Source organism: Lontra canadensis, unplaced genomic scaffold, assembly GCF_010015895.1.
Source record: "Lontra canadensis isolate GAN:19392208 unplaced genomic scaffold, GSC_riverotter_1.0 scaffold33, whole genome shotgun sequence".
NCBI lineage: Eukaryota > Metazoa > Chordata > Mammalia > Carnivora > Mustelidae > Lontra > Lontra canadensis.
Window position 1 is genome coordinate 12,003,010 of NW_022631027.1, and position 288,358 is coordinate 12,291,367.

The 288,358-nt window shown below is 38.2% G+C and overlaps 1 protein-coding gene across 3 annotated transcripts; it reads right to left on the bottom strand.

The window, feature by feature from the left end:
* Positions 1–15,472: 15,472 nt before the first annotated feature.
* Positions 15,473–134,409, bottom strand: PLPPR5 (phospholipid phosphatase related 5). Of its 3 annotated transcripts, XM_032867200.1 has the most exons (7): positions 133,989–134,409; positions 133,115–133,303; positions 93,789–93,921; positions 90,020–90,270; positions 55,488–55,664; positions 47,157–47,291; positions 15,473–16,396 (listed from the first exon to the last, which is right to left on the bottom strand). In XM_032867200.1, the coding sequence occupies exons 2-7, from the start codon at positions 133,301–133,303 to the stop codon at positions 16,364–16,366; spliced, it is 918 nt and encodes a 305-aa protein (XP_032723091.1). In that variant the 5' UTR covers positions 133,989–134,409; the 3' UTR covers positions 15,473–16,363. The 3 variants fall into 3 exon arrangements, with proteins under 3 accessions (XP_032723091.1, XP_032723092.1, XP_032723090.1); XM_032867201.1 differs by lacking the exon at positions 133,989–134,409 and having other exon boundaries at positions 133,115–133,585; XM_032867199.1 differs by lacking the exon at positions 133,989–134,409 and having other exon boundaries at positions 47,172–47,291; positions 133,115–133,490.
* Between the last annotated feature and the right edge of the window lie 153,949 nt (positions 134,410–288,358).

Below are 288,358 nucleotides of genomic sequence, written 5' to 3' on the forward strand. Positions count from 1 at the left end.
ATTTGCTATTTAACTATTTCATACCCATTTTGCATGTAAGATTGATCCAAGCAGTCACAATCTGTCCTGTATTGCTACAAAATTTCACAAGATTCAGTGTGATCCATTACTGATTGGGAAGAACTGGTTGTATCTAATGGGCATTTTTTTCTTGACCCTTCCCTCTTCCTCCCAGCCAGTCAGCCAGCCAGCCAGCCTTTCTTAAATATCTAAAATGTACTCAGGCTAAGCGCTTGGTTTTGAAGGAATGAGATAATGCATTACTAAATGTTCAGGTGGAGGAAGACATTGGACAAAAAAGAAAAAAATTAACTGGGGTGGAACTAGAGAGGGACCCTAGGCAGCCTGGATTGTGAAGAAACTAAAAGGGAGACATGTGAAAAGAAATTTGGATTTTAGTCTCCTTGGTAATTTTGTCTGATTTCCATCCTGGCTATGGCTCCGGATAGACTGGCTTTGATACATGCGTAGAATTACATTTTCCCTCCCATAGCAGATGTAATGTGGTCAGAGTAAATCCCACTTAGAGATTCCTGCTCCTCGAGTGGTGAGGAGCGCAGATGCTCCGGATTCCTAGCCCAGAATAGATGGCTACCTGATCGCTTAAAACAGGAACCACATTGCTTCAAAACCAGGCCCACTTTTTGGTCTACTCTGTGAGGGTCTGCCTGCTCTTAGCCTGGATTTACACAGTGGCTGAGAGCAGAGAATCTAACTAGGGTTTGAGTTTCATTGTTGTACATTCGTATCTGCGTTACTTAGAGAAAGTGATTAAATATCTGTTCCTTTCCTTATATGTAAAATGGGTGATGATAATATTAATAATAAAAGTGATTTGTAGGGACCATACATGCATAATGTTGGCACAAAGTGAGTGATGGATAAGTGTTAGCCATTTTGTCTTCTCCATGTCTCCTCAAAGATACCATAACCTTCTTAATCCCCCCACCAGCTCCATTCTCTGCTCCATTTCATTCCCTGGAACCAATCCTGATCTGGACAAACAGATATTTCAGTATATTTAATCCAGACTTTTAGGGGTACTAATCTATTCTTTCCTCCCTCTCTCTTTCCCTTCTCTCCCTCCACCCCCCTTCCCTTCTATCCCTCTTTCTTCTCCCTCTTCCCACTCTTGCCCCCTTTTCTTCCCCATCCTTCCTTCCTATTGTTCCTTTCCCTCTCTCTTTCTTTTCTTCTTTATGTAAAGCATTTACTAAGGGCCTATTATGAACCATGCTCTGTCATAGGCTTTGAGAATAAAGTGGTAATGAAAAGTTATCTTCTCTTATGAAAATATAATGAGCTGATACTTTCAAAGTGCATTAGAATAGTCTGATAGGTAACTAAGTGTTCTAGAAGTGTTTGTTAAATAAACCTGGGTTTCTGCTTCATTCATTCATTTATTCATTCATTCATTCATTCCCAGTCTGATCATAATCTTGTATTTCTACTGGTAATAAAATCTTATCTTGATATTCATGTTTTCATGTCTGTTGTGATAACAAGCCTACTAAACACATTTCGGGACTAAGGTTTGCCTTACTTTTTTCTTTGGAGGCACAGCAGGGGGAAGGAGAAGGATGTCAGAGGCACAGCTCCAACACCCCGCCCCCTTGTTCAGTGGTTTCTGAACCATTGCTCTGAATCATGCAATGGCAACTACTTGTTGGTATCTGCAATAGCAACTCCTCTCGGATCCTATTCTGTGCCCCTTCAAACCACGTTGCTCCACATTGGGCTCTTCAGAGACAGCCCAACATACTAGATTACTTAGTGTTTTCTACTTCCCCACTTTTGGGAGTTGATTGTATTATTGCCTCCCAGAATGGCCTTCTATCTTAGACAAGCAGTGGCCATCTTGCCTGTTCTCCCAGCCTCCCTACCAGTCAGATCCACCCCATCACAGCCCACCCAATAACTTCTGTTCCTTAAAAGAAGTACGGGGCTTATTTCCCTTCAATATTCCTCTTTAAAAAAAAAAATCAAATATCTCTAGCTCTTTAGAGATATGTAGACTATGATACATACAGAAGCTGCCAAGTAAACATTAATTGTACCATGAATAACTAGTAAGAGGCAATAGATGAAGTCAAAGTCGAAATAGTAACAAATATGGACTTCATCTTCTGTCTGTAACTTTTGGGTAGGTGGTTCAGCAAAGAAGAAGATTACACCGATGAATCTCAGAGAACAGTTTTTAAGCAAAAAAAACCCATTATTTTTAAGCTTAAACTGTATTTCAGACTATTTAGGTTTACAGAAGAGCTGTGAAGATGGTACAAGAACTATTCCCATATAGCCACACCCCCCACACCCAATTTCCCCTATTGTTAACATCTTTCATTAGTGAGGCACATTTTTGCAGTTAATGAACTAATAGTAATGCATTGTTAACTAAGGCCCATACTTTATTCTGATTTTCTTAGATCTTACTTAACATCCTCGTTCTCTTCCAGAATACCATATTTCATTGAATTGTCATACCTCCCTAGACTCCTCTTGGCTATGACTATTTTCCAGACTTACTTTGTTTTGATGATCTTGACAGCTTTGAGGAGTACTGATTTGGTGTTTTGTAGAATGTCCCTCAGTGGAGATCTGTTGACATCGTTCTCGTGATTAGACTGGCTTAATGGGTTTTGGGAAGCCCACAGAACTAAAGTCACATTTTCATCATAACAAATCAAAGGTATATACCATAATCATGATTTATGGCTATTGATGCTGACGTAGTACTTGTCAGTTTTCTTCAGTGGAAAGTCACTCTTTTTCCTCTCTTTCCATACTGTTCTCTTTGGATAAAAGTCACCCAACTCAGTCTTCACTTAAGGATTGGGGAGTCATGCTCTATTTCCCTGACATGAAGTACTTTCCTAAATTATTTACACTTATGCTGCACAGAATTGCTTATTCTCCCCAATTTATTTCTTCAATATTTTTATCAATATGGGACCATTGGCATATTCATTTTATACTTTGGATTATAATCCAATATGACTTCATTCATTTTATTACTTGAATTGTTCTGGATTTGGCCATTGGGAGCTCTTTTAGTTGGCCCCTATGTTCCTTCAACATACCTCATCACTGAGTGTATGTGTGTTTGTGTGTGTTTTATCTCTTCCTTTCTTTTTGGGACTACATGACACCCCAGGTGCATCTTGCATATTTCCTGTCCCGATCCTATAATCAGCTGTTTCTCTGGTTCTCTGTTTTCTCTTTTTTCTTTCTTTCTTTTTTTTTTTTTTTTTTTTTTTTTTGGTAATCAAAGAGATTTTTGAAATAGATATAGTGATAATGATAGTATTTATATGTGTACTTTAACTTCTTAAAGCACTATTGCATTGTCTCTATTTTACTCTCAGAACCATCCCCTGAGGTAGGATAAATATTATTTACCTTCATTTTGCTAATAAATAAATTGAGGGATAGAATGTAGTGGCTAGCTGAAGGTCAAAATTTTGGTAGTGAAAATAAAATTAAAAGTTGGTTTTCTTTACTGTCAAGCTTGTATTCTTCCTACTGCCTATTCTAGGATTTCTCAAGCTGGGTACTAATAGCATTTTGGGCCAGATCCTTCTTTATTGTGGGAGCTATCCTGTAGCTGTCTTGTATGTTGTAAGATGTTTAGCCACATCCTTTGGCCTCTACCCACCCAATGTCAGCAGCACAGTTCCTTCCCCCAGATTGTGACAAGGTTTCTAATTACTGCTAAATGTCCCCTGGGGAACAAAATTGAGTCCTGTTAGAGAACTACTGGACTTAGTCCATAATCTGCTTTCCAGCAATGAAGGAACAGATACTGACCTCCCCCAATTCCAGCAATTAAGATATCAAATGTCTTAAAATTTAAAATCCACATTCTATTGCAATGTCTCAGAAATAAGTTCTGGCTGATTGCATCATTTAATAAATTTCAGGATTTATTTGTTTAAGAAATAGTACATTATTTATAATATCAATTTAATATAGAAATCACAAAAGTTATAATTTGAGGATTATAAATTTAAGATAGGATAAGGTTGGAGCAGATTAGAGCACATAGATAGTAAGATTTTGGTCAAGATCAAACCCATTGAGTAAGGAATCATCGTTCTCCATGGCTCTTTTAACTATAATTTTGAATCCATTATATAAACAATGGTGTGGGAGTACTTGTTAAACATTTGATAAAGGTAACAAAATGGATAAAATGTATTTTTAATTACTATAAATTTTACATTCTAGATTTTACTTTTTCATGTTCTCTTTTAATTTTATGCATTTACATATATGATTTTTACATCACATAATTATAGGGTATAATTTGCATCTTTTAAAATTAAAATTATATCATAAACATTTTTCCCGTTGCTACATAATGTGCATAATTATCATTTTAATTATTATATAATATTCTATATAGTTGGTAAGCCATAATCCATTTAACCATTTCCCTGTTGCTGCATATTCATGTTGTTTTTGATATCACAAATAAAACTGCAATAATCATCTTTTGTGATTATTAAATTATATTACTTTTGGAGACAGATTCATAGGAATGAAATTACTGAGTCAGGGTTATGAGCATTTTAGTGGATCATGAAATGTATTGCCAAATTGCTTTCCAAAGGGATTTACACTGCCAGCAGAAATATATGCCTGTCTCAGTTACATTACATCCTTGCCAGAATTGGGCATTTTAATCCTTTTACTGTGTTTTATAATTTAATAGTCACAAAATTCACTTTGAGTCTTCTGTGGTTGATGCCAATGCCAGTGTGTTGAGGGAGAGGAAAATAAAAACATTTCTTGGGTGCCTACACTCACTATGGACCATGCTAGGGAATTTGTACTCATTGCTAAAATATCTACCTTTTTTTTGGAGGGGAGGGTGGTGGGGGGTTGGGAGAGCCTGTGGTAGGTATTAAGGAAGGCATGGAGCACTGAGTGTGGTGCATAAACAATGAATCTTGGAACACTGGAAAAATAAAATTAAAAAAATATATCTACCTTAGCTTCCCACTCCAGTGTCTCTCAGGAACCTTGACCTGTTTCACTTTTCTTCATAACACTTAGAAGTATCTGAAATTGTATTACACACTTACATTCTTCTTTATTTTCACTATAAACTCCTCCAGTAAAAAGGAAAACTTGTTGAGGGTGGGGATTTTGTCTTATGCTCTCTGGGATAGTAGCTAACACACAGTAGGCCTGGATAAATATTGTTGAATGAAAATATGAAGGATTTAACTAGTTAACCTCAATTTATGATCATATCAATGCTGACAGATGGCCATTGGACTACTTACAGATTTTTGATGCTGTTTCTCCTTTCTAAGTACTTCTGCACTCTCTTGCATTCAAGCAATGGTCGATTTGTTTTGGTCAATGAAAAGTGAGTGGAAGTGATGTGCATCTTTTTGGGGGTAGACTATTTAAAAGTCAGGCACACTTACTATTGGTCTCTTTCCCCTCTGCCACAGTTAATGTCTATGTTCCAAATAGCATCTCCTCTACCAGTCTGGGTCTCATTTTAGGGTGTTACTAAATAGATCAGAGCCTCCAAGTGACCCATCATGGGCATGCATGAAGCAGAAGGAAACAATAATTACTTTGGGATGCGATTTGGGAGTTGACTGTTTCTGTAGTAAAATAGAGTGTAACCTGACGATATAGAGATTAGTATGTTTAAATAACATGGTCTAAATTACAGAACTGGCAATGGAAAACCAAAAATTCAAGCCTTTCTTTCTTTGTCTTGCACACTATTGCAGAGTACCCTGAGCAGTTAATAGTTACATGAGCTTATTAGGGCTGTGTGCTACAAACTGGGTGGTATAATTCAGAGAGATTTATTATCTCACAATTCCAGCAGCTAGAAATCTGAATCTGTCAGCAGACGTGGTTCTTTCTAAAAGCGGTGAGGGAGAGCCTGTTTCGTGCCTCCTGGCCAGCCTCTGCCAGTTTGGTGGCAACTTTGGAGTTCCCGGACATGGAGAAGCATCACCCAGTTTCTATCTTCATCTTCACATGGTATTCTCCTTGTGTTCCTTTGTGTCCAAATTTCCCCTTTCTCACAGGACACCCATCATGTCGGATTAGAGGCGCATTCTACGCCAGGATGAACTTGTCTTCATTATTTGTATCTGCAGCTACTCTATTTCCAAATAAGGATACCTTCTGAGATACTTGGGGTTAGGACTTCAGCATAATAAGTTTAGACGGATACAATTAAATCAATAACAGTAGGGATAGAGGTGTTTGCTTGGTCTATTACCCAAAATGAAATTATAAATAAATATATATGTAATATTTTTATGTATATACATGTAAACATTAGTATTTATAAATACACTAGTATTTAGAAATATTATTGATGCTTTATATATTTATATAATTTATTTATATATAATATACTTATATGATTTATATAATTTATATAATTATATATAATTATATATTTATGTGATATAGATGTATAATATTTAATATTATTAAACTTAATATTTTATGTATGCCTATAACATATGTATATAAACTATATGTAATATAATATATAATATATATGTCATATAAATACACCATGAGTTTATTTATTTGTTTATTTATTTAAGAATGCCTACATTTTATTATTTTTTATCTTTCTCCAAATTTTTATTTAAATTCCAGTTAGTTCACATACAGTGTAATATTAGTTTCAGGTGTAGAATTTAGCGACTCATCACTTACATGCAACACCCAGCGCTCATCACAAGTGTCCTCCTTAATACCCATCACCCATTTAAGTATCAGGGTATAAACAGTGTATAACATTTCTGTAACTACATCTAGATTAACCTGGATAGAAGAGAATTTAGTTCACTATTGCTTCTGCTATCCTTAAAGTGTTCCTGGAAATCTGTTGAATTAGAAAGAGGCAGCAATAATGGAGGGGAATATGGAGTTGAAAAATAGCAATGTTATCTTTTTAAAATATATATTGTTAAAGTGAACAATGTTAGAGTCTCAATTGATGGTGGCCCAGCTGGTATGTCCATATGTCTTTAGGATTTTGAGATTAAGACCAAGTATTCAGAATAAATATAAAAGCATCTAAAATGGTATGGATATGATCCCAGATGCTGTCACCGTATGTCTTATGAATTTCTCACTTCAAAAATACCAGGTCTATATTATTTGGCTTATCTAGTCTAATACACAAGTTTATCTTCCTTAACACAAAGCACCAAATCACAATGAAAACAATATATCTAAAAGAGCTGAAATTTTCATACTACCGAAGTTTTACATTCAATCATTGCAATTTAGGACCTCAAAAGTTTAAACTTCATTTATAATAAAACTGTATTAATATTGCACCGTAGGCTAAAAGCATTTTCTAAGAGAGCAAACATAATTATTTGACATCTATTTGAGTTCTTGCAGATCATGCCTCAAGATAACAACTGGAAATCTCATGTTACACTTTCTTATTTTCAGTAGCCGGAAAGAAATACCCCACCTTGGCTGTATTTACCCACAACAAAGATAACCATGGCCCCACCTTTGAGGATCAGATGGCTATAATTTGAACTCTGGCCATCTGAAATCAGTAGCACAGAGAATAGGTCAGTGTAGAGGCAGTGAAAACATCTATCACAAAGCCCATCCATTTTATTTCATGAGAGAGCCCTCCTTATCCTAAGTGACTGAGTTTTACATATAGTAACACCCTTGTTTCTTGTGTTCCCCTGGAGTCCTTCAGTTGCTTGGCAGGACATTGCCACTACAGAAGATGACATTTTAAGGCAATGAGTACGTAGCTGTTTCGGACTGAGTTGCATCCCCCTCCAGATTCATATGTTGAAGCCTTGACCCTCTGTGTGACTGTATTTTGTGATAGAGCCTTTTGGGAGGTAACCAAGGTTTAGTAAGGTCATTAGAGGGGGCCCTATTCTGAGAGAACTGGTGTCTTTGTGACAAGAGGAACCTGCAGGGACCTGCAGGAACACAAAGGAAAGGCCATGTGAGGACACAGAGAGAAGGCAGTTGTCTCCAACCCGAGGAGAGAATCTCATCAAACGCCCCCTTGATCCTGGGCTTTCAAGCCTCAGAACTGTGGGAAAATAAATGTGGTTGAAGCCACCCAGCCTGTGGCACTGTGCTGTGGCAGCCTGGGCTGACTAATACAGTAACATACTGGAAGCAGGTCATAAGGTTGCTAAGAGAGATTTCAAGGCAAGAAATAATGAGAATTAAGAGCAGAGGGCAGAGAAAGCTCTAAGAAGGTAAACAGGAAAAAAAAATCAAATAAATAACCCTTAGATCAAGGAAACAAACCCCCTATATAACTTCATAACTCATTATAACTTCCAAGAGCTTTCATTTATTAGAGCACCAAAAAATGATTCAAGGTCAAAAGGTGGAATGGGTTAAATTATGCATATTTTAGGTACTAAGGCAGAATATGTGCAAGATAATTTGGAAAGATCACCTACAGTTTTAAGCTTGTGTTATTTGGAAAAAAAAATTGCTTTTCCTGATATCCCTTCTACTCCTTCTAATGAATAGTTTGCATAGCTGAGATGGCACTCTAATACAAAGACATTTCTATCCATTTACAAGACCAATATTTCTTAATTTGGCCATAGAAAATATGTGACCAAATAATTGCAATAAAAAGAGATCTATATAATAATGAACAAATAGGAGACTATAATTATGTTGTGCATTAACATAAAATATGGAAGATTTCCTTTAAAAAGAAAGCTTTTGGGGCACCTGGGTGGCTCAGTGGGTTAGAGCCTCTGCCTTCAGCTTGGGTCGTGGTCTCGGGGTCCTGGGATCGAGCCCCATGTCGGGCTCTCCGCTAAGTGGGGAGCCTGCTTCCCCCTTTCTCTCTGCCTGCCTCTCTGCCTGCTTGTGGTCTCTGTCTGTCAGATAGATATATAAAATCTTTAAAAAAAAAGAAAGCTTTTATATATTATATATATTAGGGATTTTATATATATATACAAAGTATATATAAAAGACCCTATAAAGGTCTTTATATGTTTCTATATATAATACACAGTATATATACATATATGTACACACGCACACACACACACACACACACACGTATACATATACATGCAGACAAGCAGTCTTACTTTGTATGGTAGTGTGGAATCATACACACTAACCATGCAACCTGGGGTGCCTGGGTGGCTCAGCTGTTAAGTGTCTGCCTTCGGCTCAGATCATGATCCCAGGGTCCTAGGATCCAGGCCTTCATTGGGCTCCCTGCTCAGCAAGAAGTCTGCTTCTCCCTCTCCCACTCCCCCTGCTTGTGTTCACTCTCTTCCTGTGTCTCTCTCCATCAAATAAATAAATAAAATCTTTTTTAAAAAAGTAAAAAAAAAATAACCATGCAAACTGAATCTGCATAAAGATATCATAATAAGCAATGTAATGTTACAATTTATCTTTTTCTAATTATTATTAATTTTTATTATGTTATGTCCTTTAATTTTTTTTCAAAACATTAAAAACTTCCTTACTGCCAATTTTAAATGTCTAAGAAATATAAAAATGGCAAAACTAATATTGGTTAATACACTGTAATTTAAAACATTAGAAACCTTGAAAATAAATGCTTTATTTCTTTATAAAAAAATGTATTCAGAGCAGTTTGAACAGTGCTTGCCTTCTTCCTATCCTGGTTAATTGTCATATTCCTTTCTTTGTTTGGATCAGCTACCAATAGTTTATCCTTTGTGCCTTTCAATGTTGTGAAATATCTCTAAGAGCATCTTTAGTGTGCAGTTGGGTTTTTTGTTCACATCATTTTTATTGAGACATCTTCATCATTTTCATCACAAATTATTTTCATTTGCATTAATAAACCCACTTCCCCTCAACTTTTCTAACTGTTCAAGTGAGCAGTGTTTGGTCTCAGTTGATGGTTGCCGGGCTGGTATGACTGGATATCTTTAGCATTTTGAGATCGAAACCAAGTATTCAGATTAAATTTCAAGGCTTCTGAAATGGTATGACATGGTCTCTGCTGATGGTGGAGGTGTCAGCGTTCTCATGGTCAGCTAAGTCTTCTACAACCACATGTATGTTTGATTGGAATTTCATTTTCAGCATGATCACCTTTTCTTTTTTGCTGTACTTCCATTTTCATTGGCTAATTCTCTCTTTTCATTATGTGTTTAAAAAAATGTCACTTGGAGTTATCACAGGGAGACACGGAGTTAACACAATTGCATGCTTTGCTGTGTGTGCATGAACTGAATAACAAATGTGGTGTCCACTGACATAGGTCACTGATCATAACCCGCATTATTTACGTAGTGACTTGAGAACAGATGAATTAGTGGCAATGTTTGTACTTAATGCGATAACTCGTGGTAACTCAAATGTGAACCCTGTTGCTGGGGGAGCGGTGTTATTTAACTAAACCATGTCTTAGTCGGTTTGAGCTGCTGTAACAGAAGACCATAGACTGGGTGGCCTACACAACAATGATTTATTGTTCTAGAAACTGTGAAGGCCAAGATCAAGGTGCTGGAGTTCTGGTGCTTGAGGAAAGCCATCTTTCTGGTGTTCAGGCAGCTGTCTTCTCATATATGACATGGCAAAGAGCAGAGAGAGAGGAAGACAGTCTTCCTATGTCTTTTATTATAAGGGCATAGATATCAAGAGGACCCACCCTCATGACCTATAACTCCATGATCCAAACTCCCCCATCTCAAAATACCATCCCATTGGGGATTAAGCTTCAACATATGAATTTTGGGGGACACAGATATTCATTCCCTAGCACCATGGCACTGAAATTTGTGAAAATAAAAAATTCGCAAAGTAGACACATACACAACACATATACACACAATCAATACATCACAACCTGGTTTTCTATTTCAGTTATTCTTTTTCCTTCTTCTGGTTTTATTCTTTTGCTTCAAATTTCATCCTATTCTTTCTGCTTAGATGCTTTTCTCATTCTCTGTCATTTTCATTAACATTGAAGAAAATTCTTCATTTTCTTATAGAGTTATGGCGACTTCCTTTATTACTATAGGGGAAGACCTAGGAAGGCTTTCTGGGAAAACCTAGAAAAGCTTCCGCAAGCTCCACACTGCTTTCAGTTAAGAGCTGGACGGGCAGTTTTCTAGCCAGTTATCAACAAAGACATTTTGGGGGGGTGCCTGGGTGGCTCAGTGGGTTAAAGCCTCTGCCTTCAGCTCGGGTCGTGGTCCCAGGGTCATGGGATCGAGTCCCACATCGGGCTCTCTGCTCAGCAGGGAGTCTGCTTCTTCCTCTCTCTCTGCCTGCCTCTCTGCCTACTTGTGATCTTGTCAAATAAATAAATAGACATTTTAGGGTGTGGCTGATGATTGGTGGGGTGGCCATTTTTGTAGATACAACGAGCTTGCTTTTTGTTGTTATCTGTGGGTATCTTGTGTTGATCAGAAAAAATCTGTACTCAATAAGTTGAGGAAAATGTCTTTAAGCTTTAGCTGCACTAAAAGTTTACGATACACTGAATGCAAAATGGCCCTTATTCTTCACCCATCTCTGTGTCCACATCTTTGCCATGCAAATTTCCAGCTGCTCCTACAATCCTTGTATCTGGGCTGGACTTGAGCCTTGGCCTTTGCCAATTAAATAAGATGGAAGTGATAACATGCCAGTGCCTGGCTGCTTCTGCTCTGTCTTGGGCCCCCATAGGAAGGATCTTGGCTAGCAGAGGGAGGTTGAGAGACCATATAAATTTCAGTTGTCCCAAGTGAAGCCACCTTCAATCAGCCTACACCCAGATGACCCCCATATATGTGACAACATCTAACCAAGGTCAGCAGAGCTACCAGCCTGATTACAAGTGCATGAAAGAGCCCAGCTGAGACTAGGAAAAGGGCTCCACTGAACCACAGGTTGGTGAGGATTATTATAGCACTATGGGGCTTTTTAAATTCAGCAATAGCCAAATTATACTATGTTGTTTATGGAGGCAATGTTTTTTGTTCACCTTAACTGTTGCTGTAGTCTATGTGTGCTTTGCTTAGTCTGAAGAGTAGGTAGCTGGCTAACCCCAAGCCAAGTCTCCCACCCTAACTTTAAACAGAACTCTTGGGGTACCATCAGTGTTGGGACTGCTGAGCTGTCCAATCTGAAAGGGCAGAGACTGTGTCTGTCTTTCTAGGCGCTGTTAAGTTGACACATTGTGAAGTATCTGGTATGCAGAACCAGTCAGTAAATATTTGGTGAAAACAAGAAGGCTGAAGGGTTTTCTTGAGGAAGAACAATACCTCCAGAGAAGACTGATTAATACTCAGTATATCTCACAAGTTTGGAAAGATTTTTCTTTCTTTTTCTATATTGATTTAAAAATATACCTTTTCCCCCCCGGAAAGAAAAAAAAAATTTCCTGTTTTGTACCAGTGATAGTGTTTCCGTGCAAAGTGAAAAATGGACCCACATTTATAAATGCAATAATATGAAGATAAACAAGGACTCAGGACAGTGTTTGTTAGGATCCCCCTTGTTAAGGACGCCATCTTTGAGACGTGAACTTTGAGTTTTTGGCTGAATGCTAAAGGAGGCTCTATTTCCACTCCTGTGTGTTTTCTTATCTGAAGGTCCTTGTGAGCAAGGTCACAGATTTCAAAATATCAGTCTGAGTTTAGAATTTAGATCCTGTAGCATATCCATGGCTCACAAACTTGGTGGGGGGAGGGGGTGGCATATTTTTCTCATTAAACCTAGACCGTGTCCCAAGGTTTACCAGCCTAAGAACCAGCTATAATCTAAAGTAAAGGGGATAGTGAAGCAGAATATAAATACTCCCATTTTTTTTCTTGTATAAGGAATTCACTCACTTAACAATCTGGAAGAAATGCCCTTAATTGAAATTTTAAAAAGAATCAAAAGTCGCAAACTTTATTTCAAAGCCCATGTCTGGGAAACAGTAAAAAGATTCGTGTTTCTAAGGCGTAAAGAGAACCATTTGGTATATGTCCAGGGAAACTTTTTTAAACATGCAATCGGGGTGCATGGGTGGCTTAAGTGTCTGCCTTTGGCTCAGGTCCTGATCCTGGGGTCCTGGGATCAAGCCCCGCACCAGGCTCCCTGTTTCACGGGAAGCCTGCTTCTCCCATTCCCTTTCCCCCTGCTTGTGTTCCATTTCTCGCTGGAATAAATAAAATCTTTAAAAAACTAAATAAACATGCAATCAAAATTTAATAAATGGTGCCCTAGTGGCAAGAACGAGATCATTTACATCCATTCTTTAGCACCTTGCTGGACCAGAGGAGGCAGATCATATAGTAGATCATACACCTGCTTGGTGTCCCAGATAGTTTCAGAGGCTTCTGATTTGCAAATAAGGAGGTTGTTAAGATCCCAGGCCGGCCTGTGGGATATAGCTGCCCAGATAACTGGTCTAATGTCAACCACTGTGATCCTTCTGCAAACATTTTCCAGTCATTCTGACAATCTGACTTGCATCACACAAGTGTTCTTTGTCTACCCCAAGAAAGGATTTATAAAAAAAGAAAAAAAAAATCAAAAAATCAAACTTAATTTTTTACATTTTTAAAATTTTATTTGAAAAATACAATACACAGCAGAGAATTATGTCCTCCCCTACTGCTCTTTCACAAAGGAAACTGTATGGTAAATGTAACTGATATTTGGCTAGGATAGATCCTGAGAAAAGAGAGGCCCAGTTAGAAGTGGAAAAGACCAAGTCTTGTCAAAGAAGGTTCACCTCTCTTTTAACATAAAAGAGCCTTTTAAATAATCTTAGGAGTCAGATAAAACATGTGCAGAATTTCTGCCATGCAAACAGAGACAACTAAAATTTTCAGGCTGACCAATTTATACTGACCTGGGCCCCAAGGAAGTAGAATAAAAAGATGTCTTTATCAGAAAAGTAGGTGTTTGCCTGCTTTTACTAGACCTATATATGTACATATTTACAGGTTCATATTTTCTTAAATGTGTTTTTCATTATTTGCATTTATAGCATCATGGTTCAGGGCTCTTTGCCGGGTTTTTTGCCTTATGCATGTGTATCTTTTTATTTTTTCTGAATTTCTGTCATGTCAGGATCATTTAGTGCACAATCTTGGGGCCATGACATTTCGCGTTAGAGATGACCAGATGCAGATCCTAGATAAAATCTGGGTTTCTGAGGAATGTCTGTAACTCCTGCATTTGAACCTGGTTTAACAAGGTGCAAAGACACAACATTTACACATGAATGTATAGCTAAGGCGTCCAACAAGAAAAACATTCCAAATTGGCTCCTTGGAAAACTGATTCTAGAACCTATAAAAGTGATTTAACTCCAGAAGTCTTACTGGTAATCCTGTGTCCGAAGACATTATAATCATCCTTTTCACTTCCATTCCTATTACTGTTATTGCCTAAAAAGGTCATTAAAGAGGATCAAGGCATTCGAACCTCTTTTGTATTTTAAATTTCCAACAGTGTTGAATTGCTGTAGAAGTCTGAATTTGGTAGAAATTTGGATTTTCTGCTTTTGGCCCTACAAAAAGTGTTTTAACTCCCATAGTGATGGAAAAGAGCAAGTAATATCTATTTGGGGAATACTGGGCAAGTCTTTGGTTGTATTTATTTGCAGATTTCTGTTGAAATTATAGAGAAAATTTGAAGTTTATTTTTTATTACTGTCAAGATGGAGAAGATTCATTTCTGTCAACTAACTACTGCTCATATTAGACAAAGCTACTCAGGGTGTCTTTAAAAATTGTGGAGTTACGGTAGAAGAGTACATTTAATGGTGTAATCACAGCCATGTCCATCTTCCTTATATTGACATGGTTTCATCCTTAATTTCACATGCTAAGTGTGAGGTACATCCTTTGGGGCCTCTCCTGAGGGCTGGGGTTTAGAGCACTGGGGTGAGGAGTGCAGGAGAGATACCTGATTTAGTTTTCAACTTTACAAAAGACCTCACATCTAGACTCTTAACATTATTTTTAAAGAAAATTAAAAATAGGTTACCATATAGTTGCATATTTGAGAAGTGTTCATTCTTAAACCACAAATATTTCAAATACAGCATAGCTCTTATAACTCTATTTGGTATTTCTTCGTTTTTTTAACATCATAGGTAGTTGTCCAGGACTCTACTGACCTCTGGAAGATTTCAATGTGTCCAAAATGATACAATAGCTGTGGTGTATTAGAAAATAACTAGTTCAGAAATTTAAATTCAGAAAACCTGAATTTAAATTTTAACTGCCTCCTACTAGTTAGTTGTATGACATTGGGCACATTATTTACCTTGCCTTGGCTTTATTTTTCTCATTTAGAAACTAAAGCCATTTTCAATGATTACACAAGGTTACTGTAAGGAGTAAGTAAAATTATAAATGAAAATGTACCTTATAAATTATAAAGTACTATACAAATGCAACGTAAAATGCATTAACCACATTTCTGGCATTTATAGATTTTAACTTATGTGTCAGAGTGTGGTTCTTTCCTGTTTAAATTATGAGGAATCTTGAGTAGTAAAAAGCCCAAGAATGGAGCCTTTCCCTCCTCTGGAGACACTTTTATCAGTGGAAAATTGCTCAATACATAGGGACCACTGCTGTTTTTGTCACTTAAAATACCCTAAGCACTGCCTGCATTCAAATCCGCAAGTCAACAATTAAACCACAATTGTCAGGAACAAAAGTCCAAATAAATAATTTTTAATTATGATACATTACTTATTACAGTAAAAATTGGCATTTTCCCCTTCAAAAGCAGAAGCACCAGTCTTAGAATGTATAGTATGAATGGTAATTTAAGTGAAATATAGCATAATATGTGCAAACATTATTTTAGTATAGAACATACCTTCTAAAAGTAAAGTAATTTCACACACTGAAATCTGTTAGAATGGAAATAATGTCATGCTGAATAATAACATAAAACCCCCATGACTTTCAAAGTCCACTTCAAATGAAATGTGGTATACTGCTGAATAGATCTACGAACAACTAAAAAACTAGCCCCAAATGGAGGGATTTCTTATACAAGATGACTTGTGTAAGTTTCTTTTCACATAGTATCGGTGATTCTGCGAGAGACTAATATGAGTGTTTTATTTAAGAATTAATCTTTTCATTGGGTCGTCACATTTTACTTAACACCTACTTTGTGCGAGGCTTTGTTGTAGGTGCTGGGGATACAGAGAAAAAAGACACAGTCCTGCCCTTGAGGAGCTCACAGTCTAGTGGGGGAAAAAGATGAGTTGACACTGATTTTAAAATTATAAAAATTATTAGACAACTTTATAAACTCCTGTTGTAATCAAACAAACTTTGGGTGTTATGAGTGGACGGTGAACAGGGACGATGTCCAATGCAGTGACAAACCATCTGCTTCACTATCATGTGACTTCTGCAAAGGCGGTGATATGGTTCTGAAAAAGAGAACGAATTACAACATCAGAGTCCTGGGGTAATTGACTTTGGAAGGTATTTAGTGCTTTTACAAAGGATCGTTAGCTTAGGAGAAATCTGTAGCCCATCATGTTTAAGCTGCCGAAACATGCATTTAAGTTCTATGTATTATTATATACACTGAAGGGCTAATTATATACTTTATTCAGTATTTTTAATTCACTGAGTAGATTAAGGTGTAATAGTCACAATTAACACTGAAATTTGGAGAGATGAAAATGGCAATCCCATACATGTTAATATTCTGCTGTTAATGGAATTTTAATGTTGCCTGTTGAAGGTTCAGATTAATTGCTCCCTGTGAGACAGATGGCATACAACCAGTTGGTGTAATGCTCAGACTGAAAGTCATTTGCTGGTTAACAAAGATCTCCTTAAACACTTCATTTGTTTCCAGCTTTATTGAGAAATAACAGACATACATCACTGTATAAGTTTAAGGCTTACAACATGATAGTTTGATTTACATGTTGTGAGATGATGACCATAATAGGTTTAGTTGACATCTATCTGCTTGTGGAGATACAACTAAAAGGAAGAGAAAATGGGAAAAAAAAATTCCCTTGTGCTGAGAACTCTTTGGGTTTACTGTCTCAAGAACTTTCCTGTATGTCATACAACAGTGTTAGCTATTGTCATCATGTTGTCCATTACAGTCCAGGTACTTAGTTACTTTACAGTGGAAATCTGAATCTCTTTACCACCGTCCTCCAATCCCCGCTCCCCATACTCTTCACCTGGGACAATCCAAGTCTGAACTTTTTTTTTTGTTTTCTGTCTGTGAGTTTAGGGTTTTTAATTATTTTTTTAGAATCTACATGTAAGTGAGATCTGAAATCTGAATTATTTGACACAATGCCTTCAAGGTCTATCCATGTTGTCACAAATGGTAGAATTTCTTCATTTTTATGGCTGAATAATATTCCATTATATATATATATGTATATATACATATATATATATATATAATATATATATACATACACACACCATAGCTTCTTTATACATCCATCCATCCATCAATGGACACTTAGGTTGTTTCCATGTTTTGCCTATTGTAAATAATGCTGCTATCAACATGAGGTACAGATAACTTTTTGAGTTAGTGTTTTTGTTTCCTTTGGATATATTCTCAAAAGTGAATTGGTGGATCGTGTGATAGTTCTATTTTTAATTTTTTGAGGATTCTCCATACTGTTTTCCATAAAGGCTGCAACAATTTACAATCCTACCAATGGTGTGCAAGGGGTCTCTCTTCTCCACATGCATGCCAGCATCTGTTATGTCTTGTCTTTTTGATGATGGCCGTTCCAAAAGGCACGAGGTGCTATCTCATTGTTCTGATTTGCATCTCCCTAATGACTAGTGAGGTTGAGCATCTTTTCATATACCCGTTGGCCTTCTGTATATCTTTTTTGGAGAAGTGTCTATTCATGTCCGTTGCCCATTTTTAAATTAGATTATTTGTGTTTTGTATTAAGAAGTATGTATATGTACTGGATATCAACCTCTTATCAGATATATGGTTTGAAAATATTTTTCCCAATTCCATAGGCTGTCTTTTCACTTTGTTGATGGTTTCTTTTGCTATGCAAAAACTTTTTAGTTTGATGTAGTCCCACTTACTTTTGATTTTGCTGCTTATTCTTTAGGTGTCATATTCAAAAAAATCATTACCAAGACCCCTCAAGGAACTTTATTCCTATGTTTTCTTCTAGGATTTTCATGGCTTCAGGTGTTACATTTAAGTATTTAACCCATTTTGAGTTAATTTTTAGAGGGGTTAAATATAGGTCCAGTTTCATTCTTTTACATGCAAATACCCAATTATAACATCATCATTTATTAAAAAAAAAACTATCTTTTCTCCATTGAGTATTCTTGGCTTCCTTGTCAAGTATTAGTTGACTGTATGTGCTTGGGTTTATTTCTCAGCTCTTGATTCTGTTCTTTTGGTCTATTTGTTTTTATGCCAGTACTATAAATAACTATTTGATAACTATTTCATAATAGTTTTGATAACTCTTTTGATAACTATTGATAACAATTTGCTTTTGATAACTACTTGTTTAGTTTTTGATAACTATTGTTTTAGTACAGCATCAGGAAGTGTGATGCCTCATGTTTTCTTCTTTCTCAAGATTTCTTTGGTTATTCAAGGTCTTTGTGGATCTGTATAAACTTTAGGAGTTTTTTTTTTTTTTTTAAGATTTTATTTATTTATTTGACAGACGGATAGAGAGGACAAGCACGCAGAGTGGCAGGCAGAGGGAGAAGCAGGCTCTCTGCTGAGCAGGGAGCCCAATGTAGGGCTCAATCCCAGGACCCTGGGATCAAGACCTGAGCCGAAGGCAGCCACTCAACCAACTCAGCCACCCAGGTGCCCCTAGGAGTGTTTTTATTTATTTATTTTTTTAGCTCTGTACAAAATACCTTTGGAATCTTGCTAGGGGTTGCACTGAATCTATAGATGGCTTTTGGTAGGTAATAGTCACATTTTAATAATGTTAATTCTTCCAATCCATGAACATGGGATACTTTCCCATTTATTTGTGTCTTCTTTGATTTTTTTCTTCAAGGTCTCATAGTTTTCAGAGTAGAGATCTTTCACCTCCTTAGTTAAATTGATTCCTAAGTATCTGATTGTCTTTGATGCTATTGTAAATAGGATTTATTTATTTATTTAGAAAATTCATTGTTAGTGTGTAGAAATGCTGCTGATTTTTGTATGTTAATTTTGTGTTCTGCAACATTACTAAACTCATTGTTTAGATCATCTAATAACAATTTTTGGTTGTGTCTTCAGGGTTTTCTCTATATAAAATCATGTCATCTGCATATAGAGTTAATTTTACTACTTCCTTTCTAATTGTGATATCTTTTATTTCTTTTTCTTGCCTAATTCCTCTAGCTGGGACTTTCCACAGGACTATGTTGAATGGGAGTGGTGAGAGAAGGCATCCTTGTCTTGCTCCTGATTTTAGAAAAAAAGTGTTCAACCTTTCACCATTGAGTATGATGTTAGCTGTGGGCTTGGCATATATGGTCTTTATTATGTTGAGATACGTTCTTTCTATGCCTAATATGTTAAGAATTTTATCATGAATAGATGTTGAATTTTGTCAAATGTTTTTCTGTGTCTATTAAAATGATCCTATGATTCTTTTCATTCTATTAATGTGATGTCTATTAATGTGATGTCTATTAAAATGATCCTATGATTCTTTTCATTCTATTAATGTGATGTATCATACTGATGGATTTACATAGGTTGAGCCATCCTTGCATCCCACTTGTTCATGGTGAATGATCCTTTTAATACACTACTGAATTCGGCTTGCTGGTATAAGCATTATCTTGGAGATATTGAAAGTTTGGTTCCAATCAACACAACAAAACAAATACCTCAATAAAGCAAGTCAAATGATGTTTTTGGTTTCCCAGTTCATATAAAAGTTATATTTATACTATACTGTACTCTATTAAGTATGTAATAACATCATGTCTATAAAAAACAATGTACATACCTTAATTAAGAAATACATTATTGCCAAAAAATGCTAGCCATCATCTGAGCTTTCAGTGAGTTGTAACCATGACTACAGATTTCTATAGCAAATATAATCATGACAAAGTTTGGAATATTGTGAGAATTATCAAAATGTGAGACAGAGACATGAAGAGAGTAAATGCTGTTGGAAAAATAACAGATAGACTTGCTTGATACAGGGTGGCCACAAACCTTTAATTTGTAAAAATCACAGTATCTGTGAACTACAAAAGAGAAGCACAATAAAATGAGGTGATCCTGTGTTTTATTGAGAATTTTAGCATGTTTAGACATCAGGGATATTGGCCTTTGGTTTTCTTTTCCAGAAAGTCTTTTTTTGATTAGTATCAGGATAATGTTCACCTTATGAAATGAATTTGAGAATGTTTCCTTTCTCTTCAATGTTCTGGAAGAATTTGAGAATTAGTGTTAATTCTTTACATGTTTGGTAAAATTCACCATTTCACCATTTCACCAGATGGTGAAACCATCTGGTCCTGGGTTTTTCACCATTTGGAGATTTTTGATTATTGATTTAATCTCTTTACTAATAATTGGTATGTTCAGATTTTCTATTTCTCCCTGATTCAGTCTTAGTAAGTTGGCATATAGTCAGTCACAGTAGCTCTTATGATTCTTTCCGTTTCTGTGGTAGCCATTGTAATATCTTCTTGTTCATTTGTAATTTTGTTGATTTGGTTCTTTTCTGTTTTTTCCTCTCTTAGTTTAACTAAGTGCTGTCAATTTTGTTTGTTTTTTTCAAAGAACCAACTCTTAATTTGGTAATATTTTCTATGGTTTTTCTCTTCATTTCATTTATTTCAGCAGTAATATTTATTATTTCCAATCTTCTGTAACTTTTGGATCAGTTCATTCTTCTTTTTCTCGTTCTTTAAAGTGAGAGTTATGTTGCTTATTTGGGGGTTTTTCTTGTCTCTTTATGTAGGCATTTATTGCTGTGAACTTCCCTCTTAGAACTGTTTTTACTGCATCCCACAAGTTCTGGTATGTTGCATTTTCATTTTCTTTTGTCTCAAGAAACTTTTTTTACTTCTTTAATTTCTTTGATCCATTCATTGTTCGGGGAAGTGTGTTGTTTAATTTCCGTGTGTTCATCCAATTTTATTCTTGTTAGAAATTTCTGGTTACATGCCACTGTGGTCAGAGAAGATATGTGGTATGATTTCAGTCTTCTTGAATTTGCTAAGACTTGTTTTGTGGCCAAACATACAGTCAGTCCTAGAAAATGCCATGTGTATTTGACAAGAATGTATATTCTGCTGTTATCAGATAAAATGTTCTGCATGTATCTGTTAGGTCCATTTTGTCTCTAGTATTACAATCTGCCTTTCCTTAATGATTCTCGTCTGGAAGACCTAGCCATTGTTGAGAGTGGAGTATTGAATTCCCCAACTAGGGGCACCTGGGTGGCTCAGTGAGTAGTTATTCCAGGGTCCTGGGGTCAAGTCCCATATTGGGCTCCTTGCTTAGCAGGGAGTCTGCTTCTCCCTCTGCCTGCACCTCCCCCTGCTTGTGCTTTCTCTCTCTCTAACAAATAAATAAAATTTTAAAAAAATAATAATGTCCCCAACTATTATTGTATTGCTATTCATTTCTACTTTTAGTTTTTGCTTTACATATTTAGGTGCTCCAATTTTGGATGTATAAATACATATAATCATCATATCTTATTGCTGTGTTGAGCCCTTTATCATTATATAATGACCTTTCTTGTCTCTTTTTTACCATTTTTTGCTTAAAGTCTATTTTGTCTGATATAAGTAGAGCTACCTATACTCTTTTTAAATTACCATTTGCTTGAAATGTCTTTTCCCATCCCTTCACTCTCAGTCTACCAGTGTCTTTAAGGCTAAAGTGAATGTCTTATAGGCAGCATCTATCTGGGTCTATTTTTTTAAAAAATCTACTCAGTCATTCTATGTCTTAATATTGTACCACTTAATCCATTTCTTTTTTAAAGTAATTTGTTGATATGCGAAAACTTACTATTGCCATTTTGTTGTTTTTGTTTTAATAGATCTCTTGCTCCTTGTTTGTTTCTTGCTGTCATTTTTGTGTTTTGATATCTCTTGGTACCAGTATGCTTTAACTTCTTTTTTGTGTTCCTTTGTGTAATTTCTACACAATTTTCCCTTGTGGTTACCTTGAGACACACATAAAACAGCTTACACTTATAACTTATTTTAAACTGATAACAACTTAACTTGAATAGAATTGATAAGCTTTACATTTTTACTTTTTCCTCTCCTTCACATTTTAGGTTACCGCTATTATAAGTTATATGTTTTATGTTGCATAATAGCAGACTATTGTAGTCATGGTTATTTTTATCATGTCCTTTTTAAAAAAAACTTTTAAACTAGAGGTTTAAGTGAATTATATGCCACTATTACCACATTACAGAATCTAACTATGACTATATTTAATTATAATGTGTAGTCCACTAAACATCCTTAGAAGGGCTATTCTGAATTGACAGCTCCTAGATCTCTATTTCTTTAGAGATACTTATTGGAACTTTATTCGTTTCCTTTGGTGGTGCCATATTTAGCCGATTTTTTGTGATTCTTGATTCTTACATAGGTATCCATGCATTTGAATAATTGGCTCCTCTTCCAGACTCCACAGGTTTGCTCTGGCAGAGATAGATCTTCACCAGTCACCTCAGTTTGGGTTTCTGGTTGCATCTGGTCATAGAGTCTTTGGGCAGGTGGAGCCTGCTGTCACTTCCGGCTGGACAGGCTGAAGGCTGTATTTAGTGATGAGTGGGGTATGAATTAGATTTCCTGCCCGGACATAGCAGAAGAAGCTCTAAAGTTGGTAAAGCTCTATTTGTTGTCTTAACGTCAGCTGACCTGGACCCCAAGTTCCCTGACCTAACAGGCCAATGGCTTTGTTCTGCAGACTACTAGCTCTGCCTGCCTGCCTCTTGTCTCTGACACTACAGAGCTGCAGAGTTTCCAGGTGTCTCTAGTCCTTCTGTGGTACCAAAGGACACTCTCTGGAGCACCAAATGACACTCTCCACAGCAGGGGAGGTTATAGCGCTCTTTCTCTGCCTGGGCAGGAGGGGGAGGGGCCCTGCAGGCTACTCTAAATTTCCCAAACATGTTCTCCACTTGGGAGGCACAGGGCTACCCTCAGTTTTAACTATAAATTAATCCCCCTGCCTGTACAGAGTGCAGGAGTGCACCATGCCCAGTACTGGCTTTCTATCTGGTCTGTCTGCCTACCTCTCAAGCACTGCTGGGCCACACTGCTTCCAGGAGTCGTCGCCAGCGCTTTGGGACCAAGGGGAGACTGGGGAAACCAGGCTCCAGGCAAAACTCATTTGAGGATCTGAATTAGGCAGATCCACACCCTGCCAAGTTCTGGAGTCAGAGGGCACCCTCAGTTAGGTCCTGTAGACTTGTAAATCTGCTGGTTGGGATGACTACTTGGGCACTGCAGGTATGAATCTGGTCTGCCGAGATCCGTGTGATGGTTGCTGCAAGCCCCTCCCTGCTTCTCTATCACACCCAGATTCCCATGGATTGAGTCTGCAGACTTCCCTGCAATTTCTATGGTGTGAGATCAGAACAGGGACTCCTACAAACAACCCACAATGCTGGCGGGGGGGGGGGCGGTAGCTGGGTGTTCCTTTTGGGTTCTCTTGGCTCACTGGAGGAACTGAAGGTTCGGGGGATCTCTCCAGGTGGTGCTGGGCTGCCAGTTCCAAAGGGGCAACGGGGTCAGCATGCAGGTGCTTCTCTTGTAATGCAGTCTGTCACCGTCTACAGGACACAGGGGCGGGGGTGGGTGGGGTGGTGTGCTCCAGCTCCACCCCAGTGTTCTGTGATTCTTTCAGTGGTGTCTTAAACAGCTCTTAGTTGTTCTTGTGGTGGGGAGCAAAGTCAGGAACAACCCGTGTTCTCATCATGGTGACATCCCTCCAAACACGTCCGTTTTGAATTCAGGAATCTAGACTACAGACTGCAATTTCTGTGGGTTGTATGAGGAATCTGACAGAACAAAGAAGTCCTTATAGGGCCTTCTCCTCCTCCTCCTCCACCTCCTTTAAAGCAACAGAGTTATGTACAAAACGACCCTCTGGAAGGGCCAATATTTAAATGGATTTAGTAGTGCAGCAGGCCAAACCACGGCTGCTGAAATACTGCAGTGGAAAATTGGTATGACATAATCAGTCATGCTACATATAGGGTTATGTCAAGATGTAGCCTACTTGACAGCCCCAGCCAATAACAGCAGCATCACAAAAGGATTTTACCACTATATTACCTGCTCCAAGTGCTTTTCATAATAGTTTCTGTATTGACTCTTCATAAGTCAAAGACATCATGAATAGAATTTCATGTAATGAATGCATACCATGAGATTTCTTCCATGTGTATGTGGGTCTTTTCAAGTTAAAGTGTCTTAACTAGTTAAAACACTTTAAAAATGTGTGTGAAGAAATTAAAACTCATTTTCAATGAATTTAGGCATATCAAACCAGAAGTAGGAGAATGCCATTGACTAATGCTTATTGGCATTATTTTCCAGGACTGACCCACTTAAACCTAGAAAAAAACAGTATCAGAAGGAATCAGTGGTGAGCAGAACATGCTGCTAACTACCAAGAACACCCTAGAAACTGTAATTTCTCACTTTATAAATGCCTGATGAACGGGCTCTCTGCTCAGCGGGGAGCCTGCTTTCCTTCCCCTCTCTCTGCCTGCCTCTCTGCCTACTTGTGATATCTGTCTGTGCAAATAAATAAATAAATCTTAAAAAAAAAATGCCCGATGAAAATGTTGGGAAACTTGGCAACTCATCTCTGTGTTTTCTTGATTTTCTCTTAACAAAAGCACAAGCATGATTTTAGGACAAAAAAGATTGTCAAAGTTTTATAATGCACTTTGATGGAATTAAAAACCATCAGAACTGTTGAAACAGTACAACACAGCTTTACTTCCAGGCACCCCATGGGGACTTGACACTTGTTGACTGAGGAAAAACCATCTGACATACAGTGTCTCAGTTCAAACCTCTGGACAGGACGTAGCACATAGTGATTTCTGGAAGGATGTTAAGACAGAAATTGAAGATTAATCAGTCAGTGGCAGTGGTGGGTAGGGAAGGAGTGAAAAAGTGACAACGGACATACAGGAAAGGAGACAAAAGAGAGAAAACGGATGGTATTCTGAAGGCCATTGGCCTAAGTGTCAGTGTCCCCTTGACCCAGATAAACAAGTGTCCGCATGGCTCATTCATGTTGCTGAAGATGAGCCTAAGTGAAGGAGACAACCACCACCTTGTAAGGTAGAACTGAAATACTAAAAGACCTTGAAAGAACAGGGAAAGTATCAGAAACAAATGACTAATAATTGATGTAAAGCAGGACAGAAGCAGAGGAAAAGCCAAGAGACAAGGGCAAGCTAAGGAGAGTGACCAAGAAGGTACAGTGACTGGAGGGCAACCTGTAAGTTAGCAACTCAACCTGGGAAAGAGGGTTGCTAATAATACACAGGGTACAACAGACTGAAATGGGGACTGTCCTGAATAGGGACGTAAGGACACTTTGGAAATAAAGCTTTGGGTGTGTAACTCTAATTGTGTTATGGAGAACTCGGAAATACTGGGGCCAGCATGGGCATGGAAAGTCATGTTTCAACGGCCTCTAGATTTTCCTTTCATTACCTGTTGAGTCCAAACAATATTACCCTTTCATCACGCTAAGTCATTCCCAAGTTAAACTACAGTTTCCAAACTGACTCCGTTTTTAGATCCCAAGTCTCCCGCTTTTTTCCAATTAGCACCTTTTAGTTTTGCATCACACTTAAATTTTAACTTCTGAGATGATTTTTTTTTTTTTTCTATTTGACTGAAATTAGAAAGAGGCTATTTGGGGCTTATCACGTAAGGTTGGCATTAGCAGATTAGAGAGAGAGAACAGATGAAATAAAACATTAAAATGACTGTACAAAGGGAAGAGAATGTTAAGGGGAAATTTAGTAATAGGTTTTAAGTACATGAAAAGGTATACAGAGAGCATGGGGGCCATCTGTTCATTCACTTTACTGTCTAAGAGCAAATGAGGGATACCCACACCACAGAATGAGGGAGATGGATTACTTATCTCAGGAAGATTTAAAAACCGAGATTAATTCTCTTCTAGCCTAGGGGTGATTTTCCCTGAAGGAATCTAGAGAAAGAACAAGGGTAATTATTTAAGGTCCTTACCATCCATAAGACACTCTGATTCTATGTTATAAAAATTACATTAGCAACACATGTAAATGCATAATTTGAAATGGCATAATTCCTACATAGAAAGTTATGGTAGTACTCACTTCCTATCTGAATTTATAAAAAGCTAGAAATGCATTTATTATTTTCTGGTCACCTGTCTTGAGAAACGTACTTCTTATGAAGCAAACCAGGTAACAGAGGTTTCTCCTTTTAATCTGGATGAATTCTTAATCTGCCAATACTAAATCCTCTTAGTAGATAATACTGCAAACATGTAGTAGGCAAACTAAAAACTCATGCATGAAAGTTGAACTTAGAGTCACACAAAGAAAGTGGTCAAATAACTGATCTGTGCTATTACTGCTTTTCGCAACTACACACACAGGGGTTGAGAGTAGAGATGGCAGAGCTCGAGTCCAAAGAGTTGAAGATGAAAATGTGCTGCATCCATTAGAAAGTATCCATTCAAGTCCACAGCAAATCGGTGTGCAAAATACCGAATCCAGTCCTTGAGTGCAGAGATCCCATGGAAAAATAAGCATTTGTTTCTGAAAAGTAGTTTTGGATTCTTCAATTTGGTAAGTTCTAAAGTCTATATGTCAATTTTTGAAGCTTAAAGTTCTCCATGAAAGTCTCTATTTTATTATTTATTCTATCCTTCCCTCTGTAGAAAATAGATTGTTATTTTTAAAAATGTTATTTAAAACAAAACTATCAACTTACAACAAGGTGGCGGTGACTTGTCACCTCACAAGCCATGACACTCACCAGTTCCCTTTTAAAAAAATATGGGGGAAATGCACAAAGAGCACTTCAGCTAGAAAAACAAAAAGCCACTATTATTAAGGGCTATTTGGTTGGGGAATGCCAAATTCCCATTAAGTGAAAAATCCATTTTAAAAAATTTGAAAGGTAAAATAATAACAATAACAACAACAGTCAGGTAGGTAGAGTTTTGGATGGGATAGAAACCTGCACAGAAGGACATTTTCTGTATTTGCCTTGGCTTTGCAGCCCAACTCCAATACCAGTGCGCTCTAGCGCACATACGTTTATTGCCTTAATTGAAGATGTTCACAGTGGCTTAGTCCCAGTATCCAGCTGAAGAGCCTTGCCAGACAGTCTTTAAAAGACCTTCCCTGTGAATTTTCTTCTTGACCATTCTCAATAGGTTGAATTTGGGACACCTACAAAATGTGTTTTATTCGTTATTTAAATGCTTATTGAACACGGACTCACTGAATTGGACAAAGTACGAGTTTACTTCAAGTTCTATGTTGTTATATTATTAGACCAAATGCTGAGGTTAAATACTGCTCTAGTTTCTTTCTTTCAAGATGACTATAAACAGCTTTTGTGTTTTAATAGGCGGTTGCCAGCACTGGGCTTAGGTTTTTAATGCTAAACATAAAAGGAGATCTGTGCATACAATGCCTTTAGTTCAGTGATTTCTGTCTTGGGCTCTATTGGTGAGGAAGCCGTGTGGTACAGTGGACTTGATGCCAAGTAGTATGAATGTCAAGTGTGGAAAGGTGGGCTCCATAACGACTGAAATGTTCACAAGCAATTTAAACCTTCAGAGACCCAGCTTTCTCATCAGTGAAATGGAAATAATACTATCTATTAGAATGGATTCTTGTTGAGATTAAGTGAGATAATATGCACCGAGGTCCTTGTCTCTAGTCAAACATCTCTAATTGTCTCTAAAGGTAGGTCGACAAGATAAAAAATAAAAGAAAAAAGAGAAGGAAAAAGTACAAAGAGAAAGAAAGCAATATATGTATCTTGTAACTGGTTGGAATTTCACAATGCTATTGTCTACCATTCTAACATCTGCACAGACTTTAAAACCAAATGTTTCTTTTAAGATTGGTGCAAACTCATTCGGTGGAGAAACCCACCCTGAATTGCTGTGAGGTAATTTACACTATGTTTTCTGGAGAAACATTCATCTTTGATCACAAAGTGCTACACAAGACCCTGCTTGTGTTAACAGAATATGCAGTATTTTCCCCCTAAAATATAAAATATTTTGAAGCCTGAAGAAACCTAGCATTGAGGTGTGGGATAAGGAATCAGGGTCCTATAGTAACCAACGATTCTGGTGCTGTAGAGATGCAGCCTACATTTTATCAGGGGAGGCTAGATGAAGGCCATACTCCTAAATATTGGCCCTCCATATTTTGCTAGTTGCTTCCTTTGTTCACTGTGTCCTTTGAGGAAGACAAAGTGCTCAAGAGAGAGGAGGAGTAAAAAGAGTCATGCTGGGAGTGTGTGCTCTATGACTATGTTGTCATGTTCAGTTTTCCTCCTGGTAGATTGTGAAGCTGGTATTTTCAGTGAAAGAGAAACAATGTTAGGTCCGCCTGAGAAGAAATTCTAGAGAACTTCAAATTTAGGCTGTGAAACAGATTGAAAAATTCATGTTCAACAGTTTCATGTTTTAAGAAGTTGGGGAAATGAAGTCATAAAAGCTGATATGCGGTAAAACCAAAGTTCTCTTGGGAAAGAAGATTGTTTTGAACTGTTTCTTCCTTTACTGTGGTTCTCTGATCAGTTCAGAGTTTTACATTAGCTCAGAGTTTTGTTTCTATTCAGGAATTTCTTTTCTGTACTCTCTGGGGACAGGGGCTAAAAGCTACATTCTGAGAGAATAGTTGGTCTCCAGACAAAGGAGAACTCTCTAGGTGGCTTTCACTGATAAGCTAATTAAACCAGAGGCAGGCCAGGCTTTTATGGGAGCATTAGCTATAGATCTTATGAAGTATTTCCAAGCCCCGATGAGCCAAGGATATAAGGCTCTTCACAATGAATGTTTAGGATCACAAGTTCTCTATCTTGGCTGCATGCTAGAGTCACCTGGGGGCTTTAAAAAAATACTGACACAACACCAGAGACTTGGATTTAATTGGTCTGAGGCATGGCCTGGTCAATGGTAGTTTTAAAGGCTCTCCTGATGATTCTAATGTGTAGTCAATATTGAAAACTACTGTTTCAGAAGGTCTGCAGGCCCAGCTGGGTCCAGGCCAACTGCTGGCTCTGGATCCACATCACCTGAGGTGGCTGATTGATACACTACAGATTCCCAGGCCCAAGCTTGCCTAAGTCTACTGGATCAGAGTCTCTGGGCATGTATCCCAGAATTGTGCTCTTTGTGCAAATGCTTTAAGTGAAGGATTCTATTTTATACCACTCTTAGAACCACTGCCTGAAAGTGCAGTAGAGTAATTGGTTAGCAATGTAAACACTGTGAGGTATATAAAATAAATTCTTTTTAAAAAATGCTACCCATCCCGGGGCGCCTGCGTGGCTCAGTCGTTAAGCGGTTGCCTTAGTCTCAGGTCATGATTCCCAGGTCCTGGGATGGAGCCCCGCATCGGGCTCTCTGCTCAGCGGGAAGCCTGCTTCTCCCTCTCCCACTCCCCGTGCTTGTGTTTCTTCTCTCCCTGTGTCTCTCTGTAGAATAAATAAATAAAATCTTAAAAAAAAAAAATGCTACCATTCCTCTGGTAGAAAGAGCCCTGGCCTTGAAAAGCAGTAATCCTGAATGACTCTCCCCAAAATAAAATCACTGTGTTCAAAAATTTCTGGGAATAACTGCACATTATATTCCTTGCTTAGAGTGACATTGTGTATAAAGTTGTTGAGATCTGCAGCAAAGACCTGGTCTTACTGTAACTCAGATTTTCCCAGCACAGCGCCATGAAGCTCCATGTGAGTCTATTAATATTAATGGGCTTACATACTTGGTGGATGTGGGTATCCATGTTCTCCATCTGTATCTTCTTATCTTCCCTAACTTTAATGACCTGTCCACCCCACTTGTAGCACACATTCAAGACTATATTCCCAACCATCAACCACATCAGAAGCGTAAAACCCCAATTAACCTCCTGAGTAATGCAAGGTTCCTTTGGCCATTTTTGAAATTTCCCAACCACTAATCTGTTTGTCTGCTCCAGCCCATTTTGCCCCTTCTAGATTCTATTTCTTTTACCTTCATTCTGGACCCCACCTGAACACTCTTTAATGAGTTTCTTGCCTCCATGCACTTATCTCGCCTGCCAAACAAAATCTTCATGAAAGCTGTTTCCTGCATCTGGAACATTCTTCTCTCTCCTCCTCACTTGGCTAACAGTCCTTCGGATGTCCCCTTAGAGGCTGCTGCAAGCATTGCTAAGTTTGGGTAGGTCTCCCTTTATGCCCTCCTCCAGCATAGCCATCACCACCATGTTCCATACTGGCTTGTAAGACTTTCGCTATCCCCACTAGGCTACAAGCTCAAGAGCTCTGGGAAATGTACCATAGTGCTTCTTATTTGGTATTGGTTACATGTCTCATATATTACAAATCTAATTGTAAATAAAATTTAACTATTTATAACTAATGATGATAAGAAAGGGAACTCTTCTATAAACTGTACCCAGGCCTTGTTTTATACTGGTATTTTAATCTACCCAACCAACTAGATTCCTATTTATTCGATTTCTCTTTAACTTTTTAAAATGCTTTAGATTTGCTAACTAAACACCCCAATGCCACTTGACAGAAGAATCAGAGGACAGAAGAATGGATCAAGTGCATGACAAATTCTTGTATTTAGGAGCTGATTAAAACTCCTCATTTTAAAACTTCCCTTCTTGACCTCCCTTCCCCGAGGTCACATGTTGTGTTGAGAACTGGGTGTTATATGTAAGTGATGTATCACTAAATTCTACTCTGAAACCAACAGTACACTATATGTTAAGTAACTAGAATTTAAATAAAAAATTTTTAAAAGATAAAAATGTAAAATAAATAAATAGATGAATAAAACTTGCTTATTTTCACCAAAATCTAGATGAGCTACATCCAGATTAATTTCAGAAAATTTCAAAACCATAAGTACCATGAGACATGACACAGACACTTTGGAAAATTTCTGTAAAGGTAGATACACTTTTGTCATAAAACCACTGTCCTTATTCCTAGGTATTTATCCAAGATTTAGGAAAATATTATGTACACAAAAACCTGTACCTAAATTTTTATATCAGCTTTAATCATAATTGTGAAAACCTCAAATGTCCTTCAACTGGTGAATGGATTAAAAAATCTTGGTACATATATGACAGAATGCTACTCAGCAACAAAAAGGGGAAAAAAACCCCACTGATGTAGGTTATAATATGAATGAATCTCAAATGCATTACACCAAGTGAAAGAAGTCAGACTCTGAAGGCTACATACTGTGGGAGTCCATTTATACAACATTCTGGGAAAAGCAAAACCACAGGAACAGAAAACAGATTAGTGTTTGTAAGGGTTGGGGGTTCAAGGAAGGGTTTGACCACCAAGGAAAAGGAAGGAACATTTTAGGGTGATGGAAATGTTCTATAACTTGATTATGGTGATGATTGTATGATGGCATGTACTTGACAAAACTCATAAAACCAGATGCTAAAAAAAGAGAATTTTATAGGATGTAAAGAATGTCTTTAATAACCCCCCTAAAATATTGAGACCATTAGCTACAATATGAACTGGAATTTGGTTTGTCAGTTATTGAATTATTGTTTGATATTTCATTGTTTCAAAGGAAAAATATAAATGTATAGGAGATATTTAAGATATATGAATTAAATGGGGTACCACATTTATTTTTAACATATAAAATTGGTGAAGATTATTAAAAATAATATTCTCCATTGTTGGAGAGGACATAAAGATAAGAAACACACCAATAGTCTGAAGAGCACTCACCCTTTTTTCAGCATTTCCACTTCTATGAATATATCTTAAATTAATTATAATGAAACTTGAAAAGATACCTGTTTTAGAGATGTTTACCTTAGTATTGTTTATAATTATGGGAAATTGGACGTGGAAAGAATCCTCTATGCCTTGTAAAGGTAATGGCTAATTTATATGAATTAGAATTTTTTCAATGTAATTATGTAATATCTTATAGCCTAATGATTTTGAGTTTTAGCTCTGAAGTGATAAATACAAAACATTTGGAAATGGAAATGGAAAATGGAAAAGACGATTCTGTATTCTTGCATCAGAACACAGACCAGGTGTGTGACCTTGGGCAAGTTACTTAACCTTTCTATGTCTTTTTCTCTGTAAAAGAGAAATAGTAAGATATACTCTAATGGTTTCTATAAAAAAATAAAATGAGGGTGCCTGGATGGCTCAGCTGGTTCAGTGTCTGCCTTTGGGTCAGGTCATAATCTCAGGGTCCTCAGATCTAAACTGGAATCAAGCTCCCTGCTCAGCGGGGAGTTTGCTTCTCTCTCTCCCTCTTCCCCTCCTCCTGGCTCTTACTCTCTATCTCAAAAAAAATCAACAAAATCTTAAAAAAAATACATAAATAAAATGATATTTTATGTGTGAAGTTCTTTGCAGGCACATATTAAGCTCTCCTAAAGATTAACTTTTCCTCTTACACTTGATAGGCATATTATATTTATTGGTCTATAACCCATATCTTTGATAATCTGTTGGTCAAGCACATATTATATTGCTCAAGGCTACAGAAGAGAACATCCAGGAAGATCCTGTACTACATATAAATCCACAAATACACTCATGGGGTCATCAAACTACTTAAGAAAGTGTTTCGGGGGTGCCTGCGTGGCTCAGTGGGTTAAGCCTCTGCCTTTGGCTCAGGTTATGATCTCAGGGTCCTGGAATCGAGTCCCACATCGGGCTCTCTGCTCAGCAGGGAGCCTGCTTTCCCCTCTCTCTGCCTGCCTCTCTGCCTACTTGTGGTTTCTCTCTGTCAAATAAATAAATAAAATCCTAAAAAAAAAAGAAAGAAAGAAAGAAAGGAAGGAAGGAAGAAAGAAAGTGTTTCCAGGGGCACCTGGGTGGCTCAGTCAGTTGTGTGTCCAACTCTTGATTTCGGGTCATGATCTCTCCTGAGATGGAAAATGGGGCAGGTGGGCAATGGGGTCTGTGCTCAGCGAAGAGTCTGCTGGAGATTCTACACCCCCCCCACCACTTCTGCTCATGCATGTACCCTCTCTCTCTCAAATAAATAAATAAGACTTTTTAAAAAAAGAAGAAAAAGAAAAAGCATGCAGTGATTACTGTGGTGAGATATGGATACTTTCTATCTACTTCTGTTTTGCTTGCCAGACTTTCACATTTTAAACAATATACACAAATTACTCCTTTAATAGAAACAATGAAAAATCATGGGTGTTTCATAAGACTGTGAATGAGTTCATTGTTTATTTTCCTAGTTTTAGTAAAATAAAATTTTGCATTTTCTCTACAAAAAAATGTTTATAGTGTCATGGTGCTCCTGATTGATTTTGAAGGCCTCCATAAGTATCTCTAGGACAGCCCACCACTCGGGAACAAATCTGAGACAAGAGGGGAATGAATGGGTGCGAGCAGTTTCCCGTGTATAACTAATTGTGTGTGCATCAGGAATGATTTTTTAATCCATCATTGTTTTATTCTCTCCTCAACTGACGACTGCAGGAATCACATAATTTAAAGATGCAGTCATCAACCCTATATTTATTCACACAAATGAGATGAGGAAGCATGTTTATATTCAAAAGTAATTTACTTTTGAATATAAAAGATGCTTTTATAAAAGGCCATTTAGATAATTGAAAAAAAATCTGGCTTTTATTCTTTGTGTAGTATATTATGATTTATAAATAGTGTGGAAAAATAAACACTAAATATATGGGAGTATAAATATGAAAAATGACATACGGCAAAGACAGAATTCGCTAGTTTTTCTAACCTAAAATGTTGATGCCTGTTGGAATTTTTAAGCTTCCATTCTTAATTGACTTTTTTTAAGCAAAATTAAATTAAGCAAATGAGAACAGAGTACAGCATGTAAACACTCATTTACTTCAAATGTTTTTCATAAGTGCTCAAAGTTTAGATTGAGGTAAAAAATACCTAAAATATGAATATATTTAGTTTCACTAACTATTCCAATATCTGGTCACTAATAAAGTTGTTTTGACAAGGTCCTATATAACATTTATGTTACAGTTCAGCAGTTCTGTAAAACAAAGATTTGCATTTTAGAAAAGCAACTAAATCTTAAATAGATTGCCGTAGTTATTCATGCACAGCATTCTGAAACCTCAAAGGAATTTATCACAGGGAGCACAGTAATGTATAATCATATTTGTCTAAGCAAGAAACCACTGGATTGTTTCATTATTGCTATGACACTAATGTATGCAATATTTTATACTATAATATTTTCTGCCACATGTGCTATGTTTGACATCGACAATCTGTATAAACTTTCAAGTCCATGAAATATATCTATTGGGGTTTCCTAGTCTGAGATAAGATGAAAATCCTGTTAAGGGAATCCTATTGTTGCAGGAGGGAACGAACTTGTGTTAACCACCTTACAATGTGCCAAGAAGTTTATTTGTGATCTGTTAATCCCAACAGTTACCCAACAAAGGAATCATTATTGTACCAGTTTTTCAGGTAAGGAGGAGTAATTTGTTTAATCCCACCTAGGTATTATGTTGTCAAAATAGGCTTCAAACTCAGGATTTCCAGCTGCAAAAGCCTGACTCTCCAATCATCCCTACCCCAACTCTGCCTTAATTTCAGCTCGGGCTTCTTCTTGACCCTTGGGATTTTATAATGGGCAAAACAGTAAATGTAAAGGTCAATGCATATATTTCTCTGGGTCATTGTGAATTCCCTTAGAATTTTCCTATGCCTATTATTTTCCTTTGCAGTAGCCATGGGAATTAAACATGGTAATTTCCATCTGTAATAATACACACTCATTATGCCATCTCTAGATTTTTGGAACTGTCATCACTGCTTACCACGTTCATTTATGTGATACTTCTGTTAATCAGGGTGTGATTTTACACTATGAGCTTCTTGGTTAGTACAGGTTGGTGAAGAGTCCCTTACCTAAAATACAAAACTGTAATCTTGTAAATTATCCCTACCATTATCTTCCCTTTTGGTTGTTGGCAGAAGGGAATTCCCTTTGATTCACTTGATTAGATGTTAACCTAAGAAAAAATAATGCCTAGGTTTAGACAGAAACAAAATTATTTTCTCGAAAAGCATCTTTTATACCTGCTTATATTCACTAAGTTAACTCTCAAAATTATCCCAAATTAGCTGTAAGTGATTATAGTGACTTAACTGCCTCAATGAAACTATGTAGATATGAATTCTTAGATCAGAAATACAACTTTTTCTATTATATCCCATCTATCTTCATATTTATTTAAGAATTTTTTTGTTCTTTTGCTAAAGTTTTCCTTAGATTTTCTGTATAGCATCAGTTACAATCAATAATGCATATGCACACATGATTATTTGCATATGCTTACCTATGCAAATGTGAATGCCAGCATTTTCCTTAGAGTGAGAATAAGCAGAGGGGAAAGGGAGAGGAAAAGGAGCAAAGTGCTCAGTGCTTTGCTGCTGTGATGAATGCAACTTGACTCAGGAGGATCCCTGGAAGGAATGTCAGTGTACTCCTTATTCATTAGTTATAGACAAAAAAAATCTCTGAGGAGATAACAGGGAAATGACACAGATGAAAGGTCAGCATGTTTCTGAGGGTGGGGGTAGACGAACAGTTTTCTTAGTGACAGCTTGGCTAGCAGTTAGCCCTTTTCTACTGTAAATCATTGGGATGGTTAGATAACCCCTGCTATAGACTGGATGTTCAATGTTGAAACCTAATCCCCAGTGTGATGGTGTTTGGAAGTAAGGTCTTTGGGGGTGGGGTGGGGGCGTTATTAGGTCATGAGGGTGAGGCCCTCATGAATGGGACTAGTGCCTCATAAAAAAGACCCAAGAGAGCTCCCTCACTCTTTCTGCCATGTGAGAACACTGGAAACGGGTCCTCGCCAAGCACTAAGTTTGCTGATATCTTGATCTTGAACTTCCCAGGTGCTAGATCTTTGAGAAATAAATTTCTACTGTTGATTAGCCCCCCAGTCTATGGCACTTTGTTATAGCAGCCTGAACAAACTTTAATCAGAATCAGCATCTGACTGAATCAGACCTCGCTAAAGGATCCCTGGCCAGTCAAAATGACATGACATGCCTCTATTGAGATCTAGTCGATGTCATCTTTATCATTTATCTGGATTTTTACAATAACCTTGCAGATTGGCTTCTGTTTTTCTCCATTGCTATTCTCCTTTAATTCATTTATTCTAAACGTTCCACTTTCTTTCTTAAACTACTTCATGGCTCCCCACTGCTTACAGAGTAAGAACTAACTTTGTAAGCATCCCATAAAAGACTCTTTATGAATTTTCATCAAAAGCGACAGAAACTTTGAAAAGATAAACAATATTGACAACCTTTAGCTAGACTCACCAAGAAAAAAAAAGGAGAGGGCTCAAATAAATAAAATCAGAAGTGAAAGAGATGTTTTAACTGATACCACAAAAATACAATGGATCATAAGGGACTCCTATGAACAACTGAACACCAATAAATTGAATAACCTAAAATAAATGGATAAACTCCTAGAAATATACAACCTTCCAAGACTGAATGATGAAGAAATAGAAAATCTTACTAGTAAGGAGGTTAAATCAGTAATCTTCTTACCTCCCCCACAAAGTTTAGGGCCAGAATGCTTCACAGGTGAATTCTAGCAAACAGTTTAAAAAGAATACCAATTCTTCTCAAACTCCAAAAAAATAGAAGAGGGAAGAACACTTCCAAACATACTTTGCAAGGCCAGAATTACATTCTGATACCAAAACCAAAAAGGATACCAAAGGCAAAGAAAATTAGTGATGATGAACATGGATGCAGATGCAGAAATCCTCAACACAATAATAGCAAACCAATTTTAACAACACATTACAAGGATAATTCAGCACAATCAAATTGGGTTTATTCCAGGGATGCAAGGATTGTTCGATATCCACAAGTCAATCAGTGTGATATACCACATTAACAAAATGAAAGATAAAAATCATATCATAATCTCAATAGATATGTAAAAAGCATTTGGCAAAATTAAACATCAATTTATGATAAAAATTCTCAACAAAGTGGGTATAGAGTGAATCCATCTCAATATAATAGAGGCCATATATGACAAGCCCATAGCTAACATGATACTCAATGGAGAAAAGCTAAAAGCTTTTCCTCTAAGATCAGGAACAAGATAAGGATGCCATTGTGACCACTTTCATTCAACATAGTATTGGAAGTCTTAGCTAGGGCAATTAGGGGAAAAAAAAAAGAACAACAAGAAGAAAATAAAAATAAAAGGAAAAGAAACCAAAAGGCATCCAAATTGAAAAAGAAGAAGTAAAACTTTCACTATTTGCAGATGACATAATGTCATATATAGAAAAACCCAAAGAATCCACCAAAAAACTCTTCGGACTAATAAACAAATTGAGTAAGATTGCAAGATACAAAACCAATATACAAAAATCCATTGCATTTCTATATACTAATAACAAACTATTAGAAAAAAATTAAGAAACAATCACACTTACAATTGTATCAAAAAGAATACAATACTTGGGATTAAAATTGATCAAGGAGGGAAAGACCTGTACACTGAAAACTGCAAGATGCTGATGAAAGAAACTGAAGAAAACAGAAATAAATGAAAGGATATTCCATGTTCATGGATTAGAAGATCAATACTGTTAAAATACCCATATTACCCAAACGATTTCCAGATTCAGTGCAGTCCTTATCAAAATTCCATTTAAAAAATATTTATTTATTTGAGAGAGAGAGAAAGCACAAGTAGAGAGAGAGGGGCAGCAAGAGAGGGAGAGGTAGACTCCCTGCTGAGCAGGGAGCCTGACACAGGGCTCAACCCCCAGACCCTGAGATCATGATCTGCGCATAAGGCAGCTGCTTAACTGACTGAGCCACTCAGGCATCCCCTTATCAAAATTCCAATGGCATTTTTCACAGAAACAGAACAAACAATCCCAAAATTTGTATGGAAACACAAGATTCTGAATAGCCAAAGCAATCTTGAGAAAGAACAAAGCTGGAGGTATCACACTCTCTGGTTTTAAACTATATTAAAAAAATATATTGGGATGCCTGGGTGGCTCAGTGGGTTAAGCTGCTGCCTTCGGCTCAGGTCATGATCCGAGGGTCCTGGGATCAAGTCCTGCAACGGGCTCCTTGCTGAGCAGGGAAACTGCTTCTCTCTCTGCCTCTGCCTGCCTCTCTGCCTGCTTGTGTGCTCTCTCTCTCTCTCTCCCTCTCTGACAAATAAATAAATAAATAAAATCTTTAAAAAAAAAAACCCAAAAAACAAAAAACAAAACTATAGTTATCAAAATGGTATGGTATTAGCACAGAAATGGATACATATATCAATAGAACAGTATGGAGAGCCCAAAAATAAACTCATGAACATATGGTCAATTCATTTATGATATAGGAGGCAAGAATATGCAATAAGGAAAAGACAGTTTCTTCAGGAAATAGTGTTGTAAAAACTGGGCAGCCACACGTAAAAGTAAAAGAATGAAACTGGATCAATATCTTACACCATACACAAAAATTAACTCAAAATGGATGTAAGAGTTGAACGCAAGGCCCGAAACCATAAAACTTCTAGAAGAAAACATAGGCAGTAAGCTCCTTGACACAAATCTTGGTGATGATTTTTTGGATCTGACTCCAAGAGCAAAACCAACAAAAGCAAAAATAAATAACCAGAATGACATTAAACTAAAAATGTTCTGCACTGCAAAAGAAACCATCAACAAAACAAAAAGGCAACCTACTGAATGGGAAAAAATATTTGCAAGTCATATATCAGATAAGAGGTTAATATCCAAAATTTATAAAGAAATCATACAACTCATCACCAAAAATAACAATCTGATGGAAAGAATGGGCAGAAAATCTGAATTTTATTTCTTCAAAGAAGACGTACAGATGGCCAACAGTACATGAAAAGATGCTCACCATCACTAAGTATCTGGGAAATTCTAATCAAAACCACATTGAGCTATTACTTCACACCTGTTAGAATGGCTATTATCAAAAGACAAGAAATAATAAGTGTTGACAAAAAAGTGGAGAAAAGAGAACAGTTGTGCACTGTTGGTAGGAATGTAAATTGGTGCAGCCACTACGGAAAACAGTAGGAATGTTCCTCAGAAACTTAAAAATTGAACTACCATATGATTCGGCATTTTCCCTTCCATGTATTTACCTGAAAGAAATTAAACTCAAAAAGTATAACTCAAAAAGATATATGCACTCCCATGGTCACAGCTGCATTATTTATAAAGATATGGAAACAATCTAAGTGTCCACTGACAGATGAATGGATAAAGAAGATGTAAATATATATACAACAAACTATTGTTTAACCATCAATAAGAAAGAAATCTTGCCATTCGCAACAATATGGATGGACCTTGAGGGCACTCTGTTAAGTAACATAAGTTATACAAGGAAAGATAAATACCATATGATCTCATTTATATGTGGGATCTGAAAACCAAAACAAAACTCATATACACAGAGAAGAGATTAGTAATTGCCAGAGGCAAGGGGTGGTGGTTGGGCAAAATGGGTGAAGGGAGTTAAAAGGTACAAACTTCTAGTTATAAAATAAGTCATGAGGACATAAAATACAGTATGATGACTATAAATAATGTGTTCATCATAAGAAAAAAATTGTAACTACACAGTGGCAGGTGTTAACGCATTGTGGTGATCATTTTGGGATATACACAAGTATTGAATCATTGTGTTTACACCTGAATGTACTATAATGTTACATGTCAATTTTAGCTCCATAAAAGAAAGGAAAAACAAAAGGGAAGAAAGGGAGAAAAGGTAACAGGGAATACTTTCCATATATTTATTCCCATTTGCATTTGATCTCTAATAATCTGCGTATTTATGAACTTTGTCCATATTTCAATTAGGGTGTTTCCTATATTACACACATCAAACTTTTGACACATGTGTTGCTGATATTTTATATTTTGTTATTGGACTTTTACATGTTGTTTTTAATTACTTTTGATACCTTTTAAAAATGCTTCAATGTATATTTTTCTAGTTAGCAATGTCAAGAACAAAACAATAACGTTAAGTCTGTCCTTTATAAAATCAGAAAATTATCATAATTTTACTTTTGTTGGTATTATCTTAGAAGTCTGTCTCATTTTGTCATTGTTACATTATATTCTTTTTTTATATATCTTCTCTTTAAATAAATTGTATAATTTCTGTTTTTGTTACTGTATTTACCATAGACAATTCTAATTAATTCTTATGTAAGTGGTTTCCATTCTTTCTGCCAATTCATTCATATCATGACTTTGGCGATTTGGAAGCTACAGACTGAGATACTTGGATGATTCAGTTGGTTAAGTGTCTGCCCTCGGCTCAGGTCATGATCACAGGGCCCTGGGATCGAGTCCCACACTGGGCTCCTTGCTCTGTGAGGAGCCTGATTCTCCTTCTGGCTGCCTCTGACAAATAAATAAAACTTTTGAAAGCTCTGGATATTGGTATGTTGCTCAGTTAGTTGGTAAGCATCTTCTGGTAATATTTCATGAGTAGCATGATTCCTGAATTCTTGGATACCTGATATTTTATGGTTATCTTAATACTTAAATGACCTTTTCAGTGGGAATAAAATTCTTATGTAACAAACTTTTTCTTTGAAAACTCTGAAGGCATTACTCCTTTCTATTCTGGCATCTACTATTATGGAGAGAGACGTCTGAAGCCAGAATGCTCTGAGTCTTGGATCGGTAACCTATGTTTTCTGCCTTGGTGTATGTGTTAGCTTTCACTAGGTATACCATATTATAACCTCGAAAGCATAGTGGCTTCCCACAACAAATAAGTATTTCTCCCTCATACCACATGTTGGTGGTCAGGTTCTATAGATCTGCTCCAGGCTACTGGCTGGGTGCTCTTCCGCTTCCTGCATATTCTCATTCTGGTGTACAGGCTAAGGGAGCAGCCCCTATTTGAAACATGGACTTTTCCTGGAAAATGGCCCAGGAGCAATAAAGTTGGCAAAAACTCTTATCTCTACAAGTTTCTGATTGATGGGGCATAAATCAGGTTCATTCACATGTTATTGCCCAAATCCAAAATAACTGGAGCAGGAAGGAGGTGGTTAATATTTGGGAACAATAATAACATCTCCCACAAAATTCATAGGACTCTATTTTTACTCTCTGAAATTTTGGTTTATTACTGGGATTCTATAGGATTTTAGCCAATTCTGCAACCTTGAACTTCTTTATTGGCAAAGAAACATTTTAATTGTCCTTTGGGGACATCTTTCAAACACGATCAATTTGTATGATATTTAGTAGAAATGACTAAAATTTTACTCTATCTAGTTTTTACTCTTTATGACACAGCTATGAAGATATTAATTCTTACTTTACTCTTGCTAATATAAGGAACTGAAGTTAATGAATATGAAAATGTCTCCATTTCCACTTCCCAGAAGGAGAGTCAGACTTTTGTTTCTTGGACTCCCAAGAGTAGTTAATAGTATCTTTGTGTATTTGGAGCCATTCCGAAGCCAGTGCCACCAAAGATTTTGTCTGGGATACATGGGTCCTTGAAGGCAGGAACCAGAAAAGGATGAGTCTGAAAAGAAGTGGTGTAATCTATGAAGAAAGCTGGTTCCCTGGGGCCTTTGTGGAGTGGGAACTTTATGGATCCTATAAGTAAGAGGCACCTGCATAAGGCTTGTGTGCAGGTTCTTAGGACAGATGGGACCCGGAATGGGGATGGCTGCAGGTGTGCCAAGGGAAGCTGGACCCTGGGCATGAGGCCATGAAGGCATGGGAGCCACAGCAAAGGTCCCCATGCTCAGTTCAGCAGTGAAAAATAGACCAAACAGGCTTAAAAGGATCCTTTTAAATCCTTGTGACTCATAAGGAGGGAGCACAGGGATTTACATTACTCCGAGGGAATCTTCCCAAGGGACTTTATTAAACCCAAACATGCTGGTAGCCAATACGAGGAAGCATAACTAGAACCTCCTAAGAGCATAATTGTAATTACACAGTTATTCAGCAATTACTCATTATAGAAAGAAAAAGAAAGAAAAAAAAAAAGAAAGAGGAAAGGAAGGAAGGAAGAAAGGGCAGAAGAAAGGAAGAAAGGGGGCACCTGGGTGGCTCAGTGGGTTAAAGCCTCTGCCTTCGGCTCAGGTCATGATCCCAGGGTGCTGGGATCGAGCCCTGCATCAGGCTCTCTGCTCAGCGGGGAGCCTGCTTCCTCCTCTCTCTGCCTGCCTCTCTGCCTACTTGTGATCTCTGTCAAATAAATAAAATAAAATCTTAAAAAAAAAAAAAAAGAAAGGAAGGAAGAGAGGAAAGAACAAAAGAACAAAGGAACAAAGAAAGGGAAAGAAAGAAAAGAAATCTGGTCTATTATCTCAGTTGCTTCCTTACGTTTGTTTAAGCGTTGCTTTCAACTGGTATCTATTTCTCTATTTTTTTCTCTCTTATCTACATGCTCTTTTCTATCTTACTAGAAAGAAATTATCTTGTATGGTAATTTGCATAACTGGCTTCCTCATACACACGCGTTATATATATCAACTTAAACAAAACAAAACAAAGCAAAACAACTTTATGGGGCACCTGGGTGGCTCAGGCAGTTAAGTGCCTGACTCTTGGTTTTGGCTCAGGTCAGGATTTCAGGGTCCTGGGATCCAGTCCCGAGACTTGATCCAGGAGCTCAAGGGCTCAGCAGGTACAGAGTCAGCTTGTGACTTGTCCCTCTCCCTCCCCCTCTGCTACCCCACCCCTGGCTCATGGGCACATGGGTGAGCTCTCTCTAGTTCTCAAATAAATAAATAAAATTAAGACAAACAAAAAACCTTTACAATATGTGTTAGAAAAGTTTCCATGTCTTGATTTACCCCATCCATTTCAACTGTTCGATGGTAATAATGACTGGCAACGCTTAAGGGCTTTACAGGTTCCAGACCCTGTACTGAGTGCTTTACTGTCTGCTTATTGAACTCTCACAACATCCACTCTATGACTGAGAAAACTCACAGAGTATTTGAATAAGCTGCCCAAGGTCAAAATTGTCCCAAATTCTCAGCCAGTCTACTTCCAGAACCTGTGGCCTGAAACACCGCATTACTGGATTCCATTACAGGAATGTAACATTGACTTATTTAATCATTCCCTACTGATACATAGTTAGACTTTTATGATTTGGTATTACAAACAGCTGTAATGAAGTTACTGGCAACTTAAATATTTAGTGGACTATGAGATATGATGGGCCAGTTTTCCATAGATGATTAATTCTTTTCATAAAACCAAATGTAATGAATGTTCAGATTTACTTAGCTTTCAGAAAAATCATGACTTTTCCTCATAAACTATGGTAATTAACTATATGACAAACTCCCTATAATTAAGGGATAAATTGCTGGCATAAAAATAAAGAACGCTGGCATGCTGTAATTTACTCTGTAGCTTACAGTTTATGAAACATGTACTTTGAACATAGGAGGTTATATAAGAACATAACTTCTAAAAGAAACCCTCTGCCTTCTCCACACAAAACTGGCAAGCAGAAAGTGATAGTTTGGCATGATATATCATGGTGCTCAAACTGCCGTCCAGGTCTGCACACCAGACTTTCATACTGGACTCCCTTTTTCTCCTCTGAGGGCCAGTTTCAAGAAACTAACACCACTCTCCAATGATCAATTACGAAGATCAAATACTGGGAAGAACTTTGCATTCACTTGTTTTCCATTGTGAACTCTGATGAAAAGCAATGTATTTACTCCAAATACTCCACGTTACAAAAGAAAGAGAAAGCCACTGTGGGCTTCCTTTAAATGATGGCCTTCCTCCCTTTCTGGCTGATGAGCACAAGTACATGTCCTCTCAGCAACAGAGCTCCACAGGGAAGCCCGAGATATGTCCCCAGTAGCTCGATTCAAGATCTTCGTGTGGTCTGGGTGACGCAGGAGCAGACCCTGCACCGTGCAGACAGCGTTCTGCCTGAAAACAGGATGAGAAGAGCAGGGAGCAAAGTCGGAACTCAGCAAGGTGTGTGCCAACGCCCTTCAATGGGCAAAGGGGAGAACTGAATCAGATTTTACTCCCTAACTACCAAAGTAAAAACAGCACATGAATTTGCCATGAACAAAACAATTAATGAAATTAATTGATGTACTGAAATTTTCTAGAGCCTCTAATAGAGTATCTTTGTTTTCATATTTTAAAACTCATTGTAAATAAGAATAAATTTGCCTAAATTCAACAACAGGGATTTATAATCACTTTATACATAAAAGGATGTAATGGTATATCAGGATATTTGGCAATGCTGGGAGGCTACTAAAGAACGCTTATACAAATAAACATGTCAAGAAAGAGAAGACCGTGATTATCGTTCGAGTTAACCTCAGAGGTGCATAAAATGAAGGCTAATTACTACCCTGAACACCGTCTTCAAAATATGTCTAATACCTCTTCCTAAATTCTGTTGCTTTCTATTATTTCTTGAGTTAAAAAAGATCTAATTTTGTACATATTATTCAGTTTTAAACAAAATACACGTATCTGGAAATAGCACATTGTATAATTTTGCTGCTTATCGATGATGTGCACTTTCGCAAATTGCTTAACTACTTGGAAGTTTAGTTTTCTTAACTGTACGATGGAGACCCTTCGTGTAATTGGGCACCAGCGAAGCCACTGTGGAAAGGAGATGAAAACAATCCAATGGTTCAGAGAGGAAAGAAGGTTCTTTGTTTTTCAGAACCATCGAGAGCATGTCTGTGGACTGCTCCCTGAGCTCATCCAGGAACTTAGGCTGTCAAAGTGGATCCATCAGCTTAAAAAAGTTAAAGATTGCTTTCAGTCATACCTTTTCCACTTGATGAGAAGGGTGAGGACGGACAGAGAGACAAGAGTCCTCAAGGGATGAACCAGAGGCTGCACTGACCACTTCTGCTTATATCCCATTGGTCTAAACTTCGCTGCATGGTCACGCCTACCTGCAGTGGTCACTGGGAGATACAGACTATGGCTGGGCAGTGGCGGATGTAGCTAAAATTGGATTGGGGGATTCAGTTACTAAAAGGAAGAAGGCGAGAAGGGATATTGGGGGACTACGAGCAGCATTTGCCACTATAATGACACCTAGCTTTAAAAACTGGTGTAAGGAATAAAGTTACACTTTCAGAGCACAGAAGTGTATTTGTGGAATTTATGTGAGCAATCTGGATAGCACTCAACATATACTGAATGAACATTAAATGGCAGTTATTAATATTGTTATTATTATGAGGAAGATTTAGTACCTCTTTCCTCACTATAATCTTGAATTCCCTCCACAGTATCATGGTTAAGTGATAGTTTAACTATTCTTGAATCCTTATAATAAAAGGATTTAAAAAAAAAAAAAAGGAAATTTCATTGCTACTAAGGAAGGCATCTCATTTTGAGAAAGTTTTTCCTTCTTTCTAGACATTATTTGTCCTCTTACACCTTCTTTTCTTTTATCCTAATTGTAACCTCCGAGGTACTGTTAGAACACATCGCATTGCTCTGCCATACAACAGTCTTCAGATATGTATGGAAGGTTATTGCTTCTTCCATGAGTTTTCTTTCTCTCTAATCATTTTTTATTCCTTCAACAGTTTTTCATAATCCATGATTTTCAGTCCACTCCCTGTCCTGGGCACATTCATTTGTGCGTTTAACAAATATTTGAGTACTGACTATTTTACCGATGCCCACCTCAAAACCATGTCACCAAAGGCAGTATATGGTGTTCCAAGGTAGTGTGAGCAGAGGATACCATTGATCTCCTCATTCAGGATATTATTCTCCCTAAGTGGAACTTAAGATCATATAACTCTTGGCAGTTGTAACAGGCTATTGACACATGCCAGATGGTAACCTATTCTACCCTCTGATCCATTTTCATTTGTGTAGTTACCCTAGATGTACCCTATCTTCCATGAACTCCTTTTTAAATCCAAATCCAGAACATCTGCTTTATTTCTAGTTGTTAATTGTATCTAATCTCTCAAGAACTTTTATCCTTTCAACCAATGTATTAATTATCCCTCACTGATTCATGCCATCTAAGCTCCTGATAAGCATGTAATTGATCTCTTCATCTAACGTATTGATTAAAATGTGGGTATGGAGAGGGCTGATAAGAAGCCTTTAATAACCCTCTGAGCAATCATTGAACTAATTACAAATGGGCATTATTGCATCATCATTTAAGAAATATTACCCTCTCTAGTTCACAAGATAAGTTTGAGAAAAAATCTCAGGAAAAGTTTTTGTTAATACCTGGCTTCTGTGTTCATTGTCATGCCCAATGAAGTCTTAACCTGCCATTCAGAGGGCTACCTGGTCTGGCTCCATTCTGCCCAACCTGATCCTCAGACCTCCCTGATTAGGAGAGCACGATTGCCATGATCTTTATATTAGGAGAGCATGTTGCCAGATCTTTATATAATGAGGTTCAACAAAATTTATTGAGCCCTATTATGTACTGGGCATTATTCTAAGCAGTTTCTCACATAAATAGAGGATGGGAAAAGTGGAATATATATGAAAAAAATGCATGTATTCTCAAATAAGACTACCTTATGATTTCACCCATGTGTGAGACCATGATTGCACTATGTTCCTTATCTCAAAGTTATGGCAAAGTACAGAACATATTCCATATATAGATATTCAGCTTTTAGCACGAGGTATTCAAAGAATTATTTTCAATGTGATAATGCATTTTTCTAAGATGATGTCTTTAGTGACTAAATTCTTGCTAAATACCACATTAGATTCTAAATTTGTTTCAGTAAATCAAACATGACTGTGCAGGAACTCTCAGGAATGATTATTCATTTGCTCTAGATAACAATCACATTTGAGAATTTAAATTATGAATCACCTGTACAGATGTTACCTTTTCCAAGGGACTTTCTACTCGAGGAATGCTGATCATTGGCATCTGTGCCAGATTATCCATGTGTATATGTTCATTTTCTGGTTGTCTTCCTTTGAAATTATTTACCACACACACAACCTAAAATTTCAGGAGAAAAATGCAGTTGAAGCAAAGCCACACTCCCTGTGACTATGACCCTTTTAAGTAGCTTAATAAATCTAATCACAGAAATAAAGTATTAAAATTACTTAAGTATTACATATGTAACTTGACATCCAGGTTTATCTTACATAAATTTTAATAGTTATTCCAGTGCAAATGTGTTAGAGAAAGTGTATCAAATAATGTGTAGCTTAGTTAATGATGACAATTTCATTATTCCAAAATTTTCATTAAATTAGGTTGTAGTCAATACTCAAAGCAATCCTTAAATAACATCATAGCCTTATAACAATTCGTAGCAAGCTAACCTTTCCCTGATGTGGCTAACCTACAACTTAATTTAAATGCTAATTATTTCCCATTGCTTCAAGATCATTATATTCATAATAAACCCTCTACAATTGGCACTTTCCAATTTAGTAGCATCCCTTTAATTAACCTAGTTTATTGTTTATTATTGTATCCCATGTATACTTGGCATTTCAACAATAGCTTACTGGGGCTACCAGCGAAATAAAAGACCTTTTACAAAAGGAAATTGACCCTTGTTTCAATTGATTATATCCCACAGGTGACAGCATTTGAACTAAGCCAGAGGTTCTCATACTGCAGGTTACAGAAAAATAAAGGCCCAGCACTGTTGAAAATGCATGTTCCTAAGCCCTCCCCTAAAGATTCTGATTTTGTGGATGAAGGATGGGGCCTACAAGCTGCCACTTTTTTGAAATACATTCCAGAAGCTTCTGAAGCAGGTGAATAATTACTTTAAGAAATAGTGAATTAAACAACACAGGAAAATTACTTGCTATTATTTGCTTATATTGGAGAAGTGGAGAAGATATTCTGAGCCTTCTTTTTCTGGATTTACAGTCTATGATCAAGCCAAAATACAGAACTTACTTGCAGTTATAACCTAACATTCATTTTTTTAAAAGAATAAGTGCTTAATATATAATTACACATTTACATTGTAGATTTTCACAAATGCTCCATTGGAAAGCCTTTTCTTTAGTAAGGCTCATTACTGAATATTTTCAAAGGCCAATTAGATCTTGGTTATTCTCCAGTTTTTAAATAAAATTTATACATCTGCAAAATAATAACACATACTATGAGACTTTATCTTAGAGAAAATATTGCTCTAGTCGTGGAATACTTATTATCTTTCCATTTCCATGAGTAATTACAGATCAGAAGCACAGATCAAAGCCTGATAATTTGACCCATCAACTTTATCATTGCCATCAAGATCTTTAAAGTAAGGGATGGTACAGGCTTAGAGATGGGTATTTGATAAACCTAGCATCAAATGATGACCCTACATAAGACTAACAGTGATTGTCCTATAGAAGGGGTCAGTACATTTTGGCTATAAGAGGCACATAGTACATATTTTTGGCTTTGCTGGCATATAGTCTCTGCAGCAGCTGTTCAATTCTGGTATTTTGGTGTGAAAATAGCCATAGATAATTTGTAAATGAATGGGCATGTCAGTGTTCCAATGCAACTTATAAAAAAAAAAAATAGATAGCAAGCCAAATTCCACCTAAGGGCTATAGTTTGCCAACTGACCACTGCCTAGAGTACAAAGGATATAGTCAAGAATTTTAGCCAATAACAACAAGTAAACAGTTTCCATGATCACTTCATGAAGTATACACACATATTTCCCTTTTCATTAATACTATAAATTAAGGAAAGTTTAGGCAGATGAAAAAATTGTGACAAATTCTTGTGAAGTAAAAATTTGTTGAAATGAAATAACTATGTACGTACATAGACGTATGGAAGTCATGAGATGAAGAAGAGTTCATCTAGAGTTAATATGGGATTCTGAAAGATTGTATCAGTTATCTCTTTGCCTTAATTGAGGGTTAGGACAACACCACTGAAGCAGTTGAGAATTCATAGGCAAACTATTTAAACACCTAACAGATAGTAGATATTCATTAAATAGTATCTATTAGCATAATGATTATTCTTCATTACTGTTATTATTTAAATTACAAGGGAGGAAATTGCCAAATCTTCCTTAGAACAATATTCAAATATTTAACAAGCCTTGCCTGCTAACATTCACAAGTATGGAACTGATTTCCTATTAGAAAAATGCTCATGGCAGGCGGTGGGGGGTGTGCCTGGCTGGCTCAGCCAGTTAAGTGTCTGACTCCTGAGTTCAGCTCAGGTCATGATCTCAGGGTCATGGGATCAAGCCCTGCTTTGGGCTCCATGCTTAACATGCAGTCTGCTTGTCCCTCCCCTGGCGCTCTCTCTCTCAATCTCTCTTTCTCTCAAACAAATAAATAAAACCTTAAAAAAAGAAAAAAGAAAAATGTTCATAGGTAAAAGCAAAAGGCTTGGTTTTTGATCCCAAGTCTTATATGTTCTTGGACTGTCCTCCAGGTCTGAGTTTTCTCAATATTTAAGGGAAGAGGTTGCAATATTTTACCAAGTTAGGCCACTCTTTTGGCTGTCAAAGGTAGGAAAAATTTAACAAATGTTCAAAGTGAAACCCCAGATCTGCCTATCTCCTGACCCCGCTATAAAGCTTGGTTTTTTTCTGGATCCTTTCAAGAAAACAGCCCCCACATGTCCTCTCCCCTAATTGCATAAGGCTGAAAACTTGGATTTATTCTTTATACTTCCTATACACAACCAGTCACTCAATTTGCTCTATTTTCCGTCCTAAAATTTTTGATTTCTCATATCTGCTTTCTTCCAACTCTACTACCAACTCCAAAGACTAAGCAATCACCACCATTTGTCTGCATTCTCTAAAGTCTCCCTCCAATCCATTCTATAGTGATGTAAGAATGATCTTTCCAGAATGCAAATTGCATCATGTCACCCTTCCTCAAACGATTGTGGCTGGGCTCCCCTTTTCTCTAATACTAGAAACCCTGCCCACCTTTGCAGCCTTCCTTCTCTGTGCTTCCCTTTTTCTGCCTTTTGTTTGGAATAGTGAACTCCACTCTCTTTGGGCACCATATGTATCCTCCTCACCTGTGATATCTCATCTCAGTATCACTTCTTCACTGGCTTTCTCTGACCCCAGGCTGTTTTTGTTTGTTTGATCACATCAATCCCTGATGCTATTCACCAAAACATCTATTTCTAATGAAATTACATATCTGTTAGCATAATACTTTGGTTGATGTGAATCTCTTCCTTAGAGAGCTTCCTTTTAAGCGCTATGAAAGCAGAGATGCTGTCTCTCTCTTTCTCTCTCTTTTTTTTTTTTTTTTGCTCACCATTATATTCCCAGTGCCACAGTGAATGGATAGACTAATGAATGAGTATGTGTCCAGGCCAAGAATTCTCAAATTTTCTGATGTTCCTATATAATTTAAAGTGACATGCCTCTGAAACATTCTATTTTTACATGAATGACTTTCATGTGTATAATTCTACCCCGTCCCACAAAAATGACACTAATAAGTCACCATTACGTGTATAATTTTTGTGCTCTTTTGCCAGTGGTGATGATAAATTAATCTGATCTATTTGTAGTCATTTTCACTCTTCACTTGTAGCAAGTAAAACATGTGTATTGTTTGGGCTTAAGTGCATAGGCTCTGGGGGTCAAACAGGGCTGGGCCTTAATGCCAGGCTCCCTGATTTATTCACCGTGAGCTTGAGCAAGCAACTCAGTATAACTACACCTGCTCTTTTACCTGCAGAATGAGAACAATAATAACTAAAACTCCTCATGCTGTTATGAGGACTAACTGAGTTAATGTAGTAAAGACTACTCCAATAACTCTTACTGTTATTTTATTACATATGATAACATGACAAATTCTTGCTACGGCTCAGTAACCTTGAACTACTGGACTAGACCTTGGGCATCTTTTTTTGGAAACACTTTGAAACATACATTGTTAAGCATATATTTGTTGAATAATATTAACCAATCTACAACTATCATTCAACTAGTATTTGGTTTCTATTTTCTTAAGCATGGGGATTCTGTTCTCTAACTTTAAAGAAAATGTACATGGGATGTGTGTGGTAAAGAGGACAGGATTTACTCATTAGAATATAACAGGCCAAACTTTGAGGGCAGTGGAAACTCGGGAAAAATGGGAGAACCAGGTAATCAGGGACACTTCTTGGGCAAGTTGGGACTTGTCTGAGAAAAATCTCAAGTGCAAAAAGGATCTGAATAGTCGTCAAAGGTGAGGATCATGATATCCAGCGCCTTCTCTGCACCACACACTCAACTGTATTTACTACCTTATGGGACTTCACCTAAAACTGGAAAGAGCTCTGGGAAGTAGTAAAACAGTTCTCCACTCTTCATTCATTCATTCATTCATTTATTCATCCATCAAGTATTTCTCTAGAGTCACCTATCTACCAGACCCTGTACTTTTTACTGGGAATATTCCATGAAGAAAACATATAAATGCCTTCTCCATGCACAGCTTATATTCTGGTGGGTTTGACAGCAATAAATAAATAAATAAATAAATAAATAAATAAAAACAAAAATATCGTATGTGGTATATTAAAAGTTGAAACATTCTATGGAGAAAAGTGAATAGGGAATGAGGAAGGGATTCCTTGGGGAGGGAAAACCATATTAAATACAGGTAAGGGAGGCCTCCCTAGGTTAGAAAAAATGAGAAGCCAAGTGACCTCTTCAAGGTCACATACCCAGCATGTGGCAAAAGCAGGATTCAAACCTAGGTTCATGTGGCTCCCAGACCCCTATTTTGCTCTCTAAAATATACAGAGGAATGGGCATTCTGCTGGGGCAAACATAAAGTCCGCACAGAACCTGTCTGTGAGGGAAAGGAAATTGGGTTGATGTGTGGTATAGGATTCCTCTGCAAGGAGAGAAAATACACTTGGCTGCGAAGGGTGCAGCCAGATTACTGACGATCCCAGAAGCCCAGTGGATGTATCTGGGTTTAATGCAGCAGGAATGAAGTTTGTTTTGTTTTGTTGTCTTGTTATTAGCAGCGGATTATGTTCCAAAGAAGAGAGAGGCAGAATGGGAGGTATTTGGAGGAGAGTCTGAAGTGAGAAGGCAGTTAGGAACCCAGAGATAGAAGAAAGAGAAAAAGCACTGATCTCGAAAATCGAGTACGGTCCCAGAGTATACATGTTGGTCAGAATGGCCAAGAAATGAAACGAGGAGGAGACATTTTGTAGTGGAAATAAGCTGGGACCAGATGAATCACCCGGTATGGGAAATGAACAAGAAGAATGAGTCAAAGGCAGATGTCTAGCATCTGTGACTGGGGGATGTGGATGCCTTTAACCAAGACATGGAGTCTTGGAGTAGGTTAGTGCTCATCTTATTCTGGAACCATTTCAGAGTTCTGCACATGGTGCAAGATAACTGGGAGACACCCCAGGATACTGCCAGCCAGAGTCAGAGTTGCTGCTCAGAATAAACATCCTCCTTGCCCAAATGAGAAGCCCGGGAACCATCATGGATTGCTCCCCCTCCTTCGCCTGTCATCCCCAGTGTGCCATCAAACTCCAAACCTTCCATCTCCACAAACCTCCCGGATATCCTCCCTTCTGTTTGTGCCCATGGAGGCCTGATTTGGGCCATCTTATTTCTCTCGTTCTGCACAACTTGCCCCCTCTATCCTCACCTGGAGTTTCACTTTCCAGCAAACCTATTTTCAAAACACAGATTGTATCATAGAGTAAAGGGGCTGAAAGGAAGCAAACCTTCAGTCATCCACGTGTCCATTTGTTGAACATACACCATTTCATTTAAACTTTTAAGTCCTTAGAAGCTTTTAAGGAGGCTGTTATTAGCCTCATTTAACGAGGAAGAATCTGAGGCTCGGGAAGGTACATTGGTAATGGCCCAAATGAGGTAAACTGCATAATGGCATGCACTGAGTAAATAAAGAAGCTGAGATTCAACCAGCTTTAACTCACTTGAAGTCTGACAAGGGCTCTCAGATCCCTGGCATTGCAAAGAAAAAAGCTCAGATCATTGTAAGCTACAAGGCCATTCAGGATAATTACCCCTGTGTTCTTCTACTTCCCACTCGTCACTCACGCTGGATGACTCGTGCCATTCCACAATGCTACTCCTCCACGTGTGCATGCTGTGCCCAAGCCTACAATACACTAAGGGCTCCATAAACGCCTACTTAATGAAGCATTTTATATTGCTTCTGCACACTGTGCTCTTTGCTCCTCATTCCTTATGCCCCCACCTTAGACCTTCCTGCCTTACAAACCTTTCAAGTTTATGTATCCCCTTTCTGACTGTCCCTAATCCCAACAGGATCTCCTGAGTCTATGAACTGATATCATTACATTTAACCTTCTATAAAACTCTTTCTATCTTGTGACCTATTTAAGTAGATGGACTGTGTCTTTTTCATGTTATTTAATCCCCAGCACCAAGCACCGTGCCTGGATTCTAACAGGGGCTCAGTAAATGTTTCTGTCACGAAGGAAGAGAGGAATGGACTCGTGGAGGGAATAACCTATTATTGTCTGACCCCTGAACCAGGCTGTAACTCCCACAGGAGACAGATCATGTTTATCTGAGCCTCCTCGCACCCCCAGTCCTTGGCACAGTGCCTGGAACCTGCAGGCACTCACACTCAGAAATGGTCATGCATGAGTGCACGAATGTTTGTTGAGTTATTACAGTTAAGGCATTATCTTCATGGGACCTTTCATAAGGTCATTTTCCAGGTGTATGAGAATGTCTGAGGGGCCACTGTGGAGTGTTCTGAATATATGCAATCGGAGGGGCTCCAGCCCAAGGGGAAACCATGGTCCCACTCCTTCACTACCTGGTTCTTGGATGAGGAAGTGACGCGGAGGAGACTAGCGTTCTAGATTTGGTCTTGCAGGGGGTCATGATGTTCACGGGAAGTGAAGACAAGTCGGTAACAGCCACAGGATGATGAGTAGGAAGACTGATGAGGCAGACGCCAGTGAAGGGGTTCTGGACCCATGCAGCTGAAACCTAGTTACATCTGACACTAGTGCTTTGAAATTTTAACTTTTGGGAGTTCTTCTCTTAGGGTTGATGTAAGGTGTTTGTCTTGTTTTGTTTTGTTTTAAATGTTTCGATCTGCTTCATCTGCGGTAAGTGAAACAAAGGAAAAGGCTCTGGCCCGAGTCTGGGCCCTGGTTTTCCTGGGGCCATAAGATATCTGTGGGAGAGAGGTGGGGGTAAGCCTAAGTCTCCCAGGCATCTAGCAAACCAGAGGGAGTGACATTAGGAAGAAAAGCAGCACAGAGCCTGGGGCAGGGATGAGGTCATAGTCAGCACCCTACCACTGGAGGTTCTACAAAACAGAGCCTGTTTAAAATGCCTGGCACACAAATTGTTAGCTGGAAAGGTTCATACAAGTTTTTGCTTACTGGTTAGGAACTAGGGAAAGGAGCAGAAGAAGGGAAGTTAACATGAGAAGCAATTTAAATGTAATCAAAATGGAAATAAAGTGTTTTTTCCTATTATAATGTGTCAAAGCCAAAATATGTTTTGATGTATAGTTTACACATTTTCCATCTGGGTTAAATGTTATGTACTCATACTTATAATGGACTGATTATTTCTAAAGCCAGGCTAAAATATATTTTCCAACAATCAAAACCTGTAGTAATATTCCAAGGATATCTTATAAAAGGGATAGAGACAGCATGCTCACTTCATTAGAAATCACTACGAATGCTCTTCATCTCCTGGCAAAATCTGACTTGAGGTGGTATTGTCTTGGAAACCATCCATGGAGTCTTAGTTACTAAAGGGAACGAGTTCATCTCTCAAAGCACGGTGACATGGCAGTTCATGGAGGGTATTACGCTGAGGCACTGGGATAATCTGGGATGCTCTAGATACTCTGTCATGAAAAGTGACCCCAGGAAATTTTTAAAATATCCAACTTACTCAGTCTTAAAAACCAGCCAAGGAAAACTGAGTGGTTTTGCCCATTTCCATTTAATATGAAAATATTTTGTTCACCTTTAAGTGTAGAATTTACATATTTTTCACCCCCAAATTTGACTTTAGGCAGAATAAATGAAAAAGGAGAAAGAAATGAATGACTTAAAATGTACATATTATCATTTGACACACCACATTTAGGGAAACCTGGCAATTCACACTTGTATTCTCATCGGTGATTATAGAAGTTAATTAAAAATGTAGCGAAATCCAAATAAATTTGTACTTACCAGAAATACTGCTATAGATATTCCAACCAGAAAGCCTGCTATCACATCTGACCAATGATTTCGATATTCTGCTACTCTGTTGAGTCCAGTAAGAAAGGCCAAACACATTAAGCCCAAACATAAAACGGGCTTAGCAAGTCTTGTTCCTTTGGCTTTGATTGTGTTGGTAATGTACATCTGAAACATTAAATGAAAAATACAACTTTTCATGAAGGTATTTTCTTAATATATACCTGATATACTTGTATATTGTATACACATATATTTATAGACATATCTATGCCTACAGGATTCAAATAATTAACTGCAGTTATGAATTTTTTTGAAGGAACTTTCTTAGAAGTAGAATTTTTAAAAGGTGATTATTTAATTTTACTTACCTGATATTTACTAATGGCCAATTCTTTTAATATAAATCACCTAGAAACACTGAGCACTGACATTCCGAGTGATTTTTTAACTTTTAATGTACCTACTGAACTATTAATATTTAACTATTAATGTACCTATTGCTTTATCTGAATTGACATCTTAGATCACTACTGTTAGAAGGGGCAAACTGATGAAGGTGTATTTTGAATGCTTGCATTTTTGTATGCCATATTGGGAGGATGGAGAATTGATAGGTCAGAACTTGTGACTATAGCTGTAAAAAATAAAAAGTTGATTTTCACTGAACAGACAGTACTTTGAAGAAAGAATTTGAGGTTAAGTGCAGTGACAAGGTTTGCTTTTATGTTGTTTCAGAAATTGTGAAATTACTTTGTCTTAATTAGATTTTATCAGCCAGAATTAGGACAACAAAAAAACTTAACAACAATCGGGGAAAATGTCTCCTTAAAACAAACAATGAACAGATACCTACATTTTTGGTGTCTTCACATATGCTAATGAAGAAGATATAGTGCCCACCGATTGCCTAAATGAAATGTCCCCACCCAGGGAGCCACCATGCTCAAAAATAATTTGGTCTTTCTTCCACTCTGATTTATTCTATTGCTCAGTTGTTGATAATTTAAACTTGTGTTATACATAAGCAAAGCTGTTGACTGCAAGGGGAATGTGTCAGCTAATATATCAAGTCATTAGTAAAGTAATTATAAAGGAGGTGGCTTTGACAGTCCAATACATTTTTACGGTATTAATGTCAGTGGGTATCTAATGCTGATGACACGCTCTGAAAAAATACTTAAAAATGCATTTAATCACTTGCCTATTGCACTGTGTTGAATTAAAAAAAAAAAAATTGCCTGAGAGATTAAACCAAAAATCGGCACTCAAGTTTTTCCTTCACAGCAGCCATTTCAGAATGCTATGAAATTTAGTAATTATCTCCACATCCCTAACCCCGCTACACACACACTTTTTTCTTTTTAATTTTTTAAAAGATTTTATTTATTTGACAGGCAGAGATCACAAGGAGGCAGAGAGGCAGGCAGAGAGAGAGGGGGAAGCAGGCTCCCTGCTGAGCAGAGAGCCCGATGCGGGGCTCGATCCCAGGACCCTGGGATCATGACCTGAGCCGAAGGCAGAGGCTTAACCCACTGAGCCACCCAGGTGCCCCCACACCCTTTTTCCCTCCTGGGCCAAGTCTGCAGCCCTGTTAGCTGCCAGAAGAGGATGCATGAATATTTAAACAGCCCATGTGATACAAGGCTTCTATCTATCCAAGTTCTAGCCCTTTGCCATCTCTCTCATGTCCCAACAATCTAGGGTGGGGGGCGGGAAGCTGAATTGTTTCACCTTTGGCCTGTGACCTTCGGAGCTGGGTCTGGGTACTCTAAGCCTGGGCGTGGCAGAGCTGAATAATTTCAGTGACGAAGGATAAGTAGACATGAGGGGGAAACAAGAAATGATGAGAGAGAGAAAATGATGTTTCTGCCATTCTGAGAGAAGGTGTTAAAGAGCTCTGCCCACACGAATAACAAGGCAGGGATATCACACCATTTCAGGTTGTCACGGATGCATGTAATGGAGTAATTCCTTATCTGACTAGTGCCTATGAATAGGGAGTGAAATTGGGGCTGCTCGTGAGGTTTTCTTTAACAGAGCTATAACATTGATTAATTCTGGCTTTTGCATTTCTTCACATCTGTCAGAACTCTAAACATACCCTGTCCTTATTAAGAGAAAATAAATGTGGGATGATAATTGAAGAGTATTAATATTACTAATATTCATTATAGCTATGATTTAGTGAGTGATCGCTGTTCAAGGCAATGTTCTAAGTATCTTATGTTAATTACCTTATTAAAGTCTCCAAATAGCCATATAAGTCAGATCTCATCATTACCTTCATTTTGTAGATGAAAAAAACTGAATCAAGGTAAAGCTCATTATGAAGAAAACACAATTTGGCTTTTGGGAGTGGTACTGTTGAAAATGGAAAGATGTAAATGAGAAGTAAAGCACCTCTTAATCTCTCCTCTTTCTTCACTGATTTCTTGCATGGAGGAAACGGCCAATGGACACAAGCTGAGTATCAGTGAATACAAAAGAGTTGAAATCAGAGGAGAAACAAGGCTGCCGTAATATCATAGGGTGAAGCCACATTTATTCTCTGCTATTAGGGAGAAACAAGAAGTAACGAAGTATGGTCTCTCTCTGTGTAGACAATTTCTCACAGAATCTATCTGGTTTTGGAAAGCATTTGTCTTCCCCCCTCATCCTCAAAGGGCATCTCAGATACTTGTCCCAGTTGTATAGACTTAGAGTAATCTATAAGCTTGGGTGATGACTCTGAGGTTTCTTTTGAATGTTTGCTCCAGTTGCACTAATGACCCAAACATTGGTTATAAGGACTCCAAAGATGTAGTCTGGCTATAGTGCAGACTCATGAAAAAGCTTCTGTCTGAGGAATAGCCTGGGATTTGGCTCTTCCTTCACCAGATCACCACTTAATGTCCAGACCCAGAAAGGAAGATGATTGAATTTTAAGGGTTATGGGAAAAGAGTGACATTTGTTCAAATACATTTGACTTTAAGGTGGATCATACCATGTTTTGTAATATATTTTTCTAGAGCATAATCAGTTTGCATGGATGTCACAAAAGAAACATTTGAGAGTTTTCACTTATACTCGACAACTCTTGGGTACTTTATGAATATAAGTGCCTTTTAACCAGTCTAATTGTGTTATTCTTACAGAAAGTCTATTATTCCTAATTTGCAGGAGAGGAAATTACGGCACAAGAATCTATTAAGCAAGTTGGATACAGTACAGAAATTGATTATTTATGCTCCCTTGGTTTTTAATTCACTTATGAAACCATCTAGGTTAACCAGATGTCAAAATGTAGCTAAACTAAAACAAACAGAAGAGTGTATGATTTGAGCAAGATCATATCCACTCAGTCCTCAAGGGTCAGTGGGTGCTCACTACCTTCCAGAACCCTCTCATTATTTAACCTTTGTTAGCGGTCCCTGTCCACCCATTCCGTGAGCATTTATCAGCACAAAGATGCAGAAACCAAAGCTGATTGGCCGCTGTCCACTAACTGTCTGGTATATATTCTTCTACACTTCTCTCCTTGTTTATACAAATATATACAGTAACTAACATACACATAAAGGGGTTTTGCTTACTTGTTTGTTTTTACTAAAGTGTAATCACCAGGCCCATATTATTCAGAAGCGTGAAGTGATTCACCTGTGATAATAAACATCCATCTGATGGGTAAGTTGAGAAAGCACCGTATGATTTTAAAACACTAATTATATAAGTAAATAAAAATAAAAACAAATATTTGTATTTGTTAAGCACTTACTATACACCTGAAACTGCTTCTCCAAGAGGAGACATCTAAAGTGAGATCCAGGAAAAGGAGTCTGAGAGTTCCCAGCAAAAGGAAGTGGTGGGGGAATGACTACTGAATTCTGTCAAATGCTTTTCCTGCGGCATATATATATTATTATATATATATATATATAGTTATAATCATATAACAATGATTATATTGTTTTATGTTTTTGCCACACAAATTGTCTGGCATATGTATTTGTTTACCTGCTATTGTCTTTCTCCTCCGTGTCTATCTCACAGTACCTGGAGCAATACCTGGTACAGGGCAGGCACCTATGATGGGAAGAACACAGCTCCCAAACGATGCCCATGCACCAATCCTATGAAACAGAAGAAGGGTGCCACAAGCCAAAGAATTCACACAGACTCTAGAAGCTGCAAAAATCCAAGAATGAATTCTCCCCTAGAGCCTTCAGAAGGGATGTAACTGGACTGACCCTTGATTTTATCCTAGTGAGACCCATGTTGGATTTCAGAACAGCAGAACTGCAAGATAGTAAACTTGGGTTATTTTAAGCCACCAGGTTTGTGGTAATCTGTCATGGTGTTAAAAGAAAACCACTACCTTCAATCAATATGGGCTCAGCGTGTGAATAATGAAACATTCTGGGATTTGTAAAACTGGTCCAATGGAGGAGGTAACTGTGGCCTAGGGATTAGCGCATCCACTTTGCAATCAGTAAGACCTGGTTTAGTTCTTAGCTCTGCCGCTCATGTAGACAAGTTATCCAATGTTTAAGCCTCGGTCTCCTAATGTATAAAATGTAAATGATCACGAAAGCATCATCGCATAGTACTGGAAGGACTAAAGACACAATATAGGGGAAGTTCTCAGTACAGAGCTTGGCCCACAGTAAGTGCCTTGTAACTGCAAAGGTTAAGTCAGCGCCAGGCCGAAGAACACGGAAGTCCAGGACCTACGGTGCTGCATGATCATGAAGATGGCACCTGGTGAGTGGGGATCATTAGGTATGTGATGGCATCATGGCCGAGCATGGGGAGAACTTGGTTCCTTCTCTTGTTTCTAGGCTCCTTTCGCCTTTTCCTTATGCCATTTTGCAGCTTTTGTTTTCTTTCTTCTAAGTTCTCTAAAGACAGCCACTAATTATTTGCAGTCTGTTTGTTGCCCTCTACTCTTACCCTTTGCCTCTTCTTTCCTACAGACAAAATTACCTCAATTCTACCCATCAGTATGGAAATAACTCAGTGGCCAGATCTCTCAGTAACACGTCATTCTGGTGCTTTTGACATACTGTAGTCCTCCTCCCAAAATGTAGAGTCCAAAACAGAGATATGGTCAGGGGTGCATATCTCCTGACCAGGTCAGGGTATAACTTACTTTTCTGGATTGCACCTTATGGTCTTACTCATGGAACTGTATATTGTAATTTGGTTAGGAATGGATCATCTTTAAGCTGATTTCCAGGTTTTGACTATTTTGATCAATACAGCCTAAAGAAGGAATAGGGTTTTTGGTTTTTGTTTTTCAATAACTATATAGTAGTACTGGTCAGAGTGTTTGTGACTTCCTCTCATGGAGTGATGCCCTAGCAAGTTCCCCTACTTTGGACTCCCAGGATTACTCAAAAAATCAAACTTCTTAATTGTTTTCAAATTAATATTTCACCCTGCCAACACCATTTTGAACTTTTATGATGACATCTATTATCTTTGTTCTTTCTCTGAGCTTCTTGTTAGCTCTATACGGCATCAAAGATAGAACTTCGTGGCACTCTAGTAGAGATTTACTTGCAAGTTGGTATGGACACACTGAGCACTATCTTTTAGGTTCATTTATTAAGCCAGCTGCACAGTGTTCTGAAAGTCTTACTGTTGTATCCATACTTATTTACATTCATAGATTTGTCAAACAGCAATGTAAAGGTGTCTGATAAGGTGTGTAATAGAATGGTGATGGGAGGTAATACAACAGAGGAAAGACCATAGACTTTGTACCAGACAGATTTGTGTTCACATAATTCAGGGCTATGAGAGGGGAGTGCAATAAACAGTAGTATATTGAAGTCATAAATTTTATATACTGCAATCTAGATTGTATAAAGCACGCAGCTACTTTATTTTCCATAACTGATCTAAACTCCATCATGAGCATCCATCCAAGACTGAACAGGAACAGAATAGGGGAGGGAGGAATGTTTAATAAACCATCAGTTGTTTTCTCAATTTCTCACTCTTCCCTTTCTGGCAAAATGGCACTCGAGTCCAGTTGGCAGTCTGCCCAAGTGGGGAGGCAACCTCAGAGCAGCCATAGGTCTGTCTTACAGTGTGGCCTCTTCATTTCTGCTGGCTTCCACAGCCCTGTGCTTCTCCCACGTGGTCTCCCCTGGGTGCTCTGCTGACAATCACTGTTTAATGTCCTTGTGAACCCAATGCTGACTTGTTCCATCTAGGCTCACATGCTATAAAATTCCTGTGAATCTCCCGCACATCTTCCTGCCAGCCCCAGGTGCGCTACCTGTTCTTTCCAGCTCTGCAGTAGGGTCCCCTGGTTCCCATTATACTCATCTCTGCTGCCTGCCCTACCTGCTCTTGGGGTGCCCTGAGGTTGAATTCTTCCAATTGCAAGACAGAAATGACGTAAAGACCATTTATCTTCTGCTTTCTCTTCAACTTTGCAGTTTCTATTATCTGGTGACTAATTTCCTTCTCAGAGATCCTAACTCAGGGTGCTCAGTCAGATGATCACATCTGCCATTCTGGTCTTTGCTCTCCTCCAATCTTCCCACTTCCTAGACCCAGAAATGCACCTTCTCCTCCCTTAGGTTGATGGTTCCACCTCTTACATTAGATCTTGTGTTCTCTGTGTTACTGGCTCATGATAGTCAAATCTTTAACTTTTGCTTTTGGTACGTAAAGGTAGTTTTGGGATTTAGAAATTCCCGTTCTCTTTTGACAAAAAGAGATTTGATTATTAAAACTAAATAGTGTCTTCTTTTTTGATAGATACTGGCTCATCTCTTTCCTACCTACCCTTGACTGAGGTATAATTTGCAAATAATAATTTTGATATGTATATATATTGTTAAGTAATCACCACAATCAAACTAATTAATATATCCATTTCTTCACAGAGTTATCATTTTGTGTGTATATGTGTGAGACCATTTAGGATACACCTGCTCTCTTAACAAGTTTTAAGTATGCAATACAGTACTGTTAACTATAGTCACATTGTGGAACATTAAGTCTCTGTGAGGTAAATATACTACATATACAATGGAATACTATTCTGCCTTTAAAAAAAAAAAAAAAAGGAAATCCTACTATTTTTGACAACATGGATGAACCTGAAGGACATTATGGTAAGTGAAATATCCAGGCACAGAAAGAAAATACTGCATGATCTCTCTATGTGGAATCTAAAATAGTCAAATTCACAGAAGCAGAGAATAGAGAGTGGTGGTTGCCAGGAACTGGGGGAAAGGGAGATGGAGAGATGTCAGCCCTTCTTTTATGGACCACCCTTCTCTAAGGCAAATGAATAACAGATGAGAAATCCTAGAGCTATGTTGTCCAATGGTAGCCACTAGCTAGTACAGCAACTGACCATTTGAAATGTAGTTAGTGGAAACAAGGGATTCAATTTTTTAATTTTAGTTAACTTTAGTTAATTCAAATTTCAAAACTAGTGTTTGATTATTAGAAACATTTTAAATATGTTTGGAACAAATTAGGTATGTGTGTCTAGTTTTTACACTGTGAATTCTATGAAACCTAAATACAGATAAAGTATTTCAGATGAAAATTTAGTTCCCATCTGAGATGTAATGCAAGTGTCAAATAAACACACTGGATTTCAAAACTTTGCCAAGAAAGGAATGCAAAATTAATAATTTTATGTTGATACATGTTGAATTGGTAATATTCTAGATATATTCAGTCATATGAAATAGATTTTAAAATTAATCTCACCATTTTTTAAGCTTCTTTAATGTGACTACTGAAAAATTAAAAAATCATATATGTGGCTCATTTTATGTTTCTATTGGATAATCTAAATAATCTATTTGGTAATGCTGACCTAAATAAGAGCATCATGATAGAAAGGGAATGAAAAATATATCAGTTAATTGGAAAAAAACTGCACGCATTTCACCATTTATTGCTATTTTGTTATTTAATTATTATATTGGTTGGAGTTGGGCATTGAACCTAAAAGCATTTTTTAGGGTACCTGGGCTTTATCAGACAATAGTTATCTATATCTTTATATCTATATTTATCTTTTACATCTATTCACATTACAGTTTAAGTAACACATAATGTGATAAAGTGATATTTTGGACTTATTTTGAATTTTCAGAGTCAGTCTACTTTTTTCAGGTTCTAATGATCATAACATCTACTTTTCAACCTTTGACTTCATCAAAGTTAAACATTTGTTTTGTCTTTTACTGACAGTCATTAGGTGCTCAGGAGATTCCGCATGTAGTTACTGGAAACCAAGAGGAAAAGCTCAAAATAAGAGTTTAATATTCTGGGTTAAAATGTCAACCCACCTTTCATTAGTTCTGAGACTTTAGCCAAATTACTTATCTGCGTCTTATTTTTGTAACATTTATAAAATTAAAACGGCAATAATAGTCTGTGGGATTTGGCTTAAGAAATTACACAAGGAATGCAAATTTTGGCACCAGGAAGATTTTTGTTTATTTTGTTACTTGAATCCACCTAAGGGATTAAAAAGAGATTATTTAGATTAAAACTATGTATTTCCTGGGAGAACTAATAAAATCAGTTGCCTAGCATGTGGGCATGGGGATAAAGGTCCTTAAGCATATTGTAGCTAAAAAATGAAGGGAAGTCATCCATTTCCTTACAATATACTTAGTGGGTCCCTAACAAAAGATTACATAATCATGAACACAGAATTTATCATGTAGTTGATGTCCTTGAATGGGCAACATTAGGGAGTCACAAATGTGATGTGAGTAACAACACCCTCAGTGTTCAGGACCAGCTGGTAGGTGCAGTTAAGATCTGAATATGCTCAGTGACTCAGCTGCCCTCAGCACAATGGCCAATTGATGGTTTGGTTGTAAATAACAGCTCCTTCATCACTGACACATTTACCTTATCCCTGAAGTGCAGCCGTGGCTGATTGAACATGGAGCCCATTTCTCTCCAGTGGGACCCCCCCCCACATCCCGAGAAATGCATTATATGCGTGGCCCTTCATCTCTCAGCTAGCAAAATAAAAACACTTTGACTTGACATTTTCTCGGTCTAAAATCAAGAACCACACACAGTCACCACTTAACATTTGTTTTCCATACACCAGATAAAAAGTAAAATAATATTTAGATAAAGATAGGCTGTTATTAAAAAAAAAAAAGATAAGCGGTTATCTTTTTTTCTGATTGTGATACAAGGAAAAGAAAAACTATGTGCCGGTTGAAGAGTTACATGCAAGCAAAAGATACTTGATTCCTATGATTTTAAGAACTCTGTCATATCTAAGATTTAAAGTTTGCTGATTAACAAGTAAGGAACTAAAATTAATATGTAAAAGATGGATCTGGAGATCTTTAAATACTACACAAATGTGCATTTGACTGCTAGATGAATTTAGGAATCAGTTTTAGCTTAACTTAAAGGCAAACGAAGAAAATACAACACGCAAAGCTATTAAAATACCCAAGTTAAATGTCAGGGACAAGAAATCAGTGGTAAAATGGCAAAAGCACATCTCAACTATCTCTGCCTAATCCTCAAAACTGTTTGAATTTGTGGATAAGGGGGATTCATATTTTCCCTCAGACTTACCTCAGTTCAGGAAAGAAACTATAATTAATGAGCATGTAATTAATCGCAGACATGATCTCTGTAAGATATGCACTATACATCTCCATATAACATAGAATCAGAAAGATTTTAAATATTAAGAACTGGGTTCACATCTTCAGATATCACCTTAAATTATTCAATAACAGGAAGAACTCATAGCTTAAAACGATCAATGCCCTATCACAATGAGGAAGAGAAACGTGTGTCCCAGGGCACACACACACATAACATACACAGAGTCTCGTAGTAGTCACTGTGGCCATAAGTGAACTAAGAATATATATACATATAGGTTTGCAACTGGCAGCAAAATACTTCATCAATTTTACACTAATTTCAGTAAACATCATAAATAAATATCAGAAATATTAACCACAGCTTGAGGTATTGAACAGCATGCTCATAGGATATCGCTGACCTCATTCCTAATGCTCATCTGGGACTAAATCACAGGGGTGGGGAGATTTCTTGGTTAGTCATCTGGGGGTCTCAGGAGGTCCCTTCTCTCCCCTGTTTCAGGGTTGGAGATTTCCCTCCCCCACTCCCTCAATTTTCATTTAACTAAAAAAGCTGCCTAGATTCACCCCGCATTGTACTCTAACCTAATTTTCAGCTTTCACCTCACTACCCCTCAAGACGCAGAAGGAAAGTGGAAAGCATGAGCCCCAGTGTTTGGCCACTTTTCTCCCACACCCTCCAGCTTCTACCCTTCATTCCAAGACATTCTGGGTTTGGGGCAAACAAGTTGTCAGATGTCAAAAGATCCTTCTCTCCCAGGTGCCTGCTCTGTATCTCAAATCACATTCTCAACATCCATCCCAGTTGTTGGGGGAATGATCTCTTGTTCATTTTGCTACTCAGCATTTGGTCTCATAATAAGTATTGGGAAATGACATCATTTTTGTTTTGAAACAATATATCTTTTTCTCTTTTGCTAGTTTATGAAAGATAGAAATACCTTTTCTTCTTTGTCACCTCAGTGGCTGGCATGATTCACTCTCAATAGCTACTTAATCAAAATGCAAGTTAAAATTTACTGAGTACTTACCGTGCATCCAAGACTACGCCAAGTGCTGTATGTGTAATTATGTAACCTAAATAATCCCATGGCATGGGAACTTAACAGGACAGGTAAGAAAGACATAGAAGGTTAAGTAACTTGTCCATGGACTTAGGGCTACTAGTAATGAAGCAGGATTCTGAACTCAAGCAGCCTAACTATGAAGTCCGTGCTCTGACTGCCACAGACTGTATGAATACAGAGGTCTCTGCCTCAGTCTGTGGAGGGCAGGTGAGGCTCGAGGAATTCTTTGAACAGAGGTGAGAGCATGTACAAAGGAGACATGGGAGGAACTGAAAATAACTCCAAGTGTCAGACAGAAGGCTGTGTGGGTGGGGGTGTGGGGGAGCCCTGGGAGGGACTGCCGAGAGGGGAGTGGCAGAAAATTAAGATAAAGAGGTTAACAGGGGCCAGGTTACCAAAGGATTTGTGGGTCAAGTGAGGGAGTTTGGATTTTTAGGAAAAGGAAAATGGAGAGCCCTTACGGGGACTGGAGGAAATGACAGCAGCAGATTTGAGTTTTAAAGTGTCACTTTGGCTGAAGTGGTTCCAGGTGTTGGGTGGTCATGTCCTGAACTGCAGTTATGAACAGATTAGATAAATAATTAGGAAGTTGATTTCGTAAGACCCATTAGTTAATAAGATGTGTGTGTGTATGTTTGTGTGTGTGTGTGTGTGCACATACATGTGCATTTGAATGGATGAGTCTGAACTGAGTGGAGACTGGTTGTGGTGGAAAGTAAGGTGAGTAAGGAACAAAGCATAACTGGTCCCAAGACTCAATTGGCAGAAAAGTCTCCAGTGAGAAAATCTAGCTACCCACCTGGAGGGGCAATGATGTTCACATATACACCAACAATCAAAATACTTTACCTGTTTTCTCATGAAAAGTGTGCTCCATGGCAGTCCTACAGGACTATTAGCACTATATGCTAAGTACATTAATGAGTTAAACAGACTTTTGAAGGCTGACATAGGTACTGAAACTCCATGTATGACGCAGCTGCTAACGTGCACATCAGCACAGGGGCTGGGTACATAAGACGACTTGGGAATATAGGAAGCACTGAATGAATAAATGAACATACTGCTTTTGAACCTAGATTTGTGTCTATACTACACTGATAACATCTAACTAGGAAAAAAATATACAAATTCCACAAATATGATTCTATAAATAATCTAACTCTGTGTTTTTTATACCTCGTATGTATTTTAGCTATTTTTTGAAGTATGTAGTAGTTTTTATATTTCAGAAATAATGTCTAAGAAGCTCTTTCTCAGAATACTATTGGTTTTCTGAAAAATTAATGGCTCTTGTAAAAGAATCTACTTTCTTTCCTATCTTCACCTTGCAGGAAGCATCTGCATTTGGTGGCCATAGTGAGGGGGTCATGCCTCGGGTAGACTCAGAGCATCTGACTTCTAGTCCTAGAAGACTGTCCAGTAGACTGGAGATCTGACACTGGTGAGTGACATATCCCCTCTGAGCCTTAGTTTCATCATTGGTCAAATGTAAAAAGTAGCGATGCGATCCTTTATTGCTGTGAAGTATTCCAGAATTCAGAATATTTTCAGATTTTGGAAAGTTAAAGTGATGCATGTACTTCTCATTACAGGACACCCTCAACTGGTTCAAATGCCACGCCCCACAATGAAACAAACTCACATTCCTACATTTAAATATATGGATACTTACACAAGGAGAATAAATAAGCCTACAAGTTAGCTTCACATTAATTCACCGAATTAATTCACAGAAGATCAGGTTTGCCATTAAAAAGGTTCAAGTCTAATCACCAATTCCAATGAGGGAGTAGCGGGGAGCGAGCAGGGAAATTCTCCCACACCAGCAAAAAGAATTCCCCAGACACCGAGTGTCCTAGAACTCAATTCAATTCTCACACTATCTACCCAAACATAGCACCAGATTCCACAGGTTAAGGGCTCAAGACTGCCTCTCCCCACCACTTCAGGGCACAAATTGCAGCCCCGTTTACAACCTGTGCTTCTGACCTACTGGCTGCAGGGTGGAGGTTCCGATGACCCTACCCCCCTTCTTGGGTTTGATCCATTTGCTAGAGTGGCTTCCAGAACTGACAGAAACATTTCACTTGCTAGATCACTGATTTATTATAAAAGGATATGGCAGCCAGATGACAGAGTTAAACAGGGCAAAGCATGGGAAAAGGCATGGAGCTTCCATTCCCTCTCCAGGTGCACCTCTCTCCCCAAATCTCCATGCCTTCATCAACCCAGAAGCCCACTGAGCTCCTTTTGGGTTTTTAATATAGGTTTCATTACAGAGGCATGGATGATTAAATCATCGCCTAGGGTAATGACTAGACTGAAGTCAGGGGTGGGACTGAAAATTTTTTGAAGTCAGGGGTGGGACTGAAAGTTTCAATCCTTTGATCATGGGGTTTGCTCCCTTGGCAACCAGCCCTTGTCCTTGGGTTACCTGGGGCTTTCCAAAGGTCATCTTATTAACATAACAAAGATACGTTTATCACTCTCCTCACAAGAAATTCCAAGGGTTTTCAGAGCTGTGGGCTAGAACTGTGCATGAAGACCAAATATATACCTGCTATATAAATCACAAAATCACAGCCACCCAAAAAACACACATTTTGAGGCATGCAGTGAAGAGAGCAAAGGCACCAAGGGGTACAGAGTAAGGCCTGCTCTCAGAAGAGTGATTAGATGTATCTGGATAAAGTTCAAGAATTATGTGGAGAAAACTAGTCTGGCCTTGAAAGCTATGTTAAGGAATGTGTTACTGAACCTGAGGAGAGAAGATCAGTATCATAGGGGCTTACAGCCCTAGAGGAAGATATGCCTGGCTGGTGGGACAGCAGAGGCTACAGGGGAAGAAGGAAGACAGATGGCAGGGATGCTTGGCTCTCGCTACTTCAGCGGAATAAGGGGCATGAAATCTGGAAACAGGAGACATGGAAATCTGACCATAGGATGAACCTCAATGGCATCATGAGAGACAGGAGATAATTTCACAGGCATGTTTCCTGAACTCTTTTGGTTTGCTGGGGCTTGGAACTTGGCGCGGCAACAGGACATGGCTGAGGGGCAGAGGAAGGAGTGGGCAGGTAGGCAGGGGTGTGCTTATGGATGGACAGGAGCTGGTGCCTGGCAAGCATGTTATCCCCCAGGGCAAATATGGCAGTGAAGGGAAGACAGGCTGTATGTTCCTGGGTAGGCAAGAAAAGATTTCCTAGAATACTATTAAAAACACACTATATGCCAGAAAAAGTTAAGTAAAAGTTTAAAAATAATGTCAGGCTCAAGAGAAGGAAAGAGATGTGGATGGAATTCATTCATTTATTCCCTTATTCATTTTCTTTTTTAAAGATTGTATTTATTTATTTTAGAGATAGAGAGAGAAGGCGGGGGGAGGAGCAGAAGGGGAGAGACGAGCAGACTTGGTGGTGAGCACAGAGCTGGACCTGGGGCTTGATCCCACAACCCTGAGATCACAACCTGAACTGAAACCGAGTCAGATGATCAACAGATTGAGCCACCCAAGAGCCCCTGCCCTTACTCATTTTCAATTAACATTTATTGTGCCTTTACTGCATCGTGGACAATGTGCTTGGGCTAGGGATACAGAGATGGGGAAGGCTTTCATTGTTGATCTTAAGGAACTCTTAATCCAAGAAAAAAGAGAGACATGTGAAAAGATCATTATAATACACGTCAATAGTAAGAATAATTGAGATATGGATACAGGGGCATAAATCACAGAAAGAATGAACAGAAAATAGAAGTTGAATTGATCATGAGTTTTTCTATGCCCTGACTATGAAATGACACATAAGACCTTTTGCTTGCCTCGAGGAAAACTGAAGCAACAACCCAGATCGGGGGAAAGAGCCAGGCAAGTTCCTGTGGGGGCTTTTTGTAATACTGAAAGATAGGAGAAGAAAGGGGGGAGGAAGAGAATTTAAGGCAGGGAAAGAGAGAGGATACATCCTGCAAAGAGAAGGTTCCAAGTTCCTTTATCCAAAGACCAAGTTCGGTAATATGAATGAGCCAAGATGACTGCGTAAAGAAAAAGCCAACAGCAAGGGAGATTGAGGTGAATGGGCTCAGCCTTACGTTAAGAAGAAAATGAAGCAAAGGGACTGAGGCCAACAGAAGAGAACACCTGTCTTCTAGAGTGGGGAGCCACGCTCGGTGCCAACCAGTCACTGTTATTGGTGAATATAAGTTCAGGGCTACCATAGCATTTGTGTTTCAAAAATAAGTAGATATATTGCTCTGATAGGAAATTCTCCAACTAAAAAGTTGGGGGAAATAATTACATTTTTAAAAATGCACTACACAGATACAGATCCATCTGCTAGTTGGACTAGTCATGTGCCCCTAGTTCATATCCCTACATGGGCAAGCGAGAGTGCGGAAAGCTCAGAATGGGGATGAGTCGTTAACCTCACTGCATTCAGAATAAAGCTCCAACTTTTACTGATGTGGAAGGGCCTCTTCAACATGACCTTTTCTTGTTTCTCCAGCCTCAACTTCTCCTTCCCTTCCCAGAGGCTGTGCTTTTGCCATGGCAAACTGCTTGTAATCCTCACCATATGCTCTGCCATTCCATCTCTCGGAGTCCTTGCAGTAGGTTGAATCGTGACCCCTACAAAGATACGTCCAAGTCCTAATCCCTGAAACCTGTGAATGTTACCTTATTTGGAAAAGAGAGTGTTTGTAGATGTTATTAAGTCAAGAGTCTTGAAATAAGACCAACATCTTCATAAGAAGAGCCGACAAAGGGATAAACACAGGAAAAGGCCGTGTGGTCATGGACTAGAGATGGAAGTAAGCTATCACAAGCCAAGAAAAGCCTAGAGCCATCAGAAGCTAAAAGATGCAAGGAAGGATTCTCCCCTGGAGACTCCAAAGGGAGTACGGTTCTGCTGCCCACCTTGTTTCAGACTTCTGACTGCCAGAACTGTGAGAGAATGGATTTCTGCTGTTTTAAACCCCCCAAGTTTGTGGAGATTTAGTATGGCAGTCATAGGAAACTAATACACTCCTCAACCACCTACTGTCCTTGCCTGGCTCTCTTTCCCTGAGAAATCACTTCTGTTACCTAGAAACCTTCTGGCCACCCGACTACCCTAAGTCCATTTCTATGAAAGCACTTAGTATACATTTTATTGGTAGTGTGGGGTACTCTGTTGGTTATGGACTGAACTGTGTCCCCTCAAAATTTTTATGTTGAAGCCCTAACCGCCAATGTGATGATGTTTAGAAATAGGGCCTTTAGGGAGATAACTAAGATTTAATGAGTTTTAAAGATGGGGCCCTAGCTGGCAGGATTGCTGTCCTTATAAGAAGAGAAAGAGATACCAGAAAGTTCTCCCTCCACACAGCACAGAGAAAAGACTATATGAGGACACAGGAAGGAGGTAGTTGTCTGCAACCCACACAGAGAGGCCTTACCAGCCACCAACCCTGATGGCACCTTGATCTTGCACTTTTGGTGCCTAGAATTCAGAGAAAATAAGTTTCTGCTGTTTAAGCCATCCAGTCTATGGTATTTTGTTATGGCAGCCCTAGAAGATTAATATAACCCCTCACCTTCCAGCCCCATCCAAGTGTTTAGCATGCGCCCTGAGATCAGGGGCTGAGTGTCATTGTCTCTGAATCTTCAAAACACCAGAGGTGCCCAAATGGATTGATACATAATTGAATGAGTGGCTATTTTCAGTATTTTGGAATTAAACCAATTTATAATGGTTTGATTTGTTTAATCTAAATTTTTCTTTGAAATGTGGTACACACATTGTAAATTGAGATAAAAATGGAGTGAATCAAGGTTCTTTTATTCAGAGCCCTTTTGGACATGTCTTATCAGACATTAAGATAATTGATGACATTGACAGTTACTGAAACACTCAATCTAGGTCTGTGAATTTAAAGGAAAAGATAAAAGGTCACTGCTTTAAAAAAAAAAAAAAGTCCTGAGAATCGTGTGACCACCAGGTCAATACAAGTCAATGTTGTGAGGTGTCTGATAAAACAACAAAGTAGACAAACTGAACCAAATAAAAAAAAAAACTTAAGGCCATCTTATTTTTATTAGCATTGGGTCAAATTTTGAGGTGTTTGTGTAAATATCAGATCCCTTAATAATTATATTTGTAAAGTACTTTAAGGTCGTAGAATTATAGAATTACAAAAGAAGGAAGTTTATAGAAAATACAGATGCCTCGAAACTGTATTTCATGAATTCTTAGGAAATTCACAGAGGAGTTTCTAGAGCATTTATGAGGACAGAGGTGGGGAAGAAGGGTGGATTACAAGATTAGATGTTACCAGGACTGATTATCTAATTTTCAGAGTCCCATGTAAAATGCAAATGTGAAGCCCCTTGTTGGGAAATCATTAAGCATGTCGAGATGGTGACAGCTGAGCATTAAATCAAGTGTGGGGCCCACCTGAGCATGGGGCCTGTGTGAAAACACAGGTTATACACTCATGAAACTGGCTCTGTGTGTTATGATTCCCAGTTTAGAAAGTTAGTTGGGTTACAATGGGCAAAAAGACAGCTATTAGGAAAATGTTATTGATAATCCAAGCAAGTAATGATGATGAGAGTCTGCACCAAGTTCACAGAAGTGGGAGTAAAGTGATCAGGCTAAAGTAATACCTCCTAAGACTGTCTAATGTTGCTATTTAATTTCCTCTATGTTGTTTATATTCATAAATGACTCCAAAGTTATAATCAACACCACAGAGCTCCAAGAAATAAAAGTACCCAATAAGAAAATTTTATGGAATAAGAAAAATCAATTACAGAGTGAGTTAAAAGGCCCTATGATTCTCTGTTAAAAAAATGGCCCAGATGAATTAGTGGGCAGCACTGTAAGTTAAACGTAACAGCAATGAATGTATAAGGCACTTAAATACAAGAAATATGCCTGATTTATGTGTAGTGGCTTCCTTTAGTGTTTCTTATCTGATGAACGCACTGAGGTTTCTGGCTCACTCCAAGAAGCCAATAGCTCTGGAACACAGCATTACGCCATTGCCATGTGAGCGGCAAGGGACCATGATGTGAGTCAAAACTGTACTCCTGGGAAACTACAGAGATGTTAGCCGCGCAGACCCAAGGTTAATTCTGCACTGTCAGCTCCAGGGGGTATACTTCAGTGACTGGGGAGACTGTGGAAGGCAGAAGTTTAAAGCACACTCAAGAGGCATTCTGGATTCAGATCCTGGCTCTAGCATATACTGGCTGTGTGACTCTGAGCGAGTTATTAAATTTCTCTTGAGCCCCAGTTTTCTCATCTTTAATTTGTGAACTATCATAGTACGTACGGCGTACAAGCATGAGGACTGAGCAAGATAATAAGGTCCTTAGCACAGTACTGGCACACATAGTAAAAGGATGTTACTTATTATTCAGCAGTTCATACAAATACAGGTTCCCTTTTTTAGGGAAAATCAGAGTCAAAAGGGTCTTTGGTTTTAGGGCTATTTAGAGTGAATAAGCCATATTCTAGAATTGGCTGCTGGAGGGTCCAAAGGAGGGCTCTGCAGGGTGGTGAGAATACGGCCAGGAACAGCCATGGATGTACTTAGGGACGGGGACCTCACCAGCCAGATCTCTGTGAATCCAGTCCAGCTGTCTCCATGTCCAAGGGTGACTACTGGGAACTGGGATCGGTTATCGGTGTGCAGCAGGACCTGTCCACCCTCAGAATGTGCATGGATCCCATTCAGGCATCATCTGCAGTTTTGAGACTTTATATATAACCATATATAAAGGTTATATGATTAAAACCTTTGATCAGTTGTGATTAAAGGTTTCCTCAGCTGAGGACAGAGTGGCAAACAGCCTCAGTGGGATGGCTCGTGGGCCTTATATAAATGCCAAGCAGTGTCCTCATTTCTTTCTTGGCTCTAATAAAATTGCCATAGAAAATGCAGAAACTTAAGTTATTTAAGGAATTAGCCCCATTTATCAGAGGAATCGATCCAGTGCTTTGAGTAGGCACAGCCTCTCAGTCTGAGTATCATTTTCTGCATCACTATACTCTGAGATTATAGATTTACTAGGGGACAAGGGCAAGGAATCTATTTAAATCTCCCAGTTACAAATAACGAGCATTTGTGATATGGTTGTAGTTGCTTGAATCAATCAACCCACATTTCTAAGTCTGTATTATATTCATGCTACTGCTGGCACTGTGGTACTGTAAAGAAATGGTCTCTAACCTCAACGAATGTAGACTCTACTAGAGGCAGAAATACTTAAATAATAAAACAATGAGGCTGATCTTCACCCATTTTAAGTGCAACATTACTAAGGCCTTTCCAGATTACAACAGGTGCAGCAGCTCACTATGGGTGGAGCAGAGGCTCACTGTGAGTGAGACGGTGGCAGCAGTGGGCCCCAGGAGCGGGCAATAAGAGGAGGCAATAATAAGGCCTATTGAATTGCCAGGCAATCCTGAACAGTGTTAGTGGTAACATGCTTCTGCCCCTCAAAATCTTTGTTGGTGTAGCTAATATTATCCTTCAAAGTTGGCTACAACCCCTGTCTTCCTTGCCACATCCACATGAAGAGTTGAAGTCAACTTCTCCCTTTGATTCTGGGCAGACTTGTGACTTGCTTGTTACCAATAAAAGGTAGCAGATGTGACACTAGAACTCATATAAGCCCATGAACTTCTGCCTCGTTCTCTGGAATACTTGTGCTTTGAGTTTTGTAAGAAACCAGACCACCTGGGGCTGCCATGCTGGGAGGAAGCCAAGACACATGGAAAGGCCATGGGTGGGCAGCCCTTGTCTTCAAGTCTCAGCCCAGATGTGGACATGCACATGAGCAATCTTCCAGATGACTCCGTGCCTCAGATATCAAGACACACTTTGAGTCAGCCTTTGAGCCTTCCCAACTGTGGCCACAACATCGTGGAGCAGAGACAAGACAGCCATGCTGTGTCTTTTTCAAATATCTGACCTGCCATCTGTGAGCATAGTAAATTGTTTAATGTCACCACATTTGGAGTGATTTGTTATGGAACAACAGTAAGTGGAACATTGGTCTAAGTTGAAATGATTGCTGCAGTTACTGTTGAGAGCTAATAACATATATATAAACTGCAAACCAGCACATTGTATTACATAATCTCTAATAAGTATTATTTTATTGTGCAAGGAAGTTAATTTGAAGAACTCCCGGTTATAGAGCTGACTTCTGGCATGTGGACTCAGGTATATATATTTGTTAAGAGAGTAAATTTGTGAAGAGGGCTGGGAGACAGTCAAGCATGCTTTGGCCCCAGAGTACCTCCAACTCCTTTGATGCTATATTTAAACAGACTTAAGAGGGAAAAAACCATCTTTATAATTATAAAGATGAAGAAAGAGAACTTGAGTTATTTCAATTCTGCCAATCTGTGTGACTACTCAGAGTTTTCATGTTACTCTTAAGGAAATAATACAATGTTACTCTTAAGGAAATAATACAATGAAACAATGAAATATTCCATGAACTAATGAAATAATATAAATGTATTAGTATTTTTGTTGCTAAGTACAAATTTTAGAAATATGTGAAATATTGTTCTAAGTATTTATGTCTTTAAAATTAAAATCTAGGGGCACCTGGGTGGCTCAGCGGGTTAAAGCCTCTGCTTTCGGCTCAGGTCATGATCCCAGGGTCCTGGGATTGAGTCCCACATCGGGCTCTCTGCTCAGCAGGGAGCCTGCTTTCCTTTCTCTATCTCTGCCTGCCTCTCTGCCTACTTGTGATCTCTGTCAAATAAATTAAAAAAAATTTTTTTTAATTAAAATCTATTGTTTCTTTTAAAACTGAAAAATAAATCAATAAAATAATGATTATAACTTGTTATCACATAACTATCATTGAAAATAGTTTTTCCAAATAGAGGATAAGACATAAGAAATTATTTGCTTTGGTGTCAAATATACTAGGTGTGCACTGAAGATGGGTAAATGAACTTCCATTAAAAAAGATGGCAAAAACTTCAAAAAGATCAACCTTGATCTGGGTCACAAAGGTAAAGAACTTTTTTTTTTCTACTACAGAGTATCTGAATCCCTTATTGTAACTGGGAAACACTCCATGGTGTGCCTCCCACATGAGAAGCATATACTCCATCCCAGCGCCAAAACCACACAAAGGTAGGTGTCTCCTTCCCCAAAGCCCTGGCAAGAAGCTGCTGTTAGAACATGATCCATAGTCAATTGGATGTGTCTGCAAATCATGCAAAGTAGATCAAGTGAAAAATCTATTCTCCTGGCAGCCCCAGGGGCAGCCGTGCTGGTGGGGCATGTAGAGCCACAGCAGCCCCAGCGTTCAAGATCCTGCGGTCGGAGCGGTGCATCCTCACCACAGCCTCTGGTAGGCTGATTCTGACGGCAGTTCTGGCTGCTCGGGCTTCAGCAGCTACTGCTCTTTCCCTGAAACTGGGCTCTAAGCCTGTCCTTTCACTTCATTTTGTCCAGACTCAGACTCACTTTCCATTATTTAGAGTAGAGAACTTTGACAAATTCATAAAAGGGGAGTAGAATTTGGACCAGACCAGTACCTATAGGTACCAGAGATCCTGCAGATGGAGAGAATAGAAAAATTAAAAGTATTGAAGTAGAAGAAGACACATGATTTGTAGTTTGTAATGGTCCACTGTGAAGAGAGTTCCCATGAACTGAGAACTGAACTCATGAAAGAGGGCATTACAAAAGAAGAGAGGTGCCTGAGCTCCAGCTAATACCCAGACTAGGGGACTTAAACAACAGGCATTTATTTTCTCACAGTTCTGGAGGTCAGAAGTCTGAGCTCAGGAGCCAACATGGTCAGCTTCTGGTGAGAGCCTTCTTCCTGGTTTGCAGATGGCTGTCTTCTTGCTGTGTCTTTATAGGGCCAAGAGAGAGATAGAGAGAGATTGAGAGAGATAGAGAGAGAGAGAGAGAGAGAGATTGACCGTGCTCTCTGCTGTCTTTTCTTTTAAGGGCATTTAATCCTATCAAAATACCTCACTGATACCTAATTACTTCCCAAAGACCTCATCCCCAAATACCATCAACTGGAGGTTAGGGCTTCAACATATGAAGTTGGTGGTGGTGGTTTGGAGGGGGAGGGAAGGGAATTGGACACAGTTCAGTCCACAGCATTAAGAAAAAACAAGTTTTAGCCAGGACCAAGAGGGCATCATATGCTACATGTAGGAGTGTGATCCTTGAAGGGTTGATGAGGGCAAACTATGGAATACTTTTGTGCAAAAAGAGACTTGCTTCACACTCATGCTTTAGGAGTGTTAACTCCAGTGGCAGAGTGTAGAGCTGATGGGATGAGGGAAGGATTTTCTCAGGAAGCCTATTTGGGAGGCTCCTACAGTAGTCAAGGCAAGTGATACAAAGAAGCCAAATTCTAGCAGTAGAAGAATGGGGGACAGGGTGGAAAAGAGTCTGGATTTGAGAGATCTTTCAAATGTAGAACCAAGAGAATTAATCAGACATCTGGATGTGGGGGTGAAGTGGGAGGGGTTGAGGGTGACTCAGAGATTTCAGGCTTGGGTAACTGGGAGGATAGGAATGCCAATAATCAAATCAGAAGAGACAAAAGTAGGAGCTCATTTAGAGCAATGGCAAGATCATCCTTTTGATTTTTGAAGTGTGGAGTTCAAAGAGCTGATGGAACACCACATTAGATATGTTCAAGTTAAGAACAGTCTGGAGTTCAGAAGAGAGGGTAAGGCTGGTAAAGGAGTCTGGCGTTCATGTGAAGACATGGAGGTGTTCATGAATGAGGTCATCCCTTGGGAGGGATAATGGAGGGAAGAAACGGTCAAGAACAGAGACTTAGTGAACACTGGTAGATAGTTTTCTGACATTGCAATTAAGTACCTACCTAGTGAGGGAAGAAGCACATTTGGACTCAATGTTCTCAAAGTCTTAAAAAGAGAAACGTTGGGGAGGGGGGGCGGTGAGCAAGAGTCTCAGTGTCGCTGAGATGGCTGGCAAGACAAGGATCTGAAGAGGATTTTGATCAGATCATTGCAGATGAGTTCTGAGGAACAGTATTGATAGAGTGTGTGTGGTTGGGGATCGGAGGTGGAGGGGGAGCAAAACCCACATTGTAACTGGTTTATAAGGTGAAGAAATATAAACTAATCTTTCTAGAAGCTTCTTTCAGAGATGGAATGGTAGTTTAAATTAATGGAAGGCTTTTGTGTGCTTGTTGGTTTTGTTCTTTGAGTGGAAATTTTAGCAAATCTAAAGAAATCATATTCTCTACATCATACAAAAACCAATAGCACAAATCCTTATATATAGAAAGATGCCTGATTAATATGTTTGACAAAGGAGAGAAAGCAACAAATATACCATATGTAAAGTACTTGGCACCGTAAGTGCTCAGTAATAATAGTTATTATTTTTATACTCTAAATTTCTGTATTATTATGGAAGGATTTCTTCTTGTTATTTGAAATCTTTTGTTCCTGTTCCAAGATTTTCTTTAAATGGCATAAACAAACAAATGGCTCAAAGCAGACTGTGTTCATAGGAGAAGGTAACCTCTTTTGTAATAAAGTGGGAAAGGTGCCAAGAAATCGCCTTGATTTAAACTATATCCCCAATTTAGGAGGGGTCTGATGACTGAAATTACAGTGCCATGATTTTTTCGTATATGTGAAGGCACTCCAAGTGCAAGTATATTTGACACAGGGAGTTACCACAGAAGGTAATACATCACAGTGTTAACCCCTTGCTGGGCGTTAGCTTACTAGATCTCTCTGAGGGAGAACTAGATGAAAGCAGCGTGGCAGGCTACCGAGATCAAGTTGTTGTCATGTCCCTTCCGGAAAGAGTCAGCCATTCTGTAGGGAAAGTAGTGAAGTCAGTGTCCACCTGTAGGGTTTAGTGTTTGAGCAGAGGCCACAATCCACTATTTAGCGCCCAACCAGTGATTGAGCACAGCAGGGGTACTAAGGCTTGGCTATTTATGCAGTGTGGGACTCTTCCAATGGGCAATCTCTGGTCAAGATCAGCAGAGACACTGTTCGATCTATACTGCAGTCTGAGACTCTCCCTGTCCAATCTTGCTTCTACCTTCTTTCCTAAGTATTATCCCCCTCCAGTCCTCCAATAAATCTCAGCTTCCCAATTTTATTTCTACTCCTCCTCCTCATTCTGTCTCAGCTTCCGCTTCTTGGAGGATCCAAAAAGAATTGGGATAATTTAAGAAAAGAGGTGGCGAGATGGAGTCTGGGGACATGTTCTTGCTGGAAATGAGGCACATACAGTCCACCAGGTAGCAACCCAATTGCTAAAACCTACCAGTAGTGACTTGGAGAATGTTCTGGTGGGGATAGGATAACCAACCTAACCTGGTTTACACTAGACTTTCTTAATTTTTAGCATTGGAAATCTGAAGTCTGATGGTTTTAGTCAACCTAGTCAGAGGAATATCCAGTGACATGGGAAGTTAAGTCCATGGAAACAATGCCAAGAGGGATAATGCAATTGACTGGCTCTTATTATGCTGTGTTGGTGCCCTCTAGAAGGAAAATGAAAAACTGAGGACAATTAACACACAAATGAAGATCGAGTGTGATGGCCAAAGTGCCTCTTTGGGAACTCATAGAAAAGCCCTTGTTTCTGCAATGTCAGAGTAAAAAAAGCTGAAAGGCAGACTTATGACTTACTAGCTAAGAGCCCAGGGATCTTTAAAGATGACTGAATGCTCAGATAAGGCATGTCTATTATGCCAAGGACAGGACCCTGGTTAGAAAAATCTAAGACCTTGACACAAGGGAAGGGGGCATCTGAGTGGATGTACATGAAGATTACAGTTCATTAGACTCCTCTAAACCCTCGCAGCCTTCAGACGGAGCCCACCCCTACCTCTTCAGGGTTAGCTCTCCTCCCAGCCCTACCCATACCATTCCAGCCAGGCAGTGAGAAGACTCTTTCCTCCAGGGCATCAGAGGCCCTCTCAAGGTCTGATTTGACCTCTTCTTCTGGCTGCCAGGCCAACGATGAACCCGAGAAGGAAGGACAGAGATTCTGCCCCAAAACTGCTGTAAGAATTAGCCGACCCATGACAGCTGGAGCCAGGGGAGACCTATGTGACTGGATTTTGAGGGTGCTTTGTCAAGGAGGTTGAAATGTAAACAGGACAAGTGAGTGTTTGTTGACATGAAGACACTCTCCCTGGGGATGTGGGATTTAATACTCTTGCAAGGCCCCCAGGGAACTCCCTGCTGGGCAGGCTCCTCAGAGCCTGGAGAAAGGTGATCACTTTCTCTCAATGAAGCTGCCATGCCTGAACTGCTTTGGCAGATGGTGGAGGAAGGAATTAAAAGGCTCAGAGAAGGGTCATTGCTGGAATGGACATATAATATGGACTTCAGGACCTGCAGAAGGTGATGTAGCACCGGAGACCTCAGGGATGTACTGTTCATGGAGGCAGAGGAATGTGCTAGTGAGAGGGGCACTGGCAGGGCACATGAGCTGAGGGATGCCTCTCCTCTGCAGGCCATTATTGATGGTAGGGTAGGTTACTCCACAGCTGGGGCCTTTATATCCATGAAGATCATGGGGAGCCTGAAGAAACAGAAGCCAGTTGCCAGTGCTTAACCATCAGAAGCAGGTGTGTGTGTGTGTGTGTGTGTGTGTGTGTGTGTGTGTGTGTGTATTATCATAACAATGCAGAAGACCTGAGTGACAGCCAAGGTGATAAGACCAGCAGAAAGTTTTGGAATGGGTTTATAAAACACAGAGCTTCCTAGAGGCAAATAGATGAGAAGCCAAGCAGAATACTGTAACTGTAACCACAAGATGACAGGAATACAGAGTTGCAAGTGGGTACCCCAATAAAACATTTTAATCCTTTGTGTAGTTACCAAACCAAAATGAAACCCACTAACTCAAGAGGCAGCTGGTCCCCAGAGGGAAGAGAATATCCAGATATTTTAAGGACTATTGGACACAGAGTCTAACAGGACATTCGTACCTAGAGATCTGAAAGCATCATCATGGCCTCTGCTAGAGTAGGGTATAGGGTACATGGGGACTACGTCGTGAATATGGGCTGAAGTCTACTGGGTCTGGGAACACATCCAGTGGTCATTTATCCCTTGGCAGGTGGAGTACTGAGGGAATTCAAAAGGAAGCTTATGAAACTATACCCTCCCACTCCTGCCAAAATAGTAAATCAAAAACAATATCGCATTAAGGGAGGGGGGATGGTGAAGATTTGTCTACCACTTAGGATCTCAAGAAGGCTGGTGGCTCTTATTCTATCTCCACTTAATTCACCAGTTGGGACAGATCCTGGAGAATGACTACAGACTACCAAATCTTGAACCAAGCAGTAGTGACCACTGATTTGTCAAATGCATTCTTTTCTATTTTGTTCAGGAAAGAAGATGAGAAAAGTTCACATTCACATGGAATAGGCAAATTTTTACATCAAGGTTTATGTCAGTGCTATGTTAACCCTCATGCACTTTGCCATCATATTGATTCTTTGCATCAAAGACATCATGCTGATGAAGCAAGGTAAGTAAGAGATGGTCAGCACACTGGAGGCCTTGGTAAGACACAGGTATTGCAGATCTTGGGAGATAAACCCCATAAGATTCAAGGGCTTGGGACATCAAGTTTTTAAAGATCCATTGACCAGGTGAGTAAGGGACAGGTGGGGCTCGATAGGAAGAGATAGGGGTGATCAGGCTCACAAAAATCCCAAGAATGTGGAGGCGTGGGAAAACCAGAGATAAGGGAACAAACTGCTGCAGGCCTGGGGGGTGGGGTGGGGCCCGTGGGTGTCTTTTTATTATGATCACCAGTGACCAACAAAGAATAACCAGACCCTAAAAAGGAAGCAAATCACTGAAGGTGTTACACCAGTTCTTTCTCAATGGTTATCAATAGAGATGTTAAAAGGATTTAAGTTCCCTGATTAGCTTTCTATAAAAGACAAACCCTAAAGGCCCTGGTTGGCAACCCTTTTGGGACCTTTCTCGCTCTTGAGAGCTTTTTCTATATTTTCACTTTCTCAACTTCTGTCGCTCTACTCATTCTCCATTATCCGCCAGATTCTTTCTTGGACTCCATGAGACAAGAACCTAGCTCTCCCGCATCACAGGGACATACTACATATCACCCCAAAGTAAAAGACAAAGGACTGCATCTTGTACCCCTACCACAAAGAAATAAACACAGCACCTTTAGATCACTTTGTGTTCTTGGGGACACACATCCCACACCTATGGATACTGCTCTGGCTTGTAGATCAGGGGACATGAAAGGCTGCCAGCTTTAGGTGGGTCCTGGAGCAGAAAAGCTCCTGACAGCAAGTACAGGAAAACAGCCTTGCTACTTGCTACTTTTCAGTGCTGGAAAACCTACAGTCTGGAGCTCACGGCCAGCCCTCATGGGAGAAATCAGCGTTGGCTCCTGGTATTCAAGAGCAAGTCCATGACCCTGTAGCAGAGCTTGATGCATCTTTTGGGAAAATGGACTTGAGCATGTTATTGTGATGAGGGAACAGACGGCTGGCTGAGGACAAAGCAAAAGGCTGACACCCTGCAACCTTCCCCCACCTCCACTCCTGGGTGGGACATAAATATCTTGAGGTTAATACCTTGCTAGAGGGAAAAACCTTGGCAATGGCAAGGCCTCAAGGCCTCTGGTATCTTGTAGGTCCTCTTTAGCATATGAAAGTTCTTTTGAAACCTCCCTTTTTCCTTAACTCCCCCAACCCCGTCATACACAACCTGCCACCCCTCACACCCTGGTGCAGCAGCTCTTTCTGCCCGTGGGTCCTGTCCCCGTGCTTTAATAAACCATAATTTTGCACCAAAGATGCCTCACGAATTCTTTCATGGTTATCAGCTCCGGACTCCACTCTACTGAACCTCACCTATATTCTAAAATTTCATCAACTGGACATGGAAGAAAGGGAATGTTTGCTTCTGGGATATCAAATGACCACACATTTAGCGCTGCCCACTGTGATCTGGGTTCTTTTGGACCTGGTCAAAGTGCTAGTGCGTCCCATGGAGGCCTCATGAGCACCCAGCTCTGCCAATACCACTTAGGTTATTAGGTATCTAATTACTGTACATGCGAAAGGAGTAACAGGTGACTTAGAAATTGTCATTCTAAAAGCAATTAAAGTTCGTTAACATCTCAAATAATGTGCAGAACATAAGGTTAAAAATTAAGGGTCGTAAGAATAAAAAACTCATTCACTTAAAAAAGTACAATAAAATTCAATCATCGTGACTATTTATATTACTATTAGTGTTTGAGCTACTTGGCTGCCTGGAAAATAAGATACGAGACCGGAATTTATGGAGTGCACACTTTTTCAATAACCTTCTTAATTTATATCTTGCAATGTGCAATTAAAACCCATTGACTAGTTTTCTTCACTACTGCGTGTGAAGGCCTGAACTCTGATCACTTGGCCTTCGAGGGCCTGCTTTCCGCTGGAGGGCATGCCAGGAAGTAGTGCAACATAAGAGACTGAGTGACTCTGGCCTGTGTCATATTTCCGGTTCTAATAAATACCAGTGATACAACCTTGGGCAAGTTAATTAGCCTTTTGTATCTTCAGTTTTGTTACCTGTAAAATGAAGAGAGCCATACATTCCTCCCAGCCCCTGTGAAGACTTAGGCCTATATGTGGCCAGATTGTTACTTTCGAATACATGGAAGCTGGAGGACCGAGGGGTGCGATACAGGAGCAGGCCGCCCAGGGATGTGGCTCAGTTTAGCCATTGCATCAAAGGAAGTGGTGATGGTGTGTGAACCCGAGTGCACAACGGAGCACTGGCTCTGGGTCTGGGCCAGACTTTGCTGTGCTCCAAGAGAATGTTTAGGGATTCCCAGCTGCTCAAATCTGTACCTCCCTGCCACGGCTCAGGCTCTTGGCAGCTCATAGAGTCCAAGTTCATTCCATTTCTCAGAACCTAGGAATTTCAGTTCATTTCACTTCATCTGACTCTGGTCTCATCAACACTAGGGTTCCCAATCTTAAGGGGAACGGCTAAATCCAAACCCTTATTTCATGTCTGAGATTCTTTGACAATCTCCTTAAAATATTCCCTTTACTTTTAGTTTCTTTCCTTTTTTGTTGTCTCTGCTCTCACTGTCCCCTTACCTGGAATGCCTCTTCTTTACTTATTCAAATCATGTTTATCTTCAAAACCCAGCCCAAGTACCACTTACTTCCGAAGCACTCTCCCATGGTGCTTGGCAACAGTGATCTTTCCCTCCTGGACACTGAGTGGCTCTCACTGTCATAACCAAATAGACTAACAATCACATTCCATCGAGAACTTTACGATGCACTATCTTCAGGGCAAATTTATCCAGTAGGCATGGTACTGAGGGCCCATGATACTTCTAGGGGCCAATAAAACTGTCATCATTTCTTTTAAAACCATAAGGAAAGGTGAACATTTAGGTTGAAGAACATGATTAATATATGGTACTTATAAATTTGCTTTTATTATACCTTATATTGTCCTATAAGAGTAAGTCCTGTTTTTCTAATGTGTGAGCACTGCCAGGAGTCCCCATGCTGGAGTCTGCTAACACTTAAAAAACTCCAGACATATTCAGGAATTCTGGGACATCTCTTTCAGTATTTCAAAGAGCTTAATAGAACAGTATATTTACCTGCAAAAGCCCACAAGCCCTAACTAAAATGTCATTATTCTTTACTTTTGGCCGGAACTCTATGAAGTCATTTGGCCACTGGTGATCTCACATTGCTGAGTGGTTCTGATACACTGTGGAAGACACAGTGATTTCTGGGATGTGACTAGAGAAGCGGGCACCATTATAAAGCCATGGATCGATCCCAGAATACCCAGTTAGAAGTGTCACTTAACAGAATCCAGGGAAAACTTAGGTAAAGATGCAGAGCATATATATGTCTTGACTCATTTACTGCTTATTCCTTAATAGCTGTATGTGTGCAAATTTAGTAACTGTATGTGTATCAATTCAAAACAGTGTTATGATATTTTTATTGTTATAGGTCACTTCAATATCTGGGTCTAAGTTGGGGTGGAAAAGCATTATCTATTAGATAGAAGATTTAGAAATATAAAGTTCATGGAAGAGTATGGGACAAGAAGACGGTAAGTTATAAAAGGGGTCCATGGTAATGAAAGCACTGGAATTCAGGGGTACTTTGCAGATGTCTTTAGCAACCTCCCCGCCCCCTGTGACACTTAGCTGAAGGCTGACAGGACCAATGTCAATCAACTAATAATAGTTGTGATGGCAGCAGTAGTCAGAGTAATAGGACAGCAGTCACATTATAAATGGGAGCTCAATAAATAGTGTTTGATAGATTATCTAGTAGACACAAATTTGCTCATTTGAAACCTAGAGCACCGGGATCTTACATGTTTCAGCATTAAATTACTTCTGGGCAGGGAAGATTTAGAGGCATGGCTTTCTGATGGCAGCCAGATTTCATCAGTCACTCCAGACAAATCCATGAAGGTAGCCGAGAGCTTTTCTTCTTACCCACGCCGACATTTCTCCACTAAACACAATCCCTGACCAGCCACATGACATCACATGCTGCAGCCGAACTGTCATGCATCCCCCAAATTCCTGTAGCCCAGAATGAAGACCTGTACGTGCCCCCACAGAGATTAGGTAAAATGTCACTAAAGGAAGGGCAGACAGATATCATTGGGTTGTGTTTATTTAACCCTTGTCTTGCAGCCCATGAGCACATGGGACCTCTAAGATTATTATCAAAGACGGCTGGGTGGGAAACAAGAGCAGGATAATGCCAAAGACTGGACATCAACAAGGCAGGGAATGATACAGCAGAGCCTTCCACTAATATTCTGGGAAAAGACTGCAGTGAACCCTTTAATATCCACAAATCCCTTCTTGCCTGGTATTTTCACTTCTTCACAATCTGATTGTACTGGACCTCCCATTTACAGGTGGAGTCTGGGCCTCTGCCCCCCTCGATCAGGGCTGGCCTTGGGGATGTGCTTGGACTGGACCTATAGAGCACAGAGATGTGGACGGTGAATGAGTTTTGGAGCCTACGCTCCAAGAGGCCCTCTAGCTCGAGCCTCTGCTCTCTTGGAAGGCTGCTCTCAAGGGAAATCTCTAGAGAATGAGCGAGGCCCAGCTATTGACCTGTTCCAGGCCTGTCTACCCCAGGGTGAAACACGACCCATGAGAGAAGCAAGGTTTGACTACTGGTAAAAAACCACAGATCACCCCACAGAATTCTGAGGATAGCAAAGTCTTGTTTTGATGGTAAGGGTGCATTGTTTACAACAAAAGATCATGAAAAAAGGCCAGCAAGGGTAGCTGAGCCTTTTTGTCTTTCTTCCTCTCTTTGTGTTTTTAAAGATTTTCAGAAAAATCAATCTAAGGCCAGAATGGGAAGTAACCTAAAGAGACCATTTTATGTCTGTTTCCCTGACTTATGAGGTTAACTGGAAAGTCACGAAACATTATTTCTCATTCTCAACTTTGAAGTTCATTTGACTTTAATTAGAAAAACTACAGATTTTATATGAAATAAATAACACAAAGCTAAATTTAAATCTTATTCTAATGTGACTTAACACTGAATTATAAATTTAATGGTTGAGGGTTAAATAACCTTCGGAATTTTTCCCTGGGAAACCAACAACATTTGCAAAAGTAGGCTTAGGGACTTTTTTTCCCCCTGAAGGTTCTCAGTAAAGCAAAAGAGAACAACTCTGTTATCAAATTATCCCCAAAGCCTTAATTAAAGTCAAGTGCTAAGGGAGATTTCAAGTTCCTTAATTTGGGGGACTAATCCACAAAGGGAAACATCAGAAAACTATGCCTCAGTTCTTATTCATATACTTCATAGTGGAGCTTATTTATTTTTATTTATGTATTTACATATGTAAATATTTACATGACACAACAGTAAACAAATGTATCTCTACCTAAATACAGCGATAAGCCTGTTTCCACAGAAAATACCAAATAAATGGCTGTTTTATTTGCTTACTCATCAAAATTCTGACAACCATGTCACGAGACTGTATTAGTTGGAAACACCCCAACATTTCTATTATAAAGTTTTCCCAAGATGTCTCTTGTGAAGCTGGGAAGAAATATATATGTATATGGGTTCAAATATAACAGCAAAACCTGCCTGTAATGCCACATTTGCAGCAGGAGCTATATTCAGGGTTACCATAGCAGCCACCCACACTCACACAGTGCTAAAGCGGGGGGCAGGGAAGACAGAAAAGCAATTAGCACAGAACAGAATCTATTGTTGAAAAGACAGAGGTACCCGGCCATGTAATTACAAGCAGGAATCCTGACTTTTAGTCTGAACCACTGTGTAATGATAGATGATTTCTGAGTGCTGGAGTGTTATTAAATGTTTTTTCTCTAAACATATCTACCATCCGAACCCTCTGCTGTAACCTTTACGGATGCTGAGATTAGGGGGTGGCAGGAGGAAATTTAGCTGGCCGTGCACACATTAAAACTAATATGATTTATTATGCCTTCTCTGGAATATTTGGATTTATTACAGCCAGGAAAGTGGGTGGTTCTACGGATCTGGACTGGTTACTTCACTTTCTGAGTGTCCTCATCTATAAAATGGGCATAATACTACTACATACTTGAAGGATTTTTTGTGAGGATTCAGTGAATTAGTACAAATGATCAATTACTACATAAATAGTAATAACAATCAACAAGGAATAAATTTTAATACATCAATAAGAATTAGTAATAAATAATTTGTAAAAGTGAGGCTCTTGGTGCTTGACACATAGTAAATGCTCAATGAATGTTTGCCATAGTAATTACAATTTCTATAATTATACATATATTTTATACTTATAAGAGGTTGCTAAAACACTTGCCAGCTGACCACAGGCAAGACAAGATATTAAGATTCCTCCAGGACTTAAAAGCATAATACCTTTTCCAAAAGCAGTGCCTTTGAAAACACGATTTTGGCACAACAAAAAGATCAAGTATTTATAATACTAGCACATTCACCACCATTGGCAAACCCTGGTTATACAGCAAAACCAATCACCTATTAGTGCTAAAATAATCATGTAACAGGATTTGGGTTCAGAGAGTATTCTGGAATTTGTCTCAAGTCATTGGGTTGATCACATATGTATATGCAGATCTTTGCAGTTCATACTCAGATACAAATAACAACGTCAGATTTAGATGTGATGACAATGAATGAGAAGTATTTTGTCACTTCTGATTCACTTAAGTTTTAAACATTCATTTTAAGGTTGAATGCTTAATATTCTAAGAGAGGTGGGACATGTAGTCAAGCAATTCAATGAATAGGAAAGAATATGCATGGATAAACAGATTTTCTATCAAGTCTGCAGTGCCTTAGAATGGGAAGCAGAAGGCAAAGCTGAAGGGATAAAGAAATCAGGGGAAACTGGAGGAGTGGAGTTAGGAGCACACTGAAAGGGAAAGAAGGGAGTTGTAACTTACAAACCATACAGAAGCCAGAAGACAGTGGGAGAGAAAATGGGTAAGATGGGATTTGATCTTTGACTCTAAAAAACTTTTTTTTGATGGGATTTTTAAAAGTCCTGACTGTGAGGGTTAGAATTAGCTCGGCTTGAAAACTTTAGAAATGTTAAAATGCATGTACTTACAGCCTCCAAGAATTATTCTGCCATCGTGAGCAGTAAGTATAGTGCTATATTTTCCCTCCTAAATTGTCGCTTATTTAGTAATTTTGTTTCCAATCTCAGGTAGAAATGTCATAGGGTATTACTGTGCATTCTCTCTGCTTTTAGAGATAAGCAGACAGGATTGCATTAAGAATACCAGAAATATTTCCATAATCAAATAGCTCCTTGAGAGTAAAAATAATTCTGAGGGTTTTTTTTTTTAAGTCATTGGCAATGAACAGATTTGGTTTCAAATAGGTCCTAAGATCTCTTGTCAATGAGCTGAAATCGGAAGAAAGGAGCTATTGGCACCACTCGAAAGGAGAACCCCAAAAGACATTTAAAATCTTTGAACTTTTTACTGTAGCCATGAGAAAGCCTGGAGAGCACACTTTGGGAGTCCAGCTCCATAGCTACAAGGCAGACCCTGGTAAGTGAGGGAAGGGCTTTGACAGCAGGAATGCTGGGGCCAAGAGCTACCTGTCAAGGCTGCCCTTCTCTCTACTCCCGTGAATCAGTAATGTGCTCAACCAGGACCATTTACTTCCACCTAGAGGTCCTGGACAGCCGCGGGAGGCCTGGCTCTCACCACTGAAATGATGGCAAAGACTCAAGAATAAAGGGAAAAAAAACATAATTTAATAGGACATTTTGCCTAGCTCTATGTGAAAATATTGAAACAGTAGCTGAGATATTTTGATGACATAGTTACCAATAACCAACCAACCAAACAAACAAAAATTCTAAAACAAACAAACAAACAAACGGTGCCCCTTTCCTGACCTCCACCAGAGAATATCAGAGCTTGAGTAGGCAGCTAAGAGGCCTGGATAGTGTTCTTAATGGGGCTATTACAAGATTAGGGGGACTGCTACGGGACAAATTTGTTACCATTAAGCCCTATTTAACATAAAGACAAACATATTCTCAAATAGAAATGCTAATGGCTCTATTTTTTAATACAACCAACTACCCACACATAATCTCATGAGAGTCAACTGACTTAATTTTATCCACAGTCCAAACAGCTATTATTAAAAGTAAATTAAATGGCCTACAGAAAGCGGTTAATGCGACTTCCATCATGGCAGAAAAAGAATGTCTACACTGGGAGAATGAACAGAGAGACGAAGACTGATCAATAATCCTTACTTACTGTCAGATACATGGCTGCATAGACGCTGAGAGCCGCTTCTTTGGATGGGAACGTCTTCCTGGCTCTCATGATGAGATCTGGGTTGCCCGTGCAGGCCTCTTCCCCACTTATGAACTGCGTATACTGCTGACATCCAAGCGCCGTATAGTTGGGCTTACACAGGGCAAGAAAATGTGGAGCCAGATTCCCTGTGACCACCTGCCCGGCGTTTACAAAAATATCCGTAGCAAAGAGCCCAAACGCATAAATACCTAAGGATGAAAGCAAACCACCGTAACTCTGTTTGGTTTTGTTTGTATTTCGGTTGACCATAAGCCAACATGGAAATATTTTAGAAACTATGAAGTAAGTCATACATACATACATATGGTTCCCCCCCATTTCACTTCTCTCTGATTCTTTGCTTTCTGGAGAGGTGGGAGTGTTAAATTATTTAACACATCGAGCCGTCTACCACTGGCTACAGTTTTACGCAACGTGGGTTTATAAGACATCAGATAAAAGAGGAAGATATATTCTGAGACTGTGTTTGGGTAATGCGATTTTTAAAAAGGAGACCTGTTTCTCTGGAGAGGGCTCAGTCTCACCTTCTACCAATATGAGCAATCTTGACTTTTTCCCTATTTTGAAAATATTTTGCATCTTACAAACATAAAGTAAAGCAGTTGTCTCCCTCTGATTATGCCTCTTAAACCCATTCAGACTGATACTAACTCTGCTGGAGGTGCCAATTAGCAGTAAAATCCAATGCCATTAGTTTTCATTTAAATATCGTGGAAAATCTTAAGTAAAGCAGAATGGTTCAAACTGATTTCTGCGCTGCTTTCATGAGTACATTTTAAAAAGTCACATTAGCAGCTAGTAACTTAGTTCCACCTTATATTTTATGGTTGGACTTTAATTTATCAAATTTGGGGCAATTTTGTAAAAAATAATGCAATCAAAATGATGATTTTTCAATTATCTCCACAGCCTTAAAATTTGTTTGCTTTCGTTACCAGAATTTTATACTTATAAAATTAAGTATACACAGAATTTTTTTTGTCCTCTTTTGTGAGGAATGTGACAGTTTACTCAAATTAAAAATATATATATATTTCTTGGGGTGCCTGGGTGGCTCAGTGGGTTAAGCCTCTACCTTTGGCTCAGGTCATGATCCCAGAGTCTTGGGATCCAGCCCCGCATCGGGCTTTCTGCTCAGCAGGGAGCCTGCTTCCCCGCCCCCCACTGTCTGCCTCTCTGCCTACTTGTGATCTCTGTCTGTCAAATAAATAAATAAAATCTTTAATATATATATAGATATATATATATATATATATATATTTCTAAATTCGATGCCTTTGGTCATTAGAACCAAAATTTATTTTTCTTCTTAGGTAGAGTGGGCAAAATAAATTCCTTGGCACCATTTTCAATTAAACTGACAGATACAACCTTTGAGGAAGTGGAACCAATGTGAAGAAATTTGTTCTTCTTAATTTTGGGAAATAAAATACCACCTTTTTACATTATGCCAGGAGAATACATCCCAAACAATCTGTTTGTTAAAAATCATATAGTGCTATGATAATAACCAGACATTTCATTTCTTAGTCATGAATTTCTGGATTGTTTGTTTGCTAAACCTTTATACATAATTGTTGGCTGTTATATAGGAAAGTCACCAGGGAAGTTGTGCAGGATCAAGTAATTTTCCAGCATCAGAAACATGGCTATCCTTTTAATTTTTGAAATATTATATAAGATTATAAAACGCTCAGACACACAAACCTGCACATAGCACAACTCTGTGTGTATACAATGGAAATGAAACAAAGACCTTAGTTCTTTCTTTATCTAAAAATGTTAAAAGGAAATAATAAAAAGCTCTTTCTTTATATCTTCCCAGAATTGCATGAGTCATACAAGTAAATGTTATCAAAAGCAGAAACTTAGGAGAGGCAGAGAAATGAAAGAGAATGGAGGAGCTTAAGAAAATGTTCATATAGGTAACCTCTCTTTCCAAACATCATGGCCCAGCACAGGAACCTAAATGGCAAGACTTCATCTCTACTCCCTTGAAATCTAGGCTAAGATGTAACTCATTTTATTTAACAAAACCATTCTCTTTACCTGCTGTAATAAGTTTTGCTGTGTAAAATAGAGAGAAGTATTTGATAAAGATATGGAAATGTCTCCTGATATTTGTTAAGTTCCCAAACGTGCTTTTGAATTAAAATATTCAGTGCATCAGGCCCAAGGCCAATATTGTAGCTACAAAGATACTTATTAAAATGAGATCCCGTGAGTGTATCCACGGTGCTGACCACCAGGATAAAATCCCTACAAAGAATGATGCCCTATTATGCAGTAATGTTTTGCTTATAAACTTCCCATTTTAACAAACTTGAAATATCCAAATCATAATGAACAAGAGAGAAGAAACAAATCAAGAATTCCTAAATATTTTATAAAATCATATAATGAGAAACACAAAGAGATTTAAAGCAAGCTTTACTTTGTGCCATATATTCTTTAGAAATATGTGTGCAAATGCAAAAATACATCCACTTAAGTAGGCGTAATAAAATTTGCTGGAACAGTATTTTGGAAAGTGTCAATTTCATCATTTTTAGTTTTGAGTATATTATTGCTTATTTTGTTATTAAATGACTCATGCAAAGATCAATGAGTCAAGAACAAAGTATTGATGCATGTAAAAAATAGCTTTTTAAAGTTTCATATGAGTTGTCATCACTTCAACAGTATAAATAAGGGCTTTGGAGATGTATAACTTGATGGCAATTCAAAAAACAGTCTTAGATATGGAGACCTTTTGTCTTTAGAGAGACACAAAGGCAAGATGACATTTGATTAGTCTTTAAGTGGGTTTATATATAGATTAGCTGATCTATGCATGATATCTCCAAGGTCTTCAACTTAATCCCACTGCTATGAGAAATATATTGAAGGGTACTGGACCTTAATCTCAACCTAAATACAGACAAAAATTTATTTTAAATTTTATTTAGCATATACAGACATACTTTTTTTATCTGATAAATACAGGAAATGATAATTTATATTCAACTTTATTGTGTCAGTTAAAAAATTTGTCTTGGCCAAGTTTCTACTGACTTGAAATGATTTGTAATAATTCATCAATGTTTATATGTATTAGTGCTAGAATTTCAGACTGAAGGTTAAAGTATCAGTAAATTCTTTTCTAAAATTGAAAAAAAAATTAATTTAATTCCAGTATAGTTAACATACAATGTTATATTAGTTTCATATAGTGATAGTCTTTCCCGCTAATAAAATCACTAATTCGTTTTTGTTCACATTTAAAAAACCCTAGAGGCAGTACATGGAGAGCTCCATCTGATAATTAACAAACACAACACATCATTTCTCGGCCAACCTATTTTTCTTGTCTTCCATGATGTTCACCAATCTAACTAGATTATCATTTCTCCCCACTGTTTCTGAAATTTCATGAACACGGTAAATCATTTATTTTAATTATATAATTTTTAGTTTCTTAAAAAATATTAAACATCCAAGTGTGGTGTTCTTTTTTTTTTTTCTTAAAATAATATGGAAATGACATGTGAGCTGGAGCCATATGAGAAAAAGTAGTACGCAATGTTATCTTTAAAACCAAACTGAGACCTTTCAAATAAAATATAATCCAATATTTGTATAGTCTTAAAATGCTGATCATTTTAAGGGTTAGCTTATACATAAACATGGTTTCCGCAACAATAAAAATAATTCAATGAACACATACCCAGAAATCGTACAGTTCGCCGCACCAGTGGGTTTATATAGCAACAATCTCCAGTTAAAATAGTTTTCTCCTGGTTTTCAAAATCCCGTGTGGCCAGCTGTAGGCAAAACACTGCAGTTTCTCCCACTATTATCTTGCAAGGAAATAAAAGGTTAAAGAACATTAGAATTTAAGCAGTATAAACATAGAGTAATTTTATTTTTTAAAAATGCAAGAAGGTAACTCCTTTGAGTGGTAATGATCTCAATATAAAACTGAATCATATTTACTTAACTAAGCCCTTTTTTAGAACTTTATCCCTATGTATACAACCCATATTTCTCTCAACTCAAGGGAGTATTAAACTGATAAATTATGAATATAAATGGACCATATCATTTTTGTTTTCTGGAAGCCTTCATCAAAAAAAATTTACACAGGATCTTTGCTTTAAGGATACATTTATTTATTTTTGGTATGTAACTGAATTTCATGTTTTTCCTTTAAGTGATTACATCTTGCTTAAATTTGACACTGCCACAGAAATCGGAACAATTTTCTATGAAAATATTCTTGAAAGGATCAGATAAAGACACTCTACAGTCAAATTACATTAATACTTTTATAACAAGAAACAAAATCAATTCAAACATGTGCTTGGCCTTGAGGGCATCCTTTGCCAAAATCTTATTATTCTGAGACAGTATTAAAAATTATAGTCATTAATATATTCTTTATATTTTAGTACATATATGTCATTTTCATCTTCATAAAAAAAGGAAACAGAAAATATTGTCATACTTCTTTTATAATTGAAAAAACCAAGACTTGAAACTCAAATGAATTGCCCAAAGCCACAGAGCCAGTAAGGAGAAAAATAAAAATCCGGATACAGATTCTTTGCTCTACTATGCTGATTTACTAAAGGACCTGCCTATCTTCCCTTGGTGTTAATACATTTGCAGTGGTTTTCATATGTGGCTTTTAAAATCACCCAGCAAGGTATTAGGTACTAGAGAATGTGTTAATATTCCATTCCATGAATGAGGAAAGGAAGGATTAGGGAGGTTAAATAATTTGCTCCCCATCAAGCCAGTCAGAAGGCAAGCAGGAATTGCTGACTTGGCCTCAGATCTTTGGACTTTATTTAATATAATGATCAACAATAGAAATAAGATTAAGAGAAAAGAAATGGAGCAAATGGTATGTTGCCTAATTTGTCATTATTAAGGTTAGTTTTCAGTACATCTTGTCTAAGTTAAGTAACATCCTAAACAGAGAGTCCCTGAAATGGCCTGGAAAAATGCTTTTGGGGTCTTGATGAAAGGTAATACCTGTAATTATAGGATATTCAAAATTGTAAGTGGGAGATACAGAAGGATTTCATAGGAGATAAAACGTCTGACCTAGTTCTACTCCAATATAAGTAACAGATTATAAGGCATTTCTTAATTTTTATTTTTTTTTAATTTTATTTATTTATTTGAGAGAGAGAGAGAGAGAGAGTGAGAGAGAGCATGAGAGGGGAGAAGATCAGAGGGAGAAGCAGACTCCCCATGGAGCTGGGAGCCCAATGCAGGACTCAATCCCGGGACTCTGGGACCATGACCTGAGCCAAAGGTAGTCACTTAACCAATGGAGCCACCCAGGTGGCCCAATTTTTATTCTTTCTAACTTTTCCTCTTTTTTTTTTTTTTTTTTTAAATTATATCTCTTCTTCCAGGGAGGTCAGAGTTCAAGGTTGTATCAGTACATGTTGAGATGAATTCCATTAAAGGAGTCCAATCTTGCCTATCTGGTGGTAAGACTGGGCTGAATTAAGAAAAGCTAGAGTTTATAGTCTCCCAAATCCTCCTGAAATTTTTAACTTTGGTGAAGTAGAAGAGGTGTGTGATGAAACAGTTCATCTGGCTTTAAGAGGCGCAGGACGTATTTTCCACAGGTTCGTCAACGGCCAGCAGGGCCCTAGGAGAAGCTGACAAACAAGCTGTGTGCCTGACATCTTCTTATCTTCTTTTCTGAATCATTCTTCTGCTGCTCTTTGAAAGAAGTTACTTCCTGAATTTTCAGTTTCAACTTCTTCCAGGTCTGTGTTGCCCTACAGTGTTCCAAATTCTAAGAATCTACCACCTACTCCACATCATGAGCATCTTGGCTCCCAGCCTGATTCCGCCCCCTTAAGCCTTCTCTCCCCCAGAGCAGGTACCAGGGGGTCTCCACCCACTCCTGGCTCTACCCCCAAGTACACTGACCCCCTCAACTCGGTCTGATAATCTATGATACACAAAACTCCTCTGAATGTAACAGATACCCAATAATTCTTATTAAATGCATATGTGAATTCCATCCTCATTAGATCCGAAGGTCTCAGTCAGCCTCTGACCTTTTGCCTGACTCCTAATAACCAACTCCTGCCGTGTTCCTGTGATGAAGGCTATACCTTACACCTTAGTTCCTTCCTATAACCAGATCCTGGATGCTTGTCGCTGACGTGATAATGCGTTTGGTTACCAGGTTCCTACCAGGCTAAGACCTGCCTTGTCTGAGTCCCTCTTCCTAGGGCTCTGCTTCCTGGTTTTCCTAATGCTAACCCCTTGCCTGGGCGCATGTCAGCATACTGCACATTTCTGAATTCCCTATTTTTGTCTTAAGCCTATCTGCCAAAACACCATCTCAATCAATACTGTTTGGCTGCTACTAAAAGAAACTCAAACTGGGTTAAGCAAAATTGGGAATTTATTCTAGGGTTTGGAGGGTTATCTCAGAACTCGGGGTATGGGACTCAGGATCAGATCCAGGAATGAAAATTCCTCAGGAATCCAGGCAACTACTCTCTCCATCTCACTCCCGTCTCTGGAGTCACACTGCCTCTCAGCTCTTCTCTGAATGCCTGACTCATTCTTGTCTTTCTGCAAACCAGTTCTCCTCTGGTTTGATTGCCCAACAGTTGTCAAGAGCCCTGTTTAGAACATATCGGCTCAGTTCAGAGAAAGTTCAACTAATTAGATTTACTGTGTCCCAACTCCAAATCCCTAGGGGGTTCCATTGGGGACAGGTTCTCTTCTGGTCCAATTCACCCAAGTTAAGAAGGTGTGTCATGCTGCACGGAAACTGCCTCTCTGGGCAGAAATCCTATTTCTCAGCAAAAGGGAGTTGCACTGATGTCTACCTCAACTCTTATCCATCCCATCTTGCTGGACCTCCCCCCTCCCATGCAAGTTCTTTCTCTAGACTAGCCCTTTCCACCATGTTCTCTGGGTACTGCATTCTGTGCGCCTCCCGGGACTTCATCTCATCAAATGTAGTGGCCTCGATCCTAGTGTCTGCTCTCCTCTTGTGGCTGCACCTACTTCACATGCTCGACTTCTGCCTCCCCCACTGTGATAGCTGTGAAACTCCTTAGCCAAATCGTACTCTCTCTTAACCTCTCTACCTGTCCCACCTTCCTAAGTCCAAACTCCCACTGTTTACTACTATCAGCAGATTCATGTAACAAAAAGAAAGCAATTTTTATTACGATGTATACTTAGATACCTTCTGAGTTAAGGACTCCATGTTAGGCATGGCTGTTTAAAGAAAGCTTTATAACCCAGTTGGGTGGACACAAATAAAATAATGAATAATGGTATGAGTCCGAGTTTTAACTGGTTTGGACAATAACTGCCAGTAGCACATTTAGGAAGAAATGTTGCTGAGTTACTGGAAGCATCTGTGGCCACAGTGAGACGGACCACTCAGATTGGCCTGCTGCAGGGAGGCTTTCCAGCTCACGCACCCAGCTGCTGTTCCACTGGGATGGCACTTCCTGTGAGTTCCTTCAAGCAAATGACTACGTATGGTGGGGGCACTCAGGAAAGCCTGTTGCCCTGAGATGTGGGATACCTCTGACTGGCAATTTTGATTTGAAAACTGCCAATCAGCCTGGCCAACTCTTTCTTGAAACTGTGCTATGTTCTGAGGGGCTGGTGACCCTGTTCCCCTACTTTCCCCCTTCTCTTTCATGGAGGTCATCATAGTCTGAGGGCTTTCACAGCCTTCTCTGGCCCAGCCCTCTCCAAACCTTTATCTTCTACAGGTGTAAAGCAGAAAGCCCTTGTCTGATCCTCAGTTCTACAGGAAGCCCTTAACAGTCCCTGTGCAAGGTTGGTGAGGTCTTATTCCTGGTCCGTGTAAATCTGATATGGAATGTGACGATGCCCGTGAAAGGCTCAGGAGCCAGTACCAAAGATGGTACTCAATGGCTCACCATTTTACCTACCCAGTCAGAGTTGTGTCTGAGCAACCATGCTATACCTTGAGTCATAGTCCCCTCCTAAATGCAACCTGACAGTCTATGTGCTTGGAGGCAAGAGCTGTGTTTCTGAGCCTCAACCCACCAGGTAAATGGAAGCCTTACATTCCACAGCTGGAGTACCATGTTTCCTGTTATACTCCATCCTCTGATGGAGTAACTCCATTATGCTTTATTGAACTCAGTATTGACATTATGAAGTCTCTTGAGCCCTACCTTGCTTATGAAGTGGGACCTACACACACACCCTTTCTAAATAACCAATCCCATCTCTATCCCATCTTTGAGGATAGAACTGGTAGTGGTCCTAATCTGATCCATTACCCTGCTTGGCAGTGAGTAAAAAGCTCCATTTTCCAATGAATAGCAACTTACAAAGATGCAAGAACAAATCATTAATCCCCAAATATAAATGCTCAAATGTTTGTTATAAGCACATAACATTGTTCTCATGCCTCAATTCCCAGAGGCTGACCCTCTAGTATCTATGCTCCTTAATGACAAAATACTGAAGTAAGTTTTCTCAGGAAGATGAAATCACTGTAGACTTTCATCAAATGACAAACTCCAAATAGCTTTATGTTTTCATTTATGAAAACCTGATTAGAAATTGCTCTCTCTTTCAACTTCTGATGATTCAAAGATATCCATGCATAATTGTTTTGAACTTGGTAAAAGAAAACCAGTGCAGATGTAAAGATGTAAGGCAGCAGTGGAGGTCACTCAATCAGTGTGATGGTAGTTGGCATGTCTCATACACTTCAGATATATGTGAAATAATATCTGAAAAGCAGCTTTATCCATAAAGGTATAGTCATGAGACAGACTTAAATTTTAAAGTGCAGGAAGGCATTGGGTTTATATTTAGGTTTCTATCAAACACACTGTCCATTCTTGGTTATTATAGGCATGGATAAAGAAGGAGCTCATTTCCCTCCATGAACTTTAAGCTAGCCAAAGAAAATTCTTAGCTGTACTAAGAAGTAAAAAGCTACACTGGGTACTGTCTCATTAACTTTGTGTCATGATATGAGAAATTAAGGTTTCTTCGGTGTCTATATGTATTCCAGCACTTTTGCTGAGTACGGTGTTACTGACTTCTTAAAACATAGTTGCTGAGTGGAATTGAGGTTGGAGAGAGAATTAAATGAATTCAGGAGAATTACGGAAGAAGTAATATAGTTAGTGATAAATAGTAATAGAGTTGGTGATACACAATCCCTCCCAGCGGTAAGAAACTATGGTTATGTTTTGCTCTAAGTGTATATATTTCATAATTTGAACACAAAAACTTGTGTCCTCACTTTCATATTATAAAGTTGCTTTGGGAAGTGGCTTCCTAGTCCAGACCAGCATTCCCTGCATGCCTGGTGCTAGATAGTGCTAGATAGCCAAAGGAACATCAGGATCAATGATGTGTGTCAGTTTCAGACCAGGAGGAAAATCATGTGTATACTCTCCATGCCTTCCTCCCTGGAAGCAGGGAACTCTCCAGGCCCAGGAGTTGTTGGTGCCATAAGACAGAAGGAGTCAAAGTCCCCCAGTCAGTAGTCCTGCACTAGACTGTCACGAGAGTAGAAGATAAACTCTAACATGTGAAGCCAGTGAGATGTAGGGGTTTATTCATTCACAGCGATGAGAACTTGCTAATTTCCTTTTTTTTTCTTCTTTGAATAAAGAGGGAATGAGTCTCACACTCAATTTTCAGCAGAGAATAATATCTGGTTAGAATTCAAAAACACTGGTTTTCAGTACATTCATTTTATGGTTAGCTTCTATTTGCCAATTGATATCAGTTGATATTGGTATTTCATTTATGGTAATGATATGTTTTCTTTTACAATTTGTTGGTTAAGTGGATTGATTTAAAGAAAAAATAAGTGATAGTTGAGGTGGTATGTGGCTATGAGAGAAATCATGAAGCTAATACCCTGAGAGGCAAATTTGGGAAATATTTAACATATAACCAAAGCTAACTTAAAGCTTCTACACAGCAAAAAACCCATTATGCTCACAAAATGAAAAGGCAACCTATCAAATGGGAGAAAATCTATGCAAATCATATGTCTGATAAGGGTTAAATATCCAAAATGTATAAAGAACTCATATAACTCAATAATAAACAAAACAAAAAATATTGAAAATGGACAAAAGAACTGACTGGATAGTTTTCCAAAGAAGACATACAAATGGCCAACAGTCATATGAAATGGTGCCCACCATCACTCATCATGAGGGCAATGCAAATCAAAACCACAATGAGATAACACCTTCACCCCTGTCAGAATGGCTGTGATCAAAAAGACAAGAGATAATATGTGTTGGTGAGGATGTGGAGAAAAGGGAACCCTTGAGCACTGTTAGTGTGAATGCAAACTGGTGCAGCCACTATGGAAAATAGTATGGAGATTCCTCAAAAAATTAAAACTAAAACTACCTTGTGAGCCAGAAATCCTGCTTCTGGGTGTATATCCAAAGGAACTGAAATTGGGATCTCAAAGAGATATCTGCACTCCAATGTTCATTGCAGCATTAGTCACAACAGCTATGAAGTGGAAACCACATAAGTGTCTGTCTATGGATAAATGCATAAAGAAGATGTGGTATATACAATGGAATACTATTCAGTCATGAGAAAGCAGAAAATCCTGCTGTTTGCTACAACCTGGATGAACCTTGAGGCATTTTGCTAAATAAATATATCAGACCAAGAAAAACATATATTGCATGGTATCACTTATATGTGGAATCTAAAAAAAAGAAAGAAAGAAAGAAAGAGAAAAAGAAAAAGAAAAGGAAAAGTTGAATGCATAGAAACAGAGCAGAATGGTGGTTACCAGGTTGGAGGTTAGGGGGAAATAGGAAGATACTGGTCAGGACGCCTGGGTGGCTCAGTAGGTTAAGCATATGACTCTTGATTTCAGCTCAGGTCATTATCTCAAGGGTCCCAGGATGGAGCCCTGAGTCAGGATTCCTGCTCAGTGGGGAGTATGCTTATCCCTCTCCTTCTGCTCCTACATTCTGCCCACACCCGGCTCCTAAGCTTTCTCAAATAGATAGATAAAATCTTTAAAGAGAAACAAACAAACAAACATACATACACACATACATACATACATACTGGTCCAAGGCTACAAACTTCCAGTTGTAAGATTAACAAGTTCTGAGGATCTAATGTACAGCATGGCGATTACAGCTAATAATACTGTGCTGAATACTTAAATGTTGCTAGAAGAGTAGATCTTAAATGTTCTCACCACACACACACACACACACACACACACAAGATAATCATGTGAGAGGACAGAGGTGTTAGCTAGTGTTACGGTGTTAATCCATTTTGCAATACATAAATCTATCAAATCGACACATTATGCACCTTAAACTTATGCAATATGTCATTATATCTCTGTGAAGCTGGAGAGAAAAAGATTGACAAGAAAACCAACTTACATGGCATTTACTAGGTATTAGGGATTGTTCTAAGTGCTTTGCAAATACTCAGCCGTATGAGGTAAGTATTGTTATTAAAAACCAGCTCCAGGTGAAGAAAATAAGGCACAGATGAAGTGAGCTACCTGGGGCTGGGTGTGGAGTGAAGAGGCAGCATCTGAACCCAAGGCAGTTCATTCTCTGAACCCCTGCCCTTAATCTACACATGGCAGTAGCAGTGGTTAGGACTGCGGGCGGGTCGCACCTAGAAGGCCCCCATATCCTAGGGATAGGATAGTTTTGGTGAAGCAGTGGGTCTGAAGGCAGCTTACACAGGAGGAAATGAGGCCCGGGAATGGATTTGGTCCTTTGTGTGAAGGTCCACAGTCTTTAGGAGACTCTTGCTCACGCACATAGCAGGGCACAAGAAACACGGGAAGATGTTATCCCCACCGATGGGCGGGACAAGCTCATTCTATCATTTTTTTATTGTGGAGCCAGTAGAAGATAGTTATAGGTCGATTTTCAGAATGCTCTCCGGACAGTGGTTTTCAGATGTGGTCCCAGCAGCTGCAGCAGCACCCGGGAACTTGACGGAAGTACAAACTGGCAAGCCTCGCCACAGACCTACTGTCTCGGAAGCTCTAGTTGGGAGATCCAGCCGTCTGTGTTTTAACAAGCCCGCCCAACCTCCCTGTAGAATATTCTGAGGGATCTAAAAGTCCTGATTACCATATGTTTTAAATTTTTCAGAGATATCTTTAAAGGAATTTCTAGATATTTATTTAACAAATAAGGATTACGTATTTGTACTGTGCAAAAAGTTATTCTAGGCAGTGTAGTGCCTAGAATGGGATTCTAGGTGGGATTCTAGAAGGCAAGGTTCAATGAAACTTAAAAAGAAACCCGAAGCTCTCGCTTTTCACATGTTTTAAGTGAGACTTGGAGAGATGGAGCATCCTGACAAGCCACTCACTGCTCAGCACCCCACACATGTTCATCCTCTGGCTTGGAGTCTACCACACTTCTCACTCTGGCTGAAATGCCAGAGGCGTCAGAGAAACTTACAACATAGCTGCCAGCACGAAACACATTCACTAGCTATACCAGTGAATGAATAAAGAAGAGACGAGATGAGGAGTAAGTGCTCCCTGAGGACTGAACATGCAAGTGACCAAACGTGGTGTTCCTCTCTGGAACATTCTTACAGAAAGGGATCCAGTCTTCTTCAACCCCATCTAAGCAGTGTGGTCAGTATTAAAACCCTCCAGAGCCTGAGGATCTGGCTGGAGCCCAGCACGGAGAAGTACTACCTGGAACGTTTTTACTCTAAGAACCAGAAAGGCATACGTGTCTCTGCGAAGTAGTATAGTATGAACTTTTTCTTCAGTGTCTGCATCTATAAAATGAAGATAATAGAAATAATGCCACCATAGGCTGTTGTAAGACTTAAATGAGTTAACTGTTATAAAATTCTTAGAGTAAGAGTTAACACAGAGTAAGCACGGTGCAAATTTTAGCTATGATTTGAAAAGCTTGAAGGTTCTGTCCAGCTCAGATCTGTGATGGGTTAGTGCTCATGGTAAGGAAATTTGGGATACTTGGAATAAGATAATAGAGCAGTTTGATATGCTGGGACCATGTGAAAGTCCCGACACTAATCTCACAGTGCATGAGTGTGTGCCTGTGTGTGTGTGGCTAGGGGTAAGTCGGGGGTGACAAGTAGCATGATCACAGAGAAAAAGCGAGCATGGTATGCCTGACAACAAGGCACAGATTTATACTATGCACAATTCTTTTTTTTTTTTTTAATGATGAGAAGTTTGTGAAAACCATTAAAACTTTCCTAGTTAATTAAATTTTACATGATCTTTATATTTGCCCAACCATTCACAAAAATGTAGTGAACATAAGCTATAAGAAAAATGAATTATGAGAGCACCATAATTCAGTCATTTTGCATACTTGTAGTTTCAAGAAAAAATTTAATATATAAGGTCAAATTCTTCATGTTCACAAATCTACCGTAGGTCAGTACCGTTATAATGTACCTGTCATTCCTCAAAAGAACTAATTCCTAATTAAAAAAAAAAAAAAACTGGTACACAGGTTTTTGGCTTGCTTTCTGCTCTTCTAAAATACATGTTGAAATTAATCTGCCCTGTTCTTTATCAACAATTTTAAAAAGCATGATAAAACTTGAAAAATTCTTTGAAAATTTGAGATAATGGGGTTTTTAGACACAAGTCTTTGAAGCACAGGCAATAATTAAATGTCCCTAACTCGATACTTCCAAAACTATGTTCAGCAGGATGTTAAGTGGGTTTGGGGGAAGGGAGATGTTCCTGGTCAAAAAAGAAAAAAAAAATCAGCTAAAAGCTACAAACTGTAATTTTCCCAGAGATGCACAGTGCATCATATTAGCATGTTAAAACTCCTGTTTCCTAGCTGCCCCTTGATGGCATTACTTTCCTGTCTTCATTTTATAGATGAGAACACTAGGCACAGAAAGATTATTATGACTTACCTAAGGTCATTTAGCTACTAAGTCCTAAAGTCAGGATTCAACTCCATGCCATCCAGTTCTGGAGTTCAACTTGACATTATACTGTGTTTTTAAATTTTGGTTTATTTTAAGAAACATCTGGCAATCAAAGCTTTCTGGTTTGAACTTCTGCATTTAAGAGGGTAATTTCCTCCCAATTAGCTTTCTTATATGACCGAAAGCATGACAGTCTGTTAAAGAAAACTGTTAACTTTACTGCCCATGGTTTCCCAAACTTGTTTGATTTTAGAAACCTATGTTCTAGGGACAACCCTAAATATTTGGTAAAGCCGATATTCCAGAAACACTACGGAGAGTCAATCAAAGCAAGTCTTCCTATTTAGAAGAAAGGAATTTACATTTAGGAAGGATTAGCTAGTATAGTTATTTACGATAACTGAATAAAAGAATTTGGGATCTTCAGAAAAAAAAGGAAAGGTGAGAAAGGCTAACTTTATAAAGTGATGACAAACTCATTCACCACTTTCCCGGTTATTAGGAAGAGGAGAAAACAGTACTTCAAACAAAAGAGAACAAGTATTAATTCACACAATGAGAGAGAAAGTATTATTCTAAACAGTGACACAGGTGGGAAATAAAAAGGCACTTAAGTACCACTTTTGAGATGTTGTTTGTGCAGCAGAAAATGGCCAGGGAACGATGGTGGATTTACCTGACCTTTCCGATCTGAGAATCACATTTCTTTCCTACAGTACAGAAGAGTCATATTTTCCCCCACTGGACCTCCTTGGGGTGTCTGCTGGCTGTTAAGTCTGGGGAGAACTATCAAAGGACCTGAGCCTGTGTAGTGGATCTTCGTAACTGCCTCGCAGCAATAGTAATTCTGCTTCTTTTCTTCTCCCTATCTTTTTTATAATGCTTATTTTCTTGCTAGTTCAGGAAATCTAGACCGCTGTATGGTTGAGATTCCTTCTGTATCAAAGTATAAGTCTCCGTTGTACAACAGGACTGAATTATTAGTGGTCACCTTCAAGGGCCTCACTGCATTAAGGGAATGTGCACTCGACAGACCACACTGTGATAGGCCAGGTAACAGTCCTTTTCATGGAAATAGGCTTTTCAGGTGACAGCTCTGCCTGGGAAAGCAGAAATAGTGTTCCCTGCAATTTCCAATTCATCATACAGATCTTTCCCTAGAGGCCATCTTCTTCCGGTTTTCTTGGCTTTCATTTCTCTCATCTTTAAACAGACTGACAGAACAAATGTCTTTTAAGGCCATTCATTTTTACTGGGGAAAAAAAAATGACTAGACATTTGAAGGACTTTATTTTTAAAACACTTTCACAGAAAGAGTAAATGTTGATTACATAGGAAATCCTTATACTTCACTAAGCCATTAAAAATGTTTGATGAGAACGCACAAAGAAAAGCATGATTGAAGACCCAAAAATAAATGAATGAGATGAATCTTGGAACATAAACTCACTTTGCAGTCTGGTCTCATTTGTTTTTGGTATGAGTGCAACTTTCCAGCTTACTGCTTCTGGTGTATTAGGAAAAGGTATAATTATAATTTGAATGTGCAACCCTGATAGCTCTGGTTCAGCTGAATTTATTAAGCAAGCCAATTTAAGGGTTTCCAATATATAACAGGAAGTATCTTTTACAAAACTGATTACTTATGAACTTAAACACCTTTAATTTATGCTTATGATACATAATTTATTACATAAATTCATAAACATCTTCCCTCTGTTGTCATTTTTAAAAGTGACACACAGCACTTACCGTGGACCAGGTGCAGTTCTAAATGCTTTACAAATATTGATGTGTATGCCCTACGAGGGAGGTATTACTATTCCTCCTTACAGATAAGGAAACTGAGGCACAAAGAGGTTGAATAATTTCCCCAAGTTCCCACAGCTAGTAAATGGCAGACCTGAGATTCAAACCTAGGCCGTGTGACCCCAACTTTAATATTATACTCATCATCAAAGATTTGTTCAGGAATGCAGTCAAAATGCTTTATGAAACACATACTAACTCACTTTATCACCTGATGTCAACCTTGACATTTTAATATTTTATTAGTTTGCTTTATTTTAGGAAGAAAAGTCTAGCAGTTAAAGCCTTTCTATCTGAACTTCTGTACTTAGGAATACAATTTCCCACAACAAGCTTTTCTACATAAAGGAATATAATTTCCCCCAACAAGCTTTTCTACATAAGCACAAATATGGGAATCTGTTCTTTAAAAACAAACAAACAAACAAACAAAAAAACAGCTAGATAAATAAAGCTTACAGATAAGACATTCCAGCAAACAGTAACATTTATTCAAACAGAGAAGTAGATAGAGTTTATATGGGTTGGCAGAGTGCAGTCGGGCTGGGAATATTAATTTTCTAAATGTGTCCCCAACCTGCTGCAACTTATTTTTGGAAGCAGCCTGTTACCTCAACATGTTATTTGGAAAGCCTGTGATGGAATAGTTTGGTGGGACGTTCAGATAATATTAACAGGAACTTCATTTTAAGCAAGATAAAATTTTGAAGAAAAGTTATAGATTTATGTTATTTTTCAAAAGCATAATGATAAAATATTCATTGTATATAACGTAGTTTCTATGCGGTTTTCTCATTACCACTCCTTGCAAGATTCAGATTAGCTTTCACAGGTATTTGACCATGCAGGTAAACAACTGCCCTCAGGTAAGACTGACTCCTCGACTTTGACACTTGGAAGGAGTTCCATCTTACCTAGTCCCTTCATCCTTCAGAACACTTGTTCAAATGTCCAAACCATGCGTAATCTTAGATTCTGCTTCTCTACGCAGTCCTATGGTGGGCTGTCAAAATAGTTAGAGACATCACCTCTCAGCAGTTAGCAAGAGTGTTGCTGAAAACATACAAACGCCAACTCCACGCCCTCTGGCACCAAGGTCTGAGCAGCAATATCCAGAGAAGGGCTCAGAAACAGTATTTCTCTGGTCTGCTCTGTTTCATTCAGAATGAAAATGAGTCCTTCTGATTCTTTTAGTGCATGGAATAGCTTCATGTTAATAGTGCTGGTTCCTTCTCATGTGGACCCAGAGGCTGCTGGGTCCCCCTGTGGTCCCACCATTGGGACCATATGTATTGTAGACTGGTGACAACACTTCCAACGGTGGAGCAAACCCCCACCTGCACAATACACTACTAACCACCACGCAAAGTACACAAAGCACCCTCCAGGTGCTCTGGTTTCCAACTCACACTTTCCCACAGAGATCTTAGGAGGTATTGGGCCTGAATAAACCCTGCATGGGAAGAATGAGAGTCCCATCATGGGCATGAGAGAAGAGGATCCTCGGTTCGCAGTCTTTCTTTCCAAGCGCCCCCGGGTGCCGTAGCACATTTCAAAATCATACTGACCTACTGTTTATCACATTTCACAGTTGGCAGACATTTTGAGAATTTTGCAATTCAGTACCAAAAGGTAAACTTGTAACAGGTAACTGAAATCCTGTGAATATTTGAGTCTTTGAATAAACGACTCAATGAATATAGATTGGAGTCCAATGAATATAGGACTCAAATACTTGGAAAAAACATTCCCTCAAAAAGCAACGGGAAACAATCGTACTTAATGAGCAATTCTGAGCACAGTGTGCTGGCCGGCAGTTTTAGATGGCTATTAAAATCTCAATCAAGTTTTCTTTCAAAATCTTAATTATAATCTCTCCATATGAACGCAAGCAAAATAGTATTGAAATGAACCTGTTATGTGCAGTGCTGATCACTTTAAATGTTTATTTAATATCAGTATTTATAATTCATGACAGCATTAGAATATTCAAGTGAATTAAAATTCTTCATATCTGAAAGAAAACTAAACCCCTATTTACTAAACATTGATTGAACCCAAACTTACATGTAGCAGACACTGTTGTCTGTCTAATCAATATTAACTAGCCATCTTCCTCACAGAGCCTTGATTTTGTTCTGTTATCAACCTTCCCTATTATGGCCACAGTCTTCAGGGAGTCATGGTCATCCTTAGCCTCAAAGGATGAATGATTTATCGAGTCCTCGTGGCTCCATCTGTGACTAATTTAGGCCTGGGCATGAGACAGAGTTGCACCCAAGGAGGATGAGGATACCTTTGCTAGGGATGGTGCTTCCAAAGAGAGGTTCTTGCTTTTCAAAAGAAACTCACAGAAGAAGTATTCTTCTGCTAGACATCAACTTCGCATGTGATTCCAGAAGAAGGGTGGTCATGGTCCACCATGAGAGAAGCCAGCCAAGAGCAGAGCAGACACATATTATGTCAGAGTGCAAAGAGAAGAGAAACGTGGATCTTTGATCTGTCATTCAGATACTGAATTAGTCATTTTTGAGCCAACCCAATGGCACTCCCTGTTACATGACATAATAAACTTTCCTTATTGTTTAAATGGTTAAGTCTGAGTACTCTCTTATGTACATATGAAAGCAATCTAATAGATACAAAAATATGGTCCTGAACTTGGTGATGGTAAGTTAGAGAGTAGAAAGAAAATCTCATGAGCGATGGTGTTTTTTTTATATGGCACATGGCTTAAAAGGCTAGAGCTATGTTTACCACAGCAAAGTTATATAGACTGCAGACTGGGGAATAAGACTGAAAGAAGGAACAGGAAAAAGAGCTTTATAGGTAGGGTGACAATGTAATTTATCACCCAAACTATTACACTTTGGAGTGTGAAATGAAAGCTTAGTAATATTGCTATCAAGACAACAGGAATAAACCGGGACTGACCCAGGCAAACCAGCACACATGGTTGCCACAACTACAGAGCAAAGGAGAAGTTAAATAAAGCCTTGGAGGAGGGCAATTACAGGATGTCCTTGAGAGACGGTAAGTGGCCCAGTTTGGTTGGAATGCAGACTGGATATGAGGGCTGATAGGAGATTACCTTGGGACGGTGATGTAAATGCCTTGAGATTCATGCAAGAAGTTGGTACTTCATTTTGTTCACAGTGGGAGGCTATGAAATTTCTGGGCAGGGGAGTGTTGTGATCAGACCTATGCTTTGGAAAAATCAATCTAGAAGCAGAGGAGACTAGCAAGAGAGGTAAAAGTCCTGTAAGTCAGTACTGTGGTCATCCTTCCAGGTAATGAGGCAGGCTTACAGCACTGGGAAAGCGAAGGGGCACATGCCAATAATGAGGACAGGAGAGCGGAAGGAAAGAAAGACTTAAGAATACATTTTGAGGGCACCTGGGTGGCTCAGTGGGTTAAAGCTTCTGCCTTTGGCTCAGGTCATGATCCCAATCGAGCCCCACATCGGGCTGAGCAGAGAGCCTGCTTCCCCTGCTCCCCACCCCCCACCTGCCTCTCTGCCTACTTGTGATCTCTGTCAAATAAATAAATAAAATCTTTAAAAAAAAAAAAAAAAAAGAATACATTTTGAGATTGCCTACAACTGGGGAGTGGGAAATAAAAAGAGAAGTAAACAAAGGACACAGAGCAGGAGTGTCCGGAGTCCAAAGAAAATGATCACATCAAGGAATCCCGGAGAGGAGAGAATTTCAAGGGTTGTGGGGAGGCGGTCCTTGATCTGTGCTTCAGTGTCCTAAAGAAGTAGAGGAAGTGCGTCCAAGTGAGAAGTGAGAAGGTTGTTGTCAATGACCTCCAAGAAAGGGGCTGACAGTGACAAAACAGAAAAATTTTTCACATTTCCTTTGCCTTTCAGAAAACCTTGTCAGTTGAATCAGTGCAGCAATTCCCCAAACCATCTAACCTTCAGAGACCTGAGTTCAACTGAAATAATGAAATAAATTTATTTGGTGAGTAGAAGGTGGGGCTCTGACATGGCTTACAGGTGTGTCATCCTACTTCAATCTCAGCTCAGTCATGACCCCCTTCACAAAGCCAGAGTCATTGAAATACACTATCTATCCCTTTGGTCCCTAAACCTTCAGCTCGAGTCTACCTTATCTTTGAAAACTCTGACCTTAGGCAAGAGGGGTTTATACAGCTACAGCTCAAGGTCTGTGATTCAAGGTCAAGTCTCTGTGCTAATTCAAGTTGAACATTCTAGCCCATATTTGATAATGAGAATTATGAATTGCTCCTGATATGCAATTTCAACTTTGTGCCTGAGTTCTGCTAGCTCATCTCAGTTCCTGAGGCTCTGCTCTGGTCACCCAGTCAGCACCCCAGTCCCCCTAAGGAGACTATCTGTTCCCATCTGTCTTCCGGGTACTTGAGTTCTTCTGCTTAACTCTAGACAGCGGCAAATGCCCTATTCTCTTACTTGGCAACAGATTTTCCTCACACCCACCAGCTCCCAGATTCCCAGGAGCTATGTTATGTCCAATACCAGAACATGTGGTTACTCCCCACTGGTCTCCCTGACACACTTTCCCAGAATCCCTGTCTTCTGTAACTTTTCCTTTCACAGCCCATGTTCTGCTGCAGGACCAGATGCCCAGAGCACCTTTGGGGGAGTCTACCCTTCTGGGTCCATTCCTCAATTGTTTCCATGCCCTAGCTCTTCCTGACTTAACCCATTCCATTGGGTTACAGAGTGGGTCTCTGCCTGACCTGATACATAGTAATACTTTCCTGTATCCAATCTCACCTTTGCAAAAGGCATCCAGGCAAGGGGGAGCACTGTAAATTGGTACTAGAAGAAAAAAGATTCTGCACTATCCTCATCTATTAACAAAAATCATGGCCTGTAATTCATGGACTTGGAGATATATAGGAAGCTGAGAGAAGCACTGATCCATTGGACACAGATACCCTAAAGGTTGCAGCAGAGTATTTGTTGCCAATATTTTCAGTATGAATAAAGTTGTCAATGATGATATTTTGGTGACAATACTTGAAATAAAAGTACAAACACAGCCCATGCATAATGTCAAACAATGAAGCATTAAGTTCTCCGGATGTCTATCTAAACGGATCTGATGCCTCTAGTAACTGAACACAAATGCAGACAGAAGCTTCTCTCTTTCTCTTTTTTTCAAGATTTTGTTTATTTATTTGAGAGAGAGAGAAAGTGAGCATGAGCAGTGGGGAGGGAGAGGGAGAAGCAAGAGAGAGAGAGAGAAGCCAGACCCCCTGCTGATCAGGGAGCCCAACACGGGGCTCAGTCTCAGGACTCCAGGATGGTGACCTGAGCCCCAAGGTGCATACTTGACAAAACTGAGCCACCCAGGTGCCCCGACAAAAGCTTCTCTAAATAGGGTAATTGCTTAGGAAAGGATTGGCTGGAACTCAGGAACTGTAACATTATCAGAACCTTTCATAAAATGAAGCAAGAGAGGAATGCTTCCCCATTTCCAAGACACCTGGACTGAAGCTCTACCACACCAACAAGGAATAAAATGTTTTCTGGAGGACGGTAATGGGCATCATGTTTGTCGCTTTCTTATACAATTTTCCCACTGCATTGCAGGATCTCTTCTATTGTTTAACTTCCACGTCTAGCAAGTTGCCTAGCATGTAACAGACATTCACTAAAAATTGTGTGAATGAATGAATAAATGAAAGGAAGGAAGGGAGGAAGGGAGGGAGGGAGAGGAAATGTAGGTAGGTATGACTGTGCTTGAACTGCAGGCTTTAGGGTACTTGCTGCCACCATGTGTGCTGGAGATAAGACATAAACCAATTATTTAAAAAAAGCAAAAGCAAGAACGCCTAAATGGTGCCATGAATAATTCTTCTCCACAACTTGATTGACATATATGGAGAACTTGGGGCTCCTGGGTGGCTCAGTAGGTTAAAGCCTCTGCCTTCAGCTCAGGTCATGATCTCAGGGTCCTGGGATCGAGCCCCGCATCAGGCTCTTTGCTCAACAGGGAGCCTGCCTCCCCCTGCCTCTCTGCCTGCCTCTCTGTCTACTTGTGATTTCTGTCTGTCAAATAAATAAATAAAATCTTAAAAAATAAAATAAAGGGGCACCTAGGTGGCTCAGTGGTTTAAAGCCTCTGCCTCCGGTTCAGGTCATGATCCCAGAGTCCTGGGATCAAGCCCCGCATCAGGCTCTCTGCTCAGCAGGGAGCCTGCTTCCTCCTCTCTCTCTGCCTACTTGTGATCTTCATCTGTCAAATAAATAAATAAAATCTTAAAAAAAAAAAACCAAAAACATATACGGAGAACTGGCAAAAGGGGAGAATCCACACACAGTCATGAACCTTTCCTTCCCAAAGCAAGACAACATGGAAGGGAAATCTGTAGAATGCCCCGATCCAAGTTTAAATTTCAAAAGTACTCCAATATTTTCATATCCCCCTCTCTTTCCCAACCTTGATGAAAAAGAGTATTTTATTTTAAAAGCAGTTTTAAAAATCATATATGAAACAGTTACAGTAAACCAGGTGTATATTAATTTGAGGAAACATCTTTAAAAATCTATTCAGGTGTGTCTTCTGAAGTACAGATCAAAATGGTGCATATCACCTCAACAGTATTCCCCACATTTAGAGAAACAGCAGACTAGGAAACGACGAAGTTTCTTTAAAGTAACAGGGGAAAATAAGATCTGTCTAGATCTGCCCTGCGAGTACAGTTGCCACGAGCCTTGGGTGCTTGGCTGTCAATCACTCAGAAGCTGGCCGGTAGAGATTGGGATGTGCCCGTAAGAGTAAAATAGGCACTGTATTTCAAAGACTTTGCACAAAAGGCCATAGGACATAATTTACTGGTAAATTTTTATATTGATTGCTTGCTGGAATACTCTTTCAGATATAGAGTTAAGTAATATATATTATTAAAATTAGTTTCACTTTTTTTTAAATTTTAATAAGAATTTATTTATTCATTTGCGACAGAGCCAGAGAGTGCATAAGCAGAGGGAGCAGCAGAGGGAGAGGGAGAAGCAGGCTCCCCAATGAGCAGGGAACCCTATGCGGGGCTCAATCCCAAGGCCCTGCGATCATGACCTGAGCCAAAGGCAGATGCTTAACCAACTGAGCTGCCCAGGTGGTCTAGTTTCACCTGAGTTTAATTTTTTACTATTAAAAATTGTGGCTACTGTAAAACTTAAAATATGGTTTGCATTATATTTCTAGTGGATCTTATGGGGCTAAACTCTATTTTTACATCCCCTGGCCCATCATTATTGCAGATAGCTCCATAGGTCCTGGGTTTTCAAAGGAACCAGAGCAGAGGGAAGAGCTATAGAGGTATCATGGGTACAGATTTTTAAGTATTTACTTAGTATGCATAACTGACTGATCTTCTTCTTCTTTTTTTTCATCATTAACATATAATGTGTTTTTTGTTTCAGGGGTACGGTTCTGTGATTCATCAGTCTTAGACAATACACAGCAATCACCACAACACATACCTTCCCCAAGGGTCTTCTAGGGTAAAAATACAAAATCAAACTCAAGCAGAGCTTTTAGAAAACTTCCATCCTGTTTCTTTATTATAGTGTCTTAATCCTTAAAAGTTAAAAAGATCTACAGCAGAGACTCCGCTAAACAACTAAGCATTCATTTGTGGATGGATTAAATAAGTACATGTGAAACTCCAATGTGTTGCATGGGTTTTTGGATCAACTGTTCTATCATCTGTCATGCTCCTGATTAGAGTTCTGACACGTCAATCCCATCTGAGGTCTAACTGCAACAACCCGTTCCCTACCCATTATTCCTACAAATTCTGATTAAAGCAAACAGATCAGAGGAATCAACTCACAAAATGTGTACCTTGATTGGTTTTTTTGCTACCTTCCTTTTTGAAAGCAATGTTACTATTGTTTCTATGGACACATACTAATACAGGTACAACTTCTCATGTGGTTTTTCTTGGCCACAATTTTCTGCTGATCAACTAGGATTCTTCAGTAACCTTTTTACAGAGCCAGCTACTTAAATGCAGCAAGTTCGAGAAACTCTTCTAAGTGAGCCAATCCCTTCCTTTATCTAGTTCCTCATCTTGACGTTATTTAAGCATACCTTCTTCCTGATATGTTTTTAATCAGGTTAGTTTCCCTGCAAGTGGCTAATGCTTGCAAGTAATCTGCCAAGGAGGGGCGGCTTATCCTCGGGCAGGGAAGTGTCCCCTTATGTAGAGAAGGTGCTTACAGAACATTCACATCATACATAGTAGAAACATACACTGTAGTGGGTGAGGCTTTTGGAAAGCATCTGTAAATCAGTCCTGTAAACCAGTAACCAAAGATAGCAGATGATGAGGACATGGTGGAAGGGCAGGAATGCTCTTTCAAAATGCCCATGCAAAACTCAGTCAAAACTACCTCTGGTGTTACAGGCTACAAACTAGGTCATGCATATAACTTAAAACAAAAGTTGTAAGAGCCTTTGACGGCCCCAAACTTTTGTTTATCAAGAACAAAAGGAGAAAAGCAGAAATGAGTTTAAATTCTTAGAAGGTCTACAATGGCCAAGTCTCAACTATGAATTCCTTACTATTTTATTCATTTTTAAATCACCAGAATTGGGCTGCCTGGGTGGCTCAGTGGGTTAGGACTCTGTCTTCGGCTCAGGTCATGATCTCAGGGTCCTGGGATTGAGTCCCACATCGGGCTCTCTGCTAGGCAGGGAGAATGCTTCCTTCTCTCTCTCTCTCTCTCTCTCTCTCTCTGCCTACTTGTGATCTCTCTCTGTCAAATAAATAAAATCTTTAAAAAAAAAAATCGCCAGAATTTGCCTACTTTCCTGGCACAGAGAAGACAGTCCATGAAGGTTTGCTGAAAAAAGAAAGGAAGGGAGGGAGGAAAGGAGAAAGAGTAGGAGGAAGGGAGAGAGTCATAGGAGAAAGGAAGAGAGGCGTGGCTTGGTTGATTGACAAAGAACATAGCTGCCATCTGAATGAACAGTCTTAGCTATGACAAATGTAGGATATCACCTGGACACTTGTGTACCTGACACCATGGCCGTGCCTTGGTGTCAGTGCGTCCCTGCCCCTCCACACATTCATATACAATCAGGATAGCTCAGAATTTATGACTTCTCTAATACTTTAATATATTAACAAATCTTGATTCATATCCCATATCCAGTCGCAAGACAGCTTCCTTTTTTATGGTACTATGAGAATCCACAGCCCTCTCGTTTACATCTTTATCATTTCTGTTTGTCTGTGGATCCTACATCAATTAAGAATAATTTGGGAAAAGCAGAATTGAAAAAAGCAGATATGAAAAGATAGTTAAATACAAATAGACCCCAGGTAATATTACAACACCTGATATTTTTTTTAACCTCCACCCTATTCAATAATCTTACTGGCCTAGCTGTTTTGTCTAATTCAAAACACTCATAAGCCATAAATTTTTCTGGTTGTTTATTTCAACCCAATATTATCTTGATTCACTGGCTGAATATGTTTATATTTTTAGAACTACCTCATCTTACTTTATAATGCTACAATTTCAATTGGATTCTCAGCTATTTGATGTTCTTATGGGATTTTTATCTCATCCCCTAAGTTCCTTTGCTCCAACAGTGATGGTTCATTGTCGCATTCAGACTTGTTCCAATTACACATAAATTATTGCTCTCTTCACTTGTGCCTAACTCTGTCCTCATACAAACTCCTTATGCAATCAAAAGGACTAAATAGAAGAAAAACTCCTCCTGGATCTCCTCAATACATCACTTACATGTCACTGGAGGGTGGTAGGAAAAAAAAAATGGGTTTTAGAACCAAGAAGACCCTTCTGGTTTCAAATTACTTAACTTTGTGCAAACTACCTTTGAGTTTTTTGAGCCTCAGTTTTTTCTTTTGCAAAAGGATGATGATAATACAAAATGATAGAACATTTGTGAGAATTAAATTAGCCTCTCCCAACATTAACATGTGCAAAAGCACCTACCACAAGAGAGCTGAGAATTCACGAGGTCAAGTGACTAGCCCCCTATTTCCCAAGTCCGTAGCAGATCCAGGATCCAAACCCAAGTAAAGACTGATGCTAAATCTGTTATCTCTCTTTCCCTTCCAACCAAACCCAAACACACCCGTCCCTCTGGAAGCATCCTATCATTGAGTAGCTAAAATGCCCTGTTCCCAGAGAAGCCTTCTTATAGCCTGAGTCCAAACTGATTTTTTTTTAATTTTATTTATTTATTTGAGCATAAGCAGCAAGAGTGGGAGACAGAGGGAGAGGGAGAAGCAGGCTCTCCACTGAGCAGGGAGCCCCACATAGGACTTGATCCCAGGACCCTGAGATCATAACCTAAGCCGAAGGCAGACACTTAGCCGAATGAGCCACCCAGGTGCCCCAAACTGATTTATTCTCTTTGCTAGGCTCCTACGGCATTTTGGTAGATATTCATTAATACATCAGACAGTGACTGAACGCCTCCTAAATCTCAGGCACTCTCCTAGAACTTGAACAAGTTTTTGAAATGTGAAGGTTATTTCTGCCTGAGCCTTGATCCTTGACTAGACTGTAAACCCCCTGAGGTCAGGAGTGTGTTTATTATTTTCACACTGCGTCTTCATTCACTGTGAAGTAGTTTATAAACAACGGTTCGAAATACCAGGGACATGTTCTAACCTAAGCTCTGCCCCTGTTTTGGCTGCAAGACTGTGAGCAGATCTAATTTTCCTTGAGCCTAGGTTTTATCATCTCAATGTGATTATAATATCCATGTTGCATGATTATTGGGAGCCATTCTGTGAACAACAGAGCTTTACACAAATATAAGGGGTCATGTTTTTGTTATTGCCAATGTCACATTATTATTAATGAATGCATGAGTATCAGAATGAATGCTCTGCCGGTCACTTCTGCATTAGCAGCTGCAAGGTCCAAAGCTTGGTTCCATACCAATGCTTTCTTAATTCCATTGCCCCTTATCTGTTTAGACTCTGCTCAGATTCGATTTCTGAGCTCTGATGGCTGTCTGCTGGGAAGAGTTCCTGGTCTTGGCTGCTGCGGATCCTGATGTACACTGCTAACCCCCAGGATCGTGGGCCTTGGGGCCTCATCTCACCACCCTGTTCTGTCCCTCAGCCCCCACTTCCTCCTGGGTCTTGCTGTTCTCACTAGCTCACTCTGCCTTTACTTGAGTGCACCTTCATGATACCACGTTACATCTTTGCTTCCTAAATATGGCCCTCCTCTGCCCTACTTCCCTGTACCAGCTCCAGGCCACCATCTCTTCGGTCCCTGGGGCAGCATGGTCCTCTGGTGACCAAGTGACCCTCTATGAGAGCTACTTGCCAGGAGCCTGCCTGCCCGTCCAAGCTGCCCTCCTCGCCTTGGCCTTCTCGGTCCTAAATGTACCACCAGCCCCCTAGTCCCTGTCATTAGACCCATGTCAGGTGCAGAGGTTACTCATTTTCTGGGGGGAAAATATCACTCGAATCTTATGGTCTGTCTGAATCTCCCATGTCTTTTTTCCGATGCTCAGCTTTTCCAGGCTTGGCCAGTTTATGTATTGCTAAAGCTTGGACTGCTTCAGCGCTTTATGGTTTGTTCTTAACCTGACTGCTTTTACATGCTTCCTTTGCAGCCTTTCATGTATTTTCTCTTTCCGATTCCTTTAAGTTCTCCCTTGTAAGTGAACCAAGCCAAGACACTAGCATAGTCACACCATAAAATTTATGCAAATCCAATTAATCCAATCAAATCGTGTTTGTATAAAAGCCTGTCTTATGTGCTCTTTAGAGTCACTTCCCATGAATGGAAATCTTAATTAGATGACTAAATTTAGAAGGATAGAGCATCTTGCAAGAAAACCAAGAACATTTAATCCTTAATACCATAAATTGGAAATATGAATTTCATGTACCAAGAACAATACTGTTGGGTTTCACATATATTTCAGTCCATGCTTTCTAAGAGAACTGGAATATCATGCCCTCAAATTTCTAGAGCAACATATAGATGTATATATTTCACTTTACCTTCCAATTTAAAATGAGATTAAAGATACCACACAGGTGAGCACACCTGTTATGTAATTAGAAAATGCAAAACAGCAATGGTAACAAAAATATCCTTGCCAATTTAAATTTTAACTGTATATATCAACATAAGCGTCCATATTTATTAATAATTGATATTTTAGCATTGTCCATGTTGCAAATAATGGTTGAAAATCATGTAATTTGTGTGTCAGAGGGTTTCAGAGGGTTATCTTCTTAGTAACTATCTAATTAAAAGTGTATTTCATAGTAGCATTTTTTTTTAATATTTTATTTATTTGACAGAGAGAAATCACAACTAGGCAGAGAGGCAGGCAGAGAGAGAGGAAGAAGCAGGCTCCCTGCCAAGCAGAGAGCCCCATGCGGGGCTCGATCCCAGGACCCTGGGATCATGACCTGAGCCGAAGGCAGAGGCTTTAACCCACTGAGCCACCCTGGTGCCCCAGTAGTATTTTTATTTTAAAGTAGGAAAATGTAGGCACTCTGGAACATACCTGGCAGCCAAGATTGATGTGATGACAATTTCCCTAGATTTTTTAAAACTCTAAAACAATATTCTAGTGTTTTCCTTTTAGTTTACTAAATTAAAATCAGTCACAGGAACAGAATTACTTGTAAGACAAGGAGATTTAGATGTCTGATTTTGCAGACAGAGATAGTGAGGCTAAGAGATTAGAAAGCGTATGAGAGGTTTACCTCTTCATGCTAGTAAGGGAATCCCCGCTTATTATTATAATGTATTTTCTTTTTAAAGAGTTTATTTATTTATTTGACAGAGAGAGAACGCACACAAGCAGGCAGAGAAGCAGGCAGAGGAAGAGGGAGTGGCAGGCTTCCAGTTGAACAGAGAGCCTGAAATGGGGCTTGATCCTGACCTGAGCTGAAGCCAGACACTTAACCACCTGAGCCACCCAGGTGCCCCGTAATGTATTTTCTATTATGCATCCTTATGTTCTGAAGCTAATTACTTCTGTGCTACACACCTTTCCATGATAGACATTCTTGGAGTTCCTTCAACCTGGGAAGGCTTCTCCAGCCTAAATGACTCTGTATATGTATGCCCTTGCCTTTCCCTCACCGCTCTGACTGGGAAAGGGCACCTCCTTTCAGAAATCTCTCTCATCATTCCTTCTACCTTCCTTCCCCAGGCTGGTTTTCAGGATTAGTATATTTTAACTCTTCATTGACACTGAACTTTGACTTCCCTAAGGACAGGGATCCTTTCTTCCATCTTTGAATATGTAGACCCCATTACATATACAAAGTTTTGTCCAGGGAGAATTCAGTAACTGTTTTGTAATGGATAAGTGAAGGAATGAATTACTGAATACCACATCATTGTACTTCAATGTGATTGCTAGCAGATTATTTCATTTGCACCCATTGGATAAGGTGAGGAGCTAATTTGCACTGGGCTGATTTTTTGCTCTAACTTGGAAATTCTGAATTTCAATGAAAAGTAATCCATAAACAATAAAACCTTAATTTCATTTTCCTGGTTCCTTCCAAAGTTAATTGAAGTTGTAAGTGATTTGCCTGCCCAAGCAGCATTAAATCTTTCTCTACTCATTAATGTCATTTTCTAAAGTACCACTAATTTTTATCACTCTCTATGGAAACAAACTCTTCTGGAAAATAGTTCCATGTATTGAGTCAAATGTTTCAACTCTTAATTTAGGATTACTAATGAAAATGTACAGAGTATGATTCAGAGATCTGAGTGACTATAAAGTCATGATTTACTTCATTTAGAAACTCTGCCAGCAAGGTGCCTGGGTGGCTCAGCGGGTTGGGGGTCCAACACTTGATTTCAGCTCAGGTCATGATCTCAGGGTCGTAATATCAAGCCCTGCGTAGAGCTCCATGTTGGGCTCTGTGTTCAGGTCAGAGTCTGCTTGTCCCTCTCCCTCTGCTCCTCCTCCTGCTCATGCTCTCTCTCTCTCTCAAATAAATAAATAAATAAAATCTTTGGTGGGGGGTGGGGAGAAAAGAAAAGAAACTGTCAGCTAGTTGAATCCTACATCAGAAGATCAAAAAAAAGTTTTCTAACTTACCAAATAGACAAACTTCTGATGTAGAATGTACTGGCTATTTGATTTACAAGACAGAATGGAAGATGTGCTCTTTAAATTCACCAATTCATTCTAAAAAAATAGGGGGGAAGTATTGAAATACAAAATATGCTACACCTGATGAAGAAAGAGCATATACTACAGAAATGCTTACTGAGCGACAATTTAAAGTTTTAAAATTTTGTGCTATGGACAATTAAAGACATGGGGGAAATAGTGGTTACAGAAACAAAAATATGATGATGTTAAAGATTTTTAAAACAAAATGATAGGTGTTTGAAATAGTCTCCATTTGAAGTAGATATTTTGAACTATATTTTAGATAACTTTGATTAAATTAAAAAATGAATGTACATGGGAGAAATATCTGAAATCAGGAATGAGTAGTAGCATTAAGAATTGGGATTTTCGGGGCACCTGGGTGGCTCAGTGGGTTAAACCTCTGCCTTCGGCTCAGGTCATGATCTCAGGATCCTGGGATTGAGTCCCACATTGAGCCTGCTTCCCCCTCTCCCTCTGCTTCTCCCCCCACTTGTGCTCTCTCTCCTTCTCTCACTCTCTGTCAAATAAATAAATTCTTTAAAGAAAAAAAAGAATTGGGATTTGGAAAAATACTTTGGACGTTATAACATAAGTATCTAGGAATTATAATATAATAATTTTATTTCCTGCTTCTCCAATTGTGTTCTCTTAAAACACATTAATGATTACTTACATCTACCATTGGAGGCATTGAATTAGCCATTATGTGCTGAGCAAGAGGCAAAGATATACCAGACAAATTTGTTGAATGTATAATCTTTTGATGGCCAAAATACTCATATGTAATTAACTATAATACATAAATATGTAGTATACTACACTGTATATGTGACATACAGTGGAAGCCTTTTAACAACCATCTGATTGCAAGACAGAAAATCCAATTAGAATATGCTACCCGGAGTTCTGCCTCAAGGACTGAAAACCCACATCAGTTTCAGCTGGAAAGAAAATGCCACAGCCTCTCTGCGATCTCTACCGTGGTCATGGGAGGGAGATAGCGTACATGATCACACAGCGGGTTTGGCTCAAAGAAAAGTTTAACCCCCTCCCTTCACAGATGAGATAATCAACCACAAGAAGAATTTCTGGTGACCCCAAGGCTAATGCATTAAAGAAAACAGTGTGCAGAACTTCTGACGTTTTTACTAGGGGTGAGAGTACACTGGGAAGACATCATTCAGGGCCTGTGCCATGCCTTAAAAACAGCACATCTCAAGTGAGGTCAGAATGACAAAAGGGACCCAAATTCATGCCCTGTGAGCCTGAAAACTCTTAAGTCTCAAAAAAAAAAAAAAAAAAAAAGAAGAGTCAAAGAACTAAATTAACCTCGTGTATCAGTAAACCATCTAGTGTGGTCTATATGGTTTCAAATGGTGAGAGGCCCGGAAGCAGACAAGTCAGAGAGAGAGACTTTATTTCATTGCAAGGTAAAGTGTCCTAATAGTGACACTTGTTTCACACACACACATAAAAGGCTATCTGAGGAGCCATGAGTTAGTCAGTTTCTGTCCCAGGTGGAGTTCAAACCCTTCCAAACCAGATCTCTAATGACACAGAGGCCTGAAAGCTACTTGATTTTCTCAAGGTCTCAAAGGCTGTAAGCAGCAGAGTAATGAGGAAAGCTCACTGCCTGTCAGGCCAGTAAGTCACCCTTTCTTTTCTTTCCTTCCTTCTCCCTTCCATTCCCTTCCCTTTCCTTCTCTCCCCTTCCCTTCCCTTTCCTTCCTTCTTCCTCCCTTCCTTCCTTCCTCCCTTCCTCTCTCCCTCAATCCCTCTCTTCCTTCCTCCTTTCCTTTCTTTCCCTCTCTCCTTCCCTCCCTCCCCGCTTCCTTTCTCCCTTCCTTCCTTCCCCAACCTCTCTCTCCTCTTAATTTCAGATCATCATAAAACCTGTATATACAAAATTTATTACCAATCCTATAAATAACACTATTTCCATATAATAATACATGATTGCTACCATTCCTTTTATTTGGTTTCGCTGTCTCTCCAGCTCCCCATCCCACACCAGCAACTACAATTTTATAGAAAGTATATAAGAAGACAATTATTCAAAAAGGATTTTTAAAGGCAAGGTAGACCACTGTTGACTAATAAGCATCAAAGGAGGAGTTACAAAAGAGGTGGGATTGCAGTTGCCCAAAGTAAAGGCTGGAAAGTATTTAAACAGATGGAAATGAGGAGTAGGGAAAATAATATAAAGCACAGAATAGCAGAGAACTGATTTCTCAAGTCACTGCTCTTTTGCAGAAAATGGCACTACAGGATTGGACCAAAAATTTCTACAATCCTTTTAAAAGTATTCCTAAGTCCCTTCAAAAAAAAAAAAAGAAAGAAAGTAAAAAGAAAAAAGACTTCAGGGGCACCTGGGTGGCTCAGTGGGTTAAGCCTCTGCCTTCGGCTCAGGTCATGATCTCAGGGTCCTGGGATCAAGCCCCGCATCGGGCTCTCTGCTCTGCGGGGAGCCTGCTTCTCCGTCTCTCTCTGCCTGCCTCTCTGCCTACTTGTGATCTCTCTCTGTCAAATAAATAAATATAATCTAAAAAGAAAAAAAAAAGACTTCAAAATATACAAATATATAAATGTCTATGCTTTTCCTTGACACACACACACATACATCACTGAGTATTTCTTCTTCCATGCCTCTAACTAGTTGCCACACTTAACATAATGACTCAGCTGTGGGTGCAGTATATATGCTATATGTTAATTATATATAGTGTTTCAATTATATTATAATGTGTTATGTTAAAATCCCGCTATAAGAATTTGGAATCTGTGCATCAAAAATGGGTAGGTTTTAGTTAGCTCTACTTGTGGCAAGTTTCAAATGTAGTTCTACTTTCTGTCTGAAAAGAAAGATTTGATGTTAGAAGCATAAAAGACATCATAGAATCAAATTGTGTGAGAATTAAATGTTCTTTTTCCTTATCTGCCACTACCTCTTAACTATGACGGACAGTGCCCATTGTAAATACAATATTCAGTGAAATCTTTTCGGTCAACAGTGAAAAAGCTACCATAATAATCTTATACTCTTTGCCTCTCTCTCCCAACTTATACTGCTATGTGGAACAATTCCTTACGGGAGGCCTTAGCCCCAGCAGGAGATGGCAACAATTTTTGTAAGGGAACAAACACCATCCCTGTGTTAAAAGCACGTATCTGCCATTCTGCCAAGGTATGTCAACTTTCTTGCTGTGGGGTTATGGGTTACTTGCTTCATCCTTTTGTGCCTCAGTGTCCTCATCTGTAAATTGAGAGAACAGTTGTGTCTATCTCCAGTGATGGGAAGATTCAGTTGGTTAATACGTGTAAATACGTACTGCAATGCCTGATATGTACTCAGTGCCCACATATGACAGCTGTTTGTGTCATTCCTCATTAGTAGCCTGGCCTTGGCCAAGTTACTTAATCTCTCTGGCCATTCATTTGAAAATCAAGAGATGAAACTAAATGATTTTTAAGGCTGCTTTCATGACCAACAAATCCCAGCTACAAAGAAACATTTTCTGACACTGGATTCACAAATCTTTTCCAAAAATTGAATGGCAGAAAAGGCCTGATAGTGTGATTGGAGAAAGTGTCTACTAGATTCCTATATCTGTATTCTAAACTTAGCCTCAGGAGAAATAAAAAGGGGACCCCAAATAATCATGTGATTAGGAACTAGAGGGAAGAGGAAACAAAGGTCTCTCTGTGAAAGACCAAAAGGGTTGTCACATAGTTTTGACTAAGTCTCTTCATTCAGTTTAGTAATTGAGCGAACCCTACACTTCAAAGGCACATGTGAAGGAAGAGGTCATTGTCACCACCCCAATAATATTATTTTGTTTTTTAACTGGAAATTTCAGGGATTCATTTTGAACTACAAGATGAGGCTCCAGGTGCGCTATCTCTATCCAAGACTGCTCAATTTTGGTGTCTGTGAAAACTTGGCATTCTGCTTTGATGAGATCTCTGGAAATATAAGATGCTTCTCAGTGTGAAAAGTGCTTCTGTGCACCCCAGTGTGAGAAAAAGCTAAATCTGAAATCTCAATAAAAAATCTTGACAGAAAGTGCAGTCTTTGCTGGAGCTATTGAAAGCACTCTAAAAAAAGGGGATCATCACACAAGAAACACAATACACAACTTACTCAGAATAGAGGTTCTGGTTCTATCAACACAAATACTGTTTCCCTTAGACAGGAAGTGCCATAAGTTATTTTGGTAGTACGTAGATATGACAGGACTACATTTGTATTTAACTGACCTATGATTTCATAAGTCTTTTGTTTCATGATGTTGCTCTGAAAGATTTGAAGAAGGGAAAGATGAGTTTAATCCTACTTTTTGGAATTTGCAGCAAGTAAGTAAGTCCTTTGGGCCTTATTTTCAAGGTATGCTACACATGGGCGGTGCTCACTGCATATTTATTTGTTTGGGGAAAGGAACGAGGAAGGCAGGGAGGAAGGAAGTCCTGGGAAGTCACTAGCATTTTATCAGGAAAAGCCCAATCCAAAGAGGCGGCTACAAGTCTTTTTGCTACCTGTATGTTAATTAATAACTGACTTAATTAGCATTATGGATATAAAAATAATTATTGATGAAAGTAGTGACTTAATTAGCATGATGAATGCTAAAAATAGAATCTTTATCTGTGAAATTAAATATTTTCAGGATATGTGAATTAATTAAAAAATAGTTTGGAGATACTTTCCATCCTTGAATGAATAAACAAACCGTTAAGACTCCAGTGAGGTCTGTGGTTACAGACCTCACTGGAGTCTTAACGGTTTGTTTAACCTATACCCCAATGGCTTATTCTCAAAGGATCTCAGGTCCAGACATTGGTTTAGGAGGACTTCATAAGGAACATGTCAGTGCAAAGGTACAGAATCCCACCTTGTCTGTGATGAACCTTTCATAGACTTAAAACACTTCAAAGGATAAAGATCTGCCAGTTCACTAAGCTTACAGAACAGGGCATATGGCTTTTTTTTTTTTCCTTGCCTGTTTTAATAAATGGTTATTAAGTAACTGCATGCTTATCAGAATTTGGTCATTATAAATCTTGTCATCATAAACTTAGTTGGTGCCTAGATAACTTATCTACCTAAAATAACTGAAGAGTTGGGTATGATGAAATCAGCTTTAGTCAGATTACATTACCCTGACTTTGAGATGCTCAAGTCTAGTGATGGAAAGAGGAATAAAAATAAATACAACATAAAGCACAATATAAGGTTATTTTAATACCACAATTTGTCAAAGAGGCTAAAGAGTCATAGAGGAGAATGTGGGAGTCCAAGAGATTTCCTCAGAGGAGTTGGTGCTAAATCTAAACAGATATGGCAGAGTGTTCTAGAAAGTTGGGGTTTTTTGGGGAGGGAGAGATGGATGGGGGCGCATTATAGAGGTTAGTAGCAAGGGAGATAAAAATTAATCCGTATAAGAAATTCCAAGTTTACTACAGACCAAATATATATATATATACATATGTACATACATGTATGTACACTGCACACACACACACACACACACACACGCACACACACGCACACGTCCACTCAAACTTTCACTCACTGAGAAATGCCCACCAAAAGACTACCTTTAGGGTTCTCAATGCACATGGTCTGGAAAAAATCTTTCATATTCTGTTTTTTACAACAACAACAACAACAAAATGGTGGTTTTACTGACAGTGATTTTCAAACTACATCTGTCATAATAAGACTAAAAAAATAACCAGCCTGCTGAGTGAAAACTGGCATTCTCAGAAATAGTTTAAATAGTACTGAATATAGAACTCCATTTCACATATTTTAAAATATCTTCCATCTAAATGATATTTTTATGATTTTCCAAAGTTGTTAAGAGGATCCTCCTAACTATCCGTTAAGTTCTCTGAGAACAGAACTTGCCTCTCGACTTGATGAATGGGAATGTTGAGCTGTTCTATTGGGCATTCCACCGGTTCTTAAAAGCCAATGAAGTTTTGTCTTTGAACATGTCTTTGAACATCCTCTTGTTATGTCTGCTGTAACTGAGCCTACACATTAACAAATATGCAGATACTATAAACATCACACTGATACATAATCAATATGCTTTAAGTAACTTCTGTCTTCTAAGAATGTCACCATTTATGTTGGGAATCAAATTAGTGGGAATCCGCATGCAGCCAACAGAACACTGGACTTGAAGTAACAGATTCAGATCCTAGATTTGTCACTTACCAGCTTGAGCGAACTGCAAAAGCTCCCCAGATGAGTTACTGCATATACTATATAAAAGGGTTAGAGTGAAAAGTTAATGCTTTGTCTCATTCATTCCACAGAACTAACTACGTACACCTGGTGTCATTTTGCTGTGCACTATCAATAAATACTATTGGCATTTATGCTCACCCAAAAAGAGTGAGCGGCTATTCAGTTATCGAATTCTTGATGCATGCTAATATTAATTCTTATAAGGTATCATGTTAAGTATCATTACCTCAAACTTACAGACAAGAAAACGAAGGTCTGCAGCTATAACTTCATGCATAAGGTCTGTACTCTTGAAGGGCAGTGAATATGCCTTACTCATTAGACAAATTCAAGCAATAGCACTGTACCTAGTACATAGTAGATGCATTATCATCATTTAAAACTTTTACAAATAATGTCTCTTTGGAACAATGCAAATTTAAAAATTAATATGATACAATGCATAAGTAATAGATGGTATAATTGCTCCTTGGAAACATTACTGTGTTTCAAACTATACAAATGATTGGGATGTAGTCACGCCAGGAGCGGTCATAACCATCTCCAATGACCAGTTGGATATATAACCCACGTAACCTGCTCGCATTATTCTTCTTCATATTGTCTCCAGAGTATATTCTACCTATTTGATTATCACAACAACTTTGAAAAGTAGAAGAAGTCAGTCCACATTTTTCAGATAAGGGAACTGGCTCGGAAAAGCTGCAGGGATAACCGAGTGATGGGGGTTGGAGGGGACAAAGAAGACAGAAAGATAAAAGAGAAAGGGATGGGGAGGACGACAGGCAGAGGAAGAAGGGAAGAGAGAGAAGGAGAAGCAGAGGAACACTAGCTGGTTTTCAGACCAGCCCCTGCTTTCCCCTCAGCATCAGCATCTCCTTACCAATATGCAAAGTAGAGGGGATCTTTGGAAAAAGACAAAAAGAAATGCAGGGAGGGAGGGAAAATATGAATGAGTGGATATAAATGAGACTAAGTGAAGCAAGGTCTTAAGAGACATAAGGACAGAGTGTGGTTCTAACTTTTAGAGAATCTTGGATATCTGTGAAAACCCAATAAAGCTATGGAAGCTCTTAATAGAAAAATGTGTGCATGTGTGCGTGACTATGTGTGTGTGTGCATATGTATGTATACATATATATAGTATCTATACACAATTTCAGTGTGTTCACTGCACCCCAAATTTAGTGCTAGGTCCCATTTTAAGGAACATGCCTTAGAAATAGAGGCCCCTCACTGTAGTGTGCAGGTCTAGAACCAGAGGGTGGGTCCACACTGATGCAGCTCCCCGCAGCGCTGTGTCAGTGTATGCTACAGAGATAAGAACCATGACTTCCCATCAGAATAACAGAAATATCTTTGAATCCCTTCTGCTGCCACCCACCTCTCCACCACATTCAAGCTTAACAGGAAACAAAGCAATCTCTACACCACACATTGAAACCATTATCTACACTGGAACACAAAGCTTCTGATAAAAACCAGAAAAACTGAACTGGAGGATAAAAGATTTGAGAAACTTTGGGCTCCTCTGGTACTGAATAGCTATGACCAAAAATCTCTAAAGATCCCTTGAACGGGTTAGGATCAAGGTAGAAGAAGAACTAGAGGCACAGGCTTTGATGATTCTAGCACCATCGATGTGGGACTCCTGGTTGGCACCTCAACCTCTTCACATCCAAATTTCCTTCAGAAGCTGAAGGTAAAAGTTAATTAATGGATTTAAATAATTTAACACAAGTCTGACACACAATCTCACTAAATATCATATTTCTCATCTATAAGTGCATTTAATGATAGCACGTATGCTTAAAGAAAGAACCACCATGGTGCATATTCAATGAAGTAATGCACTAAATATATCTAACACAGTATTTGCTGCATAGGAAATACTAGCTAGTGTCAGCCTCCTTGAAAAAATAAGAGGCGTCATCAGAGGTAAGAATCGACGTGATGCCAATAACAGAGTTCCGATTTTCGCTCTTCTTGCCATTCAGAGTACCCAATTTTTGTGGGTGTGTGGATTGAACTAGGTGGCCTCTGTCCACCTCTAATATTTTATCAGCCCTGGAAGTCACTGACAAATGCACTTTGCTAGGTGCCTAAAGAGATTACCTTGATTAATCATCCCAACCTGGGGAGGACTAATGATAGCTAACACCTATTTAGCTGGGCACTCCTCTGACACATATGGGAACCCATCTCCTACTTATAATAATCCTGTGAGACCAACACTCCTATTATCTCCATTGTACAGTGGAAGAAACCAAAGCATCCAAAGACTGGCTCAGGTTCCCACAGCGGGGAAGTGGCAGATCTAGGCTTTCAAACCCAAGCAGTCTGACTCCAGAGTCTGTGATCTTAACCTCCAGGTTAAGATCTCTCAAGAGGTAGGCATTTTTATCTCCAGTTTAGGAATAAGAAAATGTTGCCCAAGGTCCCACGTAGAATGAGTGAGAGAAATGCGGACAAGCATCCGGGCTGGTCTGACACCCATGTCTGTGCTTCTCACCATGCCACAGGTACGTGTTCCAGGAGTAGAAACAGAAGTGAGCGCTCAAGATGAGGTTCAGAGAAGAAGAGGTCTATGGGGAAGCTTCAGGCACATTGATCTAACAAGATGGAGTTCTAGACACAAGATGCCTTTCTGTCATCATCTACCTCTGCCACATTTAGTGACCCCACCCCTTTGGGACAGCAGCAGCAGCACCTGCATCCCTGAGTCTCAGAGTCCAGAGGGAGTTTCTGGAGGAGACAGACATAAAGAATCAGACATGTTCCCTAACATTCAAATCTGCCCGGCTCACTGCTGTTTTTTCTCTGCCTTGGTTCTGGCTCTATGAAGATGAATGTTCTAGGTCTGGTGTCCTTCAAATCACCTGTGTTGCTTAATGATCTAATGAACAATAACTACTCATGACCACTGTATCCAAATCTGGGGCGTAGGAAACATTGTCATCACCAGTTCTTTTAATCAATGAAAAATCAAAGATCACTAATTAAATGTATACCTATAAATTATGTATGTGGTGCTTTGGCAAATGTTACACAGATCACACCGACCAGGACGTTTTCAAGGAGCTAATAAAACATGTTGTCTTTATAAATGAGCCCAAGTTACGGTCATTTTCTGAAAACACAATTAAAGTACAAAATAGACTTGAAATAGCGGGAAACAGACAATTTCCCACTACAAAATAGACTTGAGGATAAAGAGTTTAAAATTCTTATATAGGTATTTTAATAATAGAAGAGCCCTATGCTACTGTCCCCAAAATGTCCTCAAACACCACCCACCAGAAAATGTCCCTAGTCAGTTCCCAACAAACTGAGAAAAACTTTCAGCCTGGCATTCCAAGACTCATCAGTGAGACCCACGTCTTCCTCTTCAGCAGGATATCCTCCTTGGTCCCCACACTCCACTCTTAGAAGCAAGACAAACTACTTGCTGTTTCAAGAATACAGCCTGCATTTTCTGCTACCAAGTCGGTGTCCATGTAGCTGCTTCTATGATGTCCTGATTCAAATTCCATTCCGGCCTCTTCTTCAAGTCACATCTCAAATGCCACCATTTTCTTCATGAAGCCTTTCTTCACCCCTCCAAATAGAAATGAGCTTGTCCCCTTCCACCACCAGAGGTCTTTGTGGCGTGTGTGTGTGTGCGTGTGTGTCTGTAGGTACACACACTTCTATTATGACCTTGGCATATTTACCTCATTTTCCAAATTAGGCTGTAACTCCTCAGGAATTTGGTTTATTCCTGAAGTTTCCTTTATAACTTTATATTTTTTCCTTTATATTTTTTCCTTTACATACTCTGATGTCATGCTTGCAAAACAGGAATTCAATAAACATTTACTGAATTATCATTTCATTAATAATGCTAATAATTTACTGCTCTTTTATCTCTTATGGAGTGTCCTCTATGGGCCAAGGATGACATTTATGTATTATATCTAACTGAATAGTCAAAATCCTGTGACTTGGGAAATTGAGGCTTAACAAGCTTAAATAAGTTGTTCAAGGTTACACAGCAAGTAGAGTTCCCAACTGTTAACATAGCAGCAGGATGTACTTTGGATCTGAATCCAAATTTGTTAGACTCCAGACCTGGGATCCAAATCAACACTACATAAAAGTGATAACACTGAAAAGATATATTGCTTTTGATTTTTAGATAAATGAATTTAGCAAGTATGAAACAAAACCACAGCTTGTGGTAGTGAAGAGAGCTAGTTTTCAGATTCATCTAAAGACTTAAAAATGACTTTTGAAGGTTAAAAAATATACATGAAGAACCTTTATCACTGAAGTCCAAGAAATGTAAGAGATGGGGGGAAGAGACTGAGGCATTTATTTAGAAGAATGACTTATCAGTGAACTGCATTTGTACGTTATAATAGAAAAGGCTCTAGCCTGGGAATTTGACAAAGTAGGGTTAAAATTCTGAGTATAACATATTTAGCCCTAGACCTTGGGCAAGTTACTTTATTTTTGTAAACCTCAGTTTTTGCAAATATTAGGTGACAATAATAACTGCTTTCATAGATAATGCAATGTTAGATGGGTATAAGGTATATAACTCAACAAATGATGGGCATTACTCGTGTTATTATTACTAATAATATTATTTTCATGCAAAGTGGCTGTGCTAAGCCAGTGTTCTTGAGAGGAATGGAAAGGCAGGGCTACCATTACTGTTCCCAGCCTCTCACATTGTAAAAGCAGAAGGGGAAACAAGGACGAGCAGCACAGTTAGCCTCTAAAATCCAACACTTCCTTCTCTTCAGATGGACTCCCCCCCCCCCCAATTCTTTTCTTGAGACTAAAGAACTGAAAGTCAAAACATGGAAAGCAAGTCAGATCCTCCCCTTAAAAACCCCTCAATTTTTATTCTAGATGCCCTCATCCTCTCAGAAACCACGTTCTTCATTAGTAGTAAAAGTAGCATGGCATTTGGCATCAGTCCCATGGGCATACAAACACCACACCCACCATTTTTATTTTCAGGTATTTCCATTTTATTATCTGATCCTCACTGTCCTTAAATATTATCTGGAGGGGAATGCTCTGGAGAATAAATGCAGTTATGGCTCATGTGCCCAGCACACAGTAGGCACTCAATAATGACTGTTTCCCTTTCTCCTCCTAGCTTTCTCCTAAGTGGGAAATAATCAACTATAATAATCAATAATAATCAATATTAGGCCAATATATTCTCATCTCTAACTGGCACTTGCCACCACCGATGGATGGTTAGGATCTAAAGGGTGCTACCTCATTTAAATAAGACACAGAATGGTAATTACCAAGGGACAAGTTACAGACATTATTGGTTATGGGTGTAACCAAACCAGTGATCTGAAAGTGACAGGCCTTTTTCTTTAAAAAAAGAAAAAAATCCCGGAGCTATTCAGTCTCCCAGAAAACATGTGCCGGAAAACCCAACACCTGCAGAAAGGGAAAAGAATTCCCTAAAATGACTAAATTTTCTTTGCTCTTTCAGCTTTTCAAATGGAAGAGAGAGAACACAAACACGAAGGTGAATTTTTTAGCAAACTGCAATATTCAAAACAAAACAAAACAAAATATTTTCTGGTGCAAGGTCTAACACTTTTCAAACCAGTGTACTGGAACTGAATTCAAAGTCAACTGTCATGGTACCTGTGATAAACAAAGTTACTTTGAAGTTATCAAAAAGTTCCTTGGTGGAATTCCATTATGTGTATTAGGAACCCCTCATTATTTGGAAAAATATGAAACCACGTCCCCTTAAATCAAAGTAAACATGAATATCTAAATCCAGTAGATACCACTGGTGTTCTCAACATTCATTTGTTAAAATTTACACATTCATCCACTGAAATAAAACTTCCTTTTCCCTTTCCCCCTCATTTCCTAGTTTCCTATTTGTTATCTGTTGAGTGTTGAAAGAGAGAGAAGCCTTACCACTGGAAGGACACCTCCAATACTATGGCAATAACAGAAGAATCATAATGTTTTCTGAAGAAACACCACCAATTTTCCTACCAGTAACTTTGCACCGAATTCACACATGTCAATTATTACATGCTTGCTATCATAATAATTACATATGTATATCCGTATGTACATGTGTGCGTCTGTCTGTACACACACACACACACACACACACAGTCCATAAACCCAGAAGGCATTCTAAGCGAGGCTATCAGAGGGAAGGACTTAAGCAGCCCAGAGAGTGGAGCAGCCTTTAAATGAATCATTTGGGCAACCCCTGCTTTTCAGCAAGCACTGCTGTTGCAGCCTCTTCATTTAGCAGTTTTCAAAATTCTTTTTCAGATATGTGTTCCCTGGTCAGCTTAGTCCCACTGGCACTTTCATCCGAAAGGGCCGGCGGTAGTAAAACGGGAATACGCGCCCAGACTCGGGAAGCAGGAGTCCCTTCCACACCCCAGCGACTGCTGCCCTCTCCTCCTCGCCGGCCCGCGGCTGCTCCGCTTCCAGGCGCAATCTGAGAGCCGGTCGGCCAGCGATGCAAGGCCACGGAGCGGATGAAGTAAAAATTCATCCGAGGGCTCACCCCCTCGGCGGCCCCGACCCCCGCCCGTCACCTCCCACAGCCCCCATCCCTCCCATCCTCCTCCCCGTCGCCCTAACGCCGCAGGCACAGCAGGGGGTGCGGGGGTGGCGTGTGGGGAGAGATGCGGGCTTCCTTCGCATCCACCCCTGACGCGCCCTAGAAGAATGTCCTCTGGGGAAGGGGCTGCCCACAACTTGGAGGAACTTAGAAGGCAAAGCTGCCTTGCCCGACCCTCCGCGGGGCCTCCACCCTGAAGGTGAGGGCCGACCGAAGGGAGTCCGACGCGAGGGCGGGCACCCCGGACTTACCACGAGCACGGGGACCCCGGCGGCCAGCGAGTAGAGGAGCACGGGGGGCACGGCGCTGCTGTCCTCCGGGCCCGGGTAGGGCTTGCGGTAGGCGCTGTCGTGGCAGAAGAAGCCCTGCACGTTCACAGTGAACGTGTCGGTGTACTCGAAGTAGTACGCCAGCATCACCGTCCCTGCCATGATCACCATCTGGAAATAGAGCATGCTGCTGGTGAGCGCGGCGGGCAGCAGGGGCATGCACGCCTCCCGGGCCGGGCCGAGCCGAGCGGGCGGCGGACGCGGCGGGCCCCCTCCCGGGTCCGCCGAGGCAGCCACCGGGGGCGCGTCGGCGGGGGCGGCGGGACGACGAGGCGCGGGAGGAGGGATGGAGTCGCTGGAGGAAGAGGCGGAGGCAGGTCCGGGTTTCGAGGCGCCAGCAGGCTGCAGAGGAGGCGGCTACCCCCAGACGAGCCCCCGCTCCCCTCCCCGCCCCCCGCCCGCCGCAAGCGCCGCCCGCCCGGGCGCGGGGTCGCGCGGGAGGGCGGGGAGTCCCGGGCGACCGGCAGCGGCCGCAGCGCCCAGCGAGAGACCGTTCGCGTTGCAGCAGCGCCTGGTGAAGCCCCTGGGGCCCGCCCGAAGGAGGCAGCGTCGGCGGACGGGGCGGCAGTAGCCGGGACCGCGGCACCTGTGCCCCTCGGAGGGCAGACGCAGTGGAGCTGGAGAAGCTCCTCGCGGGGGTAAAAACCGAGAAAAGGCGGGGAGGTGGGGGGAGGGGAAGCAGCAGAGAAGGAGCTTCTAGAAACTCCTTTTTGAGGCAGCAGCTGGGCTGTTTAAGAAACCCGCACAACGCCTGGGAAAATGGTGCGTGGACGCGTCTTCGGAGCGCAAACCCCACCGAAGCTCAAAGTGCGGGATGCCGCGCTGCGAGTTTCAGCCGGCGCTCCCTTGGATTCCTTAACCCCGCGCAGGACACGCGCCAAGCGGTGGTTTCTAGGCACTGGTAGAAAAATCATCTCAGAGCATTTCAGATTCAGAGTTTCTGTGCCTCCCCGCTAGCTTCCTAGGGCTTTGTATGTAGAAACACAATCATAGTTCAGTAGCTCCAGAAGCATCATCTTTTGTACAAACGGCCCCTTCCTCCTTCATGTATTCTCCGCTTGCTCAGCTTCAGTCAGTCTCCCTTTATTAGCTGCTTGTGAGAGGAAGCACTGCAGATTCCTGGGACCCAGCGGTGCCTGCCACCAGGGAAGGGAAAAGGGCTGTTTGCCTCATCTCGCTATTCCCCGAGTTCTGGGGAATTGCCGGGATTCCCCCAGGTCAGGTGAAAGGAGAGGAAGACCAGCGTGGGCACACACCACATGCGTACGAAGCACACCCATACATGGATATACACGCGTGTGCATAGTTCTGTAAGAAGCTGCCTATATGTAAAGAACCCGTTTCGTGATGCCATGTGGGTCCCCTGCGTGCAAGCTTGGGCAGGAAACTTGGGGGTGGGGGTGGGGGTGAGGGTGGGGGAGGACCTTAGCGGAGCCTGACACTGCTCACACCCTCCACTCTAGAGAGCAGGTAAGGAAGCCTATGTTAGAGACAAGGGGATGAAAATATACCTAGAACACTTCCTGTCTCATTAAAATGTAGATTGCTTTAGCAGGTTTCTAGAATATTCATTCATTTTAATGGGTTGTACTTGATTTTTAGAGAAGGGGCCTTAGCATCATGAAAAAGCAACATTGGTAGGCTAATAAGGTCGTTTAAATTTGGCAACTGACTGGTATTTTGGGGAAGTAATGGCAGTGTAAATTGCCTTTAATGAGGGATACCTTATCCACCACGTGTTATTAAACATCATTTAATAACTACTTACTAGATAAAAGACACTGAACAATAGGTAGAATAAGCAATTTGGGGCAGTGGGAGGAAACGGGTTCCTTAATGGACTAGAGTGTCTTACCATATTATGAAAATGTAACTATTACAAAGGTCCATGATTTAATGCCCCATTCAGAGAATCATTTTAAGACCGTAAGAGAGTATAAACTGCTCCTCTGGTTGTACATAGGAATCTCCCAAACCTTCCTACTTAATAGGATTTTTGGAAAAATGGTCTTAATTTTTAAGGGTAGATTTTAAGAGTAACTTTGGATTAAGGAGAGTGATGTAGGTAATTGATCCAAGCCAATGAAAACATATATTACTTTTGAAATTAAGATACATGTACTGCATTATTAACATGTATCGAGTGCCTAATACTGTGAGTGTGACAAAGCAGGGTCCTTGACTGTCCTGTTCACAGTTTTCTGTCCCCAGCATGAGCAGTGTATGCCACATTGTAGGTATTCAATAAATATCATTGAATAAACTAATAAATTTATTCCTCCAAGAACCATGGTGAAGTACGGAATCATAATCTTTTCGTCCTAAGGTAAACAAATATTGCCTACTTACATGATATACCGACATTGAAGGTATAAGGTTAATGCAAGAGCAGCAACTCTTGTACTACTTGGGTTCAAATCCCAGCTCTGCTACTTACCAGAACCCAGCTCTGCTACTTACCAGCTCTGGAAACCTAGCCAAGATGCTTGACTTTTTTCTGCTTCAATTTCATTGTCAGTAAAAGCAGGATAATATTAGTATTTACTTTACAAGGTTGATGGGAGGGTTAATGATGCTCAATTATGTTTGGCACATAGTGAACACCTATATCATGTTTAAATTTTATAAAATTTGACTTGTAGACAGAAATAAATCTAGACTACCTTAACTTAACTCAGGTCTCTCCGACATCTGTCACCAGTCACGTCCTTCTAATTTTTGACCTACAAAATGATTCTGGGTGTATCCATAGTTCCATAGGTTTATATATTTTCCTACAAGTTTATGCATATTCTGTCTTCTCTTTCAGATACTATCTATCTCAGAAATAAGATATTATTTTCCTCAACATCTCCATCATTTGTCCACATTAGACATAAACAGTCAAATAGCGTTGTTGACTGATTCATGGTTGATTAATGATCCAATGCTGAAATTCAAAGTTAATACTGATCTTAACTCACATTATAAAGATACCAACGTTAAGTTCAACTTCCATGAATATTTAAGCAGATTGGTTATTCATAGAAATGATGTGAAATGGATGAAAGAGCATGAGCTATGTGCCCTTAGGCTGGTTACTTTACTTTCCTGAGTCTGAGCTTTTCTGGGGACAAAATGAACTAATTTTTCTTACCTCTGGGCTTATTTTGACAATTAAATGAGACCATGTAAAGTACCTAGCCCAAAGAAGGTACTTGTTTAGAATGTTATTTTCACTTTATTTTCTTATAAATTACTTAGGGACACCTGGGTGGCTCAGTGGGTTAAAGCCTCTGCCTTCGGCTCAGGTCATGATCTCAGGGTCCTGGGATCGAGGCCCTATATCATGCTCTCTTCAGCGGGGAGCCTGCTTCCTCCTCTCTCTTTGCCTACCTCTTTGCCTACTTGTGATCTCTGTCAAATAAATAAATAAAATCTTTTAATAAATAAATAAATTATTTAAGCTAATTCTTGGCCAAAATATATCTTTTCAACTTCAAAGAACCCTTGGGAGTCCTACCTCAATTTTTAATTTACCTTTCCATTGTTTCTAGATTAACAACAGCACTGCTCATATTTAATCCTTTGGAATCCTTGCCTAAATTCTTAATTTAATTTAACTCGGGCACCTCATTGTGCTTTCAAATCTATTAGAGCAGTCAGTCTTTCTGAAAACATTGTCCTGTCCTGCAAATTCTCCCCATCTCAGCTCCAACCAAGGTGGATAATCTAGGTTAAAAAATTTGGCCTCTGTAACTTCTATTTTCCAACTTCCAGTAATTCATGTTATATTTATTTGCACATGTCTTAAAAACCACTCTGATCTCAGTCTGTTTCTTCACCCATAAAACATGAACCATGATAAATACTGAGACAAATCTTGGGTGAGTCATTTATCCATTCCAACATCTCTCATCTTCCACTTCAATACTAATGTTCTGATAAGAACTAGTAAAGTGCTTGACCAGCGTAAGAAGATGTTGTCCTTTTCTATATGGTTTATAATTTTTTCATCCACAAACAGAAAACAAATGTCTGAAAATTTGGGGTGGATCTTTATGCTGATAGCAGTGCAAAGACCAATTGAATGAATAGTATCCGGGAAGCCAAGCATTGACCGTGGATAACTAGGTAAACGAATGTGTCCTTCTTTAACTTTGAAAATAAAGGGTGCTTACTGGAAGGGAACTGGAGATGTACTTAGCTCCTCAACATTACTACCAATTGGGTCCTGTACAATAAATCTATGACTAGCAAGAGAGACAGACTGAGATTTTTCCACTAACATCCAAGGATTTGGCCCTCATTAGTTTATAGGCTGAATGGTTTTGGCAAAGATGGGTGAGAATTTCTAAGGAATAATGAAGAAATGGAATGTTAAGCGTTGGGTTTCCATGTGTTTCAAATAACTCAGAGGTAAGGCAGGGCATTTTCCTGAACTTTTCTCTTTCTGTGGTGCAAAACCAGAAAAATAACATTACTTTCAATGCATAGCTGAGATGGTGAGGTATGAAGGATTCAGAAGGCTTTACATAAGACAAACTAGGGAAATGTGTCCAAAAGAATAGAGGCCTCCTTTTGACAACAGCAATGACAAAATCGATGACAAAGGCAACAAAAATGCTCATAATGCTAAACTTGAGCTGCAGATCTTTGAGGAGATTCATGAATGTGAAAAGTTAGATGACTTTGTACTAATGAGGAACTTCAAATATTAACATATAGATTGGTGTACAATCTAACGGCAATAGATTTGGAAAGAGATTTTTTTTTAATAGGTCAGGTAATTGCTTTCAGAATAAGTAAAGGCATCTGGTTCTTCATTCTAATAATTACTGAACTACAAAAGGCAATATCTTGACGGGTCTTTGTTGAACTGGATTGTGAGAAGGAGCAAGTACACTAGTTTACTGACTCCCAAACAATTTGATGTGGAGAACATTCCGGATACTTAAGGAATAAGTTGTAAGACTGGTTAACACAAGAAATGTGCTTAAATGTGTTCATATAGGTGTGTTCATCCTCAAAGGCAAACTAAAGAGAGCTAGGGACATTTGGGATTACACCTTGACCTCTTATTATGGACATCATAGTGCCCGGGGTCTTCACATAAAGATCTTCAGTGCTTGATATAGGAGGTAGCTGCATTCTCAAAAAACCAGGAGGAAAAACAGCCAGTAGTAATGTGTATGTCTGTCTTTGAGATTCCAGCTGTAATAGGATGTTTATCTCAGAGGCTAGAAACTTCTGATCTGGACAAGTAGTATTTATCTTCAGTTAGAACCTCTGAGATACCATTAAAATGCCTTACTCTGTGACTGCATTACAGCTGATTGTATTCATCTACATTTCCAGTATTTTTTTAAAGTTTTACAATAATAATAACTTTAAAACAGTTATCACAAGCCAAGCACACATTTTATTGGAGCACATACTAAATCTAGTTATATTTCACTGAAGATGTAGGCATGAAATTGACAGACCAAGTAAAAAAAGTTAAAATTTATAAGACATTAAGGCTGGAAAAGATTAGAAAAATTTAATATGCTATCAATTTAACATTCCTGTATTAAAATAAAAATTTTAAATTATAGTTAGCAAAGGTTAATTGAAACATGCTGATCATACTGTGTGGCCATGGCAATCAGCCTCTTTAACTCTCAGTTTGCTCATCTGTAAAATTGGATTAGTGAATCTTTACAAAGACATTGAAAGGTTTATATCTATAAAATGCTTTGGAAATATCAAAGCATTGGGCAACTCTGCACTAGGAAATATATCATAATTAGGAGGAGAAAATGCCTAGTCTAAGTGAGTGCTAAATTTTCTTCTCAGCACTGAGTTCCAACTCAACTCAGATTAATTTGCTGTCTGGTCTGTTTCCACTTCTGTGAATATTAGATTATTTACTATATGTTTGAATCATTTAAAAAAACCCACAAAGTTTGGTAAAATGTAAGTCAGTGGATCCATTACATGGTGGGGGGGGGTTCAAAATATTCAAGTTCCCTGAGAATAACTTAAAACGTTAAAGATGAGGACATAGGATTGTGTCAGTGAAGTGGTGCTTAAGTGCAAGGACTGAGGACTCAACAGATGTTTTTGTACTGTAGATTCATAATTATGGGAACATGGCAAAGTCATTTTAATTTCTTAGTGTCTATAGTACCCTAAAATGAGGATAAGGTTGCCTGTGTCCCCTACATGCAACACAGAGCCTAGGCCATTCATGACGATAAAGGATCATCACAGTTACTATAACTCTTCTGGTATAATTAATCCTGCTACTGCTGGATCAGCAAAACTTTCATTGATCCATTTGGAAAGGTGCCTGCATAAAATCTTGCTGAATTGTGTATGTAACTTCATGTTACTTGAAGACACCTGAAAGTCATTACTTGTGCTATGATAAATGAGGACTGTCCTAAACAAATCGCAAATCCTGCTAACAATGAGAAACGGAGCTTCTTTAGAGGTGTTTTGGAAAATGTGGGGCAAACTATGCCGATGACAGCTGCAGGTCCTTTGTCAATGATACAGATCGTGAATGGTAATTAGCATTTGTTTGGTTGTCCTTCAGTGTGCTGGATAATGATTGAAACAAAGACATAGCAAAACTAGACACTCAAAATGGTTCCTTATGTTCCTCTATGCACCGTAATCAACTATTAGTTTAGAATTGGATAATTTTTAGAACGCTATTTTAGTGAGGGCACAAAGGCTTCTGGCTTAATGAATTTCTGCTGTAAATTTCATCATACTTGAATGGATTATAAAATTACTGGACTTTTTTCCTATGGGTTTATAACAATAAGCAAGGAAAATAATTTTTTGGTCAAGGAAAGAAAACGTCTTAATTACTGCACTGAAAGATAATAAGTAACAGAAAGTGTCACCTCTAAAATGCAAGTATTTATATGTTGTAACACTTAGAGAGAAAGTTGGGGACAAGTTTTTGGAAGAGAAATATATCACTATGCTTGTTAACTCTTCTGATTATCCCTTTTTGTTATTAAATCAGGTATTGACTAATCACACTTTGTTACATCAATTTTATTATTGTAAACAATGCTTCAAAATCTAATGATGTCTTCAATTTAATGTAATGGGTAAGAATAAGATATTTTAGTTTGTTTTCCACTCACTGATGACTTGCTTAAATACTCTTCTGGTTCATATGGATCGCTAATAAAAATAGAGGAACATGAATAGTAAAATCTTAATTAACTTCATAAAAGTCTCATAAAATAGAGTATCTTGGGGAACCACTGCTTTTATTAATAGAAAGCCTTCACATTTTTTGGAAGAACTCTTGTTTTTCCCCAGTTTTATTGAGAAGCAATTGAGGTACATCACTGTATTAGTTTAAGGCATAGAGCATTATGGTTTGATTTACGTGTATTGTGAAATGACACCACAATAGATTGAGCTAACATCTGTCTCCTCACATACAATAAAAAGAAAAGAAAGAAAAAAAATTTCTCCTTGTGGTGAGAACTCTTAGGATTTACTCTCTTACCCAACAGTGTTAGCAGCTGTACATTACATCCCCAGGAATTATTTATCTTCTACCTGGGAGTTTGTGCCTTTTGACCATCTTCCTCTAATTCCTCTTCCTCACACCCTCCACCCCTAGTAACCCTAAATCTGGTCTCTTCCTCTGTGAACTGATTTTTTTGTTGTTGTCTTTGTTTGTTTGCTTGCTTTTAGATTCCACATGTAAGTGAGGTCATGCAGTATTTGTCTTTCTGTGCTTTACTTTGTTTAGTATAATGTCTTCAAAATTATGTTGTTGCAAATACTGGGATTTCTTTGCTTTTTTTTTTAATGTCTGAATTAATATTCTGTTGTATCTGTATATATTACCATAAAATATTATCCATTCATTCATCAATGGACATTTAAGTTGTTTCCATGTCTTGGCTATTGTGAATAATGCTGCTATGAACATGGGGGTGCAGATACCTTTGGATATATTTTCTTTGAATATATTCTCAGAAGTGGAATTCCTGGATCATATGGTGGTTCTAGTTTTAAATTTTTGAAGATCCCCCTTACCATTTTCCACAGTGGCTCCACCAATTTATAATCCCACCGATAGTGCACAAGGATTCCCTTTTCTCTATATCCATACCAGCCTCTGTTATCTCTTGTCTTTTTGATGGTGGCCATTCTAATGCACGTGAGATGATATCTCATTGTGATTTTAATCTACATTTCCCTAATGGCTTGTGATGTCAAAGATTTTTTCTTATACCTTTGGCCTTTTGTGTATCTTTTTTGGAGAAATGTCCATTTAGGTCCTTTGCCCATTTTTAATTGGGTTATTTGGGATTTTGCTATTGAGTTGTATGAATTGTTTATATATTTCAAAAATTAACCCCTTATCAGATATATGGTTTAAAAATATTTTTTTCCCATTCCACTGGTTGTCTTTTCATTTTGTTGATGGTTTCTTTTGCTGTGCAGAGCTTTTTAGTTTGATGTAGTCCCATTTGTTTATTTTTTATTTTCTTGTTTATGCTTAAAGTGTCATGTTCAAAAAATCATCACTGAGGTGCATATGAAGGAGGTTTATCCCTGTGTTTTCTTCTAGGAATTTCATGGTTTCAGGCCTTAGATTTAAATCTTTAATCCATTTTGAGTTCATTTTTGTGATGGGTAAGGTATGGCTTCAGTTTCATTGTTCTACATGTGACTATTTAATTTCCCAGTATTGTTTATTGAAGATGATGTCTTTTCTTCATTGGTCTATTTGTCTGTTTTTATGCCAGTACCATACTGTTTTGATGACTCTACCTTTATAGTATATATACCTTTCTTTGATTGTTCACAATTTAATTACAATGTGTCTCAATATTTCCCTACTCAGGTTCAACCTGTTTGGGGTTCTTTGGGCCTCATGGGTCAGAAATGCCCCAGGTTTGATAAGCTTTCAGCCATTGTTGCTTTAAATATACTTTCTGATCCTTTCTCTTTCTTTTACTCTGGAATTCTCATGATGTGAATGTTGTTTCTTTTCATTGTGTCCTGTCATTTCTGTAGGACTTCTTCATTCTTTTTCTCTCTTTTTGCTCTTCTGGGTAATTTTCAATATCCTGCTCTCCAGAGGATATAATTTTCAATATCCTTCTTTCTTCTACATGGTTGAGATGAGGTTTCGCTCTGTGTAATGGGGATGCCAGGGGTTGCGCTCTCTGTTCAAGTGGCACCGTATATAGGCCTATAGACTAGGCTCTGCAGCTTCCTGTGTGCTCTAGGTTAGGGTCTCTGGTCGGATGGGCTGACTGCTATATTCAGCAATGAGCAGGGCTACAAATTAGATTTCCTGCCCAGGTGTGGCAGGAGAGGCAGCTCTAAAGCCAGTAAACCTCTTTGTTGTCTTAACTCAAGCTGAATCGCACCTCAACTTCACTGACTGAACTGGCTTTGCTTTGTAGATTCTCAACTCTGCCTGCCAGGCTCTTGGCTTGAGCACCACTGGGCCACACAGCTGCCAGTAGTTGTCTCCAGCCCTACTGGTCAGGCGGGGACAAAAGACACTCCCCACAGTGTCTCCACAAGTGGAGTTCTGTTGTCCTTCCCTTGCCTGGGAGAGGAAGGAGCCACTCCCATCTGGTCTCAATTTCCCCAACAGACTGTCTGGTTGGGAAGCACAGGAAGCTATCCTCAGCCTTGGCTATGAATTAATCCCGTGCCTGCTTGGACACACTCCATGCCCTGTACTGGCTTTTTTTGAAACATGTTTCTGTTTTCATTGAAACAGCATAACTGTTTACTAAGTGACTGCTCTATGCTAGAAACAATGGGAGGTGTTTTACTCACATACCTTTGATCGTCACAACTACCCCCAGTTTGCTAATGAGAAGTATGACAGCATCAGTCTTAGCTTGCCGATCTTCCAAAAGGTTGTGTGTGGGTACTACCACCAAAACTATTCCACTTAATTGAGGCTTTCAGTGTGTATAGAGTCCAATTTGAATAAACCGGGGTTTTATTCCTCATGATACCTATTTGTAATTCTGTAACAGTAGAATTAGACGCCGCTCTGGAGTGACACCCAATTTTGGCATCTAGTGGACCTGGAAATGAGACCATAGGCTTGAGGAATATGTGCCCATACTTCTCTTTAACATTTGATAATCCAGTTCAGCTACTGACCTAGGAGTGGAAGATTCAGGGGAGATTGGGGATTGGCACCTACATGAGTCCGCTTGGGCTGCCATAGCAAAATACCATAGACTGGAGATGGCTTAAGCAACAGAAATTTGTATTTTTGCAGTTCTGGAGCCTAAAAGTCTGAAATCAATATGCCATCAGGGTTGGTTTTTGGTGAGACCTCCCTTTCCGGTTTGTAGACTGTGCTTTCTCACTGTGGTCTTACATGGCCTTTCCTCTGTATTTGCATGGTGAGAGAGAACGCTGGTCATTCTGTTCATCTCCTTAGGAGAATAACAATCCTATTGGATTTGGGCCTCACCCTTATGAGCTCATTTAACCTTAGTTCTTCCCTTAATGTCCTTCCCTTAAGGTCCAAATATAGTCACATCCAAAGCTAGAGCTTCAACATAATAAATTTTGGGGGGACATAATTCAGTCCAGAACAGTATCCTGTCGCTGTCCCAATTCAATATATTAGAATGTTTTATTAGGATGAACCATATGAACTTGCCATTTTGCAAATGCAAAATGGTTGGATTATTAGCAACTTAAAGTGGATTAACTTACACAAAGTAAATAGAAATATACTTGATTGCTGAACTATCCAGATGATTATCCCATAAATTATAACATTAGGAAATAATAAGTTATATTTACTCATTTTTCAATGATATATTTGCCTCCCAATCTTACAGATTTCCAGTTGAACTCTCTTAAGTTAGAGACCAAGTGTATTTTTATTACCTCATTGTAAAAGTCAGAAAGCACGAGTTAAAATGGAATCAATGGCACATAACTTTAACGATTTACTTGGCCAGTACAACTGTACTAAAACTGAAGGACAGTCTTATGCAGTTGTGCAGCCAGAAGTTCAAAATGAATAAAATATGAGGAGTTTGGGCTAAGTCCACACATATTTTTTATCTTTGGGTCAGAAATTTAATTGCTACTTCTTGGTCATACAGATAAGGAAGCCCAATGCTACACTCCAGGAATTGCAACGAATCAATTACTGACAAGTAATGGAGTCCAGTATCAAGTGAGATAAGGATGCTTAGGAATCATTTTCATCAGAAGACTTACCAGGGCTGTCTGAATCACCTAAGCATTCTTTGTGTTTAAGGACTGCCTCCTTTCCAGCTGGCTGTGACTACATGATGAGGACCAGAGGAAATCTGCGTCTATCACATATCGTCATCAGATTACATGGACCCTCCAGTTCTGCTCGTGTTGCTCACAACAAGTTTCCCAAATTCCTGGCCTCTAGACACTCACCCCATAAAATAACCTTATTCTAGAAAAACATGCAAACTAGTGTTCTGTTACTTATTTAGAAACATATGAAGAATTTACATTCTACAAAAATCTGACTCAGTCATAGTACAATGGATTGTCTCCCATACACTTATAAAACAGATTGTATGAAAGTCAATATTACAAGTTTCCATACCTAAAAATCAGAAGAATAGATGTTTCTAAAAATATATACTGTGCTACCTTACTGGGTGGAAGGTGGGAGGGAAAACAAACATGATTGAGTATTTACTATGTGCTAAACACTTTTTGTGCTTTCATCTTATTTAATTTAGTCTTACTTAATTACCTCTCGAACCTTATGAAATAAGTATCATTCACCCCTCCCCCACTTTGCCAAATCTGAATCTCAGAGAGACTTTCTCACTTGCCCACAATTAATAAGTAGCAGAACTGATGTTTGAATCTACATCTGCTTGGTTCCCAAGAAATTACTATTGTATCATATGAACAATTTTTTTTATTTATGTTTTTATTCATTTTTATTCTTTTAAGGTTTTATTTATTTGAGAGAAAGAGGGAGACAGAGATAGCGTCAGAGATAGAGAGAGCATGAGCAGGTAGGAGAGGGAGCAGCAGATTCCTGGCTGAGCAGGGACCCTGATGTGGAGCTAGATCCTGGAACCCCAGGATCGTGACCTGAGCCAAAGGCAGACACTTACCCTACTGAGTCACCCAGGCAGCCCATCATATGGACAATTTTTAGTATGGTGTACCAATTCTACAAATACCATTTATATTTAATACAAATATATTAAAATAGATATTTGAATAGATAAACAGGTGGTGGTATATCCATATTAGAGAATACTACTCAACAATATAAAGGAATAAAACTCCATTAGTTGGATGAGTCTCAAAGACGGTACGGTGGGTGATAGAAGCCAGTCTCAAGAGGTTACATACTATGTAATTCCATGTATATTTCATTCTTAAAAGGACACACCTACAGGGTGGAGAACAGATCAGTGGTTGCCAAGTACTGGGCGTGGGTATGTGGTATGACAATAAAGCAATAACACGAAGGAGTTCTTGGGGGATGATGGAACTGTTCTGTTTCCCAATTGTGGCAACTTCTGAGCTATACATGTGCTATAATTCATAGACTATGAGACATCAATAAAAAATTTTAAAAAAGGAAATATTTGAAGGGTGGGAAAATTAAGAAAAAAATGTCACTATACTAATAAGACTTCTGATATTTTTGCAGTTTTGTTCTTACATATGTTTTGTGAGAGTTTGTAACCCCATACAGAAAAGTATAAATTCTAACAAACCTGTATTTGAAAGATGATAAAATATGATGCTTAGGAGTAATGGAGACCAACTTTTGGAGTTGGCATACATATTTTGTATCCTATGAAATAATGTGAACATTCCAGATAAGAATTCAGTATACCAAGAGGACCATCTCATCCGATAGCGGGGAAGAATGTAGACAAATCCTTCTCCCAGAGTCCCTTCCCACAATAGCTGGTGGCAGAAATAGGCACCCTGTCCCAGTGATGAGAGGAAAGCATACTGATTCCCATGGAGAACTAGAGAACTCTGAAAGAGATATTGGAAAAAACACAGCTGTGCCAATTAAGCCTAGAAAATGGAATCTGGGAGGAGGCCGGGGCTCATGGAAGGAGAGAGTGCCAGAATTTAATGTGGTCACATCAGGTAGCAGGTCATCCTCAGGCCATATCCACTGACCACACCTGCTTGCTATACCAAAAACTAACAGCTTGGTCAGGATTGGCTTAGGAACTTGCATGCCTGAAGGTCAGGGAGGCTGCAGAGTGGGGAACTGGCCCTTTAAGCAGTTCTTCTGTAGCTTCAAAAGGTTACTGTACTTTCCCAAGGTTTTGGGCATGTTATTAAATGAGTTAATGTATGTGAAAAGAGTACTATAAATTGTAGGGTACTACAGAAGCTCTAGTTATTATTAACCTTGAGGCTGGGAGACTCACTCAGTGGAATATATTAAACTAGAGGATTAATCTGTAAGGTAACCAAAATACCAAATGCTCAGTCTTCCAAATTTTTAAACATGCATTTCAGGTAGACATAATCCATATGTGCTTGCACATTGTGAAAAGATTCATATGGCACATTAATAAACACATAGAAATGAGCTGAAAATTGTGAATTACTCGGTAAAACCACAGCAGCCCATCCTGATGAGATTACCTTTTCAGAAAAATCCATTAAAATGCAAATATGCTAAATAAATCAAATTTGGGGGGGTCAGATTTTCCAGGGAAGTACAATCTGTTAGCAATATTGCATCTCTACGGAATTTCCATCTAAATTGTACTAATGATGTGCAGACTGAAACCGCAAGGAAAGAAGAATTTCTAAGACTATGGGTTTCATCTTTAGCAGATGTTGTATGTTCTGATAAGTAAATCAAAACGAGATGGATAAAAACCATGGCACACACTTTACATATATTTTCCAGGAGACAGATATTCTCTAATGAGCAATTCAGAGAGGAAATGAGGAAGTATATGCTATTTTTAAATGACATAATTAATATATATCAAAATATTAAATGTATTTACAACAGCACACTAATGTCTTTTCTAGGCATACTGGGTGCAGGTTTGAGCTCTGTTTTTTGTTTGTTTGTTTGTTTGTTTAAGATTGTATTTATTTATTTGACAGAAATCACAGTAGGCAGAGAGGCAGGCAGAGAGAGGAGGAAGCAGGCTCCCCGCCGAGCAGAGAGCCCGACGCGGGGCTCGATTCCAGGACCCTGGGATCATGAACTGAGCCAAAGGCAGAAGCTTTAGCCACTGGGCCACCTAGGCACCCCTTGAACTCTGTTTTAACAGCAACTTTCCTGGGCAGAGATCCTTTCGACCCAACTGATTCACCAGGGATAGTGAGGATGTCGCGTTTGATTCATCTGTGGCTCCCAGGTTTCTCTGATGAAAACTAAAACTCAGACTGAGAAAGTAAATAGCTGTTTGTTTTATCATCGGTGCCTCATTCCGCCCGATGTTTAGTCTTATCCCTTTGAGGTCATTCAAGCAGGACTGTTCAAAACCACTGTCTGAGGTCGCCTAGTGCAGAAGAAATCTGCCAGACTCAAAACACCAGGGGTGTGTGTGTGTGTGTGTGTGTGTGTGTGTTTTATACACTGCAGAGCACTTGCATCCCTGACCGTATTGTATTCTGTGACTCCATCCTTCTCCACTCTGACATAGTTCCCAAACTTTGCAACACACTGGAATCCCTAGAAGGCTTTTACAACTCTCAGTGCCCAGGTCACGCCTCATAACCATCTCTCAAAGCAGTAGTCATTTTTTTAAATAATCCTTAGGTAATTCCAATGAAGAGCAATATTTGGGAACCACTCCTTCATGGCCGATCTGATATAAGGTGTAGTGCTTGTTACTGGCAAGCACTCTATGCATATGTGTAGAATAAATGAAAGAATCTAGCCTCAGATCAAAAAGGCTTCCAGGATCACCTGGGTAGCTCGGTTGGCTAAATGTCTGCCTTCAGCTCTGGCCCTGATCCCAGGGTCCTGGGTTTGAGCCCTGAGTTGGGCTCTCTGTGCAGCAGGGAGCCTACTTCTCCCTATCCCTCTGCCTGTCGCTCCTCCTGCTTGTGCACCTTGCATGCTTTCTCTCTCTCTCTCTCTCAAATAAATGAATAAAATCTTTTTAAAAAGGCTTCCAGCTATTGGGGTTCAGTTGCACTCTTTTTGCAGTCATTTCCCCAGGACTCCCTCAGGTAACAAAGAGGCAAATGGTAAATGTCACTAGAGACAGCTATTCGAATCAAAACACCACCATACTGGGGTTTTTTGCTGTTGTTTTTGTTGTTTGTTTTGTTTTGGTTTTGTTTTTTTGAAACATTGAATTACAAATGATATAGGCAGTGATAAAAACCCATTCTAGTAAGAATGTGTTGTGAACATTCTCATACAGTACTTACAGTACAACTTCATTGGAAGCCTTTTAGCTTCTAGGTAACAAAAAAATGGCTCCTTGACCCAGTAATTACATATTTTAAGGTCTATCCTAGGAAAATAAGTGGCACATAAGAATAGAAATAATGGTTTAACCACATTATTTAAAGCATGATGAAATGGAAATATTTTAATGTCCAGCAACAGGGCACTTTTGAGTAAATTAAGAAATAGGAAGTCCATAGTAAGTGTATCATGGAACAAAAAAAATTACCAAATTTTTCTAAAAGATTTTATTTATTTATTAGACAGAGATCACAAGTAGGCAGAGAGACATGCAGAGAGAGAGGAGGGAAGCAGGCTGCCTGCTGAGCAGAGAGCCAGATGCGGGGCTTGATGCCAGGACCCTGGGATCATGACCTGAGCCAAAGGCAGAGGCTTTAACCCACTGAGCCACCCAGGCACCCCATTACCAAATAACTTTTAAGAACATTGGAAATATTTTGTTAGAATTAGACTCAGATTCTTTAATTATGTCCCACTTTTTCTCTGACTTTAAATCTTTCTCTAGAAAAAAATCACTTTATAATGGAAAAATGAAATGAAAAAATATCATTGGAAAGGCTATAATCAAGGTCTAGATTGACACATCAAGCCAAGATGATGATGCTTAACATGAAAAATGAATCGTGTCCCACAAAGGAAATACTGACAAATACTGTCAGAGTTTAGCACGAATGAACTCACACTGTGGTCCAGAGTAGTTAGCAATCATTTTACAGAGGAGGTGGAATTTCACTGGTATCTTGAATATGTTTGGATTTTAGTAAGAGGAAAAATTTTGGCAGGAGTTTCAAAGTCTCAAAGAAAATTTCTTTCACAAAGAAATGGAGGGCAGGAATGAGGCTGGTGTGGTTTGGAAGATTGGCTCAGCTAGAGGAGAGGGTCAGTATTGGGGGAGAAGTGGGAAATTATTTTGGACAGGGAGACTGATCCCAGATGGTAGCAAGCTCTAGCAAACAAACAGATCTAATCGTCTGAGCTTTGTCTTAAAAATAATGGGGCATCATCTACACCATTTGATTGGGAAGCAGGTAAGGTTCAAATAGCATACAGTGAGAACTATTTGGACATTGGTTTGTATAATTCACAAGGTGGAGGAATGGGAGACACACAAATGATCAATTAAGAAGCAAAGGTAATGATCCAAAACGCAAGAGTGGTCTTTTAAAAATCCAATGCTAATCCCTGTCGTTTATTTATTTTTTGTTTAAGATTTTATTTATTTGTCAGAGAGAGAGAGAGAGAGAGAGAGCACAAGCAGGGGGAGCAGCAGCAGAGGGAGAAGCAGGTTTTCCGCTGAGCTCGAAGCCCAACGCGGAACTGGATCCCAGGACCTTGAGATCATGACCTGAGCTGAAGGCAGACACGTAACTGACTGAGCCACCTAAGCATCCCTAATCCCTGTTGTTTGAACACTTTGATGACTTTCTTTGATCTCAAGACAAATACTACTTAACATGAGGCTTAAGGCCGAACATGGCACAACCCCTTAACTACCTTTCCAACAACTCCCCTAGTCTATACCACATTACCCCCAAATCTGCACACTATTCCTTGCAACTTCTATTCACCCTGCTACCTTCAATCATAAGGCATTTGTACATACAGAATGCTGCCTGGAATGTTCCTTTCTGCCTTCTTTGCCTAACTAACTCCTGCTTATACTTCGTATTTCAATGTGAGTGTCATCTCCTAGAGATGCTGTTTCTCATCTCCCGTATCCTCCTGTCACAGGTTCACCAGCACCAGGTTCCCCTCAGGTATTGCAACTGTCTGCAGTGTTGAGGTTATACATTTGCTTAAATTATAATTTGATCACCCTTTGTCCACTCTCCTCAACACGAGGGCTGAATCCATGTTTCATCTCTCTTTTATATCTCCACTGCCTAAAAAATGTTGTGGCTCCTGGTATGCACTTCATAAGTAACAGTTGAAGGCTCACATGATAAATACAGAGTAGAATAGGGTGGTAGAGGTACAATTTGAAGAGAAAGGATGAGTAGGATAGGCATTTTAACAGAAGAACTCATAGGAACAAAGGTGAGTGATAACTCAAAGGTGATGCCAATCAAAAGGCCAGTCCTTTTGTTTGGATGACTGGGAATGGTAGGGCCATTGACTAACAGAGGGACACAGGAGGTGGAGGGGAGCAGATAGAGTTAACATTGTAAAGGTTAGAAATACATCAGACTCAGAGACACAGATTTGGGAACTATCTGCATAAAGATGATGATTAAGAATGAAGAATATCCCACACTGTTTATGTATATATAGCTCCCTGTGCTTAGAGTAACACTCGTGATGTAGCTTACTCATTTCTCCCCAAGCGAGAGCAGTGATTTATCTGACTTCGACTGACAGCGACATTCACTGGTTCACGTTTTTCCATTGGGTAAATCTTATCTATTTAAAGGCTAAAAGCTCTGGAGACTCAGCTCCCTCTTTTTTTGGGAAACAGCAATTCTGGGTAAGTCGGCTCTTTAAGTCTCATTTGTCTCCTTAAATAGGTTCTTTTAATCTCTGAGTTTGGTATAAGTGAAGAGGCAGAGAATATTAGCATCCTTTTCTGGCCATGGATCTATAGAAATAGTTAATATCCATTTGCTGATCTCCTAGTCCAGTTTTTATTGAACCAACTGGTTCAATATTATGCAGTAGGATCAAGTGATGTTATATACTAGCCCCCAAGAACCCTAATATTCTAGAAATGCTTAGAAAGAAAGTAGAATGGGGAAGGATAATAGAGCAGCCAGTGAAACAGAGAAATCATCATTGAAAATGTTTGAAGATATCAAGGATCTCCCAGTGTCAAGGAGACCAAGGAGGGAAAGTTCACAAAGGATATGTAAGACGAGCACAGGTTAAATCTGCCAAGCAGACAAAGGGAAATAGGGCAATGTCTGAGCCACTGCATGGGGTGATCAGGTACTGGTCACCTGTACAAGTTTGTTCTCCACCGAATGGTCAAAGACAAAGCCAAATTTGGGAAGGCAGCAGGGAAACAGAGGCAGCAGGTCCAGATTATTTGTGGTAGTAGCTTGAAAATCGGTAATATGAATGTTAATAGAATAGCAGCTGGAGGAGTTCGCAAGGTAAAGCCTATTTTGTTCTGTTTTGCTTTCACATCAAGGGAAGATCAGTGCGTACACTTGATGAGTAAGAACCTGCACAGGAATGAATGAATGAAGAGGCCAGAGCAGGGAGAACCTACTCATGGGGGTAGATTTTGAAAGAGACAAGGGAGCGAGAAGGCGAGGTGGGCAAGAGAGTCAACCTTTGCGGAGCCATCTTCCTTCACTGAGATGGGAGGGTGAGGGTAGCTACAGCAACCATTTAAACACAGGCATGAGGACCTGGTGAGGTCCTGATTAGACCCTATCAAGAGGAAGCTGAGCAAAAAGAGCTAGTGAGAAAGTAGAGCAGTCAAAATACAATGTTCTCAAGAAGGCTTGTAAAGTAACTCTCACTTTATCTGAAAACAAGCCCCATTTCCTCTTCAGTTCAGCTCTGGTATCAAAGTCTCCCTTTTGGATTATTGAGTAAGTGAGAAGTGTTCTAAAATAGAACGTAAGAACGCAATTGAAAAGTTATGTGTGTGAAGGATCTTGGCATCCCAATTTGGAAAGCCGAAATCCTGTGAGAACAAAGCTTAATCTTGAAGTTGAGAGGCAGACCTTAAGGTTCCAGGAAACATGGCTTCCACTCCCTAGATACTTTCTATTCCCCCAACACCCCTTCTTCCCTTTCCCTTTGGGAAGAAAAAAACATCAAGGACACAAAACACTTTCAGTTTTTCTCTTTTAGCAGTTAAACTATCTTATGAATATGACTCCTTTTTAATGACTCCTATACCAGAGTAACTAAAGTTGTGCCAAACCCACTGATTGATCTGGTGCCATGTTTTGGGGCTGAGCTAAGTCACGGGACACATCCAATCAGCATAGCATGGGAAAAAGGAAAAACAGAAAATTAATCCCACAAGGTTCTTCACATGGTCTAGCACCTGTCAGTGAAAATCAGTAATATGTTATACTACCCTCTTTTTTGTGTGAGAAAGATGAAAACATTTCAAAATGTACAGTAAAAGAATTTTGTGTGAAAAACAAAAGACCAAAGCAATGTAGTAGATGTCAGGATTAGTCATGTATAAAACTATTCCATTTTAATAATGATTTTTTCTTCAAGGAAATTGAAACACAGAAAAATAAAGTTTATTAATCAACAATTTTCATTTGTTCCCATCGAAAACATAGGAAAGTGGGGGACCAAAAGGAATAAATAGGATAATTCAATGATTTCCCTTGAATCAACAAGTTAGTATCATTTGAAAATAAACTTCTTAACATAAAACCATAAATAAAATGTGTCCTAGAGGGGTGCTAGCTACTTTCAGGATATTGTGAGGGCCCAAATTTTCTGTTTTTTTCTACATTATGAATCATTTCAAACATTCAGAAAAGCACAAAATTGATATTGTAAAAAAATCTGCGGGCCCACTACCATTCAGGTTAAAGAATTTTTATGGCAACTTTTACAAGTATATACCATTAAAGAGAACAGTATAATAAAACCTCTGCCCTTATTGCTCACATTCAATAATTATCTCCACGATCTTGTTTTATCTTTACTCTAATTCTCTATTCCTCTAGTTTATTTGGAAGCAAATTCCCAACATGTCATTTTACCCATAAATAATTCAGTATATGTCTCCATATAATGATGTGCTTTTTTAAAAAAAAAACCAAAATTAGAATAATCACACTTAATAACTGCTTAATATCATCCAATATCTGTCCATTCAGTATTCAGATTTACCCTGTCGTTATTTTTATAGTTTATTCAAATAAAAATGCAAATAAGATTTAAAGTTTGCAATTGGTTGTTATGTCTCTTATTTCTATCTTAATTTGTAAGTTTCCTTTCCATTAGTTTTTTTTTTTCTCTTGAATTTATTTTAAAAATCAGTCATTTAACTCTGCAGGGTCCCTATAGTCTAGATTTTGATAATGACATCTCTGTAGGGTCAGTTAACATGTTCTTATACCCTATACTTCTGTGTAGAAGGTAGATCTAGTTTTGGGTTTTTCTGACAAGAATATTTAATAGGTTTTAGTGTGTACTTCTATTAGGAAGTACATGACATCGGCTTTGCTTTGTTTTTCTCTGTTAGTGCTATTACCAACCATTGATGATTATTACCTAGATTTGTTAATTCTTTGAGAGATTGAAAAATATTAATTTTATCATTTCATCTTTAGTCATTAGCTCTAATACTTCTATAAAGAGATGCATCACCTAATCAACTATTTGATTATTCAGTAGTACAATTTGTGTAGGAAGAGCAGGATAAATTTTTTATTAGTTCCCCCTATTTACCAGTTTAAAAACATGAATTGGTTTCTTAACATATTCCAAAGGTGAACAATGGGAGTTTAATATATATATATTGCCTACATAATATTAATATATATTGGCTATATTATTAATAAATACTATTTTATGTATTTATTTTTTTTTTCTAGAGAGGGAAAGACTGTGAGTAGGAGTGGGGAGGACAGACAGAGGAACGAAAAAGAGAATCTTAAGCAGAATCCAAGTTTAGAGCAGAGTCCAACGTGGCCCTGAGATCATGACCTGAGCCAAAATCAAGAGTCAGACACTTAACGAACTGAACCACTCAGGTGCCCCTACAATACTATTTTAATATATTAGAACAACATGTTATGATTATACATGTACTATTATATATTATTATATTACAATTACATATAATGCAGTAATAATATAATAGGTATTATGTTAGATAATTATATAATTATAAACTTAGGGATTTAAAGGTATTTGATGCTGTAATCCACTAGGTTGTTATTCTTATTTACACTCCAGTTACCTTATGTTTGGCCAGCAGGATTGTCTTCACATTAGTTTCACAGATCCTTTTGATGTAACTCTATTTATCATGGTTCATTTCCTCACTTCTGGTATGAGAAATTGTTCCAGGATCATTTCATACATGTTTTGACCCAGACCTAGAAGCAGCTATTTTCCCAAGGTACTTTGGTTCCTTTTAGGTGGAAATGATATTTAGAGACCAAAATCAGATCAATGAAGCTTTCTTCATTGCCACCAGATGGTCATTGTTTATATGCTTTTTCAATAGATAACGTTAATTTTTTTTTTCTTTTAGAGAAAATAACACCCTAAATTCATACTGAGATCCCAATTCTGGGTCAGGAATACAGCGTTTAAATTTAAGCTCTTTGGTCTTTCGTCTGTATGCCATCTCTTCAGTACTGAACATCCTGCTTCACAAGCACACCTACATAACTAGACCTACTTTTCAACACGACCAATAATAATACAATTCCTGAAAACAGTTACGTTTCTGTTTTGTTTTTTTCTTCAGAGTAGGGGCAGGTTTTTTTGTGTATTTGTTTATTTTTAGGGAATTTCCCACCAATAATAGAAAAATTCCTATGTTTTGAAGTCATTTTCGGGGGTGGCTCAGTCGGTTAAGCGTCTGCCTTCAGCTCAGGTCATGATCCCAGGGTCCTGGGATTGAGTCCCACATTGGGCTCCCTGCTCAGTGGGGAGTTTGCTCCTCCTTCTCTCTCTGCCCATCCCCCATCTTGTGCTCTCTCCTTGCTCTATCTCTCTCAAATAGATAAAATCTTAAAAAAATAAATCATTTAAAATAGTTCCTCCCCATATTGTTATACCACTACCTTGATACCTAGTTAGGTTCTTTCATTTCATTTTGAAGTTTTAGAGGTTGCTTTTTCCTTTCTGGTTTGGTTTATATTATATAAACTGTGAAATAAATTGTAAGAGAATCCTTTTTCAATCCCACCTTGAGGTGACAACAGCCCCAGCTGATACCTTGATCAACCTTGTGTGAGAACCTGAGTGCAGAGCCCAGCTAAACTGTCTGAGTCCCTGACCTACAGAAACTGAGAGATATTAGATGTCCATTATTTTAGGCTGCTAAATTTGGGGGCACTTTGTTACTTGGTGATAGATTACTAATACACCACAGTTCTTGTGTTGATGTCTAGCCCAGTTTTCTTTCTATCTTTAGAAGCATGTTCTGTATTAGAGTTACTCTCTCTTTGTCTATAACTTAAGTACTTTCCCAGTTTGAAATTAGGTTATGATTTGGATAACAGGGAAGCTTTTTACTACCAGGCTATAGAAGAACTTACTCATGGATTCATTCTAGTACTAATATAGCTTCGTATTTTACATTTTGGTCTCTGGCCACTTGTAAGTTATCCACAAGTTGGACTAGCATAAGACACTGTATAGCTTAGGTGGCCTGGTGTAGTGGAATCATAAAGTTGAAAGTTAGATTGTGCTTGAATCTCAGCCCTGCTTTTATAAGCTCCATAACCTTGAGCAATTACTTAACATCTCTGAGCCTCATTTCCACATCTCAAAAGTGAGGACAAATAAATATGAAACACTTGTCATAATATTTAACCCCAAGTAGGTAATTAACCCATCTTAGCTGCTATTGGTCTTATTGTAATTGACCTATGTTTCCATTAAATCTATGGGTAAAACCCAAATTGAAGTTTGCTAAGCACCAATCCTGGACCAAACCTTCATAAATATGCAAGCTTCTGGGAACTTTATTTTCTTTGAAAATTAAGATTATTAATGAATCGGAATATTGGGGGGGTATATGTGTGAAGACTGTGTGAGTGAAAGAGACAAGAGACAGAGACAGAGGCAGAGAAAGTGAGCTGTCTTCAAGTTCTTGATTGTATCTAAAATAGTTCTATTGCAGTTTTCATGGGTTCCTCTAGCAAACTTAATTTTTTTTTCTTTTCTTTCCTTTTTAAATTTAAAGCAGTGTCTTGAAATGAGTGGGTCGTATCAACTTCTATTGATAGTCTCATATCCTTTTCTCTTTTAAACTCATGGTAATCTGACTACTTATTTCATTGCTCCACTGAAACTAATATTTATAAGTTCACCTAAATACCAAATTCTAACAAATATATTTTGTCCTTATAGTACTTGACCTCTGCAAATTTGATGTTTGACATTATTGATTACTTCTTCCTTCTTGAAGTTCTCGGCTTCCTTAACTTTCCAAATACCACACTGTCCTGACTTTCCTTCTATTTCTCTGTCATTTCCCTCTTAGACTTCTTCATGGTCTTCACTTCTTCTTTTACTTATCCCTTTAATGTTTATGTTTCCTCATATCACAAACTATGTATGATCCAACGTCTTATGTTCATGATTCCCAAATCCACCATCCTTAGCTCATTTTATTTTTCCCCATACAGCTTGTCACCATCTGGCATCTAGTATATTTAATTAACTGTAACTGTGTATTTTTGCTCTTTCTAATTAGGAAGTAAGCTTCATGATAGTAGACATATGATCTATTTTGTTATTTTTCAGAACCTAGAATAATGTTTGGCACATAATACAGATATTCAAGAAATAATTTCTGAGTGAATGAAGAAAATCAACCAATCAATCTATCTATTTAAAGATTTTATTTATTTATTGGAGATAGAAAGATAGAGATAGCAAGAGAGCAGGAGCAAGGAGGAGAGGGAGAAGCAGGCTCTCTGTTGGACAGGGAGCTCAATATGCAGTTCTATCTCAGGACCCTGAGATCATGAGCTGAGCCGAAGGCAGACACTTAACAGTCACCCAGACACTCCTAAAATCTATATTTTGATCAGATTTTCCCACACAATCATTTATTTATAAACATTTATTGCCAGCCTACTGTGTGCCAATAATCATTTAGACACTGGGGATAGAACATTGAACAAAGCAGCCAGACTCCTTGCCCCTATGGAGTTTACATTTGAAAAGACAAACAAAGTACATAAGTAAACTTTAGTGTAGGTTAAACAATGCTATGTATAAACGAGGGGGCAAAAGCCAGGGAAAGAGAATTTGAAATGTTAGTATGTGGGAGTTGATGCCGTGGTCAAGGAGAGCCCCACTGAGAAAAAGACTTTTGAGTGAAGATCTGTAGGATGTGAGGGCACCAGCCATACATACATCTGGGGGAAAAAACATTGCAGGTAGAAAAAATAGGAAGTGTAAAGGCCCTGATGTAGAACTTGCCTGGCTTGAAAAAAAGCAAAGGGGGTGATCTGGCTGAAGAGGAGGGCAAGAGGGAGAATGAGGTCCACAGGGCACCAGATTATGTCTCGCTTTGTAGGTCATTGTCAAGTCTTGGGTTTTGCTTCTCATGAGATGGGAAGCCATTGTTAGGAAAGGGAGAAGTGATTCAAGGTAACTGTGTAGCAAATAGATTGGGGAAAGATGAGGGAGAGCAGAGGCAGAAGGAGGGAAACCTGTTTGGAAGAGACTGTAGGGATTCCCTCTACATGACCTCTGGGCTCAAATCTAACTGCCTCATCTTCGCCTATATGATCTTCTGTGTCACACACAACACATTTGCAATGAAAGCCACAGTCACCTCCCATCTTTCCCAGACCTGGTTTTCCTTCTCCACCTGCCACGCCAGTGAAAAGTATCACTTTGCATCCATCCAAACACCAGAAGTTGTTTCATTGTTTACCCTCTTTCATATGCACATTATGTCACGTCCAAGGGCAATGAATTATACCTGCTTTCTCTGGAAGCCTCTCCCTCTTCTGTTCCCTCAACCACCAACTTAGTCCAAGCCTCATGGTTTCTCATTTATTTCATGCATTTTAACCTCTCTGAACCTCGGTTCCCTCATCTGCACATTAGCCAACCTACACCCTACCGGGCTGATGTGGGGAATAAATAATGCAACGTCTGTGAAGTGTTTGGTATCACCTCTGGCACCTAAGAGCTTTCAAGAAACTGTTACTTCTATCGTCTATGTCAATAGAGGATTACTGATGGTAAAAGGAGGACAAGGTCAGCCTCCAGGGGAGGCCATCCTATCACCAGAGACAGGTACTGATGCAGGAAAAGCAGAACTCGGGGCCTACTGGGGATGGAAGCTTCAGGTCAGCAAGTGGCTCCCCTAATTAGACCAGGAGTGAAAGTTAAACCAGACCCAAGAGGCAACTCTCAATTGAGGCTGTCAGGAGGTGGCTGAGAAGCTGGGCGAGGAAAAGTAGGACGCACACGGGACAGTTCTCAGAGAAGTGCTTTTTCATGCTCTTCTGGGTCAGGGGATTTCAACTCACGTGGCTCCTTTAAGGTCTTATAGATAGTTAGAATTATGTCCTCTTCAAAAAATTGTGAAGTCCTAACCTCCAAGACCCCAAAATGTAACCTTATGTAGAAATAGGGTGTGTTCAGAGGTAAGCTACTTAAGATAAAGTCATTGCAGTGGGCTCTGGTTTAGTATAACTGATACCCTTATAAAAAGGGGGAAAATTTGGATACAGAAACAGACATGGACAGAGGGGAGATGGTGTGGAGACACACAGGGAGAAGATGGTCATGTGCCTAGAGTGATAAAACTACAAGCCAAAGAATGCCAAAAATAGCCAATAAATCCCAGGAGCTAAAAAAGGCAAGGGAGGAGCCTCCCCTAGAAGCATCAGACAGAGCATGGCCTTGCCAACACCCTGATTTGTGACTTGTAGCCTCCAAAACTACGAAAGAATAAATTTCAATAGTTTAAAGCAACACAGGTTTTGTTTTGTTTCGTTTTTTGGGTTTGGTTTTGTTTTTTTGTGCTTTGTGATAGCAGCTCTAGGAAACGAATACCCCTGTGATACAAAATAATAGCCAGTTCTTTCAGACTACATGATTAATGCATTAGATGTTGTGCTAAGCACCTTTCATGGGTTTCCACATTCCATCCTCACAGTTCTGTGAGTTGGGTACTATTATGTTCATTAAAAAATGATAACATTGAGGTTTAGTGAAGTTTAACTTGCCTGGCATCACACAGTAAGTAGTAAAGACCAGAACCTAAATTTGAACCCAGTCTGCCTGATCAAGAATGCAGTCTCAACCACGACGTGCTGGCTCCCAGTGCGAACTGTAGCACAATGAGGCTTCAGAGGAGTGACAGGGCAAAACCTGAGTTCAAGGAGTTCATCTTGGTAAATTATACACATCCTCACTGTGTCTATGTGCCGTCTTCCTGAAACAGGACCAAAGATAGGCAGCTGTGATACTATGGAAAAGAACAGACTTAGAATTGAATGGTGGGTTGAAGTCCAGATATTTTGATTAGATAGGTGTTTGACCTTGGGGTGGATATTTAACCTCTCAATCTCTTCTTATACGAAAATGTCTCCTCTTGCTCCAATTCCTCTTTGTATCTCTTTGTAGTCATCCATTTACTTGTTCATGTGACAAATGTCTCCAAGCAATTATCGTACACCAGCAAACGAGGTGAGGCATTGGGATTTCAAAAAGGAAAAGACAGCTTCTGCTTCTCAGAACTCCCAGTCCCAATTTCCACACTTGTATCCCATGATTGTTGTTTCTGTTGTATCTTGGTTACCCTGGGTTTGGCATTAAGGTTGAAACAGATTTTTTTCTTAATCGTATTCTGTTTAGAGGTATGGTAATTAAGAACACTGGTTTTGGAAAAGACAGATCTGAGTTTGAATTTTGTATTTCCACTTTTTGAAAACTAAAGTGCAGTTGATATACAATGTTACGTTAGTTTTAAGTGTACAACATAGTGATTCACAGCTCTATACATTACTCAGAGCTCCCCACAGGAAGTGTAGTTCCCCTCTGTCGCTGTACAAAGTTATTACATTATTATTGGCCGCATTCTCTCTGGTATACTTTTCATCCCCGTGTCTTACTTATTTTAAAACTGGAAGCTTGTACCTCTCAATCATCTTTACCTATTTCACCCATCCCCACAAACCTATCCTCCCTGAACCTGTGTGTTCTCTGTATTTATGAGTCTGTTTCTGATTTGTTTTGTTTTTTAGATTCCATATATACATGGAATCTTATAGCCTTTAACTTTTTCTGTCCGATCTAATTTATTTCACTTAGCGTAATCCCCATGTATTTTTTTATGTAACATTGGGCAGGTTACCTAAGTTCTCGACATTTAAATTTTCTCATTTGTGAAATGGGGATAATAATACTTATCTCATATTGTCAATTTGAGGATTAAATAAGATAAGGTGTGCAAAGAAAACAGTTTGCTGCCTGGCAAATCAGATGGCTTAATGAATCTAATATTATTATTAATCATATGGCACACATTCTGGAACATAATAAATACTCATGTGGTTAGTAAATTAATGAAATATGATGATAAAATGAAGGCATTTTATCAACTTCTGGGTTATAAAGTGTAACATTTTCTGCAAAATATGTAATGCACTTAATCACTGTGTTACCCCTTCTTTTCTAAAGGATAACATTTGAAAACTAGAATGTGGCTATATCTTAATTCTCTGGAAATTCTGGTGATTAGAAAACAGCCTGTCAATATTTGTTCCACAAGTAAGAAGAGGTAACTCCGTATGAATAGCAGATGCATGGAGAGCTCATTTGTATGCAAAATAAATTCAGGGTTATCTGATGGACTTTTACTTGAATCAGCTGCTTAGTTAAAAATTAGTCTGCCTCCTAATTTTGACAGTTTAACCAATAACAATAAAAACAAAATTGAACAAATTGTTTGAAATAGGCATACTGCCTACCTTCTTTACTTCTACTTTGACTGTCTCTGAAAGTCTAAACTAAATCTACCTGTCAAGAAGCCAGACGAAATAATTCCAGAAACCAATTCCAGAAACCATTTATAACCTCCAATCACAAATAAGCATCAGTCTGTTTTTCTTTCCTTCCTGTTTCCAGAGACAAGCTTGCAGTAATTATTTGAGTATGAGTCTTAGTTCTTTTGTTGGACTCCAGGGGTCTTGCAGGAAAAAAATCTATATGATAGGTATCTTTGCTTCTCATGTTACTTAATATAGTGCCTTGCATAGAAGATATATCTGTTACATAAATGGATCAAGGAAAAAATCCAGTGGATGTATAAATGAATGAACAGTTGCATTTCTGAATCACTACTTTGTTTAGAAACACTGGCTATACACATTACCAATAGCTTGAATGCATGGTATTTCCAAATTTTAGAGAAATTGTTTAATGTATTGTAGTGAGATGATCTCACCTGACCATCCATGCCACCATTTATTCACTCTCCACTCAACACTTTTTTCCTGAGTGCCAATTGCGTACCAGGTATTGTACTATGCAGTGAAGATTCATTCTTCACTTTCCAACAGAATGTTCCTTCTAAAGCAGAAAAACTCCTGTGTTTCACCATTATCTCTTAGATAAAGTTGACATTTTTATTTTTAGCATGGCACACACATGTCTGCCTACCTCTCTCACCTTACATTTTGTTGCGTGGACCCCTTGCCCCCATAATTGTATTCTCCAGCTACTTAGAACTCCTTGCGATTTCTCACCGTTGTACCAACTCTCATGTTACTGTGCTTTGGGAGATGGTAATTCCTTTGTCCGGACCATTCTTATTCATAAAAATTTCCATTCAGGAGTTAAAACTTAACTCAGAGTCACCACTCTGCAATCTCTGTGGGTACACAAAGTCATTCTGACCTCACTTTGTGAAGTTTCTCTCTTAGTATGCTCTTTGCATCCTGTATGTGTTTCTGCCATCACATTTAATGTAATCTATAAAAAACTCTGATTTAACAGTGACTCTTTTCTATAGGATTGTAATTTCCTTGTGTGTCTAGTTTATCTCTGTGTACCTAGGACCAGGGAAATAGGAAGTACTCAATAAATCTTTATGAATGCAAAGGGAAAAAAATCAAGGGACACCTCAAAACTAGTTATTTATTATAATTACCAAATTCTCCATTCTAATGATGATATTACCTAAAACAGGTTAATTTTAACACCTATATTTCTATTGCATTTTATGTTTTCCAAAATGCATTTGAATGAATTTAAACTGAACATGTATACTTAAAAATAAGTTGTATACACATAACTTGTATTTATTTCACGATGAGGGAGTTAGAATATCACTTGGGATTTTCTCCCTTTCAGGTACCTGATGGGCCTGCACTCCTAGCCCCTTGAGGCCGGGCAAAGTCACGTGACATGATTTGGCCAGTGCAGCAGGAAGGGAGACTGAGCATGCCACCTTCAAGTGGAAGCTTTTAGGAGCTAGTGCTGATTCCCCTCCGCCAGGAAACAATGTCACCTTGTACCCCTAAGCAGAGACAACAAAGGACAGAGCTCACTATTGACCTGGGATGGAGATGTTCCAGGAGCAAGGAAGACAAAATAAGAAAACAAGCCAAAACCAAACCTTCTGTTGCTGAAAGCCACTGATATTTTTAAGGATTTTTGTTACTGCAACCCATTCAAGTCTATCTTGAATAATAATCAGGATCTATTCTTTTGTGAGAGTTAAATGATGGTATTTCCCCTGCATAATTTATGCTCATCCCTAGTTATTATTTAATCCTTGGGAAGATCAAAGGGGTGAACAGTAATGTGGTGGGATGATCATGCTGGGTCTGTCTATATCTTTAGCAGGAAAGTCTAGCGAAGGAAATTTAGACCATCAGCATCAAAATCATGAATTTTGTTGAGAAAAAAAAAGGAATAACTGAGAGAGGGTGAAGGAAAACATGAGAAATGTGCATGTATGCTTTGGAAGAGGATTGTATCTGAAAAGAGTTTGTGCCTAAGGTCCGACAGACTCATGTTTAAAACCATGAAAACATAAAACATTATGTACCTTGCTCTTACACTTTAACAAACTAAGTCACATCAACTTATCTCATATTCTATGCTTTATTTATACTTATGATACTAAATCTCTTCTAAGACTTTATAATACATGTTCCTTTGCTCTTTATAAAACTCAATATATCCAAATATGCTTTTCTTATATAACTACAATATTTATTATAAATGCCCTTTAAATAGTAAGCCCCTAGTGAATTTAAGTGCTGACAGTCCATCAACCAACTCACAGAGAATCTTGAAGGGCAGAGAAATGATGACCGTGCTATGAAGGACGGCCAATTGCAAATCAATCAGAAATGCAAATAAAATAGCTCTTCTACTGCAAGTCAATGTAATTAGGTTTGTCCTTATTTGATCTGCACATAACTTTTCAGAAATTTACGTAATGAAGAGAAGACATGCATGCATAAAATTAATTCAAAAGTTTAACATTTGTATGCTCTGCCTCCAGGTTGCAAATTCCTCAAATTAATTTCTAAATTCACTAAGACATGTTTTCAGTCAATTGAGAATACCCATTCTTATACAAAATAGCATAAACATGTTAAACTATTTATGCATTTCCAATTTCTGGAAACTCAGCCATACCAGATGATCTAGCTTCCAACTCAGAATTTCTCAAATCTACCTTTCCTCTATTTTCCTGTTCTTCAGCCGTACCTTTCTAATTCCAAACAGAACACATTTACTAGTTCAAAACCTATTCATGGAAAACCAACCTTGTAGGCATTGAGCTAGGTATGGAAAAGATAGTGGTAATCAAATAATACTTTCCTAATATTATTTAGGTTTCAATCAAAAATCAACTCTAAATTTCCCCCATTGGATAAAAACTCTGATTATTCCTGTGATTTAAAAAAATATACATTTTAGGCAGTATTATCTGGAATTATTATTTCAGTTTTTTCTTTTTTTAATTCTTTATATTCAATCTGTTCCTAAATATTAATTCCTTCAGCATTTTTATAATATTTATTCATTAATTAATGAGAAAAAAAATTTATTGAATGCCTATCATGTGTCAAACACTGTTCTAGGCTGTGGAAATATAAGAATGAAAACCAAAACAACAACAAAAAAATCTTACCTATTTTAGGGAAGAGAGAGAGCCAATAAATAAAAATAAAGTGGTTAGGAAAGCTATGAAAAAAGAAATGCAGGAAGAGAATTAGGGAAGATATTGGTAGGTGGGTTAATTTTAGCAGTCAAAGAAGAAACTCCTTGCCCTTCGTATAATGTAGAGTATTCCTGGCACCTTATCACCTTATGCTTGAATTAGTACAATCTGTGGTCTCCCTGACTTCCTATCTCATCCTCTCATATGTCTTTTTTTAATCCTTCCAGACTACTCGTCAGAAGACACTGGGCGTAATTATCACATCACACTTTTTATAAAATGACTTCCAATGGATTCTATGCCAAACATATCAATTCTAAAATTTTATCTTATTGTCTGGTCCTCCTTAAGTTACCTCAACAACTTCCCACTCCTCCCTGTTGCTGACTCCTGAGTTCTGGAGTTTTCTTCCCATGTCTTTGTTTATGCTGATCCGCTGTCCTAGAATTCTCTACCCTCATCTTTTCAGTATCTTTCCTTCTCCTCCCTTCCCTTCAGCTTCAACTCAAGCCATACTTCACTCCTCAAGTTTTCCTGTGTAACCTTGTATTTGGTGGGAGTCTTTTTCTCCAAAATTCTAGAATATGAGGATTGAAAACCAAAAGTTAAGTTCTTTATTCTAGCTCAACTTACATCACTTTTTTTTTTTTTAACATTTAAAAAAAAATTATTTATTTGACAGACAGAGATCACAAGTAGGCAGAGAGGCAGGCAGAGAGATGAGGGGAGGCAGGCTCCCCACCAAGCAGAGAACCTGATGCAGGACTTGATCCCAGGACCCTGGGATCATGACCTGAGCCTAAGGCAGAGGCTTTAACCCACTGAGCCACCCAGGCACACCTCAACTTACATCACTTTTTAATTTTGTGTCCGTCTCCAGTCCTGCTTCTGCTGGTAGGACTCCAGTTGGGTACTAACAAACAGCAGTGCTCCTCACATGGGATCTTTGTCCCCTGAGAACAGGCATAAAGTTTTTCTCATGCTCTTTTAAATATCCCTCATTGTCTGCAACAAGGGCCACATAAAAGCCCTTTATTGACTATGAATACATTTTTTGTTTGTTTATGTTTTTAAAGCAGAAAACCTGGAGACTCTTTCTTGGGTTTATATATTGCTGACCTCCTTGTTCTGATTAAACCTTGAAACCTCACTTGACATGTTCTACTTCTTATAGATTCTGTACATCACCATCTATCTCCAGTGAATAATTTCGTTTCCTACGTCAGAAGATTCTGCTAAATAATGAAGTTACAAAAATGTAACCCCAGAGAATATTTACATTATTTAGATTATTTTCCTTTATGCATGGTTGGACCTTCCTTTAATCCTGCAGTGCCTTCTAGAATTCATAGTTAGTTTTAAATTATAACACATTGTATAAGTCGTACCCAAACCTCCATCTTCCAATGCCAAAGATCCTAAAATAAATTTTGGGGTTTTTTTTGAAAACTTTTAAACTTGTGGTGGTATTTTGTCATCCTTGATACTCAGTCTACTCGTTCCTGATGGCCCATGTGGTAGAACTGTGGGCAAATATCTGCCTACCTCTCTTTGCTTTGTGAGAAAGATGAAAGCAAGCCAATCTTCATGTAATCTAACTTCCTGTAACCACAGAGACCAAAGAATATGAACATTAAAGTACTCTAACTGGGTACACGTGCCATGTTTTATGCAGCTAATCTGCCCATGAGTGATCCCTCTTTGCCTAATTTTCAAGATGCACACAAATAGAAAGCTGGATTCCTTTTATTGTTTTCTGTGCTCTTGTCTACTTTATTCTAATAATATCGCATATAGAATGGGTCATTCAAACACAAGGTTTCAGTCCTTTGAGGACTGTGCCTGGGGAGATGGTGCAGGCTTCTTTCCAAGTTCATTGCCACAAGTTCATTCAGGGTAGCATACACAGAAAGAGAGAAAAAGCTGAACCTCTGCTCTACTTACTTTAAATCCTTCCAGGTATGATTAAATAAAAATCTGTTCTTTTGTATGTCAGCATAATTATAACCAGTTTAATTTTATTACTAGTTTAACATTTGAATTATTTTAAAAAGGGGGAAAATGTCTTTATTATTGAAAATCTTGTTCTTTCTAATTCTATGCTGAATGCTCTGGAAAAAAGAATGTGAGTGACCCTATCTCAATTATGTCTCACCTGCATCTAGTATTTTGTCTGGAACATCACAACTCCTTGAAAAGTGAATGTCAAATGAGTTAGTGAATACATGTGAATTCGTTTGTTTGAATTTAATATTTCTACATATGATCTTTCAGATATATACCAATATTTAATCATTGATGACCGTACTTGAAATTGGGGGGAAGTTTTTTGAAGTATTTTACCACTAGCAAACTTTAAATAAATTATGAGTTTTCGGGTATCATAGCTACATTTCAGAACACAAGGCTATGCCTAGGTTAAAAACAAAGGTAGAAGAAGTGATGAAACCATGAGATTGAAAGTTGTCTTAATGCGCATATCAATTGAGCAATTAAATTTTCATATCAATCACACCAAGGTGAAATCTCTTACTTAGTATAATCTTATGCACATTAATATAATAATCCTGACTCGGTCAAACTGAATTAATTCCTATTTCCTCTATATACTTTTACTACTCTGCTCATGTGGCTTTGCCAAGGATACTCTTACCCCATTTTTCTAGACATAAACTCTAGCTATCCTTTACTAATAATTTCAATGACATCTCTTCCATGGAGGCTTTCCATGAATCTCACCTGAAAGAATTATTTCTTTCCACAAATTTTAGCTATTTGGTTATGACAGTTGACATAATGACTACTAATTTAAAATGTGTAAAGCCTGTTTAAAGCTCTAGTTCAACATTTACTATGTGGGCAAGAGCAGGTCACTGTACCTTTTTTTGTTTAAAAGATTTATTTATTCATTTGAGAGAGAGCAAGCACCATGAGAAAGCACAAGTGCCCTTGGGGTGCACAGGGCTTATGCTCTCAGCATGAGGAAAGGGCAGAAGTGGAGGGGCAGAGGGAAGCCTCAAGCAGAGTCCAGGCTGAGTCCAGAGCTGGTGGTAGTGTTCCATCCCAGGACCCCAAGATCATGACCTGAGTCAAAACCAAAAGCCCGATATTCAACTGACTGAGCCAAGCAGATGCCCCCATGGTCACTATACCTTTATGTACTTCATTATACTGATCTGATAAAGAGGAATATTAGTACTTATAGCAATATTTATTATATTATTTTCTTTTTATGGGTCCACAAGAAAACAATATTTCCCACTTTCTCTTGGAGTTGCATTCAGGTTACATGACTGGTTCCGGGCAAGTAAATGTGAACATTTGTGTTGAATTAGAGGGAGGGAGTTATTAGCAGCTGTGCCTTTTTCTTTGGTTGTACCCTATCCTTTCCTCAGTAGCCATGTGTTGGGATGAAGGAGCTAAGACTGAAGTTTATAACTGATAACCATGATCAAAAATTTCAATCTCTCTGATTTATGCTTGAGAAAGAGACTTTGCTGACTCACATGGCACTTTTCAATAATGAGAAATAAACTTTGAATATGTCACTGGAATTTTATTTTATTTATTTTGTTTTAAAGATTTTATTTATTCATTTGACAGACAGAGATCACAAGTAGGCAGAGAAGCAGGCAGAGAGAGAGGAGGAAACAGGCTCCCTGCTGAGCAGAGAGCCCGATGCAGGCCAATCCCAGGACCTTGAGATGACCTGAGCTGAAGGCGGAGGCTTTAATCCACTGAGACACCCAGGCGCCCCATATCACTGGAATTTTAAAGTTAATCTGTAACCATGAATAGCTTCTCTCATCCTGACACCTTTATTTTCCTATCTCACAGAGTTGAGGTTAAGATCCTGTGAAGAACATATTTTGAATGTATACAATATGCCAAGTATTATGCTAATTTTTTACCTATATGAACGAATATAATAATATATTGAAATTATTTTAGAAATTGTAAATATTAATTGTATAAAAGGATTAATAATTTGTTTCTGCACACTTCTTCTCATTTTACTAATATGTAAGTTCTTTAAGAATGGATTGAAAGATGGGGCGCCTGGGTGACTCAGTCATTGGGAGTCTGCCTTCGGCTAGGGTCATGATCCCAGTGTCCTGGGATCAAGCTCTGCATCGGGCTCCCTGCTCAGGAGGAAGCCTGCTTCTCCCTCTCCCTCTCTCCCTGCTTGTGCTCCCGCTTGCTGTGTTTCTCTCTGCCAAATATATATATATATACATATATATATGTATATATATATTTTTTTAAAAGAATGGATTGAAGTATAATTTAAAAGGGACAGTATTGCATAATATTTAAGAATGTGGTTTTTAGATTTAAATCTTATTCATGCCGCTTAGTAGCTGTGTGACTTTGTGCAAGTTACTAAAATACCTCTGTGTCATGTTTACTCATCTGTAAAATAGGGTGAATAATACTACCCACCTCAATGAATTTTTTGTGTGTGTGATGCATAAGTGATTTAATGTATATAATATGCCTGGAAAACTGTCATTAGCAAGGAGTTGAAAGAATGCTTGACTTAATATTTTCTATATGTTCTTCCTAGAATTCAGCAGTGTTTTAAGGAAAGTGAATAGACGGTAAACCTAAATGTTATCTTATTTCCGGCTGTAATATATTTTTTTTAGATTATTATATAACTTTACATGTCTATAGTCAAGTTTCCTATAATTTCTTTTCTACAATATTTTGTATCCAATGCTCTAAACTTAAGTTTTAAGAATTTCCCTTCAGGGGCTCCTGCGTGGCTCAGTCATTAAGCATCTGCCTTTGGCCAGAGTGGTAATCCCAGCATCTTGGGATCAAGCCCTGCATTGGGCTTCCTGTTTGGCAGGAGACCTTCTTCTCCCTCTCCCACTCCCCCTGCTTGAGTTCCCTCTCTCACTGTCTCTCTGTCAAAGAAATAAATAAAATCTTTAAAAAATAATAATAATTTCCCTTTAAAAATAAAAAAAAAATAGGCATGACTGAGTGGCTCAGTTGGTTAAGTGTCTGTCTTCAGCTCAGGTCATGATCTTGGGGTCATGGGATCAAATCCCATGTCAGCCTCCCTGTTCAGTGGAGAGTCTGCTTCCCCCTTCTCCTCTGCCTCTCCCTGCTCTGCTTGTGCTCTTTCACTCATAAAAAAATAAAATATTTTAAAAAACTAAAACTAAAACTAAATTAAAAATTAAAAAAAAATTTTTGTGCCATCTAGATTTATACATTGTATGGAATCTGGTTGACCCTAAACAAAGATACACATGTATCTGCTGTGATGGTAGATAGACATGACTGCTCTCAGACAACTATTTGCATGAAATGATTTGAATGAGGCAGAGTTTGAGGGTAATGAGGGTGGGGAGTGTGGTGTCCTTTATCCAGAACTGTACTACAACGTAAATAAATCCTAGTCCTATGAAGAGGGACAAGAGGCATACACTGAAGGAAATGCTTTTGTGAGGGACATTGTGAAAAGGCTCTCACAATGCTAAGTCAGATAAGCCTTCACTTTTAATTAAGGAGTTCAACGTTTTTAGTCTGTCTGATGACAAATGCTTTGTTGATGAATTTATTCATGTACCACAAAAAATATAAAGCACTATTATAAAAATATGACTATATGTATTTATTTTATCTATATTTAAGCTTATTTGGCTTAAACATCTTGAAAAATAATCTGAACCAAATAATGTTGGTTAGCTAAGTTTACCAAACAATTCAAGTAGTAATAGAGCATTCATTCATTCATTCATTTAATGACTATTTATTGAGAAACTACAACATGCTGGTCACCATGCAGGGCCCTGGGTGTACACTGGAGAGCAATATAGACTTTATCTCTGTCCCCATGAAACTTACAAATTTCATGAGACTGACATGTGATCAGCAAGTAAATGCATTATTGTGAATGTAAAAAGAAAATGAATATGATTTTTTGACAGATAATGCAATAGAAAAATTACTTTACTTTGGGTGGTAAGGGAAAGCCTGACTGAGGAAGAGTCATTTAAACTGAGTTCTGGAAGTGAGAGAAAGCCAGCCATGAAGAGTCTGGGAAAGAACATTCTAGGCAGAGGGAAGACTATCTGTAAAGTTTCCATGGAGCTCCATGTGCAAGTTGGTGGATATAAGAGGAACAGTGGCGTTAGCCAGGCAGATTTACAAAGAACATTGTAGTTTATGGGAAGGAGCTGATTTTTTTTTTTCTAAATGCAAGGGGAAGACATTGACATAGATAGGAGTTGATTTTGTTTAAAACAGATTACACTGGCTGTTTATTTAAAGAGTTTGAAAGCTGGAAGACATGTTTGAAAGCTGTTACCATAAGCCAGAGGCTTGGACCAGGATTATGACAATAAATAGGGATAGAATTCATACATCAGAAAATCCATACATTAGTAAAGTCAAGAGGATTTAGTGATGGATTTGATATGGAGGATAGAAAACTAGAAAGGGAAAAGAGACAGCCAAGGTGATTTCCTGGCATTGTAAAAATAGACATCATGCCCCTGGGTGGGTAGCATAACCATGTGCAGAGATGAACAAGACAGAGAGAGGCATAGCAGTGCAGAAAAGATACTCTATGTAGAGTCCAGCTTCTTTCAAATGCCTGCATCTTCATTCATTCATGTTGGAGCTTAAGCAGCATCCCTTCCTGAACTGTAGCTAATTTAGGAGCTGGGAAACACACCTAGAAAATTACAGTGAGGCAGATGTTTATTTTTCCCCCCTCCATTCATTCCAGCCTATACTGTATCTATAAGAATTAAAAATATAAAGAACTAAGGAAGGGGATATGGGGATATGAGTTCAAAGTAATAGAAAATTAGTAGCATAAAAATAAATATGAAAAAAAATGTTAAAGGTTGATTTATTTTTAAAAATTTATATTGATGAATAAAGCATTTAGGCTCCAGTTCTCATATACTTCATCAAGCCTTATTTTCTCCAAAAATATTTCTAAAAATAGAAATATCAATGTCCTACTGAGCTGAAATAGCACGTTTTTCCAACCTTTCATGTCCAATGGTTTAAGCAATTCCATTATTTCATGGAACTTAAATGTTTCTTCACTAATGAATGAAGAAAATAAAGGCAAATTGGAAAATCATTCTTGTCAAATAGTTAATTCAACCGTTATTCCATAGATTCAGTTTTCAAAGGTATATAAGTGATACTTACATTTAATTGACCTATTACTTAATTGAATTAAAATTTCAGCAAATAGCACAATTTGTACTAAATGTTGCAAAAGCAAATTCCCAATGTAAAGTAATAGGAAAAGCCTTCAATTTGGGGAACTGGGGATGGGGTTTGTGAATGGTAACCATGTTCAGCAGTTTTCATCTCTGGAATTTTTTTTCATATCTATAAAATAAGGATAATATAATCCTCATTTAAGAGTTGTCATAAGAACTAAAACACATAATGTACATAAAATGCAAGTGTGGTTGTCTTGTTTTTAACTCAGGTCATGATTTCATGGGACCTGGAATAGAGCAGAGATGGGCTCCGCACTCAGTTGGGAGTCTGCTTGAAGATTCTCTCCCTTTGCCACTCCTGCCATGCACACCCTCATGCAGGCCCTTTCTCTCTCAAGTAAATAAATAATCTTTAAAAACAATGCAAATGCAGTATTAGGCATCATTGGTTACTCTGAAAATATATTATGTATATGGAAACAAAAGGATATATGTGTATTATATACTAGCACAAACAAGTTATAATAAGTTATATAATGGAAGATCAAGCATGTGCTATTATTATTTAGCTAACAAATATTTATTAAGCACAATTACATGAAAGCTATAGTTCTGGATGTTGAGAATAGAGAAGTGAACAAAAAAATATGTCATGGATTATATTCTAGTAGGGGAAAACTAAGGACAAACAGATACTTTTTCAATATTTGAGCAGTGAAATAAGAATAAAGCAAAGAGAAGGATAGAGAGGAAACCTAGAGTGGTTAGCTAAGCCCTCTCTGGCTAAGAATGGCATTTGAGGAGACACTAAAGGAAATGAGAGGAAAATACGTGGGGGTAAACCTTCTCAGACAAGGGAAGAGCAAGTGCCAAGTTCTGAAGCAGGAGAATGTTCCTTGTGTTCAAGAATTTCCAAGCAGGGCAACGTGGCTGGAGCAGAATGATTGGGAAGAGATGAGGTTAGAATGAGAAATGAGTAGGAGATGACATCAGGGATTTGGTGGAGAGCCAGACCATGGGAGATTTTCAGACCATGATGCAGATTTGGACTTTATTCTAAGCTAAATGCAAAACCCCTAGTGGGTTGAGGCAGAAGAATGCCATGATCTAAATAACCTATGTTTTAAATTTATCCTTTGGATTCCTGGGGGGTGGGCAAAGAAGGAAGTAGGAAGATAGCGGGGAGGCAGAATCACTAGTTCAGGCAAGCAATGATGGTTCTTTCAAAAAGGGTGAAGGCAGTGGAAAGATGTTGAAATTTGGATATCTTTTGAAAGCAAAGCCAACAAGTTTTCTAATGACTTTTTAATTTAATTTAATTTAATTTTTTCAGTGTTCCAAGATTCATTGTTTATGCACCACACCCAGTGTTCCATGCAATACGTGCCCTCCTTAATACCCACCACCAGGCTCACCCCTCCCTTCCAAAACCCTCAGTTTGTTTCTCAGAGTTCACAGTCTCTCATGGTTCATCTCCCCCTCCGATTTCCTCCAATTCACTTTTCCTTTCCTTCTCCTAATGTCCTCCATGTTATTCCTTATGTTCCACAGGTAAATGAAACCATATGATAATTGACTTTCTCTGCTTGACTTATTTCACTCAGCATAATTTCCTCCAGTCCCATCACGTTATTACAAAAGTTGGGTATCCGTCCTTTCTGATGGAGGCGTAATATTCCATTGTATATATGGACCATATCTTCTTTATTCATTCGTCTGTTGGAGGACATCTTGGCTCTTTCCACAGTTTGGCGATTGTGGCCATTGCTGCTATGAACATTAGGGTACATATGGCCCTTCTTTTCAGTACATTTTTAGACAGCTATGTATAGAAGAATGAAACTTGACCATTCTCTTACACCATACACAAAGATAAACTCAAAATGGATAAAAGACTTCAATGTGAGGCAGGAATCTATCAAAATCCTAGAGGAGAACACAGGCAGTAACCTCTTCGACATCGGCTACAGCAAGTTCTTTCAGGACATGTCTCCAAAGGCAAAGGAAACAAAAGCGAAAATGAATTTTTGGGACTTCATTAAGATCAAAAACTTCTGCACAACAAAGGAAACAGCCAACAAAACAAAGAAGCAACCCACAGAATGGGAGAAGATATTTGCAAATGACAGTACAGGCAAAGGGCTGGTATCCAGGATCTATAAAGACCTCCTCAAACTCAACACTCAAAAAATATATAATCACGTAAAAAACCGGACTGAAGACTTGAACAGACACTTCTCCAAAGAAGACATACAAATGGCTAACAGACACATGAAAAAATGTTAGCCATCATTAGCTATCAGGGAGATTCAAATCAAAACCACATTGAGATACCACCTTACACCAGATAGAATGGCCAAAATTAATAAGACAAGAAACAACAAGTGTTGGAGAGGATGTGGAGGAAGGGGAATCCTCTTCCACTGTTGGTGGGAATGCAAGTTGGTGCAGCCACTTTGGAAAACAGTGTGGAGATTCCTTAAAAAATTAAAACTAGAGCTATCCTATGACCCTACAATTGCACTACTGGGTATTTGCCCCCAAAATACTGATAACTTTTAAAAATTTATTTATTTATTTATTTATTTATTTATTTGACAAAGGAGACAGTGGGAAAGGGAACATAATCAGAGAGAATAAGAGAGGGGGAAGCAGGCTTCCTGCTGAGCAGGGAACCTGATGTGATGAGGGGCTAGAGCCCCAAACCCTGGGATCATGACTACAGCCAAAAGCAGACGCTTAACAACTGAGTCACCCAGGTGCCCCTCTGATGACACTTTTGAATTCAAGAGAGAATACAAGGACAAATGGAGGGTGGGAGGAAGTACAAACTGACCTGAGCGATTTTGCTATAAAGAGGGACAGAAAACTCTGGTAATAACTAGAAGGGGATGTGTGGTAAATAATGGCTCTTTCTTAACATGAGAGAGATTATAGCTGTTTATGCTGATAAAAATTCTCCAATAAAAGAGGAAAAATGACAATGCTGAGAGAGTGGACCTGTTGCAAGAGTAATAGCCTAGAGTAAGTTAGAAGAGTGGAATTCCATGCACAAAGGAAGGGCTTATTCACAGATAGAGGTACCATTAGTTCACCATTGCCAGAGGCAGGAAGATTGTTTATGAGTATAGATTCGAGTACTTTGGTAAATTCAGTAGTAAGAGCATGTAGAAATTTTCTTCTTATCGATCATATTTTTTCAATGACTTAAGAATCAAGGAAATTAAATGAGAGAAGGAAAGTGGTTGTTGGAGTTTTATGAGAGAGAAGAGAATGTAAAATCTTTACCTAAGAGAGTGATTAACCTAGGAAATGTGGTGGAACTGGTTGTAACTTGAAGCAAGTGTTGAGGACAGTTTAAAATTACACTGATCAGCATGGCTGTCTGCTTTCTTCTTCCAGGTTCAGCTGCTTGGGGCAGGAGAGGACAAATCAGAAAATGGAGTTTAACCAGGGCTGGGATTTTCACAAATAATTGCGATGAAGAGATATTAATTCCAAATGGAGAAATCAGAGCTGATTTCTTGGCAGGAGGTGGATTTGACAAGGATACTGAGTTTGTATAGACCTTGAGTAACCAGAAAGCCTGAATGGTCTCTCCAAATAGAAGGAAATTATGAAACAACACATCTTAAGGAGATAAAGAATCACAGATTGTCAAATAGAGGGATCTAATTGACCATAAGGAAATGTTTTAATGGAGTGGATTGGGATGGGTGGTAATCAGAAGGAGGGAGGGGAGAAAAAGGTGTACTGATTGAGAAGGAATGAATTTTGGTGACATTTAACTGTTGTCTTGTGTAACACATGAAAAAATTGTAAACTGTTGTTCTGACAGAAAATCCTATTGGGTGCACCCCTTATGTACATATTAGTCAAACATTTTTCTGGGTTTGAAAAACTTGCACTAAATTTAAGAACTAAATTAAGATTGAAAAAAATATTTTTCAGTTTGGGCAAGATTTTAATTTTTGGAGTTCCTGGAAGGAAGTAAAATAAATCAGTAGAAAATGATATTAATTAGGCAACTATGTGACCAAAGGTGCATTCTAGTAGGTTTATTTTTCCTTCCACTTCTTTTTTCTTTCTTTCTTTCTTTTTTTTTTTTTACATAAGTGTTTTTTGTACTTTCTCTATTTGATACTGTGGAGGACAGAAATACTACTGGCTTACACCTTACAGGAACCTGAAACTATATTCTTTTTTAAAAAATATATATATTTTATTTATTTATTTGGCAGAGAGAGAGAGAGCGCACAAGTAGACAGAGCAGCAGGCAGAGAGAAGGGGGTAAGCAGGTTCCCTGCCGAGCAAAAAGCCCGACTTGGGGCTCGATCCCAGGACCCTGAGACAATTATGACCTGAGCCGAAGGCAGAGGCTTAACCCACTGAGCCACCCAGGCACCCCATAAAACTATATTCTTACTCATCTCTTCCTATCCCACCACTCCACCCTCAACCTATCCCATTAAAGAAATTAAAGGAATAAAGAAGGCGTGAACTTAGTCAAATTTCTATTCCTAAATGACTCAACAAAGGACAAATACAATTATGATTTTTTTTGTTGGAATGGATATTCCCCTTAAAAATGGATACCACTCCCAACTACAGAGGATGAGATGCCCTGAATTGCACCTGATGTCCTTTCAATCTTTCTTTGTTCTAAAATCTTATACCTTTGTTAATTAAAGGAACATAATCAATAACCCATGAATAAGCCAATTAACAGCTTCATTTTGATTTCTTTTGTTTGACTTTTTTTCCTATTGGGAGCATATAGTGCATAATTTCCTTGTCACAAAGTTGTGAGAAAAAAATTTTAACTGTATCTTTTTATAAATAATTTTCTCTAAAATTTTCTTCTAAACAATGAGTTTCAGAATGAATGAACATTCTGACTAAAGCAGAACAAGAATGGCATGACTAAAGAATTATTGCCCAAATGTCTTAGTATTGGCACTGTAACGTCATAGTAATAAATAACTCATAAGGACTATATATTTAGTATTTAAATGTTGTCTTTTTTGATTTGTTAAGAGAAATCTAGGATATACAGTATGTATATAATGCATCAGGCACTATGTTGAACATTTAAATTGTTGTCTTATGTACTTCACAGAACACTAATATGAGATGTTGCTATCTCAGTGTCATCAATGGAAAAATTCAGGCTCAGAGAAAAAAAGTATTTTTTCAATATTGCATAGATTCTTGAGCAAATAATTAGATACATAGATACAAAAAATAATGCTGACATGAGCTATAGCCAATCCAAAATTTAGGGAGAAAATTTTAAAGAAAAATAAATGATTCCACATATTGAAAAAATTTGTCATAAAAGTGACTATATACTTGCTCTTTACTTATAGAGTATGCTATAAAGTGACTTTCAGCATTGGCCACTTAGCTACCTGAACTTCAGAGTCCTTTATAAATGGAAAAGCCTATCACCCTCTGATGTTTGTATGATTATTTTGATTTGGGAATCAATCATGACTGAGTAGAAGAATGTTATCAAATGAAAAGCTTGTTTTCAGATGTTTGCACACTCTATGGAAGTAGCAAATGGAGGCACAAGGGAAGGAGGTTGGTGCAGGGTAGGGGTAAGGTTAGTGGTGGAAAGTAATCTGTGGGAAGGAAGGCAATAGTTAGCTATATATAGCGTGTTTAGAAATCCTTAAAGAATTTGGTGATTTGAGACCTTACAGTGGGTTATTACTTGGTTGACTGGGAAGAATTCCAGTCAGGGGAGAAGCAACTGTTCTAGGATTATAGCTACGAGGTCCCAGAAACTCTGGGATTCTAATGTGGACTTGCAAGAAGCCATTATCATCACTTTTATTGATTCTGTGACACCAGGTCTCCCAAGAAGTGCACATATTCTTAGGAATGAGGGGTGTAGATGGAGAGAGGAGAAGCTGTTGTGATTGAATTCCATTAGACTTTTTTATTAAGCTAGATTTTAAGACAGCTTGATTTAATTGCCCTCACACAGTTAGAAAGGAAATGAAGAATTAATTGTACTGAAGAATATTTTTGACCTAGGAGTCATTATACTTTTGAAATTCTTAACATCTGCTTTAATTTTTTAATTTGCCTTATATTCTTTGAGTTTGCTTTGTTATTCTTTCTGAAGCTCTTAAGCTGAATGATTTGTTTATGCTTTGTTTAATAATGAATATACCCATGACTAAGATGTTTTCTCTGAGAAATACTTTGTTCCTGTTCCATAATTTTTTAACTTTTTAATTGTAGGACTATTTAAGCATATGTAGGAGTGGAACAGTGTAATTAAGTCCCATGTATGCTTATTACCCAACTGCACTGTATCAGCAGATGGCCGGTCTTCTTTCATTTATAGGTTTCCAGCAAGATCTTCCACTATTTTGGAAGATATTGCACTTCCAAGATCTTTCACTTCCTGAAGTTTTGAAGTAAATCTTAGACATCATATCATTTCATTCATAAGAACTTCTAAAATGTAGGTATTCATATGTAACTTGATATGTCTTTTAAGTACAGACTCTCTCTCCTTTTATTGAAGAAACCTGACTTTTTAAGTCTATTATTCTATAATTTCCCAAGTCTAGATTTTGTGAGGTATCATTTACCATGTGTTCTCTGTCTCCCATTTTCACCGTAAGTCGGTCCTTATCAGAGCAGATTTCACCTCAATCAAAGGTAGAGTTATGTATTTCCATCAATGGACACATATTGTCTATTGTGTCTTTGTCATATTAGCACTTGTTCTTGATCATCGCCTCGATTGTTCATGTTAGGTTTACGTTAGGGGTTGCAGAACGGTGGTTTGCACATTTTTCATTTCTTCTTCATTAATAGCTGTAAAGTTTCCACAAAGGCTAACTTCCATTCATCAATTATTTTGTCCTTCTGAGGCATAGTTCCTATGAGAAGGGTAGAATGATTGATTCTTTTCTTTTTTTACATTTTTAAAAATATTAAGTGGGTTCCCTAGTACCTTTCATAGGTCTCCAATATTTTTTTTTTTTCCACTTGGCATGGGGTAGTGGGGAAAGCATTTATCCTTATGAACTCATGGATTTAAACATACTTGATTTTTTAAAATTCTTATTATTGCTCAAAAATGTTCATTTTTGTCCAGTGGAAATCTAATTTTGTTTGATTCATTATGACATAAATCCAGTATATTTTGAGTTTTCTTACTTTCTGTTATGACAGATATTCTACACTCATATTGTTCATTTCCTGACCCAGGCCTAAAATAAGCTTTCTTCCATGAGTCCTGGTTCCTTTCAGTAAAAAGTGACATCTAGAGACCATAATCGCAGTGCTAGGATCATAGTTCATAATTTTTTTTAAGATTTTATTTATTTATTTGACAGAGATTACAAGTAGACAGAGAAGCAGGCAGAGGGAAAGCAGGGGGAAGCAGGCTCCCCGTTGAGCAGAGAGCCTGATGTGGGGCTCCATCCCAGGATCCTGAGATCATGACCTGAGCTGAAGGCAGAGGCTTAACCCATTGAGCCACCCAGGCACCCCCATAACTTTTAAAAGAAACTTCTTGTCATTATTTTCTAAATAGTCTATAATTACAACTTCAATTTCTTCTTTGACCTAAGAGGTATATTTAAAAATTTTCTGAGTAGTCAAATGGTTTGTTTTGTTTTGATTATCTTTTTCCTTTCTTTGTTGTTACTGTTTCTTTTTTTTTTTTTTAAAGATTTTATTTATTTATTTGAGAAAGAGACAGTGAGAGAGCATGAGCTAGGAGAAGGTCAGAGGGAGAAGCAGACTCCCCATGGAGCTGGGAGCCGGATGTGGGACTCGATCCCGAGACTCTGGGATCATGACCTGAGCCGAAGGCAGTCGTCCAACCAACTGAGCCACCCAGGCGTCCCGTTGTTACTGTTTCTTGATCACAGAAATCTATCTGTACAAACTTTGCTTTTAGTTAAGCTTAGAGTTTTCTGTGACAATATAATATTTGAAAATATTTCATCAGCTTTGAAGAGGAAGTATTGTATCTGCTGTAGGAAACTTAAATTTCTTATATATCACTTAAACCAATTTATATCAATATTATTGGATCCTGATACTTTGCAATTTGTCGCTCTGGAGAGCAGTGTATTAAGTAAGACCCTAACATAAAAGAAGCTAAAATAAGTGGAAAGTTTCTTTCTCTCTTTTGTTACAGTCTAAACATAATCAATCCAGGGCTATATGGAGGTCTTTCCATCTCGCTGGTCTGCCGTTTCTGGGAGGTTGTTCTCATCCACATGGAAGGTGGCTCATCACCATGCTCACATTTCAGCCAGATGGAAGGGGAAGGAGGGCAAAGAGGATATGCCTCTTCCCACTAAGGATATGACTTGCAAGTTACATATGTAAATTCCATTCATGTCCTTTGGGCCAGAACTTGATACGTGGCCACATTGTGATTCAAGAGAGGCTAGAAAAGGGAATGATTTATTTTACTTTTAAAATTATTATATTTATTGTTAAAGTACTCTTGATACAGATAAGGGTGAGAAATAATAATGAGTTGAGGGTGTCAATTAGCAGTCTCTGGTATAGTCTAAAAGATACTTTATCTTTGAAATTACAATTTCCCCAACATATGTATAGCTTTGGTCTCCTTAATTAATTTTGGTTACCAGAACATGTTTCCCTTTGATCCAGGTATATGTCTAATTCCTAATTAGATAAATTTTCTTCTGTTATATATGGAACCATTTATTCTGTCCCACATGTATAGTTCTTTTCTTCAGGCTCATTCATTTCTCTAAGACCTGGATCTGTCTAGTCTGGATTACAAACATGTAAGTATATAATTACAAAATACATAATTTCTATATTAGTGAAAGTGTTCAGGCAGGATGATTTCTATGGCTAGGAAGGAGTCCCTAAATTTTGGTAGAAATTGGCCTGATGACCTCAAAATTTCTTCTCAACTCTAGGATTCCTTGATACTGTAAAATGTTTATAAGATGTTGAGTTTATTTCCTCATTTGTGCTCTTCCTATGTGGTCTTAGACACTCTGTGAAACCTACAGGGTATTCTCAAGAGAGTTAAAGTTGCAATGACTAAAGCAAAATACAGGCATATTATTTGCAGGGAAGTATTTGGCTATGTAGATCTTTCCATCTTGAATGAGTTTTTTTCCTGACTGAAGTCCTTAGGAGTCCCTTGAACCTTCACGGTCAGAGTGTCCTAGAGTCACTGTTTCTTCTCTTTCCCCAGGTGATAGCTCATGAACAAATGATTGGGTGTTCCTTATTGTAGGGGATTTCAATCAGGTATTTAGGTATTCATATTTGGTTGTGTCCTTGCCCTGTGCCAGACTGTGTTGTAAAACAAAGAGGGAAAAGACCTGGATAGGCCCTTGTGAATCTTCTAGTCTCAATACCACAATATGGCCATATAGTTAGAAAGTTTCTCTTGAAAAATATTCTAGCTCTGAGTATATATATATAATAGAAATAGCTGTAGACAGTAAAAAAGCATCCATTCTGATAAAGTTTTAAAAGTTAGCTATCAATGAAGCACAAAAGTTAAGTTTACATAGACCTGTGTTGTATTAGTTCAATCTATTCAAGGAGTAGGAACTCCTAAAAGTACCCTGAGCTACTGATTAAACAACTGAACAACTAATAAATCATTCTACCAAACTTTAGATGGAAATAATAAAAAATAATTTCTTAAAATTTTCTGTATACACATAGAGTTATAGAATCCTTCAGGGATCCAGTAGCTTGACATCTATATAATGTATATATGTGTCACTAGATTTCACCCTTCACTGTTTTGAAAAAAATTATGCAATGGTCCCAAACACTTTCATAATGTTAGAGACTAGTTTTTAAATTGAGTCAAGTATTAGTTCCAGAATCATGTGTTTTTATTTTTATAATAGTTAAGGAGTGGTTTGCATACTACTTTTGGAAATTTAGGCTGAAGAAATTTATTGAGATAAAAAATGCACAAGCCTTAAAGAAAAACTTAGTAAAGCCCTCACAATTCATGCCCAGTGGGCTTGCAACCTAATTAGACTGATTGGCCTAATGCAGCCCTCAGAATTCACACTACATTAACAAGTCAGTTAACCACATTTTAAAACTGGGCCGACAATGTTAAAATCTCATGGGCTTCATTATGCTTTAATGCAAACTGGGCATCTCTAAAATTGCAATTGACTTGAGAAAATAAAGAGTACCGGCAACATTTATACTGTAATGCTGAACCAGATACCTTTTCACTTGCCAAAGGATATCTCTCCATTACACTTGTTTGTATCAAGCTCACCATCAGTTTCAGCCAAATGTTTTTACAGCCACTTGTTGGTGGTAGTTCTGCTTTATGGACTGTGACTTAAGATCATCTATCCTACGTACCTGACTAAGCTAGGTCAATTTTTAAATGGAAAAGTCCCAGGGAAAATCAGACACTTTTGTCACGAACTGGAAATATAGTGTTTGTACCATACCTGACACACATACATGTGTCCACCAGAGCAAACAGGAAACATTATAGTAAGATGGAGAAATGTATCAGCTGGCACCTGAGTCCTAGGTCAAGAGTGTCTGAACAAGTCTACCCCGAAGAGGACATAATTGCTGGGTGCCTTCCTACCCTCCTGTCAGTCTTTAGGCAGAATGAGAGCCTTCGACAGAATTCCTAAGTCACTCTTAACTCCTATGTGCCATGGAAAGGATCTGGAAGATACCCCATGCCCTCACAGTGGAGTTGATGTGGAAATGTATAGTAGTTGGGAGGGAATCCAGCTGTGGTACCTGTCAGAAACTCCACAGAGGTCTGGGTGGGATTGAGTGTACTGTGGCTAGTTTAGCCAACTACAGTAGCTGGCAGCCATGCCTAAGACCTCTTAGCACCAGTAAGTAAAGCTAAGTTGAGTCAGGAGAGGAGAATCTCTAGCCCTGACCAAAACAAAGAAAATGCAAGAAATTACACAAACACAAATGTTAACTATTGTGACAGCAGCTATGAGGATCTGTATGTAGAGCTATCACTTCCCTCCTGTCAATCACTGTTGATTATGTAATCCTCCCTATCTTACAACTTCAGACCATCTTGGATATATCCGGGACAAAGACAGGAAATCTGAATGATGGAGAATTTACTTGAATAAGACTCTCACTTAAGGGGTGCTTGGTGCCTGGGTAGCTCAGTGGATTAAGCCACACTGCCTTCGGCTCAGGTCATGATCTCAGCATCCTGGGATGGAGCCCCACACTGGGCTCTCTGCTCAGCAGGGAGCCTGCTTCCCCCCCTCTCTCTGGCTACCTCTCCGCCTACTTGTGATCTCTATCTGTCAAATAAATAAATAAAATCTTAAGAAAAAAAAGACTCTCACTTATAGAAAAAGTTTTAATTATTGGATTAATATAAATTACCAGATTAAACCAAATTATATTTTTCTTGCTCTCCGCTATTGGTGAGAGCAAGCAGGAAGATGGTTTTAAAGAAGGATATCATCAGTTGTTGGAAGTAAGCCATATTTTCTGTGGATGTAAATTAGGACGTATTTGCAAATATCTATACTGATTGAGTGCACTATTAAAGTAGTCATGTCTTTGTTACCAATGGCCATGGGAGGGTTTGTCCATGTTAGGACAGTCAAGAGTCAAAAAAGAACTATCAACTCTGGAGGGGGTCAGGAAACCCTACTATGTTAGAAAATTGGAAAGATCTGAATGATATATTAAATCTGCAGCATATCTGAGGCAGGTTACCAAATCACAAAATCTTCATTGATTAGTTGTGAGGACAGAAATTTCTTTCTGTTATTGCTGTATCTCTAGAACCTATAACTTGAGCTATAATAAATGCTCAATAAGTATTTATTGACTGAATGAATGAATGAGTGAATGAATGAACGGATAAAAAATGAAATACAGATGTTGAAGTTAGAAACACAGGGGATCAAGATTGAGAATTAAAGAAATACACTTAGGGTGCCTGGGTTGCCCTTGATCACAAAGAAACACTACCTTTCTCCAACACCGGAATAAATATTTCCTGACAATCTCTACACCCTCACTTGTTTTTCTCTATTGAAAAAGGAGTAATTGAATGGACTAGTAAGGTGAGGAACTTGGGGCACACTTATTAGACATAGAGATGTTCTGTTGAAATGTTGACAGTGGATAATTCATCTTTTCCCTCCTCCTTTCTCTCTTTAAATATCTTGGCACAGGATCTGGCACCTAATAAGTATTCAATAAATGCTGGTTGTTATAGTTAATATTGTGGTTGTGGCTTTAGAGAAAGAAAGAGAATAGTTTAGGAGGTGAGTAGAAATTTAGAAGCTCAGCCAGGACTGGCTGAAAGAGTAGGGAAACGACGAAGAGTAGAGTACTGGAAGCAAATAGAAAATGGCAAGACAGAGATGTCATGGAAGAGTGTTTGGAATGCTATGGAAGGAAACATAAGAGATTCAAGTGCTAACAACCTCAAAACCCCGGGAATACAGAATTGGATAAGTCACATGGAAAGGATATGTTTATACTTTCTTAATTCACTAAGGGCACAAGCATTGGAAAAATCAATAGCAGCTTCAGCTCAGGAATATATTGAAGGGAAATCTTGAGCTGAGGCCAATGTGAAGACCAAGGAAAGATCCTCTTAATACATAGGATTCCTAGGCTTGAGGAATTCCAGAAAAGGCAGCAGCAACAAATGGCATAAGGCTAAACATGCCTCTAGATATTTCTAAAGTTGAAGAAATCCAGAAAAAAGAGCAGAAGATTGACACTGTGGAGAAGGCAGTTCAATGAACTCTGGAGCACTGGTTTTTTTGTTTGTTTGTTTGTTTGTTTTTTTAATGTAGGGCACCCAGGTCTCAAGGGGAAGTGGAGATTGTATCCCCAGGCAGCATGTTCACTCCTCAGCATCCAGATGCCTGAATCGTACAGCTCAAGGGAGATTTAGAAATGAAAAGAGGTGAAATGTACAACAAGGGGAAGAAGAGAGTTTCAAATAAGGCCTGCAGGCTGGAGTGGCCATCACAACAAATTTACAATTTTTGCAAAATGCAGAAACACATCAAATGTGGGGAACAATGTGACAATTAACCTCTTAATGGAAGCATTCTCATAACTGAATTTAAGCTGATGGTTTGAGGAATCAGAATAAACCGGCCTAGACTACCGGGCATTCTGGCAAGACTGAAGTCAAATCTACTCTCTTTTTTTCTGCTATGGTTCAATGCTAGCAATTGCACTGTGACATTATATTATGTATGGGGATGACTGCTGTGGGAGGATTGAAATTATCTTGTCTCTTCTAAATTGTATGAGTGAGGGCTGCAGCGGAGATCATTTTACATGTCCTATAGACTCTCTGGATTCTTTGTCTGATAACATGTCACACATGAATGTGACTTGAAATTGCAGTAATTAAATTTTGAAGATGCCAAAGGGACTACACCTATACCCATAGAAAAAGGACAATCCGCTCCTGAAAGAACCCAGACTGCATGTGCCTGAGATCCTTCTTGATGAAAATAAAAAGAGAAATATATTGAATGGGCAAGATTTGGGACTTTTGATTTCCTTGAAGTTCAATTAACTTGAATCAGGTTTTTCTTTCAGTCTTTAATTTCTTAATGAGACTGTAATAATAGAAGGAATTTCATGTTGTCCAAGTGTGTGATATACTATAGAGTTATACTGCATTATTGGAGGTACTTTTGCTTTTCTATAGATTTTTTTGTGTAGTTCCTAATAAAAAATATGTGACAAAGAAGCTGGCATAGTTTGAGGTTGGAAATTGAATGGGCATTGAGTTTGGGGCCATGAGTACATTGTATCCTGTGAGTTGCAGCAATTAATGGTTATTTCTGAGCTTTGTCAGAACTTTCTGAGTACAAAAACTGAACTATTCGCTACTGACCCAGAAAGAGGCTCAGAGGGCCAGTGATGGGGAGTGGGATGTCTCTGATACTCTGTTAGCCCTTCTTCTGAAGAGAAGCCACAACCTTTGGGGACCACAGCCTTGGCTGTTAAACACAAGCAATTAAGTGAGCACAAAGCTTAGGAGTTTGGGGGAAGAAAGCTCATTACTTGATGTCTTTCTTCCTTTTTCCTTGGAGAAAAGACAGTCTGTACATACTCCACACATAAAAGCAGGGGTAAAATATCTGATTGGTGAGCTCCAAGAGAGCTTACCGTCTGTTGGCTACATTTACTGAGAGGCAGGCCCACTGTGCTGAAATTTTGCATTGCTAAGTAATCCCCCCAACACACACCAATTCTAATCATCCAAGTATCCTCAAACCCTGACTGTCTGACCACCTTGTGCTCCCACAACACTTTTGATCACTAAACCAAAAAGTGCATTGGTGGGTCCCCTTGTCCTCTGCTTTTTCTAATCCAGCATCTCTGCCTATGCATGGGTGAATACTTCCCCAGGAATCTGGAATGTCAGTTCAGGAGGGGCCATAGGAAGTGCCATTCTGGCCTCCAATCCAGGCTGGGTTCTCAATCCAGCTCTACCAGTAACAAAGTTGGTACCTAATTTTGTTCCTCATTAAGCCCCTTGATTTTATTTCTCCATTAACTACAACCAAGAGGGAAAGATGGTGAGCATTTAGTAACTAATAATTTATTCAACAAATGTGTCCATTTCTGTTGGTACATTTCTCACATAACTACTTAAGTTTTCAAAGAACAATTTTCAAAATTCAACCAAAGAGAGGAACCTAAGAAAAAATTAAGAGAGACATTAACAAGAGACAAAGAACCAAAAAATGGCAGAAATTTTATAAAAAGCCAAACCACACTGACAAAAGAAAAAATTTTTTTTCTGTTTCTGGCTTCACAGTGGAAAAAAATAATAAAGGCAGTCAATGAATATGGATAAAATGTATAAATGCAGGGTTATATAGACTGATGGTTGGTCTTATGAAGGGAAAAGTCTCAAATAGGAGAAGATTTAAAATTTGTTATCTTATAACAAATTATTCTGCCTCTGGCTTTGACCTGCTAAGTATAAGAAAATCCAATTCTTGCAAAATCCTTTCTCCAGCTCTTTTACTACCTCCTTTCCTATTCCCAACTTCACACACCTGGCCGCAAATAAGTCTGAGATTCCTCACCCCTGGAAGTAGCTCACAAATTGTCAGGAAGAGGATTCAACATAAAGCAGCCATACTGTTCCATAGACACTATATGATTCTCCACCAACACAGCAGGTTCCCTACTACTAGCCTTTGCCACTCTTGGGGATGCTGAGGTGGCTGACACCCCCCCCCCCAGGTACAATGGTTGTGAAAGTCTTTCCTGTAGCTTTCCTGGGTACCCCAGTCCTCTGAGAATCCACTCTGAGCCCTCAGCCCCACAAACTGTGTGTGGTCTGTGGAAGGGCTTGGGAGTAGTCCTATTTCCCTCTGAATATTTTTAAAGAAATTTTTGTTACAGTGGTGAAAATTAGTGCTGTCTAGGCCACAGGGTATTGGTAGTTAGGAAAAGAAGACTTTCTGTTTTAATTTATAGGTTCTTGAGGTTGAGCCTGGGATGAAGTCATGTATTGACTGTGATATTATACTGAGTTCTTCTTCCTCCTCTGATGACTAAAGCCTTTGTTGTTGGACCTAAGCCATTGGCCTGGTTTCTTCCTCCTTTGGAATGAACTCTTTTCTATACAATTCTTAATCTGCTCATAATTTGACTTCTTTGGAGCCAACTCACCAATTCATCAGGCATGATCAGATATACTTGAAGTTCAGCAATGGATATAGTTTATGTTCTTTTCCAGAAAGCTTCTCAGTCACTGAGAAACTTTAGCAGATCTAGTGTATGATTTACCTGGCCATGCCTAAACCCCAGGAGAGGACAGTAAAAACGTTAATAGCCTAATTTGAGATTTCCACTACGAAGTTTATTATCAGATTGAAGTAAAGCATAGAATCATACAGAAACAGGGACTCAGGAGATAGCATCTCAGTATCTCATTATCTTCTGTCAATATCACACAAAACATGTTAGAGACACATGTACAAGGAAATTCAATTGGACTACTAGGGGATCCTTATTGTCCTTTCTTTTCTGAGTCAATGGCTATTTCCACAAGCACAGTTGCAGATACAGTCCTAAATTACTGTGACCATAACTCTCAGTTGAACTAATTAACCTTTGACATGATGCCACAATTAGCAAAGTTCCAAAAACACTAACCACTTTGATTGGCTACTGTGCATACGGACTTGTTTAACTCTTAAGTTACTTTAGGATCAAGTCTGTCATGACTCTACCATATTTGTGAAAAAGTCTTGAATTTCTTTGGTTATTGAGCACCTCTTTCTTTCAAAGCATTTTAAAGTGATTGTCATTCCATGACACTTTTCTCCAAGTGAAATAACTCTTCTAAAATTTCTGGGAAATTAAATTCATGTATAAACTATAACTGCATATGAAAGTGGAATAAACCCTAAGAGCTGCTTTGGGATCTTAGACTAGGTGAAAGTGGGTGGAAGGAGAGGGGACAAACACCATGGAGGCAGAAATAAGCACAGATTGGTCCAAAGAGAAGATGGGATCACAAAAAAAAAAAAAAAAAAAAAAAAGAAGAAGAAAGAAGGAAAATAAAATTATTCAAATTATATAATAGTGAAGATATAAGAGACTTTGAAACCACCTATTGATGAAACTCATCTCACGGAATTCATAGAATAATGATTAGAGTCCATGGTCACTCCATGACAATGTGGTATTATTAAAAATGAAATATTTGTGTATTTCAGTGATAAGAAGGCATATGAAGGCAAAAACTGAAAGCAAGTGGTGTCTTCCATCTGGCAGCATAGACTAACAGAGGCTGACAAGCCTATCAATGAAAAGAAGTGTATTCAAATTTGGAAGATACTGTCCAAACATGAAAGAAATAAAGTGAAAGTCAAAGGCCTAAAAAGATTTAAAAAGTAAACACGCAGAACAAATATTTCAAAGAAAATAGAAATTGATACCTCTTACATCTACCAGAATGGCTAAAATAAAAACACAAAAAATACCAAGTAGCTGGAATTGCTATTAAGTGCTAGTGGGAAGGTAAATCTGTGCAATTGCTTTGGAGAACTGGTACTATCTTCTAAAGCCAAACATATGTATATCTTATAACCTAGTAATTCTACTCCGGTCACCAAATGTCATGCACTAGGGTGTTCATAGTAGTGCTATGAGTAATAGCCCCACATGTGGGAAATCACCCACATGTCATAAGCAGGAAAATGAATAAATTAATTTTGATAGAATCACATAACAGAAAAATAAACAATAATAAGATTAAACTACAACGGCATGCAACAATGTGGAAAATGTGAGTGAAAGACGCAAGAGTACATGCTACATGATTTCAATTACATAGATTGTAAAACAAAGCAAACACCTGTCAATGCCCTTAAAAATCAGCAGAGTAGTTCCCCATAGGGCAGAAGGCAGGAGGAATGAGGGGAACTCAGGAGTGCTGGCATGACCTTCAAACTGTAATAAATCTCTTCTCTCCTCCCCACCAAGGTGTCACCAGCTTTTGTGTAGACTATGAAAGGCAGCATTTTCACCGGCTTCCTTCTGTTCTTGCCTGCCTATAAACTTTTATCCACATCAAAGCCAGAGTGACCTTTTTAAATAAAAATCTAATTGTTTCACTCTGATTTTAAACCCCTCCTGTGACTTCACTTCATACTCAGAATAAATTCTGAATGCCCATTATGGACTGAATAGTCCTGCATGATCTGGTTTCTGCCTGCCTCCTCAACTTGACTGTTAATCATCACAGCTCATAATGGCCTTCCATCGGCTCCCCAAACATACTTCCTTTTCTCCTATCTTTATAATAGTTGTTTGCTCTGCCCAGAATGTCCTTCCTTTCTGGATGTGCATATGGGTTGGTTCCTTCATAGTATTCGTATCTCAGTTCAAATCTTGTCTCCTTGGAAAGATGATATCTGATCCATTAATTAAAAGCAGCCCCACCTTACCCATATCACCAGCACATTTCTACCACATAACTTTGTATTATATTTTTCATAGCACTTATCACTATGAAATCTTACTAATTTTTTTCATGTCTATTGTCTGTCTTCATTGATAGATTATGGAGTCCATAAAAGCTAAGACTCTGTCTCTTCATCTTATCTATTGCTTGACCTCCAGCTCCAAACATGGTGCCTGGCATAGAGGAGGTTCTTGATAAATAATTGTTGAATAAAGATGCCCAATAAATAAATTGTTGAAGACCTTGAGGGATTTCAGGGAAATAAGGCTAGAGGAGTGGGCTGTGATAGGTTGTTGGCAACAGTTAGAGCAGAGAGACCGAAAGGAGACATTGGGCAACAGGACTCACCAGGCACAAGGAATGGTGGAACTGAATTATTCAATTGTTACCTTCCCCTCCTCCATATATTTGCAAGATAAACATCAATGTGGCAGAAAAGAAGAAACCTATGCAGCAGAAAGGAGGAATTTTTGTGTATATACCTCTCTTTAGTTGGATCATAAGTTGAAGACAAGATTGTGCTCCCTGCTTATTCAAAAATATGTACTAAACACCTACTGTGTGCCAAGCTTTATGATATTTTTAATTGTATCGTTACAAATAATGGAATAATAACTCTTGCCCTCATGGTCCATATGTCCTTGCAGAAGAAATAGATATTAAACCAACATAAACCAAATTTGTAACTCCAGATTTAGGTAAGAATTCTGAGAAAAATAACACAGTGTACGAAGAGGGAATAACTGGGATTCCCACATTTAGATTGGGAGTAAAGGGAGGTCTTATGAAGAAATTGAATATAGTTATTGATATTTGGGTATTCAAGAAGAGCTGAAAAACATTGAATGGGAATTTGCTGGAGAAGGCTGATGAAATGAATGTTGTTTAGCCTGAGAAAACTATGTGAACAGAGAACTTAGGGTAGAAAGGAGGTTGGGGGTTTGAGCTAGTGGGAGAATAGATATTAGAAAGAAAGTAGAGTGCTACAAATGGGAGTGGAAAAGTAGGTAAACCCTTGATGACGAATTTGCATTTTCTTTTTTCATATATAAGAAGCCATCCGGGGATTTTGAAGAAGACACTGGCATATTCCTATTTACATGTTAAAAGATCAGTTGGCTGCTGAGTAAGAGAGGAAGCTGAGAGATCAGTTTGAAAAGTGGGTCAATAGCCCAGAAGAAAGATGATGGCAGCTTGGATTAGACGGGCAATAAATATGGAGAGTATTAGATGAATTCAAGATCTATTTTGGAGGGAAAATTTTGAATTTGTTAATGGATTGGATGGAAGTGGGGTTAATCAAGAGGGAGAAGTCAAAGATGACATCCAAAATTTTGCCTAGGGTTTTTGCATAAATTTAGAGATCATCTCTTAAACCATGTCAGAAAACTGGGATAAAAACATATCTTAGGGGGCACCTGGGTGGCTCAGTGGGTTAAAGCCTCTGCTTTTGGCTTGGGTCATGATCCCAGAGTCCTGGGATCGAGCCCCGTGTGGGGCTCTCTGCTCAGCAGGGAGCCTGCTTCCCTTCCCCTCTCTCCCTGTCTCTCTGCCTACTTGTGATCTCTGTCTGTCAAATGGATAAATAAAATCTTTAAAAACAAAACAAAACATATCTTAGACTTTGTGTCCCCAGTTCTTGGGATTACATATTAGGCAGTCAACAAATATAGATCAAATGAATGAGCAAATAAATAAATGAATGAATGGAAAGTACAATGCAGAAAGAGAAATTTAGGGAGCACACTTTGGACATTATCTTCCATTGTTTAATGGATCACCATAGCAGGCGTAGGGACCTCTGACAATACAAATATGAAAATGATACTGGAGCCAAAAACATTCATTTGGTTTTATCAACTAACTCCTTAAGATGGGATTTTGGGTGATTTTAAAATTTAGAATTTTGCATACGGCTTTCTCTTATTTTTGTTAGTTATTTGCTTGGAAATCAGTGATTACAAATCTCAAAAGAGAAATAGAAGTCATAAACAAGAACCAGATGAAAATGTAGGACTACAAAATGCAATAATCAAATTTTTAAGCGTTGGATGGGCTTAATAGTACAATGGAGGTGAGAGAGAATAGATTCAGTAAACTTGAAGCCAGATTAATAGCATTTATCCAATCCAGACAACAGAGAGAAAATAGACTGAAATTAGAATGAACAGTCTTAAAGACCTATGCCACAGTAACAAAAGAACTAATATTTATATCATCTGAATTCTAGAAGGAGGGAAGAGAGAATGGAACTGGAAAAGTATTCAAAGAAATAATAGGTTAATAATTATTCCAATTTGACAAAAGAAATAGAAACACAGATTCAAGAAACTGAGTACATCCCAAGTAAGATAAACCTAAAGAAATGTATGCCACTCTAAAATGATGAGTTTTATAATATGTGAATTATATATTAAGAAAAACAAATCAATTGCTTTACTATATACTAACAGTGAATACGTGATAACTGAAATTAAAAGCACAATACCACTTATAATCGCTTCAAAGAAAATGAGATACTTAAGTATGAACATAGCCAAACACGTCTAGGAACTATACACTAAAGATTCCAAAATGCTGGTAAAAGAAATTAGCGAAAACTAGACATATCATGCTCATGAATTGGGATATTCATCATAGTAAAGATGTCAATTATCTCCAAATTGACCTTTAGTTTTACGGCTGTTTCTATTAAAATCCTGGCAAGGCTTTTTGTAGACACGGAGAAATATATTTTAAAATTTATATAAAAAAGAACAGGTCTTAGAATGGCTAAAACAATCTTGAAAAAGGACAATAAAGCAGAGGCAGTTTCTCTCTCTGATACTAAAGTTTGCTCCATAGTTATAGTAATCAAGTGTGGTGCTGGTGAAGGGATAAACGCATAGATCAATAGAACACAACAGACAACCCAGAAACAGACCCACACAATATGCTCCAATGATTTTTGACAAAGATTCAAACATAATTCAGTGAAAGAAAGGTAGCCTCTTTAACAAATGATACTGTAGCCAATGGACATCCATAGGCCAAAAGGAAAAAAAAAAAAAAAATAAGGACCTTGGCCTACCCTTCACACCTTCAAAAAAATTAACTCAAAATGGATCATGAATTTTCATGAAACATAAAACTATAAAACTTTTCTGAAAAAATAAGAGGAAATACATCTAGGGTGAGACAGAAAGTTCTTAGACTTTATACCAAAATTATAACCCAGCTGCACCTGGGTGGCTCAGTCAGTTAAGTATCTGCCTTCAGTTCAAGTCATGATCCCAGGGTCCTGGGATCAAGCCCTGCAGCCTCCCATCAGGCTCCTTTCTCAGCAGGGGGTCTGCTTCTCCCTCTCCCTCCGCCCCTCCTCCCTCCTTGTGTTCTCTCTCTCTCAAATAATAATAAAAAAAGCATAACCCATAGAAGAAAAGATCTGATAAATTGAACCTCATCAAAATTAAACAATTTTGCTCTGCCAAAAACATAGTTAAGAGAATGAAAATGTTACTACAGACTGGAAGAAAATGTTTCCAAACCACATAACCAACAAAATATTAGTACCATTACAAATTAATTTCAATGAGTACTAATATAGTAATGAACTTATAAAACTCAACAGTAAAAAAATAAATCCAAACAGAAAATAGACAAAAGGCATAAAGAGACAGTTTACCAAAGAGGATATACACATGGCAAAACAAGCACATGAAGAAATGGCAAACGCATATGAAAAGATATTTAACATCATGGGCATTAGGAAAATGTGAATTAAAACCAAAAAAAGATATCACTATGAACCTATTAAAGTGGCTAAAGGAAAACACCAAATGCTGGTGAAGATCAGGAAAAAATGGATTTCTCATGCTCTTGCTGGAGGGAATGTAAAGGTTGCTGATAGTAACATTGTGACTATAAATGGAACAGGTAGTTCATTATAAAACTAAACATGGAGAACCATATGGCCCAGTTGTTGTACTCCTGAGCATTTTTTCCAGAGAAATGAAAACATATGTAGAATAAAAACCTATATGTGAATGTGAAGCTTTATTTGTTATAGCTCCAAACTGGAAGCAACCTAGATGTCCTCCAATGGGTGACTGGTTAAACAAACCATAATATGTCCATACCAAGGAACAGTAGACAGCAATATAAAGGAATGAACTATTGATATACGTAACAACCTAGACGAATCCCCAAGGAATTATGCTGAGTGAAAAAGCCCATCCTGGTAAGTCATATACTGTATGATCTCATTTATATGACATTCTTGAAATGACAAAAGTAAGAAATGGAGAACGGATTGGTAATTGCCACCTGTCAGGGATAGGGTTGGGAACCTGTAAGTTGTTGTAGCATAAAAGTCGACACAAAGAATCCTTGTGGTGATGGAACTGTTCTGTACCTTCTCTATATCAATATTAAAATCCTGGTTGTGATGTTGTACTAGAGTCTTGAAAGACGTTACTTTTGGAGAAAACTAGGAGATGGGTATTGGGTATCTCCTCATACTGTGTCTTACAGTTGCATATCCATCAACAATTAGGTAAAATACCAAGTTTAATTTTTTTTCAAGATTTTATTTATTTAAGAGAGAGAGAGAGAGCACGAGAGGGGAGAAGGTCAGAGAGAGAAGCAGACTCTCTGTGGAGCTGGGAGCCCAATGAGGGACTCCAACCCGTTACTCTGGGATCATGACCTGAGCCAAAGGCAGTCACTAAGCCAACTGAGCCACCCACGTGCCCTACAAAGTATAATTTTTAAAGTAGCACTGGAGTTGGAAAAAAAAAAATTCTCCTACAGGGTATTCTGGAATTCAAAGTCAAACGGATATTATCTTCTTAAGGGAGGAAGGGTGCAAGATTGGTTCCTAAACACAGAGCAGGTATGATCAGAAGGGAACCGGAAACATTTAGGAGGAAGAAGGTCGCTCACATTATAGTTAAAATTTTTATATGTGGATTTAGTATAAGTGAATTGGATAGGATCGGAAACAAAAAATATTTGGAGTACATTCAGGGAAAGCCAACATGCTATCATGCATGAACACATGAAAAAAAATGACAAAGCATGTTATTGAAACAGTAAAGGAAAGAATTGAAAGAATTTACTTGCTGTGATTATATGAAATCCCTTAGCTGAGGTTTAATGGATGAGGGGAAGCTTGCGAGGCTCATGAGGAGACAGAATAAAAGGGGGCATATATTCCATTTAGAAGGGTAATGTATATGAAGGCTCAGGGCTGTGACTGTCAAGTGTATTTGAGGAAATGCTAATTGGGTGTGGCTGAAGCTAAACATGAGGTATGTTTATCGAGGTTACAGAGGTTCCCAGAGCAAGCAAGAACTGTCTTGGAAACCAAGCTGTGGAATTTGTTGTCTGTCTATCCTGAAAGTGTCAGGAAATTATTGGAGAAATATAAGAAATATAAGAAATATAAGCTTATATATTGCTCTTCCGTACCCTCTTTTGTTCTCCTTCCTTCCTTCCTCCCTCTCTCCCTCCTTACCTCCCTCCCTCCCTCCTTCCTTTCCTTCCTATTCCCTCTCCCTTCTCTGTTCACCTCATACTCTTTCTTACTATTTAGCAGCGCATTGAGCTAGACACAGAAAGTGCAGGAAGAAATAGGATAATGTTTGCTCTAAGGGCTTCTAATCTATTAGGGGAAAAGTGCACATGCAATTAACTCACTATCTCTGGAATTTATTTATCTTTGTTTACTTTTGGTGGCAGAAAAAGAAGTGAAAGCAAAAATGTATTAAATTCTGTAATGTTTCAGACTCTGTGTTCAACGTTTTGCATGTGTTATCTCATTTTATCCTCATATTGCTATATAAAGTAGGAAAATCATGTACAAGCACATTAATGCATTATATAAATGGTTTTCATAATTAAAACTGTGGAATTTGTCCCTGGGTGTTCAAAAACAGTCTAGACATCCATCTGTTATGAGTGTTCCAGTGAAACCCTGAGGGATTCTGTAGCCCTTGGCTCAGTGCATTTGTCAGCTTCTGTCTATTTCAAAAGAAAAATTCTGGAATTCTATATTCATAGGCAAGTAGTGGTGAACTCTTGCACTATTCTCAAAGGATTTAAATGTGGTAATTTTCTGAAGGAGAAACTAAGGTTTTACTATATCCTCTTACTGAAAGTGTCATGCAATTCTCTCTGAGGTGATGGTGGCCATTCTCATGCCAGGGCCAACTTCCAAGAGGATAATTTTATTTGGCTTACCTCAGGTTCCCGGGGATTTCAGCTGCTTAAGACATTCTCCCTTCTGATTATAGCAGTTGCAGAGTTGTGTTGGTCATATTTATACTTAAGCTCAAATGATGGAATCAGATTCCCATATGTGTGTATATTTACATATATGTATATGGAATTGAATCACATTTCTCACATCCATACCACTCACACAAGCAAAATGATAGAGTTTGAAGAAATCCATAGCCCTGCAAATGTCTCCTCACGCCCCACACATGGAATTCAGAAAGGAAGGGACAGTGTCACCAATGGATGCCTCGAACATTTCTAGGACAAGGAAATATTTCCAGGTTCAAAAGCATCGTGTTTCTACTTTCAGAGAACCATTTTCTCAATGGGAAATTTTGATTAACCTTGCTATAAAATACTTTACTAAATCAGGAATGTTATCTCTATAAAAAACTGATTAAATCTTGGTTTATGATTAGTTGGTTTTGACTGATGAAAGTTTGGCAAAATTACATCACTAATACACAGCATCGGAAATAATTTTGGAACAAGTGTTTCCAGATCCTGCTGTTCTAGCATAATATTTGACTCTACGTAGCTAACTGACCTAAAGCAGGTAGGTAACTTCGCCTCTGTAGATCTCTTCTTGCTTCTTTAAAAAGGAGGAGGTTGTGGGATACCTGGGTGGCTCAGTTGGTTAAACCGCTGCCTTTGGGTCAGGCCATGATCCCAGGGTCCTGGGATCGAGTCCCACATAGGGTTCCTTGCATAACAGGGAGCCTACTTCTCTCTCTGCCTCTGCCTGCTTGTTTTCTCTCTCTCTCTCTGACAAATAAATAAAATATTTTTTAGAAAATGAAGGAGTTGGAAATATGACTTTCAAGTTGTGTTGGTGGTCCAGGAATCACTCAGTCAGGGGGTAATGTGCTCAATTGATCTTGCTTTCTGAGGTCTGAGATGCTATGCTCTGAGTCTAGAGTCCTCTTGTGAGGGTTAAGTACAGAAGGCAAGTCTGAGTGGCAATTCTGTTTGGCCTAATGACTGTTGTGACTGTGTTCATGCTAGACATAATTTCTTTTTTTTTTAATTTTTTATTTATTTGACAGAGAGAGATCACAAGTAGGCAGAGAGGCAGGCAGAGAGAGAAGGGGAAGCAGCCTCCCTGAGGAGGGATCCCAATGCAGGGCTCGATTCCAGGACCCTGAGACCATGACCTAAGTCGAAGGCAGAGGCTTAACCCACTGAGCCACCCAGGCACTCCTAGACATAATTTCTAATTTACAAAGAAGACCCTCTAGATTTTGTGGGTTCTGGAAATAAAATCAGCCAACTGAGGCTCTTTTTCAAGAAGAAAAAAAAGTTAAAGACTATCACAGTGATGTTCATGCCTAGTAATGATAAAGACAGAGATTTTTTTTTTTTCATTCCATGTACTGCTTCATTTCTTAAGACTTCTCCAGCAATTTGCTATGAGAGGATGAGAAGGCATATCTTTTACATGTTTGTGAGATCATCTGATCTGAAAGCACATTTCAGCCAGAATGGGCTAGTTCCTCAGAAAAACCAAATGTCATCCAAACCAGGACTTTAGTCCAGAAAATCTGAAAGCAGATACTACTCAATCTAATTTCTGTAAGTTTTGAGGTAAAGATTTTTTTTAATTACTTTTATTAATGTATAATGTATTAGTTGCCCCATGGGTACAGGTCTGTGAATCATCGGCTTACACATTTCACAGCACTCACCACCGTACATACCCTCCCTAATGTCCATAACCCAACCACCTATCCCTACTCCCCACCCCCCAGCAACCCTCACATCAGGGAAATACAAATCAAAACCACAATGAGATACCACCTCATACCAGTCAGAATCGCTGAAATTAACAAGTCAGGAAATGACAGAGGTTGGCGAGGATGCAGAGAAAATTTTGAGATTAAGTTTTAAAAGTCTAGCCAGATTTTGCAGGCAGCAAAACTATTCTATATGACACTAAAATGGCAGATACATGAGATTATACATTTGTCTAAAGGCATAGAATATACAACAGCTAGAGTGAACCCTAATGTTAAGTTGTGGACTTGGGGTGGTAATTATGTGTCACTGTATATTCATCAATTGTAACAAATGTAATACACAGATGTTCATAGTGGGGGAAGCTGTGGGGGTGGTGGAGCGGGAAGTACATAGGAACTTTCTGTGCTTTCTGCTCAATTTTGCTGTGAAACTACATCTGTTCCAAAAGCAAAGGTTATTTTTCCCCCGACTGTGTGTCTCAGTTGGTGAAGCATGTGACTCCTGATTTTGGTCATAATTCAGGACATGATCTTGTGGTCTTGGGACTGAGCCACTCATCAGGCTCCATGCTCAACAGGGAGTCTGCTTGAGATTTTTTTTTCCCTGTGCCCCTGCCCATGCTCTACATTTTTGGTCTCTCTCTCTCTCTCTCTCTCAAAATAAATAAATAAATCTTAAAAAAATAAAGTTTATATTTTTTTAAAAAACCTAGTTGTGACTGCTTCTTTATTTGCTAGCAAAAAAGCTGTTTTCATTAATTGAACAAATATTTATAGAGCACCAACTCTAAGTAGGACTATAAGCTACATGAAGGCAGGAACCTGTGTTCTCTGTGTCAGGCGAGTGTAAGATACAGAGAAAGTATGAATGTACTTAATTGAACGACGAATAAACAAACACACACATGCGTGGATGAACGCAGACTGTGATAGATGTTTAGGAGATGATGGTGAATGAGATCTACAGGGTCTCTGTCCACACTCTCTTAGTAGAAAGATACGGGAAAGTCCATTTTGGATTGTGACAAACAACTTGAATGGGATTAGATTGTATGTGTGTGTGTTTGTGTGTGCACATGCTCCCATGTGCAAGCACATTTGGTTGACAGCTAATCATCCCTAAGGAAAGTCTTAAGCATGACGGGTTCCTAATTTTTCAAGAGACATCACAAATACAAGGATGAGATACCATGAGTTAAGGAGGGCTGGTTATAGTTCAAAATATCTAGAGGAGATTGCCAAGATGAAGATTAGAACTCTTATATCCAAAGCAGCTAATGTCCTGCTCTTCTCTTTCTGTGCTGGGACTACTTATATTGTTGTTCCGGAAATGGGTAATCTCTCTCTAATGGTGCCAAAGGGGAAACTGCATCTGAATTAGTGCCTGTGACCATAAAACTGTCAGACTCTGTCGTATCCATGTGACAGAGTCCCAGGAGCTATGTCTCAGTGATGTCAAGTTCTAATTAAGCAGTGTATGGGTAGGTATATAGTTCCACTTTTAACAACTTTATTTGCTTATGCCTCAGCTCAAGATTTCATTTAAACACGATTCCAATTTTTTTAAAGTTTGAAAATACTAGGTTAGTTGTTTTTGTTGGGATTGTTGGGATTCCAACTCCAATAGACAGTAGGAGAAACTCTGTTTTGTTAATTTGTTGTTTCACCAACCAAAACATTCTAGAATGGACTGAACCTAACTTGTACCTTACTAACAAGTTCAAACTCCAAATATTACCTCAATATTCTCCACAATTTTTTTCTGACAGTGATATTATTAGCTTTATTTTTCAGCCAGGGAAACTAAGAGGAAGATTGACTCAGCTGGAAACGGACCAAGTGTCATACCCAGAAAGAGACCCAATTTATACTAATGTTAGAACTGACAGACTCTTTGAAAGCAGGAAATATGTCATTTTCTTTGGAGAATCTCCACATTTCCTAGCACTGTGCTCTGAATTTAACTGACATGAACCAAGCATTAGATAACGCCACACTCTTGGAATGGAGTAAATAACATTGACCTGAACACTCATGATATATGATGACAAATGAATCCCTTAGCTGAATTTCTGTAAAAGCCATACATACCAGCCAAACAATAACTATAACTTTAAAAATAGTTTAAAATGTGCATGCTGTTCTGATTTAACTCAAAGCTCAAGAAAATTTCTCAAGCCAGCAGTACAAATATAAAACATAAAATTCTGGAAAAAACTAGAATTTAAGAATGAGACCACCAAAGACATTTATTCATGTTTGTGAGGATTCAAAGTTTATTGCCCAATTAATAGCTGATCACTCAGCTATTTAATCATTTGATCATTTTTTAAAATTAAAAAAAAAATTTTATGAACATATAATGTATTATTTGCCCCAGGGGTACAGGTCTGTGAATCATCAGGCTTACATATTTACAGCATTCATCACAGCACATACCCTTCCCAATGTCCATAACCCCACCACCCTCTCCATATCCCCCCCGGCAACCCTCAGTTTGTTTTGTGAGATTAAGAGCCTCTTAACGGTTGGTCTCCCTCCCGATCCCATTTTATCGAGTATTTTTGTCATTAATTATGTAGTTACTCATTCACTAATGCACAAAACTTTCAGAGTTTTCCATGTGTTGGCTTATGCTTCTCCTCAAGATTTTATGTTTGAGTCTGGTTCCAATAAAACAACTTGTTGCAACAGTAGGTCAGAAAGTCTGAGAGTTTATACAACACTTTTCATTATTCACTTGACATCCAACTCTGAACTGTTGTGGTTTATTCCTTCATTTAATACAATATATGTCAGGCACTTGACCAGGCACTGGTTATCTAAGACTTGAATATATATATATATATATATATATATAATATATATATATATATATATATTATATATATTAAAGTTTCTGCCTCCCTCATGAAGTTCACATTCCCAGGAGGAAAGTTAAAAAAATCAATAAATCAATAAAATTTTATATTATCAGACTGTAATAAAGATTGTGAGGAGCAACTAGAGTAGGATAGGGATAAAGGAATGATAAGTGTAGTCATTCAGAAAGGTTGGTAAGAAAAGTCCTTTCTGTGGCGATGGTGTTGGAATAGAAATCTAAATTAAATGAGTCGATGAGTTATGTGTGTATCTAAGAAAGGAATCCTCAAGTCAGAAAGAATAGCAAATGCAAATACCTTGAGACAGAGCATTGTTGGCTTGGGAAAGGACAGGCAAAAAGGGCCAGGTGACATGATGGGAAGTAGTAGGGAATGAAGTCAGAGAGGTAGCTGTGAGCAAAATAATGTAGAGCTTTGTAAACCATGTGAAGATTCTGGATTTTTTCCCTAAATTATGCTGAAGAGTTGCTTGGAAGATAGCCTGTGTATGTGGGAGTTGGGTAAGATGGGCAGGAGAGGAATGGTGGACCAGTTATATGGCTATTGAGTCACACTTGGAGAAATGATGGTGATAATGTCAGAGTGGAGATGTGAGAATTGGTTGGATTTGGAATATATTGTTGTCATCATTAGAAACTATGCCAAAAATGTCATGGTATCCATATTTCCAAAGATGAATTTTCTTCTTTAAGCTCAAACTTTTAAAGTAGTAACCCTTCTTGCCAACAGGTCCAAAATTTATCAGTCCTATTGCTTCAGGATGGCAGAAACCAAGTATATGATACATACAGAGAGGTTACAGAGAAGAGTAAATTTCAACAGAGAGACGGAAAAACCCTCCCCGAGGTTTACCAAGTAACAAAGCATCTATAGAGCCAAGTGAAAAAGAGGCAAAACTCACCCAGTTTTATCATCAGTACTTTTCACAAATCTGTTATAAAGTGATCTTAGCTGTAAACATGAGAAGCCAATTCTTATCTAAGCAGAAAAAGTATGCATTGAAAGTATATTGGATTTTCTGCAGAATTTCTGGTAAGATTGGGAATATAGGCTTGCAAAATGTGCAGAAGTGAAGAAAGCTAGGCAGTACCAAGCAAGAACTCCTGCCAGAACTGTATCACAGAGCACCACGCCATCCCCGCTGGGTACCGGATGCTGGAGCATGGACCACAGATGCCACTGCCCCAAAGCCCAGTGCCAGACACTGGACACTGTCACTGCAACTACTGCCATAGCAGCTCTTGGAAATGGATGGGTGCTTCTCTTGTTGCCACTGTCACAAACTCCATGCCATCTGCCTCTATTGGTCACTCTGAGTCCTGTTTAAACGCCTACAGTTTGATTAGTTGAACCTAGGTCAGTTATGCATGCCCATGCTACAAGAATCTGGGATAATGAGCATCTAGCCACTGGCCTTCTAAAATGGGAAGCAGGCTCTGCCTACCACCACCAAAATCAAGACTGGCACATGCAGCACAGAGAATTCACAGAACATAGGAAAGGAGATCAGATACCAGGAAAACAAAAAAATGAGGAAAAACAATTTATTGTATGAAAAAGCAAATATGGAACCTAAGACCAAAAATCGTCTGCAAGAAGTACTAAGGTATTTTTTGCAAGAACATTTTATTCCAGCGCAAACCTGCATAGGGAAATTATGACAGATAAAAAGAAAGAAAGATAAAAACCTAAAAGAAAAGAAACTTAGACTGAAGATAATTCCCTTGAGGATTTTCATCAGTTCCCAAAAGGAAGAATTAGAAAATTGTATCTGAATCTCTTCATCGTTTAAAAGTTAGGCCAGGACTGGCAAATACACAGTATATGAACCTTCACTTCACCTGCTGAGGAAGTGCAGCCATTGCTAATCAAGAATCTTGCTCTTTTGAGTGTCATGCTAAGTGAAACAAGGCAGGCAGAGAAAGACAAATACCACATGATTTCACTCATATGTGGAATTTAAGAAACAAAACAAATGGGTAAAGGGAATTAAAAAGAGAGAGAAAGAGATAAACCAAGAAACAGGTTCTTAACTATAGAGAACAAACATGGTTACCAGAGGGGAGATGGGGGGGGACGGGTGAAATAGGTGATGGGGATTGAGGAGGGCTCTTGTTGTGATGAGTACTGGCTGATGTATGGAAATGTTGAATCACTCTATCGTATACCTGAAACTAATGTAACACTGTATGTTAACTAACTGGAATTAAAATAAAAACTTTTAAAAAGTCTTGCTTGGGTGTCTGGTTGGCTTGGTGGATTAAGCATCCAACTCTTGATTTTGGCTCAGATTATGATCTCAGGGTAGTGAGATAGAGCCCCACATTGGGCTCCACACTCAGCAGGGAGTCTGCTTGAGGATTCTTTTCACCCCTCTCCCTCTGTCTCTCCCTCTGTGAGCATGCCTGTGAGTGCTCTCTCTCTCTCTCCAGAATAAATAAATAAATCCTATCTAAAAAATCTTGCTCTTTCATGTTAAACCCAATCTTGACTTTAGATTTCTTTTCACCACAATGCTCCAGACAGCCAATAGACTGGTAGCTAATTGGCTGAAATTCATTTTCTTTTTTATGTGAAAGTACCTGTTTGGTAAAATGTCTATCTTTCTCCAGGAAAGTGGGTTTGATGTCATAGATATATATATTGGAGTGACCCCAACTAATTACTACAGCCAAGAATCCCTGTTTTCAGTAGTGTACAGGGTATTTATATAGTACATTTTAGGTAATTTTGTTTAACAAGATTTATTTCTCTCCTTGTTAAAGAGGTTGCTCTACCTTTAACACTAATAAATGCTTCATTGTATTTTATTAATTATTAAAAATCGTAATACCTACTCAAATACAAGATTAGGAGGTCTTAAATTTCTTAATGTCTGTAGAAAATAAGTCCGTGTTCTATGCAATGCCCTGCATTTATCTTCTATATATCTATATCTAGAGAGATATACACTATACCTACTCACTCAGATTATGTGTATGTGTTTTTATAGTCTTAAAAAGTTCTACATTTCACATTTTGTTATTTATCAACTATCACCCTTTCTTTTACTCTACTCTTTTGATAGCTACTTTATTTTAAGAGATAGGTGTTAAGGCTTTAGGGGAATTTTTTTTCCCCACTGATAACCTTTTATAAGCACCGCACCTCAAGATAACATGGAATGAATCTCTTTGAGTAATAGCTCTAAAAGCCAAATGCATTGACAGGTTGATAGAGCACAACATTTGCATTATCCACAAAAGGCAGAGTTGGAACATGTTGATAAAATGACACAGTAGATTTAGTGATCACTATGAAAAGTTGCAGTGGAATTCAAAGGGGAGACTTTTGTAATAGATCACTAAAATTTTCGTGCCATCAACATGAAAGCATGTTCTTTGTTAACGAAGTACAGTGTTCTGAGGCAGTTTATTGACTTGAAAAACGGTTCTCTTAATTCATAAATTGAGTGATAAAACTGTCAGAATTTTTTCAAAGTCATTGATTGAAAATACAAGAACTTTAAAAGAATGCTTTCTGCCAACATGAACAAAATACAGAACAATTCCAACACCCCAAAGATTTCCCTTGTAGTCAGACCCTCCCCCTCCCGAAATTCTGGTAACCACTGATCTGTTTTCTGACCCACTGGTTCATCTTTTCTCAGAATGCCCTATAAATGGAATAATATTTATGCCTTTTTAGGAATGCCATCTAAATGCCAAAGAAATGGCATCATACTATATGTAATCTGTTGAGACTAGCGTCCTCACTTAGTATAATGTCTTTGAGAATTATCCTTGTTATTGTATATATCAATAGTTCTTATGACTGAGCAGTATCCTATTGTATGGATACATGACGGTTATTCAATTAAGGATCTGAAAAAAATGATCGTCCATGTCCAGAGCCCTATTTATTTTAGGGAGGTGAGCACTGTGTATTTCTTACAAAAGTTTTTAAATAGAAAATGATAAGGAGATGGACTATGCTTTATTTCTCCATTTATCAATATTCATAAAATTAAATAGATTGTTTTAATTTGGTTTGAAAAAGACAAAAGAAGCTTTTGTCCATAACATCTAATATGGATATGTATAACCTTATCATTAAATGGCATATTAATAAAATATATTTTGCCTTTATCCAATAAGTTGGTTATTTAGATCAGTTATTTTTACCAAAGTATAATTAACATACAGTATTATATTAATTTCAGGTGGACAATACAATAGTTCAACACCATATTACTCAGTGTTCAAGATAGGTGCACTCTTGATTGCCTTTATTTATTTCACCTCTCCAACTACCCACCTTCTTTTTGGAACCACCTGTGTGTGCTCTGTATTTAAATGTCCTTTTCTTTCTTTCTTTGTTGGTTTGTATTGCTTCTTAAATTCCACTCATTATGAGTGAAATCATTCATCTTTCTATACCCTCTAGGCCCATCCATGTTGTTGCAAATGGCAGCATTTCATTCTGTTTTATGCCTAAGTAATATTCCACATAGATAGACAGATAGATAGACAGAATGGTATACACTCACACACACACACGCACACATACACACACACACACATATTCCATTCATCTATCCATGGACACTTGGATTGCTTCCATACATTGGTAACAGTAAATAATCTTCAATAAACATATGAGTGCCTATATCTTTTTGAATTAAAGTTTTCATTTTCTTTGAGTAAATACCCAGTAGTGGAATTATTGGATCATAAATTCATTCTATTTTTAATATTTTAAGTTAACTCCATACTGTTTTCCACAGTGGCTGCACTAGTTTGCATTCCCACCAGCAGTGCAAGAGTGTTCCTTTGTCTCCACATCCTTGCCAACACTTGTTTTTAATTGTGTGTTTGATTTTAGCTATTCCAACAGGGGTGAGGTGATAGCTCATTGTGCTTTTGACTTGCATTTCCATGATGATTTGTATTTGATTGGTTTTAACAAAAAATACTATGCTATTTTATATAGAAATAATAAAGAAGCAAAAAACCATAGATTTAAGCAGTAAATATTATAGGTAATTTAGGGCTAGAGATAATTATTACCCTGAAACAATATTGATACGTAATTTCCATTTCACCTAAAGACACATAAAAATTTTATAGGTGTTTTAATATAAATTGGATGAGATTGTTTTTCTTTACTTGAAAATGTAAATATGAGAAGGAGTCATGATGGCGGAGAAGTAGCAGGTTGAGACTACTTCAGGTAGCAGGAGATCAGCTAGATAGCTTATCTAAAGAGTGCAAACACCTACAAATCCAACGGGAGATCGAAGAGAAGAAGAACAGCAATTCTAGAAACAGAAAATCAACCACTTTCTGAAAGGTAGGACTGGCGACAAAGCGACAGGAAGATAGACTGCGGGGGGAGGGGCCGGCTCCCGGCAAGCGGCGGAGCAACGGAGCACAAAATCAGGACTTTTAAAAGTCTGTTCCGCTGAGGGACATCGCTCCCGAAGCTTAACCGGGGTGAAGCCCACGCGGGGTCAGCGTGGCCTCAGGTCCCGCAGGGTCACAGAAGGGTCAGGGGTGTCTGAGTGTCGCAGAGCTTGCAGGTATTAGAACGGGGAAGCCGGCTATAGAGACAGAGCCGAGGAGTGAGCTCAAAGCTCGGGGTTACCTTGAACCGGTCGCAGGCTCGGTCAGCTCGGAGCGCAGCCGGAGGCGAGGCAGACGGGAGTAATTGGGCACTGTTCTCTGAGGGCGCACTGAGGAGTGGGGCCCTGGGCTCTCGGCATCTCTGGGCTGGAAACAGGGAGGCCGCCATCTTCATTCCCGTCCTCCGGACTCTACGGAAAGCGCTCAGGGAACAAAAGCTCCCGAAAGCAAACCCAAGCGGATTACTCAGCCCAGCCCCTGGTGAGGGTGGTGCAATTCTGCCTGGGGTAAAGACACTTGAGAATCACTACAACAGGCCCCTCCCCCAGAAGATCAACAAGAAATCCAGCCAGGACCAAGTTCACCTACCAAGAAGTGCAGTTTCAATACCAAGGAGAGCAGCGGAATTCCAGAGGAGGAGAAAGCAAAGCACAGAACTCATGGCTTTCTCCCCATGATTCTTTAGACTTGCAGTTAATTTAATTTTTTTTTCTTTTTCAATTTTTTTTTCTCTTCTTCTGCCAAATTTTTTTTTAACTTCTACCCTTTTCTTTTTTAATGTTTTTAAGCTAGTTTATCTAATATATATATATTTTTTCTTTTTTTTATATTCTTTCTTTATTCATTTTCTTTTGTTAATTGTTTCTTTTCTTTTTTCTTTTTTTTTTTTCTTTCTGAACCTCTTTTTATTCCCTTTCTCCCCCCTCATGATTTCGGATCTCTTCTGATTTGGTTAAAGCATATTTTCCTGGGGTTGTTGCCACCCTTTTAGTATTTTACTTGCTCCTTCATATACTCGTATCTGGACAAAATGACAAGGTAGAAAAATCCACCACAAAAAAAAGAACAAGAGGCAATACCAAAGGCTAGGGACCTAATCAATACAGACATTGGTAATATGTCAGATCTAGAGTTCAGAATGTTGATTCTCAAGGTTCTAGCCGGGCTCGAAAAAGGCATGGAAGATATTAGAGAAACCCTCTCGGGAGATATAAAAGCCCTTTCTGGAGAAATAAAAGAACTAAAATCTAACCAAGTAGAAATCAAAAAAGCTACTAATGAGGTGCAATAAAAAATGGAGGCTCTCACTGCTAAGATAAATGAGGCAGAAGAAAGAATTAGCGATATAGAAGACCAAATGACAGAGAATAAAGAAGCTGAGCAAAAGAGGGACAAACAGCTACTAGACCACGAAGGGAGATTTCGAGAGATAAGTGACACCATAAGACAAAACATTAGAATAATTAGGATTCCAGAAGAAGAAGAAAGAGAGGGGAGCAGAAGGTATATTGGAGGGAATTATTGGAGAGAATTTCCCCAATATGGCAAAGGGTACAAGCATCAAAATCCAGGAGGTACAGAGAACGCCCCTCAAAATCAATAAGAATAGGTCCACACCCCGTCACCTACTAGTAAAATTTATGTCTTAGTGACAAAGAGAAAATCCTGAAAGCAGCCCGGGAAAAGAAGTCTGTAACATACAATGGTAAAAATATTAGATTGGCAGCAGACTTATCCACAGAGACCTGGCAGGCCAGAAAGAGCTGGCACGATATATTCAGAGCACTAAACGAGAAAAACATGCAGCCAAGAATACTATATCCAGCTAGGCTATCATTGAAAATAGAAGGAGGGATTAAAACTTTCCAGGACAAACAAAAACTGAAAGAATTTGCAAACACCAAACCAGCTCTACAGGAAATATTGAAAGGGGTCCTCTAAGCAAAGAGAGAGCCTAAAAGTAGTAGATCAGAAAGGAACAGAGACAATATACAATAACAGTCACCTTACAGGCAATACAATGGTGCTAAATTCATATCTCTCAATAGTTACCCTGAATGTTAATGGGCTAAATGCCCCAATCAAAAGACAAAGGGTTTCAAAATGGATAAAAAAACAAAACCCAAGGGCGCCTGGATGGCCCAGTGTGTTAAAGCCTCTGCCTTCGGCTCAGGTCATGATCTCAGGGTCCTGGGATCGAGCCCCACATCGGACTCTCTGCTCAGCAGGGAGCCTCCTTCTTCCTCTCTCTGTCTCTGCCTGCCTCTCTGCCTACTTGAGATCTCTGTCTGTCAAATGAATAAATAAAATCTTAAAAAAAAAAAAACAAACCCATCTATATGTTGCCTACAAGAAACTCATTTTAAACCCAAAGACACCTCCAGATTTAAGGTGAGGGGGTGGAAAAGAATTTACCATGCTAATGGACATCAGAAGAAAGCAGGAGTGGCAATTCTTAGATCAATTAGATTTTAAGCCAAAGACTATAATAAGAGATGAGGAAGGACACTATATCATACTCAAAGGATCTGTCCAACAAGAAGATCTAACAATTTTAAATATCTATGCCCCTAACATGGGAGCAGCCAACTATATAAACCAATTAATAACAAAATCAAAGAAACACATCAATAATAATACAATAATAGTAGGGGATTTTAACACTCCCCTCACCGAAATGGACAGATCATCCAAGCAAAAGATCAACAAGGAAATAAAGGCCTTGAATGACACACTGGACCAGATGGACATCATGGATATATTCAGAACATTTCATCCCAAAGCAACAGAATACACATTCTTCTCTAGTGCACATGGAACATTCTCCAGAATAGATCACATCCTCGGTCCTAAATCAGGTCTCAACCGGTATCAAAAGATCGGGATCATTCCCTGCATATTTTCAGACCACAATGCTCTGAAGCTAGAACTCAATCACAAGAGGTAATTTGGAAAGAACCCAAATACATGGAGACTAAACAGCATCCTTCTAAAGAATGAATGGGTCAACCAGGAAATTAAAGAAGAATTGAAAAAATTCATGGAAACAAATGATAATGAAAACACAATGGTTCAAAATCTGTGGGACACAACAAAGGCAGTCCTGAGAGGAAAATATATAGCGGTACAAGCCTTTCTCAAGAAACAAGAAAGGTTTCAGGTACACAACCTAACCCTACACCTAAAGGAGCTGGAGAAAGAACAAGAAAGAAACCCTAAACCCAGCAGAAGAAGAGAAATCATAAAGATCAGAGCAGAAATCAATGAAATAGAAACCCAAAAAACAATAGAACAAATCAATGAAACTAGGAGCTGGTTCTTTGAAAGAATTAATAAGATTGATAAACCCCTGGCCAGACTTATCAAAAAGAAAAGAGAAAGGACCCAAATAAATAAAATCATGAATGAAAGAGGAGAGATCACAATGAACACCAAAGAAATACAGACAATTATAAGAACATATTATGAGCAACTCTACGCCAACAAATTTGACAATCTGGAAGAAATGGATGCCTTCCTAGAGACATATAAACTACCACAACTGAACCAGGAAGAAATAGAAAGCCTGAACAGACCCATAACCAGCAAGGAGATTGAAACAGTCATCAAAAATCTCCATACAAACAAAAGCCCAGGGCCAGACGGCTTCCCGGGGGAATTCAACCAAACATTTAAAGAAGAACTAATTCCTATTCTCCTGAAACTGCTCCAAAAAACAGAAATGGAAGGAAAACTTCCAAACTCATTTTATGAGGCCAGCATCACCTTGATCCCAAAACCAGACAGGGATCCCATCAAAAAAGAGAACCACAGACCAATATCCTTGATGAACACAGATGCAAAAATTCTCACCAAAATACTAGCCAATAGGATTCAACAGTACATTAAAAGGATTATTCACCACGACCAAGTGGGATTTATTCCAGGACCGTAAGGTTGGTTCAACATCCACAAATCAATCAATGTGATACAATACATTAATAAAAAATAGAACAAGAACGATATGATACTCTCAATAGACGCTGAAAAAGCATTTGACAAAGTACAGCATCCCTTCCTGATCAATACTCTTCAAAGTGTAGGGATAGAGGGCACATACCTCAATATTATCAAAGCCATCTATGAAAAACCCACTGCAAATATCATTCTCAATGGAGAAAAACTGAAAGCTTTTCCGCTAAGGTCAGGAACACGGCAGGGATGCCCCTTATCACCACTGCTATTCAACATAGTACTAGAAGTCCTAGCCTCAGCAATCAGACAACAAAAGGAAATTAAAGGCATCCAAATCGGCAAAGAAGAAGTCAAACTATCACTCTTTGCAGATGATATGATACAATATGTGGAAAACCCAAAAGACTCCACTCCAAAACTGCTAGATCTTGTCCAGGAATTCAGTAAATTGTCAGGATATAAAATCAATGCACAGAAATCAGTTGCATTTCTCTACACCAATGACAAGACAGAGGAACGAGAAATTAAGGAGTCAATCCCATTTACAATTGCACTCAAAACTATAAGATACCTAGGAATAAAGCTAACCAAAGAGGCTAAGAATCTATACACAGAAAACTATAAAGTACTCATGAAAGAAATTGAGGAAGACACAAAGAAATGGAAAAATGTTCCATGCTCCTGGATTGGAAGAATAAATATTGTGAAAATGTCTATGCTACCTAAAGCAATCTACACATTTAATGCAATTCCTATCAAAATGCCATCTATTTTTTTTTCAAAGAAATGGAACAAATAATCCTAAAATTTATATGGAACCAGAAAAGACCTCGAAGAGCCAAAGGAATATTGAAAAAGAAAGCCAAAGTTGGTGGCATCACAATTCCGGGCTTCAAGCTCTATTACAAAGCTGTCATCATCAAGACAGCATGGTACTGGCACAAAAACAGACACATAGATCAATGGAACAGAATAGAGAGCCCAGAAATAGACCCTCAACTCTATGGTCAACTAATCTTTGACAAAGCAGGAAAGAATGTCCAATGGAAAAAAGACAGCCTCTTCAATAAATGGTGTTGGGAAAATTGGACAGCCACATGCAGAAAAATGAAATTGGATCATCTCCTTACACCACACACGAAAATAGACTCAAAGTGGATGAAGGACCTCAATGTGAGAAAGGAATCTATCAAAGTCCTTGAGGAGAACACAGGCAACAACCTCTTCGACCTCTGCCGCAGCAACATCTTCCTAGGAACATCGCCAAAGGCAAGGGAAGCAAGGGCAAAAATGAACTATTGGGATTTTATCAAGATCAAAAGCTTTTGCACAGCAAAGGAAACAGTTAACAAAACCAAAAGACAACTGACAGAATGGGAGAAGATATTTGCAAATGACATATCAGATAAAGGGCTAGTGTCCAAAATCTATAAAGAACTTAGCAAACACAACACCCAAAGAACAAATAATCCAATCAAGAAATGGGCAGAAGACATGAACAGACATTTCTGCAAAGAAGACATCCAGATGGCCAATAGACACATGAACAAGTGCTCCATATCACTCGGCGTTAGGGAAATACAAATCAAAACCACAATGAGATATCACCTCACACCAGTCAGAATGGCTAAAATGAACAAGTCAGGAAATGACAGATGCTGGCGAGGATGCGGAGAAAGGGGAACCCTCCTACACTGTTGGTGGGAATGCAAGCTGGTGCAACCACTCTGGAAAACAGCATGGAGTTTCCTCAAAATGTTGAAAATAGAACTACCCTATGACCCAGCAATTGCACTACTGGGTATTTACCCTATACAAACGTAGTGATCTGAAGGGGCACGTGCACCCGAATGTTTATAGCAGCAATGTCTACAATAGCCAAACTATGGAAAGAACCTAGATGTCCATCAACAGATGAATGGATAAAGAAGATGTGGTATATATACACAATGGAATACTATGCAGCCATCAAAAGAAATGAAATCTTGCCATTTGCGATGACATGGATGGAACTAGAGGGTATCATGCTTAGTGAAATAAGTCAATCAGAGAAAGAAAACTATCATATGATCTCCCTGATATGAGGGAGAGGAGATGCAACATGGGGGGTTAAGGGGGTAGGAGAAGAGTAAATGAAACAAGGTGGGATTGGGAGGGAGACAAACCATAAATGACTCTTAATCTCACAAAACAAACTGAGGGTTGATGGGGGGAGGGGGGTTGGGAGGGGGTGGTGTGGTTATGGACATTGGGGAGGGTATGTGCTATGGTGAGTGCTGTGAAGTGTGTAAACCTGGCGATTCACAGACCTGTACCCCTGGGGATAAAAATATATTATATGTTTATAAAAAATAAAATTAAATTAAAAAAAGGAAAAAAAATGTAAAAGTGATTAGAATATATTTCAAAAGTTTTTTTTAAAGTAATTTTTCAGGTTTATTAGGTAAGATTGCTACAACTTTACCACACGTGCACAATTTGTTGCATATACATATACATACAACGTATACAACATGTTGCACATATTTAAAATACACAATTTGGGGGCGCCTGGGTGGCTCAGTGGGTTAAAGCCTCTGCCTTTGGCTCAGGTCATGATCTCAGGGTCCTGGGATCGAGCCCTGCATTGGGCTCTCTGCTCAGCGGGGAGCCTGCTTCCCCCTCTCTCTCTGCCTACTTGTGATCTCTCTCTCTCTCTGTCGAATAAATAAATAAAATCTTTTAAAAAAATAAAATACACAATTTGATAAGTTTGGGCAATAAAATACCCATGAAACTATCATTGTAATCAAGATAATGAACAAATCCATCAGTTCAAAAGTTTTCTCATGCCCTTTATAAATCACTTCTTCCCTTTGCCACCCCCTTCCCCCCATGCTAAAGCAAAAACTGATCTGCTTTTTTTTTTACTATGTATTATTTTTCATACTCTAGAAATATATATAAATGTATTCATATAGGAAAGAGAATTTTTTTCACTGTGATTTCGTCCACTTATCACAGCTGAGATGTGTCTGTTTTGTTACATTTATAAATAATTTATTCCTTTTTATTGCTGAGGACCCTAACATTGTATGGATATACAATTTGTTTATCATTCACTTGTTGAGGGACATTTGGTTTACTTGTTTTCTGGAATGATTCATCCATTGTTTCATATCTCTGCCAACACTTAATTTGGTCAGTCTTCAGCCATTTTATTGGATAAGTAATAGGAACTTACTGTGGTTTTAATTTGCATTTCCCTGATAACTAATGATGCTTAGCCATCCATATATATTCTCTGGTGAAGTGTCTCTTCAAATCTTTTTTTTTTTTCTTTTTTTAATTGGCTTTTATTGTTGTTTATTTTTTTGTTTGTTGTTTATTTTTTGTTGTTTTGTTGTTTATTTTTTGTTGTTATTGTTTTTTTTGTTTTCTTATTATTAAGTTGAGAATGCTTCATATATATGCTTATCTATCTTTGTAAATATATTCTCCTTGTCAGTGGTTTGTCTTTTCATATTCATAACAGCATCTCTTGAAGAGCAAATATTTTTAACTGTGATGAATTTCAGTTTACTTCTCAGAAACTTTGTGCTTTTCGTGTCTTATAAGATTCTCTGCCAAACCCAAGGTTGCTAAGATTTTCTGTTTTCTTATAGAAGTCTAGTCTTAGTTTATACATTTAGGTTTATTATCTTTTATTAGAAGTCCTACAATGCCTTTCTTCAAGGTATCTTAGGCTCAGATTTTTGAAGGAGTGACTAAGGATATATATCTGCTAACCAAACTATATTGTTGTTCAATACAAGTAGGTTAGGGCCCTAGGCATGCTTTACCTTTGCTATTCAGTTGTAATTCAGTATTCAGCCTTCTGTTTCCTTTGCTTCTCTTTGTTACTGTGACTGACAACAAAACTTTCATCAGGTCTGACTATGTTTTTAGATCTTTAAATATCAGCTCACTCCTTCATATCAAATCAAATTAGTAACAGAAATGTAATCCACAAACTTTTTTTTTTTTAAGATTTTATTTATCTATCTGACAGAGAGACAGAGATCACAAGGAGGCAGAGAGGCAAGCAGAGAGAGAGAGGGAGAAGCAGGCTCCCTGCTGAGCAGAGAGACAAATGTGGGGCTCGATCCCAGGACCCTGAGATCATGACCTGAGCCGAAGGCAGAGGCTTAACCCGCTGAGCCACCCAGGTGCCCCTATAATCCACAAACTTAAAAAGAAAAAATGAAGAGATAGACTTTTTTATGTAATCCATAGGCAGAAAGTCCAGCCTGCTTTTACAAGTAATAGGGTCAGAAATTGGAAAAGCACCAGGAAGCTGGGCAGCTGTACTCTCAGTCTTTTCTTCTCTCAGATTAAAATCATTTTCCTTAACAGGTTTCTCGGACTCGTTTTGTAAATAATCACCCATGATGTTTGTAATTCCTAGATATGTTTGTCCTCCACTCAGGTAATTTTCAGAGACTAATTTGTCTTTTTTAATATCAAAATTCCAAATTCTCCAATGTCATAAACTGACTGATTCACTTTGAATCAATATCAACTCTTGATACAATCTCCTGTTAAAAAGATCAAGATTATGGAGAAAATACAACTTCTTGGGCTCACAAGGATGGGTCCTGCTAGTTTAAATGACATGACCATTAGGTTATCTCTTTTATTAAGCTGCATGGTCCTTGAATGCAGGAATTGCTCAGTCTGAAAAACTCAAAAAAAGATCAGAATGTAGAAAGAGCATAATAGACATTTGTTAAATAAATGAAAAACATTAACAACTACCATTGAGAACCAGATATGTACTAAACATTGTTCTACATAGATTATGTAAAATCATTTAGTTATTTCTCACAACGATCCTGTGAAATTAAAACTCTAATTATTTCCATTATATTGATGTGGAAACTGAGTCTCAGAGAGAGAAAGAAGTAAGTTCCTAATCTTTCCCCTTCTATTAAGAGATAAACTTGATCCCAGAGATTTGACTCCAAACCATGGTTATCCACTAAACAAAACTTATTCTGCACCAGTGGCCCAATATTCTCAGGGATCATGATCATCTCAGTCAATTGGCTTTTCTTTCAACCACACTATCTGTTCATTTGTATTAGTATTTAGTAGCCTCAGTCAATGTAAACTCTTTGTTTTTCTGCTTAAAAATGAACCTAGTGAAGAGACTGTCTTTTTCTTTTTTTTTTTTTTTTTTTAAAGATTTTATTCATTTATTTGACAGAGAGAGATCACAAGCAGGCAGAGAGGCAGGCAGAGAGAGAGGAGGAAGCAGGCTCCCCGCCGAGCAGAGAGCCCGATGCGGGGCTCAATCCCAGGACCCTGAGATCATGACCTGAGCCGATGGCAGCGGCTTAACCCACTGAGCCACCCAGGCGCCCCGAGACTGTCTTTTTCCAACTGTATATTTCTTCCTGCTTTGTCAAAGATTATTTGACCATAGAGTTGAGGGTCCATATCTGGGCTCTCTACTCTGTTCCACTGGTCTATGTGTCTGTTTTTATGCCAGTACCATGCCGTCTTGGTGATCACAGCTTTGTAGTAAAGCTTGAAATCAGGCAACGTGATGCCCTCAGTTTTGTTTTTCTTTTTCAACATTTCCTTAGCAATTCGGGGTCTTTTCTGATTCCATTCAAATTTTAGGATTGTTTGCTCCGGCTCTTTGAAAAATGCCAGTGGAATTTTAATTGGAATGGCTTTGAAAGTATAGATTGCTCTAGGCAGTATAGACACTTTAACAATGTTTATTTTTCCTATCCATGAGCATGGAATGGTCTTCCATCTTTTTGTGTCTTCTTCAGTTTCTTTCATGAGTGTTCTGTAGTTCCTCAAGTACAGATCCTTTACCTCTTTGGTTAGGTTTATTCCCAGGTATCTTATGGTTCTTGGTGCCATAGTAAATGGTATCGATTCTCTAATTTCCCTTTCTGTATTTTCATTGTTAGTGTATAGGAAAGCCACTGATTTCTGTACATTGACTTTGTATCCTGCCATGTTACTGAATTGCTGTATGAGTTCTAGTAGTTTGGGGGTGGAGTCTTTTGGATTTTCCATATAAAGTATCATGTCATCTGTGAAGAGAGAGAGTTTGACTTCTTCATTGCCAATTTGAGTACCTTTTATTTCTCTTTCTTGTCTGATTGCTGTTGCTAGGACTTCTAATACTATGTGGAGCAAGAGTGGTGATAGTGGGCATCCTTTTCGTGTTACTGATCTCAACGGGAAGGCTGTGAGCTTTTTCCCATTGAGGATGATATTTTCTGTGGGTTTTTCATAGATAGATTTTATGAAGTTGAGGAATATTCCCTCTATCCCTATACTTTGAAGCATTTTAATCAGGAAAGGATGCTGGATTTTGTCAAGTGCTTTTTCTGCATCAATTGAGAGGACCATATGGTATTTCTCTCTTATCGATTTGTTCTATCACATTGATTGATTTGCGAATGTTGAACCATCCTTGCAAACCAGGGATGAATCCCATCTGGTCATGGTGGATAATGTTTTTAATGTGCTGTTGGATCCTATTTTCTAGGATCTTGTTGAGAATCTTAGCATCCATATTCATCAGGGATATTGGTCTGAAATCCTCCTTTTTGGTGGGGTCTTTGCCTGGTTTGGGGATCAGGGTAATGCTGGCTTCATAAAAAGAGTCTGGAAGTTTTCCTTCTGCTTCAATTTTTTGAAACAGCTTCAGGAGAATAGGTATTATGTCTTCTTTGAAAGTTTGGTAGAATTCCCCAGGGAATCCATCAAGTCCTGGGCTCTTGTTTATTGGGAGATTTTTGATCACTGCTTCAATCTCATTACTAGATATCAGTCTATTCATGTTGTCAATTTCTTCCTGGTTCAATTTTGGAAGTTTATAGTTTTCCAGGAATGCATCCATTTCATCTAGGTTGCTTAATCTATTGGCATATAATGCAAGTTGGTACAGCCCCTTTGGAAAACAGTGTGGAGATTCCTTAAGAAATTAAAAATAGAACTTCCCTATGACCCTGCAATTGCATTACTCAGTACTTACCCCAAAGATACAGATGTAGTGAAAAGAAGGGCCATCTGTACCCCTTCATAGCAACAATGGCCATGGTCGCCAACTGTGGAAAAAGCCAAGATGTCCTTCAACAGACGAATGGATAAGGAAGATGTGGTCCATATACACTATGGAGTATTATGCCTCCATCAGAAAGGATAAATACCCAACTTTTGTATCAACATGGACGAGACTAGAAGAGATTATGCTGAGTGAAATAAGTCAAGCAGAGAGAGTCAATTATCATATGGCCTCACTTATTTGTGGAACATAAGAAATAACACGAAGGACATAGGGAGATGGAGAGGAGAAGGGAGTTGGGGGAAATTGAAGGGGGAGAGGAACCATGAGAGACTATGGACTCTGAAAAACAATCTGAGGGTTTTGAAGAGGCCAGGGGTGGGAGGTTGGGTGAGCCTGGTGGTGGGTATTATGGAGGGCACGTGTTGCATGGAACACTGGGTGTGGTACATAAACAATGAATTCTGGTACACTGAAAAGAAATAAAAAAAATTTTTTAATAAAATAAAATTAAAAATTAAAAAAGAAATGAACCTAGTGAGGGCACCTGGGTGGCTTAGTGGGTTAAGCCTCTGCCTTTGGCTCAGGTCAAGATCTTAGGGTCCTGGCATTGAGCCCTGCATTGGGCTTTCTGCTCAGCAGGAAGCTTGCTTCGTCCCCTCTTCCCACCTGCCTCTCTGCCTACTTGTGATCTCTCTCTGTCAAATAAATAAATAAAATCCTTTAAAAAAAATGAACCTAGTGAGAAAAACAAGCATTCATGAGAATATCTACTTACCAGCTACTTATACAAGGCTTGACAGATTGCCTTTCTTTGGTGAAACAGCTCTCCTAAGGTGGAATGTTAATGCCTTTCATCAGTATGAAGAAAAGCTTTTGTTCAGAAGCTATTTTCTATAGTTGTTTTTCACTGGACATTCGTTACGGAAATTTGAAAGGCCAAATCCTCTAAACATTTCTGTTCTTATTCCTGTGGAAAGCTGGCAGTGTCAAGGATCATGATCACGCTGTCCTGCAATGCATATGAGAATCACAGCAGGCATTACTGAGTCCAGGAGTTGTGATTGGGTGGAAGGCCTAGGTCTGAGGCAGTCTCAGCACAAGGCTCTATGGGAACAAAAATGCAGTCAGCTTGCTGGAGAAGATGCCTATGTGGAGTCTGACTTTTACCTGAAGGGAGTGAATCTAAGTTGCCAGGTCACCAAAGTAATTGAAATCCTCTCATGGAGAGAGGATTGTATACAACAACAGCACTGCTTTGTTCCGCTAGAAGTAACTTTTGAAAAAAACGTGCATCCCAAAAGATTAAAACAAACAAACAAACAAACAAACAAAAAAAAACCTGAGAGGGAGAGGAGAAGAATCAGCAGGATCCACACAAAATGTTAAAGCTGAGTTTAAATGTGTCAGATGGAATGTCAATTAGATAAATGTCCTATTGTTCTATAGTAAATTCTAATAAAAAAGCATTATCTACTTTTCACGGTGATTTTTGAGGCAGTATGCATTCTCATTACCTGGTAAATTGTGTAAAAATAAGACAAATTCAAATATATGAAAGAAGTCTGTTGGCAATGTTGCACCATTTCCTCATTTATTTCACTTGCTTCAAATTCCTCTGTCCTGACAATTTTGGAGAATTAAGATATGTACGGTTTTGTAGTAAAGCGTGAAATCAGGTAACGTGATGCCACCAGTTTTATTTTTGTTTTTCAATATTTCCTTAGTGATTCGGGGTCTCTTCTGATTCCATACAAATTTTAGGATTATTTGCTCCAGCTCTTTGAAAAATACTGGTGGAATTTTGATCAGAATGGCATTAAAAGTATAGATTGCTCTAGGCAGTATAGACATCTTAACAATGTTTATACTTTCGATCCATGAGCATGGAATGGTCTTCCATCTTTTTGTGTCTTCTTCAATTTCTTTCATGAGTGTTCTGTAGTTCCTCGAGTACAGATCCTTTACCTCTTTGGTTAGGTTTATTCCCAGGTATCTTATGGTTCTTGGTGCCATAGTAAATGGTATCGATTCTCTAATTTCCCTTTCTGTATTTTCATTGTTAGTGTATAGGAAAGCCACTGATTTCTGTACATTGACTTTGTCCTGCACACACTTCTCCAATGAAGACATACAAATGGCTATCAGACACATGAAAAAATGTTCATCATCACTAGTCATCAGGGAGATTCAAATTAAAACCACATTGAGATTCCACCTTATACCACTTAGAATGGCCAAAATTAGCAAGACAGGAAACAACATGTGTTGGAGGGGATGTGGAGAAAGGGGAACCCTCTTACACTGTTGGTGGGAATGCAAGTTGGTGCAGCCACTTTGGAAAACAGTGTGGAGATTCCTCAAGAAATTAAAAATAGAGCTTCCCTATGACCCTGCAATTGCACTACTGGGTATTTACCCCAAAGATACAGATGTAGGTGAAAAGAAGGGCCATCTGTACCCCAATGTTTATAGCAACAATGGCCACGGTCGCCAAACTGTGGAAAGAACCAAGATGCCCTTCAACGGACAAATGGATAAGGAAGATGTGGTCCATATACACTATGGAGTATTATGCCTCCACCAGAAAGGATGAATACCCAACTTTTGTAGCAACATGGACGGGACTGGAAGAGATTATGCTGAGTGAAATAAGTCAAGCAGAGAGAGTCAATTATCATATGGTTTCACTGATTTGTGGAGCATAACAAATAGCATGGAGGACAAGGAGAGATGGAGAGGAGAAGGGAGTTGAGGGAAATTGGAAGGAGAGGTGAACCATGAGAGACTATGGACTCTGAAAAACAATCTCAGGATTTTGAAGGGGCGGGGGGTGGGAGGTTGGGGGAACCAGGTGGGGGGTATTGGAGAGGGCACGGATTGCATGGAGCAATGGGTGTGGTGCAAAAACAATACTGTTATGCTGAAAATAAATTAAAAAAAATAAAAAAAAAGATATGTACGGTTTTGCTGGTAGATGTATAGAGACAATTTTAGTTGAAGTTAGGTTTTAAATAAAAGATTGGAATTTAATATAAGTCATGAAATGAAATATTGATCTAAGGCAGCATTTGCCAATTGGGGCATATAATTTTTTCCTTCCAATCATTTATAATCTTTTACCTGCCATGGAAAGGTCTTACATCTGCCTGTTCCCCTAGAACGTATTGCCATGCCGTGGGTTAGTGGGTGTTCTGATCACGTTCATCATTGCTGTGGGGTGATTGTTGGGGTGATCATACACTACATTTTTCCATGACATTTAGGTGTTTATTCCATAAGTAGTAATTATGTGGGGGCTAATGACATTTGGCCATAAGACTTGGTAGGGAAAAAATATTAGTCCTGATACTTGCTAGAGAGGGCAAGGAGGACTTTATTTAAGATGGGGGAGTATTGCAATAGGCATAGGAACCACTGTCATGGGGTCTTACAGTAGGGGAGAGGTTGAGTTCTACATCTCATATAGCAAGGGCAAGTGGGAATTGATGGCCAAGGAGCAGGGTGGAGGGTCAGCGAATGGAAAACTAGTAAGAGGAAAACAATAAAATAAAAAATAAAAGCAATGAAATACAGACATTTGTCTTAAAGGATATTAGTAACAGTGATGGCATCTCAGGGGAGGGAGGGAATTTTGAGAATTTCTTTTATGATTTTTAATGTTTTGGTCTCAATATATTATAACCAAGAAAAACCCCCGGTAAAGTTGTTTTCATTTTACAAAATAAAAATACAAGCCACTCAATGCCAAAAACAAACAAATAAAAGCAAAAAGAGAGAGAGAGAAAGAAAGAAAGAAGGAAAAAAAGAAAGAAAATAAATTAGTAAGAGGAAACATCAGAACATCAGGGCTAAAGGGTAAATTCCAGCTATCCCTACCTAGCAGAAGCCTTGCTGAAAGCAGGCCTGGTGATCAGACACCACATGGAGGAAGAACCTATTTGGATATCAAGTGATGAAATAAAGAAGATGGCGATTCTTGTTAAACTGACTTAGCAGAACTCTTGCTAAGACTGAACAGTATAGAGATGAACACCAAAGTCCTGAAGTCAAGACCTGGTGGTAAAAGATCTCAAAGGAACCTTGGTAGAGTTTGGACAATAAAAGAATCTTTGTATTATTTATTCACTTTACCCATGTTGAAAATTAGAGGGAAAAAAGAACTTTGAAAAATTATCAGTTATAAAACTTATATAATAAGACATATATTCTCAGTTGGGGGATTAAACTGCATGATAAGGCCATGCTATAAGGTTTAGATAACTGCAATATTGTTGAATTTTAAATTCCAGAAAATAATAGAAATTACATAGGCATTTCATTTCCATGGATGTACAGAGTGTGAAGTCATTAATTAAAACATTGTTTTGGAGATAGGATATTTTTCTGGAAGGAGTCAGAAGCTTGGTTATAAAAATGAAGAAAATAAAGAGATACCACTCTAAATAGAGAGTAAGTAAAATTTTAAAATTTTAAGCAGGAAACACTCAGGGCTTATACTGAAAATATTTCTTAGCACAGATATTATTTAAAGTTCCCTGAACTTGACCTTTTAAAAATTATCTTTAACTTCACCATCCTCTCTTTACTATATTTAACCATAGAGTGGATATTGGTGCTTTCCTTAGAAATTCTCAGATTCCTCATTTCCTCTTCATACTCAGTGCCACTCAGAAGTTCAGAATTTTGGGGCACCTGGGTGGCTCAGTGGGTTAAAGCCTCTGTCTTCGGCTCAGGTCATGATCTTAGGGTCCTGGGATCGAGCCCCGCATCGGGCTTTCTGCTCAGCAGGGAGCCTGCTTCTCCCTCTCTCTCTGCCTGCCTCTCTGCCTACTTATGATCTCTGACGGTCAAATAAATAAATAAAAATCTTAAAAAAAAAAAAAAAGTTCAGAATTTTGTCACCACAAAAGCCTAATTAAAAAATATCCTCCAGTGTGGTTCACCGTGTCTCAAGCTATCACTTAAAAAAAAACAAAAACAAAAACACAGAGATAGTGTAGTATTTAGAATACTACCACTGGTTTGTTAAAAAATTACTTACCCATAAAAAAAAAATGACCTACCCATAAAGTTTCTTCATTAAAGAAAAAAATTCTATGATGGTTCCTGTTGTCTTTCAGACTGGAAATGAAGATCCATAGGACCTCAAGCTGCATAACCTATCATATGTTCTCCTCAACAGGAATTTTTAATAAGCCGCCCGGATTGTGGTTTATTAAGCCAGAACGATCTTTCTTCCTCTCTTGCCAAAATGGATGCTATGAACCTTTAAGGAAAACCTTTTCATTAAGCCTTCACAGCCCATTTTCACACAACAATCTTTTCTTCCCTAGTTTCCACATTTATATGATCATATTTAAAGCATTATAATATAAGCAACTTGCTTATTAAACAATGCTCAGTGTAAGAAAGACAATGACTTCTGTATGTGTCGGACTTCTCAAGATTTATGTGTCAGGTTGGGTTGGGTTTGAGTTAAATACTTGAGAACAGACCAAGAGAAAACAGAGGAGGAATTAATTTTTCTGGCTTGTCCTCAATAAAATACAGTTAGCTATACATATTTTTCAGAGCCTTAGTTATAATTACTTAAGTATTAGTGACCACAATCAGTAAAACTTGAGTAAGAATATTTGAATAAAATGGTTAACTATTTTAAAAACAATAAAAAGGGTGATTCACAGACCTGTACCCCTGGGGCTAAAAATATGTTAAAAATAAAAAAAAAAATTTTTAAAAACAATAAAAAGAAAATCTTCCTAAGTTTTGAGATGCAGTAAAAGGATTTTTTCCCATTTTATCAGGAAAATAAAATGCAGAATATTTTATTGTAAATACTATACATGGAAGGTAAAAATTTCATTCTGTTTTTTGATATTTTTATGCTGTAGACAATTTCTCTTTGCAAATGCCACAAAACAGATATCCGCTAAGTCGTGAAGGCAGAAGGAAGAGAGATGCAAGGAATCCATACAATTACTAGTTCTTGAGCTGTCCTCACAAAACATTATTTCAAAAAAATTTGTAACAGGTACAAGCATACCTCTTTATTGTATTGCACGTTATTGCACTTTGTAAATACTGTGGGGGTTTTATTTTGTTTTGTTTTACAAATTGAAGGTTGTGGTAAGTCTACCTTCATCATTTTCCCAACAGCATTTGCTCACTTTGTGTCTTTATGTATATTTCTTCACGTCTCTTTGAATTATATTTTGGTAATTATCACAACATTTCAAACATTTTTATTACTATTACATTTGTTTTGCTGATCTGTGATCAGCAATCTTTGATGTTACTATTGTAAGTGCTTTGGGGTGCCATGAACCACGTCCCTATAAGATGGCATACTTAACAGATAAATGTGTTCTGAATGCTGCACTGACCAACCATTCACTTGTCTCTTACCCTTTCCTGGGGCCTCTGCACTCCTGAAGAAAAAACAATATTGAAATTAGGCCAATTAATAAACCTGCAATGACCTCCAAGGGTTCAAGAGAGAGGAAGAGTCACACCTTTCTCACTTTAATCAAAAGATAGAAATGATTTAGTTTAGTGAGGAAGGCATGTTGAAAGCCAAGATAGCCTGAAAGCTAGGTCTTTGAAGCAGGAGGCTCACCAAGTTATGAATGCAAAGGAAAAATTCTTGGAGGAAATTCAAAGTGCTAATCCAGTGATCATAATAACAATAAGAAAGCAAAATAATCCTACTGCTGATATGGAGAAAGTTTTAGTGGCCTGGATAAGCGGAAGCCTAATCCCAACGAAGGCCTTAGCTCTCTTCTTTCTAAGGAAGGCTGAGAGAAGTGAGGAAACTACAGAAGAAAAGTCTGAAGCTAACAGAGGTTGGTTCCAGAGGTTTAAGGAAAGGAGCCATCTTCATGCCATACAAGTGCAAGGTGAGGCAGCAAGTGCTGATAAAGAAACCACATCAAGTGATCTAGAAAACTAGCTAAGAGAATTCATGAAGGTGACTTACACTAAACAGATTTGCAGTGCAGATGAAACAGCCTTATATTGGAAGAAGATGCCATCTGGGACTTTCACAGTTAAAAAGGAAGAAGTCAGTGCTTGGCTCAAAATGTCAAAGGACAGCTGACTCTCTTCTTAGGGGCTAATGCAGCTGGTGACTTGAACTTGAAGCCAGTGCTCATTTACCATTCTGAAAATCCTAGGGTCCTTAAGAATTTTGCTAAATCTACTCCACCTGTGTTTTCTAAATGGAACAACAAAGTCTGGACAGATGTTATAAACATCTGCTTATAACACTGCTTACTCCATATTTTAAGCCCACAGTTGAGACCTTCTGCTGAGAAAAAATTCCTTTCAGAATTACTGCTCTTTGATGATGCACTTGGTCACCCAAGAGCTATGATGGAGATTGACAACAAGATTTATGTTATTTTCATGTTTGTTAACACAACAGCAACATGCATTCTGCAGCCCATGGATCAAGATATAATTTCACCTTTCAAATCTTATTTAGCACAAATTCATAAAGCTATAGCTGCCATAGATACTGATTCCTCTGATGGACCTGGGCAAAGTCCATTGAAAACCTTCTGGAGAAGACTCAACTTTCTATATGCCATTAAGAACATTCATGATCCATGGGAAGAGGTCACAATGTCAACATGAACAAGAGTCTGGAAGAAGTTGATCCCAGCCCTCATGGATGACTTGGAGGGTTCAGGACTCCAGTGGAGGCAGAAACAGCAGATGTGGTGGAAACAGCAAGAGGATTAGAAGCGGCAAGAGAGCCTGAACATGTGAGTGGATGGTTGTGATCTCCTGATCGAACGTTCATGGCTGAGGGGCTGCTTCTTATGGATGAGCAAAGAGATTGGTTTCCTGAGCTGGGCTCTACTCCTGGTGAAGATGCTGTGAAGACGGTTGAAATGACAACAGATGATTTAGAATATGACACACACTTAGCAGCAGCAGGATTTGAGAGGACTGACTCCCATTTTGAAAGAAGTTCTGCTGTGGGTAAAGTGCTTCAAACAGCATCACACACTACAGAGAAATTGTTCATGAAAGAAAGAGTCAATCAATGCAGCAGTTCAGTGGTGTCTTATTCTAAGAAATTGCCATAGCCAACCTCAGCCTTCAGCAGCCACCAACCTGATCAGTCAGCAGCCATCAACATTGAGGCAAGACCCACTGCCAGCAAAGTGATCACAATTCACTGAAAGCTCATATGATGGTTAACATTTTTTAGCAAGAAAATATTTTTTAATTAAGGTATGTACATTGTTTTTAAAGACATGATGCTATTATTTTATGCATTAGGAAACCAAAACACTCCTCTGGCATGTTTTATTGTGACATTGTTTTATCGTGGTAGTCCGGAACCAAACCAGCAATATCTCCAAGGTGCGCCTGTACTATGATGAATGTAAGAAAGTTCTACAATATAGTAATGAAATAGAATGGGAGAGATGTGACCTCTAGTCTTAACATATTGGTTATGAATCCAGTGGGTATTAGTGACTATGAATTTAGTTCAGCCACAGAGCCATTTACAATCAATAATCCCTAAGTGTTATTTCTCCATGTATGCCCTAACATAATTATCAGTAAGTCTGACCACTAAATGCAATATTTCCAAATTTTTATGCTTTTTTTAACATGTGATAGATATTCAAATATCACTAAATCCTAGGAAAATATGAGAGATGAAAAGGAAAACATGAAAGAAAGAAAAAAGTCACTCAGAAATAAAAGGAATTAAGAGAAAGCAGAGGCAATGCAGGAAGAAGAATGAAACTTCAAATAAACCATTCTTTGAAAAGAAAACAGAAAAACAGAGACAAAAAAGTATGACTAAGAGAGTTTTTGTTTTTGTTTTTTTAAGATTTTATTTATTTATTTACTTATTTGTCAGAGAGAGAGAGAGCACAAGCAGGCAGAGTGGCAGGCAGAGGCAGAGAGAGAAGCAGGCTCCCTGCTGAGAAAGGAGCCGGATGTGGGACTCTGATCCCAGGACTCTGAGATCAGGACCTGAGACGAAAGCAGCAGCTTAACCCACTGAGCCACCCAGGCATCCTGAGAGTTTAGTTTCTATAAATTAAAAATTTTAAGCTTTTTTTTTTCTTTTTTTACAAATTCAATGAGAATCTTGGAAGACAAAATTGAAGGACTCTTCCAGAAAATAAGAATAAAAGAGTGAACAGAAGGACAACAGAGAAATTATACATACATAATAGATGTTTACTCGATATATATTAGTAAATACATTTAATTTAAATTTTATAGTCTTTAATATAAGCATAATCCTTTTTTTCTCCTTTAATGTACCAGTGTGTATGATGTTGCCTCCATCTCATGTATGTATGATAAGCAGAAAGTTCAACATTCAAATCATAGGAGGTCCAGATAAAGAAAATAGAAAAAATGTTGAGGAAGAACACAATCATCTCAAGTAATTAGGAAATAAAGGGACTGAAGGGTATGTGTCTTTAAAGTGAAGGGACTCTGCCCAAGTGCCCAGAACAGTAAATAAAATATATAAAACTAAGACACATGACTGTATAATTTTGTAATATCAATAATAATAACTTCCTTAAGGCTTTTAAAAACTCAGAATCTCATCTAAATTGAAGAGAAATTTGCAAGCTTTAAGAGAATGAAGTAATGTTTTGTAAATTATGAGTGGAATCGTTTTAACCTAGAATTCTACATCTAGCCAACCTATTAATCAGATGTCCATGTACAGCAAAGACTTTAAGCTGTGTTTCCCATGTATCTTGAGCTAGGCAGGGTAATAAATCCCATAAAGGTGTCTGTGTCTTAATCCCTGGAACCTGTGAATATGTTACCTTATATGACAAAAGGAACTTAAATTTGTGGATGAAATATGTTTATGAATCAGCTAATCTTAACATAGGGAGATTGTGCAGATGGGTCTAATATAATCACCATGGTCCTTAAAAGTGGAAAGGGTCAGCAGAAGAGGAGTCAGAGCAATACAGTGGGAGAAGGACTGAATCCACCATTTCTAGCTTTGATGATGGAGAGGGTCACAGGCCTAGAAATGCAGGTAGCCCCTAGAAACTGTAACAGATAAAGTTCACCCTTAGATCCCTAGGAAGGAATGCAGCTCTGACGCCACCTTGATTTTAGCCCAATGTGATCTGAGTCAGTCAGACCTCTAATCTACATAACTACAAGATAAAAAGTGTTATGTTATTCTCAGCCATGAGCTTCACAGTTATTTAGTATAGAGGAAATAGAAAATTGGCACATATACTCTTTCGGGGAATGTACTATAAGATGTTTTCCATTAAAACAGAATAAACCAAGAAGAGGAGACTTGGGATACAGCAAATGGGCATTGCTACAACACAGGAGAGAAGAAGGGAAGATAATCCCCAAGACTGTGGCAAAGGAAACCTCAAGACAACTGCTGTGGACCAGGCCCAAAGAGTGAATAGAGCAGTTTAAAATAAGAGAATGGAAGATACCTGGAGAGATTTGGGGTGTTGGGGTTGGGGGGGGCAAGTGATAGATTATCCGATACCCTTTGTCATGTAGAAAATTGTAGTAAGACTTTTTTCCAAGGAACTTTTTAGTTTTACTTCTTGTACCAAAATAGTCATTAATTTTAGGGGTACTTGGGTGGCTCAGTCTGTTAAGTGTCAGATTCTTGGTTTTTGCTTAGGTCATAGTCTCAGGGTCGTGAGCTCGAACCCCACTTTGGGCTCTACTTAGCGTGGAGTCTGCTTGAAAGATTCCTTCCTTCACCCTCTCCCTCTACTTGTTCATGTGTGCTCTCTCCCTCTCTAAAATGAATAAATAAGTCTTTAAAAAAATTCATTAATTTTGACATTTGTTATGTATTCTTTTTAAATTTTTTTTAAAATTTTAGTCCCAGCATAGTTAACATATAGTGTTATATTAGTTTTCGATGTACAATATAGTAATTCAACAGTTCTATACATTACTCAGTGCTCATCATGATAAGTGTACTCTTAATACCCTTCACCTATTTCACCCATCCTCCCACCTGCCTCCTCTCTGGTAACCATCAGTTTGTTCTCTGTACTTAAGAGTCTGTTTCTTGGTATGTTTCTTTTTTCTTTTGTTCATTTGGTCTGTTCCTTACATACCAGATAGCAGTGAAATCATAAGGTATTTGTGTTTCTTTGACTGATTTATTTCATTTAGCATTCTGCTCTTGAGATCCATCCATGTTGTTGCAAGTGGCAAGACATCATTCTTTTTTATGACTGAGTAATAGTGCAATCTTTGTATATACATCTTCTGTATCCATTCTTCCAACAACAGATATTTGGGTTGCTTCAGAAAAATCCAAATCAAAACCACAATGAAATATCACCTTACCCCTGACAGCATTGCTAAAATAAAAAACACAAGGAAAAAACCAGTGTTGGTCAGGATGTGGAGAAAAAGGAATCCTTGTGCACTGTTGGCAGGAATGCAAACTGATACAGCCAACTGTGGAAAAACAGTATGGAGATTCCTCAAAAAATTAAAAATAGAACTATCATATGATCCAGTAATTCTACTACTGGGTGTTTACCCAGAATAAGACATTTTTTTAATAAAGCTAATCTATTCTGTGCCAAGATTTAAATAAAACTACATAAATAAGATAATGAAGTCATTATTAACTTCCAAAAAAAGCAAAAAGTTGTGAAAGAAGGAAATGAACCAATAATAATACATTACTTGAATAGAATCTACATAGCCATAATAATAATGAAAATGTTATGAATAGACTTTGCTAACAGCTGTGACATACCTAGTATAAGAGAATTTAAGGGGAAAGAAAAGAGTAGACAATGTAAAAGCTAAAGTTTTCAGTCCCTTAAGGAGAAGTCAATCAATGATACCTAAAATTTATGAATCAAGACACAGCAGTATAAATGTATTATTTGGAGAAACAAAAAAATTACTTCATGGCAGGGGAACACAGCTAGTAGACAGCAATTTTTTGTTATAACTTTTTAACACTTTTTAACCTTTTAAATTATGTGCTTGTATTTATAGATTAAAAGTGAAATGAATTAAAAAGAAAATTTATGGTAAGCAATATGCTAAAATATTAACCAATATTGTCTCTCATCCAAGTACTAACCAGGCCCAACCCTGCTTAGCTTCCGAGATCAGACGAGATCGGGCGCGTTCAGGGTGGTATGGCCATAGACTTAACCAATATTGTCTATGAAAAGCAACATTATAAGGAAAATTATGAGGTTGTCTGCTATCAGCAGACCCCATCTTCATTCCGTACTTTCATTGTACCTGTAGCACTTATCCACAATTGATTACCTAAATATTCTGCTCACTTATATCTTAGTTGTGTTCCCAGCTTATTAGGATGTAACACTGAGGAGGAAGGAGATATTATCTGTTTTCATCACCTCTGTATCCCCAGAACCCAAAACAATGCCTGCTACATAGAAGAAATTCAGTACCCAGAAATGAATAAATGAAATTTTCAGAACTTTGAAAAAAATATCTATTTCTTAAATGTAACCAACATTTATTACTTATACTCAGAAAAAAGAAGAAAGTCTTTTCCATTTTAAAGAGAAAGAAAAAATGCTGTCTAGGAAGAAAATAGGCAAGTAAAGGGAATAGTCAAGCAGAGCGAGGTGGTTTTGTCTTACTGCTTTGAGAGATCAAAAGAGCTGAAGCAATGTACAGGGGCCATGAAAACTGCATTCAAGCCTGTGAAAGCACAGGAGTTGAGCTATCGAAGGGTCAAGGAACCAAGATCAGAGAATCATTTTCAATTCTGACCTATCTAATTCAATAGAGGGTAAACAGAGCTGACAAGATGATGGGGAAAGGAGACACATGCTTGGCCTTCTCTTCCTTAGCTATGCAAACTCAAGTAGATCAATGGATGCTATGCAATTATCTTTTTCTAATCTCTAGTTTACTCTACTGAAGCACAAGTTAACATCACCTTGAGTATATTGAGAGACCAACAATCTCAGTTCACATACTGACATCAGTCGAAAGACCATTTATGGTTCATTGAAAGCATCTAGTCACCTGCCATTCATGCTTTCCCTCTTTCAGCTTCAACTCTGCTATCTCTGCTTAATTGTCTGTTTTCCTAGATTTATTCCCCAGGTTTACACAAGCAAGTGTTCCTGACTCACCCTAAAGCATTTTCTTTCAGTTGTTGGAATCCTTGTAAAGTTCATCCACTGCTCCCCAAACAGCAGAATTGCTTCAGTGTGAAGAGCAACGTGATTTGGCTTCAGAGGCTGTCATTTATCCTGCTGTGCCCCTGTGTTCTTGTGCAATATAATCTTGAGAACTTTAGTGAGAAACTCAATCTGTACTTCCCATCACCAGCCCTATTTCATTACTTTGGTTGGAACTTTGGCTTGTTTTACTTGTAGTCTGACAGAGTTTTCCAGTTGGTCCTACTGCCATCTTTGTTTTCCAGATTATGAAAGAGAAATTGCTAGAAATAGCATGTTGTATATCTCTCACCCAACTGTAAAGGAAGCATTGTCTCTAGTTCAACATTTGGTAGCTTCTTTATCTTTATATAAATATTGTTCTTGTTTAGGCTAAAGTCCTTTGCCATAAATACTAAACATAGTTCATTTCAGCATACTCTTGTATTTTTACTGGATTTTTTTTTTTTTCAAAAACTAGTTTCTTAAAGGAGCTTAACCTGCTGTAGTTCTAAAGAATATTTTTAAATCATCGAAACATCTGAAAGACTGATAGCCCATTTGCCGGGTTATTCCATTATCCTCCCTCCCCTAATATCTGGATAACCTTGCCTCCCACAACATGTGATTGCACTGAACCATTTATAGAAGAACACTAAAAGACTTTACTTCAGTCGTAAAAAAGGAGGCTGACTCCAAGAAAGTAATTGCAATGTCTAGGCACTAAGCCATAATCTTGTTAAAGCCATCATTGAAGACGCTATTACCAAATTAGTATTTCTGGCTTAATTAACATATTAATTTTATTCATTATAACATGGAAATTATATGTGTGATAAAGATGAAGTCACCATGAAATATAATTGTGATATTTCTAATATTGTATATACACTTAATAAAAAAATTAAATATAAAACAGCCATTTGGGCTGGCCAAGCAGGTTCCTACTGGGAATCCCTTTACCATTGTTGATGCACTAAGTTATGTTATTTATGTATACACAATTCAAAATGGCCAATATAAATAATGGTTCATCCAGATGCCATCAGATCTCTTTCATGGGAGCACATGATTATCTTGTGTGACATGGAAATCTTAGCAATGTACCCTGACTTCCCATCAGCTCAACTTCCTTATAATCCTGATAGCCTTAAAGAGTCTGAAAGAAAAGCTTGTGAGAGCTCAGAGGTCTTGTCAATGCAGATGGCGGTGGGGGCGGGGGGGTTAAGGTGATAAAAGAAGGCGAAAGAACCAAAATAGTGGCCAATTCTGATTCCAGGAAAGAGGGAAAAGATCCTGAAACTCTTGACATTAAGCTTAGGGTTTTCTGGCTAATTTAGGGGCAGATTAAAACTATACTAACCAATCAAATGAAGTCAACACCATGGAGTTCCAGAACAAGGCTGAGAGATCCTGTGATAAGGAAAAGCTTGTGGTGGGGCGGGGTTGATATTAGAAAATGGGGACAGTGAAAAGGAGATGCCTGGATGAAGTAATGAAACTGTAACTCTGGATCTAGAAAGGCATACGTGTATGACACAAATATGGCACCCATGTTCGTAATCTCCATGACCGTGAAACATTTCAGATGAAAAGAAGCCAATGGCATTACAGAGTTCTACAGTTCAATTTCAATGGACAGAGGAGGATACATGAAGTAATTTTTGAAGAGATGACATATATATTTTTAAAATAATATATTCTAAAGATGAATTTCCAGCGTTTTCTTACCTCTACAAAGAAGAAGCAGGGGAAAATTGTGTAGCTCCTAAACTCTTGGTTTTGATGATTTGGAAACATGTTTTCCTGTTGGGATATGGGAAAATAATACAATAATTTTGAAATCAGTTCGTACATGGTATATGCTCTGTGGAAACTCTATAAGTTTTCAATATAAAACTAACTTTGTTTTTACTGGGAACTGCCATTTTGCATCCTGAGTTACCGTTTAAAATATTAGAAACATCAGTATCTTTTACTTGTTTTGCACCTGGCATCCACAAGGATCCTTCCTTCTTTGTAAATGCTACTTCTGGCTTGGGAACATTTCCATTCCCATCCTGGTGGGGGTACAATCAGATATGCAACATCTGACTCTATGTATCAGAGAGACAGACATTATGACCATAGATATAGTGCCTTGAAGTTCACAAGCACCATAGCCACACCTTTCCTACAGCTCTGTGCCTGTCCCTTCTCAATCCTGTGCAGGTGACCTTCTGTCAATAATCTGACAAGGTAGTCCTAACCCTAGGAATATGGTGAAGGGGGAAGATGTCCTGAACTCTGATCTGCAGCAGGAGTTCAAATTCCAAGAACATTCCACATTATCCCCACCACCTAGCTTGGAAAATTTACAAAATAAAATGTTTGCAATGTGAAAACTCCCTGATTGGGTATACATGAGCCAACACAGTGGGAATGTTTATGGAGAATTATTAATTAATATATTTTGATTGTGATTCTTATGAAAAAAATAATAGAGATTTAAACCTCCTTCAGATAATTAAGAAGGCAGAAACTTACAGAGTCTAGCTCTTATAGAATTAAAATTAACTGTTAGGAATTACTGGCAGAGAATGATATGTGAAAATAAATATGTATAAACAACTCACCCAAGACAGAAGAAATATCTAAATTAGTACATTCCTCTTTAGATAAAGCTACAGTGGTAGGGAAATGTGATTTTATTTTTCCTGGGCTGCGTTATCAGGAGCAAGCCAAAAAGCTGATATGTTCCATATTCTGAGTTGAACTGTTGTAAGCAGTTGGGGTCTGCCTCCCCAAACCAGCCCCACTACCTCCACTCTCCCCAGAATTCCGTGTTTTTCAGGAGATTGCCATGCCTCATTTCAAGATGTATTTGAAAATCGTACAAGAGAAGGGAGTTGCCAGAAAGCGTGGGCCATTTATTGGCATTTAGGGACAAGGACCAGAGATGTTACCACATGTTCTGCAGTGCATAAGACAGCTCTACATGTAATGAAGAATCCTTCCTGCATCCAGCTCCACTTTTGAATGTCCCATTGGCTTGTACCCACTTTAAATATGTCTGTTGCAGTTTAGTTGAAATAATAAAAAAATACAAGTTATATGAAAATTCTCATAACCTCAGAGCAGGTGATTATAGATAGGGAAGCTTAGAAAGAATAAAGACATTGTTTCACAGTTAAAAAAAAATTACTGACACAGAGCATTTAATTTAAAAGGTTTCCATTGTATGGGTTCAGTTGGTAGAGACTCATGAAATGCAATGATCTCACTGATCTTATCTTAGCATAATGATTTAAAGAAACTGTGTGATAAAAATGATATATTCAAAGTATTTTGGGTGTGCACATGCTTTTTAGTGTTATTCTGACGTTTTCAGAGTCTTGCAAAGAAATAGTAAGGCTGAGGACAGGAGGTAGCAGTGAATAGCTCACTCTCCCACCATTTGATGAGGAAGGGACAAGGGACAGGAGAAAAGGTGGCAGGGATTAGGGCATTCTTGTCAGCACCACACTTGAGAGAGCCACCTTGTCAGGCTAGAGAATCCAAGCTGGAAGAGGGTGCAGGGAGGAACCTGATGGGGCTGAGAGTGTGTGGGTGAAGGAGGGCGCTCTAAACTTCCTGCCAATGACCCCTGGGAGAAAATCAAAGCTGAATGTGAATTAGTTCTGCCACAAAGGAAAAATCCTAATTGACAATGACAAAAAAACAAATTAAATGAGATCTGCCAAATTTAAGAAGAGAATGAAAGGAAGAGAGAGAGAAGCAGATCGCTGAAGTTTGGGACTGTGGCTTCCATAGGGGTCATGTAGCCCTTACTCGCCACCACACTGTCAGTATGACCAGCCAGGGGGTTACCTGGTAGGGGGTGACCTGAGGCAGCTATTCCCACACTCATTTGCTTCCCCTTTCCAAATATAAGATAAGGTATCACTTAATGAAGTTTAAAATGTGCAACGAATGAGTGATGTAAAAGGAAATGTGATCTTTATTAAACTAGAAGGAAAATAATCATTAATACTACAATGGCATATTGTAAGCATCATTTAAAACATTTTTCAATCTTGGTATAAGTTGCTGGAGTCTTTCTTTCATAATGAACACATTATTCTTCAGTTCTTGGTGCTCTCCCTTGGAGACTAGGAGTGAAGGTAAAGAGGGGCGTTTGACAAATTTATGTCACATGCTAATTTGTCATACTCATCATAAAACTAATACATTTCTACTCATTTTATTTGAATTTTATTGAAGTTATCAATTATTTGAGATTTAAATAAAGTCAGAAGCCAAATAGAACTACAATATTGTAGTTACCAGGTGAGCTAACCATGAAGGAAGACTTAATCTTGTTTCACAAATAACACGTTGGAACCAAAATGTCTTGATCTTTTATATAAGCCAAGGTAATTTTATGCTGGTATGTTCCATTTTGTAAGTTATTTTGCAGAAGTGTTTAATGCTTATTTAACCTACTTAATAGATTCCATCATATATGCACAAGGTTAAGGCCTAAAAATTCCTATAATTGAACTTCAATGACTATTAGAGAGCCATAGACCTTTCATTTGAGTGCTTCTTGACACTACATATATATAGTGTGGTAATTTTAAAATATGTACACAAATTCTTTGATGTTCCTTCTTTTAAGAGGTATAGACTAATTTCCCTCCCTGGACTTAGTAACTCACTCCTAGTGAGTGGAATATAATAAAAGGGATGGTTTGTGACTTAAGAGAGTAGGTCATAAAAAGCACTGTGACCTCCTGCTACTCTTAGGTGCTGGGTCTGGAGCAAGTTGGCTACCATGCCATGAGGAGAGGCCCATATAGCAAGGAATTTGTCTTCCTGCCAAAAGCCAGTTAAGAACCGAGGCCTTCTGCCAATAGCCAAGGGGGTGAGGCATCTTGGATATGGATCTTCCATCCACAACCAACCTTCATATGTAACTGTAGCTCCCACTAAGTCCCATCAGCTACAAAATGAGACAACCCAAGCCAGAAACACCCAGCTAAACCACTTCTGGTCCCCCCAGATCTGTGAGATGATAATTGTGTGTTATCTTAAGCCACCAAATTTTGGAGTAATTTTTTACACAGTAAAAAATAAGTACTACAGACATTAACAGACTTATTTGCACATTAGATAACAGTCATGAGAAAGGGTTTTTTGTTTGGTTGGTTGGTTTACTTTGCTTTTCGTTTGTTTGTTTTTTGCTTGCTTGTCTTGTTTTTGCAAAGAAACATTATCTGTCTTGGGGAAGGGAGTACTTAACTTTAAATGTCAACTCATTATTAACTTATTCATAGAAAAGAAAAATAAGATGTCAATATTTGAAGTAATTCTTTTGTTTCAGGAATTTGGTGAATTAATTCCATGCAAGTGGTATGGTCTAATGATTCTGCTTGTGTTCTGGCTTTGTCAATCATTGTGCAATCTTGTACAAGTCACTGAACCCTCATGATCTCAATTTTCTCATCCATTTCATGGATGTAATAACAATACCTACCACGAAGTTTGTTTTGAGGATCAAATGAAATATTGAATGAAGAGAATTTTATGAAGTGTTATTCAGTCCAAATGTAGATATGGGACCTGGTACTCTAGTCCTCAGTTCCCAATCAAATGGATAGGTTGTACCCTTCCATCTACTGAAACAATGTTTGAGATCTTTGTGATAAGAAAAAGCAGAGATTATATTTTCTAGGTGTTAGGAGCTGAGTGATGTCTCCCAAAATTCATATGTTGAAATATTACAACCCCATAACTCAGAATGTGACTTTACTCAGAGATAGAGCCTTTAAAAGAGGTAAGTAATTTAAATGAGGTCATTAGGATAGCCCTTAATCCAATATGACTTATGTCCTTATTAGAAAAGATTAGGACACAGATACACACAGAAAATAGAACCTGTGAAGATACAGAGAGAAGATGGTCATCAAGAAAAGAGGCCTTGGAAGAAAACCAACCCTACCAACACCTTGATCTCAGACTTTCTGCTTTTGGAACTGTGAGAAAGTAAACTGTTGTTTAAGCCACGCTGCTCTAGCAAGCTAATTCACCAGATAATAGCCAGCAAGGTTTTTTTGTTTGTTTGTTTAATTTTTTTTAAAATTTTTTAATAAACATATAATGTATTTTTAGCCCCAGGGGTACAGGTCTGTGAATCGCCAGGTTTACATGCTTCACAGCACTCACCATAGCACATACCCTCCCCAATGTCCATAACCCAGCCACCCTCTCCCTACCCTTTTTTCCCCAGCAACCCTCAGTTTGTTTTGTGAGATTAAGAGTCTCATATGGTTTGTCTCCCTCCCAATCCCATCCTGTTTCATTTTTTCCTTCCCTACCCCCCAAACCCTCCACATTGCCTCTTAAATTCTTCATATCAGGGAGATCATATGATAATTGTCTTTCTCTGATTGACTTATTTCACTCAGCATAATACCCTCTAGTTCCATGTCATAGCAAATGGCAAGATTTCATTTCTTTTGATGAATAGCCATCAAGGTTTTAGAGTGGGAGCTCATATGCAATTTCTGATTCAATCATCATTTGGCTATATAAGTTTAGTACTGGCTAGTATATCTGAGTAGCAGTTTTGTGGTGAGAAAAGATTATTGGATTTTTTGAAGGGGTTCTTAAGAACTATTACCAATTGTATAACGTTGGAAAAATTTCTATATGGCTCTGAAATAGTGTGAAAAGTTGAAAAAATTATTCATATGTAAGTTATTTTGAAAGTTTTTTTTTCCCCACTTGGGAAAATTTAAAATTTTCCACAAGGAAAGTAATATACACAGGAAAAATCTCTTTTATTTGAATATGGCTTAACTGTGGCAAATTTAAATTCTGGAGTGAGTTTCCTTGTGGGTGGAAATGGAATGCTAATTAATGTTAATATTAGTCTCACAGAAACATAATTAGGGAGGTAAATCTGTTATATTTTCTCTCAAACCAAATAATGCATCCCATTAGAAATGATTTAAGGACAATCAGAAATTTTGCTTTACTTTACCACATCTACTCATCATTAGTGCAAAAAACTGAGAGGGAACTAGACATTATTACTACTTTTGTACTATCATTGTATTCTTAAAGTATGTGAGTATCTGTGAAAAAAGTTCGTATAATATTTTCAAGGCAAAATTAATATAATTGTGTGTACCAATGTATTTTATTATCGCCAGAGATCCTTGCAATGTTATTCTACATTTTATTACCATTTATATATTGCTTTAATACCCTATTCTGTATTAATTGATTTACATTACCGTCCCTTTGTGCCTCAACCAGTACATAAATACAAACTCACCCTCCATAAGATAATAACTGCATTGACTATTGATTGCAGCTTCTAGAAAATTTTCACAAAAAGATATTAAACTCTTCCATAACACAATAACCCTGTGGGCCCTAGGGTACTGTCATAATGGGTTATGTTTAATTTCAGGGAATATTTGGGTACATTGTCTTTTCACTAACCCTTAGCAACTTAACTGGTAGTTTACATTAAGCCGCATTTTCTTAGAGGAAAAAAAACATGAATGCAAAAAAAACAACAAAAAAAAAGTCTCTTCATTTTCAAGTTCTGGTCTTGATTTTTAAATAATGAGGTTTATGAGATTTTAAAATAATGAGTGACTGCTCTAGCTTCCCAGCAGGGGAGGGAGTAGAACGTGAAATTGGCATTTGAGTATGTGTTAAATATGTATTTAAACTGCCCATCCCAGGAGAAGGCGATTTCCTTGTTATTCCACCAATTTTGAAAACAGAAGTGCATTATTCAACATAATTTTCAGAAACTGTAATAATCCAGGTATATACTGACTGGGTCTGAGAAGACAGCTGCAGGGTGTGGACAATCCAGGCTCCTCCCATCACGTGACTCTGCCATCCAGGCATGTCCCTCATCTATATAGTCCCGAATGACCCATTTTCACCATGCCTGCTTTCTAGGGAACAAGAAGGTGGAAAGGACTAGAAGAGGAAATGGTTCATATCACTATTACATCACCAGAACATAATTAAAAGGCCATGGGAGGCTCTGCCTGGGAGGCTGGAAAAATTGCCCAGTGATCTTCTATTTATGTATGGACAAAATTGAGGGACCATTAATCTCTGCCACCTAAATGATAGATGGAGATCTTTCCTTTGCGGACCTTAATTCAGAAACTATGAACCTGGGAATTCAGAAAACACCATGTTGGAAACTCAAGCTATGTTCTTAGGCTTTGTGTAAAATTCAGTAGCCCAGACTAAAAAGCAGAATAGTGTGGCTCATATCCAGCAGTATTTATTGGGTGCTTTACAGTGAATCAGAGAATCTCACTGCACATCTTTTTAAAAGATTTTTTTTAAAGTAATCTCTATCCCCAATATGGGGCTCAAACTCACAACCCTGAGATCAAGAGTCACATGCTCTACTGACTGAGCCAGCAAGGTGCCCCTCATTGCACATTTTACAGTTGTCGTAGTAAAAATGCTGTCAGCTTTTTTTCTCAATAAAAACAAAAATTGTGAGATAAACTTAGGCTACATCCCTTTGTAAAGATTAAAAACAGTGTAGTTTGTTACTGATGATTTCAGCTTTCTTTTTGTCTAAACTGGAATAGTCTTCGTGCTTCTGGCTGTATTAAGGAGTACGGTCATCTTGGTAGCTTGCGTTTATATATTTGCCATTACTAATACCGCCTAATTTCTGTTTTATCAACTAAAAAAAGCTGCTTTATTTTTTCCTGAATATATACCAAAAAAAAAAAAAAATCTCCTTGAGGCTGATGCTTAACTAAGTAAGGCATTGCCCACTCTGATGTAGGTTTCATTTTCCTAATATTCTAAAACCTTTTCAATGAAGGAAGTCCCACTGTCTTCTATCATTCAGTGTTGCTATTGAAAAACAAGTGTGGGGCGCCTGGGTGGCTCAGTGGGCTAAAACCTCTGCCTTCAGCTCGGGTCATGATCCCAGGGTCCTGGGATCGAGCCCCACATCAGGATCTCTCCTCAGCGGGGAACCTGCTTCCCCCCACCCCTCTCTGCCTGCCTCTCTGCCTACTTGTGATCTCTGTTTGTCAAATAAATAAATAAATCTTTAAAAAGAAAAAAAAGAAAAAAAGAAAAACAAGTGTAATTCCATTTCTTACTTCTCTGCAGGTAGTTGATTTTATTCTCTTCTCCTTCTGTATATTTTAAGAATCTTCTCTTTAATCCTAATGTCAAAAAAATTAGGATTGTATCCTTAACTATGGGTCTTTTTTTACTTCTATTTATTGACAGTTTTAACCTTAAGACTTGTGTTTTTTCTAATCTCTGGTAAATACATATTATTTCTTTGATTAATGTCTCCCTTGTTCTTCCCTGAAAATGCTTTTTAATGTATATTTGACCTCCTTATTTGGTTTTCCATGTCTCAGCACTCTCTTTTGTATGTTTTATATATACTATATATATATATTTTTTTTAAGATTTTTATTTATTTATTTGACAGAGAGAGATCACAAGCAGGCAGAGAGGCAGGCAGAGAGAGAGGAAGGGAAGCAGGCTCCCTGCTGAGCAGAGAGCCCGATGCGGGGCTCGATCCCAGGACCCTGGGATCATGACCTGAGCCGAAGGCAGAGGCTTAACCCACTGAGCCACCCAGGTGCCCCTGTATGTTTTATATTTTGTTCTCTATGTTCTTGGAGATTTTCTTCTATCTCATTCAGTACCTTTGTATTGTAAAAATATCACATTACTTCGAGGAGGTGTATACGTTATTATACCTCTTTTTGTCCATGTAGACATTGAAAATTAGATGTTGTAACTTTCACAAGTAACATCATTTTGTCATCACTAAATTTTAAGTAATTGCTTACCACAAGTATGTAATCCACCAATTAGAATTGGCCAAGATCCAATATCGGGGCAGTGAAATAATTTAAAATTTCATGAATGATAGCTAAGTACATGTAAGTAGGCTAATTTAAAATGTGAGGAAACTTAAGATGAAATATGGACAATTTAAATTCACAACTGAGGTCATAAACAGCAGAACTGAAGCTATATAAAGTCAACTCAGTGATTGAGAGAACAATTTGACATGTTCTTCTAGAACACAGAAATAAAAATGATTAGAGATAAAATAGATACGTGGCATAGAAAATGGGGCTCTGCAATACATATCACTGTAGATTTTTTCAAAGGAGAAATAGATTCAAGTCCAGGCACCGGATCTCTTTTAAGACATAGTTCTTTCCAAGCAGCTGGTCAGCGCCACTACTTCTTGGAAGAAGGTCTAGCCAGCCATTACTCTCTCTTTAAGCTTCCTTTCTTGTCAATTTCTACGATGTTTTTCTGAAGTCACAACTAGTCAGATGTGGTAGGCTCTGGAGCCGCTGTGGCTGCCCGGTAAAGGCTGTCCTGGGTAGTGCCTCAGGCAGCTCTCCCTAGACATGGAGGTCAACATTTTTGTCTTTTCTTTCTGATGTGTATGTTCTTGAATTCTTTTTCCTTGCTGTTGGATGGTAAGATACAAGACTTGGGGAAGGCAGAGGAGGCCATTGACTTGTCGGGGCTCTATGCTATCATAGGAAAAAAATTTAACTCTTTGAAGAGCTAGAACTACATGAGAATTAGGGGCCTAAATTTGAGACAGTAGTAGAGTGTTTTAAAGTGTTTCTTTGCCAATATTGTTCCCCATGAATACTCTATCTCTCCTTTGTGAAACTCATGAGGGTGTATTCACTGTTTGTTTTAAGATCCTGGTTCCTTTAAGGACTTTCTCTCTCTTAATTATTAGCTATCATTTCTTTTTTTTACATGCTACTTAAATATACAGTAAATAAAGCAGACCATGTTGACGTACGAACAGGGCTAGATATTTAATTGGTGAGTGTGCATTCAAGAGACCAAGAGTCTCTGGAAATGCGGCAGACTTTTCATTAAAATGGTAGATCAAATTCTGTAAGTATGGAGTTTGGGATTTTTGAATTTGTGATTACTTCTTTTGGTTTTCCTTCAAATGCGTTTAAGAAGAAACCACATTCTTTACATGGCAAGTTTCGTTCTTTATCTGCTCATTTGGAAATTCATAAATTCCACTTCTTCCCTCTGGATCTCTAATATGCACAGCTACCAGCAGAGATCATTTAATATTCACCAAAGACCCTAAACTGGAAAATAAGGCAGAATATCTTCTCAGGTGTCCCTCATCCAAACCTCATAGTTCACAAGATTGGCTCTTTTGCTCTTATAAATTCCATACATTAGGGCTTAAATATTTAAACGAGAACCAATTTGAGAACATAAGGAAGGTATGCATCAGAGAGATGATGAATAAGCTGCATTGTCTTGAGAGACAGGATGACTATGATTCCCTGTTTGTCCCCAAAGAAGGCTTAGAAATTGATAAATTAATATGGGAAGGAAACTGAATCAAGATAAAGAGGAAAAGTCCTAAGGCAACTGGTCTAATGCCATCTGCTTCTGCTTGGCACTGACTCCATTCCCCTAATGACTAAATGTGGAACAGAAACATTATTATTATGCCCATTTTATAAGTAGAGGGATTGAATCTTAGAGTAACTTGCCAAATGTCAAACAAGTAATACTGGAATTGGTACTGTTAATAACAAGGCCCATGTACTTTTTACTAAAGCATCACATCTCCCTGTTAAAATGCAATGTGAAGAGAACTTGGGTGGCTCAGTTGGTTGAGTGTCTGACTGGGTGTTGGCTCATGTCCTGATCTCTTGGGTCCTGGGATTTGGCCAGGCATCAGGCTCTGTGAGAGTCTATTTGGGGATTCTCTCCCTCTGCCCCTCCCCCGACGCCTGCTTGTGTGCTCTCTCTCCCTCTCTCTCTCTCATTCAAATGAATAAGTAAATCTTAAAAAAAAAAAAAGAAAGAAAGAAAGAAAGAAAATGCAATGTGGTAAGTGCTGGGATTCAGGTAAGCTTTGGGGAGTATGGGCCAAATGAACTGATGAGGGTAAGTTATGAAGTTACTCAGGTCAGTAGCATATAAATAAACACTTAAGATGTTATTTGTGTTTCCTAGAGTAGTGATTGCCTCAGAGACACTAGCTAGAACAAAAATGTGTAATTAAACGAGTCTTTGTGGTGTGATATGCAGCAAAGAAAATCATACAACTGAGACTCTAAATTCCCAATTTTAAAGAGATACACAGAGAAGCAGACCTCTGAGGGAATGTTTCCTTCCATGGAGACACAGGAAATGAAGGAGGAGGGAGAGGATATAAAGTGGCTGCAAGGCAGGATGACACAGCATAACTCTCAGGCATGGAAAAAATAAGTGCCTTTTGGACAAATAAAGTATCTGGCCTGTATATACACTTTAAGGTTTGTTCAATTTCTCTTTAATCAAATGCTCCCAGATTGAGCAGGAAATTGTAGAGGGGACGACGACGAGAGCCCAGCTGCTGCCTCTGGAGAGCAGCGACTGATTTTGCCAGCAGCTGGGAAACCTCACATGAGAGCTGATAGGTCAGGATCACAAATGGATAAATTCTGTCCAGCTCCCACTCCCACAGGATTTCAATTCATTGAGCTCTTAGCTTGTTACTGACCCAAATAAAATGTGCGAGGTTCTCTTCCTATGTTTTCCTTTGCTTTTTATTTCCCTGCCTTTCTTTCGTTCTTGTGAATCGTGTGTTCACCATGAGGCTGGGTGATATGAAATTCACACACTCCAAGATGTAATTATTTTGTTCAACAACAACCTAATACATAAAGGTTTACTTCATCTTCCTATCGGGGTCACCCATCTGGCTCTCCCGGTGAGAGAAGAGCAGTTTGAACAAAAAGACTCTTTTTGGTCTGAGCAAATGCACACCCCTCAGAGAAAGCAGGCAGGATTAGATGTAACTGACAATGCAGCCTCCCCCTTCCCATCTTTCCCCCACTTCTCAGTAAGCCAATTCATCCATCCAGGTGTGGACCACCGATGTGAATCCTGTCACTGCTCTGTAGCTCTTTTCTCGTCCATAACAAGAAGGTGTTTATAAACTCATTTCCTTCCTTGAGAGGTAAACACTGTCAGCAATTGTCTGTTGTCCTTGATTGGGGAGTGTCTTCCTCCTCTTCTAATTTGTCACCCATTGTGCTTGTTTTGCTCCTCAGTTGTTTTCCTTTTAGCAGATTCTGTTATGTTTCCACAACCCCCACTTCATCTCCCATTTCCTTTTAAACAAACACTTAGGGGAAAATAACCATCTTTGTTTCTGTAGCGTTTAGTGGATATAGTCCTAGGATTAAAAAAAAAAAAATCAGAGGAGCCCCAAATCTCTGCTTTGGAAGTCTCTTGAAAATAATCTCTACCGTCAGTGCAGTCCATAAGTAAGCCTTCTGTAAACATGGGTTGCAAGAAATAAATGAAGCAGAAAAAATCTCGGTTTTTATTATTCCTTCCTGTCAATCTGTCCTCTAGTTCTTCAAAATTTAACCCCTTCCAAATGTTATTCATGCAAAACCCACACAGCTGTTCCTTTCATTACTTGGCATTCCTTGATATCCAACTTGATGGAGAAAGGACAGTAATATTTGTCAAGCGCCTATCAATGTCAGACCCTATACTCAGTAATTTTTACATGCTCTATGTACATCTTCACTAAGTTTTCCTTTCCAAAGATGACTGTATAGTGACTGAGAAGAGTTAAGGAAGATTTATTCACTGAAAGTATAGGAAAACCATGAACTTATTGCTCCAAACAGAAGAACTAAAAGATAAGCTACAAAAGTAATACAGTTTTTTAATACCCATAAGGGGAGACAGGGTACACAAAAACATGAATATAACTAGATTTCTGAACTTGATAAGCTCATCCCAAGAGAGAATAAATTGCCTGTTACGGTCATATCTGAACATTCAAGCCCTGAGATCTCATAAGATTTTTAGTGGCGCTTAAATCTCAAGTCCTGCTTGATGGAGAATTCTAATAGGATCTTCAAATTATTTGGAATCAGTGGTGTCTTGAAATTTACCCAAATGGTAACTTCTCTCAGAACTCACTAAAGGAGCATGCTCTTCAATGGGGGTAAATATCATTTATTCAGTCTCTACTATTCTCTGTTTATTGTACCAGCGTCTAAGAGTATAAACTATCAGACATGCAAAGAAGCACAAAAATGTGACCTATTCTCAAAGGAAAGAATGGTCAATAGAAGTAGACCCAAAGATATTCCAGAGATTAGAAACAACAGGCAAGAACTTTAAAATAACTACTATAAATATATTAAGGTGTTTAGCTGAAAAGTTGAACAATAAGCATGAGTACATAGGGAATTTTAGCAAAAAATTTAACAATGCAAATGATTAAATGAAAATTCTAGAACTGAAAAATAGAATACTGAAAATGAAAATAATTTCATGTGTTTAAGAGCAGAAAGAACAATTCAAAAGAAAAGACCAGTGAACTACAAAATCATCATTTTTACACCCATCAAAAAGTTAAGGTACAAAAAAATTAAAGGAACTAAATTTCAGTGCTCCATACATTATTCCTAGGAGAGAAGGAATATTCTGCTATTCTCATAACTCAATAAGCCAAAGAATGGGTCAGGTGTTTCCCAGAGGTTAGAATTATTAAATAGAAACTCTAGGGTTTTTATTTAGGTCATCCTGACACCAAAGCCTGAGCCTTTTAAGGCTCTGTATCTCAAATTATACTTGCATTTCTTATTATAGTGCCTTTATTCAGTTGCTTCCTACGAGTTATCTCCTAATCCATCACAAAACACCTATGTATCCTCTAAATCAGTTCCATTTTCTGTAATCCCAAACTGAGGTATCTCCGTACAAAAATTGCTACAACTGTAGCTAAATGTAGCTAAAGCTAAATGAGGTCTACATTAAAGCCCAATATAGATGGAGAGGTTAATAGATTGATACATACATAGATAAAGACATAGATGTTATTTAGAACCTTAAAGGGATACTTGAGCTGGATTTTCACCTAGTCTTTTTGATCTGAAATCTTTTCATTTTCCCTCTTGGACTCCAACATTTACTATTCTCTTGGACCCCTTTGATGTGACAGAACAGGAGTCTCAAAATCCACTGTCTTCTGTGGCCAGGAAGATAAACTATACCAAGTAAAATCATCTGGGTAATCAGGCACCAGAGAGAATGAAAAATGCAAAAATGCAAGGAACCATAAAATGATCCCATGCCAAAATATATTCAAATTCAAGTATATTTTTAACAGTCCCTTGATGAAGGTTTCAGCCAGATCTGTTCCTTACACTAACAGTTTGTTTTACAGAATAGAGCATGGTAGTTAAAATCCATTGTGACAGTCAAAACAAATTTCAAAGTCTAGCTCTACCACTTGCTGATTTGGTAACACAGGCCTTGTTATGGACTGAGGTTAGCCTTAGGTCTCTTCTCAGTCAGAGGGCGAGAATAGCAGTACTTATATCATAGGTTATAATAAAGATCAAATAATGAGGTGACATGTATAAATTGATTTGGACAGTGCCAGATACATAGTGAACTTTCAATGCATATTAACTAGTATTAGTATTAATGAATCTTAACCAAGTTTTCCAAAAAGGACTTACAATTTAGTGTTCAAATTTATTCTTAATAGGATCTAGAAATGTTTATTTCAAATTAAATGTTTGCTGGGATATTACTATTAGGATCTATGCTTGCAGTTAATCATACAAGGATAATATATATGATCATATATTAAGCATAATATATAATGTATTAACAGTAACTTCCTGATGACTCATGGCTAGTCCATTATTCAGTAATGGCGTCTATATCTTTTCTGTCTTATTCACAGAGAGCCTGTAATTTCTGTATTTTCAGAATTACTTTCTCTTCAAAGTGTGCTGCTCAGGATACATTTCCCTGGAATGTCATTTAAAAAATTCTTGATGATTCTGCACAGCCCTCTTTATTAAAAAACAACTATAAATATTCAGCTATAAATATAAATAAATGTTTAAATGCAATGATGGCAAAGTTTTCTGGAAGTGACCGTTGAAATGAAAATGATGCAGGATTATGGTTCATTTTATACGTTATTTTTTATATTTGCCAAGTTAATAAATTTCTGTTGACAGGGCAAACCTGTTGGCTGCTGTCTCTTTTGTTAACAGCCTATTTATATGCACCATATAAATGTTTTATGGGTAGATTTCCCATCATATTTTGACTTAGAGCAAAATAAAGATACTACGTTGCTGAAGGACATCTTCTCCTATGGTCAAAGTCTCTTGATGACTTTTAAATGAAGGAATTTGAATCCTCAAAACATCATAAAATGATATTTCTTTTCCTGAAATATCTGTTGATCGCTTGTATAGCAATTTCTCTCTGTAAACCTTTCATATGAATATTTTATATAGTCTGATAATAATACTAATATAATATTATTAATTTATAATAATATTAATTTATTCAATAAATATTTATTAACAAGCTACTCTGCGCCAGATCCTGATGATACAGTGGTAAACAAGACTGTCATGCTCTCTGACTGTGAAGTTTGTTATTTAATGGGGAAGACATTCATTTAAAAAAAAAGAATTACACAAAAATATTTAATTACTTTCAATTATGATAAATATTGCAGCAAAAACAATTTTCATTCGTTGCATTTATTTATTTACCAAACACGTATTGAAAACCATGTTACATTATCAGGAAACATGTAAAAGATGATATGGGCAGGTGTCAAGTATACACTTTTCATAGGACATTACATTTTAAGTGAGTTTAGAAGAATACAAAAATATGGCAACAGAAAAAATGTCTAGGTAGAGGACACTTTTTTTTTTTTTGGTAAAAAGGGCACTGATGTAGGGGTGCAGTCAGTTAAGTATTAGACTCTTGATTTAGGCTCAGGTCATGATCTTGAGGTCATGAGATCAAGCCCGGCATCAGGCTCCACACTTCATGGAACGCTGGCTTGAAGATTCCCTCCCTCTGCCCCTCCCTGACCCGTGTGTGTGTGCGCATCCTGCCCTCAACATAAATAAGTAAATCTTTTTTTTTTTTAAAGCACTGATGAAAAAAGGTTAATATACTTATAAAAAAAAAATTGCTCCCATCACCTAACATGTCCAAGAACTGTTGTAGGAAATGTAGAGGTAAAAAGAAGTCCTCCTTGCCCTTTTGGACCTCCAAACCTAGAAGTTATGGGGGGAAAAATGCACATGAGTCAATGGTATAAGATATTTGTTTATTGTATTAGAATTCCATGCCAAATCAATAATGTGATCTCAACAGAAGACCACAAAATTATTTTTTAAGATCTGGGCAAATTAACATACTAAAAATCATTAAAACAATATGAGGAAAGAGCAAGAGGGGAGAGTGACCTCGTTAAATATTTAAATACTTAACACTTCTATAATTTCACTGGTTTGGAACTGGTGAATGAATAGACAACTACAGGCCCAGGAATAAATGTAAACTTAGGAATGGAAGAAATAGTGCTTCCGGTCAGTGGGAAAAAGTGTATTTTGTTTTTAAAAAGAGGATGCTAAGAAGAAAATAAATAACTTTGGATCCTTCCACTGAGTGATCCATAATCCTTCTTCCCTTCCTTCTCAAGTTTCCTAAGTATTCGGTCCTCATAACACTTCCTCTTGGTCATCCATGGGCATGGAAGCAAGAACTGGGTTTAGCTCTCCTTGCTTCTCTCTCCTTTTCCCCTGGGATTAGCTTGTCTGCAGAAAGACCGGTCTACTCCCAACACGTAGGGAATTTGTACTAAATACTGTGTCCCTCTAGGAGGTATTCACAGTCTGGTGATGCTTTCTGGGCTGGGGTGGGAGGATTTCTAAATTGAGGCAATGTGGGAAGGTGTTCAGTGGTAGAAAATCCACTTTAGTCTCATAAATAAGCAGTGTTTTGATATATGACCCAAGATTCCTGAAAGATCAACAAGGTCCGGCATTTACCTTTAGGAAAAATGCAGGCTTCGAGTCTAGTTAGTGTCTTGAGCTTTGCAGTTGCTTGACTAAGTGTAGACCACGTGGGGTTTTGGCCCTAGTAGGTGGTACTGGTGTGTATCACACTCTGTTTTTACAGGTGTACCCATGGCTATTAATGGCTGCAGCCTGAGCCAATAGCTTTAAGCCATAGACATAAAGCAGGTGAGCCATGCAGGCTTCGGAACCTGCTGCCTCTGGAGGTTAAATCAGGTTTGCCCAGAGATGAGTGGCCTTAAGCAGACAGTAGGCAGGCCTCACAGGCCCTCAGCTGTGCAGCTTGATTCTGAGCTACCTGGGGACAGTGTGGCCTTGAACTGCAGGGTAGGCTGACATGGGATTCAACTGTTTTCATGCACTGATAGGCAGCATAATATTTGCTACTTTTTAAAAAAGATTTTATTTATTTATTTGACAGAGAGAGAGATCACAAGTAGGAAGAGAGATAGGCAGAGTGAGAGGGGGAAGCAGGCTCCCTGCTGAGCAGAGAGCCCCATACAGGGCTTGATCCCAGGACCCTGAGATCAGGACCTGAGCCAAAGGAAGAGGCTTAACCCCTGAGCCACCCAGGTGCCCCTATTTGGTACTTTTAACTGTGAGCTGGTGGATGTCCCTATGAATCAGTGAATTTCTGGCTTTCATTGCTAGTGCTAGACCTGGAGAAGCAGTGTTAGAAAACTCAGATCCCATTGTGCACCTGGGGCCCTGTGCAGGGACAAATCTTGGGTTTGTGTGATTTGAGCTTGGGTTTTGAAACTTGGGTTTAGAGGCTCCAGAGTCAGGTCTTGCTTTTTGGTCGCTAATTGGTCTGGATTCCTTAATTATGTAAACTGTGATCTTGGATTTCAATTTCTCAAATCCAATTTGTATACAATCGAGGTGAGCCTGGGGCAGAGGTGTTGGCCCTTCTCAGCCCTTGGGGATACAAGCTTCAGAAGCAGTCACAGCAGCTACAATTCAAGAATCTGTGGAGGGAATTTCTCTATTTGAACAAATGCAGGTAGGAAGAGAAAACCTTCCTAAGAGATCATTTTATTGGTTTAAGCAAGACCATGGCAAAAGGCGGGGCAACAGCTCCAAGGACTAAGTACCACAAACACTCATTAGAAATGGTGTAGAGAAAACTCACTGAGTCTTAATACCAGAAACTCAGCATTCAAAGGCAAAATGGAAATTAAAGGATTTTCCACAAAGGAGATTTTTTTTTTTTTTTAAGATGAGAATTCCCAGATGAATCTCCTTCTAGATTTTTCCCAAACAAATTTTAGATAATGGGTCATTGACTCGGGCAAACTAGTATAAAGTAAGACTAAAATCAAGATTTTTCTTCTTCCACTCCCTTTGCCCAGACACCACTGAGGCTAGTATTGTGCCCACTCTGGGACAAGCAGGAGCACAGGGTCACAGCGCTGGCTGGGAGAGCTCCTTCAGCATCTATCGGAGTCACTTACTATTCAATCTTAAGCGTGGGAGCCCAGCTATAAAGTCTTATGCGTTCTTTTAAATTTCCGGGCTCTTTTAGACAAATGTCAGTGGCACATCCTTACTCCCGAGGCCCCGAAAGAATCCCCTATTGCATGAAGGAACAGTCCAGGATTCAGCTGCTGGGGGGCCCCTACTTCACCCAACATGGAAACCTTCCCCAGCTGAGCCCGAGCAAAACAGGACATGAAAGAGGATGGATTCGAGATTTTTATTCCCTTGAATACTTTATTCATTCAACCGGAGACTTTTATGTCAGACTTGGATTTATTTTGGACTTTCACTTTGCACTTAAAAAGACTCCAACTTTAGGGGCACCTGGGTGGCTCAGTGGGTTAAAGCCTCTGCCTTCAGCTCAGGTCATGATCTCAGGTTCCTGGGATGGAGCCCCGCATCAGGCTCTCCGCTCAGCAGGGAGCCTGCTTCCTCCTCTCTCTGCCTGTCTCTCTGCCTGTCTCTCTGACTGCGTGTGACCTCTCTCTCTCTCTCTCTCTGTCAAATAAATAAAAAATATAAAAAAGAAAAAAGAAAAAAAAAGACTCCAACTTTAGAGGTGATGTCTCCCCAGGAGTTTGGTAATATGACAAGGTTTCTAGTAGACATTTTGCAGCATCTCTGGGATGTTTTTATTTCTTATGGGAATATCTTAATTTCATTACCATGTTGGGTCCTATGGATAGTTATAATCTGAAATATGACTTAAGAATAAGCTTTTGGCTTTGAACACAGCATTATCTTGGGTTCGGTATAAATCATGTAGAGTAGTGACTCATTTTAGAGCCTTCCAGGCAAAATCTCTACTGCCCACCGGAAAGATCCAGAGAGGGCAGTGGTTACAGGCAGGGGAATGGCTATAGGAAGATGGAGGCGTAAGGAGCAGTACCTTTATCGTCTGCCTTCTAAGGGCATGGCTAGAGCCCCTGTACCAAGACAGATTAACAAGAGAATAGGATACATATTTATTTAATATAAGTTTTATGCAAAAGGAGAGATTTCCTTAGGAAAAAAAGCCCTGAATAGCTGTTTTTATGTTGGTATGATGACGAGTGGAGAGTCGTGAAAAAATGTGGTAGGATGAAAAATGGTCTGAGCAAAGTGTAATAAACTGAGGAGACAGCAAGGCCTGCCCCTTCCTCTTGGTGGTCCTCCACTCTCAGAGATAAGGATGGTCCTTTCCTCCAGGTACAAGGAGGGCATCTCACATGAGGGGCTCATGGCTTGCTTCAGGAGTAGGTCCGAAAAATCCTTCCAGCACCTGCCATTTCCCAAATTCCTTCAGCCTGAAGTATTCAATACGCCCATGTACCATATTTTGGGGGTAGTGTTCCTGAACCTGCAAAAAGCAAGATTGCCTGCTTAACTGCCAACTTCCATCTCCAAGGTACATAGCCATACCCTGCTCGGTCATAGAGTTAATAGTGAAGTCTAACATATTAAGGACACAAATGTGTGAGTGTGTGTGTGTGTGCATGTGTGCGCTGCGTACGTTTCATCTCTAATTTTCTAGTTTCCAGGAAGAAGGATGGTCCCTAAACACTAATAGCCTCTTGCTTCACCCCCTGCCACCTCCCCCACAGCGGGTAACTTGCTGTTTTACCCAGGGTTGGTTTTTCTGTTTTTGTTTTTGTTTTTTTTTCCCCTCAATTCAGTGGCTTTCAATTACTTCAAATTCTAAACTGGGAACTTTTGGTCTTTTGTTCCTTTACCTCTTGCTCCCCAACAAGATAAGTGACCTGGGTACTAATGTTCTGTCTGGAGACTCAAAATGTCCTTCTGGTGGACAGAGATGAGATGGGGGGAGAAGGAATCCGCAGGCCCATTTGGGTGTCACATACTCCAAAAGTTTTCTCAGTCAGTGGTAGTCGTCACCAGGTATATTCTTTGGCCACTGCCATAATGAATGCAGCCTAACCAACACCCTACAGATCCGTAGCTGGCAGCCACAGCCACTCAGCCTCATGCTCACAAGTGACAAGTAGGCTGGGGAAGGGGCTGTGCTCCACCTGTCACATTCTGGTCCCAGACAGGAAGTTCAGCAAACACCTATGCCTATACTTCTCATAATGAAGATCAGAAGCTCCAGAAAGGCCAGTGGAAGAGCTGTTGTCTCTTAAGGACTAGGTTTGGAACTGGCATTCTCTCACTCCCACCAACTGGATGGAGCTAGTATGTTGGCCAGGGCGACATTGGAGGGTCAAGGAAATTCTCTCACCAGAGAAGTCTTGGGGGTAGTCAGGGAGTGCCTATTTGTTGAACAATAATATATACCACCTGGAAATATTAAGATAAATTACTGCTTCCCATGCAGCTAATGTGACAAATAATTGATTAGAAGGCTTGCCTTTTATCTTTCCTATTCTGTCCACAATAGAAAGATAAATAGATCTCTCTCTTTTTTAAAGTGCCTTAGATCAAGAAGGCTTAATTTAATGGAAATATGCTAGAAAGAACTAAGATAAATTGTGTACAAATAATACAATCAAATCCAGAAGACAATGTATAAAATTTTTATCCTTCTAAATGCTGACAATTCTGCCCTTCATTTCTTAAGGTCATTTGTTGATTTTTTAAAGGTAAGAATAAATAGACAAAATATTTATATTAAGTATTTTGGTGGTTTCAAAAGGCTTTTGCATCTATAATCCACTTGATTCTTACATCAATTCTATGAGATATACGTACATATTTATATATATTTCATATACATACATATATTGTGTTAAATTTATATATGCTTAAAAATAAAAATAAAGGCCCAAGAATCAATGAACACTTAGAAGATTGAGCAAAGTCATATAATTAGGCTTAAATTCATATCTTTTTGCTCTCCTATGCTTTCTTTCAACCAGAAATCTTTAGGACAATTAAACAAACTCAATAATCTACACAGGCTATACAGTGATGATAATTTACCACAGTATTGGCCTTTGTTACCCATAAACCCTTCCAAAGAACAGAAAGTTTATTCCGTATTTCCAGTTGTGTTTTTCATCCAGTTTGGGGTACTTCATTTATTAGAAAAGGGATTCTTTTTCTATGGTAGTTTTTCTATAGGAAATATAGAAACCTATCCCAATTCTTCTACTGATGTGTATCTCTATCTTGATTCTATTTTCATCCCCCCACACTCCCCCCCGTCCACTCCCATCTGTATGCCTACATAATCTCTAATTGCGTTTACTGGAAAAATGGTGGAATATCTGGAGTATTCTACAGTAGTAGTAACTGCCTATTCAAAAAAAATTTACTCAGCAAGCCGTAGAACTAGAAATGGAGTATTTGCAGCTCCGATTTTCATTAAAAGGGAGATTGTAGAGAAATGAGAGCAGTTTGGCAATGGTGTCCAAAAACTCCGGCAGCCACTGCATCATTTTAGTGAAATTTGGGAAATGGCAATTTTTTTTTTTGGGAAATGTGGTTTCCTGTAACGTAGACGTCTCGGTGGCAAATATTGTAAGATAAAGTGGCAGGATGAATGCCAGTGAACGCTGACTAGCTATGGAAAATCACTTCTAAAATCGTCACCAGCTTCTTTTAAAAGGAAGGGCAAGTGAGGTGACTCTATTTTGTAACTACAGAACTATACTTGCAGTTTTTGAAACGGTGTCCAAAATAATATTCTACACGGTGGCTTTCCCTGAACCTGGGACTTTAGAAGATCATAGGTTTGGGTGTATGTGCTGTTTAAGTCAGGGCCGGATCAAAGCTTTTGTCCTAAATCGGATCTATGTTAAGGATAGAAAAAGAAACAACTGAGGAATCCTCTCTTCGTTCGCCTTTGCAAAACATTGAACAGTAAAATAAGTACTTAGAGACAAGAAGACAGAGCAGCCTTTATAAAAGTTGTCATATTTTGAAAGTTGAATAACTACCAGAAACAACTCAACGCAATAGCTTATGGCTTCCACGTATTTGTGTCGTCGACAACCAACTAAAACCAAGTAGTGCAAGGACTGATATGCTATTTGAAAATTGTCTGGGGTGCCTGGGTGGCTCAATGGGTTAAAGCCTCTGCCTTCGGCTCAGGTCATGATCCCAGGGTCCTGGGATAGAGCCCCCCATCAGGCGCTCTGCTCAGCAGGGAGCCTGCTTCCCTTCTTCTCTCTCTTCCTGCCTCCCTGCCTACCTGTGATCTCTGTCAGATAAATAAATATTAAAAAAAAAAGAAGAAAATTGTCTTATACTATGTTTTTTAAAAACTAATAATGTTTTCATAAAGTTTATAATAAACTGTTCTTTAACCCAGCATTTTCCTCCCCTAGTTTTCCTAGGTCACAGTTTTTCCTAAGCAAGGTGCTTCTCACTACAGACTCTTGCATAAAAAGAATCTGGCCCAAGAGAAACTATGTTTCTTTATTTGCCTCTATCCAGCAAAGAAAACCCTGTGCTTGTGAAACAAACAAGAAAAATTTAAAGTATCTCCTCGTGATTTCTGGCATCCTGGCCATTTTCAAGCACCAAAAACTATACATCATTGTCAAGTAGGACAGACCAGAACCTGGATAAGCTAGTTTTCTAAAAAGTCAGTTTTTGACGGGAATTGCATTCTGTGGGCCAATTCTCTCTTCTCTTCCTGGATCTAGAAAGAAGTAGCTCAAAGCTAAACTGGATTTCTTGGGTTGCGATGGAGAAAAAAAGAAAATATAATGCAAATGTTTCATATTGCAGTTAAAAAATAAAATGTGTGGAATAGCGTTATATTTCACATGAATTGTTGCAATAACCTTCCAGCCAGTGCCCCTGCTTCTTCTACCCAGGCTATTGCCCACACAATAGCCCAAATAGTTTCTTAAAAATATGTTGTTTTATGTCACTTCTCTGCTCAAGACCTAGTTTTCTGTGGTTTCCCATATGTCTCATGGTAAGATGTAAAGTCCTCACCACAACCTGTAAGACCCTCCTTTATCTCTCCCCATCACCATGTCAACTTCCTCTCTGATGCCATTTTCAACTTTTGGTCATTCTTCAGCTGCTCTGCTTCCTTACTGTTCTTAGGTTATGCCAAATGTGCTCCCACTTCTGGGATTTTTTATCTACAATTCCTTTGTTGGAAACATCCTTTCTCTAGAAAACTGCATGGCGTGATCTAGGATTTCACTGAAGTCTTTGCTCTAATGCCATCCTTTCAGAGACCCTCTTGGAGCACACCCTCTTCCATGGCTCTGCCCAAGCAAACCACCTGCACTCTCCTATATTTGACAATCCTTACCACAGATTAGCATGGTATACATTTCCTTGTTAATTCTTTTTTTGCCTCTACTCTCTACTTGGGTGTAAGTTCTATAATGCCAGCCCTATTAACCACGTGATATTATAAGATCTCTTTCACAAATAGGAAAAGTGAGGATTATAAAGGTAAATAATTTGTCAAATATCACAGTCATTGCATAACACAACCATAATTAAACCCTGGTTTTCCGACTCCATGCCCTACTTAATTTTCTTCCCCTTAACCCTAAGTACTGTTCTTGAAAAAGAAAAGCCCTAATAACATGCCCAAAGATGGAGAAGGTGACTAGCAGATGTTTAGGGAAGTTCTTTCCACCTCTATCTCTCTAAACCTCCTTGATTAATTTCTACTCATACTCTTCCCTCTGCCTGGTGTTGTGTCTCCCTTTCTTGCCATTAATCCCTGTGTTTTTCAAGGCCTATCTCAATCTCTTTCCCTATCATAAAAACTTCTGCCACTCTCCTCTTCCTTATGATCCTGACTATTTTGAAGCAACAGAGTCTTTTCTTCGAGCTAAGCCTGAAGCTGAAGACAACAAGAAAAAGCAACAAAACCAGAGCTGTGTTGTTGAAGCCTGTTGACAGGGTCCAGTTACTCACCTTCTATTTTTTGCCATCCAGGCTGCCAGGAGGTAAAAAGGAAATTGTTCAGGCCTTTCTCTAGATCTTGAGGTAAAGAAACAAGAAAGAGCCCACCTGGTTCATCTGGATAGGGTATCAGCTCATGCAGAAGAAATGAACACTTTTCATGAGATCAAAGTGATAAGAATATGATCAGTATTCCATTTAGGAGTCATATTTTTCAATCCAGAAATACAATGTCTGCAACTTTGCCTCAGTATTCTTTTGTTATTTTCTAATTTCTAAAATATATAACTCTAATTACAGAAAAAGCATAGCTACAATGCATTGAAAAAATTTCAGTACAGTTTTGTATCGCTGATCAAATTGGTGATTGTGGAAGGTAGCTTTCAATCGATTTGATTTTGGTTTTCCTTGTCTGATGATTTAAGTTACTTAACTGCAAAATGGGGCTTGTCTGACCCTTCTAATGTCACATCCTTTTTAAAACAATGTATTTTCCAATTGCACATGAAACAAACATGAATAACTTAGTAATAGAAACCTCTTGAGCAATTTATCCTACTGACATTATTGTCCTTTTCCTGGAAAAGACTCTTGTATTGGGTGGAAAATTCACCCAAGGCTATGTCTGTTCTCCTGGTCCCTCTAACCCTTATCATACTTGATCAATCCCCTTGACAGACACCAGACCCAAGAGGAACAAGTCAAATTCTCCCCCAGGAGTCTGACATTTAGAAAGGACAGATACAGAGCTTAAAAGTCGTTGGGTTTAAGTGATAGGACCCCACAGCTTTTTAAAAAATACTGGAGATGCCTAGTATCCTGTCAGTAAATTTCTTCCACTGCCTCCCTTATTTTTTTCAAAAGCGACAAAGTAGTTGTTTGCAACTTAAAGAAATTCTCTCTTTGCTTCTTTATATCATCTATCTTTCTATCTACCTATTATCTATCTCTATCCATCTATTTATCTGAGAAAGATGTACTCCTGTCCTCATACTTTGAAATGCACTCTTCTTGGAAATAGCGATTAAATTTTATTTAGGATGTAGATTATTCCAGTTAAACCATTGAAATTGTCCCATTAGACAATTAGATTCTTTTTTTCCCGGTATACCCATCATGCTCATAGCAGATGGTTGGAAGGATTCAATCCTTTGAACCTTTTCTATTGCATAGGGTCTGGCAATAAAGATCTAACACCCCTGATTAACAAATAGCTTCTGGTTGAGACAGTGCATGACTTGGAAACACCTCCTAGCATCTGGGCCTCAGTTTCTCTACCTGTGAAGTAAGAGGGATTCTGAATTTAAACTTACTACTGCCTGAATTTAAACTCACTACTCCAAGTAAATTTACTGAAACTTATTTCCTGCTTGTAAAGACCATATACTGTATTCTTTTTTAATCCTTATAGTCCCTGACATAAAGAAGGTGTCAACTAATGTTTGTTGAATGAATCTGAGTATTCTAAACAATTGAGAGATTTAAATCTGTGCATTTAATTAGAATTTGCAGATTAGATCTGAATGTTAATTTTATGCTGGTGAGGTTTTCAAATTTTATAGAGCAAAATTTTCATATTACTAAATGTTAAGGATGTTCTGAGGAAATATAATTTTTTTCTTACCATTGAAAGTGAGTGTTAATAAGAACTATCAAAGTAATATGCTATTGACAGAAAGCAGATTAGTGGATGCCAGGGGCTGGGAGGGAGAAGAAATGAGAAGTAGCTGCTTAATATCTATGGGGCTTTTTGCGGGGGGGGGGGGGTGATGAAAATATTTTGGAAGTCAATAGAGGTGATGTTTGTACAACACTATGAAAGTAGTAAATGCCACTGTGAATGTCACTTAAAAGAAAGACATACTATCCAGAAATAATGTGAAAAAGTGAGATGGGAAGAATCACCACATCTTTAAATTTTCATCATCTGGAGATTAATGTACCAAAGTGTAAATGTGTACCACTCTTTGAATAAAATTCTCCCTTTTCACTCCAAGGATACAGATGGCTTAAAGAGTGAGAAGACAAGAGGTAAGATTTGAGTCAAAAAAAAACCTTAGTCCTCATCAATTATAATTATTAGATAAGAAGAAGGTTTTCATGGTAAGAAGGTATATGATATGCTTTTGTGAGGAAGTTAATGAGATTAACCTAATAGACATATCAAATAAGTATGTAAAGGCAGGCAAGTATTAAAAAGAGTTTCTGTTTATAGAGACTGTATCTGACTTAAATGCAAAAGCTGTATCTGAAATGTAAAGTCCTTAAAAATAAACAATACCTATAAGACAGTATGATCTTTAAACCTTCATTTGACTTTACAAGGTCATTGTGCAGAGACTAGAACAACATATTGATGTTGTTCTAACAACAACACAGTATTATACATTGCAGTATCTTAGTGAAGGGCACCATCATCTTTTGATTACAAAAACCAGAGAGTCACTGGTCATCTTTGATACTCTCATCTTCTTCATGTCTTCATGTCACATACTGCCACGTCTGGTTGGTTTTACCCTATCCATTCACCCACCCACTTCTGTAATCTGGAATTTACATGCCTCCCAACATCCCCACCACCAGGATTCCATTCCAGTCTACAATTTAGCCCTCTTTATAGTTTGATTTGATTATAACATAACCATATACGAAGTCACTATAAGAACCTCCTACCAAAAAAAAAAAAAAAAAGGCCCTTCTATACCTATGGAGCCTGCCCTACTTTGACCCAAACCTATTGAAGATGTAAGAGCCAGAAGGAGCTTTAAAACATGAGAATATGATCATGGCATTCCCCGTTTAGAATCTTCCAGTGATTTTCCATTGCTTTTAACATGGTTTATAAAGACCTATTAGGCTGACGTCTACCTGACTCTCCTCCAGTATCTCTGCCCTCCAGTCACAATAGCTTTCTAGCAATTTCTCAAGGACACCAATCTTCCACCAGTTCAGGGCTTCACCCATGTTTCTCTGCAAGCAATGATTTTCCCTCCACTCCTATTCCCATCGTCTCTTCCTGCTGTGCATTTAGATTCAACACAAATAATACTTGAGCACAGAAGTCTCACCTGGTAACACAGATTAAATCAGAAACCTCAAATGCGGGGTGCCTGGGTGGCTCAGTGGGTTAAGCTGCTGCCTTCGGCTCAGGTCATGATCTCAGGGTCCTGGGATCGAGTCCCGCATCGGGCTCTCTGCTCAGCAGGGAGCCTGCTTCCCTCTCTCTCTCTCTGCCTGCCTCTCTGTCTACTTGTGATCTCTGTCTGTCAAATAAATAAATAAAATCTTTAAAAAGAAAAAAAAAAGAAACCTCAAATGCTTTCATAGCACAATGGAGTATTTGTTTATACCAATCATTACAGTTTTAAGTCATGCCTTTTTGGGGCAAATATTTTAATTTTATTCTTTTTTTTTTAAGATTTTATTTATTTGACAGACAGAAATCACAAGTAGGCAGAGAGGCAGGCAGAGAAACAGGAGGAAGCAGGCTCAGAGAAGAGAGCCTAATGTGGGGCTCGATCCCAGGACCCCGGGATCATGACCTGAGCCGAAGGCAGAGGCTTTAACCCACTGAGCCACCCAGGTGCCCCTAATTTTATTCTTTAGTAGACTGCAAGCTCCTTGAAGAGCAGAACTCTGTTTCTTCTCATGATTGTGTTTCAGTGACAAAGAATGAATGAGTTGACAGCTGACTAATTACACTAGAAAAGAATCTAACAAGTGATCCTGAGTTATTATTTGACAATTAACATTCACACCAATCATCCTCTTTTCCCAATTCTTATTGGCGAAGTCACCGAATTTAGCACTTAAATGCCCTACAATCCATTTATGATTTTAGTGATGCTGCCAGTTAGTGTGCATCGCTGTAGGGAAAGAAATGTGTTTAATATATCTTTATGTGGGAATATCTATGTAAGGATATATGAGGTGTCCCTCTGGTGCCTTATGTAATGAAGAATGTGTAGAAAATACCCAATAAATACTTCTTGCTTAATTAATATCTTTCATTTTGTTTAGACACTAGATTACATTTTAGCTTTATTTCCCCAGACCACCAGGCTCACTTAATGTCTACATATAGATATTTTATATATACATGTATGTATACATATATATAATATATATGTATACTAAACTAAAGAGGGCCAAAGCAAAACTCTTGATTTCTCCCCCTGAACAAGTGCCTCACCTCATCTTTCTCATTTCTGTAAAAGGCCCTATAAAGTGACTAAAGTGATCTTTTGAACATGCTACCACCCTGCTTAAAATTTTCTATGAGATATATGGTAACATCTAAAGTGTTCACTGTAAACCAAAGTTCTTAAATGGTCTGAGCTTTGCCTACGTTTGTAACCTCATCTAAAACCTTGTTGGCCCTTGTCCTCCTGGCTCCAGTCACACTGACTTCTTGAAAATCGACCTTGTCAAGCTTTAGACTTCTTGCATCAATTTCCATTTGCCTAGAAAGCATTCCTCCTCTCACACACATGACTGAATCTATCTGTATCATTTTGTTTTCAGCCTAAGTGTCACCTACATGGAGAGATTTTACATGATCTATCCATTTTAAGGATGTAAATATTCAGTCTTTGTTTTTTAATAGAATTAAGACCCAGTGTGGGGCACCAGGGTGGCTCAGTGGGTTAAGCCTCTGCCTTCAGCTCAGGTCATGATCTCAGGGTGCTGGGATCGAGTTCCACATCGGGCTCTCTGCTCAGCAGGGAGCCTGCTTCCTCCTCTCCCTCTCTCTCTCTCTGCCTGCCTCTCTGCCTACTTGTGATCTCTCTCTGTCAAATTAATTAAAAAAAAAAAAAAGGAATTAAGACCCAGTGCAAGAGTAGGTCATGGTATATTTTCTAGTTAGAGGGTTCCAAAAAGGCTTCTCTGAAGATGTCATATTAAAGAATGACCAAAACTAAGTCAGAGAAGAGGCCGTTCAGATACCCAGAGGACAAAACTTCAAGGTAAAAGAAACAGCCATGCAGAAGTCCTCAAACAAGAGCTGGTGTGTTTGAGGAAAAGCAAGGAGGCCATAGTGGCTGGAACTGAGTGAGCATGAGGAATGTAGGCGATGAAGCCAGACTGTCGGCAACAGATCAGATCATGTAGCAATGTTGTAGGCCAGGTAAGGATTTTGGATTTTACATGAAGAAGGATAGTTAGCCCTTACAGGGTTTTGAGGAGAGCCATTATTTTATATATATGTGTGTGTGTGTATATATATACATATACTTATGTATATATATACATATATATATGCCAATAAATAAATATAAAATTTTATATTTTTCATAAAATTTTAAAATTATAATTAAAATTATAAAATTTTTAATAAAATTTTTTATAAATAAATAATATATATATTATATATATTTTTAAGAAGCTAAATGGGTAAATGAACAAAAAAATGAAAAAGAAATTAGTCTTGAAACACAGTACTCTGTATCTCTCATTTTGTCGGCATCCATCTCACAAAGCAGAGAGGAACTCTGCAAATGAGATAGTGTTAAACCAATTCTTGAAGTGTGACTGACCACAGTATTTAGAGAAACCCCTCCTAATGTTGCCTGTGAACCCTTCCTGCTTTACTTTTTTCTCCATAACAAGTATTACCGAATATTCTACATATTTCATTTTCTTCCCTGTTTATTTGGGTCTTCTTCCACTAGAATAAAAACTTCTTGAGGTCAGACAATTTGTCTTGTTCGGTGCTTTGTTTGGAGTATGTAGAATGGAGCCTGGGACAAGGCAGGTCTTCAATATATAATTGTTCAAAGAGCAAGTGGAAATTTGCAGGTAGAATTTAACTGTCCTTTGACTGCCTTGTGTGTGATGCCATTTCCTTCCTTGGACTCAGCCAGTGACCCCACACTGGGGCCTGGAGACCGCAACACTCACTTCCTTCCTCCCTCCATAGAGTCCCAATGCCTCCTCTCCAGGAATAACTCAGTCTGAATTTTCCCTTTGGAACAAAAAGTGATTCCTCCCCCTTGTGTCATCTAAGAAAACACACTGAAAAAACTCTCCCATGCTGAAAGAGAGGTATTGTTGGAAGGGAATAAAAATCATTGTGTACTTTGAGATTCAGAAGAACAACATATATACATACATCTTATGTTTACCTTTGCCAAACCCTTGAAATAATGGCAGCCTGGACAATTTTGTATGTATCTTACACAATGTATTTTCTGTTTATGAATTTTTTTAGGCTACCAACATATGGCCAAGATCTATCTTATTGAGTAGATCATCCGCTTTTAAATGAAATACATGATAGCAATAAGCAATTTCCTGCTGTGACAACAGTAGAAAGATTACAAAAATGCTTATCCCTCAAAAGCACACCCGTAATTATTGTCTGAGGTTACTTTGAGTGAAGAGATAAAATGTAATGAAAGAAATATATCTTTTCTGGGGGAGAAAAAAAAAGTATGTATACTTATGTATATTTAAATATAATGGACACATTTAAAGCATATTCTCAGAATCTGAGACATATAATTCCAGTTTGCACTAGTTTCAAGGTCATTCCTAAACTGTGAAATCACAGTTGCCGATAGATATTGTAGATGTCATAGGGAGTAACATATTGACATACTGAAACAAATTGTTCCAATGTTTTCATGTCTGTATAATGCTTTGCACTGTAAAATCTTTTTTTAAGAAGTGCCATTGGCAAAGGAGGAAATAGTCCAGAGTTAGCAATGGAATATAGCTTGAAATGATTAAAAGTGAAATCAAGGCATATCTCTTTTTATTGCGCTTCCTTTATTGCACTTTGCAGATATTGGTGTTTGTTTGTCTGTTTGTTTTTGACAAACTGGAGGTCTGTGGCAACCCTGTGTCAAGCAAGTCTATCTGCACCATTTTTCCGATAGCTGTTGCTCACTTCGTGTCTCTATGTCACATTTTGGTAATGCTTACAATATTTCCAAGTGTGTCAACATCATCGTTATTACATTTGCTATGGTGATCTGTGATCAGTGATTTTTGATGTAACTGTTGTAATCATTCTGAGGGGCCATGAACTACATCCATACAAGATGGTGAACTTAATAGACGAATGTTTTTTGTGTTCTGATTGTTCCACTAAATGCTGCTCCCATCTCTCTCTTTGAGCCTCCCTATCTCCTGAGACACAAAAATATTGAAATAATTTCAATATTACCCTATAGTGTCCTTTAAGTGTTCAAGCCAGAGGAAGAGTGATTTGTCTCACTGTCTCACTGGTAGCCTTGCTTCTGAATTCCTTAGAGACTTACCTACCCCAACCCCCATTAATTAAAAAGTATATAATCAGTTACTCCTCACAATCCCAGTGCAGCTCTTTCTGCCCATGGGTCCTGTCCCTGTGCTATAATAAAAGCACTTTGTGTGTGTGTGTGTGCTGAAAAAAAAAAAAAATCAGTCAAAAGCTAGAAATGATTAAGCTTAGTGAGGAAGGCATGTCTAAAGCCAAGACAGGCCATAAAGCTAGTCCTCTTGGGCCAAACAGTCAAGTTTGCGAATGCAAAAAAAAAGTTCTTTAAGGAAATTAAAAATGCTACTCCAGTGAACACAAAAATGACAAGAAAATGAAACAGCCTTATTGCCAATCTCGAGAAAGTTGTAGTGATCTGGATGGAATATCAAATCGGCCACAACATTCCCTGAAGACAAAGGCTAATCCAGAGCAAGGCCCTAACTCTCTTAAATTCTACCTACGAAGGCTGAGAGAGATGAGGAAGCTGATGGAGAAAAGTCTGAAGCTAACAGAGCTTGGTTCATGAGGTTTAAGATGCTCCCTCCATAGCAGAAAAGGTCAAGATGCTGGTGGAGAGTCAAGTCATCCAGAAGGTGTAGCTCAGATCATTAATATAGGTGGCTTCAATAAAAAACAGATTTTCAAAATAGGAAAAAAAAAAAAAAAACAGACTTCTGTTGGAAGATGTCATCTAGGACTTTCATAGTTAGAAAGACTTGACATTGAAGCCCGTTCTCACTGACCACTCCAAAAACCACAGGGCCCTTAAGAATTGTGTTAAATCTACTCTGCCTGTGTGCTATAAATGGAACAAAATGCCTGAATGACAGCACATCTGTTTATAGAATGGTTTACTGACTATTTTAAGCTGACCGTTGAGACCTCCTACTCAGAAAAAAATATTTCTTTCAGAATATGACTGCACATTGACAATGCACCTGGTCACCAAGAGCTGTGATGGACATGGACGATGGGATTAATGTTGTTTTCATGCTAACACAGCATCCGTTCTGCAGGCCATGGATCAAGGAGTGATTGTGACTTTCAAATCTTATTTAATAAATAGATTCTGTAAGACGATAGCTGTCGTAGGTAGTGATTCCTCTGATGGATCTGGGCAAAGTCAATGAAAAGCCTTCTGGAAATGATTCACCATTCTGGATGCCATTAAGAACATTCATGATTTGTGGGAAGAAGTCAAAATATCAACATGAACAGGAATTTGGAAGAAGTTGATTTCAGTCGTCATGGATGACTTGGAGGGGTTCAGGAGATAGTAACTACAGATGTAGTAGAAATAGCAGAGAATTAGAGGTGGAGTCTGAAGATGTGCTATCTCATGATATCTCATAAAACTTTCATGGCTGAGGAGTTGTTTCTTGCAGATGAGCAGAGACAGTGATTCCCTGAGCTGGGATCTTCTGCTGGTGAAGATGCTGTGAAGATGGTTGAGACGATAATACAGGGTTTAGAATGTGACATACACTTAGTGATAAAGCAGCAGCAGGGTTTGAGAGGATCAACTCCAATACTGAAAAGAAGTTCTTCTGTGGGTAAAATGCTAGCAAATAACCACACATGCTACAGAGAAATCATTCGTGAAAGGAAGAGTCAATCAATGCAGCAAGTGTCATTGTTGTCTTATTTTAAGAAATCGTCACAGCCTCCCCAGCCTCCAGCAGCCAGCACCCTGGTCAGTCAGCAGCCATCAACATGGAGGCAAGACTTTCTGCCAGCAAAGGGATTACAATGTGCTGAAAGCTCAGATGGTGGTTAACATTTTTTATGAATAAAAAATTTTAAAGGAAGGTATGTACATTTTTTAAAAGATTTTATTTATTTATTTGATAGAGATTACAAGTAGTCAGAGAGGCAGGCAGAGAGAGAGAGAGAGAGAGGAGGAAGCAGGCTCCCTGCTGAGCAGAGAGCCCAATGCGGGGCTCGATCCCAGGACCCTGAGATCATGACCTGAGCCTAAGGCAGAGGCTTTAACCCACTGAGCCACCCAGGTGCCCCTGGTATGTACATTTTTTAAGCATAAGGCCATTGCACACATAATAGACTACAGTGTAGTGTAAACGCAACATTTACATGCACTGGGAAACCAAAACTTTCATTTGACTTGATTTATTTTGATATTGATTTTATTGTGAGGATCTGGAACTGAACCAGCAATATTTCCAAGATATGCCTGTGTACTTTCTTTTAGAAAGAAAAATACACTATTTCTCATGATATTAACATTTGTCCTCTGGATGATTACAGCTGATCCTTGATAAAACTTGATATGATAGAAGAAGAGGGGGGAAATTATCTGTCAGTTCTCATTTTCTATAATAGATAGTAATGTCTAAATTTAGTGAAAGGACAGAGAATAAAAGGGGTAGGCAGAAAGACACACTGAGTCGAGTATCCTCGGTGGTTTAGGTGTTGTAGAAAGAAAATGTCAAATAGCTAGATTAAATTGGAATTATCCCAGATGACAGTCTTAAATTAAATTAAATCAGTATTATTAATTAATATTATTAATAATATAATTAAAATATTAAATTAAATTAATATTTAATTCTTAACGTTAATGTTCCCAAGAATGTCATGGAGATTTTATGAAAATTCAAATTCCGGTTCATTGGTTCTGAAGGTGTTGCTTGGATTCTGCATATTCCCTAAAAGTCCCCAGGAAATGATAACAGCTGTTTTTGGAAGACCATACTTGGTGAGTTCCGAGGTCTAGCACTTCACCCAGAAAATGCAATAAATTTTAATGTGACTCTACGTAAAGTGTGATTATTACAAAGAAAAGCGTACTTCCAAAAATACATATAACTTTTCCCAAAACAAGATAAATGCTTCTATATCACCTACTGTTACATATTATTCACACCGAATCTTATTTCTTCCTGTGAAATCAGAGAACAATCAAGGGATGATTACATTTTAACACAGAAGCCTTTCTATATCACATATTATAATTTCACTCTAGACCTGAAATCACTTAATAGATGAGATGTTAAAATACTGCCCTTATAATATATCCATCAACAAAATTTTGGAATGATTAACATGTCTCAGAAAACTTTTTTGAAGATTCCTACTAATGTAAATTTCTTTTTCTTAAAGAAAAAGTTTGTTTAAGTTCTACCTTTTTACACTCTGAATTGTTCATTCTGATGTTTATTTACGTATTAATTCATACAGAAAAATGGAATTCAGGAGAGGACTTAAAAGATTATTCTAATGGTTCCAGAGAGAACTGATGATGGCTTCACCTAGTTACTTGCAGGAATGAAGGGAAAAGAGGAGGGATTAGAAACAAACAAACCAACCAACCCAGAAAGCCAAATCAAGAGGCTTTAGGTACATGCTATTATAGACTATTTTTTTTCCTATTACTCTAGGCAGCTATCTTAATGCTATTTATTAAATAATCTATCTGCCACTGATTTGAAATGCCATTTTTATTATATACTTTATAAAATTATCCCATGGAGACCAAGACTTATCTCTTTGATCTGGTCCTTTCTATTGATTTGCCCATTATGGGCCAGTAGCACACCACTTTATTATTACATAGCACATTACTATTATATTTTAAAAATTTCCCATGATTGCTTTTCCAGAGAAACTGTATAATCACTTTAATAGCGTTCCAATCCTGGTGGGATTGCACAGAATATCTAGATTGATTAGTAAAATCAAAGTCTTTTCAGTGTCTCAATGGAGAACAGAAAAGATCTGTGTTTTTAATGGAACTCTCCTTTTCTACCTAGTAATAAAGCCAGTAGTTTATATATATTTATGAATGTTATACATTTACTTAAATTTCTTGGAAATTTAATTTATTATTATTATTGTAGTTGTTAGCTAACCATCTTTTTTCTTTTATTTCCGTTCTATCTGACTATTTGAGGGAGATTTTTAGAGCATTGTGCAACTTATCTGGATCATTTAGATTATTTGGCAATTTACTGAGCTCTCTTATTGCTTCTATTGGTTTTTCAGTTAATTTCTTGGCATCTCAAAACCAGGATGATGCAGTGATATCATTTACGGACATTCATGTATTTTCGTTTTCTTCTCCATTACTCACACATTTCATTTTCTTCTCTAACTTCTTTGGCATTTGTATGACAATATTAAATTGTAGAAATGGCAGCAAGCATCTTTGTATTTCTAAATCCTGACATTAATAGAATTCTTTTATACCTTACTATAAAGCATTTTGCAAACTATGAGATGTATATCATCATTTAAATTTGACATTAATATAAAGCTGTTTTTAAACATAATAAGATTTAGTATGTAAGGAAGTATCCTTCTATTCCTATTTTCTTCATGGCTTTTAAGAAGAAATTGGTACTGAATTTCAGCAAATACTTCTCAGTGTCTATAGATAAGATCATATGACTTATCTTGTAATTTCTTAATATGATTCATCATATTAATAGATTTCTGATAATAAACTATCCCTTCATCCTATGGAAATTCCACTTGTGAATGCAAAATCTTAAAATATTTTATTATACTGTATTAATATTTGGGAAATATGTCATATTTTTCTGCACCAATATTCATAGGCCATTTTTTAAATTCTGTGTTATCTTTGTCAGGTTCCAGTGTATGCACAATTTTTACTGTACAAAATAATTGGAAATATTTCCTTTTCTTTCTGAGGTCAGACACAGTTTAAATAACAGAATGCTTCTATTTCTATTGATGATTTGAAAGAATCTACACTTGAAAGTATCTGAATTTCAAATACTGTTCAAGGATATCTCTCGACAACTTTCTCAATTTACTTTGCAGTTATTTGATTTAGATCTGTTTCTCTTCTTGGGTTACGTGATACAATTTATATTTTCCCAACAATGGCATTTCATCCTGGATTTCAGATATTATTAGTTGAGAAAAGTATGAGTTTCTAATTTTTTAAAAATTTCCTAATATCGTTTCTAATGTAATCTTATTGTTCATTTGGAGGATGTATGGAGGGTTTTTTTTTTTCTTTACTTGAATTATCAGATTCATTCTTGTCCTTGAAATTATTATTTCTGCTGTTGCTGCTGCTTGCTGTTTTCCAAGAACCATGTCTGGAGAATATATGATTGATTCTTTTTTCCCTGTTATTCCAGAATTTGTTAATACCTTCATTAAATTATTCCTGTTGCTTTGTCACATATATTTTTGTAATCTTTCCTAGTGACTTGGCTTGGACATTTAATAACTGACTTTAATACTTCCATATTTTGGAGTGAATCTCTTTAAGATAATACATGCTACTCTGTGTACATCTTTGATTTCATCTCCCTCATTTTATCTGTATTTGACTCATACAGAATTACTCATACTTTAACTCAATGGATGGAAGTGTGACTTGTTCCCATAGCATGTATTGTAATTGTTTTTTTTTCTTTAATTGAGCTGATACTTTTTTTTTTTTTTGCAGTTAATTTTGCCTTTATGTTATTTTCTCATCAATATTTCTTAGGATTATGTTTGCCTGTATTTCCCCCATCTAGTCCATTCTTTTACTTATTTGTTTGTTTCTGTGCTTCCTTCCTGCTTCTTTCATAGTCTATCATTTGTTATATTGTCTATGTGCTTTTCTTTAAATTGGCGGGAATTCTTTGGTTATAGCAATGAATACCTTAAAAACCTCTTAATGTTAAACAATTAGCATGTAATAAGGAGGCTATATTAGACATTGCTAGTGTTCACCAATAGACAGTTTTTCCTTTTTCTCCCCTGCATAAGAAAAGCTAGTCTTCCCTAAGATCTTGGAGTTCAGTCAGACCCTAGTAGTTAGGTGGTCCTGGACAATAAGATGTGAGCAGAAGTGACTTGTGTCATTCCAGGCTAAGGCACTGAAAAGTCTGTGCCTTCTCCCTTCTTTCTCCCCATCTTCTCTCTCTCCAGTCTTATGTGGCACCTCTGTCACACGGGGGATCTTTAGTGACCTGTGGAGCAGGACTCATGCCATCCACCCAACAGTGTCTGTTGAGTGATTGACAAATACACCTCAGTTATCTTAAGGCATGGATATTTCAGAGTTAAAATTTTTACCACAGCAAATTCTAGTGTCTCCTGACTGATCCAAGTAGAGAAAAGACCATAAGCACATGCAATGTAACCTAAAATTAACACTAAAGTAGTTGACACTGTCAGAAAATAACCACTGAGCTCACAGGAAAGACAGTTGAGTGGTAAAAGCACAGGCTTTGGAATCAAACTTGGGGTTGATTAATGAATTGCATGACTTTAGCTAGTTACTTTACTTCTGTATGTTTAGTTATCTCTTTTGTAAAATAAGGTTAATAACTACCTTGGAGAATTTCTCTAAGGATTGAATAAAAATGTTTGTTTAGACATCTGGGGTCTAGTTGCAATGAAAGTAGACATAATAATTATTGAATTTCTGTTTTTTCTTTATATTATAAAACAAAGCATTACTAAAACTTTTTGCTGATAGAATCTTACTAATATCAATAGAACTTAACAAATAAAGTCAATAAAATTACCAGTCCAACTCTCATTATGTAATGATTAATTCCATTTACATAAAAGGGACCAAAAACTTAATGGTTTTAAAAAAGAAATATTATCACATATGCAATTTGTCAGACTCTCTTTGTTGACTTAATTGAAATCCGAAATTTGAGTTTTTTATATTAAAAAATTTATACTAAGGTATTTTCTCTCCAAATGAGTACATATGTAAAAAAATATAAAATGCAGAGCTCATTTTAAAATATAGAACTAGACATTTTTGTTTTTTCTCCATAATACAATATCAAATATACTATTGAATATATTAAAAGACAAAAAAATTCTTTGAACACTCCTGGCTGATGTGGTCAAATATTTTTATTGTTTTCTTATTATTTTCAATTACTGAGAATTTTGTTTTTGTTGGTCAATTTCAGAGGCAACTGAGTTAAATTGTATTTGTGTAGAAATTAGGAGTGTGTGTATGTATACATCAAGATTATATTTTTTCTTACATCATTGACAGGGAAATCTCCAAAATATGATTATCTATAGCTGTGCCTTATTTCTTCCCTCAAACAGGGCATTTTAAAGTTTGACAAATAATAAGACTTAAACAAATGGCAAGGAACACGTTAACTCAGATACACACCCACAGTAGAATTTGAGAAAATTAACTGCTCTTTATCTGGTGAAAAAAATAAAATGAAGTCTGATTTTTATAAGTTCCTTGATGTGGAGCCTACATAAATAAATAAATAATCCTTTGAACCCAAAACTAAAGCCAGTGAATCCAGGTTTCACGAGTATTTTTGATAAATCTTTTCATAGAAAATATTTGACTAATTAAATTATTTAGCATATGTGCTGCCGAAGCGAGCACAGATTAAATTATTTAAATAAAATTTTTTATGTTCTTTTACCCCTAATATCAGAAACAGCTGATGTTGTGTTAGCAACTCCAATAGATAATTTACTTCGAGGTTACAAATTTGATTTTACAAACATGATTCAAAATATATTGACTTAATATTTAAAATCAAAACACATTCTAAAAGTTTCTATTACTAATAATTAAAGTAAAAAGAAAGGAAAGTATGAAGGTACTAAATATAATCTATTTATCATGGAAAACCAGATGCTATATCACATCAATTCAAATTTTCTATTTCTAAAATACATCCCAGAAATAGGTCAAGTTGAAAAAAAGCACACACATGATAAAAAGTGAAAAAAATGCAATTATGACTATGGCAACAGGACAGAAGTATTTTGCCAAGAAAAAAAAAATTTTTTTTTAACTTAGATAACACAAGTTTCAGAGAATGCACTCCAGATGGCAAATCCATGGTTTATGTGAGTGATCTTATCTTTACTACCCACAAGAATCTTGCAGGCTGCACTTCTGAAACTTACATCTGCTATGAATGAAACGGATTAGGATTTCTGTTTGGTTAGGACTTTCTGTCTGGTTGCCTGTCTCCGGTGTGTCCCAAGGCATTTGCAAGGGGTGTGCCATACAGGAGTTAGTTACTTTTTTGAAAACGACTGGCAAATATATATTTCTTAACTAAGGGAAAGTATTTCCCTGTCCAGGCATTGAAAGTGATGCTTAAATTTGAGCTTCTGTAATTCCTAATGGTCACATTAGCAAGGGATGTTCAGAAGAGAATGCATAAAAACAAACTGGAAAGAGACATCTTCTGGAGATAGGACGTGGGTAGTCTGTTTATTTTAAACTAGTACACTGAAGACAGATTCCTGTGGCTTATCTTGGCAGCTGCAACCACGCTTGTAGCAGTTTCCAGAGTCTGCACAGCTAAGGAAAAAGTTTTCGGTTTTAGAAAAAAACAGATAGGAGGATGGGCAATCATCTCCAACACTGATTAGCTCTGTGGTGGTGCGAGCTACTTGACTTGTAACAGTCCCTGAGTTCTTCTCTATCAAATGGAGAGAATAACAATGAACTTGCAACATTGTTGTAAAGATCAAACCTTAAAGACATCAGCATGGAGTAGACGCCCAACAGTGATAGCAATACTAATATTTACTTCTATAATTGCAAAGCTTCCCATGAACTATCCCCATCAAGGGCAGAGCACTTAGTCTTTTGATGTCATACGTAAAAATGGGATTTCTCTTCCTTTTTGCTTCTCCCTTTCTCCCTCTTTTCCTTCCATCTTACCCCTCAGTTTAATCAATCCCCCTTAACATATGTTTTGGGTGGATTTGGTCCTGTTGCTAGTAGTAAATTACATTGAATAATAAGATTTCCAAACCACCTTAACCAGGTCCTCTTCCTGTTGATTTCTCTAGCTTTATCTCTTTCGACATAAGATAGGAAGAAAAACCATAGCTGTGAGGTTTTTCAGAAAACACACCATTTGTTTTACTCAGAGATTTATCCCTGGAACAAACTGAGCTTTCAAGCAATAAAACTGCCAGGCACAAGCCTTCTTTAAAAGAAATTCTACTCAAAGATGCATTGGGAACTAGAATATTAGAAGAAAGTAATGGGCTTCCGAACACAGAAATTGCCCTCAAAAGAGAGAAATACTATATCATTCCCAAGCCAATTTCAATGTCATTGCCTTTAGAGCAATATTGAACTATATGTCTCAATGCTGTTTTTCTATAAGCATAATGAGGTACTTAGCCATGGTGTCATATTTTGCAAATGAGAGCACTGGAAAAGGACGTAGGATGTTTCTGCGGTTTTTTCTGCAACACTGGTGGCCCAGAGGGTGGCACTGAGCAAGTCACTCAGCCTCCTTGAATTCCCATTTTCATATTATTGAGTAGTTGGGTTTAGGGTTTTCCTTCCTCTCAGGAATAGAATGTTTTTATGTTTGCTTGTTTTTTCTTTAATTTCCATTAGGACTAAATTATGTGAAGGGACCCAAGAATATGATGCTTGAGAGCTTCTTGGGATGAGATCCTGATTCTTTAATATGGTCACCAAAACCCTGCCTCTCCACCAGCTTCATTTCAAACACTGCCTCTGCTGTGCCTACACTTGGCCCCAAGATTTTCCCACCAGTAATTTTTCCATAAACTTTTACCTCCCTTTGAAGAATTCTCCCACGCTATAATCCCAGCTGCTCATTTGTTCATTACATGAGTAATTATTGAGTGTTCACAATGTTCCTGCTATGGTGCCCAGGGAGGGGGGGGGGCTGAGGCTAGAGATGTATTGATAGATAAGATAGACAAAATCCCTGCTTCTGTGTAATTTACTTTCTAGTGGGAGGAGCACAACCAAAAGGAAGCCAACAAATAGTTAGGAAACTGCAGATGATAGTATGTTGTATGAAGTTGTACGAAGAAAAAATAAATATGCCTCAGTTGTCCACTGATAGATTACCACTCTATTCCCTACTCATGATGTAAATCAGGACATTCTGTTGCAGTCTTTGGTCACACCTTTTGTGTTGTTTTTATTTTTGTCCACTTTTGTATCCCCAGCCCCTATCATGGCACCTGGTATATGTCCAGTGACACATTTGTCCGATTAGTAAATTTTGGTTAGACCATCTGGGACAAATCAAAATTGTCAAGTATTTGTTGCTAGATATTTATAAGAAGTCAAAAACATGTCTTTATGGTGGTGAGTGCTTAATTCATACTTTTAATATATTACTCCAAAGATATGACCTATAAGTGATCTTGAAGAATGAAGAGGAATTCAAAGATGAACAAGAGGCATTGGAGAGGATATGGGTAGAGAAAAATCATGTTTAAAGGCACAGAGAAGGGATGCTTGGGTGACTCAGTCAGTTAAGCATCTGCCTTCAGCTTGGGTCATGATCCTGGAATTCTGAGATCAAGCCCCACATCAAGCTCCCTGCTCAGCAGGGAGTCTGCTTCTTCCTCTCCCTCTGCCCCACTTCTGCTTGTGCTCTCTCACTCTCTCAAATAAATAAATAAAATCTTAAAAAAAAAAAGTCACAGAGAACTGATTGAGAAACTATAATTAACCTGACAATGCCAGGGAATGGGTTGCCAGGGTGTAGTTCTCAAGAAACTATTCAAATTTTGAGTGAGTCACTCAAGTGTACTGTTGGCAAGAAAAAGAGAGAGAGAGAGAGAGTGAGTGAGCAAAGAATTACTATTTTGATCCTCATTAAGCCCTTCACTAGGTGCAATTCATGTACTAACGCATTTATTTCTCAAAATAACATTGGTGCCATTATCTTCATTTTTTAGATGAAAAAATTGGATCTCTAAGAGACTGTTTACTCAGGATCTGTAGTAACTAGGTATTCCAATCAATCTTGGAACCCAAATGGCTTGGTCTCTAAAGTCTACACCCTTTGACTACAGAACACCGTCATCCAATGAAAGTTTTTTTATTTTACTTGCAATCTCCCAAATTATAATGTGGGTGCTAACTAAGTAAATCTATTTAGCTTAGATTTACTTTATTTAGCTTAGATTTATTTAGCTATTTTTAAGCTCTTTTTCTAGTCTCAAATCTGTATTACTTGTTTTAGGACTTTGAAGAACTTAATTACTTTGATTGATGGTGATTCCTTATTGTGAAGGGTGTAAGAGATAATGGCCAGAAAACATAAGCGCTTTACCTAAGTAAGCGCATGGATGCTCAGTAAATGACTTGTTGGGAGACAATTCAGTTAGAAGTTAACATCAAGCTCTTCCTGATAAGTTACGTGGTTGAAGTTTAGAGATTAAACAGAAAGCTTGCATTTAGAGGATATGCTGGGCGTGTGTATTTTTATTTGAAAAGGATTTTAAGTGTTCCATATCATCTCTGTTTACAGAGTGGAGGTGTATAAAAACACAAGAAAAACACACAGGGCCAGGACCCCTCATTATGATTCAGAAGGGTAAGTTAGAAAGTATAGCTGTCGCCTCACTTTGAGAGCAGATGACAGCATCATTTTTGTAAAAGAAAGCAGAGATAAAGTCACTGAAACACATTTCTGTAATAACAGACCAGAGAACATTAAAGACACAGACATACTTGCTGCCCATGGACTATCTTCTCCAGTAAAGGCATGCACTAGAGTCCTCTAATAAATAGAGTCATCAAATCGAGTCATCTAATAAATGATTCATCCACACACTAATATTTAATCAGTCCATACCTTTAATTGCTCTAGGAACCTTTTAAACACTGCAGCATATTTAAACATTTTCAGGGTTATTCGTTGTTCAAGGTTAATTCCTTAGTCAAACTTACTTTAAAATGAGTAAATGACACAAAAGGAAAGCACATTATCACTCCATTCTAAATGCCAATGTGGTAATTATTTTCTTTAGATGCGTAGATTTTTTACCTGCAATGTTCCTAGAAATTTTTCTGACAGTTTAAAAGATTAATAGAAACTACTTGTGAAGTCATGGTAAGTTTGCTCTGCTGTGACTTACTAAATAAATAGATTTCAATTTTTCTATGGAATTGATTTTTAATTTTTTACTGCAAGGCAATGTTTTACCCATGTAATTTCATAATGTGAGTCATCAATAATGAAATACATTTGCTACATTCAGTGAAATGAAATGTGATGCCAAATTAAAAAATATTAATGGATTTTCGTTACATTTAGTATTTCTCTCTATGTATATGACAATCCTTACATAAATAAAAATGGTACCCTGAATTATTATACTTTTCCACAAGAGGGCTCTTGAAAGGCAAAAATACTGCTCATGATTAGTCATCTGCCTACATCTATTGGTAAAAACTAGAGAGAAACACAATTTTTAAATATTTCCTTGAGAATTCACTGAATTTTAAAAATTACTTCTAATTAAATTAATATTTTCACTAATTAGAATTACCTAACAGTAATGAAAGCTAAAATTTATCAGATGCTTCCTGTGAGCCAGACCATGTGTTAAGTGTTGGATATGTAAGTATTATTAATTGCTCTTGGCACAGTCAGCTATGATAAGCATGGAACTTCTGGAATTGGTGTACCTACGTTTGAGTCTCAGCTCTGCCATTTTATTATTCCTGTGACCTTGGGCAAGAGATCTGTTACTTAACTTTATCTGGCCTCAGTTCCTCTTCTGTAAACTGATGTTGTAAGCATTAAAAGAGTTAAGACAGATAATGCATTTATTTATTTATTTATTTTAAAGATCTATTTATTTGAGAGCGCGTGCTCAAGGGCATGCGCTAGGGCGACTGGTGGGGAGGGGCAGAGGGAGAGGATCTTCTAGCAGTCTCCCCGCTGAGTCCAATCCTAGGAGTCCAATCCTAGGACCTAAGATCATGACCTAAGTCAAAACCAAGAGTTGGTCACCCAACAGGCTCAGCGCCCCCAGGCATCCTGACAAGTAAAGCATTTAGAAGATCGCCTGGCACAAAATGAATGCCTTGTAAAGTTTCATTACTACTGTAATTATTACAGAAAACAAAACAGGTAATGGATTAAATGGCATGCCCCAAATCGCATTGCTAGTGAGTCAACCAGTGTGCTAGAACACTAACCACTGTGCCTCTACTGTAAAAGAAAATCGGCAGTTTCAACCCCCACTCCAGTCCCCCATTGCCAGCACTAGGAGACTTTCCCCCATGCTAACCCACACTTGCTTTACCCATGCTCCTAAATTATCCTGTTCTTCTTCTTGCTCCCTCCTTCTGTAATCACTGATATGAAGTACTCTTACCCCTTGCTGTTATCATTAATTTATATATTGAACTCTGCTCTGCCATGAAGCTACTTGAGTTCCAAGACAGTATCTTACTTATTTTTGCTTTCCTGGCACACAGCATGTACTCACCTGGTTTAGCAAGGATCAACAAGGATGATTTAAAAATAAGGATATGCTAATCTCTGCAACTGTCCTGTAAACAGCTTTTGTTAATCCCATTTTATAGATGAGTACACTGAAATTCTTAGAAGCTACATCACCAAGATGTCATGGTGCAGAAATAGCCAAGCAATTCAAAACTGGACCTGACTCCAAAACCTGAGTTCTTTTTGCTGTAGTGTTTCCTACACACCTCATGGTTGTTTGTACATTTAACGACTGAAGGGAGCCTGTGGATACCTCACTGAGAAACATACCTGAATGCTATGAAGATGATAGATAGATAAGGATGGAGAGATGATAGATATAGAGAGATAGTTTATTTTTTTAATCTCATAATAACTTAAGTATTCAGATAAGGATTGTTCCTTTCAAGTAAATTTGATCAAATTTTTCACTTTTTTCAACAAGGCTAAACATTTTCAAGTTGGCTTTCCAACTCTTAGAATTATTTTGTGGAACATTTCCAAAAAATGCAATCATGGGATAGAACTTGAGGGCAATAATATACTAAGTGAGATAAGTCAGACAGAGAAAGACAAATACTGTATATGACTTTTATGTAGAATCATAAAAGCTGAATCTGTAAAAACAGAGAACAGAACGATGGTTATCAGGTGCTGGGCCACAGGGGGAGGAAAGTAGGACTGAGATAGTTTTCTAAGGGTACAAACTCGAAACCAGTAGACAAGTCCTGGAGATCTAATGCACAACATAGTAGATTTTGTGCATTAGATCTCCAAACAACAATATTGTATTATAAACTTCAAAGCTGCTGAGAGACTAGATCTGCATTGTTTCCACCACAAAAAATAAATGAAAATTATGTAATCTGGTAGAGGTGTTAGCTCATGCTATGGAGGTAATCATATTGTGATATATAAATGTATCAAATCAACACATTGCACACCTTAAACTTACATAGTGCTGTATGTGTTGTATCTATGAAAATAAATATGTTATATATGAAAATAAATAAATATTAAAATGTAATAATGAGCAAATATTTAATTTAATTATAATTAATAATTAAGCCAGATAGTCTTTGCAGCACTAGACATACCACAGTGGACCAAAGCAGGTGTGGTTACAACCTTTGAAAACCTTCCATACTCCTGCGGGAAGTGGACATGAGTTAAACCGTTGTCCAGATAATGTAAAATCACAACTGTGAAAAGCACTAAGAATATATTCCACAATGGGAGTGGATCATAAAGAGAATCCCCTGATCAGGCACTCCGGGAAAGCTTCCTTCCAGAAGAGATTTCTGAACCAAGAACCCAGTGTTGAGTAGCTTCAACCACATGGGCAAAGGAGGGAGGAGCATTATTCTAGACAGAGGAAAGCACGTGTGTCAAGGCCATATGGTGGGAGACACCATGGTGCTGAGGAGCTAAAAGAAGGTCAGTGGAATAAAGAGAGCCAAGAGGAGCACGGTTCAAGAGGAGGCAGAAGGGTAGAAGTTAGACAAGTAATTCAGTAAATATTTACTGAGAACTTACTACATCCCTGCTAATGTCATAGGTACAGAGGAATCACCAGGTGGTAAATCATTTTTCTCTCAAGGAACTACTTAATCTGGCAGAAGATGGACATACACACACCCCTAGATATAATATAATGTATTCAGTAAGAACAAAATACATATGGGAGAGCAATAGAAGGAGCAATTAATTTTGATGGAGGAGGAATGGGAAGGAAGCAATTGGCGGACTGCGGTGAGTAATTGACTTTTGAGTTGAGCCTTAAACGCATTCTAGGCAATCGCATGAAGAGAGGCACCAGCCGTAAACAGTAGCCGTAAATCTATTAAATAATGATTTATTTGAAGAATCAATTATGGAGATAGGAACTCTCTTTTCTTCCGGGTGCCTAAAATCAAAAACATTGAAATGCTGACCGTATCATTCAGCATTTCTCAGCTACGCCACTAGGTGGCAAACGTTTCCAAACTATGGCAGGAAACTGTACTGAACAGCAGAGCCGGTTGAACCTTTACTAGGTTCTCCAGCAATCATAGGCAGAATATTCTAAAACATTCTCACTATTGTCATTTTGAGCACTCTTACTGTTTTTATGAAATGAAAGATAACAACGTGAACAAAATCACATTTAAAAATGTCAACACAGGTTTTATTGGCGAAAGTTAAAATTCTGCTCTTTTAACAATAGAACCTTCCACTTCAGGCTCAGAACAAGGCCAGAGAAGTGGAGCAGCTCCATCACAGATTCCCATCACCATGACAACCTTTTCAGTTGCATGCACAAATTAAAGCTACAGTATCATTTTGTCAGCAAGGAAAAAAAATCAGAGTTTTGGCTGGTACTCATTTTTCAGAAGGGGTTAAAGAAATTGAATTGATTCTAATTAGCACAGCTGAATTATAGGGGGGAGGGAATAGATTTGAAAATGCTTCGCATAAGGAGGCCCACCTCTCTCCTCCATTAGCAAACAAAAATATGTATTTTATACAATTTAATACACTGACATTATCACTATCCTCTTTAGCTTTCTTTGACAACAGCTTTTTTGTGCCAGCCATTCTCAAAAATCCTGGCTTAATTCCCATTTAGGCTATATTTGTGGATGAAAAAAATCTGTTCATTCCATTAGCAATTAGATTTTGACCAGATGGTCTGGAAAGTGTTGGGACTCCCTCAGAATCCTGAAATAACCTTATCTCCAGGCCTTGTGCGCCCCTTCCTCTTCTGAAGACATTTCTGGGATTTTTAGTCATCAGTGAGAAAATCTGTAGGGCTCATGTTCCCCAACCTGAAGGGGATTGTTCAGAATTCCTGAAGGGTTCAAAGAAAATCTTTAAAGGGTTAAAAAGTGAAACGCATAAAGAAAGCTTAGCAGAACAGGAGCTTGGTAAATGAACAAATATTGATGAAGGATTTTATGACTTCGTGACTTTTCGGGAGCATATATGGCTTCTGAAACAGAGTGAAGACTGGTTCCTTTGCTCCTTAAAATAATTATTAATATAGAATAAAGATACCAATGGGACCTGAGATTTTATGTTCTTTTATGAAAGTAGTAACATGAAAGACTTAGTTGAATTTAAGGCATTTTCTGAGATTCCTGAGGATGAATTCGAGGTGGGAATATATTACTAAGGGTTACCATAGAATATAATTCCATGAAAATTATAAAAATATATCTTTTGTTCCCCTTAGAAATGTACAAGTATAACCCCTTGGAAATCCGAAGGATGGATTAGATGCTTTCCCTCGGACTCTTTCAGTTCCCATAACGTACACTTTTACAGGGACGAAAAGCAGACTCTACAGCCCTATTGCTTTATGCATTTTAACCATCATTAAAATTCTACAAAAATGGATGGGAGAAATAGGCAGCTGCTCTTTGATCCAGTTCACTTGTGATTAAGACACTGTCATTGCTCAAAGAAGGTACTATTATTATCCCCTTTTCACATGGGCAAATTGAGACAAAAGTAGTTAAATGTCCTCCCCAGTACTAAATCCACAATAGATAGCATGTGTTTCTTTCTGCCTTTGGTTAAACATACTTCCTTCCTTCTTATCTAGGAGTGAATGGGGCTGCCCCATCCCTGGCCCAAGAGTGGATATGGAATTGAGGCCTGAGCAAGCAGACACTCCCAATCCAGATGCCGCAATGGGACATAAACTTTGTCAATGGACATTGACCCTTCTCTCTCACGCTCTCTGACTTTCTTGTCCTCTTTCCTTCGTCACTTGCTCCAACTGTGGTCTCTGTTTCTTTGTTGGCCAATGTATTCTATCACCATGGACTGGATACTTCTAGATAGGAGATATGGTTGTTATATTTTACATTCGTGTATTTCCACCATCAAAGGACTAAGTCTTTCTCAGTCCAATTTGCACATTCTTAGGGAAGGCTCTGTTTGTCCATATTTGGGTCTCTTTCCAAGAACTGGACAAATCACCTGTTGTTACTGGGGTAAGGGAAGGTAAGACGATGCCAACTCTCCCTGAAATCACATTGACAGAAGAAGAGGAGCACTTCTCAAAGAAGGAAGCTTGTCATTTTAAGGGGCCTCGGAACATGTAGTGCGTAGGAATAAGCATATAAAACAGCTGACATGTGCTGAGCTAAAGTCTCTACAATATATCATCATTTAAAAAATCATTGTTATATTAATTAAATATGTACACAGTGCCTTGCAGTTCAAAAATATTTTCATCTTAATTTGTCTCATTTTTATCCCCACAAGATTTTTTTTTTTCAAGATTTTATTTATTTGACAGAGAGAGAGATCACAAGTAGAGAGAGAGAGGAGGAAGCAGGCTCCCTGCCCAGCAGAGAGCCTGATGTGGGACTCGATCCCAGGACCCTGAGATCATGACCCGAGCCGAAGGCAGAGGCTCAACCCATTGAGCCACCCAGGCAGCCCTATCCCCACAAGATTTTTAAATGTGTAAGAAATTAGTACCGAAGTACTTTCCTAAAAACCACACACCTACTATGAATTAGATCTGGAGCTTAAACAAGGTCTTCTGATTCTAAATCCAATCTAAAACTTGTCCATTTTTGTACCTACTTACCAATTCCTCCCCGGCCCCCCCGTATGAATCTTAATTGGTTTCTTCAAGCAGATATACATATTTGCCTTTCCCTGAGGTGCGTACGCATGTATCCAAATGTGAGTTTCTTAAAATCCACCTTTAAGTCTTATCAGAAGAAGTGACTGCTTACAACGCCTGTTAATTAATGCACAGATCACTCTTCCGTCAACTTCTAAAATGAAACAAAGACCAAAAAGCATGTTGCCTGACTTCTTCTGGCAAACAATGCTTCTTAAATATGGTGGTCAAAACAAATGCGTTATTTCACAAAGGCCACTCTCAAAATAGACGCCTTGGACCAAAAAGACACTTAAAAAAAAAAGATTTTATGTATTTATCTGAGAGAGAGAGAGAGTGAGCATGAGAGAGATCACAAGCAGTGGGGAGGGGTAGAGGGAGAAGCCACCTCCCTGCTGGGCAGGGAGACCCCTGGAGGCTGGATCCCAGGAGCCTGGGATAATGACCTGAGCCTTAGGTAGACGCTTAATGGACTAAGCCACCCAGGTGCCCAAAAAGACACTTTTTTGATGAAGGAATAATCACTTTTATTTTAACTTTCTAACATTTTCCCCTACACACCAGGAATTACACTATAAAACAGTTTGGAGCGAAATAAGTCAATCGGAGAAAGACAACTATCATATGATCTCCCTGATATGAGAGAGAGGAGATGCAACATGGGGGTTAAGGGGGTAGGAGAAGAGTAAATGAAGCAAGATGGGATTGGGAGGGAGATAAACCATAAGTGACTCTTAATCTCACAAAACAAACTGAGGGTTGCTGGGGGGAGGGGGGTTGGGGGGGTGGGGTTATTATGGACATTGGGGAGGGTATGTGCTATGGTGAGTGCAGTGAAGTGTGTAAACCTGGCGAGTCACAGACCTGTACCCCTGGGGGAAAAAAAATATATGTTTATAAAAAATAAAATTAAAAAAAAAAAAAAGAAAAGAAAACTAAAAAAAAAAAAAAAGAAAGAAATAAAACAGTTTGGGATCCTGAATTTGATTTCACTTAAGATTAACTTGAGTATTTTTTTATACTTGTTTTTATGTTTGTTTGTTTTTTGTATTTACAGTTTTAATCAGGTTATAACATAATAACGTAGATAAAACGTGAATGCTTTACAGCATGGCACTGACAAAACATGTATTCTTAAATGAAAAGCTTGATAAATTTATATATAAATATATATATATAGAATAGATATACTATAGTAGATGTCATATTTTATATATGTGTATATCATATATATGAGTATATCATATAATATATTCTCCCATACAACCAGCACTTTAGATAGAACAAGATACAAATTAAGGTTCTTATTTTGCCTCTGCTCAAACTATCCCTAGTTTTCAGAAATAAACAATATTTTGACTACTATCATCACTGATGTGTTTTACCTATTCTTAAAGTTCATATAAATGAAATTATACAATATATGCTCTTTTATAGCAGATCTTTTTCACGCAATGTAATGTCTGTGTGATTCATCCATAGTGTTTCATGTACCATTAGTTCATTCTTTTTCCTGCTGGGTAGAATTCCATTATATGAATTCATCACAATTTATTTATCCATTCTTCTATTGATGGACATTTAGGTAGTGTCCACTTTTTAGCTATTATGAATAAAGTTGCTTGAAACATTCTTTTTTCTTGAAATATTTTGTCCTGTGTGTGTGTGTGTGTGTATGTATGTGTTTATACAAATAGTGACTCATTCCTCTTTTAAGCCTATACCCAGTTTCTTAAGTTGGACTGCTGGGTCATAGGAGAGGTTTATGTTTAGATTTAGCAAAAACAAACAATATTTCAAAGGAGTTACATCATTTTATATTCCCACCAGTAAAATATGAGAATTTCAGTTATTTGTTATCTTCATCAACAGTTGTTATGGTTGTGTTACAAGTTAATTGGACAGTTAGGTGATCAGGGCCAGGATCCCCAACAAAAAAATATGGAGTCAGAACAGCTAAAATAAAACAGCATTGACATCCTGTTTTGCAGCTTAGACAAGACCACACTGACATTCTGTTTTGCGGCCTTTGCAGAAATGACTTCTGCAAAATGTCCTAAAATAAGGCAATTTACCACAAAGCATTTGCCAGTTTTGTGGGAAAGGGGCAGTTAAGTCATAAGCCCCCAGATGTCAGCAAAAAAAGACCATCAGCACGTGAACAGTAACCAAATAGGTAGACAGAGATACAAGATCAAAGCACTAATTGGCATGACTCAGCATACCCTGACTTCTTAAGATAGTTCTGTAAAAGAGCTCCTAAAAACCCCTAAACTTAGAAACTCTGGGGTCAATTCTTTCTGGAGCCCCTCCCTCTCTGGAAGCTTTAAACTCAATAAACTCAATAAACTCAATAAACTTTGCTTTGCTGCCCACCACTCTCCGTCTGTCTACATCTTCATTCTTTCAAGTGGTGTGACTAAGAACTGCAGGCACTAAAGGCAGATAATTTCTGCAACACTTGGTATTTTTAATTTCAGATATTTGGTGGAGGGAATAATATCATATGGTTATTTTAACTTGCATTTCCATGATGAGTGATGTTATTGATCACCTTTTCATATAATTATTGATTATCTGGATATCCTTCTTTGCAAAATGCCTGTTTAAGATACTTGCAATTGTAAAATTTGAATTGTTTTTTCTTATTTATTTGAGGGAGTACTTTATATGTTCTGGACATTTATCAGATATATATGTTGCAAATATCTCCTTCCATTCTGTGACATAATGTTTCCTTTTAATGGAGGTTTTTGATGAATGGAAGTTTTACCTTTTACATTTAGGTGCATGATCTATCTCAAATTAATTTTTAAGTGTGGTATGTGAAGTATAGTTTGGATTTTTTTACCCATATAAGTATCCATTTGACCCAGCACTACTTATAGGAAAAAATCACCCTTTTCTCTCTTGAATGTATTGATGCTTTTATTAAAAATTATTTTTATTAACATATAATGTATAATTAGTCCCAGGGGTACAGGTCTGTGAATTATCAGCCTTACACATTTCACAGCACTCACTCTAGCACATACCCTCCCCAATGTCCATAACCCAACCACTTATCCTTAACCCCCCACCCCCCACCAACCCTCAGTTTGTTTTGTGAGATTAGGGGTCTCTGACAATTTGTCTCCCTCCCTATGCCATCTTGTTTCATTTTTTCCTTTCCCTACCCCCCACAACCCCCCACCCTGCCTCTCAAATTCCTCTTATCAGAGAGATCATATGATAATTGTCTTTCTCTGATTGACTTATTTCGGTTAGCATAATACCTTTTAGTTCCATCCACATCATTGAAGGTGGCAAGATTTCACTTTTTTTTTTTTTTTTGATGGCTGCATCTTCTTTATCCATTCATCTGTTGATGGACATCTAGGTTCTTTCCATAGTTTAGCTATTGTGAACATTGCTGCTATAAACATTCAGGTGCATATGCCCCTTTGGATCACTACATGTGTTTCTTTAGGGTAAATACCCAGTAGTGCGATTGCTGGGTCATAGGATAGCTCTATTTTCAACTTTTTGAGGAACCTCCATGCTGTTTTCCAGAGTGGCTGCACCAGCTTGCATTCCCACCAACAGTGTAGGAGGGTTCCCCTTTCTCTGAATCCTCACCATATCTGTCGTTTCCTGTCTTGTTAATTTTAGCCATTCTGACTGGTGTGAGGTGGTATCTCACTGTGGTTTTGATTTGTATTTCCCTGATGATGCTTTTGTTTTAAATCAAATGACCAGACACATGTGAATCTACAAATGGATCCTCTATTCTGTTCCATTAATGTCTTTGTTCATCTTTGTCCTTATAGTATATTATCTTATTAGCTGCATCTTTCATTATTGGTAGTTTCCTAAATATTTTACTCTTTCAAGATTATATTGGTTTGCACCCGTTGCTGGTTTTTTTGCTATATTTCAAAATAAAATTTCCAATTTATACAAAAACTACTCGAATTTTTACTGAGATTATATCAGCATGTATATTATTCATGAACATGATACACCTCTCCATTTAATTGACCCTCCTGTAATTTCTCTACGCAATGTTTATTGATTTCAGTGTAAAGATCTTGCTTGTCCTGGCCTGCTACAGCTGGAGAGCACACTAATGAGCTAGGCTAGAGAAAAGCTTCAGAGCAAAGAGGAGACTGGAAGATAGTAGGACATTGGTGAACTCCAGGAAAACCAGTGTCACCTAGGAATTCAGTACCCTTTTTCTTAAGGTCCATTTATGTTAACAATCTATTTTTCTAATTAACAATAATACAATACCAGCACAATAATTGCCTTTACTTATAGCCATTGATTGTACATGTTAGCTATATCCACAAAACACCTACATAGCAGCCTGTGGATTAGTGTTTGGTTAAATCTCTGGAAACTATAGTCAACTAAGTTGACACAAAAAACTAATCATCATGCCAAGAAATGCCAACAGCCACCAGAAACTGAAAGAAACAAGGAAAAGTTCTCCCATAGGACTGCTGGAGGTAATAACTCTGCCACAACTTAATTCCAGACTTGTAGCCTCCGGAATGTAAGAGAATAAATTTCTGTTGCTTTAAGCCAACAAATTTGCAGTAATTTGCTACAGTGGCCATACGAAATTAATGCAGGTAGTGTGGAGCTATAGCTCTTGTAGTCATAGGTACAATGGAAGGAGAAAGAATGAAATAGAAGATGTGGTATCTCAGAAATTCAAGGGAAAAATATTTCAAGAGGTGGTCAAGTGCTTAAGAAAGATCAAGTAAAATAAAAACTAAAAGATATTCATTAGATTTAGCAAAAAGGTAACAATGAGAATCTTTGTGAAAGCAGTTTCATTTGAAAGCAGAGGGCAGAAGAGTCCATGGTTAAATGAAGACTTAGAAACAGCAATTCTAGATCTCTGTTTTTCAAAATGCTTGATTTTGAAGAGGACAAAGAAGTAGTGTAAAGAAGAATGAAGGAGATACCAGGGTGAATGTTTGCTTCTTTGTTTAAGATACAAGAGGCTATGAAGTGTTTAAATCCTCTTCAACCATTGAAACAGCAACAAGAAAAAGGTTAGGAAATTAAATAAAGAGATGAAAACTGATTAAATACAATCCTTGAGAAAGCAGATAAACCTAGCAACCAAAACTTTAGGAAAGAGAAAATACCTCTTCCAATGTAAACACAAATATCAGGGAAGCATGGGTTCTGGCAAATTGTATATGGGGTTTGAGGAAGTTGAGGAAGACCTTGTGTGATGGTTTCTGTTTTCTCTGAAAGGCTGAGGATGAAGTTACTGACTTAGAGTGAAGGGTGAAACTTGGAATTAGAATGTTTTGAAATGAATAAGTTTTTTTGATATAATCAATCTGGACAGTGGAAGAGAAAGATGGAGAAAAAAATAATAGAATATTTCTGCACAGCCCTGTCTATGTATTTTCAGTTGGAAACTATCAATTTACAGTGCACCAATCTGCATATTATAAAGGTTCCTGCTATGATTCCGGGGGGGCGGGGAGAGAGGGAATATCTGGATTGAACCAGTGTTTGCATTTGATCAGTTGGGATCAGTTGGGAACAAACAAATAAAGATGAGGACAGCAGCCAAGGAATGGCTGAAATAATGGATAACTTATTTCTGGGCTCAACAGGTTTTCTTTTCTCATATTTGTTTTCTGTCCCCGTACTCCAGCACTAATCTTAACATACGAGAAGCCATGTTGTTTAAGGAAGAAAAGCAAACATTAAAAGAAACTGCCAGGGGTGCCGGGGTGGCTTGGTGGGTTAGTGGCTGCCTTCGGCTCAGGTCATGATATCAGGGTCCTGGGATGGACCCGTGCATCTGGCTCCTTGCTCAGCAGGGAGCTGGCTTCTCCCTCTGCCTGACGCTCCCCCTGCTTGTGTGGGTACTCTCTGCTCTCTCTCTCTGCCAAGTAAATAAATAAGATCTTGAAAAAAAAAAAAAAAAACAAGGAAAGAAAAAGAAATCTCCCAAAAGGAAACAGAAGGCAGAAAGAAATGGGATTGTGTTGGGAGGCAGTAGACTAAGTTGGGCCAGCAGGAAAGGATAAGTCTGATAATTCTGGACTATGGGTGTCGCTGTGCTATTTGCTTCAGCAAATTTAAATGTTCAAAAAAAAATGACTGTACACGAATGATTTCAGTGATATTTTGAAAGAGTTGGAGTGGGCAGGGTGAGAGGGAAGTAGGATGAAGGCACGTAACAACATGTGGAAGCATTCCCAGGAGCATATGAGATGCGTTCCCCCCACCGCCCCAGGGATGCCAAAGGAAGTACATGATGCCCAGTCAGGTGAATTTGAATTTCAGATAATCAGTAAGTTTTTCATATAACTATGTCCCCCAAATCACATGGGATATACTTATAAAAAAAAAAAAATTCTCCTTTTTTAAAATCTGAAATTCAAATGTAACCGGGTGCCCTGTAGTTTTATTTGCTCTATCTGGCAACCCTATCACTACTCTCCTGATAGAAATGATTTAAAGTCAGCTTTGCCAAGGAGTAGAATTACACAGCCACATCACCCCTGGGAGACATTAAAGTGCTAAATTAAAAATATATATACCACATTTATAATAGCTGTACCTTGAAGTTTCTTGAAGAGCTTATTCAAACAAGATTTGAATCCGAAGTCTGTGCCTGTGTGTGCTTTATTCTGAAGTCTTCTTCATTTTATTTATTTTCTTTCTATGAAAGGAATTGTATGACTATATATTTCAGAAATAAATCTCGTGCTTATTAAGGTGTAACTGGATTGAAGGTATTTTCAGAGTATGACTGTTCCCCTCATCCTGGAGGTATCTAAATGAAACCTCTGAAGTCATGGGTGAGTGAGTATAGCTGAGAATCTTCATGGCACACCGTGAAATCCACCCTAAGGAAAAAGGCTGAACATCTAGAACTGAAGACAAAGAGAAAATGCCTGATGAGAGCTATTGAACGGAACCCACTGAAGGTGACATCACATAATTAATACATATGGAATAATGACTCTATGTCAGACATTTTCCCAAGTGCTTCATGTGTATTAATTCTCACCACGATCGTATGGTTCAGTTATACTACCAGTAACCAAATTATGTAGATAATGAAACTGAGAAGCTAAATTCAAGATCACTCAATTAGGAAAGGACAGAACAAGGGTTTGACAATGAGGTACAAGAACCTCTGCTCTTAACCACTAAACTATTTTCCTAGTGTACCCAGAAAAAAGCTTGAGGATTCAAAGACATGGAGGTAAATACTTTACTATTACAAAAGAAAAAAGGCCATGCAATGCCAGCAGTTAGCATGGTGCTTAGCACATGTAGTCAATATATAATGGTTAATTGTCTAAAATTTCTCTCTATGTGCAAGGCAATAATGGCACTGTTTATCCTTCTATGCAGCTTTTAAACGCTGTATGAATTTATTCGTTATTTAGGTATTTTCCTGTAGTAAACAACGATCTCCTTTGGATTGGGGTTAAGTATTTACATTCTCATTCTTAGGTGTTAGGAGAATGCCTCATAAACAGTGTTAATTAGATTATTGTTAAATGAAGGTATAAATGTATGAATACAAAAAAAAAAGAATGAATCTTAAAGTCTTATGTTAGGATCCATATTTTTGTTTGTTTGTTTCAGAGGCATTAACCTTCTCTAAAATTTTCTAAATATGCCATGGAATTAAGGTAGAAAAGAAGGTGGCTTTCCAGTGTGAAATGCTGGATATCCAAAAGCATTGCAATGATAAATTCTGACTTGCCACATCTAATATTTATGCAGTGAAACTAACTTAAGGGCCCAATTGTAGGTTTCCTGATAATGCTAATCTTATCCCATCAATTATTGCTTAGAAATTCATGGAAGTCAAGGAAGATTGGACAAAAATACATGCTTCTAAGTACAAATTGTAGAGGAAATCTTCAATTAAATTCCATCTATAAGTACTAATATGGAAAAATTATCA

Excerpts from the sequence above, each read along its gene's own strand:
- PLPPR5 (XM_032867201.1), bottom strand. The coding sequence starts at position 133,351 with ATGCCCCTGCTGCCCGCCGCGCTCACCAGCAGCATGCTCTATTTCCAG. Across the intron at positions 55,665-90,019 it reads ATGCAGCCATGTATCTGACA|ATGTACATTACCAACACAAT; the intron begins GTAAGTAAGGAT and ends TTAATGTTTCAG. Across the intron at positions 16,397-47,156 it reads AAAAGGTAACATCTGTACAG|AACCATATCACCGCCTTTGC; the intron begins GTGATTCATAAT and ends TCTCTTTTTCAG.